At 37.2% G+C, this 221,260-nt stretch overlaps 6 protein-coding genes across 28 annotated transcripts; 4 read left to right on the top strand and 2 right to left on the bottom strand.

The window, feature by feature from the left end:
* The first annotated feature begins 2,679 nt into the window (after nt 1–2,679).
* On the top strand, nt 2,680–9,217 carry stard14 (START domain containing 14). Its single transcript, XM_055178733.2, has 7 exons — nt 2,680–2,970; nt 3,134–3,321; nt 3,722–3,869; nt 4,179–4,282; nt 4,653–4,770; nt 4,873–4,925; nt 8,120–9,217. The coding sequence occupies exons 1-7, from the start codon at nt 2,940–2,942 to the stop codon at nt 8,324–8,326; spliced, it is 849 nt and encodes a 282-aa protein (XP_055034708.1). The 5' UTR covers nt 2,680–2,939; the 3' UTR covers nt 8,327–9,217.
* A 2,674-nt stretch (nt 9,218–11,891) lies between these two features.
* On the bottom strand, nt 11,892–13,995 carry pdzd11 (PDZ domain containing 11). 4 transcript variants are annotated; one of them, XM_055178827.2, is made up of 7 exons: nt 13,898–13,970; nt 13,681–13,726; nt 13,425–13,527; nt 13,191–13,331; nt 13,011–13,109; nt 12,868–12,928; nt 11,892–12,596 (listed from the first exon to the last, which is right to left on the bottom strand). In XM_055178827.2, exons 3-7 carry the CDS (start codon nt 13,515–13,517, stop codon nt 12,562–12,564), a joined length of 429 nt encoding a protein of 142 aa, XP_055034802.2. In that variant the 5' UTR covers nt 13,518–13,527; nt 13,681–13,726; nt 13,898–13,970; the 3' UTR covers nt 11,892–12,561. The 4 variants fall into 4 exon arrangements, with proteins under 4 accessions (XP_055034802.2, XP_055034801.2, XP_055034800.2 ...); XM_055178826.2 differs by having other exon boundaries at nt 13,681–13,729; nt 13,898–13,954; XM_055178825.2 differs by lacking the exon at nt 13,681–13,726 and having other exon boundaries at nt 13,898–13,995.
* An 11,542-nt stretch (nt 13,996–25,537) lies between these two features.
* gdpd2 (glycerophosphodiester phosphodiesterase domain containing 2) lies at nt 25,538–43,880 on the top strand. Its single transcript, XM_055178800.2, has 15 exons — nt 25,538–25,713; nt 32,112–32,282; nt 34,752–34,855; nt 35,014–35,107; nt 35,188–35,247; nt 36,816–36,914; nt 37,190–37,283; nt 37,433–37,572; nt 38,056–38,138; nt 38,217–38,376; nt 38,745–38,966; nt 40,459–40,607; nt 41,167–41,314; nt 41,454–41,536; nt 43,173–43,880. Exons 2-15 carry the CDS (start codon nt 32,205–32,207, stop codon nt 43,234–43,236), a joined length of 1,578 nt encoding a protein of 525 aa, XP_055034775.2. The 5' UTR covers nt 25,538–25,713; nt 32,112–32,204; the 3' UTR covers nt 43,237–43,880.
* Nucleotides 43,881–44,530: 650 nt separating this feature from the next.
* Nucleotides 44,531–151,506, top strand: dlg3 (discs, large homolog 3 (Drosophila)). 16 transcript variants are annotated; one of them, XM_073854249.1, is made up of 25 exons: nt 44,531–44,567; nt 47,849–47,980; nt 57,711–57,796; nt 64,117–64,227; nt 111,118–111,171; nt 111,564–111,614; nt 113,479–113,603; nt 113,719–113,888; nt 114,083–114,219; nt 115,027–115,173; nt 118,923–119,095; nt 119,979–120,125; nt 129,586–129,742; nt 129,996–130,098; nt 136,982–137,096; nt 139,167–139,343; nt 139,467–139,542; nt 142,828–142,930; nt 145,516–145,554; nt 145,811–145,861; nt 146,482–146,583; nt 146,731–146,903; nt 147,033–147,142; nt 148,485–148,576; nt 148,756–151,506. In XM_073854249.1, the coding sequence occupies exons 1-25, from the start codon at nt 44,555–44,557 to the stop codon at nt 148,860–148,862; spliced, it is 2,751 nt and encodes a 916-aa protein (XP_073710350.1). In that variant the 5' UTR covers nt 44,531–44,554; the 3' UTR covers nt 148,863–151,506. The 16 variants fall into 16 exon arrangements, with proteins under 16 accessions (XP_073710350.1, XP_073710349.1, XP_073710357.1 ...); XM_073854248.1 differs by lacking the exon at nt 44,531–44,567 and adding an exon at nt 44,864–45,162; XM_073854256.1 differs by lacking the exons at nt 44,531–44,567; nt 119,979–120,125 and adding an exon at nt 44,889–45,162 and having other exon boundaries at nt 142,831–142,930.
* Nucleotides 151,501–164,338, bottom strand: tex11 (testis expressed 11). Of its 4 annotated transcripts, none has more exons than XM_073854257.1 (28): nt 164,212–164,338; nt 163,024–163,108; nt 162,841–162,920; nt 162,582–162,662; nt 162,370–162,489; nt 162,100–162,180; nt 161,909–161,994; nt 161,634–161,691; nt 161,459–161,554; nt 161,288–161,369; nt 161,150–161,228; nt 160,893–161,044; nt 160,698–160,783; nt 159,618–159,755; nt 159,426–159,528; nt 158,258–158,382; nt 157,919–158,004; nt 157,708–157,761; nt 157,599–157,639; nt 157,440–157,526; nt 157,269–157,339; nt 157,081–157,197; nt 155,717–155,789; nt 155,460–155,609; nt 154,746–154,854; nt 154,533–154,653; nt 152,180–152,347; nt 151,501–151,836 (listed from the first exon to the last, which is right to left on the bottom strand). In XM_073854257.1, the coding sequence occupies exons 1-28, from the start codon at nt 164,335–164,337 to the stop codon at nt 151,765–151,767; spliced, it is 2,727 nt and encodes a 908-aa protein (XP_073710358.1). In that variant the 5' UTR covers nt 164,338; the 3' UTR covers nt 151,501–151,764. The 4 variants fall into 4 exon arrangements, with proteins under 4 accessions (XP_073710358.1, XP_073710359.1, XP_073710361.1 ...); XM_073854258.1 differs by having other exon boundaries at nt 161,150–161,174; XM_073854260.1 differs by lacking the exon at nt 157,081–157,197.
* kdrl (kinase insert domain receptor like) lies at nt 164,257–214,830 on the top strand. 2 transcript variants are annotated; one of them, XM_073854245.1, is made up of 30 exons: nt 164,257–164,362; nt 175,431–175,527; nt 177,852–178,048; nt 179,908–180,038; nt 181,461–181,620; nt 181,756–181,892; nt 182,240–182,411; nt 182,505–182,622; nt 182,714–182,883; nt 183,714–183,870; nt 185,640–185,754; nt 189,675–189,783; nt 191,094–191,378; nt 191,833–191,979; nt 193,124–193,256; nt 194,299–194,408; nt 194,690–194,818; nt 195,217–195,321; nt 197,146–197,259; nt 197,349–197,437; nt 197,536–197,689; nt 198,747–198,848; nt 199,374–199,492; nt 199,863–199,974; nt 203,215–203,314; nt 207,284–207,389; nt 208,211–208,332; nt 208,910–208,988; nt 209,652–209,752; nt 213,218–214,830. In XM_073854245.1, the coding sequence occupies exons 3-30, from the start codon at nt 177,967–177,969 to the stop codon at nt 213,393–213,395; spliced, it is 3,636 nt and encodes a 1,211-aa protein (XP_073710346.1). In that variant the 5' UTR covers nt 164,257–164,362; nt 175,431–175,527; nt 177,852–177,966; the 3' UTR covers nt 213,396–214,830. The 2 variants fall into 2 exon arrangements, with proteins under 2 accessions (XP_073710346.1, XP_073710345.1); XM_073854244.1 differs by lacking the exon at nt 164,257–164,362 and adding an exon at nt 167,069–167,576.
* The last annotated feature ends 6,430 nt before the right edge of the window (nt 214,831–221,260 follow it).

The following is a 221,260-nucleotide window of genomic DNA, read 5'->3' as shown; positions in this document are numbered from 1 at the left end:
TTGTCACTGGGACATGTATGTATGTATGTATATATATATATATATATATATATGTATGTATGTATGTATGTATGTATGTATGTATGTATGTATGTATGTATGTATGTATGTATGTATGTATATGTATGTGTATATATATATATATATATATATATATATATATATATATATATATATATATGTGTATATATATATATATGTATGTATGTATGTATATGTATATGTATATGTATATATATATATATATGTGTATGTATGTGTATATATATATATGTGTGTATGTATGTATGTATATATATGTGTATGTATGTGTGTATATATATATGTGTATGTATGTATGTATATATATATATGTATATATGAAGAGTTTCGTTGCAAAACGAGATAAATCCATTTTTTAACATTTTTGTCAATAAGTAAAGTTATTGAATTGTAAAATTGCAGAAAGTTTTTGTTAGGGTTAGGATATCATAGTATTTATAACTAGTGCTCCGCAAAAACAACAGAAGTCTATGGAATGTCCTCATTAGGTTTGTGTGTGCGTGTGTATTTACAATGGTGGCCAAAAGTGATGCCTGGAAGGCATATTTGCACAATATTTGCTTTTATAATCACTCAATTTCAAATAACCATCATAAACGAGATGTATGGTACAAAATGCAAAAACAATATACACAACTAAACCGATGAGCTTTCCTGGGGTATCTGGCACCACAATGTCAACAGCAGGTCCATCAGTTGTGGTGGCAATGTGGTGCAAACCTGCTTTTCCAAGTCGAACCACTAATGTTTAGTTTGGTTCATGTCAGGTGAACCCAAGGGATTAGCAGAAATTTACCATAATGTTCTTTGAACCACTCCTTGATGCTTCTGGCAGTATGACATTACACATTATCCCAATGGGGCCATCACTGCCAGGGAACACATTGCCAATGCCAATTGAATGGGTGCACTTGGTCCACAACAATGTTTACTTACCTGACAGCTATTAGAGATGGTGCAATTGTAATAATGGGGCCTATAGTGGCCCAAGAAAACATCCAGGTGCCACAGCCTCTGTTGGTTATCGCACTCAACCATCAGTGTGATGCACCAGCAATCTTCAATCGTCAGATGAGGCCACTTTCTTCTAACCATCCTCGACCCAATCACAATGTTCTTGGGCCCATTTCATACATTGTTGGTGATGGCGTGCAGTTATCATGGGGACCTGGCTGCAATGAACTGTGTACTGTCACCACTTTTGGACCTGCTGGTGATTCGTCACACTTTGGCCCTGTGGTCACGGTGAATAATGGGCAACAGTGTCTACTCACTAGAATCATTGAGCTTCAGATGACACACAACTGGACGCCAATTTGTCATTTAGCCATCCGTGCACCACTTTTAACATGTAGGTTTACTCCGTACAGTGGCACATGAACAACCCACAAAGCGCAATGTTTCTGAGATCGAGGTTCCAAACAGTGGGATCACAATTTGGACTCTATCAAAATCCAATAAATCGGCAGGTCTATCCCTTCTGAGTCAAACACCCCTGCTGAAAAAAACAGTGGAGCCATTGCAGAAAATTCTAATGGTTTCCATTAACATACCAATAGGAACCATTAGCTTTTACCATTAAAACCACTACACTGTAGTGTGGTTTGGGCCATATTTCATTAGAACCAATACATATTCCATTAGAGACCAACAAAAAACAATACACTGTAGTGTGTTTTGGGCCATATTTCATTAGAACCAATAAAATTCCCAATAAAACCATTAGAATTTTCTGTAATGTTTTTTTTCAGCAGGGACTCTACTGACCGAAAGCTGGTCCTTGGGCGCTACATGCCTTACGAAAATTAACCATGGTTTTATTGTGGTAAAAGTAGTAACCTTTTTTTTGGTGTAGCCTATTGATTACTGTCAGCAAAACTATGGTTTTACTACACTAACCATGGTTTAACTATGGTTTTTGAAAACCATAGTTGTCAAAACCATGGTTATTTTGTGGTTACCATGGTTTTACTACAGCAACCATGTTTTTTTGTTTTAACTGTAGTAAAACCATCGTTAATTTTCTTAAGGGAACGCCTACTGCCATCGTTTGGTTGCCAGATGTGCTCATTACCCTGCTGAAAAAAAACCCATTACAGAACATTCTAATGGTTTCCATTAAAATACCAATAGAAACCATTAGCTTTTACCATTAAAACCACTACACTGTAGTGTGTTTTGGGCCATATTCCATTAAAACCAATAAAATTCCCAATAAAACCATTATATATTTCTGTAATGGTTTTATTGTTTTTTTTTTTCAGCAAGGTAGGCTGGGTGGTGATAATGTATTGTGTGTTGTATACATTTATTAACTATAATATACAAAAATATACAAAAGCTCATATTAAAATAAATCATATTTTATCATTTGTTCATTTTTTGTTGAATTTTTTAAAGCCATTAATCTTGGCCTCGACTCAGTGAGCTGTTCGTGTGCAATTCAGTTTACATCTTTATTATGTTTAAATATATCATAAAGAGTAGTTTAAATAATCGTTTGCTTTTATTCAGTTTTCTACGTTTTGTTTTGTCAACTATTCATCACAAGGCTAGTTTCTTAAAGCACAGTTTCAGCAGACTCTTATCAATGGGTTTCGGTAAGTAAACACGAGGCGGGGTTCATAGAATTTCAATCATGTAAATGAGTAAAGCAGTAGAGAGCGCGCGGGTCGCACACCACTCCAATGACCAATCGCACGAGCCCCTCGACACACCCAAAACACCGTGTGCCAACGGCTCTCCCTTGACTAAATAAAAACTGACCGTGGGTGAAAAATCACGACCATGTCAGTAGGCTAAATCACTGTGGTTAACGACACAACGCGCTCAGTGCTCCAGGTAAACACACATTGCAGTTTTCGCAATCGCAATACACCTGTTCGACTTCCGGAACAATGACGAGGGTTTTCCAAGAGCTGACGACAGGTGAGGAATTTGCGACAAAAATCCTGTCGGTCTTGAAATGCGAATCTGTGACTATAATAGCTGAATTTCTTCCTCGCACCAGGAAGATACCGAGTTTCAGGTTACTCGTGATTGTGAAGATCCGTACTTTGACCGTGTCTTTCATTTTGGGAAATTGTTGCAGGTATGTCTCGACGCTCGGGAATTATTCCAGATGAATCCACCTTTAACGACTTTAAAAGACAGTGTCTGTCTACGGAAAACTGGATCAGCAAGTATGATAAGAACGGAATGGAAGTTTGGGTCGAAGGTGCTCCTTTAAGTGCGACTCAAGGGAACAAGGGCAACAACTCAAAAGTTCACAAAATAAAGGTGAGATGCTAAATATTTACATAATAATACATAGACGTGTATAACATGTGTGTATATATAACAAGTTAAACAGGTTTGATGGTTTTAGCTGGTCTAACATGGCCATGATCTTGATCTTGGTCTTACAGTCTTGCCAGATGGTGTCCAAAATTTTTTAAAGTTGGCTTGACAAGCAAACCAATGGGGCCTTTTTTTATTGCTTGAGTTTTATTGTCTTTTATAATGTTTGTATTGTTTTAACACTATATCTAATCAGATTCAACTTTATTACTCGAGGTCCATTAGCAAAACTTTAAAATGCCAGTGTTATTTTCTCAAAAGTGACTGATATCGCACCTCAGTAAACGTAGGGCTTGATCCTATATTATATATGATAATAAATGCATTATTTCCCATACAGTGTCGAATAACCATAACCGATGTATCAGCTGCTATCATGTATGACGTGCTTCATGACAGCCAATATAGGAAGACATGGGATCCCACAATGCTGGAGAGTTTCGACATCGCTCGCTTGGCCCCTAATGTTGACGTGGGCTACTTCTCCTGTGAGTTTATGAAAACTTGTACAAGTATTTTATACTGTTTTTTTTTACGTTTGTCATCCGCGTGCTTTTATTGTACTCTCAGTTTTAATTCACCCAGCAGGCAAAGCTTATAAAGTGATTCTGTATAATAGCTTATCAAAGTGCCTTGGGGTTATAGATAAGCTCTTGGGAAGTTTTAGTGCGTATTTATAGTTGACAACAAGATAACGCTCCTCTTTTTCCTCTGTGTTGTAATTAGTAGTTCATGGTAGGTGTTTATGGGCCATCTGCCTGCAGGCCTTATATTTTTTTTGGTGCTCTTGTCCATAGGGCTTTGTCCGAAACCACTGAAGAACAGAGATGTTGTGACCCTGCGGTCGTGGCAGGCGTCTGAAGATGAGTATGTGATTGTTAACTTCTCAGTGAAGCACCCGGTAGGTCTTTTATTTAATTTTTTTCATGTGCATCTTGCATAAAGTACATCTAGTTGGTTGCTTATTCTCTTACAGTATATGAATAATTCTCTAAATTTTAGTGTATTGCTTTATTATACAAAAAAGTGCTTAATTACTGAACCAACAGGCCACTAAACTGAATTGGATATATGATTTGGTTTTGAATAGGTTTCCTAATCACTATGTTTATGGTTGAGCCATAGTTGGTATGTTGGGATGGTCAGGATTTTTTGAACAGATTAATGTTGAGCTTCGTAATGTTTACACTTATCAAAGAAATCGCATAGCTTTAGTATAGCCTTCTATCAACATTTCATAAAATATTTTATTTAACTTTGCTTTTTTTTAGAAATATCCGCCAAGAAACAACTTGGTACGGGCAGTTTCCCTTCTTACGGGTTATCTGATCCAACGGACAGGAGAGAAAAGCTGCGTTTTCACATACCTCTCACAAGCTGATCCTAGAGGTAAATCGGTTGCTTTCCCTTGACGTATTCACACAATTGCCCAAAAAGCATCTTATTTCTGCTGTTTATATTATTTTTAACAATTAATTTGATTTGTTTTAGGGTCTCTACCAAAATGGGTTGTCAACAAGGCATCTCAAGTTCTGGCGCCAAATGTAAGTACTGTAAATATTTTTGTATTAGTGTAATTCGGTGTTAATTCGGTGGGTATGCTAATGCAGGACACTCGGAGGACAAGAGTCTTGTTATATGTTGGTATATAAGCATAATTGTTGCCATGGTAACCGACTGGAAAATCTTGTACTGAAGACGCTCACGCAGCACTGGTGTGCCAATGTGAAACTTGTTTATCTTGTTCTGTCTGTAGGCTGCATATTTTTTTATACACTTATGTCACAGTGTGTCACTTGAAGTCTTTATTCATCATTGCTGAATAAAGACTGACACGGCAAACAGTTACATTTGTACGAATAAGGCATTTTTTCACTGTTGTGCACAACATAGATCTAGTTTTTATGTTGCATTTTAATTAATTAATGCAGAGACATGATATTAGTTTAGGATCTGGGTTAAATGGATAGTTCACCCAAAAATTAAAATTCTGTCATCATTTACTCACTCTCATGTTGTTACAAATCTGTATAAATTTCTTTGTTCTGATGAAGAAGAAGGAATATATTTTGAGGAATGTTTGTAAAAAAAAAAAACATTTGTGGACCCCATTAACTTCCATTGCAGGAAAAAAGAATAGTATGGAAGTATATGGGGTTTAGAATGGTTTGGGTGAACTATCCCTTTAAATAAGGCCTGCTTAGAGTTGGGGGCCAATGCAAAAACATCCCTGTTGGCATTGTTTGCTTTTTGTGGCTGTCTGTTTTATAGTCTGATATCTTAATCTACTCATTTGGTTGGGCTGTTTGCTTTATTCCCCGACTGCATCTCTGTTCAAATGACACCATGATAAAAAGCTTATTTTTCACTCCTGGGGCCTGTTTCAGAAAGGTGGTTAAGTAAAAACTCTGAGTATGTATCCCTGAAATAAGGGAAAATCTGAAATGCTTGAAATACCATTGAACCACCCCTTTAAATTTAAAAAAATTTAAACACAAACAGTTTATTGAAATGACTAACTTAGTAAAGCCAATTTGATATACTTAGGTGCAGAGACCGTCTAAGTGACTAAAATTTCATGTGCTTTTATAGAGGATCCTGTAGATGATGATGTTGCATTTATTTGTAGGAAGTTACATTTATGTCGGGAGAGGGTTTTGAGACCCCAAGTTTTTTTTTGTCATATCCACTTGCATTTATGTGAGCAGTATTATCTTCTTTGCGGTCATTTTAGATATATAAATATCCTTAAAGGTGCAGTGTGTACATTTTAGCGGCATCTAGTGGTGAGGTTGCGAATTGCAACCAACGGCGTAGTCCACTGCTCACCCCTTGCTTTTGAAACACATTTGAAGAAGCTACGGTAACTGCCACCGGACAAACATGTCATCGTCGGAGACAACTTGATCAAAAAAATTGTCCGTTAAGGGCTTCTGTAGAAAAATGGCGGCACAAAATGGCGACTTCCATCTTTGTATGTAGATAAAAAGGTCTTGTTCTAAGGTAATACACATAATGGTTCATTATAAAAAGGTCTTTATACATCCCTGATAATATAGTTTTGTATATTATTTTGCATTTCTGTCAAGAGATCCTTCTAAAAATTACACACTGCACATTTAAGTGACTAATACGACCTGAGTTCGAATACCGGCTTGGCATATTTCAGTTTTATTCATGAAAAACATTTGTAAAGTTTGTATGCCAAAGTCTTAGGCCTAATAAAATTTTTAGCTGAGCCGCTGACATATTATTTTCATCTATGGGATTGCATCTGCTTGAAAATGAATATAAGGTGTAATAATGTACAGTCCTCCTCAGTTTATTTACTTTTGATATTTTAACCGCAATGAAAAATTAAATGTATGCATTTACTAGAGTAGCAATTTCCCACAACTTTTTTCTTTAAAATATATGCTTGTAGTTGCTGTACATTAGTAGTAAAAAGGATTTAGACCTCTTTGTCACGTGCTGTTGCCATGGCAAATCGTAATATCTGAGCTCAATAGGCTTTATGCCCAGCTGCACTACTTCCTGAACTTCAGCCAGCTCCTTGTTTCCTGTCTGCCATTATTGGACAAACTGATTAATCCAGGTGTGCCTGACCTCAGTAGTCACAACAACAATAATCAGACACACCTGGATTAATCAGTTTGTCCAATAATGGCAGACAGAAAACAAAGAGCTGGCTGAAGTTCAGGAAGTAGTGCAGGTGGGCATAAAGCCTATTGATGATCAGAGCTCAATTAATGATGGCTTTTCGTTGTGGCTGTACATGTGCTTAACTCAGAGTCAACCTACTCGGAGTCGATTGAACCAACTCAGATCAGCTGTTCTGTAACCGAAAACTCAGAGTTTCCTATCTCAGAGTAAGTCAACTTGGAGTTCAAGTTTTAACTCGGAGTTGGTTGAACCTCCTTATACCACGGGGCTGTTGAATGCTTTAATCTGATTGGCAGAGAAATGTTCCATGGGTGTTGATTTTTTTTCAATAACCGCACACCTTACCTTTAAAATGTCTTAAAAATAGGCACCAGAGCAATATTTTGGTAACAAGTATAAGCAGAATAATTGACTCCGGTCCTTTGAATTGTTTGAATACAATGCACACCCAAAGTAGTTAGGCCGCGGGTGTGCATTATTTTCGTATAATTCAATGGCCTGTTGTCAATTATTCCTTACTTATTGAAACGGGCCCCTGGTGTGTTATTCCTTATTATTGAACACCATTATAATCCCGGAAGTTAGCGGGACACTGGTTCCCTCACTAAAAAGCCCATTTATTTTCCCCACAGACTTTTGGATTATCGCACAAAAATGAGCTCTGTGTTTAACAAAAGTTTATGAAACTTTAATGAAGTTAATCTTTACAGATGAACACAACTTTTATATTTGTTGAAATCATTGGTTGAAGTGAATATATTGTACATTGTGTATATCAGAAAGTGCTTTCATGCATCCTCCAATGTGTGTGTGTCCTGTTTTTGCTTAGCAATCTAATCTTGATGTGCATTATTACACTGTGATCACTGTTGCCAAACATGTTCAAGACATTACTGAAACCAGAAACGCTATTTATAAGCTGGAATAAGCTAAAAAAATAAATGAGTTACGCTCAGCCTGAAAATGTGGTGAAACAGCATTCTGTTTCATAGTTAGCGTTACACAAGACCAAACAATTCAATGACGCATTCAGTTATATAGTGCTGCTCCCTGATTGCCATCTTTTATTCCACAGGTTTTAAGAAGCGTTCATAAAGCAGGTCAAAACTACCCCGCATGGAAAGCAGCAAACAGTCCAGATTACAAACCGTGGCTGTACCCCATACAGAGCGAGCTGCCAATGATGGATCCAGCAGAACTGTCAATCCAGCGCGTCGATTCACTCGAGAACGTGGACGAGAGCCTGACCAAAGATGCTCAGGAGAATGAAGACAGCAGCTAAAATGACTCAAATAACGACCAGTCCTTTAGACTGCTGTCTCGATGTGGTCCATCTCATGGGGTCAGTTCAGTTACACCTCACGTCACTTATGGTCTGTTTCTTTTTATTGATCGCACAGATATTGTTTACAATGGTTGTGCCCTGCACTGATCGCATTTTCACGTTGGCACGTGTGACAGATGATCAATAGGAATATTCATACGACCTTTACCACACAATTTGGCACTGGCAACAAACAACAGATGCTCCTAGATTACCTAAAAATTTCGATTTTTCTTATGGCAGTGCGCACATCATAAGCGTGTCTTTTTTGTGCAAGAAAATACTATGAAGTACTGTTGCTTAAGTTAAAACCCTTTTTAAGGTGGTTATTTTTTTGTTTATTTATACTGAATTATTTTAATTATGCTACTTGTTGCTATTATTGAAATTCGGTATGATGTTTATTTCTTTAGTCAAGCATGTTATTTAAGCCTTGTTTTAAAAAAAATCTCTGTAGTAGAGGAGAGGTTACTTACAGTGTCATTCTTTTGTTGTGTATTTGTTTGTAATGTATTTGTTTAAGGGAGTGTCCATATTGGCTTATGCGTAAGAATGAATGATTAACAACAAGTAACCAGGAGAGAAAACCTGTGATTAATGATGCTTTACTATGTTTGAATCAGTCTGAGTGGTATTACCTCAGATTTGCTTTACTTGAAATGTTTTGTAGCTTATTTGCCTGTAACAGGCAGAGGAAACATATGGCAGGGTTACTTGTATTTCTGACAAGTGACTTGTCTGAGGATGGATGGATGTATACATTTAACTTGAATTTCATATATATGAAGTCCTCACTCAATGAAGGGAAATATGGTTTTAATATTTTTAATAAATGATTGTCCGAAAATGTTTTGCTGACTGTTTATTTCTCACAATAGTGTTGCAAGTTTTACACCGAGCTTGTTTAGAATTTTGTTTTTTATTTACATAAAAAAGTGACTTTAAGTGACTTCGAAAGAGGAGAAAACTAGCAAAATGATTGCAAGCAATAGTTTAAGACAGTGGTCTCCTACATGGTTCAGAGCACATTCTTATTGACGGCCTCAATTTTAACCCTAATAAGTCCCTTGGGGTCAATCTTAGCCCCAAGCCACTTTTCTTTAGTTAAATAACATGGTTCCCTTCATCTCAGTGGAATAAGATTTTTTGACTTTTCCAGATTATCTGTCAAGATTCATATAAAAAAATGGGCTTGATTCGGTGGTTCTAAAGAGGTGTAAGAAATATGGTAACACTTTATTATAATGTTCATTAATTAACATTAGTTAACTACATTAGTTAACATGAACTAATGATGAACTGCACTGGTGCAGCATTTATTAATCTTTATTAATGTTAATTTCAACAATTACTAATACTTTATTAAAATTTGGTTAACGTTAGTTAATGCACTGTGAACTAACATGAACAAACAATGAACAGCTTCATTTCTATTAACTAACATTAACAAAGATGAATAAATACTGTAACAAATGTATTGCTCATGGTTTGTTCATGTTAGTTAATACATTAACTAATGTTAAATCTTGAACATTATAATAAAGTGTTACCAGAAATGAAATATTCACCAAAAGAGGCACTTTGGGGGTAAAAATGACCCCAATTGAAATGAATGGGAAATGCAAAAAAATCATTTTTTCCCCCTTTTATTTGTCAAAAAAAAATCAATGCATCCAGAATAAATTTGTCAATTTTAACACAGAAATGTAGGCCTTGTACTAGAGCAAAAATGCAATATAGAAAAGACATGCTCAATCACACACACACACAAAGGTATGACTGCCACAAAGAGCATTTTTTATAGAATTTGGCAAAAAAAAGCCACAGATGCAGAACAAAGATGTAAAATGCTCACAAAGGTGTGTGCGCGCACAAAGACACAGTAAAACTTACACACACATGAAGACAGACACACACAGAAAGACAAAGTCACAAACGCACACACACACACAGACACAGACAGACACAAACACACTTACATTAAGGTTGGCCATGTGTGCCAGTTCCGCCGGACACGTCCCGAACATGTTTTCGGGTTCGTTCTCCGGAATTCGCGTTGGTCGACCGCATACGTCATCAAGGTTTAATATTTCAGGTTTAATTTCAGAAAAGCAACCGTTACATTTCAAGGTAAGAATGAAACTACAATGATTGTATGTCTTAAAAGAAATAAATCTTAATTTTCTAATGTATTTTAACTGAAATATGATGACGTATGCGGTCGAGCAACGCGACTTCCGGAGAACAAACCCGAAAACATGTTCGGGACGTGTCCGGCGGAACTGGCACGAATGGCCACCCTACTTATATTGTCAAATTTCTGTGGCATTTTGTAAAAACGGACATTTCAAATGCATCAAAAACTACAAAAAATTATACTATTTGAAATAATGTTTATTTTTAATGTCCTTTCTAATGTTTATATAAACATAAATTCACTAAAGTACTGATGTTGAGCAGTTGGCCACATCCAGTAAAATGAATGCGTCTCTATGGGCATCTGCTGGTCAAAATGATTTATTTCCTAAACTGTAATTCTTTTATGTTTTTTTCTAAATACCAAATGGCTTAATTTAACACATAACACCTAGATCAATATCTAAAAACAAATTTTAATCAAATTTAGATTATAATTTATGTGAATGTTTCATAAAAAAAAAATTATCAGGCAAGCTAATGGTGTAGTTGAGGAATTGAGTGGTAAACAGGTACAAAAGTACTTCAGATCTCCCAAAACACAGCATTAATGTATAGATGGGAAGTAAACGAAAAAAAGATATATTATTTGTATCATTAAAAATGTATATATTTTTTGTAATCACTCTTTTAATCTCTGGGGTCATTTTTACCGCCAAGGAATTCTAACTTATACAGGAAAATAGGGTTTTATGAGAGTTAATATTACTTTTTTTATATTAGCTTGGCTTCTTTTATGTATGTTAGCACTTTAAAAGATAAAACACATACTAACAAGTCAAATAAAATCAAGTAAACCATAAAAAGTTTACTTGAAAAAAGTATCCCTGCAGATTGTTAATCTGTTGTGGTAGCCTGTGCTCACAAAAAGGTTGGAGACCCCTGGTGTAAGAGGTGCAATATAGTTACTTTCAGCTAACTAAGTTTCAACATTCAAAATAATTTTTAGCTGACCAAACGGAGTTTAAAAAAAGATCCCTCCACCTGTAAAAAAAAGAGTGAATGTAAATAATCAGCAGAGATTTTTGGGGGGAGAGATGCACAGCAACCACAAGGCGTTGTTTACTCACTGACCACAGGGTTCTGGATGGAGTGTAGGTTTGTAAGTGGGATTGTAGATATGTTGTGCCGATTTGTATGCGAGCAACAATAACTTGACCTTTTTAGCGATTGGTAGCCAATGGAACGAGATGATGAGATGTGTGAGATTTTGAATTACTTGTGAAAAACCAGCTAGTAGAAGTTACCAGGACCTGGTCAAGGAGTTGCCACATGCTTTGTTAGGTAAGGTCTGATTTTTCTGATATTTAAATGAAAACAGCACAGAAAAAATGAACACGATTGCTTTAGTAATTTACACGTTTTGTCAGTAGCACTGTTTCAGCAGGACATTATTTCACTGATCCAAACATTAAAACCAAATATGTTGCATCAGATTTTGCAGTTAAATTGCAAAGCAAGAAAATGTTAATAAATATTACATACAGACAATAATAGACATTACTAGCTTTGTTCCACCAATGCCTCTTAGTTAAAATAGTACTAATACTAATAGCAGACCATAATTCACAATGTGCCCTTTGTCCTAATGAATGTATACACTAATTTCAATCAATAAATATCACTTTACCATACTTCCTTTTCATGTGCACACTATATGTGATATAAAAACCCTACTGTCCCAGAAAGCAAAGGAAGTCGGTGTAATTAAGATTGAAAAGGAACAGAATTTGGAAATGCCGTGTGCTGAATTCAAACAATTAAAAAGTTAAAATAATGCATGATTTTACACAGTTGGCTTGTTCAAAAAACCTGATGCACAGGTTTGAATCATGAGACATGTCCTTGGAGTGTTTGGAGATTGTTTCTTTGAAGAAAATGTTTTAGAAAAATTCATTAGTGGGAGGAAGATGAAGCAGTGAATGCTCTATTCACACGCCAACGCCTCATCATCTGCGTCATGACGTTTGTTTCTTTATGCAGATCAGCTCTGCCATCTAGTGTACAGTCCTCTCCTTCTGCCTCTGGTAATCTGGAAAAAAAGATCAACATTTAGCAGACACTTCATCCAAACAAATTAAATTAGATGTAATGTTTCCTGGGAATTAAACCAAATGCTAGCACTCTACTAGTTTACAGGAACAACCTGTTTACAGTGTTTTTCGTGTTTAAAAGGAGTCAGTAAAATGATTACACATTGATTCGATTTTTAGAGGCATTTTTAAAAATAAGTTTGAAAATCCCTGATCTATCACTAGTATGAACTTATCACAAAAGAAGAATGAATATAATATACTACTTACTGTAAGGGAAGTAGCGAACTTTCATCAAAATCTCTCTTGCTGTCTTCAGTATCTCCACAGCCTGAGACATAAATCACACAAAATTCTGTTTAGAGGAGGTGAGTTGAATTTGATTTTGCCACTTTCCTTATATCAGATCTTACCTTTGAATGCTCAATGTCTTGAAAATCCACATCATTGACTGAAAGCACCTGATCACCTTCCTGAAGTCCGGCTCTATGTGCATCAGAATCTGGCACTACCTATCAAAACATTTTATATGACCGACATAAATAAAGGAAAAAACCCAGCATAAATAACAAACCTGTCTTTGAGAAAACTACCTTGGAAATAAATATACCGAGCTGAGAGGCTTTTCCACCACGAATATTAAAGCCCAGCTGTGCACCAGGGGGCTTGTTTAAGACTATGGTGCGAGGTAGGAACTGGGTAAGTTCATTATTATAGTCAGGGTGATGTATCCTCTGATTATAGGAAACAAATGAATTAGAGTATTAGACAATACGATCACAAAAGTTAACCGACAAATGTGTAATGTTTGTGACTGTAACCTTTACCTCCTGTGGAGGAATCCACGCGGGTGGGCTCTCATAGGAGGGAAGAAACACTACAGGCAGTTGATAGTCATCATATGGGATCTTTTGGTCCATATTTTTTTAGCTAAGTTGGAAGAGAAAAATAACTGATATGTTTCTCATTTCATTTTAAAGGAAGACAGTCATACTAAAGATTTTATCAAATGCTATACACAAGATTGAATCTACCGACCACCAAAGCACATATTTGACAATTATATTAAAAGATTTAACGTACTTGGTAAGGTTTTCATTCAGCATTGATTACGTTACAGCTGGCTAACCTGCTAACAATGAACAACAAACATAGCATGCGCTGCGCAAAAAGCTTAATATACACATTTTCTTAACGTTAGGTGAAAACGAAAAAGTTACAGATATGTTCACGCTAAAATTAAAGACAAGCGATAATTACAGCTGGTTATTTTACTCGACAGTTTTGTCTGTCAACTCACCATGAACTCCTCGAGCGAACCATTAGCCCCGCCCTTCTGTAGATCACGTGATCCGCATGATATTAGGCTTGTTCGACTTTATGCGGCGGCGTAAGAACCGACAGCCGGATTACGTCAAAGTACCGCGAGAACGATTTGAGAAATCATACGAAGTCTAATTTCGTCTCGCTCTCGCGGTACTTCGACGTCATCCGGCTGTCGGTTCTTGCGGCGCCGCATGAAGTCGAACACACCTATTTTTTTATTGAGGAATATAAAGAATACACATACATTCAGGGAAAGAAAAGCATTGTTAAATTACAGACAATTTGAATAACAATACAAAAATATAAAAATAAATATCACAATCAGTTATTAGTTTGCATAAGGTTCTATATACATTTTCTAGGTAAGAAAAATGCATACTTTAAGTTACATCTTTAAACAGATCATCATAACATTTTTAAAAAAATAGTGTACATTTTTTGTTTTTTACAAGTCTTAGAGATGAGACAATGGATCTTATGTCAGTAAGAAAAAGTGGAAAATACAGAGGGGATTTAAGCCATTTTTGTTTGTGGATGAAGAATTTAAATAAAATAAAAAAGTTAACAGTTTTTCAATAAAACACATTTTGGGATATTCATAGTAGAAAATAATATCTTTAATAGTGAAGCTATGGGTCATATTAACAGAGCTGAAAATACTTAAATCAACCCAAACTTGACTGGTTAAATTAAACTAAAAAAAAAATACGTGGGAAACAGTTCCGGTCTCAAAACCACAAAAGGAGCAAACATCCTCAACGTCCAAATACTTAGAGATGAGAGGATATTTGTTTTATTACTATAACAAGATACATCTGGGTAAAGTCATTGAACTAACCTTAACATTAATGAACTCATTCCCGGATGCGATCTTTAGAGGTCGCATATAATAATAAAAACAAAAAAAGTGACATTGCCTTTTAAGGGTATTTTTCAGCTAGTCCTGCAGTGCCTTCAGACACTGTTATTACCCAAATAAACGTGTAATTACAAAACAAGCTTAACACTGCTTTCGTGTATTTTTTTTCAAACATTTTTTACACCTTCATTTATTGTTTATGAAATTACTTTTATTTTGTGGTGTTTTTCTGAAAGAAGACCATTTCTTGCCAAACCCAAACCTATGAATAAAGAATAGCTAATAAAGAATACATTCACATAAAAAACACACAATTTCTCAAGAGCAATTTTTATAAGGGACACAAAAATAGAGAAACAACTGTACATGCAAGGATATGTTTATATACAGAGGATCAAGCCTAATCCCTATTAAAATCCAGCTATGACCAGCATAAGCTGGTAGCTGGTTTTAGCTGGTTTAAGGTGGCAGCTGGTTTACGCTGGTCCTCCCAGCCTGACAAGATGGAGCCTGCAGCTAAGTCCAGCTAGACCAGCTAATTCTACCCCTTACCCCTTCCCCTTTGTTTCGCGCGTTCACGTGAAGGGGTAGGGGTGTCTCAATTCTCCTTTGGCTGAAGGGGAAGGGGTAGGGGTAAGGGCCAGATAGCCCTTAAAACGAAGATTTTTCAGGACCACACTTCAGACGAAGGGGTATGATACATTTCCAATATGGCCCATAAATTTAAGTATTTTTGGACATTAAAAAGTATTTTAATAACAAATAATCACTTGTTTTATGTTGCCTTTAATCTTGTGTTCATGTATACGGTATGTTCTCAGAAAAAAGATTTGTAAAAATCGCCATGAAAAAAGTTTGCTAATGTTATTGACTTTGTGATAGTTCCACAACATATATTTTTTTAGTAATTTCTTGTAATATTAAATTTTATTGTATTATTACATTGGAGCATCTATGACGTAGGAGCTAGCAACGACTTATGATGACGTGTAACGGTCTAGTAGTGGTGTCCCATTTCTTAGGGGAATATTTTCAGCCCTACCCCTTGACACTCTGTTTCAAGGGGCAAGGGGAAGGGGTAGGCGTAGGGGTAAGGGCAAGGGGGAGGGGTATAAAATAGAATTGGGATTGGGCCTGCAGCTAAGTCCAGCTAGACCAGCTTAAAAAGTGACCTAAACACAGCTAGACCAGCTTGCTAAACACAGCTAGACCATCTTGCTACACCAATACCAGCTAAAACCAAGCTGGGAGACAAGCTAAAACCAACTCATCATCTTATGCTGGTCGTAGCTGGATTTTTTTGTAGGGTAGGGATATTATTTTTCAAAAGTATTTATTGCAATGTTTTTGTAGTAATAGAATTAAATTTAAACTGAACTTTAAACGTAATGATTGCTAGCACTAATGTTGCTAACATAGCAAAATCATGAAAAATGATTCTCAGATGGGGTGGGTCTGACCGCCAGCGATTTCTGCCTATCCAAACAGCCGCCCTATTGCTGAATAAAACAGCATGGACCAGCATGGGAATTATGGGCCAAAACACAACATATGCTGGTATGACTAGCATGGGATGCTGGTGCTAATCCTGGTTTGGTGCTGATTTACCTGGTGCTAATGCTGGTTTGGTGCTGGTTTAGCTGGTGTTCACTAGCAAACCAGCACCAAAACACAACATATGCTGGTCTTGCTGGTATGCTGTTTTTTTCAGCAGGGATTAAACCCTGAGGTCTTGTATGTCGTAATTTCAAAAATAACCGGCTGGCTGTAGATTATCCCTTACATACACATGTCGGAATGTCGAGCAGAATCAAACATTTCTGTTTATTTAACACGATAAATGTAATAGGCCTACTACCAGCTATATTCAAAGTGAACCACATTTGGACCACTGAAAATGTAGTAGACAGATTATAATTCTTGTGTTTGCCATTAAGGGGCATATATGCTTATGTTAGTTTTTTACGATTGTTTTGACAGTTTTTTCAATGCTTCTAACAATTTTACTAAACTCTTAACGCACCAAGACACCCAACTGGCCAAACAGTTTAAATCATGCTCAAATTGTAAACTAAACTTTCACACTGTTTACCAAAACACAGCAAACATGTCTTAGAATCAACTAGTTATAACAAATCACCAACACATGTTAAAAAAGAAATTGCAATATTTTCTGTCAGTCCTTATACAATAGACAGTATCCAATATTGTTTTGGTAAAAGATACAGCAAAGTTATCATCTTATTTATAGCCTTTCTACTTGGCCACATGTTCTAATCCCATCATCACATATCTTTTCTGGCAAGGCAACTCTTCCTTGTCCTGGTGGTCTTCCTCTGACTTGTGCATGTACAAAGAGGTCTTCTTTAATACCATATCGTAATGTGATTAAAAGATCCTGAGAGTTTGGGAATAAACTGTGATTTTTATATTTTCAAAACTTTATTCAGCTGTTTTCATGAGCAATGGAATACTTTAATACCACTGATCTATATAAATGACTGGATTGCGCATGACGTCACACTTGTGAAGCCACCGCGCCGCCATGTTGGTATACCCAAACGTTCTATTAAATCAATGGACGATGTCAGATTTTTATGATAAAACATCACTTTACTCGTCTTCGTTTTTATATGTGAAGTTACCCTGTACATTATTACAACACAAACGTCCTAAGCATGTACATAGTTATTTACTGAAAGTTGTACCTTTTGCGTTTTAAACAGTTATTATACATTCATCTTAATTACAGTATCAGATCAGCAGACAGACCGCAGCATATTTAGTATTAATGACAATAAACGTGCTCATTCTGAAATCTAAATAAATAATCATGCTTTGTACCGTATGTGCATGCAATAATTTGCTAGTTTTGTAATTATCTTATCTAAACTTACAAGTTACCTTAACTTATTTAGAGAAATAACGCTGACCGTCACCGTGTAGCTGAATGTCAAAAAAAACTTTATTTATACCCGTGTAATTAACAAATGCAACAGACACACTCACCTTAACGGTTTTTTGTAAATCCATTATCCTGCCCGATTAAAACATAAACATTGCAAATAACACCAGAATTAACAAATAATTAACGTACACATATCCTAAACATTAACCTTGTGTAACTGATACGCTGTAAAGGAGGTAAATTTTGATCATGATTTTGAATGGAAGTCAATGACGCTCTCTGCCGGTTGGGTATACCAAGATGGCGGCTCGAACTCTGCGCTGGCTTCACCTCATGCAGTTACGTCAAGCGTTCTATGCGCAATCCAGTCATTTATATAGATCAGTGTTTAATACACATGAGATATATTTGTGTTTTAATGTATCATATGAACAGCTGTTCACAGACTTTATAGCCTACACATAATGTTATCTGTTCTGACACACAGTGTTCAAGTATTTGTACATTTGACCGTTTAAATCTATTGTTTTTCTCTTGGTTAAGCTTGTGTGTAAAAAAAATATTTTTTATTTATTTTGTGTCAAGGCAAGAAATGTCTTAATTGTATAGCTTACACAGACTGGTGTTTTGCTATCCGTAAGAGTTTAGAAAATTTGTTAAAAGTATTGAAAAAAATGGAAAAGCTGCATGTGAGAGTTTACCTGTTGCAGCAAAATGTTTGTCCTGTGAGTTAGTTATGGTCATGTTTGCTCCATCCTCTGAAGATACATGAGCAATAACCAGTAAACTGATTTGGCTGCATTCTTTGCTTGTGTGCTTCTTATTGCCAAGTTATCACAGAAATAGGTACAAAATTGACACTTAGAGCCATGGGGGAGACTGGGTATGGTTATAACACAGGTCATTTAGTAACACTTCCAATTGGAGCAAGTTACAAATCACCTCATGTAGCCTACTTCACATATGCTCAGTTTAGTCCTTATTGGGGGAAAACTATTGTTTTCATTTACTTTTATTTGTTTATTTACCCAAACACACCAATTATGTTTAAGTGTTGTATCAAAATCTGTTTTTGTCATATACATTTTATAATGTTATTTGTAACATTTTACTTCTTTATTTATTAAATGACTCATTTATTTGGAATTAAGGTTCAGGTAAGTTCAGATTTACTGTTTAATGATTATCAAACAGTACAGTTACTTTAGCCTCAATGCTTCAGTAAGGCATTTCCTCATTCAAATATACTGTATCTCCTCTGCTTATGATTTTCTCAAGACACCATAACCCTAAAACAACTTTCAGGACAAAAGTCCAATTTTTTTTTTATAAAATCCTATATCGGATCAAGACTTTTTCTAAGTTTGCCTCCTGGGCACACAACAAAAAAGTTGGACTTGATTCAATAAGTGGTTGAAAACGAAAATACCCCTTAATATTTTGTTCAAGGACAAATTTTGCTTCAGTACAGATGGCCACATCAAATACACTCACATGGGCACTCACACATATCATCAACACCTCCCTGCTCACTGGCACCTTTCCATCCACTTTTAAAGAGCACCTATTGTCCAATTCACAATTTTACATTTCCTTTGGTGTGTAAGTGTGTATAAGTACATGTTAAGTATATGCAAAAGGTACAAACCCTAAAGTAAACGATGACGGGAGTTATCATCTCCAACGTAGATCTCTTTCCTTGGACTACAACAAACACACGGATTGTAGGCAACAGTTTACTTCCTGGGATTGGTGATGTAGTAAAGACCGAAATTATCATAATACCTCCCGCTTTGTAAGTTAACTCCTGTTAGCATTGCATTGTGAGTGAATCTTTCAAACATGGTGGGGAGCGTGACATTTCCGGCTGACGGCAGAGGTATTCAGACCGATCACAACGTACAGATTAGCTGGCCAATTAGAGACACAGAGCTTTTCAAATCCGTGTGGTTCAGGAAGAGAGTGAAATCTGGAGCTACAAAAATGTACGGTATGTGAAATTTTTTTTTTTTAACAATAAACCATGCAAACACATTGTATCATACCAAATACACAAAATAACGTTGTTTTTTAACAACAAAAACCCCTCCTGTTTATTGAAAAATACTTGAAAGAGTTGTTTTAAACCAAGTATCTCCATTTTTATGTCAGAATGACCTACTGAACAACAAGCACTTGGCTAGAAAAGGCGGACTTCAAATCTTTGGTCCGTATTCTGCTAGACTTGTCTGCAGCCTTGTCCAAAGCTCACCAGATGGTCACTGGGGTCCCTCAGGGATCAGTGCTTGGACCACTCCTTTTCTTCACCTACACATTATCCATTTGACAGAATCATACAGGCATGTTGCTTCTTCCAGTGTAAATGTACACTGCTGGTGTATATATGGGTACCACCAAGTCTGGTAATCACCAGTAACACTGGTGATTTTGTTGTGTACCACTGTTATGCTGATGACACTTACTTCTCATTTCACCCGGATGATCCCACTGTAGCATCAGGCATTACAGCCTATCTAGAAGACATCTCAGTTTGGATGAAGAAGCACCAGCTCCAGCTGAACTTAGCTAAGACAAAGAGCTGCTTGTATTTTCAACACATCCCAAGGTAAAACACATCCTCTCTATTCAACTGGCAATGCATCCATTACACCATCTAAAACTGGCAGAAACCTTGGAGTAATCTAAACCAGCTGTCCTTCAAATTAAACACAAAACCTCATCTTCAAACACTAATGAAACTTTTGCCTCAAAACAGTTTTACATGTGTTCACTTTTGCCTCAAAACAGTTTTACATGTGTTCAACATCAAACACTGCTCTCAACTTATAAACAAAGTGATCATAATGTTGAAGCAGTCAGTAAATAATACACCCAAAATAGAAATCACATTGTTCCAATATATAGTTCTCAATCTTTTTGTTCATCCTTCTCTGTTACCCTGTTGTTACAGTACTGTATCTTGGAAGCATCTCACAAACATTTTCTTTTGTATCTATGATACTGTAATTCTTGCTCTTATTCTTGTATACAGCCTACAATGCACTGTACTACAGTATACAATACTGAAAGGGACAAAAATCGAATGAGTAAACATTTGATCAGTGTGCTACTTCTTGTCTTTGCGCCGGGGTCAGGCCAGAGCACTTTGTTGACATCAAAAGCAATATTGTCTCTTCAAAGGCAACAGGGGAAGAAGCCTCTTATGTGCTCTATCCAGCCCTGACATGATTCCTCACCTATATCATCCATGGCTTGCAGCAGATTTACTCTGGTGTAGGGTTGTCTTCCATATACTTTGCATCTCCAAAAGCAGAAAAACTCCTCAATCGGATTCAGGAAAGGCAAGTATGGAGGGAGGTAGTTCATAAACTGCCCATTGATGTAAAACCATTCCCTTACCCAAGCAGCTTAGTGGAAACTGACATTGTCCCACACTATGACATAGGTAGGAATGGGAATCTCATTTAGCTCCTGACCCTGCTGCTCAAATAAAATATTTTTTTAGATCCTAGGCAATAAATCTTAGATGGTGCTGGGTGATAAATGGCCCGAGTGTAACATGATGATGTAGACCACCATGGTTGCTGATAGCAGCACAGATTGTGACATTGCCACCTCGTTGACCATGGACTTCAACAATAGCCCACTGTCCAATCATGTTTAGTCTCTTCTTCTTCTCTTTGTTGGATTGAAGCGTGCTTCATCACAGTTTGTCACAGAGTCAACGAGGTTTGTCACAAGTCATGAGGGTTGTCACAGAGAGACTTTTGTGTGTTGTCTTGTATCACTCGTTCCTAGATTTCTCTGAGTCGTATTACATTATCTGAGTCATGTTGCATGCCCACTATAACAGCCCAGTGGCGGCCGGTGACTTCTTTTTTTTTTTAGGGCACCCGATACTATGGTGGACACAGAAAATCGGCTCAAATTGGGTTGCACTTTAAGTCCTGGTTCCTTTATTGTCAGTCCATGGACAAGAACATGGTCTAACGCTGTTGCTCGAATTTCCACAGATATTTCCACTCTTTGTCTTCCCCTTTCTCTTCATCCTCCCATTCCTGTTTTTGTTCTCCTCTTCCTCCTCATCGTCCACCTCGCATACACACTCATCTTCATCCTCTCACATTGTTCTTTTATCTATTCTCAGACTTTCTCCTTCCCACCTTCAACAACCTGAAGGTCGAACTGGCTTATACTTATAATTTGGAACAGGTTCAATCAATTTTGAGTGGTTGTGTTCAATCAATGACATGTGTTCTCTGTTTGTATTTGATTGTTGCCATTTGTGTTTATCAGCACGGATGACGGTAAAGTGCAAAATGTGTTTTGAGAATGTTTTGCTGAAAGCGATCGGTGAAATGGTGTAAGGTGTTGACAACAGACTGCAAAATTAGCTTAATGAGGTCAGGCAACTGAGAACTTTGTTCAGCCAATGGGTTTTAGGGGTGGTTTCCGAAAAAGTGTTTTTAGATTAATCCAAAACTATATTAGGACATTTAAATAGTTTTTACAAACAAACCTTACAAAAAACACTACTGGTGTGCATCTTCTTGATACAAAACAATGGCACGGATATATGTTAAGATAGATCAGTGCAAGATGTTTCTAAATTAGGGCAGCTCAAACATGCATTTTAGTGGGACTATGATAAGCCCTGTCTGGGAAACCACCACATGTTTTAGCAATTGAAAAAAACCTGTAAGCATGTAACAATATGTTTATTTTTTACATTCAGCCACTTACATATACATAAACAAAGAATTGAATGAGCCAAAAAGAGCATTTTTTTATTTTGTCAATAACACACACACACTAACACACTTCAAAGTCAGATCAAAGTCTCACTGATTTGTTGATGCTTCCAGTCAAAGTTTTCCGTTCATTCTGAAGCAGCACAATGGCAAAGAGGTTCAGTGTATAAGACACCCTGGATCTTTTAGTTATTGTTAGGTTTATTATTTATAGTTTATTCTTGCTTGTTGCCATTCACCTTTTTTGAGTTATTGTTAGATTTATTGTTCATTGTTTGTTATTGAGTTATTGAAATTTGTTGTTTATTGTAAATGATGTAAATGATTATTCTGTCTCCTAATTTGTCTTTTCATTATAGCATGGACAGACTGTAATTTTGGCATCTTTGCACAGTCTTACCCAACCCCAATTCTTTTTTTTTAATTCTTCAAAATTTTAACTTATAAAATCTAGAACTTAAGAAATTAAGTTTGTAACAACATTTAAAGGGGACATTTCACAAGACTTTTTTAAGATGTAAAATAAATCTTTGGTGTCCCCAGAGTACGTCTTTGAAGCTTTAGCTCAAAATACCATATAGATAATTTATATTAAACCATGTTAAAATTGTCACTTTGTAGGTGAGTGCAAAAATGTGCTGTCAAAATGTGTCATTTAACATGCAAATGAGCTGATCTTTTCCCTCAAGGGCAGTGGCATGGTGGGATAGTGCAGATTAAGGGGATAGTGCATATTATCCCCTTCTGACATCACAAGGGGAGCCAAATTTCAACAACCTATTTTTTCACATGCTTGCCGAGAATGGTTTACCAAAACTAAGTTACTGGGTTGTTTTTATCACATTTTCTAGGTTGATAGAAGCACTGGGGACCCAATAACAGCACTTAAACATGAAGAAAAACTAATTTTCATGATATGTCCCCTTTAAAGGTGCAGTGTGTAATTTTAAGAAGGATCTCTTGACAGAAATGCAAAATAATATACAAAACTATATTATCAGGGGTGTATAAAGACCTTTCATAATGAACCGTTATATTTTATTATCTTAGAATGAGACGTTTTTTTCTACATACACAGGGCCCACTTACATGGAAGTCACCATTTTGTGCCGCCATGTTTTTTACAGAAGCTCTTAACGGACAAACTTTTTTACTAAGTTATCTTCAACGGTGATATGTTTGTTCTGTGGCGGCTACCGTAGCTTCTCTATGCATTTCAAAAGCGAAGGGTGAGCTATAAACTGAGCTGTTGGTTGCAATTTTCAACCTCACCACTAGATGCCACTAAGATTTACACACTGCACCTTTAACATCAGTTAACAGTTTATTGGTTTGAGCAAATGAACCCAGTGAGTACAGTCATCTATGCCCATTAATTTTAGGTAATGTCGCTAAAACATGTCACTTGAAAAAAAGGTGCACTTATTTTGAGGTTTTTACTGTGTTTAAATAGTGAAACATTTAAAAAGTGAATTTTAAGAGAAAGCAAAATAAAAATGCTTATTTTACATTAAATAACTTTTAGAGTAGTACTTTTAGAGGTAAAGGCCTAACAAAAAAATCACAAAATAAATAACATGAGTTTTTTTTACATTATTTAAAAATTGAAAAAGATAGTGCTGTGACATTTATTTAAAATGTTATTTGGGTCACAAATTTATAAATATGTACATGAAGATCACATTAAGGATGCTCTAAATAAGGTTAAACAGAATTAGCATGGACACATCAAACTAAAGGACTTTTCAAGCATTATACAATTTTTTAAAGCCACAATACAATCATTTTTTTAAACACATGCATGTAAAAGATGAAATCTTTCCAATAGCTGAATTTGAATTGCACTATATATTTAATTATGGGGTCTTTACTATTGACTGTACCTTTAAAGGTGCAGTGTGTAAATTTTAGCGGCATGTAGTGGTGAGGTTGCGAATTGCAACCAACGGCTCAGTCCACTGCTCACCTCTTGCTTTTGAAACACACAGAGAAACTACGGTAGCTGCTACCGGACAAACATGTCATCGTTGGAGACAACTTAGTAAAAAAGTTTGTCCATTAAGGGCTTCTGTAGAAACATGGCTGCACAAAATGGCGGCTTCCATGTAAGGGGACCCGCCATAGATATGTATATAAAGGCTAGATGGCTCGTCCGCGCTGCTGGCCAATTGAGTGCAACGTCCGCATTTTGGCGGCCATCTTACGACAGGGCGCTCGCTCACTCGTAGCATTGAGTTTTAATGATGCAGGTACTTTTAAATGACCATAACTTGCTTAATTTTTTACCGATTTTCAAACGGTTTGGTTTGTTATAAACGTCAAAGATGTACCTATGACACTGCATACCTATACTAAAAATAAAAAATAAATTCATGAAACATGTTAAAGCATCCAGAATTATAGTCACGTTAATAACGTTTGTAAAAACCCAAACCGTTTGAAAATCGGTAGAAAATTGAGCAAGTTATGGTCATTTAAAAGTACCTGCACCATTAAACTCAATGCTACGAGTGAGCGAGCGCCCTGTCGTAAGATGGCCGCCAGGTGATGCCGTTAGGGACTCCGCCTTGAGCCATCTAGCCTTTATATACATATCTATGGGACCCGCAGTGTATGTAGATAAAACGTCTCATTCTAAGGTAATAAAAACATAACTGTTCATTATGAAAGGTCTTTATACACCCCTGATAATTTAGTTTGGTATATTATTTTGGATTTCTGTCAAAAGAGATCCTTCTAAAAATTACACACTGCACCTTTAAAGTAGTTACACAAAATAATTCCTTTCAAAATGAACCATAACATTTAGATTACTGTATATACTCATGTTAAGATATTCCAAGATAATAATCTCCAGAGGACAATGTAAAATTATCTAAACAGTGCTTTTCTTTTGTATATCATGTATACATTTGTATATATAATTTGAATATAGCATCTTAAATTAAAATATTCAAATGGTAACTCACTAACTGTTTTAAAATTAGTTATAATAAGAGTGCACCTAAGCATCCCTGAATGATTTGATTTTGCGCGCCCTCTATTGTCAATTATCGGTACTACAAGCACCCCCAAGCTTTAAATTCATTGGTGTGTTGTTCAATAGAAAGCAGCGTGGTGGAATGGCATTGTTACTGAGCCATTAATATTCTGTCAACGTAACTATTGAGGATTGAGCATGTTCTCGGGAGCAAGGACTTGGAGAAGTGTCAAAAAGTACTCGGTTTTGAAAGCATACTTGTGAGTTTCCTCAGTATTACTTCGTAGTCAAGGTAAGGCACCAACGTATACATTTCGATTCTTTGGAATAAGATCTGTTTATGTAAAATATCTAGGCTACTAAGGTGAATATAGTCAGGTGTGCATGTGACTCATATTACATGTGAACTCGCACTGCAGCATCCTTACAGAGAAAATTATATAGTGTTAATCCTTTGCAATATTTTACGTTTAATGTTTGGCAAATAACATATAAGCAAGATTCTGGTCACGCACAATTAAAAAAGTTTTGGATTCTTTTAAACGTTACTTTAATTTTGAAATAATATTTTAAATATTAACTTATTGTGGGCTGGTCCCAGAAATTTTCCATCTGTGGTGGGTTGTCGTGTGTTTTCCTTCCTTACTGTTTAAATAACCTTGGAATTACTTTTTAAGGGAAGTAATATCACAAAGTGTCATTGAACTTAAAAACAAGATTTGTTGTTGACTAGCCCTGTGTCTCAATTCGTTCCCTAGATTCCGCCAGGTCGTAAATCAGTATATCGTATATGCACCAGGACCCGAATAAGGACCCTGGCTAGCTCACTTGACATTCAGGAAACTGTTCACTTATAAGCGCGTTGTAATCATTCACAGCTGTTACTCATCAACAACTGGCAAAACCAACATCTCTATGACTTCATTTTTAAACAGTTCATTGAGAAAAACGCTGTCATTATTGTCCCATATAATACTGATTGAGACACAAATGCACTCCTACAGCATACTTACAAAAGAGAAGTACACAAAGGCACTATTTAATTGTATCTTTTGGGGGTCACTTATTGTAAAGGCATACCAGCAGTCTAAAGACTGAATTTTCGATGGGATAATTATGACAATCGCCATTCGCTTGATGCTGATCTCAAATCTGGCTTGACCTGAATATTTGGTGTGTGCGCAGGGTTTACATAGCCTACAGTTTTGCATACACTGCTCCTCTTTTCATTTACTCTCTTTCTTTTGTAAACTGATTTTTTTTTTAAATAAAAAGAACATAAAAAGATGATGCCTGCATAGTTACAGCTTAAACATACAATTATCAAAAGTGGGATGTTTACGGTTGTGGCACTTCAGTTTCAGCTTTGATACGCATGTGAACTAAGTAAATTAATGATAGATCAGTGGTTCTCAAAGTTTTTCAATGTGCTGCCCATACGCTGCCCCACTTGTGTACATTGCATTCCTTCGCGCTGCCTTGAAAAAAAATTTTTTTTTAGGACAAAAACAGTTCTCAAAGTTAACATTTTGATTAAACAAAACATTATATTATACAAAGTAGTGCTGTTGGTTAGTAACCTTATTTTTTTTTAGGTTAAATTACACATAATTCATGATGATTATTTTATAAAATGTCATAAAACTGGCTGGCCCCCAGTTTGAGAACCACTGACCTAGATTGCATTTTATTTAGGTTTTGTTCCAACATAAATGCTCCAAATGTGATCTTTGTAAAGACTAGTGTTGTAGTCAAGACCACCTAAACCGAGACCAAGTCATGACCAAGACATGCAGAGACCGAGACAAGACCAAGACTTTAAAGGGTCGAGACCAAGTCAAGACCAAGACCAAGACAGGCCGAGACCAAGTCAAGACCAAGACCAGTGCAAGTCACTGCATCAAAACACTTATGATAAAATGTGGAATATATGATTAGGCACTTCTTGTGTGTGTGCTTGTGTGTGTGTGTGTGTGTGTGTGTGTGTGTGTGTGTGTGTGTGTGTGTTTATCAGAGAAGTTGATAAAATAATCAAAGGCTTTGCAGATATGTGGGAATTTATCTTTGTCTATAAGCAAATAAAAGTGAACAAACACTAAAGAGCTCAAATCAACTTAACCATTTATTCTGAACTGTCTTTCCATGGCTTGCCATCCATAGTAATAAAATTAGAAAAATTGTCATTGGGAGAAACTAAAACAATGCTTAAACAATGGCAACATTATAACCTGAATAAACTGCATAAAATTAATAATAAAAAAAAATTTTGTGATGTGCCATCAGTTGTGGTCTTTACCGGTCTTGAAAAAAAATTCCGAGTCCTCTTTGTCTGAGACCGAGACGAGACCGAGTAAAAATGCGGTTGATTCCAAGACGAGACCAAGACCTTTAAAAAGTGGTCTTGAGACCAGTCTCGAGACCGAAACCGAAACCGGTCTTGAGAACTACAACACTAGTAAAGACTGTTGTGACATGAATCCAAATTTGTACAAGGGAGTGAGGGAGGACTTGTTTGTCCTTGAACCACTAATTAATTAGTTTTTGTTTTTTAGAACAATTACATCTTTGTTGCTTTTTGATGGTTTTCTGTGTTTAACCACATTTACCAGAGCTGTGAAAAAAGTGAAACCTTATGATATGTGACCTGTTTAACATGATTTCTTTTTGGCACAACTTTAAACGGACGTTCTGTCATTCCTGTCTGCACAGTGAAAATAATAATTGCTACTGAATTCATTGTGTCTTCAGGCAGCCCGCTGTGTTTATTCTTGCTTGTGCAAGTTTGTTCCCAACAAACTTGTACGTTCGCAACAAATCTTGAGTTAGGCACAACGTGTGTCAATGTGTCTGTTGACTTTGTTAAACTGTGAAACATTTGTGGAATGTCAGGGACATTTGATTATCTTCTTTTATTTGTTTAAATGGGACACATAATGAAAATCTGACTTTTCCATGTTTAAAGGGGTCATATTATGAGATTTTTTTTCAGGTGTAAAATAAATATTTGGTGTCCCCAGAGTGCGTAAGTGAAGTTTTAGCTCAAATTACTCCACAGATAATTTATTTTAGCATGTTTAAATTGCCACTTTGTAGGCCTGAGCGTTTTTGGGTGTGTCATTTAAAATGCAAATGAGCGGATGAAGTGCAAACACTGTTCACAATGATGGTGGTTTGTTGTAATTGAAACTCAATTGTGCTGTCAATTTTTTTTTCTTTCTCTCTGCACTAAATGGCAGTGCTGTGGTTGAATATTGCAAATAAAGGGGGCGGTTTTATTGTAATTCGCCTTGCTACCTACCTCACAAAACAGGCGAAATCTGAACGACCTAATTTTTCACATGCTTGCAGAAAATGGCCAAACAAAGTTACTGGGTTTATCATTTTCACGTTTTCCAGGTTAATAGAAGCACTGGGGACCCAATTATAGCACTTAAACATGGAACAAGTCAGATTTTCACGCTATGACCCCTTTAGTGTTATATTTGGGTCCCCAGTGCTTCTGTCAACCTACTGTAGAAAATGTGATAAAGATCAACCCAGTAACTTAGTTTTGATAAACCACTCTCCGCAAACATGTGAAAAAATAGCTCATTGAAATTTTGCTTCCCTTGCGATGTCAGAAGGGGACAATACCGCCTCTTAACCTGCACTATACAACCACAGCACGCACTACCACTTTGCATTTAAAAGGACACACCCAAAAACGGCACAATTTTGCTCACACCTAGAAAGTGGCAATTATAACATGCTATAATAAATTATCTATATGATATTTTTAGCTAAAACTTCACATATGTACTTTGGAGACACCAAAGATTTATTTTACATCTTAAAAAAGTCTTGTGAAATGTCCCCTTTAAAACAAACATTGATTGGTTTTTAATGTCACTAAAAGTGTCTTTTCATAGAGTTGCCAACACCTGAAACACTTGATTTGGCAGGTTTACCATGTTTGTCAAACTACAATTTAGGCAAAAAGATTGTGTCATTGTAAGAGACGCAACACACAATCAGCATGTGGGTTGCGAAAAAAAGACATGAGGGTAAGTAAATAATGAAACTATTTTCATTATTGGGTGTATCCTTTCACAGTCGGTTTTAATCCGTCTAGGATTAAGCCAGAAAGATTTTTGATGATGATAATTTTTATGGAAAACAGGCTTTTTGTACCCATTTATCTGAAACGCATTTAACTCTGAAATTGTAAAAATTTACTGTAAGCTGCTGTTACTCTAAGTGCATGCTTTGATGTTAACAATTGTAATGCAGGATGTTTGATGTAAAATCTGTACAGTTGGATGTTGGGTGCATTACAGCATGTCTTTTAATGATAAATGTGAGCTGCCAAAGTACTTAATGTCTCACTTGAATTTAGTGGGATTGAGTAAAATTTTCTTGTTTTTTGTCATATCTGGATTTGTACACATCAACTCTTTGATTCCAAAGTGTGACGGTACTCTTTTTGTTTAAAACCATTAATTTAGTTAAATTCTTACAGCTTATTGCAAATAGAACTCTTAGTGGGAATTGTTCATGAGAACTTTTCATCAAAACAAATCTGACAATTCTATAGAAATGTTACACTGTCTGTTTAATTTAATTGTTAAGTTTACCTGGGTAATGGTATGTTATTGCATCATAGAGATTTCACAATTACCAGTATTTTAATCTATTGTACATGTTTAGAAGCTCAGTCTTTCTGTCGTTTTAGATTGATATGAGGAGCTCAGATGCAAATGCAGCTAAATGCCACCTCAAAAAATAAAATAATGATATTAACTTAATGCTCTCTCTCGACACATACTATACATTCATAAAATAATTTAACTATAAATCAGCTTAATCCCAGCCTCAGGTTATTCAGAAATACCGGTTTGTGGGCAGAATCCATTAAGTGTCTAATCTCATGTACAAGAAAACATGTCAAGATACACACTGAAGGTTTTGCATTTGAGCTCTCGGTAAATACAATTCAAAGCTCATTGCTTCAACGTTAAAGCTTTGCACAGTCTTAACATTGTTAATCATCTTCATCACGTGCCACCTGGCGTACTGCTAAACACTTGTTTTTTCTGGTCACACTTTAAATTGCAAGTATTTAAGCATGTACGTCTGTTGATCTTCAGGATCATGAAAATACTATACCGCTATACATTCAGGGACTCTTACTGTGTGCACTACAGTGTAAAGTGGGCTTGTTTCCAAAGCTTTTTTATCATTTGCTAATAATATTCTCTCTTCATGCCTCTCTGAAGGATTGCCGTGAGCTCTTGAAATTACATATTAGTCTCCTGCTTAGACATGTTTATCTGATCATGGGTTTCACATCCAGTGAACCAGAAAACGACAAAAAAATACGCCCCTACAGGAACAGTCGTCACATCATTATGGATTATATTACAGTTCATGCACAGCCTGTCAAAACAAGAGAAAGGTCCTCAATGCTTTTTATTTCTATGCTAAATAATCCGGAATATCTTATATCAGTGGCCCGTGTACTGTGTTACTGTAGGCCACTCAAATTACTATATTTTTGGATCTGACACTATTTGACTTGATTATAGGATACTCAGTAGAGAGTTTGAATAAGATGTATTTAATACCTTTATGAAGTTGTACAAAATGTAAGCTTGTGAGAAACATCATTAGAAAGTTGCCACAGGGTTTTAAAGGGGCCATGGCACAATACTTTTTTAAGATGTCAAATAAATATTTGGGTCCCCAGAGCACATATGTGAAGTTTTAGCTCAAAATACCATATAAATAATTTATTATAGTATGTTAAAATTGCCACTTTGTGTGTGCAAAAATGTGCTGTTTTGGGTGAGTCCTTTTAAATGCAAATGAGCGGTTGGTTGCAATTAAAACTCAATTGTGCTGTGAATTATTTTCTCGCTCTCTTTTTTATGCACTAAATGGCATTGCTGTGATTGGATAGTGCAGATTAAGGGGCGGTATTATTATAATAAGAGCTCCTTATGACATCATAAGGAGAGCCAAATTTCAACGACTTGTTTTTTAATGTGCTTGTAGAGAATGGTTTACCAAAACTTAGTTACTGGGTTGATCTTTTTCACATTTTCTAGGTTGATAGAAGCACTGGGGACCCAATCATAGCACTTAAACATGGAAAGAGTCAGATTTTCATGTCGTGGCCCCTTTAAAAAGATAAAATGAGCTATTCCTCCATAACAAAGTTGTCTCCATCATGTGGGTGGTGTCATTTAATTTCTGTCTATCTTTCAAAAAGGTCCCAGTTTCCTTTTTACTCTTTAACTGTTGACTTAGTCATGCGTTGTGCAGTCAGGTCTATGTAGAGGCTTAAGGGCAGATAATGAAAATCTTGTCATTGTTTACTTATGTTGTTTCAAACCTGTATCACTTTTTTTCTAGATCCAAACAGTTAAATATGTTGAAATCTTTACACGGGTCTTTTTTAAAGCATTAAAAGCATTCAGTCGGGTTTGCAAATGGGTTCTTGATGGGTTTTCAAAGTTCTTCAGTTCAGATACTTCAAACATTCTCCTATTGTATTCTGTGGAAAAAAACGCCATACAACTTAAAACAACTTGACTGTATGTAATATTGACAGAACTGTCTTGTCTTGGTTTTAATTGTTTAATTTGTAACTGGTTTCCTTGAATAATCCCCACCTTGCATTCTTCTCTCTCTCCTCCCACTCAATTTTAGGTGTGAAACAGTGACTTAACACCTGCACCGGTACACATTAACCTTATCACCAACAGGACAAGACTTGAATCATTTGATGGTTCAGAAAACACAATGCTTTCACACGACAGTATCTTCCGAACCTGCGTCAGAGGGATCTTTAGTTGTCGCTGGAACAGTTCTTCGCAACGAGTGAGCTTCATACATTACTCCATCAATCATAATCAACATCTTTATTCGTTTTTGGTCCTGGTCTAAAACAACATGCCTGTGAAAGAAATAGCACTCTTAAAATGTCTGGGTTATTTTTGACCCATAATGGGTAAATATTGGACAGAAAACATGCTGGGTTAAAAATTGACCCAATGCTGGGTTATTTTAACCCAACTGCTGGGTTATTATACCCCATGGTTGCATAACAACAACCCAACATTGGGTCATTTTTAACCCAGCACGGGGTAATTTTTAATCCAGCACGTGTTCTGTCCAATATTTACCCATTATGGGCCAAAAATAACCCAGACATTTTTGGAGTCAGGGATGCCCCGGTGCTGATACCTGGGATTCAGTATCGGCTGATACCATGAACCGATCCGATTTGTAATAAAATTAAAATAAAAAAACTATATATATATATATATATAAATTCTAATATTTACTTACAAAATTTAAACAGTGCTTTTAATCTTATTTTTATATAAGATTTTTTTTTCTAACAGTAAGTAAGACTTTTCTTAAGCTTATCTTAACCTTATCTGAAATAATTTTACTTTTTCTATTAAAACCTTGCACAAAACTAACAAATTAATTCCTAAATAAATTTATGAACTATTATTTGTGTCACCAAAAAATGAGTTTCTGTTTTGATTTATTTCGGATTTTTTTAAGTAACAGTTTTGACTTGATTATGTACCATCTCAGTAAAATTAAATATTACTGCTCTGTGTAACTGCATAGCTAGCAACATAATGATAAATTACATTTTTTTAAATTAAAAAGATAATTAAGTTTGGCACGTCTGTGTGCATGCTTTTGAGTTTCTGCGCTGCTAAGTGTGTGTGTGATTTTGGACGGTGCGCATAGAAATGTCAAATCTGATGGAGCCAATCCCACGTCAATGATACCCGATCCAGACTTTTATTCCATATTGGAGCATCCCTTGAAAGAAACACAGTCTTAACCCTATTTGTAACCCTAAAATCAATATGACTGGTTGATAGGTATGCTTGTATCTGATATTTGTATGTATTGGCTTCAATATGGAATATAAGTCTGGATCAGGTATCGGTTGATGCAGGATTTGTTTGTCTTTGGTCAGTGTTTTCAAACTCCCGGCCCGCGGGCTAACTGCTGCCCTCCCTCTTTTATTCTGCGACCCTTTTCTGCTGCCAAAAATATAACAGTCCGGCCGGCAGAAAGATTATTATTTCGTTTTAAATATTAGTTTATATTTGTTTATATAGTGTTATATTTGTGGTTCAGGGTCATGGGCCGTCAAAGGCACATTGATGCACTTGGGGAATGAGGGCTGGCCCGGGTGGTCTGTTCCAACAGACAAGTTACTGTAGATAAAATAGCTGAAAAAGTCAAAATGTTATGGCTGATCGGTGTGTGTATATATATGTATATAAATATAAAAATATACGTATCGGATATATAGTATCGTATATATAGTATCGGATCCGTTCATTGCACTTTCGCATCTTATTTTTTCACATAATCCTCTTTAGCCACTGTTATTATCCCTTGGTTTTGTTTTTACCGTATTATTTGCTGTTTCTAGTGAAGAGGCGACTGCATACTCATTTGAGAAAGCGTATAATAGTTGAATAATAAATGCAAAGCAGAATCAAAGAAGATTGTTGGCATTGAATGTCTCCTTAATGAACAATTATCATTCAAATGCCTCTCTTTGAAAACAAAGAGTCTGATGAGTAAGAGTCTGATGACGGGCTGAAAAGTAAGTTAAGTAGAAGCCTAAATATCCCTTTGATTCATGTCAGAAACAATTACAGCTGCATTCAGGATTTTGTAAAATCTCGCGTGGGATTGAGTAGTAATACTCATGGTAGTTATTTGCTTAAAAAATTGGCTCACATTTGCATATCCGCATCAGTAGGCGAAACTCGGCATAAGGAGACAATGGATTTGCTCCAATTCCTTCAGGCTGTCATTTGTGGCTAACCCATTCAGTCATACGCACACAGGTGGAATGCTAAGAGAAAGTTAAAGTAAACATGTTTGTTGTTTAGCACGTAGTTCAAACACGTCGTATGTATGGGCTGTTGAAAGGCATAAAAGCCTGTCAATGTGAAACGTCTCTTTTCGATAAAATGTAAGCTTCCTAAAACATCTTTTAGTGTCGGCGAAAGACAAGGAGGAAAGTTCAATAAACATGGTGACAGATAGGTTGGCGTATAAAGAATCTGCACCTGCAGATTTATGAACAATTTGAATAACATTCACACACATACTATACAAAAAAAGGGGTTTGTCCCTTTTTGACCCAACACTTGGATAAAAACCCAGCATTTTTTAAAGCGTACTAAGACTGACACACGGCACTGCACTATTTTTCACAACAACAACAATAACAAAAAAGTAGTTAAATTGTGCATTGTGAGTCACTCTGATTTACTTTGTCTTGTCTTTTTTTTATAGACGGCATGCTGCGGGTTCCTGTTTTTGTCTTTTGTGTCTATACTTGCCCTGAGTTGGATGTATGTTTGTTATATTGCTTTCAATGACCAGAGTGATTTAAATTGGTGAGCACATACATAAACACAACCATGCAATATGTTTATCATACAAGTACACTGCATCTATTGCCGTTTTGTCTAAAATTGGCAAAATTGTTTCAATGTCACACTGACATGATTTACTGACTGTGATTGTGTTATATTAATTACATTTCCATTTGCAGGCTTGCCTTTACAAAAATCAAACAATGGGTGAACTGGTACATAATAGTGATGATAATCTCTGCTGTGATAGCCACATACTGCCTCCTTTTACTGGTAAGATGGAAGAATAGAAACATGCAGTGTAAAGGAGATAATATGGAATTGTTTGTTTAAAAACAAAAACTGTATTTCAGATATTTGGACTGATACATTTTGCAATCAGAGAACCGTTGGTCTTACACTGGCTGCATAAGGTACTCTTACATGACAAATATTTTTTTACACAGTTCTTCTGTACAGCCTGCAAATCCACTATTGGACATTGTTTTGAGATATAAAAATAAAACGTTTTAAAGTGATTTTTGAGAACTGTTTCTAAACACATAAATGTCAGAAATGTATTGCTGAAACACGTTACAAAGACTGTGAACTATGCAGTACTGAATTGTAAGTTACACTGTTAAAGGTGCAGTGTGTAAATTTTAGCGCCATCTAGTGGTGAAGTTGCGAATTGCAACCAATGGCTTAGTCCACTGCTCTTCCCTTGCTTTTGAAACCCATAGAGAAGATACGGTAGCCACCACCAAAATAATGTCATTGACGGAGACAACTTAGTAAAAAAAGTTTGTCCGTTAAAGGCGGAGTCCACGATGTTTGAAAAACGCTTTGGAAAATTATACGGGCCGACTACCAAAACACACATATAGCCAATCAAATCAAATAAAATGCCGGGTTGCGTATGTGTGGGGCGGGGCTATCAACAGAAGGTCCAGATTCTATTGGGGTAGGGGCGTGTTTGTTTAGGTGATTTCAAATATCAACATTGGCTTTCAAACATCATGGACTCCGCCTTTAAGGGCTTCTGTAAAAACATGGCGGCACAAAATGGCGACTTCTACGTAAGTGGACCCTCGGTGTATGTAAATAAAAACGTCTCATTCTAAGTTAATAAAAACATTACGGTCTCATTACAAAAAGGTCTTTATACACCCCTGATAATATAATTTTGTATATTATTTTGCATTTCTGTCAAGAGATCCTTTTAAAAATTACACACTGCACCTTTAAATCCCTGTGTTCGGGATTATATACTGTAGGGCGGGGCTTAAACGGTAGCTCGATGATGCACTGGAGCCACCTAGCATGGCCCCGCCCCTAACACACCGCAAGCATCCATTCCAGTTGTAGCCGTATTTATAAGTTGCGAGAAACGGCAGCTTTTCTGTGAGTGGGCGTGGTTTCATTGCTGACAGTGGACACATCCCCATCATTTGAAAGCTGATGATTTTGATAACTTTTTTTATTTATTTGCCGTTTTTTGTGAATATCACATTTTTCTGTGTTGTCACAAATTGAAAACGCATTTGATGTCAGACTTTACAAAGCCTTTAAAGGAGTTTGTTTTATAAAAGTCCTTAGTTAGTGTCCACAGTTAAAGCAACACTATGTAGTTTCCATGTAAAAATGACGTACAGCTCCCACATGTGGTTGAAAAGCGCAACAGTGCCTGGTATCAGACACTCTTCTGCAGGCAGGGGGAGGGGCAGGGCTGTGTTTCCTACCCTCCACCGCCACTTTCAGAGTGTGCTTGTAACAGCTAGGAGGCTGCTCAGGTTGCAGCAACAGTACAATTTGTCCAGTTAAAAGTTGTTTTATCACTGAAATAATTTTAGAGACATTATTTAAAGGTAAAAAAACTACATAGTGTTGCTTTAAGTAGGTTACCTTCAAAACACTTTCATATTTTTCGTATTAATTTATAAGAAGTGATTAATTGTTTTCATTATAATCGAATAATACATGTTGCTTTGTGTTTTATTAGGTCTTTCTGTGTTTAGGTCTCCTCATAGTCACCCTTGGTACAGCTGGAGTTAGTGTAAAATGGAAAAATGAGTGGCAAACGGTTTACATGTCATTTCAGGTAGGCTATGCAGTAAGAACGGACAATTCATTGTTTCATTATTAGTGACTTCACTGTGTTTGATGTCTTTTAAGCTGATTTTCATTGTATCAGCTCATTTTTTAAGAATGTTAGTGTAAGAAGAAGCACATCATCTATTACTGTTATGTTACGTTATGACTAAAAACTGTGTGTCTTTATGCGTATAACAATAAAACCTCGGGTTTCAGTATCTTCAGTTACATTGCTATTGTTGAAGTGAACTGATATCAGAGGGGCTTTTGTGATTTCTACAGGCCACTGCTCCTTTCCTGCAATTGGGTGCTGTAGGGGCTCTGACTCTGATCAGCTGGCTTGTCTTTCAGAGTTTTCATGGATCTCAATCAGTTGGTTAGTAGTGCTCACAATATATGAAAAATATAAATAATTAAAACAGTTTATAATAGGTCTGTGTGGCTTGGATAGCTGTATATCTCTGTTTAAGATATTTTTTCCCAAGTAATTCTGTTTGCATTTCTCTTATCTCTTGCTCTCTAAAGCTTTCAAGGTCTTTATAATGGTAATCTTCCTGGTAGTGTCGATTGCTGTGTTTCTGTGTCCTCTTGTTATCTGTTCTCCATGCATCACCAGCAATCTTTCCCCAAGGCCGGCCCTCGTTGGACACCGTGGTGCTCCTATGGTAAGTCGAAACGCCTTTTAAGATGTCTTTGTTAAAACATGAAACCTGTGTTTGCACTGGCTGTCCTATCGAATTCTTGTTCTCGTTTGTTCAGTCATGTGGTTCTCAAAGTGCAAGATTAGTGTGACACGCCACAGAGTCAATTATTTTCTTTTAGCTTACACCCATTTTTTAATAACAGCATATTTATCAAGTTGTAAGGTTTTAACCTGGAGTAACGTTATTCATCATGTCAGCTTGCACTTGCATGAAAAACACTTTAAGGCATAAGCAAGTTATATTGCCAATTATTTTTTTTCTGAATTAAAACATAACATTATAAAAAGTAATTATAATATAACAATCAAACTATAAAATAGATCATATAAATAAAAATTTTAATCAGTAATTAAAAATAAATCGAATTAAGTGAGTATCGAGTTTCGATAATGTTAGCGCTATTTATGTATAAATGTACTTTAAAGTTATTTGTATTGTGTTTAGCTGGCCCCAGAGAACACACTGATGTCTTTCAGGAGGAGTTTACAATGTGAAGTGGAGGCATTTGAGACGGATATACAGCTTAGGTACAGTTTCTCTTTACATTTATGGACGCCTGCTTCTACTGCAGTTTTATACTCTTTCACACTCTTTCGTGTTTTCAGTAAAGACAAGAAGACTTTTCTTATGCATGACGATGGTGAAAACTTCCTGTTAAGAACGACTGATGTGAAAGACAGATTTAAAGGTCGAGAAAATGGCACGCACAGTGATTTCACATGGCCAGAGTTACAGCAGTTAAACGCAGGCAAATGGTTTATAGAGGTGAGAGTTAAAAAATAAAAACACAAATTAGGTTTTCACTCATTTTATTGTATAATTATAGCATTACAATTATTACAATAACGCTAAACTAGACATTTCCTGGACATGAGAGCGCACATATTTAGTTTCTCTTAACCTAGAAAAACAAGCAGATGTCCTTTATATCCCCCACTGTGGGAAAAAGAAAAATGCGCAGCTGTTTTGCACGATAAGACATTTCTAGTAAACAACCTTACACTTAATTGAGCTTGCAGTTAACTCCCAGTTATTCAGTTTGAGCAAATACAGGACAATTGTTTAACACCTGCATTTGACATGTTGAGGAGGAAACTGGATTAAAATGAGATCTTTTCATTTGCCAAATACAGACAGATCCATTTTGGACGGTTTCAAGGCTCAAAGAAGAGGAGAAGAATCAAAGTAAAGAGCAAAAGGTGCCCTCTCTCACCGAGCTCTTGGATATGGCCAAACAGCATAATGTCTCCGTCCTATTTGATCTAAAAAATGAGAACAGCTCAATAGACTTCCATGACAGTGATTCTTATTACACAGTTAAAACTATTAAAGACTCAGGCATCTCACCAGAGAAGGTAATGGTATACTACACTATGTTTGTATTTTTTGTATTTTTCCAAATTATGTTAGAAATATAACATCCTTCACTCTCCTTCAAAGAAGCTGTCACTGGGGCACTGTACCCAGTATGCATAAAAAGTGCATATTAGTTTTAGAAAGGTACATGCTGGTACCAAATGTATACATATTTGTAGCTAAATAGCACATACACTCACCTAAAGGATTATTAGGAACACCTGTTCAATTTCTCAATAATGCAATTATCTAATCAACCAATCACATGGCAGTTACTTCAATGCATTTAGGGGTGTGGTCCTGGTCAATACAATCTCCTGAACTCCAAACTGAATGTCAGAAGGGGAATGAAAGGTGATTTAAGCAATTTTGAGCGTGGCATGTTTGTTGCTGCAGTATTTCACAATCTGCTCAGTTACTGGGATTTTCACGCACAACCATTTCTAGGGTTTGCAAACAATGGTGTGAAAAGGGAAAACATACAGTATGCGGCAGTCCTGTGGGCAAAAATGCTTTGTTGATGCTAGAGGTCAGAGGAGAATGGACCGACTGATTCAAGCTGATAGAAGAGCAACTTTGACTGAAATAACCATTCATTACAATCAAGGTATGCAGCAAAGCATTTGTAAGGCCACAACACGCACAACCTTGAGGCAGATGGGCTACAACAGCAGAAGACCCCACTGGGTACCACTCATCTCCACTATAAATAGGAAAAAGAGTCTACAATTTGCACGAGCTCACCAAAATTGAACAGTAGAAGACTGGAAAAATGTTGCCTGGTCTGATAAATCTCGATTTCTTTTGAGACATTCAGATGGTAGAGTCAGAATTTGGCGTAAACAGAATGAGAACATGGATCCATCATGCCTTGTTACTACTGTGCAGGCTGGTGGTGGTGGTGTAGTTGTGTGGGGGATGTTTTCTTGGCCCCTTAGTGCCAATTGGGCATCGTTTACCTGAGCATTGTTTCTTACCATGTCCATCCCTTTATGACCACCATGTACCCATCCTCTGATGGCTACTTCCAGCAGGATAATGCACCATGTCACAAAGCTCGAATCATTTCAAATTGGGTTCTTGAACATGACAATGAGTTCACTGTACTAAAATGGCCCCCACAGTCACCAGATCTCAACCCAAAAGAGCATCTTTGAGATGTGGTGGAACGGGAGCTTCCTGATCTGAATGTGTATCCCACAAATCTTCCACAACTGGAAGATGCTATCCTATCAGTATGGGCCAACATTTCTAAAGAAATGCTTTAAGCACCTTGTTGAATCAATGCCACGTAGAATTAAGGCAGTTCTGAAGGTGAAAGGAGGTCAAACACAGTATTAGTATGGTGTTCCTAATAATCCTTTAGGTGAGTGTATTTGGACGCTTGTGACAGCTTTTGTACCATTTTTGCTTTGCACATATTCATGTCATTCATTCGCTATTTTCTATTTACCACCAATGTTCAAATGTCAATACTTTGATTTATTTTAGATATGGTGGCTTCCTTCGGAACATAGACACAACGTGAGCAAAATTGAACCAGGTTTCAAACAGGTGTACGATAATGTCCGCGATATGGATGCGGATGGCGGGAGCCTTCTGAATGTGAAATATAGTTCACTGAGTGCTCGTGAAATACGGTGAGTGCAGACGGATTAGTGTAGCTCATCTAACATGCAGAGACATGATGCTCGTGTCATTTAAGTAGGTATGATCTCACAGCTTAAGTGAGTCCCGATTCTCACGAGAGTTTACTTTGTGACACATACGACAGAAATGCTTTTGACAAATGATGAGTTGATCTGTAACTAAAACTTAAAAATATACTTATTAATTATTATATTATCAGTGATGCTTGCGTTCCAAAAAACCCAACAGGCCAAGACGGATGATTGTTTTTTTAAAACGATAATCTTGCTTCGGGTAGGGTGCGCTTGCCATTTTAACAGACAGTAAAGATGAAGAAACAGTCAAATTAAACTAGAAAAGCTTGACTGATGAATAGCATTGCATGTTAAAACGGCCACGCCACTCCTGTCTACTGCATAGAAAGGCTGGCTTGTTGAAACCTGTCAAAAAGTTCAGGTAATATAGAGCCTAAGGGAAGTGAATAGATTGGAAATAATACCTATGTTGGTTGTGTTGATTATATGTTTGTTTTTTTATGTGTGTTAATTTGCTTGTTATTAAACTGCACAGTGATCTGCGAGAAAGAAATGTGTCGGTGAACATGTGGGTGGTGAATGAGCGTTGGCTCTTCTCATTACTGTGGTGCTCTGGGGTCACTTCAGTGACCACCAATGCCTGCCATCTCTTCAAAGACATGCAGCAGCCTGACTGGCATCTGGTAAATCCCAGCCTAGTCTTTCAACTATCTATACTGCCATTCCGTTCATAATTGACACGGGCTTGTCTGTATATGTAACAGCACTGATGTTTTGTGTGTGTTATGTCTGTTTGTGTCTGTATGCGTATAACAATGAAAGAGCCCTAATTGGTACAAGGGGATCTGGATCTCGGCTGATGTGATATCTGTGCTGTTGATGTTTGGAGTTTTTCTTTGGCAAAAGTAAGCAATACAACTTTTTTATATATCTTTAAATTCGCTTTTGGTCAGATGTACACGAATTCGAATGTATGTTACGAATTACAATAATAGTTTGTTATTAAAGGGCACATATAATGATGTAACAAGTCTTAGATGTGCCTAGAATGTATCTGTTAAGTTTCAGATCATTTGTTATAGCATGTCAAAATGCCCCTATTTGGGTGGGAGCAAAAAGCACTGTTTTCATGTGTGTACCTTTAAATGTCAATGAGCTCCAGCTCCTCACCCTCTTACCAACAGACAGTGAGCGCTTTTGGTAAAAATAGATCTGATTCCTCTGAATACAGTCTGAGACAATAGTATATTTAGCCGCATTAGTGCTACAATGTGCTAACAAACACATTTAAAATAGATTTTGGGTAAAATTAACCAGTAAGTCAGTGGCTTTGTTTGTGCGACATCATATTAACAAGAAAATCAGAACAGCATGTCTAATGAGACTGCTTTGGTTTAAAGGGGATTAATAAAGGAGGGTGGATTTTTTTTCATTGTAGGCAGTAGCGGCCGATGACTTCTCTTCCGAGGGGCGCGAATTTAAAATATGTGTTAGTTGCGTCCATAGACTGTAAAAAAAGATGGACGACGCCTGTTCGCTCTCTTCCAATGGTGAAAAGTGAAGCCGCCAGTGTCCTGATACGGCGCTGGCATCTTGGGTCTTGAGTCTGCGTAGTAGCGATTTCGGGACCAGTCCTGCGCAGTAGTGAGCAGGAAGTAAAGCCACGAAATCAAGATCCCGCCCTCGCAGAATGCGCATATCACACGATATCACAGCTGTCAATCATGACGTGACACCACCGTTTTTATATCATTAAATAACTAACTAAACGCAAACTTATTTTAAAAACATTTGAATTTACATCAGCGTGATAAAAACTACAGTAAATGACAGAAACCCGCTTCGGAAAAAAGATAACTGAAGTGTAATTAAATTTTTTAGTTGGTCTCAAGTCCCATTGAATAACATGGGAGGCGGGGTTTATGACCTATACTGGGACCAGTCACTAGGGGGCGATCGAGACGTTTTGGCTTAACTTTCAGGGCTTGTGCGGCACGCTTGGTTGCGTCATGTGAACCATGTGCATGTGTCAAAAGATTTTATGATAAGAGACGCTCACCTTCATAAAATACTCACATGACACTCACTTAACACTAAACTCTGATTACACATGAGATTAAGCGAGTTTTTGGCAAGCGTGAGCATCTCTTTTATCATAAACCCCTTTGAAGTGTCTGCAGCAGGCACTTATTTGACATGACACGTGATGCACATAAATTTACATGATGCACCGAGCACATATTTTGAAATGACGAGCCACACGCATGAAGGGCTACATACATGTTGTGACTGGCTTCGCATCATGCGACCTCAATAAAGAAGTCACCGGCCACCACTGATTGTAGGGTTGTTGTGTTCAAACATATTACACATTTATGTAAAAGTGGATTTTGCATAATATGTGCCCTTTAATGCGTGCATGTAATGTGTAAATATGTTTTCTATATTATTAATTTAATAATTACAAAAATATCATAAATGTTAAGGAGCATGGCAGTGCAAATCAAAACAAGAGACATTTTTATTTTTGTTGGTTAACAGGAGAAGAATGAGGATTATCCGCAAAAAACAAAATGATAGAGGAGTCCCTCTGCTTGGTTTCTGAATGATGTCACCTGGGATGTGAATAAAGACATTTCTGTTTCAACATTTTAAAATATCCTATATCACTAACAGATGTAAATTACGTTGTATGTGCCAAAAATTAACATGGTGCTTGTGTTTTAAATGTATAGTAGTTCACATACTGTATGCCAGGTATTGGTGGGTTTGTTATTACTTGTTTTTAGAACAGATTGTGTGATGCTGCCATCTTTTGATAAGTCAGGTCATTTCAGCACAACTGTTACTTTTGTATTTAAATTCCTTGTATAGAAGACATTTTATATTACGTTTTTATAACATCAATTTTTTACTAAATTTTTTACTTTGTGTATAGATGTAATATGGAATATAAATTTCATTGACTTTTTGTAATTAAAGGCATTTATAATAAAATGTAGAAATTGCGACAGCAGTTGCATTATCCATTGAAAACATGCATATTAGTAAAAAATACTAATACTAAACAAAGTGATTTGCGTCTAAAAACATCCCAAACTGGTTTTACAGATTTTACAAAGGACTGAACATAGTATTTTGATGTTAAAAATCTTGCTTTTTGTATCTGTTTTGAATCATTTGTTTTCTATTATGTGACGACTGTTAAATAAAGACTTCACAAACACATCAATTTAGTGCAAAAATGTTGAGCGGGTTTGGATATCATTGTTATTTCAAAACAAGGCAAAGTTGGTTTCAACTTAATATTGAAAACGTAAAAATGTTTTGGGTAGATGTATCTAACTTCATTTCTAGGATGTGTGAAATATGTATACAAATTGATCTATTTGATGTAGTTTTTACAGGTTTTGTACAGGACATTGTTGATTCCAAAAGTAAGATGTTTTTCCTTATCCAACTTTTTATTTTACTTGGAAAATATCATATTCATGTAAAAAGATGGACAAAAGCTAAGCCAAACTTTGAACAATTTTTAAAAGAAATTAAACAATATGGTATTACACTGGACAAAATCAAAAACAAAAAGGCAAGAAAATTCTTTGTTATTTTAAATTGTTGTAACTTACCACTGAGATTTTTTCCCTCTTCCTTTTACTTATTATTTATAAGTATTTATTATTTATTTATTTTTTAACTACTTTATAATCTATGTTTACTTGATCTTCAATTGTTACGAGTTGTATATTTTTTATAATTCCTTGTATACTTTTTGAATTTCTGAAAAAAAAAGTTGCTTTCAACTTTAATCCCTGGTTCTGTCCAGTAGGGGGCAAGCGACTCTGAATTATTAACATCTAGGACCAAACTAGCATCACCCTTTTTGGCAAACAGATTTGTTTTTTGATTGCCAGGCGAAAGAAATGGTTCTTTCAGGTATGTTTTATGGATTATGTACACAACATATTTTTAATATCCCTTATAGATGGCCTTAAAACGCCGCTGTTTAGCAACATCCACGCATTTGGCGTATGCTTTAATCCAAAGTGACAGTGCAAACAGTAACCGTTACATTATGTATATTTCGCTGGGATCAAATCCATACTTTGCTCTTACACTTGAGCTATAGGAGTACTCGTTTTGCTTTTCCCTAATCTCACAGTTTACAGTATGTTTTTATAACTCTTAGGTTGTTATGAAAGATTTGGTGGACTGTTACTGCAGACCGCCCTTCTCACAAGCGTTCCCTCAAAACTTCCCAATAGGCTACACACGAGGCACGAGCCAGATAACGGACTGCACGTCACGCTCACAGCATCTCGCATTCATATCAGACCTTTACAAAACAACACAATCGCAATTTTAGAGAAAACATCAGGTGAAAAGTTTGGTCGGAGACAACGAAAGCGTGATACCTTATCCCGAAACCAGTTTTGAAGGGTTATTTTTGTCGAAACGGACTGTACACACCGCAAAGTTTATATTGGATGTAACTAGCATCACAATCTACACGTCATGGTTCATAAATACGGTAAGTGCTGTTAAATCAGAGTCACATTTAGTCGTTTTAAGTAGCCGTTATCTAGAATAGTCGATATCTAATAATGAAATATTGACATCATCATCCAGTTTGATAAACTTTTTCTCCTTAAGTTACGATATGTGGAATTTCAAACAGGAAGTATACATCTAAAGTTTTGTGTAACTTTAAACTGTTACATAGGCTGTGTGAAATACAAGCCATCCCGACCCAATTAAAACTTTACAAACTGATTTGTTTATCTGCAACCTCTTCCCATCATCTTACTTCGAACCAACACCTGAAGAGATGATAACATCACACCCAATAGCTTTATATTACAGTAATATAGTTCAAGCACACATTTCAAACATAGCTGAAGTTGTTATGCATTTCATTGTTTAAGTCACAAGCACTTGGACCCATTCCCTAAGCTGGTTGGCTGGTTTTAGCTGGTTAAGATGTTGTAGCAGGCTGGTTTGGCAACTTTTTCACCAGTCTGGAAGCTTGATGGCTGGTCTTAGCTGGTTTAAGATGGAAGTAGCTGGATTAAGCTGGTCCTCCCAGCCTGGTTAATCTGGTCAAACTGGTCTTCCAGCCTGATCAAGCTGGTATGTCCACTGGTTTAAGATGATGGGTAATCTGTTCTCACAGCTTGACCATTTTTGGTGGGTCAGATGGGTTTTGCTGGTGGGTAAACTGGCCTCCCAGCCTGACTTTGATCAGTGTCCAAAACCCCTCTAAAACCAGCCTTCTACGCCATCTTACACTGTTGCAGTAAAACCAGGCTGGGAGACCAACTACAGTATAACCAGCCAACCATCTTAGGCTGGTTTTAGCTGGTTTTGTCAGTATGCTGGTTTTTAGACTCGGTGTACTTAAGAGGAACTGACATTAATAAATCTTAAGTTAAATCCAAGACAAAGACTAGCATTATTTTTGACCCTGGACCACAAAACTTTATACATCATCTGAAAGTTGAATAAATAAACTTTTCATTGATGTATGGTTTGTTAGGATATTTTATATTTGGCAGAGATGCAACTATTTAAAAATCTGGAATCTGAGGGTGCAAAAAAATCTAAATATTGAGAAAATCCTAACTTAATATCCTAATGATATTTGGCATTAAAAAATGCTAATTTTCACCCATAGAATGTATTTCTGGCTATTGCTACTGAAGCGAAATGAAAATTAAGCGAAAGCACGTAGGAGGGCGGAGCCAGGCTAACAAAATCTACTTATAAGTTTGTTGTGGTCCAGGTTCACATTTGAAGTTATCCATTGCAATGACAGGTTTTAAAGTGTGGGTTAAAAGAATATTTCAGTCAAATATGAAAATTCGCTTATAGTTTACTCTCAATGTCATCCCACACGTATATGACTTTGTTTTTTCAATTGGACACAAGAAAATAATTTTATATTAAAACACTGTCATGTTATCTTCTTACATATGAAAGCCAATATGCTGAAGCTCCATACAGCACAGCAGTACATCCATCATTAATGCTATCCAGATGGGTTATATAATGTCTTCTAAAGTGAAATATACGTTTTTGTAAGAAAAAAAACAATATTTTTTTAGCTAATTTTGTGAATTTGAAATGTAGTAGATCTGAGCTAACTTCAAATCTCATTGGTTCTCACACATCTTGTGACGAAACATGCATATGCAGGGCTCCAGACTAACACAGCACAGTGGCCCCCCAACTGAAAATTTTAGGGGTGCAACTAGAAAATTTAGGGGCACACACTGTAAATCAACATGCTAACCAAATATGAAAGTTTCTACTAATTTCCACTGTATTACTAATAAATACTTTAATGATAGATGCAGAAAGTACAATGTGCCATTTCAAATTCAGTGTCACATCACAAAAAAAGGTCAAATTTACTGGTCACACATGTGCGACTGGATGTAAAATTCAGTGGCACATACTCAAATTTTAGTGGCAGTCTAGAGCCCTGATATGACAATTATTCACAGATATGTTAGTCAGTTCCATATAAAATAACAAAAGTCATATATAACCAACGCTATCTCACGAGAATTCCTATTTTACGAGTTAGCTAATTTGTATTAATTCATACGACCACGATTCCTAAGTTTTGGTACGATTTGCCTTGACCCCCTGTGACGTTTGGGTTAGGTGCGGGGTTAAGTTTTCTTGTTGTTGTTTTTTCATGAGAATCGATTTTGCACGATTAACTTCATATGAATTGATACAAATTAGCCAACTCGTAAAATATGTACGATTGGAGATCAGGCTGATATAACAATACATCTGGGATGGCATGGTGTGGTGAGTACAATATGAGAGCTCCTTTATTTCTCCAAATAATGCACTTTTCAGACACTCTGCAGTCTCTCTCTCAACTGAATGTGCTGTAAAGACGTTTATTTTTATCTGCATGCTGAAAAATTGTTCTTAGACTGCCCTGGTTAAGTTGAACATCTGGCTACACACTCCTTGAAGGGCTTCTCATACAGTAATTACAGGCATCTAATGTCAGCTTTCTAGTGCAGTAGAAAGCTTTTTAAAATTAGGCTTACTGTCTGACATCTAAATATGTGTTCAGACTGTCATAAGCTATGAGTAGGTATTAGGTAATAAGAAAAGCTTAAACACGAGGTGTAATAGAATAGTAATTGTAAGTTGACACATACAGTATCTTTTTCCTGTTTCATTGATTTCAGATACTAAGAGAGCTGTTGGATTACTAAAGCAGTACCATGAAAGTCTCACCAATCCAGAGGAGCAGGCTTTGAAGACTAGTGTGGAAAAGGTCTCTACCATCTTTGATAGCCAGCTTTTTCAGGCTCTGTTGGGTGAGGTTTGTTTCTGTGTAAACTGTACTGGCTCAAAAAACAAATAGTGATGAAGTGTCATTATTTAGGGCTGTACCACTTAACTTCAGCACATTTTATCCTGAGCAAAACCTTCCAAAAATAATGTTAAGGGGTTTTACAGTTTGTACAGTTTGTTTAAACACTGCTAATATTTTTCTTAATGGTACATTTATATTGTTATATGGAGTGGTTAATGGTTGCTCTACTATAACATTTGATTTAGGAAATTATAGTATTGCCCAATAAAGAGACCAAAACGTTTTGATGAACGTTTGTAACCAAACCGAGTAGAAGACCATTGACTTCAATTATAGGAAAAAAGAATATAGGATGGAAATTAATGGTGCTTCTGATTTTTCAAAATATCTTCCTTTGTGTTCATCAGAACAAATAAATGTATGCAGGTTTGTAACATCATGAGAGTGAGTAAATGATGACAGAATTTAAATTTTTAGGTGAACTATTCCTTTAACATGTTATTCTCACTAACCTACAAATTAATTGGCGTACCCTTTTTTTGTTTTGTTAGTTTTATAGTTTTGTGAATGAGAAAATGTGCTTATTGGGGTCTTTCTTCATCTTTCCCCAGAGGAAGGGTCTAATCAGTTTTGATTTATTGGATTAATCCACTTGAAAGGGTTCTTTTTAGTTTACAACAAAAGGTTGTCTGTGTTGACCCATACCTTTAATTTAATGAAGTGCTATTACATGCACCATCACTGTTGTCTCCTATGGCTAAGCTTGATCTTAAGGGTTTAATGACAAAATGCTTATCAAAGTTTGTGCCTACACTCAATATTTTGATATGCTAAAATCACGCTGCTATTACGTGTTATCAGAAATTTCCAGTTTCCCACTTCTGAAGTCGTAATAACAAGTTTCTCACATTCAAGTGTTTTGTTGTTGTACAGAATTGGGAATCATTGAGGACAAGTCAAAATGTATACAAGATAAGGATGCATTTACCCAGCTAACAATTTTACGTTATAAAATGCTCCCGTAACGTTTCACTTACGTTTTGAAAATGTTTATTTTTTAACATTCTTAAAACTTTAAAAACGTTTTTAGAACAGTTTGGTCTGTTGTTATATTAATGTTCTAAGAAACGTTTTTCAAAACGTTATTAAAACATTCCATTTGCTATTATATTAATGTTCTAACAACGTTTTCCTAACGTTCAGAACAGATTATAAAAACATTGTTTAAATGTTCTTAAAACGTTAAAAGCGTCCATTGAACGTTGTATGAACGTTATTGTTTGGTTATAAGATCTTAAATAACGTTTTCAGAAAGGTTCAGTCTGTTGTTATGTTAGTGTTCTAGGAATGTTCCAATAACGATACAATTATAACGTTTGCAAGGCTACCGTTTTATGAATGTTACATTACCTACACAATGGTAATGTTTTCAATGCTAAGGTTTCTAGAACGTTCTGCTAAGAATACAATTATAACATTTCCAATGCTAACGTTTTAAGAATGTTACATTACCTACGCAATTGTAATGTTTTTAATGTTAATGTTTTTAGAAGGTTCTTCGAACAATGCAATTATAATGTTTCTAATGCTAACATTTCAAAGACATTTATCAATAGCAGATAACGTTGGAGAAACGTTTGACTAACGTTATTGCAAGAACATTTTCTAATAACTTTTAGAACATTTAGAAAACGTTAGCCAAAGTTACGGGAATGTTCCCTGTTAGCTGGGTAGATTCAGACTAAAATGTAGTGTCGTGTATGTTGTCAACCATACATCATCTCCTCTGCTGTACACTTTCATTTAGTTGTCTAGAAAGGCAGCTTGCTAACGGTTCTGGAATTTCCATCAAACACATGCTATTCCCACTTTGTATAAAACATACAATATGAATCAAATGATTCTTTTTTATGCATGTAAATGTGCAATAATTATAAAGATAGTTTACCCAAAAATGAAAATTACCCCATGACTTACTCATTCTCGATGTATATTTTCTTTTTAGATGAACACAATTGACATTATATTAGAAAATGTCCTGGCGGTTTTCAAGATGTATAATGGTAGTAAATGGTGCTTTTGATTTGTAGCACAAAAAGTCTTCACATGGCTCCAGGTTGTTAATAAAGGCCTTCTAAGGGCAGTCGATGCAATTTTATAAGAAAATTATTATTATTATTTAAAACTTTACAAACTAAAATAACTAGCTTAGGTCCATTACCGGAAGCTAGTTATCTCATTACAAAACAAAGACTTTCAGAACACATAATTATCATTTTGTGGAGTTCTACAAAGTTCAACCAAAAATTAGTTAAATTCTTAGAAATTGTAATATTTACCCTCAAGATTGCTAAAAAATTTAAGAAATCTGGTTGGGTGAAGGGCAGTAGGAAGAAAAAACGTTTTTTTATTACCTAGGGGTGAGTATATTTTTGGGGTGAGTCAATCTAAGATAAGAAACGGTAGATGACAGATGTCTTGCCAATTTGTCAAATTTTTTCCCTCTGTGCTAAAATAAACCCTTCCTATCTTATTTTTAGTGTTTGTCCTGCAAAGGAAACAAATTAGTCCCATTATGAAATGGTTGAGTGGTTATCTTAATTACCAGGCCCGGGCTGTAATGAGGCCTGCTGTGATGTTGACAAGTAACTACCACGGGGCCTCTGACCAAGCCATAAGGTTGTGTTGCCATGGGACTGTAGTGAGGAGAGAGACAGGTTTTCTCCAATTTTATCCCCTGTGGCATCTTAAGAGCTGTATGGCACAGTAGACCTATTGCATACGATCTTGTGTATGAGTAAAGCATCTATAAACCGATTCATTTAAAGTTCAGATGTTATACACATTTTGGTAAACCTCTTAATTAATACATAAATTAGCCTCTAATATAAATATGTCTCTGGTGTTTAAGTATGTTTCAGTAAATTTTAAGTCATTTTTAAAAGCTTTGTGACTGCTAAAAAGGGTAATAGATCATTTTGTAAAAGAAATATGGCTCCTGTCTACTGGTATTTAAATATATGTGCTTTACTTTGCCCCTAATAAAACTGTCCAAGTACAGCAGGCGTAACAGATGTTGTAAATGCCCTTCATTTATCTCAGTTTGAATCAGGCCCACATGAGATCCAGTCTGAAACTGGCATAGCACAGTAAGCGGATAAGGATTCCTCACATTCCAAAAAGAGGCCAGATTATTAGCATGAATGTGGGTTAACATGTAGATTGATAAACAAACAGTTCAAGGCCTCAGGCCAGATTAGACCCTTTACTGTATGTCTCACAGGTACTGAGGAGAGAGGTCATGTAAGGCTGAGCTCTGAGCAACATGTGGTTTCAATCATCTTCTAGGCTCTTGGGTGTTGGCCAATGTTTAAAAACAGAATATAATTTGAATTCTAGCAAAATGTCTCTTTGGTTTTGGTAAGTGTGCTTAGGAGCTGGATCAGCTGCAGGGGATCCTAAACTTTTACATTCCCAATAAGAGAGCTATATCTCAAGACCCAAAATATTTTAAAATGGAAATATGGCAAAAAAATACACATTTGATCTCTTTTAGTAGGGACACATGGAATTTTAATTCTTGTGATTGTGTAATATTATAATAAATTTTAGGTTGAATTGCAATACTAAAAGTCACTACTAATTATTCATTGGTAATGCTGTGCATCTGCAAGAATCACTCAATATGATACGTACACTGATACAGGGGGTTAAAAAGCAATAATTTGTGATACATTGCGGTGCTGCTAGTGAGGCGATATATTGGGATATTTACTATTTCAGGAATATCATTGGATATCATTTTAGGAAAAATGTTTGAGAACTGAACCATATACAAACTTTATGATTTATATTGATTAAAGGATTACTGCACTTTCTTAAAAAAAATCCTGATAGTTTACTTTCCCCCCAAATTGTTTGTCTTTTTTTGTTCAGTCGAGAAGAAATACATTTTTTTGAGGAAAACAAAACATTTCAGGATTTTTCTCAATTTAATAATTTTTTTTGGACCCCAACAGTTTACAGTTTCAATGCAGTTTAAAATTGCAGCTTCAACGTAGCTTCAATGGTCTCTAAACGATCCCAAACAAGGCAGAAGGGTCTTATCTAGCAAAACGATTGTCATTTTTGGCAAAAAATTCACTTTTTAAACTTCTATTCTTGCACCAGCAGTGTCATGCACCAACGTGACCTCACGTAATTGCGTAGGCAAGTCGAAAGGTCACGCGTTACATATGTCATAGTCAGATGCACATTTGCCAACCATTTTAAACAATAAACTGACTCAAACACATTAATTAGTGTCATTCCATGTACAACAACTTCGGAACGGTCCTCTTTCTCCACACTTGTAAACACTGGGGCGGTAGTTTCGCATTCATGTGTGACCTTTTGACATGATGACATATTACGTGAGGTCGCGCTGGCGCTTCACATGACTGGTGCAAGACGAGAAGTTGTGGTTTAAAAGTGAATTTTTTTTTTCTTGCTGAAAATGACAATCGTTTCGCTAGAGCCTTATGACCCTTATGCATCGTTTGGGATTATTTAGGGCTTGTGCACACCAAAACTTTTAAACGCGGCTTTAGCCGAGCGATTTTTAGCTGTGATACTTGAGCTGTGAGCTGGTTGATTGTTGTGATACTTGTCCCGCCCCTCCTCCACTGTGATTGGACAGCCGTGTGAAATGTCATTGACGAGCGGAGCTTTTCATCCAAAGTTGAATCTCTTTCAAGTCTCAGCGCTCAGCACCGAGCGCGGAAAAACGCAGAGTGCCGGCTTATTTGAAAAACGCAGAGTTTCCATTGGAATCAATTGAAAACATGCACCGTTCGTGGGCGTAACAGCTTTGGTGTGCACGCCCCCTTAGAGCCCTTTGAAGCTGCGTTGAAACGGCAAGTTTAAACTGCATTGAAACTGTAAACTGTTGGGGTCCAAAAAAGTCTATTAAATTGAGAAAAATCTTGAAATGTTTTCCCCAAAAAACGTAATTTCTTTTCGACTGAACAAAGAAAGACATCAACATTGTTGAGGACATGGGGCTGAGTAAATTATCTGGATTTTTTTTAAATAAAATTTAGTATCCTGTAAATATAGGTGGTGTATACAAGAATAATAAAGCCCTGTGATGCACTATGGGAGAGTGGAAGATTCGACTGTGGGCTTGTTTGGTTGTCCGCATGATTGCTCAATTCTGAACAAATGTTTCCCTAACGGCAGTACGGCACACTCATCCCTTTGTTCTCAAACAGACTAGGACTCACGCGGGTTTTGTGGCCAAATGTGACCCCGGGTCTATTTACATTTTTGGTTAAAAAGATCAACTCAGAAACCATATCTTGCTCATGATTTCATTATATTTCTGTTCCTCCCAGATAGTTTTAAATACTTTGAATGTTTCACCTTATCCGCTTTGAATTCCTTTCGCAAATTGTATTACAACCCAAATATGATACCAGCACTATGTGAATAATAGCTGATACAGTTTCAGTTTCTGTGACCTACTGGTTCAAAATACAGTTTTAACATACAGTACCAGCAAACTGTTAAAACAGCTTCAACAAATCAAATATATTTCCACTTAACTGAAATGAAGTGAAAAGTACGTCAGTTCTGCAAAAACTATTCTGTGTAAAGGGACTTGTAGTTACGCAAAAGAAGCTTGTGTTTTTTGTACAGTGGCCAGGAATTCATGCGGTCTTTTAGGATTAACTGGGCTCTGGGAACGTACCGCTGGAAAGTTTTCTTTTAAAAAAAGTACAATTTCACCACAACTTGGTCTGTCCAAAATAAATGTGCCTGTATATCAAAGGTATTCGAGCGTGTTTGACAGATCTGAAAGGTTTACAGCAGTTAAAAGTGTATGCACACAAATCTTCAAATACTAGACAGACATGAATAATCATGATGATGTCTGCTGTGCTTCTTTCAGTAATGCATTTGAATGCAAAGGTCTCGTCGCTGAAGACATAATTCATACTTAAAGACAGCTACACTAAACAAGGAGGTGTTTCTGCCTGACACACTCATATATTTCTATTCATCACACAGCTGAATGTGTTATAATCATGCACTATTTAGTGAAATTCTCTGTGCTTTAGTTTAGTTTCTGTTCCCCCCCCCCCCCCCCCTTTGCCTCTGTCTCTCTCTCATCTCGCTCTGGCCAGCTAGGCAATGAAACTGCTTCCCACACAGTGTTCTCCTCCCACTCGCAGTGGCTCACATAGACACATCCATGATGAGTCACATCACCCCATTCTTCTACTGTCTTTACTGCTGCACCCCTGTGGGACTCCATTACTGCCCCCTTCCACATACACATACACTCATCTACATGCATCGCTAGTCCAAGTTCGCTCCCTATTCTCTACACAGCTCCAAAAAGGAGTTTGTAGCTCTTTCTTGTTCCGTCTGAAAAGGACTCGTTCGTTTCTTCTAGCGCTAAGGGGGCTGAGAGCGTGTCGCACATCAAAGGCACGGCGAGGTAACAAGCATCTCATTATGTTATTAGTGTGGTCTGTGGGCCCGTGTGGGAGTGACATCAGCAGTATTGTCTCCCTCTATTCTCATCAGATGCTTGCTCCTCTGTTGGTGACCAGAGGCCACAGGCAGTTAGTGACCTTAGAGGTAAATGAGGTAAGACGTGTGGAGGGTTGAAAGGGTGCGACGAGTACACACATAAAAGACGAGGGGAGTGCTGGGAGATGGTTCTGGTAGGAATGTGAGGGTGGGGAGGTACAGTTCTTAGTCAGGCTGCATTTCACTTCACTTTCATTCACATTTTGTTGGCAGATGCTTTCGCAAACTATGAGAACGTGCTGTTTGCTTGCCAGAATTTTTTGTGATTTTTACAAAAGTTTCACAAAATGCGTTTCAGTAAAATTTTCTTCTAAATAAATAAATATAATTACAGACTACAATAAAAACTCATCAAGAACACCTTTTTTTATGCAAACATATTCTCTTAATTGACGAGATTACTTGTCAATGGCAGGGCAAGAGTTAAATGTTGCAGACATTAATGAATTTACAATACTTTTCTACACATTTCTTCATTTTTCAAAATCACTTTTTTCTAACCGTTATATTTTCTTTCTTTCTTTCCTTCTGTCTTCTTCACTCCATTCCCTATGGCTATATGTCAAGAACTGATTAATCCATACATAACAGGGTTTCCTGCAGAAAAATAAGGTGGTAGGGGTGGGCGGAGCCGGGGGGGTGTGGCAATCAAAGGAGTGTGGCGTACGCGTCATGATGAAAATGAAAATATTTTTATTTAAAACACTCAAATAAAACTTAATTTTGAAGAAACTGTGACAGAAAATGAACACATACTAGATTATTAATGAATTAAATGTTTTTAACAGATACCTCTAACGGGAATAGCTGCGTGATGAAGTGAAACTAAAGGGTTAATAAACACAAACTGAAGCAAACGTTGTAGAACGTCGATAGATAGCGCGAAGATTGTAAAAACTGATTATTTCCCACTATTTATAATAGGGATGCACCGATTGGATTTTTTTGGACCAATGCCGATTTAAACAGACAACTTCTGGCCGATACCGATATTAAACACTTGTATACAATACTATACAGTTGGTCTATTAGCTAGTTTATTTCTGCATCAAATTATTTTTACTGAACATGGATTTGATCTAATTAACATTCAACTGACCAACATAAGGAGTGTTACTACTGTAGCATGTAAATAATGCACATAAATAACGTGAGCAAGAGCGCTCAACAATTATATCTAATCAACAGGCACGTGCAACCTATCTAGCAGGTTGTTCAAACAACAAAATCACCAGCTAACTTACTTTAAAAACATAAGTCCACTTACAGTTCTCACGGAAACGCGTTTTATCAACTGGCAGTTGTACGGATCATTTCGGCCGTGTGGCGCACATGCACGCTCGTGGTGTGAAGCGCGTCCGCGCGATTCTCTGAGATGTTTTATCAACTGGCTATCTTCCAGACAGTGACAGACAGTGTTGGGGAAAGTTACTTTTAAAAGTAATGCAGTACAAAATTAAGTTACCCTCCCAAAAGTAACTAATTGGGTTATTTAGTTACTTTTCATGGAAAGTAATGCTTAGGTTACTTTTAGTTACTTTTGTGTTACTTTTTCTTGGCTTAGTCTCTTTCAGGCCTGGCAGGTGTTTTTTATGACTGAAAAGTTCTGCATTCAGAAATTGCATATTTTATCACAAAAATGTCAAGCTCTGGTCTGCCATTTCAGTTTCTGACTCAAACTGTTGCCGCACAGGCGTGTACGCATAGAGTGCATAATGTGACTATGTTTAGTTTAATTCAGTACATATTTTTTAATAAAATTAATTAAATTAAAAAAGTAACTTAATTACTTTTTTGAAAAAGTAACTCAAATATTAATGTGTACGTTTAGCCGGGGCTTGAACTTGGGACCTTCTTGCTGTGAAACCGGTGTCTTTTAATTCATTTTTACATGCAATGTGTAAGATTTTTAAACTTTGTTTGAAAAAGAGTATCGGAATATCTGATCTAATACATAGTTAATAATATTAGATCAGATCAAATTAAATCAGATATAAGGGTAATTAATCTGAACAATTGACAAATGAATTATTACTTCATCTAATCATGAAGTTACAACCACACTGACAATACATAAATATTTGGTATTTTATGAGCAACATATAAGAAACATTGTAATTTATGAAACGCCCCCATTCTCATCAGATTTTAAATTTTCTCTCTTCAGATTTTAAACTTTCATTCCCAATAGTTTCCTCCTGTGTACTGATAATTGTTTACAGTTTTTCTAGTTTGCAATAATTGTAGCTTTTTGCTTGTTCCTCAACAACAGAATAAGCATCATCTCTGCAGATTTTTGCTGGCTTTGTGCTCTCATGAGTGAGTCACATTAAAAGCCTCTGAGTGTAATTGCGTCTCCCCTTTAAACCCACAGACATGAATTCTGGATAAGGCCCTGGGTGATATTTATAGAGACCCACAATAGTGGGGCGGTCTGGGACAGATACTCAAGTTGAGTCAAAAGTTGATATTGCTCTTGACCTTGCTCACTTGACTCATGATTGTGCGCCTGTGTTGTTTGACATTGTTTATTAATCTGTTGTGGACTTATAAAGGAATAGTTACAAAATTCTTTCAAATCCAATATAACTTTTTGACAATTTTGGAGCTGGACAACCTCAGTTCCCATTCACTGTTATTGTATGGCCGGGGAAATTTCATTTAATATTTGGTATTCCATGAAAGAAGGAATTCAAGTTTGGATGTAAATGATGACATTATTTTTAACTATACATTATATAGCTTTATACCACGAGCCTGTGGAATGCTTTATTCTGATTGGTTGAGAAATGTTCCATGGGTGTTAAACCACACAGCTAACCTGTCAAATGTCTTAAAATAACCACCAGAGGAATGTTTGTGGGAAACGTAATATAAGCGGAATAATTGACTCCGATCCTTTGTTTGAAAATAATGCACACCCAAGGTGTAACGGCACTTCCACCTTGGGTGTGCATTATTTTCGAATAATTCAACGTCCCGCCATCAATTATTCCTTATGTAATACTGACGTAATTTATTTAGAATCATTATGCATCTCTGCAAAATCATTTTGATGTAAGCAAAGATATGACATAGTCTAACTACTAAAATATTTAAATTTAAATATATTTCCATTTCTCACAATGATATCACTATTACATTATTCTCAGATATTCAAGAATGCTACGAGGTAACCCTGCAAATGAATGCAGTACCAAATGGAGTTAAAGAGAGCTGCCTTGTGGACACATGGGAGGTAAGAGCCCCAAAGAAAAGGGTGGGTTTGTTTTTACTGCATACCATATAAATTCCTATAATCTTGTTTAAAAAGGTTGACTTTAAAAAACAGAAAGACTATGTGTGAGTAAGAGGGAACAGGAAAAGAATGAAAGCGTGAGTGTGAAACTGTTTCAGACAGTACAGAGCATTAGTCATTTCCAGAATGGACCGCAGTGATAACATCAAACGCTCATCAGTAGCCTCAGTGATGATGTCATCAAGACCTTTCGTTACAAGTGTCTGCAGTCATGTGACCATGCCAAGTATTTATAGGCATACTACAGAAAATAACCTTAACTTCTGTCTTGGTTCTGTTAAAAGCACTGCAGTAAGGGAGGATCACTTTGTGGTCTCTCTGAGGGTTCATGCAAACATGCATTTGGGTTTGTCCAAAAGAGTCCCTTGTTCATCCAGTAAAGCATCGCCCAGTCACTGCTGTTTTAATATGGGGGGTTTCAACTTATACAACGTATTCTCCCTAAATTCAGATTCTAAAGCCCTGTATACATTGCACGATTTGTGAAACAATCGTCACGATTTCTGTAATCGTGGCTCTTTATTGGTGGTCCTATGTCGTACAGTGAGAGAGGTTCAAAGACAGCCGTTTTCCCGGTCTTGCGTCCAAAGATAAACTACAATAGTTTTCTGACAGTGTCAGAAATCAAGCATCGTCAACGCACAGTGTGTTTGCTGCTTCGACATGCATACTGGTATTTGTTTACCACTAGCGCATGCTGGTGACGTTGCGCTAACGTGTGACGCATCCGTCAAAGCCTCCGTGTCATCATCGTACAGTCTACATTGTTGTCGTACCCAAGTTTAAAAGATGTCACACAGTGTGATAAGGTGATGATCTTATAGGAGTGCAAAAATCCTGCAGTAAATTCTGGGCTTAAGATACTGTAGGGACCACACATATAAGCAAATTGATTTTAAATGTTATTATAACGTTCATTAAAAAGATTATTACATCGTATAATTTTGTAAAAATACTTTTCAGATTAGTTTTTTTCAGACATTTAAAGGTATGTGTGTAAATGATTTTAATTTAATGTAATGTCTGTGTTTGTGCCAGTTGTAAAACTTTACTGTGTGCACCCAACCCCCCCACACATTAAAATTAAAATGAAACAATGTTGTGCTGTTGGTTAATCACCTTATTTCTCAGAGGTTTAATTAGACAAAAGTTATGATAAATTAATGTATTTTATAAAATTTCATAAAACTGGGACCCTCCTGGCACCATCTTGTGCCCCCCCAGGGTCCACCCCCTAGTTTGAGAACACTACATTAGATGAAGTTTTTTCTAATAATTATTAATAAAAAAAAACACATATTGGTATTTATTTAGAGCAGTGGTCTCCAACATGGTGCAGTCTTTGAGTTACCCGCCAAAGCTCATTCTATTAAAGGCGGAGTCCACGATGTTTGAAAAACGTGTTGGAAAAGGAGACAGGCCGACTACCAAAACACACTTATAGCCAATCAAATCAAATGCCGGGTTGCGTATGTGTGGGGCGGGTCTATCAACAGAAGGTCCAGATTCTATTGGGGTAGGGGCGTGTTTGTTTAGGTGATTTCAAATATCAACATTGGCTTTCAAACATCATGGACTCCGCCTTTAATAGCCTAAATTTTAATATATATTTATTACATTTTTATATTAGCTTGGCTTCTTTTATGTATGTTAACATTTTAAACAATGATTAAAAAATATCAACAAGTAAAATAAAATAATATCAACAAGACAAAAAAAAAAGGTTTTGCGTAGACTATAATATCAAAAAGTAGCCCTGCACATTGTTTTATCTATTGTGGTAGCCCTTGTCACAAAAAGGTTGGAGACCCCTACTTTAGAGTTTATAGGAATTAAACATATTAAAGGCCGTTCACACTTTAATGTTAACTATAATGGTTATATATTAGCTTCCACATCACCAGACGATAACGATAACTTTGTTAATTCGCTCATGCGATCCCTTACCTTTAACGGCATTAACTAATAGTGCATATATTTTCTGCAATAAAAACTTTTGCAATTGTTTAAATGTCACTGAATGTGTTAATATGATGTTATTGTTGAACTCACCGTGGCTACAACCAGCAGATGTCCTCAACATGCTTCATTTCGTGTAACATTAAACAGTGAATCTAGTAGTTTGTGTAATCTACCTTTAATCTATCTTACCTTTTGGCTTGGTCAGTGTAGAAGAAGAAAAAGCATTAAGTAGTCAATTACACAGCAACTGCAACAGCACTGCTGTTTATGTTATGGACCTCAGCAATGAGCACCTGTCATTTTAAATGAAGTATAGGTCTCTGCGGAACAAAAAAGGGGGCGTTTCCCAATTTTGGGGCGTTTTCAAACTGGGATTAGGCATTTTTAACCATCCAATCAAAAATGTACGGAAGCCCTAAAAAATCATACACCAGAGAAGGAGGTCTCTGCGAAACAAAAAGAAGCTTTCTCAATTTTGGGGCATCTTCAAACTGAAATAGGTGTTTTTCCTCCTCTTTTTCTGATTGGCTCAAATTGAGTGTCTTATATAAATAAAATACATAGTTCTCTCGCGCTCTGTTGCTTGTTTTCTGTGTTATTTACATATTTTGAAGCGCAACAACATAATGGGCCCTATTTTAACGATCTAAACGCATTGGTGTAAACGGGCATGTTCGATTCCACTTTTGCTAATTTAACGACGGGAAAAATTGTGTGTGCGCCAAGCGCAGGGTCGAAAAGGATTGTTCCTATTCTTGTAATGAGTAATGTGTGTTTTTTGGGCGTAAAGTGCAATAAACCAATGAGAGTCTCGGTTCTCATCCCCTTTAAAAGCCAGTTGTCTAATGTGCCAATGTCTAATTCCTAATTAGATGACGGACTTTGTAAACTGAAAAACTAAGTGGAGGAAGAAGACCACCAATTAAGATTAATGTTAAACAATTTTGTTGTTTTCACTTGTATTGAAATTGTTATTTTGGATTAAAACCTTTAAAAGCCGTTTTCTTTTAGACATGAAAGTAAAAACAGCAGGCTTTTAATCGCTGTAAATGTATTTATATCCTACATAATCATTGTAATCTCATAAAAATACAAACAAGAGATAAATAATTTACAAACGCGTTTCAGCACTCGGACAGCGCCATGGGATTTTTACAAAGCATTACTTAAAAACAGTTCTCATCTCACCATATCCACAGGTACACAATAAATCTGTAGGAAAGCATTTAAAAAACATTTAAAAACAGATGCATTTGTTTAAAGCAAAGCATTTATTTACTTACCAGGCTGCTGGTGAAGCTGCTCTTTACGCCTTCTAACGTCTCATAATCGGTCCTCATTTATGTCCAAGAGACTCAATAATAATTTTTTACATTTTAATCCTGAAATTTTTCAAATTTAAAAGCTTTTCTGCTGCGCATCCATGTGTGTGATAAGCAAACCCGCGTTGTCGTAACGTTTATAGGCGCATATTTCTAACACGCTCATTAAATAACAAAAACACTATTGCGCCATAGACTTCAGACTTTAGACCAGGTTTTAGTTGGTCAATGGCGTAGTCTATTTTAGTTGCCTCAAAATAGCAACACGCCAACAATGCGCCTGAACACACCTCGTTTTTAGACCAGAACGCCCATCGGCATAACATTGGGCGCAAATGCATTTGCTATTTAAACAATGTGGCACTAAACGTGAAAATATAATTGCGCTGGGTTTAAACTAGCAATAGACACTTGCGTTGCACATTGCGCTGCATTGCGCAGGGTGTATGATAGGGCCCAATACTGTTATGTCATGTTATAAAATGGTTTATGAATGATTCAAGATTACTTTATAGTTTTTGAATTGATTACGCCGAATGATCTTTCATTTTTTGTAATTTTGACACAATAAATTGTGTCCCTTTACATATTTTATTTTTCTGACTGAATTACATTATTGATATGTAGTTGCCTTCCCTTTTAGCGACACACGTTTCCTTTAGGCGTATTTTCGTAAAGAAAATGTTTCCATACATCTGTACTTAGGCACTCAGAAAAAGCGACATGCTGCATTCTTTTTTTTTCATAAATCATTAATCAATAGAAAACGCGAAAGAAAAAATTATGTATGGCATTTCAGTCCTTTTTTGATTGGATGGTTAAAAACGCATAATCCCAGTCTGAAAACATCCCAAAATTGCGAAATGCCCCCTTTTTTGTTCCGCAGAGACCTGTACTTGGAGAAACCTCCTTCTAAAAAAAATGCATTTGGGAATCACCCACTCAATTTGAGCCAATCAGACAAAGGGGTGGACAAACACCTATTTCAGTTTGAAAACACCCCAAAAATTGGGAAACGCCTCCTTTTGTTCTGCAGAGACCACCCTCTCTTTTAAATACGCGTGCACTTTAAGGTTAAATAGATTTGATTGGCTTTCAATGGTTTCCTGTTCATCATTTAGAAAAAAATTGCTCCGAAAGTGTTCCAAACAATATCGTTCCTTGTATCTTTATTGTTATAGTTGTGGTGTGAACTCAACTATTCTCTTTTTAATAATAATAAAAAAGGATTTTTAAAACTGTATTTGTTATAGTTATCATTATAATGTGAATGGGCCTTAATTCATATGTGGACTGCATTTCTGCTGCAGTAAAATGAATGCGGTGTTCAATTCAAATGCATCAGGACAGCTGTAATCCATGATGAGTGGATATTTGGACAACCTCACAGCGAGCATTACCCTCCTCACTTCAAAGCTGACAGTTTCCAGAAGAATCGTGTTGTTGTGACACACGTACCACAGAAATACTGCAGGGGTCACTGTGTGATGCGTGTTGAAGGCTGTACGTAGGGCAGGCCTCATCGTGAACGTGTGCCCAGGCACAGCCCTGTTCTCTGGTAAACCAGTAGCTATGATTTGAGCGAGTGTCCAGAACAGTTCTTATTAGCATTCATAGCATGCAGTCACCTGAGAGACGTTAAATGAAATGAGTCTGCAAATTCTCTGATTTGGTGCAGAGGATAAAAGACAGCGGTCCCTGGAATCACTTACAGCATAATGATCATGAAGCCTTTGTGTAAACGGCAAAGGGCAGTGGGTCTTCCTCTAATGTTTTATTTTCGTTACAGCTGCTGTTGTATTACATAAATTGCTGGGAATTTAACAGCTGGGATAACGAATAGTTCATCGTATCAAGCTGTACACACTGAATGATCTGGTGAAAGTGCTGTTGTCTATTGTAAGCATGTCAGCTGTAGTGATTCAACGGTGTTAGCGTCTCTATATATCTAGTACAGCGTGTTCATCTTTGGGTTTTGTGACTGCAGCTATCCTGCATGTCCTGCAAGCTGCAGCATCCACATCGTGTAGAGCTGAAGATAACACGAAGGCAAATCTAAGGCGTGGCAACCATTTTTCATTTTAGTTCATGGTGGTGAAAAAGGCAGAAGCAATGGTAAATTCGTTTTGTGCATTGGCTGAAATCTTTTGATATTTTTTGATACTTAACAGTAATGCATGTGATGGCAAAGGAAATGTTTTATGATTTTAGTTGTTGCCATTCTTTAAATTTCAGAAAAGTGGGTGTGGCCTGGCCTAATGGTGTAAACCTGCATTACTGACCTGCATGTGTTTATATGTACACACAGTGCTTTGAGATTGTCATTGTAAAGCTGGCGTTGAGCAAAGAACATTTTAGTATTGAGATTGTTATAGTTTAGTGTACAGTGAGAGAGGTTTTTGTTTTATGTGTGGTGGTATGGCCTTTTTTAAAGACTGGCCTAAGTGTGGAATAAGTGATGATAGACATGTTGGATTACCTGAACAGGTATTGGCTCTGGTTTTGCATTGTTTACTTATTGCAAGAGTTAGAGTACATTATTGTGTGTTCAGTACAGTATGTTTCTGTGCTGCTTGTTTTCTTTTTTTAATATAATGCAGATGTCTGTCTATCTAAACCAGCTTGCAGATGGTTCTGTTTGGCTCTACATGCTGCTGTCTGTCAGCACATTGAATAGCCCTTAGTGCCCATGCTATATTTTTTCAATCCCAGGTTGTTCAGATATTCAGTGTTAATTGTTTCTTTGTGGTGGAACACATAGAATTGTTTTAAAACACGATCTGTAAGGGCCAGGTCTATGCTTTTCAATGTATTTTAGCTTTTTTCTGTGAAAATTAAATGTTTCCTTTGTTTCCAAGAATTGGATGATGGTTTTTCAAAGAAACTGTGATTTTTGTGCTGTGCTGTGCTTGCTATGTGTTTACATTTGATTTATGTCACCTACTAAACCAGTATAATTTCTGTTTTGTGTTGCAGAATCTAAATGAGGAGGGTGTGTCACGTGTGCGTGTGACCAGCAGGAGGAGCTCACAGAAGGTGGAGAGGGTGTCTGGACTCGTAAGCCGCTCCCATGTGGAGACGCCAAAGGTTTGTGGGTCACTGATTTACCATATATTTATACACACACACACACACACATGTTGTGGTCCACACATAGATTACCTAGGAAACCAAAACATTTGTTATTTTCAACGAGGCATTTGTTCAAGAAATCAGTTTAGCAACTAGTCAGACCATTAAAAAATCAAAACCAGAAATAAAGTTCGAATCTAGACATGTATGGCGTCATCGCACGTGCGTCCGATGAAACCGTCCATACATACATACACCGCAAATTGAAACAAAAAAAAAGACATTAAAAATATAATATATTTGTATATAATATATTGTATAAAAATACAAACATACGCTTTTTGGTTTTGGCTCAATAATTTTTTTGTTTGATTCATTATATTTTTACACAAGCAACACACATCTCTGCTACAAATGAACATTTGAAGTTTGTTTCTAGTACTTACCATTCTTGGACAATTACACCAAACGTGACAGAAGTGCAAACGTTACAACTTACCCCATAGGTGGGGTTAATGGTAACAGGCAGGGGGTTAGTTGTAACACTTGCTAAAAATTAAGTTTGCAGGCAAATATTTCAATACTATTTTGTCTATATACTTGAAGTGGATTTTGTTTATATATCTGTCTATAATAGACAGGTGTAGATACCTCATCTAACCATAGTTAGTTCAATTATAAATGGATACAAATGTCTAAATATGTGAGAAAAAGCAGCACAATTATGACAATTTTTTTTTTATATGTGACCCAGTCTGTAATAACCATACAACAGTTTCAAAATCAAATTCTGAGATAATGAGCATCAAAGTCTGATTGTAGCCATTCATTTCATTATGATTTCAATCTTTGACGTGAACTTATTCAATCAATATTAAAGACATGATCAAAAATAAATTTGACACACGATTTTTGATAAGACAGGCACATTTATTTTGTTGGCAGCCAGCAATCATTCATGTGTAACCTATTTAAAATAACGGTTAGAATTACGCTAACGTTAACGGTTTTCATATTGTAAGTGCTAAAGGGCTCGTTAAAGTCGTGCGTAGGCTCTATGGCGTAGGTTCCACGTCGGTTTTCATTTATACTTTTGCGTCGTCCTCCGCGTCGACGTGCAAACACACGCGCAAACCTCTGGTAGGCAGTATCCATGCGTGTAACCACAGTAGCAGCGCGTAGTAGTAACCTTCTTTCAGAGAAGAAGAAGCTTGGCAAGTTATCCCACAAACGAAGAAGAAATAGCAACTTGTTGTGTATGATTTGAGAAGTAAATAAACAGTGACTTTTGTTGCAGTTTGAGTTAAATCACTCCTAAACTTGGCTCATCTTTGTTTTCATCATCACAAACGGAAATACCTATGATGCAGTTTTTTTACCTGACGGGACGGGTTCTGTTAGACCAATCATAGCGCTTGCGGTCTGCGTAGAACTGACGCACTGTTAAAATTTTTGGAGGTGCACGTCAGGCTACGCACAGGCTACGGATAGCCTACGCCGTAGCTACGGCGTAGAACTTACGCACGACTATAAATCAGGCTTAAGGGGTTAGTTGTAACACAGCGTTACAACTAACCCCGCTGGGTGAAAATATTTTCAAGCCCACCAAAAAAGTTGCTAAGACCTGCAGACATATTTCAAAACGATGCTATGTTTTAGTCAAGAAGACACTGATTAAGATGAAATAGCATTGGATTTGGTATCTTACACACCCAACTAAGAAACTGAAATAAACATATGATGTAAAAAATTACTTACATGCCACCTAGTGCTGCACAATTAATCGCATCGCAATCGCGATGTCAGCCTGTGCGATTATATGACAGCAAAATGTTGCAATTATATTAAATAAATAAATGTGTGGACTTGTTAACACAAACTTTCTGATAACAGTTTGATGATTTTCCTTGCTGTTTAAAAAAAAGAAAGAAAAACGAACAAAAAAGGCAGTGCACGTGTGGCATGCACGTGTGTGGTGTGCGTCGTCACTTATACCAGAGCGAAGATGGATGCAGAGGAGGTTGACAGTGATCTGGTAGCTAAAAAAAACCTCTATGACTGTTGCATGGCGGTATTTTGGATTTAGGATTACTGACACTGAGCAGTTGCTACATCACGTGGCAATACAAAAACATTTCTAGTTTTACAAATACACATTTTAGCTAAACTGTGTGTGGATTTTCCTTAAAACCAATCAAGTTGACTCATGACACCATTTAGTATAATCGTAATCGCACATCGCAGTATTAGCATCAATAACCGCAATGGGAAAAATTACCCAAATTGTGCAACCCTAATGCCACCAAAACACTCTCTGGAAAACCATTATACAATTCCAATAATGTCTTTTGGCAGCGTGAACAAAATACCGGAAAAACAAAACGCTCAACCTTGTGCAACAATGTAAACAGTCCGTGTTACAACTAACCCCACGTTAGTTTTTTGCCCCGCGCACCCCTATATATATACATACTGTATACTCGTGTGTATGTGTGTGTGTGTGTGTATGAGTTAACACATAACATAAACACATAACATAAGACAACATAAAAACGTTCTTTGAAAATATAACCTTGATATCTGTAATTTTAACTGTGTAGGACCATGTCAAAGATTGAAATTATTGTGAAATCAGACTTACTTCTCCGAGTCTTATAAATAGATTACGAGACTTTAGCCTGGATTTCAAAGACAGAGTCTAGTATTTCATCCAATATAACACATCTGATTTAATGAACACATTTCTCTCCGTGCACTTATGATATTTTGAGTATAAGCCGTAGTGTTCCCTAAGGTTCTCAGGTGTTTGATCTTATGAATTAGCATGACACATGAATACAGATGCTCATGGTAAATACATAAGAATGGTTGCAACACCGTGTAATCGTCTGTCCATACAGACAAACTGTGGCTGAGCTGCAGTGCAGCATATATACAGTAAGAAGACAAGCAATGGTGCTGTAATCACACAGTCTTTCTGAAATACTCTCTGTTTGAAGTCGCAACAATCAGGTCCCACTATATCATGGCAGCGCTCATTTCCAATCAGAGCACCCCCAGCGGCATGTGACGGCACAGTGCCTGCGGGCTCGGCTGTTTCAGATGAGCGGAGATCTAGTGCGAGGGATGGGGGCGTGAGGTGGGGATGGTAGTGTGGGTGTGGTCTCGGGTCGTGGATGAAGAGCGTGGGACCGTCGTGTTGAGAGAAAAGAGCTTCCATTGTCTACATCAAAGCACAGACTGTCTGCAAGGCGCTAGTACTCTTTTGACAGCTGTGCTAGGTGATGCTGGCCTGAACATGCTGTCGTTTCTTCCGCACATTATAAGGGAGGATGAGGGGTACGTGGTGGTGGTGGTGGGGAGGGATGAAGAGAGAGCCGCAGAGAGTGGGGGAGGATGGGGGAGCGTGCCGAGGGCCGGTGCAGTGCAACGCAGTTAGAGATGGAACGGACACCTAGAGCTCAGCCTTCCGCATGTTGCCATGGAAACCGAATTCCTCCCCCTTCCTGCATCCCTACAGACTGGCTGCCTCTCTAGCTCGCGCTCTTTCTGTCGCTGTTTTGCTGTCTCTGTTGCATCTTTCTGACTCTCTTATATGTGTTCAGCCACACAAACAGGCAGAAATGCATGCTTGCATCTAACCTGGTGTTTATTTTTAATGCTCGAAATAGATAAATGCAAGATGATGCATAAATAAGAATGGATATGAATGTGTATTTGACAACACAAAGGCATCCTCTATCTCTTTTTCATTTTTGCATTCAGAGCATCTTTCTGATCATGGTTTCTTATTCCCGTTTGTTCATCAGCAAATATTTGAGTTATTCTAACCCTCCTCTCCACCCCCAGTCATTTTCAGTCTGCTCATGGTTTACAATTCTGTTTTACTGCATTTATTGTATAAAACACACGTCACATAGAAAATGCAGATAAATACAGAATCACTTCTCTTCTAAATGCTATTTTTTAAGGAAATGCAATTTGCAAGTGCATTCAGTGACTGAATTTACACCTACAAAAATTAGGTAGTCATGACCAAATTCACATTTAGTTCATTTAGTGTGTACAAAACCGGACTGAATCGCTAGCGTCTAATGCTATTAAAACCATTGATTAAAGATTTAGGAGTAAATCATATGCTCCAGAGATTTAGATACATGCTGCTTTAAAGCAGTTTGGACCAGTCTGGAACAACATAGAAAATAATGCTGGTCTTGAGAGAGATGCATAGCAAACAGCATAAATTGTTGGCATACATGTGTGTTCCTGTTTGCAACCAAAGATCAAACAGTTGCTATAGTTATTGCAATGCCATTGTGATTTTAAGAGCGAGTCCTATATTGTGTTCACACAGAAAAGGACAGTTTTGGGGGTTCGCTACTAGATCCAAATGCTTCTGTCACTCCAAACCCTTATCTAATCCACTTGTCTCTTCAATAGCTCTCAGCCCCTTTAACCTTCAGTCATTTTACAAGCATCTCATATTCCCTTCTTTTCTCTATCTCTTTCTACTTCTCTCTTCTGCATCTCTCTCTTTTTCCTTTACTCCCCTTATCATTACGCCGTCAGTCGGATGTGCAGTGTTTGGTACAGCAGCTGTTTTCTGTCACCAGGCCTATAAATAGGAGTCACAGCCTTCACGAGCACTTTAGTTTATTGTCTCTGCGAGTGTGGAAGAGCAATGACTCGATGAGTTACAAGTGTTTAGGTGATAACCAAAAATGCTCTTTTGACCTCGCAATGCTTCTTTGAAAGACTGGTGCCCATGCATTACGGCTTACTTAGTACATCCTGGTTGCGCTTATCGTCACGTGTCATGCAAATGAAGTCTGTGATGATTGCTATAATTATGAAATAATTATATAATTTCTATTCTGCCTATTCAGAGTGATTACTTTCTTTTAAAGGTTGCTCTGCAACTGTTTCACACAGCAATTCTCCGCAGTTCATTCAAAGGAAACGTTCAAGAATGTAACTGGCCCTTTAAGAACGCTTGTGTCTCATCCTGCCTTATTTGGACATGCATCCTGTCAGGTGACAACAAAGCAGTCACATGGGCTGATATGAGAATGCATAGAAATTTCAGAAATAAGATTCAAGCTTCTATGTGAGAGCGTTTGTGGAGAGGGGGGTGTTATGTAATGTGGGAATGCAGAAACTGACAATAAGCAATTCGAGCTGTCAGATATAAGGCATGCTGTGTGTCATAAGGTAGAATCTACAATCCCTTTGTTAAGCTATCATGGTAATACAATGACAATCGTCTTCCAATGTCTCAAGAGTGGGTCAGATGTTGGTTTTCATTTTTTTTAAGAAATACATCATTTAGGCAAGTTGAATAGAATACGTTTTACAGAATGCTATTTTAACAACATTTTATTGTTCAAAGATTAGTCCAAGCTATCAAGACTAGAAAAAACAGATAGAAAGTACATTTGATAGTAAAACTGAACCCACTTTTTCCATTTTTAGCCATCCATCTGTACTACTTTTCTTCATTCAGCCTGGGAGGATGCATCTGTCTCATAGTCTGTGTGTATGTAGTCATTTGCAAAAATAGAGATGAATGCACTTCTTTAGTATTTCAGCCATAATAAATGTTAATTTAATCAATTTAATCTACATTGCATTTCTGAGTTTAGTTTGTAAAGCAACAGCAGGAGCATTTTTGAATTACATTTAAGACTTAAAGGTTAGAGACAGTGCCTTTTTGTATGCATTAAACTATGGGCTGGTATCAAAATGGGTGATGATCATTGTGATGCAAGAGACTGGCTCTTGATCATTCTCTGGTGTTTGTGTGTACAAACACTGTATTGTAGTTAATATCAATAGACCGAGTCAATGATTAGCTGTGACAATAACATAATTATATTATAATATATTCGAATAACATAATATTTTAATTTGATATAATGCTTAGAGGTATTAGAAATATCCATGCATTCAACCTGCAAAAGCTACAGACATAAGCATATGATATAATGCAAGTGTACAATGCGTGCACATAAGTGCATTTGCCTCTGTGCTTTCTGCTTCATCCCTGACATTTATAATTCACCCACAGATCATGACACTGTAGATCAATCTATAAAGAGAAACTGCAAAGTAAGATATATAGAAAAGTGGAGCAGAGGGAAGCAATATGTGTCCAGTCACCTGTGCTGTTTGCAATGCCTTTTTAAACATCTAGACATCCTGCAATGTTTTTTGATTGGCCTTTATTCTGGAAGTCATACAGTTTGCCGGCATAGAAAATTAAGTGAGTCATCACTGCATATAATTAAATGTGGCTGAACCTGGTGTTTGTGCCTCATGGTGGGGTTGCTGCAGAATAGTGTGCATACACTGTAAGAACTGACTTAGTCACAACTGCATAAACAGAGAAATCCGATCCACATGTAAACACAACGCAAAAGTTGTTGTTTTTTATTCCCAGAGGGAACACGCATGCTAAAGGAATCGCTTTGGACTAAAGCGTCTGCCAAATGCATTAATGTAAATGTAAAATGTAACAGTTCTTAAGCTCAGAAGTCCAACATCTGTTTTAATCCAGCTACGGCATTATGACATTTTTGTTTAAGTAACCTAATCAGATCCCAATTATTAGAGGATCAAAGAGGACATAATATTTTGCTGTTTAATTTATTTTAATATTTTAAAAATATTTATATTTATTTTAAAATGCTGAAAAAGTATTGCCTTTAGGTATGCAGTGTCCCTCTATCCTGCATAAACACACAAATAAATCTCTATATTACACACTAGAGACACTATTGCCAATCATTCCCAGGATTTTTCAGTCCAAATATTTCTGACAGACATTTATGGCTGAATATATATGAAGCTTTATTGTATATACATGAATTAGTAATATATACATGTACATTGTGATATATATATATACACTGCACACTGCATACCTACAGGCAATACTTTTTCAGCATAAATATACATATATATATACACACTGATATATTTTATCCTACATATATATTCTATAGCCTGTTGGTAGTCCAGGGTTTAGTTTTTGCTCATATATGCATAAAAATGCTTAGACAAAACCTTAAAAGCTTTAATCTTGGGGGATAAGTGTAAAGGGATGAATTGTTAGTAAAATAATGTATGTTTGGATAAAAAATAATGAAATTAAGATCTCAAAACCAAAAAACAAAACACCTTTGCTTTACTTTAGGCTTAAAACCTCTGCCTTAAAATGTTACTGTCAACAATTTTGGAAAGAGGCAAAAAATGTACTTTAAATTCTCATACCTGTTAGAGCCACTGTATTGCAGTGAATGAGCGCATTGTGCATGTAAATAACCCTGTACCCAATTTAGAGGCACTACAGAAAACACTTATAATCCAAGTGTAATTTTGATCCTCTTGATCCCCAATGTTTCTCAATCAGGCTTTACAAGTTTTCAGATGTACTTTCCTTAGTTTTTCTTGCATAATTATACTATACTAATTGCTTTAAAGTGCACCTATTTAATTGCTAAAAAACGTTATGTTGTGTATTTGGTATAATACAATGTGTTGACGACGGGCCATTGAATTGTAAGAAAATAGTGCACACCCAAGGTGCAATGCGGCACGACGCGAAGTGGAGTGCCATTACACCGGGGGTGTGCAGTATTTTCAAATAATTCAAAGGACCGGAGTCAATTATTCCTCTTATACCATGGTTACCACAAACATTGCCTATTTTTAAGACATTTGACAAGTTAGGTGTGCGGTTATCAGAAATTAATGCATACCCACGGAACATTTCTCAGCCAGTCAGAATACAGCATTCAACAGACCCGTGGTATAACAGGAGTTAACTAACAGGCTGAGTCCGAAGCGGGAGGAATTATGATAATGTCGGTCTTGTCTACATCACCAATCCTAGGAAGTAAACAGTTACCTACAATCCATGTGTTTGTTGTAGTCCAAGAAAAGAGATTTACGATAACTCACGTCAATGTTAATTGTGCTTTTTTAACCTTTTGCACATCGTTAGCATGTACTAATACACACCTACACACCAAAGGAAATGTAAAATAGTGAATCGGACAATAGGTGCCTTTAAAAACGAAATATTGTAAATAGTTTCTTCCTATGATGGAAACTAACATGCTCTCTGTGACTCCATTTGGGCTATGTTTGCTGGCTGATTTGTGGGTGCACTGGCCCTTTAAGAGCAATCTCTGAAGCAGTCAATCCTGTGTTGGTGCTGCTGCTGATGGCTGTGCTGCGAGTTGATTGGCTGTGGCTGTCAGGGCTGAGGTGCTGGAGGGATGCTGCTATGCATCTCTTTCTCCTCCTCCATGTCTCTCTCTCTCTCTCTCTCTATCGCTTGCTTGCATCCCTTAGTATAATCCACATCTAGGGCAAGCAGGCTGAGAGTCAATTCAGTGCTCAGCTCCTCTCTGCAGGCTGGGAAAAGAGTGAGAGAAAGAAGGAAAGAAAACGCTTCCCAAAAGCAGGAGGAATTGCGGAAGGAAGAAATCTGGCAAGCAGAGATATACAAAGGAAGATCTGATCACGGATATTATTTATATATATATATAGAATTGTTTATATATATATATTTGTACACACGCATATCAATATTTATATATATATATATGTATTCATATATACCTGTACATAACTGTATTTGTGCTTGTCTGTTTATATTGATATTTTTATATGTATTTGTGTGTGTGTAAATATATACATATATAAGCAAATGAATATATATAAATTTATATAAATATCACTGTGAACCAAAAGAAGCAAGAAGAGAACTCTACCATCGGGGCTGGTCTCTGATTCTGAGATCATACACTATTTTCAGCATTATTTTTCCAAGTCTTTTGCATTGAACGGAGGAAGACTACGGACCTTTTTCTATTTGATCATTTCCCTGTTGCTACCTCCTCATCTGTTTTTCTGGATTGGGAGGAGAATAACGGTTCGTGAAGGGGCGAGAGATCGGCGACGTTCCTGTGATTTGTGCATTTTGCACCGCCGTAGCTCTTCTGCGTGCTGCGTTTGATCTGAGCAGGCGGCAGCAGTGAGAGAGAGCGATAGAGCCAGAGAGCACCGCATCGTGTGAGCTAGCCAGCATGCACAAACATCACCACTGCTGCAAGTGTCCAGAATGCTATGAAGTGACCCGCATGGCTGCCCTGCGCAGGATGGACGCCCCGGCTTATGGAGACTGGCAACCCGAACCCTACGGATACCCTGCCGGCTATGGAGGCGGCCAGACCTTACCGCCCCAAACCACAGGTGGAGGAGGGGGCATGGGTGGAGGTGGCACATTGGGGAGAAGTAAAGGGAAAATGATGTCCGCCGGGGGCCCCGGAGGCCCCAACCCCAAGAGCCATTCCAAGTGCGGCCCCAAGGTGAATGGTAACAATTCAGGAGGTCAAGGGGGATGGTGGCCAGAGTGCACCTGCTCCAACCGGGACTGGTATGACCAGGCCAATGTATTTTCTGTACCTGACAGACACTGGGGGCATCGAGTGTAGGCAGCAGGCGGTAGGCATTTGGTGTATGTGGTCGCTAGACTGAAACTGAGCATAATCATTGAGCTCATTCTGGTTAAAACCTTCCTTGTGCAGGTTTTGATAGAAATCATTATAAGATAACGATCTGTTGAAGGGATTCATCCAGTGTTGATCCTTTCATATCGCATGTGCTGTAATTTTACAAGATTTATTCTCTAAGGATGCAAAGGAGTTTAATTTTCATGACCCATCAGTGCATGTTGGTTTCATCAGTCCCTATGTACTGTACATACCATCATTTGACAAGGCTTGACAGGGCCGCGGTGACCACGCAGAGCTAATATTCGCTTCCGAGAGAATTCGGAAATGTTGAACACTTTAATTCATACAGTAATGGCAATTTACTGTAGATCTTACATCAAAAGGACATTTTTACCACAGAGACTTGTGGGATGGTGATGTTTATTTTATCTGGTGTTGGTAGTGTGATTTTTAAATCTTCCTTATTACTCATCTCTAATGGTTTACTCGTACGTCATGGACACACTGCTAAAGCAATACAGCTACAGGCAATGCATCAAATGCAGCAGACCTACACTATGTACAGTTCCTGATCACCCAAACCGTGGCAAGCCATTTCTGCTTTGTTTTAACCTCATATTGCTTCTTAAAGCACAGCATATCGGAGCAAACCAAGGAATAGAAGCTGTAATTAAGTGAGGTGTGTGTAAGTGGCAGCAGGGAAGGGGGAAGGGATGCTCTGAATGTATAAAATGGAGGAGGCAGCCTCTCATGTGAAACAGCCTGCATGCATGCTCGGTGCATTCGGTGAGCGTGCATGTCTGTGGTGTGGGGGTGTGTGAGAGTACACAGGTTTTTATTGGTATTTGTGCATGGCTGAGGCAGTGTGGCGGAGAAAAACGCAGAGACGCAGAGAAAGTAAAATGGAGGGTGAGATCTCGGTGGCAGTCGGGGTGAAATTTTACCAAAGAAAGGCGTGAGCAAGGAGCTGACTAATTCTGCTCTACCGTTCAAACTGGAGAAGCACCAGTCAAAACCGGCATGATTTTTTTCATGCTTTTGTTTCAGTCGTGAATTATGCATGTGCTCTTGCCACCGTTTGCTGTAAATTGAATAAACCAGCACTTTTATCTTGTTAATAATTTTAATATATATCATCCAGTGATAAGAAATAAATGGTGCATATGTCTCCTCCCATGCACACCTACCGCTCCTAGCGCATATTGATGGAGCATATGTTTAATTAATGAGAAGAAAGGTGTGTAACATAAAAATGTAGGACAATGAAGATATATGTGAGGAGACCATGTATAGACCTTGTTATTTTCTCCTCTTGCCAGGCTGATGCCCGTAAAGATGATCAAAAGGAGAATGTAGTTATCTTTAAAGTCCTTTTGCATGCGTTTCATCTGCTTCAGGGGTTAATTTGAATGCATTTTAGCTGTGAGAGTGAAAATATCTATCATTTGGGAGAGAGAATTGGGAATTATCAGGCGGCACAGGAAAGCGGCAGTGGTAGAGGTGAAAATGCTAATGTGGATAACAGAGAAATCAGCCAATAAAGACAGGCGGGCTGAGGAAAAAGAGGGTTACATAAGAGTAGGCAGTTGGTGGAGCTTTAAGCAGAGATGCTTTGAGAGAGAAACAAGCTTGTATTTGCCCACTACTCATCATAGGGACAAATTTTAATGACTTCTCATTCTTGAAAATTAATATATATACGCATTATATATGTGTTTTTTTCTCAGCAAACGTAATATGCTTGATCTGTGATGTCATTTGTACCGACAGATCTGGTTTTCTTTAACTGTTGACACACCACACTGGATTACACCAATACCCGAACCCTGGTACATTTAACCTTAAAATAGCACTGCCTTTCCATTCATCACTGATGTATTGATTTTGAAGTCAACATGAAACCGGTATCCGCAAGCTATTTTACGTTTGTGGTTTGACGTGCACCTGTATGTCAGAGTGAAAGAGGATATGAATGAGAAAAATTGCTGGGAAGGAATTGCTTTTATCCATTAGGGAATAGATAAACAGGCATTACATACCAGAATGGAGCCAGATGATTGAAGAAGAGGGGTTTTAAAAGGACAACAGATTGGTGATGTTAGCCAACAAGGGAAGTTGTTTCCAAGAAGGAGCTATTATTAAAGTGCACCTATTTCATTGCTAAAAACAACATCACTTTGTGTATTTGGTACAATATGTGTTCGCGTGGTTTATGGTTAAAAACACCTTATTTTCCACATACCGAACATTTCTGCACATCCAGATACACTGCTTTCCTCAAACTCATTGATTTTGTACAAAACGCATTGATTTGAAAAGCGCTGTGTCCTTGATTGGCCGGCTAATCTGTACGTTGTGATTGGTCTGAGTACCTCTGACTTCAGACGGAAATGTGACGCTCCTTACCATGTTTGAAAGATTCGGTCACAATGCAATGCTAACATGAGTTTACTTACAGGCTGTGAGTCAAAGCGGGAGGAATTTTTATAATGTCGGACTTGTCTGCATTACTAATCCCAGGAATAACTGTTGCCTACTATCCGTGTGTTTGTTGTAGTCCAAGAAAAGAGATTTACGTTGGAAATAATGACATGCATCATCGTTTACCTTGGGGTTTGTACCTTTTGCATATCGTTAACATGTACTAATACACACTTACACACCAAAGGAAATGTAAAATCGGACCATAGTTGCTCTTTAATATAAGTTTTAAATAGAAACGAAAACATAATATGAAATAATATGTTTAAAATATAAATATGAAACTGAGTGCCCTATAAATGTAGATGAAAACGTAAGCAAGTGCACTTACTGCATCAAATGCATGAGAGACCAAACACATATGTCCAGCCGCAGTAGATGCGGCAAGCACGGGTGATTTAGATGTTAAGTCAATGCAAAGACGCGATTACACGCAGATTATTATCCTGCCGCGCGGTACACTCGGTAAGCGCGGAGCAGATGGCGCGTTGCGCGTGAATTGAGCGTTGCCGTAGGAAATGCTCGAGTTAAAAAATCCGAACTTTGGCGGATTTCCGCACCGCGTTAACCAATCAGGACCTTGCTGTAGTAGTGACATGATTACAGGAAGCGAGAGGAGTGGCAGAGTTTCAGTGGCGTTGCAGAAGCCCCTCCCATGACGCGAATTTCTGCGTGAATTTCTTAAATGACTACAATTTCACTCGCGGCTTTCACGCGCAACTGAATCGAGTGAACTTAAATGTTCAAGCGTCGCCTCTACCGCGGCTGGTGTAAACGCAACATTATACTGTTAAAAAAAGGCCATATCTCCATTTAAGCTTGATATTGGTAAAATATTATAAAACCACAATATCAACTTTACAGACAGTTTTTTATAGTACGCCGTAAAAATGATTTGATGTACTATATATGTGTTCTTGGTCAGCTTTACGAAGACAAACACATTTCTTCATTAATGTAAAGGATGTGGGGCGGTTTCCAGGACAGGGTTTAGATTAATCCAGGATTAGGCCTTAGTAATATTAGGATATTTATGTAGTTTTTACAAACAAACCTTACAAAAGACAATACTAGTGTGCATATTGAGTCAAAACAGTGGCACTGATTTTAATCTGGGACTAGCCCTGTCTTAAAATCCGCCTTGTGTGTATTTTGATGTGTAAGGATATGTATTAGGACTAGGCTTTCTGTATTTGGAGTGGATATGTAGGTGCTCAGCTATTTCTTCAGAATGTGTCGTTCCCAGGGCACCAATTCATCATTTTCTGCTCCTAAACTTTACGGGACAGTCTCATGGGTATGATTCGAGTTAAATAACAAATGGACCTTACAAACGCCTCATTTATCACAGGAAATGAAAATTTGTCACAGAATATCATTTGTTATTTTGAGAATTTATACCTGTACCATAAAGAATTCAAGGTATCTGCAAGGGTACTATTTTTGACTCGTCTGAGGTCTGCATTTCATGAATCTGTCAAACATACCCAGTAGATTTGTTTGATTAATATCATTTAGCTTGCTTTATTTCAATCCACGTCCAGTCTTTTTTCCATGCATGTTAGTGTACTGCATGTGCGCACAGGAATACTGTGCGTATCATATATATTGAGAGCTGTGATGGGGTAGATTTTAAGAGTGACTCCTCAGATGTTGTCATCTCTTAGCCCCAGCTGTGGTACAGACGGCCTCCATCTTAGTGATGAAGCATCTGCATCGTATTGAGAGATTTTCTGTTAACTCATCCTTGGGATGAAGATGAAACAGACTTGAAGTGTGGCTGAATTGTATTGTCACCATGTTTTCTGGCTGCATTAGAGAAATTCAAAGGAGAAAATTAATGGCATTATGTCATCATATGATGTCATAAAAGATGCCTGTCAATGTAAATGGTTCATTTGCATATATATCTATATATATACAACTCTATACAGAAGCTTTTTATAAAACATTTTGAACCTTTTCTTTTTTTTATAAATCGTTTGAATGAAATGATCTCAACAATGTCACACACTGTGCCTATATTTGTCAAGATGCAACAATTTGCAATTAAAAGCGATTTTAATAAAAACATTTCAAATTATTAAGTACAATTTTAACCAAAGAAATAAGCTATATCTATTATTATTTATTCTATAGCTCTGTACTCTTATTGTACGTAAACAAAGTCTTTTCTTATATATTCCACTAACATGTAGACGGAGAAGCATTTGAGACTGCGTAAATGATGCGTAAATGAAACACGATTAAAGACTCAATAAGGTCTCATGAGCTGAATGAGCAACCTCAGAGCAATAGCATTTTTCTCTAAGAACTTAATTGCTGTCTTTTACACTAACCGCTTCATCTTTCATCACATTTATTTGTTTCAAATGACACAAAATGCTTTAATGGTTTATATGAAAGATGCCCAGTCTAAATCTATTCTGATCAGACATTTATATTTATTTAAAAACAGATCACAATGCATTCAAGAAGAATGTGATAAGAACAGTCAGCCCATTTTTTTCTGCTAAAAGCATTTCATTAATAGTAGACTTTTTTACACCAGAGGTGATATTTTGTGGTGTGTGTCTGTGCTCTGTGTGATCACAGCAGTAGGGCAAATTGCTCAGTTGATTATGCATGTCATAAATCAGGAGCAGGGACGGCATATGCGAGTGCTTATGAATGGATATTTAGCTTGAGACAGTGTGATAGACAGCAGTGTATTCATCTTAGAGGATGTTGGGTTTTTGAGAGATTTTAACAAATTGGATTTTCTGTCGTAATGCACGTGTTTTGGGTTACAGAGAGGAAATAAGGTGGGGGTTGGGGGTATGTGGTGGATGATAAGAATTACCTCAGCCGTTCCAGACAGGGCCGTTTTATGGTGGGTCCCACGAGACCCTATTCTCTCCTCCAAGGCATCTCCTTCTGGAGAACTGGGCACACATCTAAAGACAGATCATTACATGCTTATCATATTTTTATGTTGAAGTGTATTTTATGGGTTAGCACTTATAACATTTATCTAAAAATTATATGCATGTTACTGTTTTTCACTGTATTAATATACAGTGAAACTAAAATATAGGTTATGTACACACAATATCACCAAACAAAGAGTGTTAACATTTATTATTTAAGTTTTACAATTTAAAAAAAATTGATTTGTGTGTTTACATAAAAGTATATTAAATTTGTTAACTATATTTTTTCTCTCAAGTCTGTCCGTCTTCAAAAAGAAACATGGTCTTTTTTTTGAGGAACAGCGTTTGATTTCTCCCAACACTGCATAGGTACCCAATTAACTTTAGGTGTTGCCATAGCGACAAGAAGGCTAGAAATCCTGCTAGCGAGAGAGAGAGAGAGAGAGCTGAATTCAGTGGCATTTTACAGACATGATCGTGCATCTTCATCATGACATTTTTATTTGCTGATGCCGTGGTTACCTTGAGGTACAGAAGGATCTTCACACGCTGTATTTTTGTAGTATGTTCATTGCATATGTATTGATCTAAATATCATTTTTGGGACCTATGCACGTCTGTTTTTAGAGGCATTAGCCCACTGCATTCTCATTGTAGGCCACCATACACGCACTCATCTGCAGGCCTATGCTTCATTTGGTGTTTCTGTACACTGTCAGAAGAAAAGGTACAGCTGTCACTGAGACGGTACCCTTTTGAAATAAAGATCTTCATTTCTGAGTGTACTGCGTGACACTAGCCGCAGTTAGACGATGGGTGTGATTCTCAGAGAATGCACAAAGCTAATACTATAGATGTGGATGAAAGCTTTAGCCAAATTTATCTGTGAGATTCCACTGGTTGATGCAGTTGAACCTGTGCCTGTAAATACAACCACATCATACATGATAGCTCCTTTCATTTATGCAGTTTTTTATTAGGACATATCCTAAGCCCTATAAGTATAAAAGGTCTGTTAAAGTATATTTGCATGCCTCTACGATAACATTTTTGCATTCGGATAGAGATACATTTGCGCTGTATATGTGAGTTTATAATTCTAAACAACTGGAAATGCGCTGCTCATGTGGTGAATTACATGATCATTTACATGACCCTCTTTGGGTTTATGAAAGGTGATCAATGCAGAAGTCATTGTGCATCTTTTTAGACCCCTTATGTTCACAAGCTTCATGTTTATTCTGCCCCATTAAAGCAGCTTTCTTGGCGTGCATTTTAAACATTGACATCTTCATCTGAAATGATGAGAAAAATATATACTGGGACAATCTTTCATTGCTTTTCTACAGCAAGTGGGAGATGATTTAAATAAAGAGAAGAAAATCACAAAAACTTGGTTATAGTTAAACATATATTTATATCCTATGGTATATGTACAGTGAAAAAATGATTCATTCAGTGTACTTATTCATTCAATTTTTTTAAGGTAAGTAGTTGCAGTCAATTTATTTAAGCTTAATAAAAAATGAGTAAATTGAATAAATACATTTTTTCAGTGTATAATTGAATACATTTAAAAAAAAATTTGGCCCATTTTACTGTCCACTACACCATCGGCTCCGACAATACATTTAAAAATTGTATTTAGCACTTGTCGCTGCTATGATATTAGACTTTTTAAAGTTTTTGTGATTTTCTTCTCTTTTTTTACATCTTCTCCCACTCACTGTAGAAGAGCAATAAAAGATTGTCCCAGCATATATTTTTCTCATCTTTTCATGAAGATATGAAGATGTCAATGTTGAAACTTTACAGTGAGTGGTCTAAAAAGATGTACAGACTTTTGCATTGATCCCATTTCATAAACGCAGAGATTTAGATTCGGACTGCAATTAAATTACCACACAACCTTGGTGTTTATCAAAAAACAGTAAGTAATTCGGCCGGGAACTTTTATGCAGAAGGTTGGAGAAAAAAACAGACATCTTGGATTCGAACAGGAATAAAATCATGGAATACCCCATGTAATAGATGAAAATACCCCACGAAAAACAATTATTGACTGGTTATCAGACTAGTATAGCCTTTCTTAAAGCTGTAGTCTACGATGTTGAAAATTGGTAGAGAAAGCCTGAGACAGTTGGGAAGTTTTAAAAACTCATTCCGCTCCTCTACCTGATCCCTCCCACCGGGAAACGACCTGAACAACATCACTCAGTCAAGCTGTGATCACCGGTAGTAAACATCGGAACAGAGATTTACGGAGCAGTAAACTAAACACATAAAGCCTTGAAGGAATGAACACTTACAATTATGACTTATTGACGTCATTTACTTTCACAACAACGTTTGGCATATGTTTCCCCTCCTGAGCCTCGTTTACCCTGGTCAAAAGTGCTACCTAGCGCAAATTAGTTGCACAATAATTATTAACTAGTATTGTTAAGGTTTTGAGTAATTGTTATAGCAGCACACAGCACATCTTGCTCAAATTCCGATCGGCTCGAACAGAAACCCGCTAGGCCTATTGTAATTCAAGCACTTTAATAAATATAATTACTTTGACCCGTGATACGCGATGCTAAACGGCTAACATTCCAATGCTGACTGGCAGCATGAGCATGTTGTCAGACTGATATAAAGATATTTATGTAACACCTCACACCATAAAAGCATAAATAAATGCGTACCTGCTCAACAAAAAGTCCGCCGTGTCAGCGTTGGTTTTCAGTCCCATATCTCCCTGAAGCTTCCTCCAATGGTCAATGGCGGACCCTATATGAATTCCACTTTAAGTCCGGCGTTTCAGTCTCTGTTTTTATCTCTGCTCTTTCCTTTACAGACTTTCTCTTTCTTTCAACCTTGACTGTAGAGACAAGCAGAGGCCGCTTGCTGCTGTCGGTTTGTTTTTTCTTCATTTGTGAGCTGTTGCTACTTCGCTAGCTACCATACACTGTCAGAAATGTCATGTCGCAGGCGGGATGGGGTGGAGACGCAAGCGCAAGGTGAAGTTTCAAGTGGAGCGGGGATTGGATGAGAGCAGTCGACCAATGTAAGCTTTCCGGTCGGACAACTTACATTGGTCAACTTCTCTGCCAATGTACACCCAATAGAGTGAATGGATTTTTTTCATTCTTTTTTCTCTTCATATTGTTAGGATTTAACTGTAGAACCATAACCAGCATCTTAACGAGTTTATTAATAATGAACAATCTTTGAAATCGTAGACCATAGCTTTAAACCAACCCAAACCTTCATACAAACTAGTTGACATTATTAAAGGCAACAATTTGGACAATGTTTGAGGCTTTACAAATTGTATATTAACATATTTTACTGTATTTGTGAGGATTTTTTTATTTGGCCATCAAACCAGCCAAGCCTGTACAAATACACACAGAAGTTTAAAGCCTATTTTTTAAAACAAAACAAACTAAATCCTTAAAATAATGATGGAGGAGAGCACGAAAATCACTGCAAATGCGCTTTAAAATGGGAAGATAGCATGCTGCAATATTTATGCACACTTTCTAGCTTTCATGCACCAAGAAAGGGCAGAAGATGCGTTCCAGAAAAACTTTTTATGAGACTTACTAGTGAACTGAAAGTCTGATAAAAGTTTTGTTTCATCTGTGATGTAGTCTACCCTAGACTTTTTCGCACAATTTCACCTCTAATGGCTGTTTTTGCTGTATGTCTGGCTGCTTATCTGTGTTTCACCTTCATCCATCCGGAGGGAGAGACCACTCAGTACTGCAGCATTAATTCATTTCATTATGGCTGTGTGGAGGCTGTTGAAAAACTCATGTTAAAGATGTCTGTGGCTCAAGTGCACAATGTCTGTAGTTTTAGACGGTAAAATGAGGAAAAGAAGAACATTTGTATTCTTCACAACCCTACAGAGGACAAGTGGTTTGAGTAGTGGATGGGTTGGATAATTTTGTAACAAGCCTAATTATTTTCAGATATACAGATATATTGTGACATGTTTGTGCTGTACTCAATAGTGGCTTGTTAGTTTTATTTTTATTAAACATAGTTTATTCATGACATTTGGTAATGTTGTTCATCAAAAAAAAGAAAAAATTTTTATTTTCATGTCATACTTAACTTGCAAGCCATTAGTTCTTCACATACTGTTGATCTTATTCCTGCAGTTCATATGATTTGTGCGACACTGTACATACCAAGACAGAAGTCGTAAAATAGGTTTGTGCGAGGGACAGCCAGTTACAAACACTCAGCAGCCCATGCCTTTTTATGTTGTTGACTTGATGTTGTTGACATATGAGTCATATGGGCTTTCATCATGATGAGACATGCTACATTATAGACTTTATTAGACTATATTTTAGACAATGTTCTTAGGACAATGTGTGAGGTTGTAACAGTTAAATGTTTCCTTAAATAAAACTATTTGTGTGGGTGTAAATGTGAATGACTGTATTGCTCATGGCCATTGACCCGTCAGCCATATGCTCTCAGTCGGTGGCCCTGTTGGAGCGCAGCTCCCCTGCTCTGCTCTGTAGCACATGTGGGGTGGGTAGAGATGGTTGTTTATTTGTTTGCTCACCTGCTTTGTTTCATTTCTTGTTTTTGCTGAACGCAGCGATGATTGTCCAGGAAACAAAATTATAGCGGTCAGCTTGTTTGTCTTACTCAGTTCTGGATGCATCCACCAAGCTGACAAAGAAGAGCGGGCATGTCCACATGCCACAAAAAGCATTGCTTGCTATTACAGCATTGTCGCAAAGCCCTCCCCGCTGCTTCAGTTTAGGGCTACCATCCCAATGAATTTTAGAGACTATTTTTAGAGAGCTTGCACAGTCATTCTCTCTTTTGTGCCTTTGCTCTGCTGCCCCCCCTGTGCGATGCTTCAAATATCATCGGCTGCGTTCTTCACCGGCCAGCATTAAAACTCCCACACAAGATCATATAATCTGCATGCATCACAATCAATAGCACTGGAGAGTGCTGATCCCAGAGCTTTCTGACTTTCTCTCTATGTTGTGGGAGTCTGTGGGTGCTTTTAACTGTGCTTTTGAGCTTTACAGTGCTGGTAATTTTAGACCTTTTTTGGCTTTTACCTCTGCTATGGACTCTCACAAAACAGACTAAGGGTATTGCACATCTAGAATAATCTAGCTATAGAATTGCTTGCAATCTCTGCATTTCTTAAATTTTTAGGCGCATCGTGAAATTAATGAGGTACGCATGCAGCACACTGTCAGAAAAATCTAAGTATGTACCTCAGCTGTCACTGGGGCCCTACCCTTTCAAAAAGTACAGCTTTACACCTAAAGAGAGTTCATACATATTAGAATCTCAAAGATACATATTGGTACCAAATGTGTGGATATATTAGAGCTGCACGATTAATCGTTAAAAGATCGTGATCTCGATTCAACCGCCCAAACTATCTTAATTCAGCATTTCGGCGATTCAGGTAATTATATATTCAAGTAGGAAAGACGCAGTCTCGTCAATTCTCTCGACAAAACGCAATCATAGCGGCCGTGATGACGTCTTGACATCACATTTATTATTGCGCAAGCCAGATGTGCTCGTGCTGGTGTTCGCTCCACTGGTACAGCGGATGCTTTCGCCAAGAAGTTAGACAGAAAGAAACAGAAACGCAAGAGAATAAGTGAGGAGGAGCTATGCGCAGGTACGTCCAACAAGAACCTTGACGTTGTTTTAGTTTCTTATCCCTTCCAAAAGGGTTTTTAGCACAGGGGTCTGCGTCCGAATAACCACACTTGCTGTCTTTGCACTTGACCACTAACATTACGTTTTGTTGTATTTGGCTCAAGTGTTCTAGTGGGCGTGATTAAGCGTGCATGTAGATTTATTCACCCAATGGACGTTAACGCTGCCAGCGAGAGCTTCAAAAAACGCTCTGACGCTTGAATCAATGCGTTCTCAGGATTCCTCTCAAGGGGAGGTTTCCGCCTTCTGATTGCAATTTGCACCAAAACGTATTCGTTTTTTTAGGCTACTTAAAATGTATATATATTTTTTTCTTTAAATAAAATGAATACATAATCACTCTACAATTAACATGAACTGAATTTAAAGATTATCTACACTTTCAGAATCATAATTAATATGCACCTGTAAAAACTAATGTTCAGGGGTTGTATGTCTTTACAATTAACAAAGTTCTTGAGAATCGTGAGAAAATTGTGATCTTAATTTTAAGCAAAAGAATCGTGATTCTCATTTTATACAGAACCGTGCAGCTCTAGTATATATAGGAGCTTATGGAACTGCCCCAGTGATAGCTACATATTTTGATCATTGTTTTCTAATGCTGCGTACACACCAAACGTAAAGCCTCCCGCTCCTAGCTCCAAACTACTCGCAGGGTATAACTTGCGCAAAGATGCATTTGAGGCGAATAGTGCTACCGGATATGCATCAGTCATATTGCCCCATGCGGGTTTGCACCTATTCGAATCTTTGAATTGACTTTGTATGTAATCTACGTGCACAAATTGCTGAATTCGTATTTGGTGTGTACGCCCGTAAAAACGCATGAGGATTTTTTGCACACTGAACTGGTTTGCTTATTCCTTCCAGTTTTATAAAAAAATCCTTGTTTATTCATTGTAATTGAAGATGGGATGTAGTCACAGAATTTGAAATTTCTTCTTTTGTGTTTCACAGAATAGAAAGAATCATACACGTTCGGAAAAACATGAGGGTGAATAATGATGACATATACTGTAAAACTTGTATCTTCATGACAAATATTATTTGTCACATCGAATGAAGCATTTAAAAGCGCACATTTATATGCAGCGTTTTCATCCCACTCAGACAAGATTCATGTGAGAATTCTGACAGTAAAGAATGTTTCTTCAATGCTGCTTTATGTTTTATTTTACGTATCTAAATAGCCCTTCAATCTTAGCATTACCTGGCTGTTTTTATCTCCTCAAATACTTTTTCATAGCTTTTCAAAATATCATGTTTTTTTAGAGTGTTTTACCGCTGTTTGCTAATGCAATTAGCGTTGTCGTTCGCTGGTTCTCCTTGAAAGGATGTGTATACTTTAAAATAATCCCAATATTTGCGTATTAAGGCATCCTAAATGTATTCTGTATGGGCTTTAAAGGTGGTGTAGTATGTTTGGGTTGCTTTAAATAAAGTGGAATTAATATTGCTAGTTTGAATGTTATCTTTTGTTTAAACCTTTAAAAAAAATTATATTCCAAATAGGGCTGCATAACAACTAATCACAACTAATCGTTTGCAGAATAAAAGTTTTTGTTTACATCACATATATATGTATGTACTGTGTATAGCAATGATGTATATATAAAAATACACACATGCATGTATATATTTTAAGAAAAAAAGTTTATATATATTAATATTAATATATTAATTATATATAAATATAAAAATGTATATACGCATGTTAATATTTCTTAAATATACAGTACACAGGCATGTTTGTGTATTTATATATACACCTAATTATTATACATAATACACACACATATATGATGCAAACAAAAACTTTTATTTTGCACATGATCAGTTGCACTTAGTTGTTATACAGCCCTAATTCCCAAATGCTTCCAGTTTTGAATGTGTATTATTTTGCATTACCAGCACAATATCTCGGACATTTTAAGATGCATTTGATATGTTCAGTGATGTTATGTAGGATGTGTATTATGTGAAATTGTATTACTTTTGAATATAAACATGGAGAAACCACGTTTTAATGTCTATGTGTCCCAATTCAAGGGCTGTAACCTTATAAGCATGAGACCTTAAAATGAGACGGTCTAACCTTCGGAGGACCCATAATTGGCGTCACCTGCTGCACGCGCCCACCGCGACTGTCAGCAGGACACAGCGGAGACGTTTCTGACTTATTCAAATAAATATGAAATCAGAAGAATATTAATTTATTTTAGAAAATAATGCACGTTGATGTAGATTAAACTATTCAACAGTATATCAAATTAATCAACCTTAGAAGTATCCGCAACATAAAAAGAATAATATTAACACAAATCATAACTTATAATACTAAAACAGTGACAAGATTTTTTTTTCTGATAAATACACTTTTATTTAATAAAGGTTTTAATTGTTTATTTTAGAATATCCACCCATTATACAGCCGTTGCAGACGCGCAATGACTCTTGGGATATCCTCGACTGTTAAGGATCCATTCGTTCGATCCTTAACAGCGCGGAGAAATAAGGACGCATCTTTTGAATTGGGACGGCCTTACTAACCTCAAGTCGCGCTGCTGTGACGCAGTCGGTCTTAAAATACGTCCTCAGAAGGTCGCGGCCTTTGAATTGGGACACAGCCTTTAGTTGCATTTTTATTCATATGCCTACAATGTACAGATACATATTTGAAAAGAGTCCGTCTGTTAAAATACACAATTGTTGTAGACAATATTCTTTCCTTGTTTTCCATTAAATACTGTACGCTTTATCTGATATTTGCATAATGCTACTGAAGTGTTGTTGAAGCTGTAATATATTCTGTCAACATGTAGCCATATTCTCTACCGGTTGTGTGAACGTGGTTGCTGAAGCTGTGTGTTGACACATCCTTGCTTCATTAAAATATAAGTTGTTTAGACTAAATTAGACTAGCACATTCAAATAGTTATTTGATTCATTATCAGTGTTCATGGCCATATACCCTTATACTTACCACTACATTTTATTAGGCTTACGAACACTGCACATCTACTCAGCGTTATACATAACAGAGATGTTATCACATAGGGCCTGAGTTATCTTTACCTCCTGTTTGGAAGTACATTAACAAGTGTTTATATTAGACTAGAAGTAACTAGATTTTAACATTTGCTGTGCTAGGGTTTGCCTATTTGATGTAAAAAGATTTGAGATTTCATTTATGTTTATATAAACAATGGAATGAAATGATGTACGTTTAAGAGCACCATTAATAATATTTTTATTAATTATTTATTTTTCATATTTACAAATGACATGTGGAATTTAATGTATAAGCATTTTACATTAGGATTGACTAAAGTTAGGATCAAGTTTGATCTTTGTCCCTCTGTGAATAAAGTCATAACAGTTTGCATACAGTAGCCCACCAATATATGTTGAAATGAAATGAAACCCTTAATTCTAATCTACCGACTCCTCGTTCTGTTTGAATCTTAATAAAGAGAAAAATGAATATGATCTTTGCTAAAACAACATAGATGGTGGCAGCCTAAGACCTTTGCACAATACTGTATTTACATATGCACCCAACACACAGAGTTGCTCACTCACTCTTCCTCTCCAGAGAGATACAAATCAAGCAGAACATCACTGATATTTAAGAGTCTTAGCTGCCTCAGGCAACAGCTACAAGAGGGTTGAGTCGAAGCTGTACAGATAACATGCTGGATTATCAGCTCACCGTTACATGTTTTTTTCAGGCAGCTAGTGTGTGTTTGAGTTAACGCTTGAGTTTGTCTTAATTCATTTACAGCTCTGGCAGAAGTTTTTCCGTGACAGTATATTTTCAATTAAGCACATTTTCTTTCCAATTTCTATTATTTTTCCCAATATAAAACTTTACCGATAATGTGGAAAAATGTCATACTTTTTTCTGCCTAAAGACTTACAGAAACTTGATGTGCTAGATGTGCACATTAGATGTTTCTGCTTGTTTTTATCTTGGTGGCCTAAAATGGTTTCTTATTTTACATTAGTCATCGTGATTTCGTGACAGTGTAGTTGCACTGTACAGGGAAACACAAAAGTAAAAACAAAACAAAGAATAAGCGTGGGCACAGATTTAGGCTGTGTTAAGGTAGGATCTTTATTTCTGGCTGGTTATTACAGACATCCCTGAACTTGCAGATGAGATTTTTTAAAATTTCCAAAAGTATTTAGGCCAATGCTTATACTGTATACATCATTAGTCCATGTCTGAATGTAATTGCATATTCTGTCATGGTGGAGAACATCTATTGACTTGGATTGTTTTAATACTGAGCTATATTTATTTTCCCGTTAACCCTATCTTTACCTCTGACCCCCTCACAAGCAAAACGGTTTTAGACTTTAAACATTATTTTCATCCTATTCATGAATTCAGATCAAACATGTTTATTAAAGGCTGGGCCACATAAAAAAAATATTTTTAAAAGGTTATATATTTTCAAAATGTGAGAGACCACAAACATGACAATAAAAAAATGACGATCTTTGACAATATTGACTAACAGTTTTATTCGTATTGTTAAAGGAACAGTATGTAAGAAATGTATATTAATTAATCATAAAATGGCCCTGATATGTCACTAGACATTAAAGCTCCCGTTCTGTCTGTGATTTTGAAGCTTTTATTGTGTTTATAGTGGGCAATATAACATGTGTTCATGTTTCACGTGTAAAAAAGCGGTATTTTTCACACAATTTACTTGTATATCTGCTATCTGTATAGCGCTGTTTTCACTGTCCTCAAAACAGGCGGATGTCTTCTTTGTTATGTGAAGTCCCTCCTTCAGAAATACGTATCGAGTTCTGATTGTGTAGTTTGTTTAGTGTGCTGTGATTCGATAGCAGCTTAGCTTAGCAGAGCCGTTTGAGCCAAAGCTGGTGACTGACGTATTCCTGTGGGCGGAGTTTAGTCAACGAACTGTTTTACTGACGTCATTAAAGCAGGAAATAGAGAGCTGTAGTCCAAACCGGCCGTTCGTTGTAGGCTTTTAAAGAGGAATTCTATTGAAGAAAATATATCACCTGGCAGTGAACTTTGAGCTTTATCATTTTACAGGTATTATTTATGCTATTATAGCAACATTACACACTAACTAGGGTTTAAACATGGTATCAGGAAGAACGTGACCTTTAAGGAATCTTTTCATTTCAAATACTTATATCACTGACAACAGTGGTCTGGCCAGGATATTGTCATTTAAAAAGTGGAGTTGCAGCCCGCAACTGATGTTTTTTTTTTTGCTGAAGTTGTTATGCTTCCATCTTTTATCAGCTCACTATCTGATTGGGTATCATTTGGTGTCACATGACAATCTACAGCATGTGTTTGTTCCCGAGGTTCTCCCCACACAACAGGATTTCTGATCGCAAATGTTCAAGTGACTAGTGGTCCCATGCTTCCGGGCACTTTCAATCACTTTTAACACACCACAAACCTCAGAAACATTGGATAAGGTAATGAGTACAACCACAAACACAATCAGGACTTTACCTAGGCTTGTTGTAACGTGAAATGGGCCCAAATTCGTCCAGATAGTCTTCTAGTGTGTGCAGTAGCCTTAAAGGACAAGTTCGGTATTTTACACTTAAAGCCCTGTTTTCAGATTGTTTATGATGAAATAGAACAGTTTTGACTGAAATTTCGACATATGCGGCTGCCCAGAATTTTTGGTTGCCCAGAGAATTGTTTGTGTTTCAGCTCCTACCTTTAGAATGGGTTTAATGGTGCACTGGAACAATCCTTCCTAAAATGCATTAAACTTTCGTTTACAAAGACGCGAAACTCACCGAGTGGTCTGGGGTGTTCACTGGTATGCTCAAACAAAAATCGCTGCAAAATACGTTTTTGCCAACTCCATTGACTTGTATTAGTTGTGCTGCGAGGTACGGTATTACTCCGCGCCAGGAACTTTGTTTCTATTCTTGCAATTGGCAATGGCGGATTAGCGCCACCAACTGGGCTGGAGTGTCTATTATTCAAGCTCTAAGCGGAAGAATGTACGGGTGTGGGGCGTTTGGAAAAATAGGTCCACAAGTTAACAACGAATGCTAAAACAGCTGTTGGAAAGCGCCTTCTAACACGATTTTTGCGTGAGCACATCACCGAACACACCCGACCACCCGATAAGTTTCACGTCTTTGTAAACGAAAGTTTAATGCATTTTAGAAAGGATTGTTCCAGTGCACCATTAAACGCACTGTAAAGGTAGGAGCTGAAACACAAACACCCAAAAACTCTCGGGGCAGCCGCAAATGTCGAAATTTCAGTCAAAACCGTTCTATTTCATCATAAACAATCTGAAAACAGGGCTTTAAGTGTAAAATACCGAACTTGTCCTTTAAGCGGTTTCTGATGTGTCATGCATTTGTGAACACTTTGAGTATGTAATAGTACATTATAGAAACTTCACATTGCATACTAACCCCTATAGTAGGGCTGCACGATTCTTGCTCAAATGTGAATCACGATTTTTCTCCATGGGAAATGAGATCACGAGTTTTATTTCAACAAAAACATTGATTGCACTCAAGTAAAAAATGTGCTGCACAGGACTTTTAGTTATAATAAAGTGCTGGACTCAAAAGTAACGTCTCAAAGTCTCAAAACAGTCTTTTCTTTATTTTAGACCCTTTAAGATGAGTAACTTAAAATCTGTAAGCTATTAAACATAAACAATAGAATTTTAAAGAGCACCTTTTTGATTGCTAAAACAACGTTCTTTTGTGTATTTAGTATAATACAATTGCGTTCACATGGTTTATGGTTAAAAAAACACATTATTTTCCAAATACCGTACATTTTTGTATCTTCAGATTTCACTTTCTTCCTGAAACGCACAGATTTGAAAAGCTCTGTTTTCCTGATTGCCCAGCTAATCTGTACGTTGTGATTGGCCTGAATACCTCTGACGTCAGCCAGAAATGTGACGCTCCTTACCATGTTTGAAATATTTGGTTGCTAACAGGAGTTAACTTACAGGCACCCAGGAAGTAAACTGTTGCCTACAATGCGACTGTTTGTTGTAGTCCAAGAAAAGAGATTTACGTTGGAGACGATAACTCGCGTCATCATTTACTTTTGGGTATGCACTTTTGCATATTGTTTACATGTACTAATACACACCAAAGAAATTTAAAAACGTGAATCAGACAATATGTGCTCTTTAACATTAATAAATAAAATTTAATAAAATAAATAGCCCCTTTGTTTTTGTACACTCCAACTGGCCAACCTTAAAACTTAAAAAAACCTAACCTTTAAAATGCTAAACCATCAACATTTTGAGACTTCAGAGAGGAACACAGGCAAGTTACAACTGTTCCCCCCGTGCAAAAAACATTGCCAACAAGGAACTTGTGGCAGTAATACAGAGGTTTTTCCTTGCCTTTTTTGTGAACCAATATTGTTGCATCATCATTCTCACCATCACCACCAGGATTTTCCACAATGGCCCCTCTTTTTTTGCCGCTCCAAATCCACCAAGTAAGCTGACTATGTGTTTAGGTCTGTCGCCTACACATCATGCGTGTAAAAGTAAAACGCCACATATAAGGAAGATAGAGGAAAGAAACGATCGGATCTGATCGGTGAATGAATAGGGTTTTGTTTTACACTGTGTGAGTGTGACCAAGTGACTGATATAGCATCTTGGATTGTTGTAAAGTAAAAACGTGAACATGTGTATGCAGCATCTGAATACAGGGTAATTCTGTGCATGCATTAGAATCGCCATCATTTAGAAAGAAAATAGCGCAGCCCCACCCTATAGAATAGATAAGAATGTCACTCGTTTTCCCAATTTCTAGCATATTTGCTTACAGGAGTATGTGACTTGTGTAACACAGTAAATGTGCTTTAAATAGGCTGTTGAAGTCATTGTAGATCCTGATCAGCCAGCTTATAAATCTGAATATGGGCCCTCAGTGGATTAATATTCCCCATTAAAATTCCAATTATATAATCACGCAAATCCGGGCACTGCTTATGTTCGTCAGATTCACTGCAGAGCTTGTGATTCAAGGGCCAATGTTTGAACCTGAGAGAGTGATGCAACAGAGGTGCACTTAACATGAATCAATAGTATTTTTGTTCGTGCCTTCAATGTTCAGCTGGCTGTGTATCTCAGGATATGCAATGATGCAATGAAGTTCAAACCCTTATCAGAGCTATAAAAAGCAGCACTTTGTGTTTTCTTTTACCATTAAGTAAAGGTGATTAATGTCTTGAATTATGGGAAATGAATTATGGGAAATGATTGAACCTCCCAGTATGCATCTGTTTAAAAGAGCTGATTGCTTGACAGCTCTAAATACAATTTACGTCCTCTGAGCGTTCTCTCTTCAAGCCGTCCACAGAGAATATGGAGTAATGAGCAAGAGTCATTTATGTAATTACTTTTGGCTATGAGTTATTAAATAAAGCTCAACCCCAAGTATAAGATCTTTTAACAATATACTGGATAAGGGTTGTTGGTTGCTAGCAAGACTGGTTGACATTGAATTTATTAAAAACACACAAATTACTGTTCTTGGGTGTTCCTTTGTTTTCTACACAAATGTTGGGTTTGTTGGGCTACAGTGGGTCAGTGGTTCATGTAGGTTGTCTACAAATTGTAAGGTTGGTGGTTCAATCTGCGGTTCCACCTGACCAAGTGTCGAGGTGTCCTTGAGCAAGACACCTAACCCCAGCTGCTCCCGACGAGCTGGATGCACCTTGCATGGCTGACACCGCCGTCGGTGTATGAATGTGTGAGTGAATGGGTGAATGTGAGGCAATATGTAAAGCGCTTTGGATGGCCATGGGTCTATGAAAGCGCTGTATAAATGCAGTCCATTTGCAGTCCATTTTAACCTATTATTGGGTCAATTATGGACCAACCTAACTGTTGGGCTATAAATAAACGTATTACTTTTTTCTTGCTTTTTTTCCTTAAAGGGGTGATTCAATGGTATTTCATGCATTCTGACTTATTAAAACAGTTATAGAGCTGTTTCCTCATGCTAAACGTAGGCAAAGTGTCAAAAAAGCAGTTAGGCGTGTTACAGAGTATTTCTGTGCCAAATTCACTTTGCCAGGGTTCGTACAAGTTTCGGAAAGTTTTTTCCATTACGGGTCCAGCTGATGTTTCAGGGGTTTCTATACGTATCACTTCTTTTTATGGGCACTTCCCCCAGAAAACCCCGCCCACCCGTCAATCAGCGGGAGACTCTAGAACTTACAAACATCATTTCACGACAAGCTGTTTTTAAATGCAAAACTCAACAATTGCACAAAAGAAGAAGTGTGTTTGGATGTAAGGGAAGTAAGTCAGCCTTATGAAAACAATGGATATAGTTTGTTTATCTAGGGTAGCAGCGGAGTTTTGCGTGTGTTTGATGCGCTGGATTTCATTGAAAAGTCCCAACCGGGTCATGAGTTGCATGTGGTAAGTAATACTTCTGTCTTATGTTGGAAATAGGCGCGTGCATATTATATAAATGACACAAACATGTAGTGAATCATAAGTTAAGCAGTGTTTTATTGTTGCATGACTCGTATTCGCTCCTCCCACGGTAGTAACTCCTCCTTCTTTATTTTTTTCGTACGTTATCGGAAAGAATCGGTAAAGCTAATCTTTCTTTTATAAATCTGATTAAACTAAAGACTCTTCTTAGATATAAAGGTAATACTATAAAATGAAATAACATGTAATACTTCTCTGTAGGTACTCCAGATTAACATCAGAAATGCAGAAACAGCGTGTGTTATGTGAGCTTTAATCTATTGTAGATAATAAACAACACAAATCTTCTTCCATTTTGTGACTTGTCTCCAAATGCAAACTGAGAAAAGTAGGGTGGGACTTTACATTTTATTCAACACGAATTTATTGCACATTAAAGTTCCATACAAGATTGAAATCAGATTGGCTTGGCTTTAAGGTGAACCGTTGTTTGAACCGTCTTTATCTGTGATTGACCTGGGACGTTGGCAGCCCTCAACATACTGTACGGAAATAACGCACGTACAGCAAATGTGTGCCAGAAGCAGCAATAAGAGTAGAGTTTTGGCACTGGACCTATTTTTGTCGGGACACGCTGAACTCAGCAGAAACACATTGACCGTGCACCGTAAACCTATTTATCAACATCATCATTTAAAATCTAGGCTTTTATGAACCAACATACACTGATAGAATGAACCATTCATCTATGTTTAATTCAAGTCACACACTCATTAAGTCTGACTCAATCTAGACAATTTAAGCAGTTTAAAGCTGTACACTTTGGGGTTTGGGTTAACTTCGGTGTAGCTTAATTACCATCTGCATGTAAATGTGATCCCCTTCTCCCAAGAATAATATTATATAATGATAGAGTTCATAAGAATTCCCAATGGCCATAGATACCTAAAAATGGTTTTATATGTTTGCACAGAGGATTATCAGTGTTACACAGCAGAAATGCTATATTACTGTATGAGGACCTAGCAAGCATTGCCTGCTATTTTAGTTACACTGTAGCTTTGCATACACACTGTGTCCCTTATGTGATCTTTTTGTGACAGGTGGTTAAAAGGGTGGGGTTACAAATTATTTGGCTATTGGCTTAACTGTTTTAATTGCAGAGAATGGAGGTTGTTCCAACAGAAAATTTTGTACAACCTGATTAAAGATTACAATGTTGAAAACTAGGGGCGGGCCGATCCGATATTCGGTATCGATATTAGACCGATATTGCGGAATATGGCCGGATCGAATATTGTAAAAGTCAGGGAGTACAAATTCGATCCGATATCAACACAGACCCTAACTATATCATGGCAACTTGGTGTAAAATGCGACTTGCTCAGCAGATGCTGTAAAGCGCGACATAAGCAACATGCTGTAAAGCACGACATAAGCAACATGCTGTAAAGCGTGACATAAGCAACATGCCGTAAAGCGAGACATAAGCAACATGCTGTAAAGGGCAACATAAGCAACATGCAGTAAAGCGCGACATAAGCAACATGCTGTAACGCGACATAAGCAACATGCCGCAAAGCGCGACATAAGCAACATGCCGTAAAGCGCGACATAAACAACATGCCGCAAAGTGCGACATAAGCAACATGCCGTAACACTGCACCCATCTCTTTATGTCTTATGGGTAGGGTGACCATACGTGCCATTCTTCCCGGACGCATCCCGTCCAGGATTTTGTGTTAGTCTTCCGGAAGTCGTATTTGTCGACCGCATACGTCATAGAGGATTATTATTATTATTACAGAAAAGCAACCGTTACATTTTAAGGTAAGAATGAAACTACAATTGTATATCTTATGTTTTTAACTGAATGGCGTATGCGGTCAACAAATACGACTTCCGGAAGACGCATCCCGTCCAGGAAGAATGGCACGTATGGTCACCCTACTTATGGGACACTTGAACCAAATATTTTTTTTTTTGCCATACTGTTCTGTACATTTTGTAACAAAGTACTTTTTTATGTTTATCATACTTAAGTTATGGTTTACTTCACACATTTGTATGGCTAACAAATGTGTTATTTGCAGCTTAATTGATAAAAGGGCGATAAGAGACGGCATTGGATCGGTATCGACAGATACTTAACGTTGTGGTATCGACATCGGTATCAGACACGAAAAAGTGGTATCGACCCAGTCCTATTAAAAGCATGAAGAATAACATATGAGTCACTTCCTAATGCATGTTTCAAAATGATGCAATAAGAAAGTAAATGGTGTTAATTTTGATTTTATCTTGATTTTATGCATTTGCCACTTATTATTGACTTTCAAAGCTGAATGGGAAAATATGTGAAACAAAAAATACATTACTTAAATTAAGAAATGATTGAATTACATATATAAATAAAATTGCATTTATTCAAAGGCAGTGTATGCTGTTACCTATTACCTAATCATAACACCCAGCCCACGTTGCCTCTGACTGACTGAATCATATTCTCAATACGCCATACAAACTGTTCCATCTCTCCTGATGGCGAATAACGTTCTTCATGTCCTATCATTGAAGATAATAAAAACCTGAAAGTCAGTGATGGTCACACTGATCACAGTGTAAATGTACGCTATGGGGCTTAAGCTCTGGTATTCCAAGGTGTGCACGAGAGACTGCAAATCTGGTCCCGCTGTAGGGACAGATTGTTTTTGGCAATTCCTGATGTGATACAAACATTTAAGACAAAGCTTCTTTTCACTGCTTTTTGGCAGTAAATACAGCAGCATATGGACAAGCGTCCTCATCATGAATGTATTCATAATTGCGCACAGAAAGTAGTGGCACAGTGCTTGTTTTTCTGCTGCCTTTCTTGCCGTTGTCCTACTTACTGTAATTCTTCACTTTCGACACCTACACAAATTGGTCAGCCAAACCGAAGGCAGGCACGCAAAGTGAATGGAGCGGTGTGGGTGGGACGGAGTTCAGGGATGCGCTTCTTTCATAGCTCAGGAGATGCAATGCAGTTCTCGTTTATGCTTTATTTAAGCACCGACTTTGTCTCAAATGTCTCCCCTTGAATTGCAACAAGAAGTCTTGCAGCATACACATAAGTGAGATAAATGTACAAAGATTTAAATGAATGGATCACGGCCAGCATCGTTTTGTCATTTATTTTGGCTTGGAAGGATCTGGTTCATGGTTTTGTGTGTGCAAACCTGTGCACTATCTGATATTGTTATACCTTCCAAAATCCTAAAGGAGGTGAATTTTTGGTTAGTAGAGTGTGTCTTAGGAGACATCTGATCTGGATGCTTAACTTTGAGTCTGAGACATTAAAGAGATTTGGTATTTTTCTTTCTATGTGCATAGTAATGACTTCAGAAAATGAGAGGCAAAGAGAGAGAGAGACTGTAATCTGCGCTTGTTGGTTTCAGAACTCTCAAAGGATTCTGTTGTGTTTACCGTGACCCTGAAGTCGCTCCTGTATGCTTCGGTGCCAACTGTGTCTGCGCTCCTCTCTGTGCTGCCTTCAGGTGGCCTGAGCTGCTCACAGTAAAAGCTTACCGAGACTGTAACGGCTGAGCCTGTGAATCATGTCTGCTGCACTTTCGCCTGCTGCACAGACCGTTATGGATTGCCAGGGTGACTGCTGGAGAAGCAGAACGTAGCAAGGTCATGAAGCGAGAGAATATGGGATGCCAGACCATAGCTTATATGTTCCAGGGCATTTTGACTATGGAGAATTAGAGTTAAGATTCCATTTGTTAAAGGAATAGCTCACCAAAAAGGAAAAAAATTAAGTAAGCATTTATTAGTAGTTGATTTCTTTAAAAACATTAGCCTGGCTCCGCCCTCCTACGTGCTTCCTCTTAATTTTCATTTCGCTTCAGTACTACGTCTGGGACTGCTGTGTAGAGTTTTGTTTTCTTCTGCAATAATCTGCAGGTCAATCAGGGAACAGAGGGGGGTGGCTAAGAACAATGACGTTGAGGTTGTGCGTCAGTTTGAGTTGTAGTTTAGTAATGGCAGCGGAAAAAGACGTGAGAAAAGCTATTCGGTCCGTTGTTGCAAAACTGATATACGTTCATTCATTCATTCATTTGTTTATTTATAATGGGACCATGCACAATTTTTAACATAAAATTTTCATTTTATGTATTGTATCGGATTTAGCCGAGGGCTAATTTTCATCCGTAGTCCCGACCAAACGTTAGCGATTGCCTATGGCAGATCCTGAGTGACTCTGGGCAGATCCAATAGTTTTAAACTTCAACAGAGGACCCTCCTTAACGGAAGTAACGCTTTGCAATGGAGCGTGGCCAGACTCTGTACGAATAAATGAATGTACGAGAGTCTGGTTGGACCAGGCTATAAAAACATACCCAGTGTCCCAATTTGCATACTATCAAACTAAATAGTATTCGCAATTATAATTACTATGTCTCTCAAATTGTAATATGTTGAAATGAGTATCCATAAAGTACCTGTTGCCAGCGAAGTGCAGATCCATCAACACTCTAAACGGCTGATATTCCCCAAAATTTATTGTGAGAGGGAGGAGTTTGGTGATGCTACACTGTTAGGAAAAAAGGTCTAAAACTGTACCTTTTCTGTCACTTTACAGGTATACAAAATATAATACAATGTTGTACGTTTTGGGGTAAATTGCTGTACCTTAAGGACCTATTGTGTACTTTTAAAAGTAGGGGAGAGTGGGGGCAAAAGTAAAATTTTTCAGAAAAATTTTAGACCAAGATATATTTTTGTTGTGGTCAATACTCACAAGTGTGGTCAATAAATACCAGGTGGGATTTTGAACAAATGTAAAACGACTTCAGTATAATTACACTTTTAACATAAGTAGTGAATTGTTACTTTCGACCCCACCTGCAGGGACGAAAGAAACACACAGGTGTGGCAAAAGTAACACAACAGAACAATATAGATGTTTGTGTTACACTTGCTTTTAGTAAATATACATGACTATGACCATGTTAATATGCAACTGCAAACATATTTTGTCATTTATCTTTGCAAAAAATCAAATATTTCAAAAGCAACCTGACAGTACAAACTGGAATTGTTGAAAAAAAAAATTGAACAGTTTGAACACTATAAATTAAATTAAATCAAATTGGAATAATATCAATTTTCAACATATACAACAGTATTAGCAGCGGGACAAAAGTAACAAGTGTTTCTTTCGTCCCGACAGGAACTCCTGATTAAACCCGAATTACTTTTATTTTGAAAAACTCTTGAGAAGTCAAACTTCAGGATGTGATGAAGCACTAAATAACCTGTAGATTTATCAGTACTTTAACACATGAAACCAGAAACACAGCGCGTTATAAAAAAAAAATGACCACTTTAGGAATTTACTTATCATGGATGAAAACAGCTTTCCGAACCTAGACGCGCAAAACGGTGACAAAGTAACGCACTATTTGTCAGCTCTGTCAAGGGTTGCGTGCTAAACATGCTGTCATAGTTTGAAATGCAAATGTAATCAGGGCTCTGAGAAAATGGCTTTGTTACTTTCTTTCTGCGTTACTTTTGCCCCGGGTCTCCACTACAGTTAAATGTTTTGTACCCCTAACATTTAAATGGTACAAAATTTATCCCCAAAGGTACACAACAGGTCCTTGGGATATAATGTTTTACCCCCAAATGTACAACATTTCAATGTGTTTTATACACATAATGGTACAAAAAGTGTACCACCCCAGTGACAAAAAAAGGTACAGTTTAAAAAAGAAATTTGAACAGTGTACACTGAATCGGTAAATTAAAAAAGTGATGTTTCACTGAATAAAAAATTATAAAGTAAGCATCACATAAGAAATAATGATTGAAGCTAAAATGCAAGAAATAACTGTAATTTGATATGTGTGATTGCATGTCCCAGTATATGCACACTTTTTGCTACACAATAAAATGTATATAGTCCATATCAAAAACAGTACATACTTTTTGTGCTTAGTATAAATAGGTGAACAAAATAAGACGCGTCAACTTTCTTTTATTTGTGAAACACAAAACAGGCCATTTATTAACAGAATATCCAAGCTGCTCAACGATTAATAAAGTGGATGGTGTCAACAATATAAAATTCAAGAAAGAATATTTATTAAATAATAGTATAAATTTTGATCTATTGTATAGCGATATATGAGATGTATTATGCCACATATTTGATGTGTCGGTGAAGCTTTTTTAGGGCTTTTTACATCCTTATAGCCACTTTGTATGAAAGTTATTCAGAAATGACATTACGTTAATTGACAGAATTTGTATATTTCTTTACAGCAAAGCATGAGGCTATGTTGATGTCATATTGTTCATAATTATAGCTAGATTATACAGGTTTGAAATATAAAAAGAGAAAAATGTTTCTTGTATTCCTTGGCACAGTCCCCAACGCAGAGGAGTGGGCACAGCTATCAGCTTAGCAACAAGGGGTAGCAACCAGCCAGTATCACTGAAGAAGAGAGCAATAGAGTCGTCGCAACCGATATGCATTTCATTCATCCTATATACGAATGCAATAAAAATACTCTGCTATGATATATCACATTCTCTCTTAGCCTGTTGTGATAAAATGCAGAGCGTTTCTCATCTCAATGGTGACTGAGGCTGTTTTCACAGTGTAATGATGTAGGGATGATTATAGCACTGCCACGGCAGTGGTTCACGTAACCTGGCAACAGTGTGATCACACAGGGCAGGGTAGATTGAATTATTAACCCCTATTCTGCTGATGTGTTTCTCATCATCTGTGTTTCTCATCACCTGCTATATATCACCCACAGCAGTTTGTTTGTTCGTACAGAGTAGCATGTGTATTTATGTTTGATATTGTCATTCAACTGTAGCTGTAGGTCAGAATGGTGACCTCTAAAGCTCATTTGGGGTTGCTCACCATGACCAAATAGTACAGACTGGTCATGCGTTAGTATATTAGAGGATAAAAAATAATGCTGACTTCTTAAAGGGATTCATTCTGTCATTTCATTTTTGGATACACTATTTCTTTAAAGACCATTATGACTATAGTTTTTCAATTCTTTATTTTTTTTAATTTTGTATATATTTTACAGTCCAATAGAAACCAGAAGTTTTGCTTTTAACTCCCTTGTTTCAAAGTATTATCTTCGAAAAATCCCAATAGTGCCAAGTATACAAACCTACCGAGCCCCTAAGGTGACATTGAAGTAAAAAAATCTAAAATTTAGTTTCATGTGCTCACCTGAAACCTTCATGTGCTCACGCGAACCCTTCATGTGCAGAATTTTTAGTTTCGCATGCTTACGTGAAACTTTCGCACGCGCACGTGAAAGCGAAAGTTTCATGTGCGCACGCGAAAGTTTCACGTGCTTGCACGATAGTTTCACGTTGCGAAACTAAACTTTATTTAATTTTTGCTCCTTGTCCCCTTAGGGCAGTAATTCTTAAAGTGTGGTCCGTGGACCACTAATGGTCCGCCAAGCCCCCCCAGTGGTCCGCCAAAAGATGACCTAAACTAGGCAAGTATTTATACAAAATCGTCACTTATTTAAGTAGATTTTTAATGCACTTGAGAAACTGTGATATCAGTTCTTGCCATTCTATTTTAATAACGTAAAAATGGATCGGTGGCTAAACCAAAGAGGAGTCAAAAGAAAAGATCTAGCGTCAACTAAAAGCAGCTAAAATCCACAGATATGTTATTTTTGTTATGTACTAGTTTTTGTTTCATGTGAAAAATCCCTGTAATTTCAGTGATTTTGGACATTAAGGGGAACATTTTTTCAGCATTTTATTGTTACCATAGTTACAACCATAGACTTCATATATCCACCACCTCAGTTTTAAACTAAGGGCTCTTTGGAATTACATTAAGTGGGACCTAGGCTGTTATAGTATGTTTAATTGCATTTTTTTTCATATGTGCAGTTTGTTGTTCATATTTAGCTGCAACTCATTTCACATTTACTTTTTCAAATGAAATAAAATTCATATAAGAATTTCTGAACATAGCATTGCATTTGTAAAAAATAGTTTTTTTTTACTTGAAACAGTTGCATTTTAAACTTAAATTTAGCTTATCCTTCTTTTTTTTGTTGTTTTTTGTGGGCGTGTTAGAGTGGGATTCTGTTAGGTGGTCCTCAGAAAAAAATTGGAAGATAAAGTGGTCCTTGGGCTGAAAAAGTTTGAGAAACACTGCCTTAGGGGTTCCGTAGAAACCTGATGCAATCCTGATTTTATATTATTGTCTGATTTTGGTAAAAATTGCTTTTATATGCCGAAACCCATTTATAGTTATAAAGTACCCATAATGTGTTAAAATTCTGTCCTGAACTGATTGTCATTTGTTTTAAATGGAATAAATCACTCAAGGTTGTGTGTAAAACGCTAACAGTGTGCCTAAGGCAATGTCTCCTTGTGCTTGTTCAAACAAAAAACGCCAACCACAATTTCCTGTCTCTGACTTTCCCCTTCTGGTGTCCCTGAGCACCCTTTACCTTAGTGCAATGTTGGGTGCATTGTAATTAGGTGAATATTGATTGAATTGCAGCTTGGCTTATAAAAAGGCTTATTCGCAGAGGATCTGAGAGATGTCTCTCTTGGTTTCCTCTTTTTGTACTTAACATAAAACACTTCATGTACTGGTGCTACATATAGACCCTCAGAGTGCTCATGAAGCATGCAGGTTATCATTCACCAGTTGGATTTCTCCCCTGGGATATCCTGCTGCTGTAACAGGTTGGATGACTTAAAGTCATAGTTCACCCAAAAGTGAGAACCTTTATGAATTTCTTTGTTCTGATATTTTGAGCAGTGTTTGTAACCAAACCGTTTTGGAGCACCATTGACTTCCACAGTATTTTTTCCTTCTATAGAAGTCAATGGTGCTTCTGTTTCCTGCTTGATTATCTTCCTCCTCTCTTTAGCAAAACAAAGAAGTTTAGAGAAGTTTGGAACAACTTGATGTTTAAATAATGACTTTTTTGTGTGAACTGTCCCTTTAAATCACAAACAGAGCTTCTTCTGAATGTACAATATATGACAAAACTAATGGGATCAAATGAGCAATGGCTCTGTTATATTCCAGGTTAATATCAAATATGGAATATCTGTGCTAATATTATAATTTTAAAATAGATTATGCATTTACAATATAAATGACTTTATTTATTCATCTGCCAGTGCCACAATAATGCTATTTCTCCTTGCACATATCAATGCGTGAATGAAGTGGAAAGAAGTATTTTCAAAATAAACCCATTTAAACATGTTTTTCTCTCTTACTGTAACAGCTAGTCTGTAATATCCATCCTGTATGCACTTCATGAAATGAGAGTTCTCTTTTATGTTTAGAAACGAAATTGATATGGTTTGAAATGTCAAGGGCATACTGATCCCGAACATGCTCACACCCAGAGCTCTCTGAAAGGTTCGATTGTTAAAGCTTGACAATAACTGGCAACTATGTCATGTGATTAGAGCACATATGACGTGTCCTAAAGCCACTGATACTGTAGTTCATGAGTACAGCTTACCGGTGTCGTGGCGTTGTCGCTGTTGTACGTCCTAAAAGAAATAAACGAGGCGGACCCTACCCGGTCTTTCCAGTAAGTGCAGTGGCCAGAGTAGTTGTTGCCATGGGAACACATTGATTATTTAACAATTTGGATGAGGCGCTTGCCCCCAGTGCTTGCCTTGATTCAGTGAGATCCTTTGTTGGATTGTGGTCCCAAGGGTCTCTGGCCAAGTCCAATTAGGGAAGCCTGACAGGAGCGCTTGCGCAGGGAGTTCATGCAAATTCACTTCTGTAATGAGCAAACCGAAGCTACAGCAAGAGTTACAATAAATGAGCTGCCTATCCCGAATATTGACTCTAGATACAGAGACATGTTTATTCATTGATTTCCCAAAAGACGGAGAAAGATCTGGCAGATGAGCCATCAGTCGACAGCAATTCTGTAGATGTTACAGAGGTTCGTTCAGTTAAAGAGAAAAGCCAGTGCAAGAAAATGAAAGGCAGGAAATTTTGAAAATGTAGATGAGGAAAGTTAGCTATTGTTGAACAAACTTGAAACATTTTCACAAATGGTGTGTTTGTGTGTGTTGCAGATGGTGACAGCTGGCTGTTAAAAAACAGCCTTTAACTTTGAATTAAAAGGAAATTAAGGGATTTATTGTAATCTAATCCAGATTTGTCTAATCCCTGTCGTACCCTTTAGATTTTTTCCTTCTGCCACATCTGGACACCCTTTAGCCGTTTACTGTTTGCCAGTCTTTCTTATAATTTCTGTATTCCAAATTTATTAGCATGTGGAAGACTTCTGAAATCATTTTTCAAAAATGTTACATTTCCCTCTTTACACACTTTTGGGTCAAATATGCAGTGGGGGCCGGTGACTTCTTTTTTCGAGGGCATGTATGTAGCCCGTCATGTGTGTGGTTCATCATTTGAAAATATGTGTTCGGCGCGTCGAGTGAACCTTTGTACATCACGTGTCTTGTCAAAATAAGTGCCTGCTGCAGATCATCTAAATGGTTTATGATAAAAGAGGCGCTCGTGTTTGCCAGATACTCGCATAATCTCATGTGTAATCAGAGTTTATTGTTATGCTGCGTTTACACCAACCGCGGTAGAGGCGTGAAGCGTGAGTGATTTCAATGTTAAGTCAATGTGAAGACGCATTCGGCACTGCGCGGAAGATGCGTTTCCGCCTCAAGGCGCGAAATGAGCGTTGTGCACGGTACGCATGGTACGTGCGAATGGTGCTTTTTGTGCATTTTGCGGTTCACGCGAATTTCTATAGAGTAGACAGGAATAAAAAGGACCTCGCTTGGAAGAGTGTCAGTGAGGACTTTGGGCAACCTGGTAAGGTGTAATACACACTTCACTTTTGGGGCACGTGGCGTTTATCGACCCGCGCCGTTTATTTTCCCCCTATGGAAAGGTAACCAAATACAAACTGGTAACTCTCTTGATAAATGCACATCAACATCAGTCATTTTGCAAACAGACAACCGCATAGCACTTGCCTCTCCCACAAGAAGCGGATTTTTGCCTCTGACATGCGTCAAATGCTTGCTTTTTCCAAGCGTCTACTCCGCTCTACACGCCCGAATGCATTCAAACTGTTCAAGCGGCAAACTAGGCGTGGTAGGCTCGATTTTGACGCCTGAAACGCGGCTGGTGTAAACTCAGCATTAAGGGAGTGTCTTGCGTGTATTTTGTGAACGTGACGTCTCTTTTATCATAAATGGTTTTGACGCGTGTGCAGCAGGCACTTATTTTGATAAAACACGTGATGCACATGGTACACATGATGCAACAAACACATATTTTGAAAACACAAGTAGCACACATGACAGTCCGAACACATATTTTGAATTAGCGCCCTTCGGATGAGCAGTCAAAATCTACAACATTAACGGTGGCACAGCAAATAAAATGTAAACCTATAACCTAAGCAGAAGAAGATGTTAATTTAAATAAAAAAATTATGTAATCTATTTTCCATCAAAACGCACATTTTGTGTAACAGAAAAGTTCTGTGGAAGTTATAAAAAGTAACAAAAAGTTGGTTCAACTTAATGAAGTAAGTTACCTGGTTGCCTTTATATTTTGAGGTAATTAAATTTAAAAATATTAATTGACACACCATTTTTTTGAGTTAAAGGTATAGGGGAGGATTTTCTCGAATTTTAGAAAAGAACCGCGTTCTCCACTTTTTAAAGAAATGCAACACTCCTGATTGACAACTAAGAGGACCAATAGTCTTGATGATCCACCCGTAAACAGAAAATCCTCCTCAATACCTTTAACTAATATTTTTATGTTGAATTAACTTAAAATTTTAAGGCAACCAGGTAACTTTTTAAATTGAACCAACATATTTTTTATTACAGTGTAGCAAAAATAGGTAAAAAATTCTCTAAAAATGCTAGCTGGGTCAAAAAGGGCACAAACCCAGCCGTTGGGTTAAATTAACCCCCAATTTTTTTTAACCCAACAATGGATTACAACAACCCAGCATTTTGAGTTGAAACAACCCACCATAGGTTAATGTACAACCATAGACTTTAAAAAAAGATGGACAATGCGACGTCGCTTCCTTCCATTGTAATGAATTGAAGCCAAAAATGTCTGACCATGGGCACTGCCAAGTTACGTAGAAACGTCAGTTGGGAGTCAGGGCATGCACAGAAGGATTCATCCGTGGAGCCAGAGGCGGAGCCGTGGTATCAAACTTCCGCCCAAATGCTAGCATTCCCAATTCAACCACGCCAGTCATAACGACACGCCCCATCTCTATAGCATCAAATTACTAGCTAAAATAAAACTTATCACAAAAATTAACAATTGAAGATATATCAGCGTGATAACAACTACCTTGAAGGACCGAAGCCATTTTTCAGAAAATTTTATTGGAAGTGTAAATAATTTTTTAATTAGAGCCGATTCACGTTTGTTTGCATGGAGAGGGCGGGGTTAATGACTTGTACTGCAGCCAGCCACTAGGGGGCGATCAAAGACCCAGCGTCTTCAATTTTCATGAAGTATGATGCACACCCGATTACAATCCAGTGGGTTTGGTCCGTCCGTTTTTGACCCAACATCAACTTTTTTTTTAAAGTGAATGATACGTTTTGATTTCATGTTGACTTCAACTTTATTTGACAGGAAAAGACATAAAAGCCATGATCAAACTATGCTACGTCTTCATAATGATCATATATTTTTATTAAATCAACTACACTTACATTGGGATTCATGAGCAGGTTAAATCAATGCACGCATGCAGCTTTAAAAACAGAGCTAAATTTAGACATTATTATCATTACACCCCTATTCTTTCATGAACTTTGAGGTGAATGTTAGCTGTATGATTAACTGTGGCTTCCTTCAGCCAGCTGTGGCACCACTTGTTCACCTGCCCCTGTCACAGCGATTTGGCTGGCTCAGCTGAACCTTCAGACCGGGTCTGCTTAGACTGTCACTGCCATTATCCATCTCATAGTTGTGCATTTTAAACCGAATAAACTTTGTATATAGCCTGCGCTGGCCTGTAGATCATCTCTCACAAACTCTTTGAAATTTTTTATCTCTACATGCTCGTAAAAGTGTTTAGGCAGTAACAGTGGTGTGGGGTGACATAAATATTTAGGACTGAAAGTCCCTGAAATCCCCGGGCTGGTGACGCCATGTGTGACTTCACCACTTTACCTCTTCGTCATCCCTCAGGTTTTTTAATCCGGGATAGAGCGTTAGGGTGAGCAGTGCTGGTGTAAGCCTGACACGGACACTCTGGGTCACATGACGCTATCGCTTAGCTCAATGAAACTGCTTGACATTTGTTCCCCACCTCTATCCCAGCTCTTCCAAAAACAGCAGCGCTAGTCTGGATTACTGTGAATTTTCATTCATCCTTTTCTATCTTATTTGCTTGTGTTACATGATAAAAACACAGAGATTAACACACATACATACTTTAGACTTTGATGGAGATTGGTTTATGCAGTGGAGAAGCTAAGAACCCTGGGTTTCCTAATGGTAGTTTGCTCTCGGGCTTACGTTAATAAATGAAATTGCTGTGTTCCCTCCTACATATTTCTCATAGAAGCTATAGCCCTTGGTTTAAGGATCGATCGGATTGAAAAGCACTTCATGCTTAATTATAAAACTGTAGATGTGACATTGCAAAATAGTTGTTTTTTACACATTCTTATGGTTTTGCATTTTGAATCTCTAGTGCACTGTTTGCTGTGACTATACTGCACGGGGTTAATTTCAGTGGGTAGAGTTCACTTTCCAAGATGTTCTTACATGACAAATAATATAGTCTGTTTTGCAATATGTTCTGTTCTTTTGTGAGGGGGTGTGCCAATTGTTATAGAGTACAATGGCCTTTTCCAAACACAATACTGAAGATAAAGTTTGTTATTTTGTCTTCTAATTTTGTTACTTCATTCGCCCTTCAGCCGCTTTATGCTTGTGGCACGAGCTAAATTGTGCGCAGGTGCCAGTGTATTGTTTTTACAGTTAAATGGTTCTCAAGTCCACAATAAGAAATGATGCATTGGTGATAAGAAAGACATTTTAAATTTAAGCACTATTTTATTAGTCCTTTCAAAGATATGTAAGGCCAAATGGTGGATACAAGTAATTGCATACAGGGCAATGCTTTTGGTTAGAAGTCCAATAGATTAACAGTTATAATTCCAACAAAAAAGGAAAATTTCTTTATCATTTTAGGCTTTTTTGTCTCAATCTTGACAGATCTTGTTAGAAGTCCTTTTTTTTGCAAGCAAGTAAAACAAATTTCACTAACTCTGGACCTGGCAACACTGGTTGAAGAGTGTGCTTACTTAAAATATTACCTTTTGTGTTTAATTGAAATAAGGATCCATAAGGATTTACCCCATCTAGTGGTGAAATTGTATTTTGCATTTAAACGAATAGTGCTCTCCGGCACCTTGCTTTTCCAAATGCGTGTTGCAACTACGGTAGCCGTTATGTACTCACTAATCTCCTTGTCCGTTTCAGCTAGTTCACGTGTTCTGAATGAAAACGCATTGTGGAAACGCGTTGGTAGGCTAGTGCTTTTTGTCCCTCTCTGCTATTATAGTTTATCAATACGGTGGAACGACATGGAAGCCTCCTTGGACTTACCCGTTCAATGTGTGTAAAAAGAAGAAATTCTAAGCTTACAAAGAAAAGTCAGATCACTGGCAGAGGCCATTTGACACCAACGAGGACATAGTTATGAGTAATAAAGACATTGATTTTGATGAATAAAACACTTAAAACCGTACTTACTGTCCCTTTAAGACGGTTCTAGAGGATTTTAGGTTTACTGTCATTTCCTGTCATTTTTAGATGAACTAATCAGGATCTGAGTCGGTATTTGAATTAAATGAGTCAGTAAATGAAGTCTTTCATTAGACTGATTCATAATGAGTAGACAACTCACGTCCTGATTTTCTATAGTTTTTACACAAAATGGTGGATGATGCTCATGCACACTCACAAGTAAGCAAGCACAGATAAGCAATGCACTGATCTGGCAAGCAAAGGCGTGATAATGTTGGTGGGCAAATCCTAAGCTATATTTAAAGGAATATTCATTGTTAAAATGTTTTTTTACTCAGCCACGACCCATAAAACTTTCTTTAGTGGAATGCTGAAAGAGTTACTAAAAAATTGCCAAGCTGCTAAGAATTATCAAGGCAATGAATAATACTATACATTTCAGTCTGTTTATCATTCAAACGTATCATATTGTTGAAATATAGTCTGTGGACTTCTTTATCATAATTTTTCATAGCTTAAAAAGCCCCTGGTCCCGATCCATTTTCAATGAGAGTACACAAACGTCCTCAGAGAGAGAGATAGTTAAGAATGACATGAAGCTGGGTTACTCATGACAATATTTTAATTTTTGGCTGAACTAAGACCAACCCAGCATGCAGAAGTTAACTTGCAGGCGCTGCTGTGCTAAACTCTCACCCCATGACTGAAGACATAGCTGTACGTGCTTTCTGCACCTGTGAAGATGTCATGACGAAGAAAGTGTGAAGTGAAAATAGAGCTGGTGACGTAGAAAATGCTTTTAGAATATGTTCTTGTAACTCAAATTGTCTTTTCAAGTCTTTACTAGCTAAGTGAGACAGAAATAATTTAAGAGATGCATCGAAAAAGCAGTCACAGTACATACAATGATATATCTGCAGCAGTGGTGCCTATAGAATCAGATGCTCGAAAAAGATTGCATGTTGTAATGTGTACATTCATCAATCAAACAGAGCTTAAATTGTATGTTAGGGTACAAGTCAATTCAAAGTATTTATGACGCCTGTTCCTTTAATGAGTTTTGGATATTTTACTGGAAAATGACTGGAAAATTCAAAAACACTGTTTAATGGGATAGGTCACCCAAAAATTAAAATGCTGTCATCATTTTCTCATCCTCATGTTGTTCTAAACCTGTATGAATCTTTTTTTATTTTGATGAACACAAAATAAGATATTTTGTTAAATATGGTAAGCACACAGTGATTGTATCCATAGACTTCCATAATATTTGTTTTCCTACTATGGAAGTCAATGGTTACAATAAGCTGTGGGCTTACTATCATTTGTCAAGATGTCTTCTTTTGTGATCTTCAGAAAAAAAATACAACATGAGGATGAGACAATTATGACAGCATTTTCATTTTTGGGTAATCTGTCACTTTAATCCATATAATGAAAATAATGTATTGCATTAGTTAAGGTCTAAAGTCACCCATGGTCACCCAGCGGCCCTGTCAGCATCACCTCATTGCAGATCAATCACATCAATACCCACAATCACAAGGTTTGCACATTAAAGGCCATGAATGACAGCTGGTCTACCTCCTTAGTTCATCCATATACTGTATGTTCTTTTATGAGCATGGGGGCTCCTCTATAATTAAATATGCGCTAAAATAAGAGGATATGAACTTATACATTGTTTCCATTTGTTATGCACTCAAATGCATTATAAAACATGAACATTTGCACGTGCCCAGGGAGGAAACACATGTGGTGCCGTATCCTCTTTAATGGAAGACCACAGACTGTCTCTCTATAATCTTCACACCTCCAAACCCATTTTCACTCTCCTAATACGTCACCGCACAACATGGTGACGATGTACCATGCTCCGATGAGACCATAGCATGCTTTTACTGTCTTCATAATAGCATGTGTTTGTGTGTGTGTGTACATACGTGTGAGCCGCTAGCCTCACACACTAAGGTAATGTGCATCTCTTCATCTCACAGGCAAACCCTCCCCCCATCATTGTGAACGCAGACTCACTGGATGCAGGCCCTTATGTAAGTATATGCTCTATGATCTCGGCACTTCCAGTAGCGCCTGCCCGCCTGACTGCCTGCCTGCCACGTGGAGTTATCCTGCACAGCCCGGCCAAACCTTTTCTAGTGTACATCTGATAATAACCATGCAAATATGCATCAGCTTAAAGGACAGCAGATGTGGGCTGTTAGGTTCAGCGATTATTGCTGGGTGATTTAGTTATCATAATGAAAAGACTTTATCCGGCATGTGTGATACATGATTCATGCCTTTAGAGTTTATAGCATTTTATATACTGTAAATAATGCCTGTGTTGTGACTTGTATACTTTATTGGCATTTCGTAAAGTCTTAAAGTGACATTTATTATTTTACAAATACTAAATCATTCAACTATATGTTTTTTGTTACAGGTGAATGGGAGCGATGGCATGTTTAAATATGAAGAAATCATTTTGGAGAGGGTAACTATCATTTAACTTCTTTCTTTCCATCAAACAAGAGCTTTATGATCAAGGGTTATACTTAAACCTAAATGTTTTTCTGTTTATTTTGACTATTATGTTGTAGAATTTGGCAATATTCTCCTCAACCAATTGTACCTGTGTGAACCTGGCCACTAGATGGCAGTGAATGTTGCTATTTTGCATGGAATTAAATGTTTAAGCAAAATTTATTGTAGTGTTTTCCAGTTTGAAGCTGGTGTGTTTATTCACAACCACAGAGAAAATAATTTTATTAATATTAATGGGCATTTTAATCACATTAATAATAATACTCAATGATATCGAGTAAATATAAAGGTGTAACTGAGTAAAGGTGTAACAGAGTTCATAGGGGACTTATATATTTCCAAATCACGGGCACTGACTCCAGAAATTGCAGTTTATATAAGTACAGATGCCTTTTAATGTAATTGCCTTTATGTAGCTCAACAAGTAAAGCATAGCGCTAGCAATGGCAAGGTCATGGGTTTGATTTCCAAACAATGCACTGTACAGCAGTTTGGCTTATGCAGATGTTAGTGGTCACATGGACAACATTTTCTACATATAGTAGTTAACAATCACAGATTTTACATTGCAAGAACTTTTATTACTTGCTGTTTGTTTAATGCAAGTGAATCTAAATTTGACTGCACAGGCCATTCATTAAACAGCAGTGGATGTTGGATTTGGGTGCATCTCTGAGCGTTCAACATAATTGCAGGGCTGTTCTCTAAGTGCCATTTCTGCACACTGAAGCCTAAATAAACTGTGTTAAGATCACATGTTAAAAGGTCTGGAGTGGGAGAGGCTCGCTGGGACGTCTTAGCTCCACTCTGTTCTAATTTGCTACGATTGTCGCTTATTAATTATAGAAAATAATAAAGTGAAGTCTTTTCTCAGCTGTCGCTTTTCGGGCCTGCCTTTCCGATTGTGACTGTCAGACAGACCAGACTGTCTTAGTTCTTTGGCATTGAAATGGAAACAGCTGCATAAAATGTGATGAAATAAGCAGGAAATAGGCAGTGGGGATAGATAAGGTTCTTGCATTTTTAAAATAGGAACCACATATATAACTTAAGAGCATCAGTCTTTTGTACCTTAACCCTAGATAAAAGTATTTGTGTGGTAGAAAAACCCAATACCAAAATAAACATGCAGAACATATTAAAACAAATTAAAAATCTTTTTTAAGATGTCAAATAAATCTTTGGTGTCTCCAGAGTACTTCTATGAAGTTCTAGCTCAGAATACCATATAGTGGTTTACCAAAACTAAGTTACTGGGTTGATTTTTTTCACATTTAAAAGGTTGATAGAAACACTGGGGAACCAATTATAGCACTTAAACACGAAAAAAAACAGATTTTCGTGATATGTCCCTTTAAAGCTTAACCACAAATCTGTCTATTTTATACTTTATTGTGCTGTTTCAATATATGTATACTGTATATAAGGGGTTCCTTTTGTGGGTACTTTTCTCAGGACCCACAAAAATATATTTTTTTTAATAGAAAAAACACATTTAGAAGTATAATATTTTTAGAAGAGAGTAGTTTATATTTTCATTGTCATTGTATGAATTAAATTTAAGTTTAATTGCAATCCCAAAATACCTTATATCAAAACCATTGTCTTTCGTAGGACAAAACGGTTTTGTGTCATTCACCATAAAAACCAAGTGACTTTGCTTGACCCAATTGATCTCACTGTGCAACCCGATAGTGGTTCCCGACCCACAGTTTGGAAACCCCTGCATTAGGCAATTAAGACGTGGACTATATATAACTGCATGAATAATATTAATGTTAATATTAATAACTGCTGATGAATGTCATCAATAGGGAAATTCTGGCCTTGGGTTCAGCATTGCTGGAGGTATGGATAATCCACACATTCCTGATGATCCAGGAATCTTTATCACCAAGATCATTCCTGGAGGTGCTGCTGCCATGGACGGGAGACTAGGGTGAGTATCCGAGATTAGGTGCATTTAAACGGGGCTTTGTGCTACTGTATGTGTCTGTATATATGCAATGCAATGTAATTTTATGGTCTGGCCTATTATTTTTTTTTTGTCTCAGGGTAAATGACTGTGTTCTGCGGGTGAACGATGTGGATGTATCTGAGGTTGTGCACAGTAAGGCAGTAGAGGCTTTGAAGGAGGCCGGTCCAGTGGTTAGACTGCTGGTACGCAGGAGACAGGCTCCTCCCGAGTCCATTTTGGAGGTCAACTTACTCAAAGGGCCTAAAGGTTAGAGGAACCACACATGCACATATACTGTATCTCTATTATTTCTATTATATTCAGGCCTGGCTTCTTTTTAACCTGAGACACATGAGCCAAACAGATACCAAACAGATAAAAGTCCAATTCAGCTTTGTTTTACTTCATGGTTGGATATCAGTCATTCTATTCATTAACACTGTTTTTACTTTGGTTTCAAGGTCTTGGTTTTAGTATCGCTGGAGGTATAGGAAACCAGCACATCCCAGGTGACAACAGTATCTACATAACAAAGATCATTGAGGGTGGGGCAGCGCAGAAGGATGGACGTCTGCAGACTGGCGATCGACTATTGGCTGTAAGATCTCACCTGCGCACATGTACTTGTATACCTGACTATAAATACCGATGAACCAGAAATAAGGTCAAAGTCAACCTTGTTGCAGGCATGCTTATCTTTGCAGTGCATACCTACAGACATGGTTGTAGGCTAGTGTGTCATATTAAAGTCTATATATCTCCTGTGGGAATGTTTATGGGCCACTGAATGATTGATTTGAACCTGGTATAAACTCAAACAAGGACACAGATGTGATAAAGAGCAGCTTGCATGGCACGAGTGCAAAGCAATTGAGAAGCCTGTGACATGGTCATAAATGTCATAATTAAAACATTGAAGACATGTTAGGTGTACCTTTTTCAAGATATAATAGGAATATTGAATACAATTTTGATCCCAGGGGTTCCTCCAGAGAGAGATTATACACTTAAAAAGATTGCTCATGGTTCATGTGATAACTGATATCCGTAGTTACTCTGATATGGCACCTGTATCAACTTAATAAAGTAAATTATTTAATAAAATACAAGAAAAACTGGACCCGTTTCAGGACCACTGTATGTCTGTAGCTACTAGATGCCTTCTTTGTTTTGTAGTGTGTGTTATGATATCCACCTACATTTGAAGTTCACAAAGGAACTTTCAATGTTCCCCTCCCTCTTGTCCTTCCTTTTGTGACCGGACAGCTGAGAGCAGAATGGGAAGCCCTCGCTGAGCGCGCTGCCATCCGGCCTCCGCTGCGCAGTCGCTTCCTTCCCACAGCACCGTCGAAATCTAAGTCACGCTTTAGAGACCGACGATTGTAACGTGTGTATGCTTTCGCAGGTGAATAACATTATACTTCAGGACGTGCGTCATGAGGAGGCTGTGGCCGCTCTGAAGAATACTTCAGACATGGTCTATCTGAAAGTGGCCAAGCCTGGACCAGTGCATCTCAACGACATGTACGCCCCGCCAGACTATTCCAGCAGTACGTACCTTCTTTTGATCCTCTCCATCCACCCTGTAATCATGTTAGCTTAAAAACACACATATTTCTCAGGATCTATAAATGCTAAACACTATTGTGCTGCATCGAAGGTGAAAGGGACATTGCAGATGTGCCAATTCAAATAAAACCTACGTACCGAGCCGATTTTAACTTTAACCTTGCATGAAAAATATAGTGGTGAAGTGCCTGTGAGGCATCCATGCGAAGTTTTGTAACAGTTCTGTGGTGTAGCAGTGGGCGCTGTTTTCAGACACCCACATTCAGTGCTCCGCTGCTCCCATCACAGCGCCGATCCCTCCCTCCTACTGAGAGTGGAGGCTTTCACACAATCCACCTGCACAACAACGAAACTGTATTAGATCTTTGCATTTTATAATTAAAACGTATTCATTTTTATGTCGATGTAATTACAATTTGATTATTTTGCTCTTTTCAGTTTTATTATATTATATATTATCCATGTATTTGTAAAAAGGCGCAGGTTATTATGCCATTTGCAATAGAAGATAAGCCAGTCTAAGTTGATAATCATAACCTTCAGACATATTTTAATATGTTCCTTATATTTTGGTTTTGAAAACTTTAATGCATTAATGACTACACTGAAGATAAATAAATTGAAGACATAATAGATTAAAGGGATTTTTTACCTTCATGTTGTTTGAAACCTGTATGAATTTCTTTTTTCTGTTGAACACAAAAGAAGACATTTTGATATATGATGGTATGCACATCGTTGATGGTACTTATTGACTTCCATAGTATTTGTTTTTCCTACTGTGGAAGTCAGTGGGTACCGTCAATTGTGTGGGTACCATCATTTATCAAGAACATTTTTGTATTTTAAGGGGACATATCTTTAAAATCTGACTTTTTTCATGTTTAAGTTCTATAAATGGGTCCCCAGTGCTTCTATCTACCTAAAAATGTGAAAAAGATCAAGCCTTTAACTTATTTTTGGTAAACCATTCTCTGTAAGCATGTGAATTAATACCTCATTGAAATTGTGCTCCCATTGTGATGTCAGAAGTTGATAATACCTCACCTTAATCTGCACTATCCAACCACGGCACTGCTATTTAGTGCAGGATCAGCTCATTTGCATTTTAAAGGACACACCCAAAAACGGCACATTTTTGCTTACACCTACGAATTGGCAATTTTAACATGTTTTAATTAGGGCCGGGACTCGATTAAAAAAATTAATCTAATTAATTAGAGGCTTTGTAATTAATTAATCTAAATTAATCGCATTTTAATCTCATATAAATATTTGACCTGAGAACATTAAGAAGTATTTTTACATGGATTTTTATGAATAATGACTGAATACATAAGCTTAACAAAATATTGTTTATTTTTGTTCAACCAAGTCGTTGTACCCGGAGTCGGGCTAATGTCCACGCTAGCTGCTGTATGTTTTGCATTGAGATGATACTTGAGGCTCAATGTGCTGCGATGATATGTGAATTCCTTGTTGCATATCTTACACACAACCATGCTCTTATCGACGCTTACCAGTGATGCGCGGGTCAATGTATAAACAACCCGCCCGCAACTCGGACCGCAAAGAAAAAAATATATATTATACCCGACCCGCTTCCTGGCCCGCATTTCTTAAAGTAGTTTGTTTAATATTGCAGGGTTCGGGACTTCTCAGGTTTTGACTGTCTGTGTTCTGGTACCTATGTGCGCGGATGCCCCACCTCGCGTATAAAAACAACAAAACATAATATACTATATAGCCTATATTAAAATTAAAATATATAAAAATTTTCATAATATATTTTTTAAGTTGCACATCGTTTATAGGTTTCTTAAGTGGGATTCGGATGTGAAAAGCGCTGCATAATGTACGCGCCTTTAGTGTTACCATTGAAACTTAACTAAATTAAAAAAAATAAGAGGTGATATATAGCTTTAGCCTACATAAATGCTTATTGCTTTAATGTTGCGAGTTCCTCTTCAGCTTTTCTTGCTGTTATGTTTATAATAGTTCATTGTTCAGAGTTCATATTGATGATCTTATAGTCAATTTAAAAATGTTCTTACAAACTGACTCTATTCGTTTAACTTTTTTCCTTTACCTGCCGTCGCTGTTCTCTGTGCGTGTCCTCCGTCAAAGTAGCCTATTAAAATTAATATGAAGTTGATTTTTAAAAGTCTTAAGCACACCGCAAATCAAACGTGCTGCTACAGTATGCTCTAAATGCGCATGTAAATTTAACTTCTGGGCACTGCCAGGCTGATTTTGTGAAAAGTAAGTGATATAAGCTACTCACTGCATGTTTTGGCATTCGGTAGCATATGCATCAATGAGATGCACGGTGTTGCTTTTAATGTTCTTTTTAATTTATATTCACAAAACCTAACAACAAAACATTGTTTATAATTACGAGACAAATTATTTAAAAAACGAAATTCGTTTTAAAGTAGCAAACAAAACTTAAATTAAACTCGTAATAAACTAATTAAATTGAAACAAAACAACATTACAACAATATTTAAACCCAACAATACTCAAACATTAACATATAACAGACATTAGGATACATGTTAAAATAATCTGTAGTTTGTTGGTAGATGTTTATTGGGCAAAACCTCCGTTGCAAACCTCCATTTACCAGAATAAATCATTTTTACTTTGAAATTGATGCGTTGTCACGTTAAAATCAGCTGTTCGTTTAGGTTCCGTCTACTTTTATTTACACTGCATCATAACCACGGAGTTCTCGAACTAAAACAGGGTCTGCAGCATTTACGAATGACTCTATTAATAAGTGCGATTTTTTGTGTAATTAATTAATCTTAATTAACGCGTTAAAGTCCCGGCCCTAGTTTTAATAAATTATCTATATGGTATTTTGAGCTAAAACTCACATATGTACTCTGGGGACACCAAAGATTTATCTGACGTCTTAGAAAAGTCTTGCAAAATGTCACCTTTAAATAAAAAAGGAACCTCATGCAGGTTTAAAACAACATGATGGTGAATAAATGATGACAGAATTAAAATTTTGGGGTGAACTATCCCCAAAACCCTATAATATACTTTATAATAATACAATGGCACATTTATGTTTGTAGTTCCTATTTAAATGACTGTCCAACCAGTCCTTCCAGAAAAATGCAGATTGTAGCGGGCAAAAATCCTTGATCTTGGGGCATGTTTTCTTAAAAAATGCGTTCGAATATGCGGGATATTTATGCAATTTATGCAATGAAATTGCGGGAACTTGCAAAAACTGCAGGAACTTGCAGCTTTTCAATGATTCATGTCATGTAATTACGTCACTTCATAACGTTCCCATGGCAGCAGGGGACATGGCTGCGCTTGTGTGAAGTAAATGCAAAATTTGTAATTTTTTTTGCTAAGATATATGCGACTTTTTGCTACGGAAATGCAAGGATTATGAAATCATGCAAGCCCGGATTTTTTGCGCGCGTAAATCTGCAATTTATGCAGTGAAAGTGCAAAGATGCGGCAAAAAAAATGCGGCCCCTGCATAAATATGCAGACTTCGGCTAATTATGCATTGAATCATGCGATCGCATAAGCGCGTTTTTCTGGAGGGACTGTCCAACTAATGAGAGTTTGTTTGAATCCCTAAACAAATAGCTTGTGTTCATTTTACACATATTTGCCATACCAACCACCCCTGTTCATAAGATATGAATTAGTTGTCTGTAGCTACGTGGTGAAATCATCTGCCTTTTTCCCTCTACTGGTCTCGGCCTCCCTCCAGCCTTCCCCACCATGGTGGACAACCACGTCGGCCACAACTCCAGCATGAATTACATGGGAGGCATGGAAGCTAAACCAGTGTACCAGCCACCCCAGGTCACCCCCTCGAGGTACTCGCCAGTCCCACGCCACATGCTGGGGGAGGAAGACTTCACCAGGTCAGAGTCACGTATTTACTCATCTGTTCACTCACTATCACTCACTAAACTCCCTCACTCCAGGGTTCCCACGGTTTTTGGAAAATCCTGGAATTTTCTGATTGTAAAAAAAATCAGGAAATTGTGATTTCCAGGTAATGGAAGCCAACAAAATTGGAATTCTCTTATATATGTTATGACATTTAGTCATTTAGTCCTTATTTAGTATTTGAACATCATTAGTGTGGGAATCCTGTCATTCACTTTTTAAACACACCCATGCACAAATTTTCAAAAACCAACACTTGCATGTTTATATACAGTTAGTATTTGATTAAAAGTATATATATTATATTCCTACAATCTCTTCTACAGTTCTTCAGCTTAGTTGTTTAATTTCTTTTTGGCGATACTGTTCTCATTCGATGATGTAACTGCAAAGACAGAACCAATAAAAATGGTTTTAAGTAGGTGTCGAGTGTGGGCTGAAGAACGTCTATGAGGTGTGCAATGCCTCTCTGTAGTGGTGTGTTTGTGAACATTGCTTAAAATGAAACATGACTGGGTGAATAAAGTCTCCACGAGCCCTACGCAGCCAACACTTTGGATAAGAGATGCTTCTGGCATGGGGTCAAATGTTATTAAGTTACGGTCCTTCTCAAATTGCCACTGTTGCCTGGACATGAGATCGGTTTCACCTCACAGAGCATGGACTCCCCGGAGCCGATGAGTCAGCCAGGCCCCGGAGCTGACTCGTCCCCCTCTCTTGCCATCCGGCTGAATGCATCCTCACCCCTGCATGTGCGTGTTTGTCTGTGTGCATGTGTGGCTTTTGTGTCTTCATATGTCTCTGTGTGTCTCTGAAGCTGCCCCATTTACTGTCTGATTTCTGTACCCCCAATAGGGCCGAGCCCATTTACAGTGCCATCCACAAACCTCATGGGGACACCAGCCCTCCCTCCCCCCATCTGTGCAGCAGGGGGTCTGGGGATGTGGGCAGCAGCCCCGCCCCGCCTGCTCTGTGTCAAAGCCTGGTCCCGTACACCGGCAGGTACTAACCACTGCTTCTCGCTCTGCCTGGCCTAGCTTAGCCTAGCCTAACCTAACCTAGCTAACCTGAAAGAATCCCCCTCTACCCACCTCACCACAACCTGAAGAGGCAGCTCAGGTGAGGCTTCCTGCCTCCAGTCATTTACCCCTCTGCAATGTGTGGTGGCTAAAATACTACAGAAGAGGTGGCACACATTGCTAGTAAGGGTAGGGTTTTAGCGTGTGCTATGAAACTTTACTTACAGTCAGTGGAGTCAGATATAAATAATAGCTTTAAATTGTCACTATGCTGGATTCTAACCTCATCTACCCCCCATTCTGCACCTATGTTTAATCTCAGACAGTATGTGAGTTTAAACCTAAGTCTTCATCCTTTATTAGCCCATGTAATGTCCTGTTGTGTGTGTTTCTGAAGTAGTCTTAATGTGACTGGCTGCCTGGGAATTGTCTATGTTATGTACCACTGTGCATCAGTGCTGTTATTTGTTAGTCATTGTGCCTATGCTATGGGCTCTGTATGTATCATTAGTGGTGCTTGCTAAAGTTTTATTATTAATTTTATAAGTTGAGGTGGGACTCTTTAGTGACCACAATATCGTAGACACGTAGGCCTGGTATCACAGACAAGGATTAGTGAAGCCAGGGCCTTAGTTCAACTAAGATGTTTAAAGGGATGGTTCACCCAAAAATGAAAATAATCGTGAGACCTCCGTTCATCTTCGGAAAACAGTTTAAAGGAGTAGTCCACTTTATAGATGGGGCCAATTGACTTACCATAGTATTTTTTTCCTACTATAAAAAGTCAATGGACCCCATCTTTAAAGTGGACTACTCCTATAAGATGTTTTATATTTAGTCTGAGAGCTTTCTGTCCCTCCATTAAAAAATCTCTGTACGATATACTGTCCATGTCCAGAAAGGTAATAAAAACATCATCAAAGCAGTCCGTTTGACATCAGTGGGTCAGTTAGAATGTGTTGAAGCATCGAAAATACATTTTGGTCCAAAAATAACCAAAATTACGCCTTTATGCCATTGTCTTCTTTTCCGGTTCTGTTGTGAGACCGAAGTCACGTGACTGCAGTCGTGTTATCTGGTGAGTCCCTGCTTTTTATTTTTTGTGCGCCCGAGCTTCATTTACAGTCTGAGGAAGACGCATGCTGTAAGTTTGAAAAAAACTTTGCAAACATGTCTGAGGATAACGCGTCATCCACGTCACTGCAGTCACGTGACTTTAGTCTCGCGCATGCGCTTCACAACAGATGCGGAAGAGAAGACAATGCTGAATAAAGACCAAAATGTATTTTCGATGCTTCAACACATTCTAACTGACCCATTGATGTCACATGGACTACTTTAATGATGTTTTTATTATACCTTTCTGGACATGGACAGTATATCGTACAGAGATTTTCAATGGAGGGTCAGAAAGCTCTCAGACTAAATCTAAAACCTCTTAAACTGTGTTCCGAAGATGAACAGAGGTCTTACCAGTTTGGAACGACATGAGGGTGAGTCTCATTAATGACATTATTTTCATTTTTTGGGTCAACTATCCATTTAAGCATCTATTATAGACATGCCTTAGAAAAAGATGTTACGGGTGTGTATCTTAAAAACAAATCAATGGCACTGGAATATTTTAAGATTTGTCTGTTTTTTTTCAGTTGAGACAGCTTTAACCTGTGTTTAATCTAGGACTAGCCTTAAGCCATGTATGTAAAACCGGGGGTTAAGCCCTATTCGGATAGGATTCGTTTTCAAAACAACGTTTGTTACAATTGAGTTACAATATCACCCTACTTCTGTGATTTTATGTCTCATTTTCTCAAACCTCTGATGGGAAAACTAATCCCGTCGAATAGTAATTATGGGGTGCATTCATTACACAATACCCTACAAGAACATTATGGGCTGTATGGTTCCATAAAGAACCTTTAACACCTGAAGAACCTTTTGGTTTCACAAAAGGGTCTTTGAAGTGGAAAAAGATTCTTTAAACTATTAAAGCTTAAAGGGACACTCCACTTTTTTATGCTCATTTCCCAGCTCCCCTAGAGTTAAACATTTGATGTTTACGATTTTGGAATCCATTCAGCTGATCTCCGGGTCTGGCGCTACCACTTTTAGCATAGCTTAGCATAATCCATTGAATCTGATTAGACCATTAGCATCGCGCTCAAAAATAACTATAGAGTTTCAATATTTTTTTCTATTTAAAACTTGACTCTTCTGTAGTTACATCGTGTACTAAAACCGATGGAAAATTAAAAGTTGCCATTTTCTAGGCCAATATGGCTAGGAACTATACTCTCATTTTGGCGTAATAATCAAGGACTTTGCTGCCGTAACATGCCTGCAGGAGGCGCAATTATATTTTGCAGCAACCGAAAATAGTTCCCTTCATATCTTTCAATAGCAGGGGACTATTTTTGGGAACAATTTTCCTTCGGTCTTAGTACACATTGTAACTACAGAAGAGTCAAGTTTCAACTAGGAAAAATATCGAAAAACTTTGGTTATTTTTTAACGCGATGCTAATGGTCTAATCAGATTCAATTGATTATGCTAAGCTATGCTAAAAGTGGTACAGCCAGACTCGGAGAAAATATTCGAGTTAATTTGAACTGTAGAAATCAAATGTTTAACTCTAAGGGAGCTAAAAAAAAAGTGTCCCTTTAAGAAATATATATTTTTAAAAACCTTTGGCGGATTGCTTCTTTGCAGAACCCAAATGGTTCTTCTATGGCACCACTGTGAATAACAATTTGTAGCACCTTTATTTTAGGAATGTAGGCTATGTGGAACACCTGATCAACCACATATCAATGTGTTTAAAACCACTGAATACCTTAGCAACCACAAAGCAATATCCCAACATTGGGAATTTTTGAACATGCAAGCACCACTAAGATTGTCTGTGAAAAATGTACACGTAGAAACTATTAGTTTTATCTGTATATTTTTTTCATAACAAACAACATCCTGTTGCTTTGGAGGATGACACAATATAAAATCTGATATTTTTTTTATTCTACAAACAGGGCCATGTGCTTCCTTGGTTATGTTTATGTCTACTTCCAACTAGGTGTACTGTATCTTTGAATTTGATTATGCTCCAAGCTTTATAGGTTTCTATGTTTATCACTATATAAATATTCTTTTGTATAGTAACATTTACCTGTTACAAAGACTGAAGTGGTCTTGTAAGGATTTATTTTCCTGCACACACATAAATGAACACTCACTGAATCTCTGGAATGTTTTGGCTTCTGTAGCAGTTATGTAAATATAAACAGTACAGTCTGCTCTTACCATAAATGTATTGGGAAGTGAGAGGCTAATTCTGCCGTTGGACTACAAATGAGTAGTGGCGCACATTCCTGAAACTGTCATGATTCATTAGAATCTACCAGCGTCATTGCTAAAGATTAGCTTTACCTTTGTGCTTGCACTGTCTCGAGCAAACCTGTTGCATGTGTGTTTTGTTGTAAGTTCCTAAACTCCCTTTTAGCGGTGAAAAACAACCATATGCTGAGAATCTGTGTTTTCCTTGCATTTGTGGCGGCATATCCGCAACGTGCCTGTCCGCATGTGGTATGCACGGCATTTTTGCAACTTAGCGGAGAGCGTCGTCATGTGAGACAGAGGCAGTGATAAACGCCTTGTGCAAACATCTGTTTGTGGTGGTCAATTTTGATTTTGTGGCGGACTGACAAATAACTTAATGTATGGGAAACACCATTCCAATGATGCTCGATCCCACTTTTTGTATGATGTCACAGCAGTAGGCAGCGCAAATATAATGGCACGCTTATAATCCACTCTGAAGTGGTACTAAACTTAATGAAAAAGCTAACCGAGCCAAAGTAAGGTGAGCTGATACGACCTGACTCGTGGGGTACTATGCAATGAATAAGCGCCATAAGAATGCCCATCTGTGGTTTCTGTGCAGTCACAAACACATTTAAATCCCTCCATCTGACCCAATACACACTAAACAGCCCTCTGGCTTCTCTACCAGCTGAATACATCACAGAGGCTCAGAGATCTCCTACCCACCCTCAGATCGCCTGTAATGATGAATGGCCGCCAGTCTAACAGTCTAATGACAATCTGCTCACAGACACACATTGACACACTTACAAACCCGAACAGACATGTTCATGTGTTCATACTCACACACACGTTTCAAATTTCAAAAGATTTAGCCGATTTGCGAGTGCAGCTTCTGTTTGCTTATGGTTCTTAATAATTGCTCCATTGCATGACTCATGATGTTTGTTTTTCCATTCAGCGCATTACATCATTTGGTGAGACTTAATGTAATTCATGGTAAAGACAGCCACATTTACCGTTCTAGAGCCAAATTCAAACCTAATACCCTGTAATGCAGTTTGCAGCTTTCAGGGTGCAGTTTTCCAGTAAAGTGTGCAGGAGTTCTAACTCTTTGTAAATCTAAATATAAGCCATATTGCTCATTTGACTAGTTTATCTTGTGTATGTACTGTAACAGACAGGATGGAGTCATGTTTGATTTAGGGTTACATTAGCTTTAGGCAGTTACATACCTGAACTGTTGACACGTTTGGTTTATTCTTAGCTGCGAAAGGCCAGAAATATCTTGAACGTCTCTTGGCATGAAGTCAAACGAGAAGCCGTTTGCTCTGAGAAAGATGATGGTAATGGTATTCACCCATTTAAAATCCGTTTCAGACAAAAGATGAAGGATATGCTCACAGTAGCCATGAGCTTGTGGTCCAACAAGAGAGAATGTGTTTTCCAGGAGGAATTATATTCCAAAGAGAAGTATCCACTAATAATTACCCAACCAGAGCCAATTACTTGTAACGGAACAAGGAGCAGACAGGATGCACTGGGGCATTGCAACCCTGTAAACCAATGAGCCTTGTTGGCAGGCTGGAAGGAGGTCAGAAAATTTCAGACAGGGTGAGTGTGGGAACACACGCTTTAGAGACTATAAAGAGAAGCGCAACAATAAACACTTTATTAAGAAAAATTATGTTAAGGTTAATTGAAAAACCACAGTATTTTTCTGAGTCAGTTTTTTGCATAGTTAAAAAGCAGATGGGATGTCTTATCTGGAAGTTCAGTGACAGTATTATATAAATGCAACTCCCTGAGGAAACTTTATATTATGGGTTGCAACAGGGATCTTCAATCATTTTCATGCCATGGACCTCTTTGTAAATAGAGAAATTAAGCAAGAAATCTCTTACACTGCAAAAAATTACTTTCTTACTTCGTATTTTTGTCTTGTTATTAGTACAAATATCTAAAAATTCCTAAATCGAGATGTATTTTCTTGATGAGCAAAATTACTTAAGAAATTAAGGCTAGTTTTTAAACAAAATATATCAAATTTAGTTGAATTTCTGCTTAAAACAAGCAAAAAAAATCTGCAAATGGAAAAAGAATTTTTATGTTTAAAAAAAAAGTAAACTTATTTTAAGTTTTTTTTTTTTCTTACCCATTGGCAGATATTTTGCTTGATTTAAGCACAAATTCACTTCAATTTAATATTTTTTGTCTAAAAACTAGACTTTTTTCTTAGGTCATTTTGCTCATCAAGAAAATACATCTTAATTTTAGAATTTTTAGATATTTCTACTAAAAACAAGACAAAAATACTAAGTGAGAAAGTATTTTTTGCAGTGTAAGCCCTTTATACACAGAGTTATGGAAAATACACAGAAAATGCATCTCTGGATTTGCTTATTATCTGTTGAGAAACCACACAGGTTCATTTTTGTTTATTAAAAGATCATGAAGGAGTGCGTGATGTGCTGTTTTGTTATATTGGTTAAAGATCTTTGCTTCAGTCTAGTTTGCAGACATTTCTTATCATGAATGTTAATCTGCATTTAAATCTCCTGCATCAAAGAGCTGAACGATAACTTCTTGATGCGATGACGCGCACGACCTCACTACGGCACGCCCCTTACAGCATTGTTTCTGCCTTTTGTTCACACAGGACCCTTTACGGGAACAATCCCAGAACATTTACAGGACATGTTTGTCTTCACACAGAAGGCTCTCTGTCAATTTTACGGAAGTTTTCTGGGATCAAAGTGCTGTGTGAATGGGGTTTTAGACACATTATGTAAATGTAAGGGTTGGATTTTATGCCTAAACCAATGATAATGTAAAGACAAGCTCGGGGTGCTTTTCAAAGGGCTTGAACAAATGGTTGTTTTGGAGAGCAGAAGAATGTTCATGTGGCTACGTAACAGTTAAGTTATACACTGTTCCTTCAGGGGTGACTACGTGACAGGCAATGTGGTCCTGTTTCCCATCACTCCCCTACACTTAGAGATTGCACACTTATACAGACCTTCACCGAGAGTCCAGAGAGAGATACAGAGTCTCGGCATAACACTCTTCCAGAGCCGGGCCCTGGGATAACATACTCCTCTAAATCTGAGTAATTAGCGGCATGAACCATGTTTACTGTGAACATTTCATCTTCGTTGCCAATGATGAAGTCCAATCTAGTAAGACGAGGTAGGACTAGCTTCAGCCTCATTAACAGGTAAAGTAGATCCAGATAATGGTTTAAGCTGCTCTGTTTGTTTGTAGCTGATGCATGGACGTTTATCTTGTTGTAAACCAATATTATATAGATCTATAGGAATGCATGCATGCTCCACAAACAGGGTGCATCTCAATTTGGTTTCTTTTGCTAATATATTTGTTTTATAAATGTACTAGGCATTTTCAAAAAGCACCAAAAATGCTGTTTTCGGTATCATAAACCTCTTTCATGGGCAATCGAGAAGGAATGGCTCATGTTAAAAGCTAAGTCCTGCAGTTGTGCAGGATTCTAATGAGAAACATGCATTAGAGCACTGCCGAAAATGTGAATACTTAACACTATGTGTGTGTTGCAAGTCTAGGAAGTGGCTTTTGTGTGTTTTCTGCTGTATGTTTAGAAAGCGTTTTTGATGGCCCCTGAATGCAGAAAGTCTCGAGTGTGTGCCAACTCTGGATCACTTTTCTGCCTGCAGATGAATCACAGCCACTAAAACAGTACTGCAGCAGAGTGGTCAAGCACGATGCAGGAATGAGCTCGATGTGTGAATGTGGGTTTGTATGTGCGTGTATGTGTTAACGCTCATTTCTGGATTGGAAGAGATCTGTGTTGAGGATAAAAGTTTGCCAGTTTAGTCGTGACTACAGCATTGTGCCATCTTATGGATCTGTTGTAGATTTTCACTCTCTATAAATGAATCTGTTTGGAATATTTAAGGAGGAATGACAAACAATCATTTACCATCTCGCTAGACACATTGTTGGTTTACATTCTGCAGGATGAGGAATAGGGGGGAGTTTCGGGCCAGCTGACAGAACTGTTGCTCGCCTTAAGGCTAAAGTATGGTCCATTTTTTTGGACGTATGTGAGGGTCCACGTACAGTGTGTGTGATGCAATTTTCATCATTTGAAACGTAGAATTTTGAAACCCTGCGTACATTGTACTGTGCAGTTCAGGAAATGCGTGGCATTTTTTTGCACGTCTGCGTAAATGTACTAGTCAAAAAACTTATATGCTTTGCAGGGCTGTGGGTTCGACTGTGCATGTACATTTGTGTACAGTACATGTTAAAAAAACAGACTATACTCCGGGCTTTATTTGACCAGTGCTGTGTTTATCTTCATGTTGAACATCTTAAAGTTGTTTTTATATTTATTGAACACATTTTTATGATGCAGATGTCCCATTAAGAAAACTAGCTGATGAACATGGAAGAGGTTTTGTAAGAAATTGTATTAATTTCAAACGAAAGTAAATGAATAGCCTAATAAAATATTTATTGTAATTTTAAAAAAATATATAAAAATAGGTAACAAATAATATGTATTACAGTATAATGTATATTATAATATTGAAATGGGACAGTTAACCCCAAAATGAAAATTCTGTCATCATTTACTCACTTCAAACCTGTATACATTCCTAGCTAAACACAAAGGAATGCTTTTTGAGCAATGTTTGTAACCAAACAATTTTTGAGCATCATTGACCTCCATAGTATCTTTTCCTACTATGGTAGTGAATGGTGCTCCTGCTTCCTGCTTGATTACAAATCTTCCTTTGTGTTCAGCAGAACAAAGAAACAGGTTTGTAACATGCAGGTGAGTGAATGATGACTGAATTTTCATTTTGGGGTGAACAATCTCTTTATTATAATACAATATTATATTATTATATAATATTATAAATATAACAATATGTACCTGTATTATCCTTTATCCTGACAGTGAAATAAACCTGAATTACTGGTCACAACTGAGCTAACAGGAAAAAATCCTTATTGTATGTTTACTTTATTTATATTGTGTACAGTAAGCTTTGTGAAACTGTTATGAAGCACTTAAAGGTGCCACAGAATAAAAAAACTGTATTTACTAAGGCATAGATGAAAGGGACACTCCACTTTTTCCCAGCTCCCCTAAAGATTTGATTTTTACCATTTTGGAATCCATACAGCTGATCTCCGGTTCTGGCGGTACCACTTTGAGCATAGCTTAGCATAATTCATTGAGTCTGATTAGACCATTAGCATCGCGCTAAAAAATAACCAAAGAGCTTCGATATTTTCCCTATTTTAAACTTGACTCTTCTGTAGTTACATTGTGTACTAAGTCCAAAGAAAAATTAAAAGTTGTGATTTTCTAGGCAGATATGGCTAAGAACTGTACTCTCATGCTGGCGTAATAATCAAGGACTTTGCTGCCGTAACATGGCTGCAGGAGGCGCAATGATATTACGCTGTGCCCAAAAATAGTCCCCTGCTATTGAAAGTTACCAATGGGACTATTTTCAGGCGCATGTTTAAGCATGTTTTCAAAAAAAGTGAAGTGTCCCTTGAATAATAAGAGCTCTGAATATGGTAATGACATGTTGTTGTTTCCTCATTTTTATGTAAAACTCGTGCAGGCAAAAGACTCCTGATAAACAGGCCAATCTGAACATAACACAGACTTTGATGCCACAGTCAAGATGTATGCCCTAACATTAAATTACACATACAATTAATTACAAAGTTGTTCAAATGTTTACTAATGTGAGCTGCAGAGCAATCAAAGCAGAGCTCAACATATTTTTTATGACCCTTCCAAGTATGGCAAAAATAGATCATTTTATTCAAAAGACAAATCCTAGAGTTGTAAATGGACATGTAAAAACGTTTCTGGATCATTTTTGCACTTAATAAAGTTACAAACCTTCTATGTAAATATCAAAGAACAATTTAACATATTATTTCAATGCATTCTTTGGCACCTTTAAACCCCACACAACTCAAAACCTTCTGACGTGGTTTACATACAGTATGTCTGTATATACAGCACATAATGTTTCTGAGTGTTATTCCCCTCCCTGCTCCCTGCGGTGGCAATCACAGTCTACGGCGACCCTGACACTATTTCTGTTTGGCAGGGAGCCACGGAAGATCCTGCTGCACAAGGGATCCACAGGTTTGGGTTTCAACATTGTTGGAGGTGAGGATGGAGAGGGCATCTTTGTGTCTTTCATCTTGGCTGGAGGGCCAGCTGACCTGAGCGGAGAGCTGAGGAGAGGAGACCGCATCCTGTCGGTCAGTAACTTCCTTTGATGCTCAGGATAAAATAGTGATAGTCAGAAATATAAAATGTTCTAACATTTATGTTTATGAGGACTGTAAATTATTCCTTTTTAGATTTTTAAAATACACATTACATTTGATTTCTACAGTCTGCTCTCTCCTTAAATTTGTATGAAGTCTTACAGCTGATGTAACATCATGTGATTTCTGTGAGTGTTGCCTATGGGGGTTGTTGTTTAATCTGTTGCCATGGTAATTGTCCCAGGTGAATGGAGTAAACCTACGCAATGCTACCCATGAACAGGCTGCTGCTGCGCTGAAAAGAGCTGGACAGACAGTGACCATCATTGCCCAATACAGACCAGAAGGTAGAGTGACTGTTGCATCTCATGATGTTTGTCATTGCAAAATAAATCTGTTTAGAGTAAAATTAATGAGATCTAATGCATGCAGTTAAGCTTTAGGTAAACATGCAAACTAACTTTCAAAAGAGGCAGTAAATTACCCAAAACTATTATTATTGTAAGACTGGATCACGTTTCTAAGAAACATTATCTGAAAGTATTACACCAAGACCCCAAACCACTCTCTTCACACACCCATGCAATGCCTGTTGTGTCTTGCCACAGTGATGTACTACTGTACGTATATCCCTTTAAGAAAGGTGAACTAGTTTTAGCCTCGCCTAGTTTTATGAGACACACAATCCTACTTTGCAAAAAAATAGGACATTGGCAGTGATCGATGTTTTTCTTCTGTGGAACTGAAGCGGGCACATCCTCATTTTTGACGTACTGTACCCAGGTGACGCGTTCAATGCGGCTTGAACTGTATTCAAGACCATGCATAAAGAAACAGCCGACTGCCATTGTAGTTTCACTCGCATGAATGAAAAGGGACTGGAATGAAACGGTGCCAGAAGTGGGAGGGGTCTGCGTGAGAGAGGAAAAGGGGAAAATAACTAAATGGACTGAGGACCGTAGAGGAAGCGCGTGTATGCAGTATAAAACCTATTTTGGCATTACTACTAGCGGTTTTTGTTGGATCGCTATGAAAGTCTGACTGGAGATATGGAATAAGCGCGAGCTGGTCGCGTGCGCGGGACGGATTGAAATCCCGCGTCTCGAGCACGAATGAGACTCAACGTGCCGCTGTTGGAATGGGAGGAGCGAAGCAGGACAGACCGAAACATTTTCATTAAACCTTAATATTTATTAACTTTTCTCTCTAAATCGGGACTAAAGGACAGCATATTTTCTATTTACGCCGTGTTCACTTGTATGGCTTTCATTGTTTAATTTTTTTTTAACGTAACATGGTTTGTCGAGTGAGTTGGACAACGAAAGGTTGAGCTGAACAGAGCGCATTAGCCGCCGCCGGGTAAGATCACCTCAACTTATATATATAAAAAATACTTAGAAATGTTCTCTAAATGAATAAACAAAACGCTACATGTGACTTTATCACTCACCAAGTGAACAATAAATATGTATTGCAGTCTGTAATATGTTGTACTGAAAGGGAAAGCGTCGCCGTTTGTTCACAATGGATTTTTGTTGACTCAAGTTACGTGCTCAACGAAGTTGAATGAGTTTAAAGTTTAATGAAAATCAAACAAAAACATGTACGGTTCTCAGTCGTTGAGTAGACATGAATAATGCTCGTGTTGTCGGTTGTTTTGTCATTGAGAATTATTTGTGTTACAGCACGACACCAGTAAACCCTCGAGGAATTCATATTCATATATAACGTTATCTGTTTTAACTGTATATCCGCCAACCTATTTTATAAACACGTCAAAGCAGGGGTTTTAGTGCTTCCGAACACACAAGCCTACAAGTAAAATTGTTTTTATTGTATTTAAGGTGTAGTGTGATTCACCTTTACTATGAACTTCAGTTCTGTCAAACTAATCCGGGTTATTTTGCACTTTGAGGCCTGACGCTTCGCCATCATGTTTGTTTAATGCATCATTATAAAGAGTTATGGACAGGTGCAGGGAAGGGCACTTTCAGGAAGTCATATTTACCTTTATTAGTGCTGTTATTTCATTATAAAACTTGAATGAAACCTTAATTTTCATTCAGGTGTATGCTAAGTGCATATTAATATTATTGGTCTTGAACAAGAATATTATACAACAGCTTTAAGGGATAGTTAACTTAAAAATGAAAATTCTGTCATCATTTACTTAGTGTCATGTTGTTACAAACCTGCTTACATTTCTTTATTCTGATGAACACAGAGGAAGATATTTTGAAAAATGTTTGTGGACCCCATTTACTTCAATAGTATTCTTTTTCCCTACTATGGAAGTGAATGAGGTCCACGAACGGTTTGGTTGCAAAAATTTCTCAAAATATCTTTCTCTGTGTTCATCAGAACAAAGACATTTATGCGGGTATGACACTGAGTAAATGACAGAATTTTCATTTTTGGGTGAACTATCCCTTTAGCACATTTGATTGGCATGATTTTAAGATGTCTGTAAACTACTTATAATATTTAGTATAAAAATGTATGATTAATATGTATTATGCATTCTCTAGTGTCTATGTAAGCAATGACAGGAATGTTGCAGTGTAAGTTATCTGTTTCGGCACGCTCTCCCCCATATTCCTCCTCAGTCTGACGCTTGTGGAGTAAAAATGGACTGCCTCTCCCTCCCAAGGGCTCTTACGTCTACATTGAAATAGAAGTGACACATTAATCCGTGCCAGAATAGCTCGTTAAATAAGGTGGAAATTAGCATTATGAGAGACATTATAGCTTTGAAAGGAGTGTGTGTATAAGAAAATGACTCTATTTGTAGACTTGGATTTGTTCAAATTTTAACCCTTCATGTCATACATTAACTAGTTTGAACTTGAATTGGTGAAACATTTGTTTCCAGCACAGATATATGTTCACAGTGAACAGAAAAAGTCTTATTTGTTCTTGCAAGATAGGAATGTAAACACTCGAGTAACAGATCATCCAATTTATTTTATTACTTTGTACTTCTTAACACTAGCAATACAGAAGACTAGATTGTAATTTGTTTATATATATTAGGGATGCACTGATACACAATTACTGTACTGAAGCTATATTCGATTTCTTTGAATGACAGCTATTAGGGCTGGGCAAAAAATAGATTTTTTTTCAATTAAACTTTTTTTTTACGTGGTCGATTCCAAATCGATTCTCAAAGAGCAGAATCTATTTTTTTCTCTTTCATATTTATTTCCACAAACATTGAACGTAAGATTAACGTTAATCTAATTACTAGTCTTCTTCACTAGATGTCACCCTCTTTTTTGCCTTGCGCGATGTTACCAAGGAGCAAGAGGCGAGCCTGTCCTTCATTCATTCAGTGCATAATATAGCGGTTTCAGGTGCTTTATCGACGTTGATGCCACCTTCACATAAAAAGTCAGAGGTATGGAAGCATTTTAGATTTCGCAAGCAAGACGACGAGGATAGTGTTGTGGCTTTTAATTTCTTTTTATTAATTACCCACTTGTAAAGTGCTGTTCACTGTTCTTTTTTATTAATATAGTATTTGTATTAAATCTATATTTATTGAGTAGAATCGAGAATCGAGCATAAAAACCGACCCGAGAACCGAAATCGAAAATTGAATCGAGAAATGAAATCAAATCGATTTGATAGCTTGTGAATCTAAATCGAATTGATCTGGAACATCTGAATCGATTCCCACCCCTAACATCTATTGATAGCGAAGTTTTGCTTTTTACTCCTTGCTTCAAATTGTTGTGTCATGAAATCCCAAAAGTGCAAAGTTCTGCAGTTCTGTTTATATTGTGACCCAATTCAAAATACTTGGGCTTAGGAATTTAACCAGCCTCCAAACCTTAAATGAAGTATTAAAGTTTAGCGTTTATCTTGTCTTGCCGTGCTTGTGCTACAGCAAAGAATTACACGGCTGTGATCTTGTTGAGGAGAGCTGTGCATTTACTTATCATAGTTAACAGACATGCCTGTCAAGATGATAAAACTTGTGGGGGAAAACAATGAAGTAGGGACCAAAGACATTTTTGGAGATCAGAATAGACACCACCAAAACACCTAGCAACCAGACAGAAATGTGCTGAAACCCATTAGCAACTGCGTAATACTGTCTTTGTCGTCATTCACAGCACTCGAGCATTGTGGCTGTTTTCTTTACTTTTGTATCACTTTGGTTTTGACTTCCCCTTCCTAATTTTCAGTCACACAAAACAACTGGCTTGGCAGCTGAGGTAACTAGATCCATGATGGCGGCTTATTTCTACTCTTTAGGGACCAGAGCTTGGTCATTCAGTACAAGCCTAACACTGCCACAATGCCCAAACGCAATGTAGCTTGACTATTATAGTTTCTTTGTTCACCTTCCTGGAGCAGTTATTGTGGAGTTGGATCAAGTTTTTCTTCCACAAGGAATAGCGAGGTACTACACGTCCCTCATTACAACAGAAGACAAAAGAGCAGATAAAAAAACGTCTCATTGGATGCTTGCTTGCATTGCCATCCCACAATGAGAGGCGGTCAAATTAAACATGCTATTTGCTCTTATGTTGTAAGCGCACAACTGCAATATTATATAACTGCATTGACAAAGAGGCGGCCTGCAGCCTATCCCTACTCCCCAAAAAAGAAAAGCCCTTCGCATAATGAAGGCAAGTAAGGCAATGTGAGTGTGATGCAGAACTGGCCAACATGGAAATGAATTGCATTATGCCATCAATTGAACTTAATATATTTTAAAAATGCTGGATTATTATCAACCCAGCATTGGGTCAAAAAGGAACAAACCCAGCCGTTGGCTTAAAATAACCCAGAAAGTGTTTACGTATTACCCAACAGTAAGTTAAAGCAACCCAGCAATTTGTATTGAAACAACCAAGCATAAGATAAAATTACAACTCAACAGGTTGCTTTTGTCCCTTTTTGACCCAATGTTGGTTTACGTAGTAAAATATGTAGTTTATGGCATCTGGTAAGTGTGAGGAAATCGGGTGTCAATTGATTCCGGTATTAGCATTCCTAACATTTGACGAATAGAGTTTGAAGCTTGTTGTTAGCATGCTAACACTAATATTGTTCTGATGCAATACTATGCAGTACACGTGGCCTCTCTTTTTATCAGGATTGCTTTTAGTTGCATTTGTGTTGCTGTCTCCTTCCACCTCTCGGCAGGGCTGTTCTCTTCGTTACAGCCAGGTGATATCAGGTTACTTTACCTTGCCTTGTGATTCCTACATTAACCCGTTTGTGACAGGCAGGGTGTGTACGTATAAGCTCCCTGAAGGCGTGGTTTCTGCTGATATTGAAGGCCAAGTTTCGGCTCTGCGTTGAGCTTTAGACATAGGATTCACTGCTGTGAGTTTTCAAGTTTTTATATTCTCATAAAAATTGGAATGCCTGCCTAAGGACCTGTTTTTTGAAAGGTTCTGGTTTTGAAGGTCACCTTTGAATCTCTGATGTAAAACCTTGTTAAAAATATCAACAAAAGATAAAAACAAGTCTTGGTCATTTATAGTTGACATTCAAGGTAAATCCCAGAGGTCGGTATAAGAGTATCCCTATAGAACATCCGGTACAGCAATATTATCAGATTACCACAGTACTATTTTTCTTGAAAATTTTACATTTGTACTCAAAGTTACATTCAATAATAGAGTGCCGCAGGTGTGACGTATTTTTGAAGGCTAAGCCAGAAGTTACAGGGATACTGGTTTCTTCGCAAAACAGATTTTTTACTTTTGAATTATTGCAAAAAATAAGCTCTGTGTTTAACAAAAGTTTATGACACTTACATGTCTTGTCCAAAAGTTAATCTTAACAGATGAATACAACATTTATACAATTTTGAAGTAAAAAGTTGACTTTTTATATACTCTTTAAAATTCATAAAATTTGTATTCATCTGTGAAGATTAACTTGTTGGACAAAATGTGTAAGTGTCTTTAAAGTACACCACAGTTTTTCAATATTTTACTATGTTCATACCTCAACTTGGACAAATGAATACATACCTATCTTTTTTCAACATGTGCACTTAATCTTTGTACAGCGCGTCGTGAATGTGTTAGCAGTTAGCTTAGCCCCATTCATCTCTTAGGATCCAAATAGGGAAGAATTTAGAAGCCACCAAACATTTCCATGTTTTCCCTATTTAAAGACTGTTACCTGAGTAGTTTTACATGAGTAAGTATGGCAGAAGAGCACTTAGTTTGCAGCACTTTGACCTCGGCGTGCAGTAACATCATCACTCCCGACTACTTCCCCCTCTCGCTTAAACTTCCATCAATATTACTGCCCCCGAGGTTGAAGTGCTGCAAACCAAGTGCTCTTTCGCCATAAAATATAGTTCTCATTTTTTATCCGCTTAAAAAATCGCCAGGTTTTATTTTGATACACCATACAAAGTGTTTGGTGGCTTCTAAATTCATCCCTGTTTGGATCCTAAGGAATGAATGGGGCTAGCCTAAATGCTAACACATTCATGACGCGCTGTACAAAGATTAAGTGCACACATTGAAAAAAGACAGGTATGTATTAAGTTGTCTAAGTTGAGGTATGAACATAGGAAATTATTTAAAAACGGTGGTGTTTTCCTTTAACTTTTTGTTAAACACAGAGCTGATTTTTTGCAATAATCCAAAAGTCTTTGGGAAAAATGTATTTGTTGTGAGGGAACCGGTTTCATTCTAGCTTCCGGGTTTGCCTACAAAGATACATCATCCTCCCACCACTCTATACCAGGTACCAAGCACTGTTGCCTTAACATTCTGTACTCCAGGTTTGTCCATGCATTTCACTGTTCGTGTGTTTGTATAAATCGATCGCTACGCTTGCGAGTTGCTCAACCACAGCGCAGCAGAGGTTTTCGCATTTAATTAAGAGTCCGCTCGAACGACCAGCCATCATGTTTCAGTGCTGCTCCTAAAACGAACGCCTTGTTCAATATGAAAAATGATTACAGTTCGACATTTGTTGGAGGTTTTCATTCCATTATACTGAATAGTGCATGTTCTACTTAATTAATATGCATAATTAATTATCTGGCAGGAGATATTAGTGCATAGCTCATGCAGATACATGATTAATATCCATCTGTTCCCCAGGTCATTAATCAGTTCGCAATAAGCTGCTGGGCTGCCCTGTTCGCTCTGCACCTCCGCTTATAAGAACTGGACAAGAGCCTGGAATGATGGCTGTAAATAAAAGTCTTCCTGATAGACCCTGTGCCTCTTCTCTTTACAGAATACAGTCGCTTCGAGTCCAAGATCCACGACTTGAGGGAGCAGATGATGAACAGCAGCATGAGCTCTGGCTCGGGCTCCCTCCGCACCAGTGAAAAACGTTCCCTCTATGTCAGGTATCCTCATCATTCTCGTGTTCATTCATTGCATGTTTTAAATTGCCTTTATCTGAAGCAAGCTGGGTTATGTGTCTTTCACAGTAATAATTACATGGATTACCCTTTGTCGGTTTTAAATCTGCTTTCCTGTCTTTGTTTCCAGCCCATAACTTTAAATTAGAGCTGGGCATAGATTAATCTAGATTAATCTCATACAAAATAAAAGTATTTTTTTGCATAACATATGAGTTTGTGCTGTGTGTAAATATTATGTATATATAAACACACACATAGATATATATGCATTTAAGAAATGTTTTATTTATATATTTGTTTTTTATTTATAAATAATATAGAATATATATAAACATATAAATAAATAAATAAATATATATACACATGTAAATGTTTATTAAATACATACATGAATGCGTGTTTGTGTGTGTGTGTGTGTGTATTTATATATACATAATAATTACACACAGCACAAACTCATATGTTATGCAAAAAATTACTTTTATTTTGTATGAGATTAATCTAAATTAATCTATGCCCAGCACTACTTTAAATGTTATGCTACACAACATGAAACAAATGATCGGCATACAGTATAGATTTTAGCATGTCATTGTGGTCGAAAGCGGGGTAGGTTAACAACAGACTTGTTGCTTCACTGCCCAATGAAGGAGGGCATACATAGCCAATCACATATTTAAAAACTACAACACCAATTTCTTGATAGAAATGCAATCAAAAGGTATTAAAAGTGAATAAAATTTATTTAAAACTGTTCTTCAACTGGCTTCTTGGCTGCCATTTTTTTAACATGATCGTACTCGAGCAATCGCCTTCCTCACACACGCATACCATTGTGGGACATGGAAGGCAACGAAGGATACATCTTTGCTTCCTCCAATAATCAATCAGATAGAGGTATCTCAGGAGACAGGAAGTAAAACAAACATTGGATACATGTCTTAATGCCTTCCTGCCTTGGAATGTGGCCTCTGAAGGCAGCGTTTTATAGCTTTCGGATGCAGCCTTGATTTTTTTCTGAGCTAGTGTCATTCCTGTAGATCAGTGATGTGCAACAGAGGACAACTTAAAGAGCTTGTTTCACAGACAGGGATTAGATTAAGCCAGGAGTAGATCTTAGTTAAATTAGGACATTTATAGCTTTTATAAATGTGTCTTAACAGTGGTACTGATGTATTTTAAGATATGTAATATCTTGATATTGTTTTTCGTTAAGCACACATTTTAGTCTGGAACTTTGTTTAAACCAGCCCTAAGTTGCTTTATTTGTCTGGTTCAGTATATCTGCATCTAAAGGAAGCTGTTGATAATGGTTCAGCCGCTAAGGCTCATGAGTCAGCTTGGCGTGTTTGTTAATGTGAGATCTTAAGGCTGTTTTACATACACTGATGTGATAAAGGAGTAGTGTCACAGTGGCCAATGCTTCTCTCCCCTATACACAGCACTGCATTGTGGCCTGTGGTTGTCCTCTTTCTCTGAAATTATCTTTGCCATCAGTTCAAAGTATTTGTCTTGGTGGGCTTATAATCGTTGTGTTTTGAAAGGGAGGTATGTAGAAAACAAGAGGACTTGCTCTACTGGTTTTTCTGCCTTTCATGGGACCTGTCTGACAGGTAAACCCATTTTCCCCCGGACACAATGCCTGCCTGTCTTTGTGTACTCACCGTCATCTACCATCTGGTTTCCTGAAGAAAAATGATTGGGATCCTCTCTCACCTTTCTGCCCTTGGGCAAGGTGCTTAACCACAGGCCGACTCTGAAGGAAGCAGAGATGTGGGAATGATCTAGAAACAATAAGGTGGTAGTAAATATGTGCTAACTATAGGAGAGTTGAAGCTTAGCAGTTATGCATTGCTAGTACTGCTGCAGTGTATATATATTTGGTGTATACTTGAATTGCTGTGACATAAAATGACTACTGTGCACATGTTCACTTATGTGCTGTTGTTTCTGTATGTATATCCCACACCCACCCTTTAAACAAATACAACAAATGTCTTACAATGCAAACACTCTTGTAAGAGACTAATTTGTTTTGTTTGGCTTTCTCAGGGCTCTCTTTGACTACGACAGAACCCGGGACAGTTGCCTGCCCAGCCAGGGTCTCAGTTTCTCCTATGGGGACATCCTGCATGTCATCAACGCCTCCGATGACGAGTGGTGGCAGGCACGGCTGGTTACACCCCACGGGGAGAGTGAGCAAATTGGGGTCATACCAAGCAAGAAAAGGTACAGTGCTGCCAACAAGCCAGAACGCAATCATAACATTTCGCCCTAGGTTAAAGGATGTGTTTATTACCATTCAAAGCCTGTGTGACTTCTACTAAACACTGTAAACGTTTCGATCCACAGGGTGGAGAAGAAAGAGCGGGCACGATTAAAAACAGTCAAGTTCCACGCGAGGACGGGCATGATTGAATCTAACAGGGTAAGTGAGACCTGTGAGAGGCTCATGGGAGCTGCCCCACTTCCCCTGAGTGTGGGAATTTGTGATTCTCACTGGCTCCGATTACTGAGCATCTCATTTCTCACAGAAACACACTCACAAAAGCAAATACACACCCACTGGGCCTCAAAATCAGGTGTGCTTCACAATACTGGACCTTTAGGACCCCGCAACAAATAGAGCTATGATTGAGAATCACTGGATTATAGATCAGAGGGGGGCAAACCTTCATTTGGCATGCCAGTTTTTAATTGTATTAAATATATTTGAGTTAGGATTTTGCTACTAAATGACTTGTTGGAATGCAAATAAAATCTAATAAAAGGCACTAGCCTGCAATGTTGTATATTCAGTTAACTGCTGCTTTGACATAGTAAAAATGCAGCAAAATATTTTTTTCACCAGTATCGGACAGAACGCAATACGTCTTACTATTTTAAGAAAGTATTGCCTTTTTTAAACCTGTATTTGAACCACCAAACACCTGCTTTGATATGCAGTATGTCCAGTGACATGGACAAGCAGTATGTGTATTTGAGGTGTTTTTTCTTTTAAAATATGAATGTGTTTATATAAACAAGGTAGAAGGAACACCATGTTCGTGTATACCTACAGTCAATTTGGAGTAAATAAATACGTAGTATGTGGATATTCAGTAAAAACTTGCCTCTTGAATCAATAAGTTTGCCCACCTCTGGTATAAATGCCTGCTATTTTTATTGTGCCATAAAAGAAATAGTTTATGCATCATGATGATTCTGTTACCATTACTCACCCTGTTGACATTCCTTATATGACTACACAAAATGAATGAGAATATTTTGTTGGTCTTTTCCATGGTAAAGCTGTTAATCCACCAAAATGACAGAAAGGTATTTGAGAAGTGATTTTATTTACATTTCTCTCATATTCAAGCTGGTAATCACAGCTATGATGCACATTATTATTAAAAGTGTTCGGCATCTGTAATGTAATAATCCGTTTTTTTTACATACAGAAAAGTGTGCGCATACCAGATTTTTTGATACCCTGCGTACATTGTATGCATTGGTCGCGCGTGCACATACAGGAGAATGTAGGGGAGAGCGGGGCACAACCTAACGCTTTTTGGCTCTGGCTCAAAAAATATTTGAGTTTGATTCATTATATTTTCACACAAGCAACACACATATCTCTGCAACAAATGAACATTTGAAGTTTGTTTCTATTACTTATCATTTTTGGACAATTACACCAAACGTGACAGAAGTGCAAATGTTACAACTTGCCCCATAAGGGGGAGGGAGGGTAATTGTAACAGGCAGGGGGTTAGTTGTAACACTTGCTAAAAATTAAGTTTGCAGGCAAATATTTCAATACTATTTTGTCTATATACTTGAAGTGGATATTGTGTATATATCTGTCTATAATAGACAGGTCTCTACACTATTCATCCCTCATCTAACCATAGTTCAATTTTAAATGGATACAAATGTCTAAATATGTGAGAAAAAGCAGCACAATTATGACAATTTTTTATATGTAAAAACCATATTAAAGTCTCGAAATCAAATTATGAGATAATGAAAATCAAAGTCTGATTTTGGCCATTAATTTCATTATGATTTCAATCTTTAACCAAACTTATTCAATCAATATTAAAGATATGAACAAAAATAAATTTTGACACAATTTTTGATAAGACAGGCACATTTATTTTGTTTGCAGCCAGCAATCATTCGTGTGTAGCCTATTTAAAACAACAGCAAGAATTATGCTAACGTTAGCAGTTTTTATATCGTAAGTGCTGAGGGGTTAGTTGTAACACAGCGTTACAATTAAATATTTTCAAGCCCACCAAAAAAGTTGCTAAGAGCTGCAGACATATTTCAAAATGATGCTTTAGTCAACAAGACACTGATTAAGATAGCATTGGTTTTGGTATCTTACACACCCAACTTAGAAACCGAAAAAAAAACCATAATGAAAAAATGTACTCTTTCATCAATAACTCTATGGAAAAACATTATACCTTTCCATAAATTTGCGGGAGATCGTCTTTTGGCGGCGTGAAAACAATGCCAGAAAACAAGTCGCTCAACCCTGTGCAACATCGTAAACGGTCCGTGTTATAATTAACCCCGCGTTAGTTTGTGCCCCAAGCACTCCGTCTACATAGCTCAGGAGATAAATTGCATTTCGTCACAATGCACATGCGTCGGACATCTGTGTACACGTACGAGTCAAATAAACTATACTTTGCAAGGCTGACCGTGCCACATTTGTGTACACATAAAATAACAGACTATACTCCGGGCATGTTTTTCCATATAAGACTACAGCACAAGGCAGAATTACTTTCTATGTTCCTAAATCCTACAGATTTATAGTGACAAAAGGGCGAGTAAATGATGACAGGGTTTTCATTTTGGAAGAACTAACCATATTAAAGGTGAAGTGTGTAATTTCTAAGCTACTAGCGTCATCACAGGTTTCCTGAATACTCACCATTGGTCAGATTGGTCAGTCCCACCCCAAAACCACACCATGTGTTGAGCCAGTGTTGCTTAAAAAATATAGCAATGTTTATATGAATGAAATTGCCACAGTGTTTAAATGATTCTGGAAATTTGTGAGTGAATTACTTATGAACTGAAATACAAAGGTATATATAACAGTAACTAAAACATACTTCATCTTTAGGGTTTTTGTTTTGCTATAAACATCCATGACTTTCTGCTGCAGTTTGTGTAATTAGTATGACTCCAATCCTTCATTCCTTGAGTTGGGCATTTCCTTACACTAAGGCATCCCGTCCAGGATTTCGGTGCATCTTCCGGAAGTCGTATTTGTTGACCGCATACGCCATTCAGTTAAAAACATAAGATATACAATCGTAGTTTCATTATTACCTTAAAATGTAACGGTTGCTTTTCTGTAATAATAATAGTAATCCTCTATGACGTATGCGGTCGACAAATACGACTTCCGGGAGACGGACACAAAATCCTGGACGGGATGCGTCCGGGAGGAGTGGCACGTAGGGTCACCCTACCTTACACAGTCACAGTAAAATGTTTATCAAACTGAACTGAAAGTGTTTTCTGAATGTAGCTTGTGTTTAAGTTACATATTTATATTCACAATCCCAATCACTTGTGTTTGTGCATGCACACGTATTGTTTTTATGGTTTTATTTTTGCATGTGTGCCATGAAATACATTGAAATCCATTCTGTTTTTTTTGTTTGTTTCATTCCTCATCATCATCCCCCCATTCTCGGATCAGCAGCCAGTTAAAGTGAAGCGCAAAAAAAGCTTCAACCTTTCTCGCAAGTTCCCGTTTTACAAGAGCAAGGAGAATATAGTGCAAGAGTTGGTGGAGACCGAACGTGAGTATGAGCTTGTGACAAGGGCTCTGACGCTGTCCTTCATGCTTCATCCTGTCACTGTCACTCACCACAGAGGTGGCTTCTGATTGGCTCATGATATTTCTGAGCCAATCCGAGCCTCTCTGGTCTTTGTTCTTGCTATGAGAGGAGCCTTGTTTGTGCATTTGTCGCAGATGGGAGGCTGCGCTAACACTTAAATGCTGTTCTTAAACCAACATGTGAATTCACGTTAATATGGCGTAATACAGTAACATGCTGCTTATTGAAATAATAGTAACATTTCCACATTCACAAAAAAATAGGATTATAATTAATAATTGTGTGTGTCAGCGTACAGCAAAGTGGTGTTAGTATAGCTCCATCCCTCGAAAGCGCTACACCTCTCCCAGCCTCTCACTAACCTCTCTTTCTTCTTCTTCTTCTTTCTGCTCTCTTCGTTCTTGCTTTCACCTGTCGGGACGCTCAGGACTTCCCAGGGTTAAGCGATGACTTTTATGGATCAAAGGGTTTGAGTAAGTGTGTGGTTCCTCTTATCAAGCAGCTTTTCCTTGAGCCACACACATTTTATTTTCTCTCTTTGTCACTGAATCTCCTCTCTATCCTACAACTGAACTGACCACATGTTTATACATACCTGTAGAAAGGCTCAACAGTAAGAATGTTTGAGATTTGCTGGACAAATGACAAAATTCATCGCTGAGTGTTCACTAAATCTTACCTTCGTTCAACTCGGTAAAAACGATAAAAGCAATTTCCACGCTATCAGACGATAGTCATGGCCGATATATCTTGTTAATGAAACAGGAATATGCAATGAATTTGAATCGGTTTATAAAAAATATAAAGATATGGTTGTTATATGAATGAAAATGTTATCTTTAGAATGTAGTTAATGCAAGTTAATATAACCACCAAACTATTGTTCAGGGTTCCCACGGGTCCTTGAAATCCTTGAAAGTTTGTGAATCTGGAGGAAAAATTCAAGGCCCTGGGAAGTTTTAAAAAATATACATACATAGATACTTGTCATTGAAAGTGCTTGAATCTATTTTATGCAAGAAGTTTTCTGGAAAAGAAATCCATATTATTCTGTGTAGTGTAGGATAATATCATAAAAATCTTGACTTTTTAAGCACACGTGCTAAACTATTCGCTTTAAATGCTTATATCTTCTGTATGCGAATGTTGATTCACACCAAAATGCTTTTTTGCATAGTTGTGTTTGACACATGAAAACATCTCAGGGTACGTATGTAACTGTTGTTCCCTGTGAAGGGAACGAGGCACTGCGTCTCCCTTGCCATACTTCCTGCATCCTTGTAACGCCGTCTTGGGCAATATTTCAGATAGCAATATACTTCCTGGCTCCCGCGTCACCCTGTCTTTGTCGTTAAGTCTCACCATTGGTTGAATTTGATATACACATTCAGACGCACTTACCCCTGGAGGCATCCCCAAAGTGTCACCGCAGTGACGCAGCGCGAGTTCCCTCGAAATGGAACTGTAACAATGTATTTTAAAACGTAACACGATGTAACCTTGTTCTCACTTGAAATGTGTCCCCACATTTAGGCCTTGAATTTAAGGGTATTGGACCTGAGAAGTCCTTGAAAATTCCTTGAATTTGTAGTTAACTAAGGTGTGAGAACCCTGATTGTTATCAGTTTGAATAATTGGGTATCGGTGGAAATTTTAATATCGGTGTATCTCTAATAATTATGACAAAATCTTGACAATTCTGCAAATGTAGACTTTGAAGAAGTTTTGTAAAATCAATATTAAAAATATAATAATTTATGATACTCTTATAATCAATAATAATGGGCTAAAAAACAATTATTATTTGTTTATGGCTACATAGTTACAAAAATAGCTGTGTAATCTTAAAATTCATAGAAGATTTAGGCAAGTTAAAGATTATTGTAATATTGAAAAGACAGGAAAATATTGGCAAGCAAATAATAGTGAAAACTATTGACATGACTGAGCCTGCAGAGTCAAATCTTTACTGTTGATCTCTGAATATGAATCATTTACAAAAGAACCTTTAAAAACAATAGATGTGATTGTGATATTACACGCATAAGAGAGCGTAAATGCATGACAGACTCTTTACAGTGTATTTAAGGCTGACTCGTATTGACAGTGTGTTTAATCTTTAACTATACCAGCTATATCATGTATTCATTGTATCTAAGGGATAAGGTTTGCTATTTGATTCCTGTAAGGAACACAACACTGAATTGTTTACTTTGGCATGTGAAGCAGTATCACAGTCTGATAAACCGAACATTGGCAAGGTCATAGGAAACACTCAGCAGAGAATTTAAGATCACTTTGGTCCTAGAAAAAAAGGAAATACTTCATTTCCTATTGCTGCCTCATCCTACCATTTCCCTGAAAGGAAACGGCAGCCATTTAAGTGCCTGAAATTTCTGGCTCTCCTCACTCAGTCTTGTTTTGTTTTTGTTGGACTGTAATGGTGCAGGAAGACATGTCATTTTATTCTTAGCAATGCAGGATATACTATTATTTTACATTTTGCATTGCAATATTTATAAACCTCCTTTATTCTTTACCAACAGAGTGTTTGACATCTAACAGTGACAGTGAAAGCAGCTCTAGTAAGTGGCTTTTAACATCCATTAGCTTATGCTTCTTGACTTTAACCACATGCATATCGTAGGCATTGCTTAACTGTCTGCATTAAATGTATTCTGTGGTTTTATCAGTTACTATATAAAACTCTTTGCACTTCAAAGAAAAAAGATTACTTTTAGTAACTGATAAAATATATATATTTGAGATCAGCTGGTTTGTTCTGAATGTTGATAAATGAATCGTTTCATTTGAATAATTTTGTCATTTCTCACGATGCAGAGGGTCAGGAAGACACAATTCTGTCATATGAGCCAGTAATCCGACAGGAGAGTAAGTATTTATACAAACTGATATGAGAAATACTTGTAGCATGATATATTTTTCCTGATTTTTAGTTGAACTTTAAGCTTTTTATATGTAAATGACATCTTAAGATGTTCCTTTAGTGTCTTTTATCAAGGCATGTTAGGATGCAGAATACAGAATAAGCTTTAAAGGGGACATATCATGAAAAACTGACTTTTTTCATGTTTAAGTGCTATAATTGGGTCCACAGTGCCAAGAAAATGTGATAAAGATCAACCCAGTAACTTATTTTGGTAAACCATTCTCTGCAAGCATGTGAAAAAATAGCTTATTGAAATTTGGCTCCCCTTGTGATGTCAGAAGGGGATACTACCGCCCCTTAATCTGCACTATCCAACCACAGCACTGCCATTTAGTGCAGAGATCAACTCATTTGCATTTTAAAGGACACACCCAAAAACGGCACATTTTTGATCAAACCTACAAAGTGGCAATTTTGACATGCTATAATAAATGATCTATATGATGTTTTGAGCTAAAACTTCACATACGTACTCTGGCTTCAGCTAAGCCTTGTCTTTGAAACCAGGCCGTTATAAGAATAATAAAGAAATGGACTGATTTTTGATTTGCTGTCGTTTCAGTTCATTACACAAGGCCTGTGATTATCTTGGGTCCGATGAAAGACCGAGTAAACGATGACTTGATCTCAGAGTTTCCACACAAGTTTGGATCCTGCGTTCCACGTGAGTCTTAAAACGTCCAACAAATGTGCCCCACTGGCTGCTGGTCAGATAATAAAACTGCTTTACTGAGCATATGAAACGATGATTGCATCTTAATGTTTGGCAATACATCTTGAAAGTAATAAAGTAATGGACATTATTTCTCAGATACAACGCGTCCTCGGCGAGAGAATGAGATGGATGGGCAGGACTACCATTTTGTGGCTTCGAGAGAGCAAATGGAGAAGGACATTCAGGACAATAAATTTATCGAGGCCGGCCAGTTTAATGAGAATCTGTATGGGACGAGTATCCTATCTGTTCGGGCAGTGGCTGAAAGGGTCAGTGATCGCTCATAACCTACTGTATGATGTGTAAATAAATACACTGAAAGATGTTTTCCATATGACAATTAATGTGTGCGGTTAAAGCGGGACAAAGGAACGTTTTTATGTAATCTTTTTGTTTAGGGGAAACATTGTATCCTGGACGTGTCAGGGAATGCCATTAAGCGACTGCAGCAAGCACAGCTCTATCCGATCGCCATTTTCATCAAGCCAAAATCTGTGGAGGCCCTTATGTAAGTTCACACTTTACAGATTCAGATCTTTTGAATATTAGCATGAAACACAGCCATGCTGATATTGGGTGTGTTGTGTTATATTGTTTTAAAGGGATAGATCATGCCAAAAATTAAAATTTTTGTCATCATTTTCTCACTCTCATGTTGTTACAAACCTGTATAAATTTCTTTGTTCTGATGAACATGAAGGAAGATATTTAAGGAATGTTTGTAACTAAACCGATCATGAGCTCTATTCACTTCCATAGTAGGAAAAAGAATACTATGGAAGTAAATGGGGCTCATGACCAGATTGTTTGCGGAGTAAATGATGACAGAATTTTAATTTTTGGGTGAACTATACCTTTAAAGGATTAGTCAATTTTCTTAAAAAAAATCCATATAATTTGTCATCCAAAATGTTCGTGTTCAGTCGAGAAGAAATTATGTTTTTTGAGGAAAACATTTCAGGATTTTTCTCATTTTAATGGACTTTAATGGACACCAACACGTAACAGTTTTAATGCATTTTAAAATTGCAGTTTCAAAGGACTCTAAACGATCCCAAACGAGGCATAAGGCTCTTATCTAGCGAAACGATTGTCATTTTTGGCAAGAAAAATAAAAAATATGCACTTTTGAACCACAATTTCTCGTCTTCCACCGGTCCTGTGACGCGCCAGCGCAACCTCTTGTAATACGTCATCACGTCAAGAGGTCACGGATGACGTATCGAAACTACGCCCCAGTGTTTACAAGTGTGGAGAAAGAGGACCGTTCCAACATTGTTGCATGTCAAACGATACTAATTAATGTCTTTGTGTCAGTTTATTGCTTAAAATGGTCCGCAAATGTGCATTTCATTTATGTAACACGTGACCTTTCCACGGCATTACGCAATTACGTGAGGTTGCGCTGGGGCGTCACACAGCCGGAGGAAGCTGAGAAGTTGTGGTTTAAAAGTGCATATTTTTTATTTTTATTGCCAAAAATGACAAGCGTTTTGCTAGATAAGACCCTTATGCCTCTTTGGGGTCGTTTAAAGTCCTTTGAAAGTGTGATTTTAAACTGCATTAAAACTTTTAAGTGTTGGGGTCCATTAAAGTCCATTAAAATGAGAAAAATCCTGGAATGTTTTCCTCATAATTTCTTCTCGACTGAACAAAGAAAGACGAAATAACTTTGGATGACATGGTGGTAAATTATCTGGATATTTTTTTAAGAAAATGGACTAATCCTTTAAGACACATTTATCCTGGTTAATTTAAGCTATCTTCTGCACTTGTGTGTCAATAAATGCCTAAACGATCAAATAAATTTGTTTAAATAAATAAAATCGATTGTGTTATGTGTTTAACAGGGAATTAAATAAGAGACAGACGTATGAGCAAGCCAGTAAAGTCTTTGATAAGGCATTGAAGCTTGAACAAGAGTTTGGGGAGTTTTTCACAGGTAACTTTGTATGCCCCATTTCCTTTGAGTGACTTCCTATTGTGTAAAATGAATAGAAATGTGAAGCATTAATGATTTCCCTAGTTAATATTATAGTCAAGCCCAATTGCTATTTTTTAGAAGCACCGAGCTGTACTGTGTAGAACGTAACTACCTGTTTTTGCTCTCTCTCTCTACAGCCATAGTCCAGGGTGACTCACTAGATGAGATCTATAATAAAATCAAGCTGATCATAGAGGAGCAGTCAGGCCCTTACATCTGGATCCCGTCGGCAGAAAAGCTCTGAACTCGCCTCCACCTGACCCTGCACCCACTCTCACCCGACACCTTCCCATTCCTCTCACCGATCAAGTTTTAGTGTCATCGTTACGTTACCCTCAAATGAAAACGTCTTATCACCATTACTGTGACTGTGCACACCCCTGCATGAGTTTCTCAGCAATTCCATTCGAGATGGGAAATGCCACTCCTCTAAGAAATTTTTTTGTCATGTAAAACAAAAAAGGGAAGCCGAGTGAAGCTGCTTGTGGGTTTTGGACAGACTTGCTCAAAATGAAAAGCGAACAGCGCACCGTTTCGGACGTACCTTTGGAAATGGTGGTCGTCAAAGTGGAAACCTTGCGTTCATTCAGTTTCTCATTGTAAAAGACATTCAAGGATGCTAAGCAAAGGTTTTCCACAAGGACTACATACAGATCAAGCCTGCTGATGATGGAGTCACTCGTAAAGAAACTTAAAAAAAACTGCTGATAACCGTCAGGAATCGCAAACCGGCGGTTTATATGGTGACGTCGTTGGAGGCAGAACAAAATGGAAATGGGTCTATATTGCATTTATATATTACTGAAATCACATGGAAAATAAAAATCCTACGGAAAGATTTTACTACGAAATGATACGGTACACGTTTTACACTTCACTAGAATTGTCTACTTGGAGGGCTGTTAGATTTCATTTACCTGTCTTACCTGGGTTTTTGTGTTTCTTCTTTCTTGTGGTTTTAGCTGCTCTGTATTAAAGATGATGGGGGTAGAGAGGTGTAAATGGGCTCTCTGCAGAACACCAAACTGCCTTATGATTAATAAACGCTTGTGTAAAATTACCTGTGGGGGGAAACAATATTTAACTTATACCAGTACTTCGCTGGAGACTATTTTGTTGTTTCTGATCAATTATTCTATTGGAGGCCTAACTTGTGAGTGCAATAGACTTAAGTGTCTTACCTCTGTCAAATGACCGATTTTTGGCGGCCAAAGTCACCGCCTGTCCCCCATTGGAGTTCTTGAAAAGCAGACAGCCCACTTGCACTTCCTCTGCCCTTCATGACTAGATTATTACCAAGTTCAGACCGAACGGTAACATGGTACTGTCCTGTTAGCTGCAACGGAGCGCAGCCTTAAAACGGGTAGAGTCACAACTATAATTGTATTTAGTGGAGCCGAAAATTTCCCCAGAACTCAACGATGGTTTGATTAAAACAGTTCTTTGTAACGACAGCTTTTAAACAAAATTTTTTCTTAGCTAGTTTCCGGGCTGATGTTTACTCCACTGTGTTGAGCCTTGTGCCGGGTCAAGCTTGGCAAGCTCAGGAATCTTACGGATGATGTTTTTTAATGACAAGGGCAGCAATCATATTGTGAAGTGGAGTGATAGAATATGAACTCAACGGGATGGTTTCATCTTCTCTGATGCTGATATATATACTTGTGTATTCGAAATATTTAGTCCTTTTTTTATGTGAGCACTACATCTGTGGTGGCCCTTATGTACATTGGGTCGAGTTGGGAGAGAACAAAGCGCCCTCCTGAGGATCCGGACGTAACAAAGACGGTGCTCACGTGGATACAGTAGTACAGTACTTCCTTTGATCCCTCCATTTGGATTTTAAACGGGCCCACCCTCTTCCCCCTCAAGCTCCTGTACCTGCAGGCATTTTTTCTAAGCAGGCGTGCTCACCTGCCGAGCATCTCCGCGAAATCAGCTGTCATACCCGTGTCAAAAACCAGAGTTCAGGGAATAATCGAAGGGAACAGAGCCATTTATAAACTGCTTACAGACTGTTTTAATGGGTATGATAGCTGTAAAGTTGTAAATATCCCCCCCTCCCTCACTTGTGCTTCATGCATGTGTGATACAACTGGGACAGACATGTTTTATAAATCACAAATGTCAGGTAAGTAAACTTTGAGATTAATTTCCATACAAATGTGCCGTATCGTTGGTATTTCTCTATAGAAACAATCTCTTCAGCTGCCTATCAGAAAATTTTTTTAGGAAGTCGGGAATCAGCTTCCCTACAATACGGCCTGTCTACTTGTGTGATATCTTGTGGAACTTGTCTGAGTGTATAGATGAAAACAAATGTAAAAATATATAAATATATATATATATATAAATATATATAAAAAGACATGCAGACAGCAACCCGTAGAGTGATATTAAAGTCAACCAGGAGCATAAATTATTTAGTGTAGATTAAAAGGTGAAAAGCGAGAGATCAGCTGACTGACACCACCGACACCCGTCGGTTGTGTCTGTAAAGCCCAAAGAATTTTAATTCATTGTATTATATTTCTACTGAAGTGATTGAATGGCAGCAGCTCTGTGTGTATTAATGATGGTCTCTCGTTCGGCGTGAAACGGGGAGGGAAGGGGTGTGGTTTGTCTTTTTTGAGTGATTTTATGAGTTTTTGATGTGATGATGGCACACCTGTGCAGTAAGTGCTTGCAAATATGAGCCCTTTGATTGTACAGTAGTGTCCTCCCCATGATTACAGGTGGTACACCTATCCGGACACGAGGAACATTTTATATCCTGGTCAGGAGGGAACGCAGTCCTAGCAATTTTTTTTGTTGTTTTGGTTATTTGATTTTTTTGGACTGGACAAGAGTTTATTTGTTTGGAAATAAACTATGTGACTCTGTTATGATTTCAATGCATGCATGCATTTTTATTTATTTTGCACTGCAGACTGTTCGACTCAACACACGGGAACGGGTAAGAGAACTACACAGGCTAAATATTTGAAATACTATTTGAAGTTGATGTAACAGTCAGCATCTTTAAAAAAACAAAACGTGGATGTATTCGACAGCTCTCAGCTTGCCATAAACACGAACAGAAATTCACACTACATATTAAACTCGTGCCATTAAACCTGAGATCTCCATCTGCGCTAAAACCTCCATCATTCCTCAATAATGACATTCTTCTTTGCTTTATCCAGCCTGTCCAACACCTCGCTGTACAGACCCACCATCTGGGAGACACATTCACATGTATTATATTCACACCTCGCAGCATCATCATCAAGTGAAAAATAAGTGTTTTTAGATTATCCGGAACTCTGGACACCGAATTAATTACTTCCAAATAAAAGTTTCTATAGCAGCAAACTTCTCCATGCACACCTTCAACCAACACACCAATACTTAGTTAAACCTCCAACCGATAATGTGAAAGAAAACAGCATGCGCACCTGACTTTATGCCAAAGGGAGTATAAAACATAAAAAATGAAATCCATCACCTACGTTGGATTATTCACGCAGCTGTAGTTTACCTCATCTACATAATCCCCCCTCACACATCCCGCTGCGATACCTGAGTCTGATAGCTGTCCTGCAGGAAACCCAGGTGTTGTAGGAAGCTCATCCCAAGCCCACACCACCTCTCTGCCTCAGGGTACTGGGCTAGACTGTAGAGCAAGATTCCGGTGTTCCACGCTCGGGTCAGCAACCACAGGATCTCCAGCTCTGGAAAATCTTTGGGCTGTTGAAGAGAAGATCTCTATTAGGATTTGCAGGGATAAAAAGCATGCCTGAATTAATATAAATAATGCAAATTATGGTCCTCACAGGTTTAGCAAAATAAGTGCTGTAATAGTGCTACAGTTTTTAATTCCTAATTAAATGTGAAAGTAGTAAGCGGAACATAAATATTATATATAAGAGCTAAACAATAATGTGACATCTTTCACCGTCCTACATAATTTAAAGGACATTCTGAGAGAATCCTTGATATACAGTACTGTGCAAAAGTCTTAGGCCACCATGCTACCATTAGATTTGTTGTTTTTGCAATTGTATAGTGATCATATATAATTATTTCTCAGTCTCTTTATTAGAATACAACCAGAAAATACATGAAATGTGTATGTAGTATTAAAAACTGTATAAAAGTATAAGCTGAAGTGTCAAGTATTTAGGGTAAACTCTCCTTCCACTTGAACAATAGGACTTTATACACCACTGATAATAAAGTTTTGTATATTATTTTGCATTTCTGTCAAGAGACCCTTCTAAAAATTACACACTGCACCATTAAATTAAATCCTAATTTCTAATTCGAATCGAATAACTTCAAGACTTCAGTCTCCTCAAAAAAGCTCAAGATGTGTTTCGTGCCAAGAGAGGTCACACTAAATACTGACTGATACCTGAAGAAGACATTTAGTTCTGAAAATTGTTTTGTTTTTAATTTTGTGTACATATTTCCTGTATTTTCTGTTTGTATAAAAAAGAGTGAGAAATAAATATGGATGGACATTAAAACTTTGCTAAAACAACAAAGCTGGTGATGATGGCCTGAGACTTTTGCACAGTACTGTATATTGAATGAGTAAAGCCACATCAAAGATTGAACTCAATGATTGAAATCAAACTCTGATGCTCCTACACTTAAAGGAGCAGTTTCCCGGACAGGGCTTGGTCCCAGACCAAAATGCATGTTTAAGCTGCCTTCATTTCAAAAACCTTGAACTGACATAATATATCAGTGCCACTGTTTTGTCTCAGGATGCACAAAAGTATTATTCTTTTGTAAGGTATGTTTGTAAAAACTACATAAATGTCCTTATATAACTAATATAATTAATTACATTATGACAGGGTCACATATGTTTAATTCATACAGTTTTAAGTATATAATTTTATTATATTGTACATGCATTTGACAGATGCTTTTATCCAAATCACATTCAATCTAGACATTTTGGGGCAGTTTCCAGTACAGGGTTTAGATTAATCCAGGATTAGGCCTTTGTTATATTAGGACAATTAAGTAGTTTTTACAAACATACCTTACGAAAAACATTACTGATGTGCATATTGAGACAAAACAGTAGCACTGATGTATTTTAAAGGAAAACACCACCGTGTTTCAGTATTTTACTATGTTCTTACCTCAGCTTCTTGAATGTGTTAGCATTTAGCCTAGCCCCATTCATTCCTTAGGATCCTAACAGGGATGAATTTAGAAGCCACCAAACACTTCCATGTTTTCCCTATTTAAAGACTCTTACATGAGTAGTTACAAGAGTAAGTATAGTGGCACAAAAAAAAACTTTTGTTTGGAGCCATAGGAATGAATGGGGCTAGGCTAAATGCTAACACATTCAAGAAGCGCTGTACAAAGAAAAGTGCATGCATTGAAAAAAGATAGGTATGTATTAATTCATCTAAGTTGAGGTAAGAACATAGTAAAATATTGAAAAACGATGGTGTTTTCCTTTAACATATGTCGGTGAAAGCTGATTTTAGTTAAGACAGCTCAAACATTCATTTTAGTCAATTACTAGACTTGTATCCCTGTACAGGAAAATGCCCCTTTATCAGTATACGTGTGTGTTCCCTGTGAATCGAAGCCATTATCCCTTTACAATTTCAACAAAAAGCTCTACCGACTGAGCCTCAGGATCATTTATATCACAGATGATGTCATACATGTCACGATTCCAGAATAGGCGAACGCAAGTTCTTCGAAACTAGTTCAAAATGAGATTTGCAAATTAGCATCCGAATTGGCAGGAAGGGGCTGGTGAATGGAGCATCTGCTGAGGCATAACTAAAAGCCTATTGACAGAGACAGGAGATTCTTTCGAAGATGGGCGATAATTGCGGGGCTGAGATGCGACGGGTCGTATGTAACGCCTGCTGAGTCACCGTGACCAACTCACTGCGGTTGTGATGATAGAAAGAGCTTCCTCATAGTAGTTCCACGCTTCCTCCAGCGCATGGGCTTCCACATCAGACACGCCGCTCGGCAGGGTCAGCTGAATGAGGCTGTGTAAACACTTACTGGACCATACACAGACATATAAGTTGATGTATATGATTACTTAAATCTAAAAACAACAAATTGGCATTCTGTTAAGGATGCCCAGTTTGACCTGCAGCGTGCGAGGTCGGCCTGTGGTTGTTTCCTGTGTAGGGACAGAGCAATCCTCAGCGCTTTCTTACACAGGACTGGAAAATGAGCTGGAGGTTCCATTGCTAGGACTGGATCACATTACACATTAATCCTGTTATTACTTAAAGGTGCAATGTTGGACTTTTAGAAGGATCTCTTTACAGAAAGGCAATATTATGTACATAACTATATTATCAGTTGTGTATAAAGACCTTACATATTGAACTGTATTGTTTTTATTACCTTAAAATGAGCTGTTTTTCCCTACATACACCACGGTCTCCTTATATGAAAGTTGCCGTCATGTTTTTTCAGTAGCCCTAAATGGACAAACTGCTCTACAGATCGCAGTTTGTTAACACATTGCTTCAGACGATGATGTGTTTGTCCTATGGCGGCTACCGTAGCTTAACGATGCATTTCGAAAGGGAGGGGTGAGCTGTGGACTAAGCCTGTGGTTGCAGTCTCACCACTAGATGGCGCTAAAAGTCCCACATTGCATCTTTAATTCCATGAACAATGGCAAACAAAACAGGTGATGTTGTATTTAAAGGTGGTGTGCATTTCTGCATTTCATTGCATTAGAGATCCTTCTAAAAGTTACACAACGCACCTTACATTTTTTTGGAGGCCATTCAAAATCTGATGCTAATGACAGTGCACACTTCAACTTGAACATGTTCACAAACCTTACCTGCAATTGTTTCTAACAGTTTGGCCTCAATGTCATCCAGCTCCAGAACTGACTCGAGCACAGATTCAATCCTGGGGTCATTTAATTTGGCGCGGGCTTCAAACTCATAGAGCAGCAACAATGTGTCTGTTGGTTCTTTACAGGAAGTGCCTAATGAGACGAGAGTCTTTGTTATTCATGATAAACTGAATCAAAATAGTTTAATTTACTTATAACTCTAACAAAAGAGTATAAATGAAGTACAGTATGAGAGACACCTGATGCCTTGATGGTTTTCCACACTTCCTTACACATCTGTAAGTGCTCTAGAGTCTGGGTCAGCAACTCTGTCTGTATAAAACCACATAAGAGGTTACAAACTGCTCCCTCTGCTGGTCAAATATGGTAGCAGCACCTCTCTTAAAGGAATAGTTCACCCAAAAATGAAAATTCTGTCATTGTTTTTTCATCCTCATGTTGCTCGATACATGTATAAATTTCAGATAAACACAAAAGAAGATATTTTGATAAATGATGGTAAACACACAGCTGATTGTAACCATCGACTTCCATAGTAGGAAAAATATGATGGAATTTAATGGGTACCATCAACTGCGTGCCATCATTTATCAAAATACAGTGAGGGCCGGTGACTTCTTTTTTTGAGGGCGCTCGATGCAAAGTTCGTCACAACATGCATGTAGCCCGTCATGTGTGTGGTTCCTTATTTCAATATATGTGCTCTGTGAATCGAGAGATCCTGTGTGCACACGTGTCTTGTCAAAATAAGTGCCTGCTGCAAACGTGTCTAAAGAGTTTATGATAAAAGAGACGCTAGTGTTTGCCAGATACTCGCATAATCTCATGCGTAATCAGAGTTTACTGTTAAGGGAGTGTCTTGCGTGTATTTGGTGAACGTGAGCATCTCTTTTATCACAAACGGTTTTGACGCGTGTGCAGCAAGCGCTATTTTGACAAAACACGTGATGCACATGGTTCACATGACGCAACAAACACATATTTTGAAAACGCAAGCAACACACATGACACTCCGAACACTTATTTTGATTTAGCGCCCCTCGGATGAGCAGTCACGAGCCGCCACTGTCAAAATATCTTCATATTTTATCAAAATACTTACATAATATTTGTTTTCCTACTATGGAAGTCAAGGAAAAAAACATACAGGTTTAAAACAACATGAGGATGAAAAAATGATGACAGAATTTTCGTTTTTGGGTGATCTTATCATATAAAGTATTTTTTTTACATGCACCAATGGAATACCATGTTTGTTTGTTGTGTTTAGTATTCATGTGACCCTGGACCACAAAACCAGTCACACAGGTTTATTTGTAGCAATAGCCAAAAAATATTTTATGCCAAAAATCATTAAGATAATGTACAAAAATGTATTCATCATTAGTAATATGTGTTGCTTAAGACTTCATTTGAAGCGATTTTCTTCACCCTCAGTTTTTCAAATAGTAATATTTGCCGAATATTATCCTATCCTAACAAACCATACATCAATGGAAAGCTTATGTATTCAGCCTTTAGATGATGTATAAATCTCAATTTCAAAAAAATTGACCCTTATGACTGTTTTTTGTGGTCACATTCACATCAAGATGCTGTCCACCTGCTGCTCGGTGTAATCCGAGTTTCTGCAGATCTCCAGAGAGGCGGCAGCAACCATCAGAAGACAATTTTTCTGTCCGATCAACACACCTCTGTCGGGAACGCACAGCTGTGAGAGCTGCCCAACAAGAGAGCACATCAGACAACAGAGCATATCATTGGCACATATGTAATTGTACCTAAACTTACCTGAAAAGAATGAAGAAAGAAATCTCTCATCATAACAGGACTGTGCTCACACTGCAGGGCTAAGTTCCACGCTGACACATAAGATGTGAAAGACAACATTGCAACATTAACACAATCAATTTATCAGTAGCTAAATCATGCACATGGAGGAGAACGTAAGATGTAACGCACCGATTCTCCGAAACCAGTTGGCCATGTCTGAACGTTCATCTACTCCTTGACCATTAATGTGTTTGATCTGTGAGGCTTTCTGCAGGGCTGTAAATAAGCAGGTAGAGTATAAACACAGGAATTAGAAATACCACAATCATGTAAATCTACCATACGCACCTGTCTTTAGGTATGACAAGAGGACATCCATGTTGGCATGTCTGTTATAGTAGAGATCATCATGAGGTAGTGCATGGTCTATGCAATATCACACTTGTTAGAAACCAACCTGTTTTCCTCACTGATGTTTTCCATTTTGGAGAGAACAATTCGTACTAGACACCTGACAAAACATGGTAAGATCAATAAAGAAGTAATGTCTCTATAGAGTAGATACTTGAAATTCTCAGCTTTGATTTGTTGATACAAGTGTATGGGCTTAAGTTTTGGGTCAAAGGACACAAAGGATGTGATGCATGGGATGTGAATGTGTGACTGACCTCAAGGCGGTAAGGATCTGAACAACATCTTGCGAGTGTTCACACACACTCTCAAGGGCTTTGATGGCTGTTTCCTCCTGCTCATGCTAAAGGGGAATAAACGACCACTTTAAAGAAAGTTCACTTAATTGTTACTTGCTGTAATGTTGCCCCAAATATACCCATATGCTGTCATTTAACTATACCTTCCCACCCAAAACAGATTCCCTGTGCTACAATTATGTGAAATAGATGATCAGTGGCAACAGTTGTAAGTGTATGCAGGGTTCCCACTCTAAGTCAAATTCCCTGACTTTTACTGACTAAAAGGATGAATATGTAATGTATAATGTGACAGACCTCCAGGGCAATCTGTGCTGCCAGGCTGAGGAGGTTTGCTGCAGCATTTTCGGTCACCAGCAGTCTGTCCTCACTGCTTACTGGAGCCTTAGCCAGAGCGCCAATCTCTCTCAAAGCCACCGCAGCTTATTAACAAAAAAATAACATTCAGACATTTAGATCAGCAAATGATCATCAGCTATCCATAGTTGTCAAATTTTACTTTAGTATAAAGTGTTTATATTAGTACTGCATTAGTACGGTAGTGGATTGTATACAGTATTGCATTTACATTTATTATTATGAACACCATACTAATACTGTGTTTGACATTTTTCCCGTCTTCAACTGTCCAATTTTGGTGAGCTCGTTCAAACTGTAGTCTCTTTTTCCTATTTGTAGTGGAGATGAGTGGTACCCGGTGGGGTCTTCTGCTTTTGTAGCCCATCCTCCTCAAGGTTGTGCATGTTGTAGCTTCACAAATGCTTTGCTGCATACCTCGGTTGTAACGAGTGGTTATTTCAGTCAAAGTTGCTCTTCTATCGGCTTGAATCAGTCGGCCCATTCTCCTCTGACATCAACAAGGCATTTTTGCCCACAGGACTGCCGCATACTGGATGGTTTTCCCTTTTCACACCATTTTTTTGTAAACCCTAGAAACGATTGTGTGTGAAAATCCCAGTAACTGAGCAGATGTGAAATACTTAGACCGGCCCATCTGGCACCAACAACCATGCCACGCTCAAAATTGCTTACATCACCTTTGTTTCCCATTCTGACATTCAGTTTGGAGTTCAGGAGATTGTCTTGACCAGGACCACACCCCTAAATGCACTGAAGCAACTACCATGTGATTGGTTGATTAGATAATTGCATAAATGAAAAATTGAACAGGTGTTCCTAATAATCCTTTAGGTGAGTGTATGTAATAATTTGTCTATACTGAGGTAAGAACATAGTAAAATATTGAAAAACGGTGGTGTTTTTCTTTAAAGGTATATCACATAAGCATTCACAGTGATCAATAACTAGACAAATGTAAATTTAGACACTTAAATTTCAAGTCTTGGAAATCTAAATTTCAAACTCCCTTATACATTTTGATTTTCTATATGATTGTGAGCAACCTTCTCAGTGAGACACCCCTGTCTCTTGTGTAAATCTATGTACTGTATGTGATCTCCATTACCTCTCTCTGCATTGTTCTCTATTACAGCGATCTTGTAGATATTGAACTGCGTAAAAATGTTGGATGGATCAATCCTTGCTGCCTCTTCTACAGTCTCTTTGGCCTTTAGCAAAGATTTTATTATTGTTCCAGCTTTAAGTGTGTGTGTATGTGTACAATGAAATGTCCTTAATGCTTTTTTTATGTGACTACCTTTTCGAATTGCTGTAGGTGCAGGAAGCAGTTGGATCGGTTTCGTTGCAGTTTAGCTAGGTTCTGATCCAACTGACCTGTTTTGTAGAAACTTAAAGAGTAGTTATACCACTGCAGAGCTTCAGAGTAGTTCTTGGCCTGTTCAAGAAGAAAACATGACAGGATTTAAACTAACATGGTCTATTAAATCAAGATTGACTCACAGTCAAAGAATCTTCTTGCAGGTTTTAGGCGTTTTAGGAGTACATGGGTTAATACATTAAAACACGGGTCTTTAACAGGGGGTATTTGTGGGGGGGTCCTCCAAATATTGCTTGAATTCAAAATATTTTTGAAAAAAAAATGATTAGGTATCAAACAAACATGCATTACTAGGCTAATAATAGAAATAATATAAAACTTAAAGGGACATTCCACTTTTTTTCAAAAAGGCTCATTTTCCAGCTCCACTAGAGTTAAACACTTGAGTTTTTACCATTTTGGAATCCATAATATGATATTACCCAGCGCCTGAAAATAGTCCCCTTGGTAACTTTCAATAGCAGGGGACCATTTTTGGACACTGCGTAATATCATTGCGCCTGCTGCAGCCATGGTACAGCAGCAAAGTCCTTGATTATTACACAAGTATAGTTCCTAGCCATATATGCCTAGAAAATCACAACTTTTAATTTTCCGTCGGTCTTGGTGCACAGTGTGGCTACAGAAGAGTCAAGTTTAAAATGGGAAAAATATTGAAAATCTTTGGTCATGCTAATGGTCTAATCAGATTCAGTGGATTGTGCTGAGCTATGCTGGGGGTGGTGCAGCCGGACCCGGAGATCGGGTGAATGGATTCCAAAACGGTAAAAGTCAAATGTTTAACTCAGGGAAGCTGGAAAATGAGCCTATTTTCAAAAAAAGTGAAGTGTCCCTTTAAACGCTCCCCTGTTAAAATCTACTCTATACATTTAAAATGTTATGTAGTATGTTAACAGTATGTAATGCTAATTTTAATATCTCTGTAACGTAACCATTATAACAAAGTATGTAAATCCAGTCTTAATCTGTATTAAAACAATATATTAAAATATGCAATACCTCAAAGTTTTTGGATGCTTTGTCCCATAGTAGCTGGTGAAGAGATGAGATAGTCTGTGGTGATAGTTGTTTTCCCGTGTAATGTCCTAAGTAATGATGTTATTCACATGCACAGTGTTTTTTTATGAAATGATAAAACCTTTTTTTGTGACAAATACTAAAAAAACACACATTTTGGATATTTCACATAAGTACCTGTGATGGCATCTTCAATCTTCTGCTTTGCAAGCAGCTCTCTGCCCTTCTGCAGAAGTAGCTCTATATGCAGGAGAAGAGCAGAGCCCAGCATAGGAGACCACTCAAACTGCTGACACACCCTTTTTAGAAAGTCGAACGCCACAGACTCCCTGAAAAAAATCAATCGATGTCAGTGTTCCTATGACCGGTGGTCATCACACCAGATCTCAAAAATGTGCTTTTTTGATGCCAGTTTAAAAAGATGAAATCTTGACCTGTCCTCTGCCACCAGCAGTTTTACTGTGCTTAAGCAAACATCCAGTGAAACTTCACAGTCCAGTAGCTCAGACAGCCCTGAAATAAACATATTTTATGCACTAATAAACAAATTCTAATAAAATTAACAGACTAACCAGATTTTATAGCATCATCTGGACTAGTACTCTTCAATAGGATACGGATTTTAAGGTAGAGGCCTGATGGCTGCATATTCTCCTAAAGACAAATAAAATGGCCATTTTTAGAAAACCGAATGGCGTGTGGAGAATGTCAAAACTTACGGTCTGCCTTGACAAATCTGCTACCTTATTAGCCAGGCTCACAGCATGAAGAGCTTTTTCCTGATATTTCTGACAATCCCATTCCAAATATACTGTGGCGAGAAGCCTCAAGACTTTGGCCTAAAGGGATAAAATAAGATTGCAATACATACAGATCTACAGACCGATTTTGATTTCTGTTTTGACTTGTATTTATTACTTGCATCTCTGGTCCTGGTGAGTACTTTAAATTCATCTTGCCTATGTCGTAACTTTGGCTAGACAACATAAAAAGTGTAATAGAATAATAATTAAGCCAAATGAAGATTCAAAATTAAGCAGGCAGAAACATAATATATTGCAATTAATGTTGCAAACAAACTTTTATACTGTTTTATATCCATGTTAACTATATTCATATTTTTAATATTTAGTCATATTAAATAGATGCAAATGGTTTTAAAACAGTATGAAGTTGTCATTTAAAATCCCTACCCGAGCCAAAATGAACTCTCTTCATATTTCCCCTGACTATAAGTGTCAACCCCAAAGTTGTAGCAGATTAGAGCGAGATATCCAGACTAAAGGAGATTTCACAAAACACAAGTTTAGTTTGATCTATTCTATTTCGCAAATCTCTATCAAACCACAATAAACAATATGAAATAAATTTTGCATTGATGGACCTCTTTAGGAAGACGCAGAAGCATTTCTTTACATCGTTCTATGTAGGACACAGCTTCCTGGTGATGCCCCTGAGAAAATGCCTTTTGAGGCAATAAACACAGACAAGCCTGAATTTTAAAAACGTAAACATATTGCCTTAAAATAGTTGCAACTCTTATTGAGTGGGGGCAATGCATGGGCATATACATGTAGAGGTTAGTGGCTTCACATAATTTAGATTCATTTTTGGCTTTCATAGTCAATGCATATGCTAAGAAAGTGCTGCTCACTGATTCAGCTTGATAAGACAAGACCCGTAGCAAGTCTTTCTCTATTTCTCCCTTTGGTGTGTTTATATCTTCTGCACAATCTCCATGGGAAGTTAGTTTGCTGTAAAGAGTCTCCAGGCTCTGTGAAATCACACAGAAGTAGCAATATTGTTAATTTTTTATGTCACTGCAAGTCTTGTCAATATTGCATACAATACTACATTCCTACATACATTGACAGCAAGACTCAAAAAATCATCAGCAAATTTGGGTTGTTTACAATCAAGCCAAGTTCTTCCTGTTTTACTGGCCATCTGGGGAACAGATTTCAAAGTTAATACCCCAACAACAGCAGTTGTTAATATTAGCGAATTTCCGAACAATGCTCTAAAAATGAGGCCTGCATCATTGCACAAGACACTTGCAATGTTGTGAAATCATTATCGGTTAAAACACTATGTTTAAACTGTGAACAATAATAGAGTTCATTACCAGGATCTGCTTGCGAACAACATTCTCCGATGGGTTTTCGGGCCCACATGAATGCAGAAGTCTGCATGCCACATGACGCACTAAAACGTGGGTGAAGTTTGAGAAATTTGTGGTGTATTAAAAACTGACATTGCATAAACATTGTGTCTATCAAAAACAAAAAGAGACAATGACCAGACAGACCTTTGGCCTTTTGCTCCTCTGTAATAGTTGATCCAACACGTTTGTTAACAGCCCAGTTCCACAATTGTATGTCATGTTCCTCCAACTACAATAAAAGTACATGCACATAATGTGTATTTTAAAATATCATGTGGTGGTGTGACAGCCCTGACTGAAACATTTAGGGCAGCCTATATTTGAGAAGCAGGAAGAGTATCAATTTGTTGTGCTATTTTGCAATGAACACCATTATACCCATATACACAATCAGTGTTGTATAGAGTAAACTGTTTGTGTTTTCTAGATCCCAAATTAAGGCTTTCCTTCACGCTCCTCAAATAATCCCAATGTTACATTCTGAAGCACTCATTCTTTGTATTAAGCCCTTTCAAAGGGGTGGGTTTTTTTTTTTAAGGGATGTATGTAAGGGACCCAAAAAAATATTTTTCCTAGTAATGCACTTCTGCGTCATCTGAATTGACTCATCAAAGAAAATTGGGGAGGTGCCACCCAGCGTATGGGAGTTCGAATCATGGTAAGTGTCAATTCACTTCAAAATTATTCCAAAGTGGTTCAGTTTTGAGCACTTTGGTTTAAAACGGCCCTCCAATATGGCAGCCATAAATGTTTTTAATCCAAAGCACCCTTCGAAGTGGTCTTTTTCCATTAGGAATGCATTCTAGAATGGCTTTTGACAGCAACTGATGTTGTACAGGCAACATTTGCAACCTTCCGATTTTGCAAAACCTCCAAAATTGACTACTTCCATACTATATTGTATGTGAAAATCAGTATGTAAAATGAATAGGTCTGAAACCACGGTATGCAAAAAAGAGTATGTAAGAAATAACTGTATTGCCTACTGCGTCCACTGAGATCAGATAGACATTTTTCTATCCCATAAGGCCACAGTAGCTAATGGGCAATCAAATTTAAAAAGTGAATCAATTAAAATACCGGCAAACTATTATATGGCCGTCTCTTTTCATATAGTGATATTTGTAACAAGAAATGTATTCATTGTGGTTGAATTATAGGCCTACTTGTTAACCTGAGTAAATTTTCGCGGTTGTTTTGGCTACGTCATATGTGAAAACATGGCGGACGCATGAACGTATGTATACAGTATGCCACAAAAATACTAATATAACATGCTTTATTTATTTCAGTAGTCGTGTAATAGATCTTTATTGGGGTGGGCTTTCACACCTGTGAATCTTGTATTTTTGTTGATCCGTCCAGAGATGAAATCTCTTTAAAGAGAGTCTCTATCAGATCATTGACGTCTGTACTCAGCTGTCTGTGGAGAAGTTTCTCTGACAGGCCTAAATACATCACCAGACATGAAAGGCAAAGACGGGTAAGCTAAAATAATACAAATCCCTGATAATAAAATGACTAATATTATCAATTAAAGACTGCTTTATTGCTAATATTGGTTTATAAATCTGTATAACCACTTGATCTTATGGTCACAGTTAACGTTAAATGTTATTAAAATCACCATATTTTATTTCAATTTAAAATATGTTCTTACTTTTTATACAGACTACAGACTTCTCCATATCGTGAATATTTATGTTTATTTTATAACCAATTAACGAGATTTAAAATAGGTTTAAACTAGACGGTGTCAATCCCGCTCAGCGCCCACTGTGGCGGTAAACTGCACGACACGTCACGAGCTCAGCCGAGCCGAGGACGGTCGGGTGCGTGTAATACAGCGGTATGGCCACAAGGTGGCACATCACACACAATTATTGGTATCTCTATTCATTCTCAGATTTATTTGTATGGTGAAGAAAATCTTTATAATCAAGCTCAAAATACAAAATTCTCCTAGTTTCTTTGTAAGCATTTTTTTGTAAAATCATGCCGCCTTATAAGAATAAAATATATTGGTTATATTCAATGTCATGTCAGAAAAAAACATGGTTTGTCTTGTTTTGTAGTATCAAAAAGAAACACTCCAAGCCAAGTCTTTTGTTCAGCTTTACATCGGACATGAGACCCAGTATCAGATTTACTTATTATACAAAAGAACATTAGTGATAGAGACTCATATACATTATTTGAATTACCCATAGGTCCAACACTACTAAAAATGACTAAAATCGACTGAATCCAAAAGTGGGGCAATTATGTAAATACATGATAAACAGCTGAAAAGGATTTTACCTACCTAAAACAAAAATTGCGCTACAAGTACTGTACTACTATAATACATAAGTATGATAAATTATACATACATTTGTGCCAAAGACTATAGTTTGATTGGTCAAACATCATTTGATGCCAACAACAAAAGATTGCATTTTCTTTAAAAGCCTATTTGTTTTGCTTTTCATATTTTACACAATTACGTGGTTAGATGTGTTTTACTATTTGAATTTAACATTGTTTTAGTTTAATTCCTGCCTAAACCCTATCAGAACTGATCTGTGACTCATTTTGCTCTTAACAAACATTTAAGATAACTTGTTGTGATGAAAGTGTACGTTCATGTATTCTCACCTCTGTTCTATTGAAAGGTTTGGAGAAGAAAATATAACAGCATTGTTTATACATAATATTCATCACCTTCTGGTAGTTAAAAGCTCATTCAGCCAAAGAAAATATATGTTGATAAAGCTGGAGTTTTTGTTTTAACAGGCAGGTTATTGTTAAGCTGAAGGAAAGAGCTCAAGCTGGGTCCACAGACTTGGTTGTGAGTCTCTTATTGTGTTTACTGCACTAGATTCAAAAATAAGATGTCTTTAAAAGCCCACTCCTCTCAGCACTCAGTTTCCAGCAATTGTTCCTGCTTGAGTCTTATCTAGGCACTGCGCTGGCCTGAGGGAAATGCAAGCAGCTTAGAGGGCTTGATTGCAAAGGAGAGAGAAATAACAAACACGATCCCTATGACCTATGGTCAAAGAGATGCACAAGTTTTCCTAATGTCTTCTACATAAATAATATTCAAACAATAACAAACAGGCTTATTTATTTATTAGTGAAAGATTTAAAAATAGTTAGACAAGAAAATGTTCACCTTTAATTCTATTTTGTGTGGGTCTTTAATAGCCAGACCTGAGATTGTGTGAAAAATCATTCTCAGATGTCACCAGAAATTTCTTAGCTATAAATTCAATTAATCCAAGTTATAATTTATATTACAACAAGATAAAATATAAAATATAAATGAAAATATGTGACCCAGTCTGTGAATACCAAAAAAGTATTTTTTTTTTAGATTGACTGTTTTCTACATAATCCTCATACATAATGTAAAGAACATATCTGTGAAGATATAACCGTGATATCTTTAATATTGACTGATTCGGTCATGTCAAAGAATGAAATCAATGTGTAATCAATCAATGATCAAAATCAATCCTTGATGCTACAAATCTCATCATTAGATTATGTGACTTTAGTCTGCATTTACAGATGCAGGGTCACATGGTAAATGTATATTACAGTACCTATACTGTTATAAGTGGCCCTTATAATACTTTTAAATTGTTATTGTAAATAGTTAATAAATACCTCATATCTTATAACTGTTGAATAACAGAGCTAGACTATTTTATATCTGTTAAATAGATATAAAACATCCTATCCTGTGCATTTGAAATAATTTTGTAGGAAGAACATGAATGGACAATGTTTTGCCATATAGTGGGGAGCGTGACCCCATTTGTTTCATCATAAAAACAAACAAACAGTCTGTTGAGCATCCACACCCCATGGTGTGGAGTTTAAAAAGAAACTTCATGATTATTTACAATGATACAAAATAGCAGCACATCCTGTTTCTCAAGTTAAAAATAAACTATCTAAATGTTTATAATGTATTCTCTGACTGATAAGTTATCAGACAATGTCTGTTTAGTGTTTACCTTTGCACTTAGATATTTTGGTTTAAACGCTTTAAAAGCGAAAAAATTGAACATATTGACTGAAAAGCATTGATTTTAAGACAGAAAAAGTGCGCGTGCAGTCTGCGAGGAGTATCACTGCAGGGTTACTATGGTGACGTTGCGTCCTTCCGTCTCTGCTTCACTCATAAAAAGCCTTCGAGAAGAAAAAACCCGACAGAAACGCCAAAGGCAGTGGGATGGTGGGATGTTGAATTGTATTTTCATTCTATCGTAAGTTTTAAAGAATTAGCATTAGTTACTTTTATTTCTATATTACGTTTTAGTTTCTTTATAGAATCGTGAAGTTTCATTCACTCCGCTTTCGGGACGAAGGACGTCGCACCTGCCCTTGAGACTAATTTGGAGTTGCCTCAGTGTTTGTGGCGGGGCAGGACTGCACACCATGCGATACCTTTACGCTTACTGAGAAACCCTAGGAGAGGTGTTTTCATTGTAAAGCATCACTGAGTTGGACCTGGACACAAATTAGGCTACGCTACAACACGACAGCTACAGTAGCATACCTGGACTACTGACGCATCCACATTCAATCTGACAGTTTGCGCAATATCAAACAGGAAAGTTGATTTAACGACGGGATGACTCCTATAAAACCCTCATTAAACAAATTTGTCATATTTCTGGTCCTGCTTCATCTCTTCGCGTCAATTGGTAAGTTTTTCGTTTTTATTTAAATTTTTTATAGCATTTAAAACGCTTATAGTTACGTTTTGCTGAACGCGGTCATTTTCTGAATTATTCGTCTTTAATCGTATTTTAGTTTATTAAGGTTGTTTTGAAACTCAGTCTCTGTTCATCTCTGCGCTGCTTACTAAAATGTAACGCTTACGTATCGCGCAAGAGGTGTTCCCTGTTGACTTCCAAAATTTTTAAAGTGACATTGACTGAGACCCCACCCCATGTAGTGAAGTGATCACTTTGGATAAGTAGTCTTACAGCAAAAGAACAGACAGTGTGGACTTGCTTTCATCCTCTAAAATTTTTGGGTGTTCAAAAATAAGAATATGGAGTTTAAAAAGTCAGGTGTATTTTCAGTGGTACGGGCTGTTTTCCAATTCCAATGTTGTTTTAGAAGAAAATATGTGTTTACATGATAAAGTATGTTGACACTTGGCTGCTTGGTTCACTGGCTGAATCTCCTCATAAACAAGATGGATAGTAAAAGTTGCTTGTCATTGTTTATTGTGCCATAGTGGTTGTACGGTGCAGACACAGGTCTTCTTCCTGCTGTCCAAACAAACAACGCTCTGATCCAAACATAGGAAACACCGCTCCCCCCATGTTGCATTAGGTCTTCTGGCTTTGTCTACAGTATGTGGTCTCCAAGTAGATTTCCTCGGCTTTCCTTAACCGAGCGTGGGAAAGACGCATGAAGGAAGCGGATGGAGAGGCAGGAGGTACCCTGGAATTGTTCTGGCCAGTAAAGGTCACGGAAACGTGACACGCTACCTGAGTAAAGACTCCTTTCCGAGACTTCTTGCGCTACTCCAACTGTGTGTGTCGTTCACCCCACCTCAAGACAATGGTTGAGCGGAAAGCGTGCCTTATATTTAATATGTTGAGAGGGTGTATGGTTAAGCCATTAGTCAAAAATAGGGCATCACGAAAGGCATCCAAACGCTTTAACCGTTTATCACTTTTCATTTGTCATCTTAAATGATTTATGATGGTGCATCTTGATTTGTTCCTTCTGAAGAATAAAAAGTAAGAAGGAATACTTGTATATGCCTCTTTATACCATTTTGTAAAGATATATACAGTAAAAACATATACAAGACATCTTGAAATGATATAGCCAAGGCACTTCTGAGAACCTTCTGTCTCCAGCGCTCATTGAATAAATTCTGGCCATGTGTCCACATATACACTTGCTGCTTTAATGTCACAATATTGAGGTAACACAAGCTTTGATTACTGCTAAATGCTCTTGTTTGTACATTCGAAAGAGAGTTGGAATTTTCCTGTCTGGGCTTGAATGTGCATACTAGTGCTTAGGTTGAACCTGCATAATGTGTCCTTGTGAGTTTTTTTTTTCTTAGATTAAATTTTACCTTCCAAGCTGGGAATTGGAACGACAGTGCAGCAGCAGTGTCTGTTAGGAGGAATACAGTAGGTAGGGGTCAGCCAAGTGCAATCCAAGCCCATGCACTTACTCCTCAGTGAAGTGCTGGAGGAGTGTAGACTGTGCACACTGTTTATTTCTTTCATTCTTTCTTTCTTATACATCTGAATGATTCAGTCGAAGACATTTAGGGTGTGTGTATTAGAAATATCAAAATAGATTTTTTTTTGGCACTTGTGAGCTCTGTGTGGGCCATCATGACCATTACTTTATTATACAATTTCAAAAGATATCTCCAGTCAAAATCCCAGGATATATTGTGAGATCTTATGGTACTGATATCTATTTTTGTCATTTCTTTTATTATAACCAGTAAAATATGACAAAAAATGACCACTTTGCCTAGCCACATGTTGATTGTTTAACTTGTGCATTCATTTCATTTTTATACAGATTGTGGGCATTTGTGTTTGTAAGTTTGTAAGTAGAAACCCCAAAACACACAAAGCCCAATTCAGGAACTAATTAAATCTGCATTCTACATTGCTGTTGTTTTAACCTTGCAGCTTGGCAGGGAGCAGTATTTGAGACTTGCAATAAGAGAACACTTCAATGACGAAAAAGGGAGGCAGAACAGTTGGAGGTGTAGTAGCAACTTTTTTGGTGTGTGGTCTTTAATTTAGTGAAGGGTTTACCCTTCTGAGTAAATTGTGTCATCGGACCATCCTGTGAATTTGTTTTATGTATAGTTGTTTGTGTGACAGTCTAGACTCTAGACCAATCCAAATATGGTTTTAAGATTTCTAGAGGAAATAAATTAAACATTTTAAATCTTCCTTTATTTAATTATACTTTATTCTCGCCATGAATATAGCCTTAAGCGGCTTTCACATAGGATGCGGTGTGCGCTGCGCTCGCCGCTGGGTTCGGCGCAGCCAAGCGATTTGTGCTCTGATGGCCAGACCAAAGTAGGCGGGGTTTTCAATAAATTACTACAGTGTTTATATTTGCGTTAAATAGTCGACGAGGAATACAGAGACTGATGTTGCTCGTCTCCATTTCACGTAACTTTAAGCATACCTGCAACAAGCTGCTTGACTTAAAACACACCTGACATGCCAACTTGAATTGCTACGTGTTTCCATGAGACGTGTTTCCGATGTCTCTGTAGGAGCATAAACTTGTATTATAAAGCCCTGAGAATCCAGAGTATAAGCTTTCGTCCATTTTGCTTGTTTGGATGCCCCGTTTCTATTGGCCGCGCGGGTAATCATCACAGAGCGCAGCGCAAAGTTAAACTATGTTGAACTTTGACCGCGGCGTGAGCGCAAGCTGCGCTCCGCTGCGCTCGCGCTTTGCTCGGCGCAACAAAAAACTGCCCTCGCGCGGCGCAAGCCATTGAAATGAATGGGTTTCATAGCGCAGCGCAGCGCACACCGCATCCTATGTGAAAGCCGCATTAGAAGCTGGTATGGCGTTTAAAAGAAAAGAAAGAAAGACTTTAGACCAACAGCAAATGCCTGGAGTTATAAGGTTCTTACACTACTCTTTTTGTTTGATTTCCGATGCAAAAGCCACTAAATGCTACCTCCATCAAAAATGAGATTATGATATTGACTGAATGCACTTATTGCACATAATATGCATTCATTAAATACTTTCTTATTAGATCCTCTTTACCCTAGCTGAAGGGCATTCAAAATTGCTGGTTTGTTGGCAGAATTTTTTTCAGCAAAGTCCTGTGAGTGTATGAAAGACAAATTAAATGAATGACGGCACACTTTGGATTTCAGTTGTCGAGCTGCAAGAGTTACCCGGTTAAAGAAGGTTTACAGAATATATTAGGATATTTACCAAATTTTGGGGGCTATTTAATTTTATTAAGAAAGGACAGTGAATAGTGACTGGTGAGAGATAGGGTAAGATGGGGAAATGACCGTAGATCACATTAAAACAGTGGCGGCTCATGACTGGGGGCGCAAATTCAAAATATGTGTTCGGAGTGTCATGTGTGTTGCTCGTTTTTTCAAAATATGTGTTTGTTGCATCATTTGAACCATGTGCATCACGTGTTTTGTCAAAATGAGTGCCTGCTGCACACGCGTCAAAACCGTTTATTATAAAAGAGACACTCACGTTCACAAAATGCATGCAAGACACTCCCTCAACAGTAAACTCTGATTACTCATGAGATTATGCGAGTATCTGGCAAACGTGAGCATCTCATTTATCATAAACCCTTTTTACGCATCTAAGGGACTTATTTTGACAAGACACGTGATGCACTCGACGCGCCGAACAGATTACAAAATTATGAACCACACACATGACGGGCTACATACATGTTGTGACAAACTTAGCACCGTGCGCCCTCAAAAAAATAAGTCACCTGCCACCACTGCCTTCAAACTTGGGTGCCTTGTGAGTATTCAGACCTAAATACAACACAAATGTGGAATCCTCATGCATTACAGCCCACAAAAAGTGCATCCAAATGGCTTCAGTGGGTAAATAAAGGTCTTCTAAGACTAATTGGTTAAATCTAAGGGTATTTGAAGCGATTTTGCAAGAAAAAAATCCAGATTTAAAACTTTCAGTAGTGGCCAATGCGCATTCACTAAAGAGTAGCGTATGATACATAAGATCAGGTGTGAATAGACTTGTGTGAAAACCGTGCATTGTGAGTTGTTTTAGCTATAGATAAGGATAACTCAATATCCTCTTCTGATATATCAAAATCCGTTGTCATTTTCATTTAAAATCCTTAGTTTAGACTTATTATTCGTGACTGGCGTTCTGTTTTGGTGTCTCATCTTTGCCACATTTTCTAAAATAACCTAAATTGTATTCGTCTGAAAGATAATGGACATATGTTTCTCGGATGTCTTGAGGGTGAGTAAATCAAGGGGGTAATTTTCATTATTCGGCGGAGTATTGCTTTAAAATGTCAGTTTGAATATATTTTAAGTATTAAGTGTCCTACAAGGGTGCTTTGTCTACTTCAGTAAAATGACAGGAAAGAAATTAGAGCGAGATTGGTCGCTCACGGCTGTAGGCTGCTGTTTTGATCCCGTGTCCATGGACAGACGTACCATTGTTCGCCTTTTCCTACATTTTCATTTGTCAAGAAACAAATTTTCAATAGCTGTAACAAGGTTAAATGATTAGTAATGAATGTCTATTGTTGTGTATGGCTTAAAAAGATCCTCCTGCCCTCTCCTCAGAGACTGCTTTACTGGTACAATTCATCACATATGTTAAACGGGAAGCACAGGCAGTTTCGTACTGTACCAGCAACCGTGTAGGGAATTCCACGAATTATGACCAACACATACTGGGCAGTGACAGGATTTCCTCTTTTTAAAAGACAGTACACAATTACATTTAATCACATAAAAAGTGTCATAACTCAAGCATGATTTGACATAAGTTTCTCCATTTTTAGAAAGCGGCAGTGACACATTATGATTGCTTAAAGGACAAGTTCGGTATTTTACACTTAAAGCCCTGTTTTCAGATTGTTTAAGATGCAATAGAATGGTTTTGACTGAAATTTGGACATATGATGCTGGCCCGAGAATTTTCGGGTGTTTGTTGTATCAGCCCACACCTCTACAATGGCTGCATAGGTGCACAGGAACAATCCTTCCTAAAATGCATTAAACATTCGTTTACAAAGATGTGGTCACGGGTGTTCACTGATATGCTCATATAAAAATCGCTGAACACCCCTGACCACTCTGTGCGTTTCACGTCTTTGTAAACGAAAGTTTAATGCATTTTAGGAAGGATTGTTCCAGTTCACCTATGCAGCCATTGTAGAGGTGGGAGGTCATACAACAGAAACCAAAAATTCTCGAGCCAGCATCATATGTCCAAATTTCAGTCACTCAAAACCGTTCTATTTCATCATAAACAATCTGAAAACAGGGCTTTAAGTGTAAAATACCGAACTTGTCCTTTAACTACACAAATGTGAGGCAAGAGGGTGCTGTTAGTATTTATAGCATTTCAACAGTCAAACTTCATTGGAAACACGTAACACATTGGTGGTGGTTTAATTTAGTAACATTTCCTTCTGTGAACCAATTATGTTTCACAAAACTTGGCTTACCAATGACATGACAGTGGAATTCAAGAGGACAACAGGGTTATGACAGTGATATGTCTTTTAGTTGTCCCACAGGCTTATCATCCAGAATATGATGACCCACGTAGCATCAGCGCTGTGCCTTTCATGCTTGTCTTTTATTTTTAATAGGCTTTAATAGAAACCAGCTCTACCCCTTGGAGCACCACAACATTTTTGGCATTTTTCAGTCTTCATGCTGGTGGAACGCAGCACACAGCTGTTTGAAAGGGGGTGAGGTGCCTTGTGGAGGTCAGCACTGGCCAGACATCAGGGGCTGGTGGGGGCTGTGGGAACATGTGGGTGTACATGGATGCCTTTATGAGAAACGTTTCTCTTAAGTGGGCTGCTGAGGGCCCCTGCTGAACGGGGCAGACGGGAGGACATCAGAAGAGAGAGTTTTGGGGTTTATAGGATGTGATTCTTCCCTGTGTTTGCGTGCCAATGAGTTTTCGAGGAAAAAGACCCAACATGTGTATGTCAGCACGAATGTGTAGTACTGAAACATGAAGGGTAATTGTCAGACTGAAACACATTTTAAAGCAGGAGCCAGAACCAGATGGACTGACTGATGTCTCTCATTCAGTAACAGTCTAAACTAATACAGTACCTTCTGGTAACTCTTTACTATAACAGATAAAGATGTATAGCTTTTTAAGTACACAAACTGCTTTCATTTTCTGGATGAGTAATTATAAAACATGGAGCAGATGACAAATGTATGAGCTTTAAGAAATCAACATTTCATGATGTATTGTGTTGATCTGAGGCTTGAGGTTGATCTGCAGAATGTTACTGTCTTCTACAGATCATCTGGTTTACAGTAAATCTTTGCTGGTGTGCCTGCATTAAAATTCCCACTTCATAGCAAATACATTTTGTATTTCATATGGATTTTAAGTTATTGCAGAAAAATCAGATTACTTTTAAAAGAAAAAACTGCTGATTAAAATCTTCCAAAACCATTGTTTTGACTGAGGCAGCTGTGTCTTTTGTTCAGAGGGTTAGTATCAAGCTGGTAGAAGAGTGAAACCTTTCCATGAAAGTCTCTGGCAACATCCACTCCCCTTAACTATCCTTGGACTGTAAAACACAATAATGTGGTAACATACTAAGAGGAAGTTCATATGAAGTGGCACTGTTGGTGTGGTAAGTTCATTCTGTGAATGCAGCTGTTTTTTAACAATGGTAAAAAGAAACTTAAAGTACATTTAGCTGTTTTGTAAGATCATGTGGTGATAAAGACTGTATGAGTAAGAGAACATGATTTAAACAGGTCTTTTTTTGTTTGAGAAATTGAGCTTTTGGGTGTGGATAAGAAGAGAATGAACATTGTGTAATGTCTTTAAAACTGCTATTCACAGCAGTTCCCTTAAGACAGTGGTTTTAAAAGATTAACATCTAAATAAATCCTTTATGCATGGCAACAAATATTAATCCTGGATTTCAATCCCAAAACACAAGCTGGTCAGGGAGTCAGTTCAAAAGAAGGAAATCACTTCACGTTCTGGGCAGCAGAAGGACCGGCATCCCTTCCTGTGCAGAGCATGCTCCGATCTCCCATCATCGGCTTCACCTGGCTCCAGACCAGCATTGAACCTTCACAAGTAACAATAGCACGCAGCAGAGATCTCAAGAGATTCAAGTTAAATAAAACTCTTCATCAGAGTATAAACGTGGTGTTATATAATGTACAGAAAAAGATTGCCCTTTGAGGAAAGCATTGATGGATCTCAAGGATGTTTGTGGCAGTTTGACTCATCTGGGTCTGCCTTGCTCTTTTTACTTCTGACCACATGTGCAGACAGAGGTGATTCCTCTGTGGGGAGCACAGCTGTATCTCTGGCCACTCTTCATACACACTTGCACATGAACATGCTGTTTCTATATCATTGCCAGCGTAAACCTGTCCATCACTGGCTAGACTTTACAGAGCTGAATCAGGGGAATGGAAATGGGATTGCATAATGTTCTGAATCAGACTGGACATCTTTTATAAATGTTGATTCTTGTTATTACTCAGAAGGCTTTGTTTTTGGTCTGCTTAACCTGTTAGTTTAGCCTTGTTGCTGTATTTAAGTTTTCCTGAGACATTGTTTTATTATTTGCTTGCTTGGTGAAAGGAAAACTGATAACTTGAGTTTCCCATAAAGTTAATTCCTAACTTATTTGCCGTTAGCAGCTTTCATGTCACGCCTGCCTGATTAGGACATCTTATTATGAGGGCTGTAGGTTCGACCACATTATGGCTTTATGTGTATAATAGATGTGTTTTTGACTGACAGTTTGTTGTGCTGTGTTTTGTTTTCTTTAGGCCGGGTAGAAGGATCTCATCTGCCTGATCCACAGCTGACTCCGGCTGGAGACACACACATTAATCATGTCGGTGGCTCTCTCACACTCATCTGCAGGTGTGTGACCATTTGCTATCCCTTTTCAGACAAACATACATTCTACGTCTTCAATTAAAGCCAACACTTATCTTAAAATAAGTGTGTCGCTCATAAATTAATATTGTAAATGCTTGAATATTACGGATAGTAGAAGAAAGAAATAATACAAATTCAGTGTCCTTAATTTTTTTTATTGTTTTTTTTAGACAACAATATGATTAAATTCAAGTTAAAGTTCCGTCCTTCGGATGAGACGTTAAACCGAGGTCTTGACTCTCTGTGATCAATAAATATCCCAGGATGTCATTCGAAAAAGAGTAGGGGTGTGCCCCGGCATCCTGGCCAAACTTGCCTATTGGCCTACTAATCATCCCCATATACTAATTGGCGATATTACTCAGACTCCACTACACTAATAAGCTGGTGTGTGGTGGGCGTTCAGGCGTAGTATGGCTGCAGTCGCATCATCCAGGGGGATGCTGCACATTGGTGGTTGTTGAGAAGATTCCCCCATTCATATGTAAAGGGCTTTGAGTGCTGCAGAAAAAGCGCTAGATAAATGTAACAAATTATTATTTATTAAATGGAAAGCATATTGAGACTAGCTGAATTGAATTGAAAGATATCAGTAACAGGGTTGCCAGGTCTGCGTTACAAAACCTGCCCAATGGCGAATGAAAACTAGCTCAAAACTAGCCCAATGACCCTAGTAGGGCTGCATCAACTAATCGATAAAATCAACGAATTGCTTCAAAGAATTTTATTATTGATTATCTGGTGTGTGACGTCAGGCATATTTTCTTTATACAACGCAAAATGCACGTTTATCAGGCACTGCTTATCTTACCACCCAAACAAAGGAAGGCAGTGTTGCCAGGTCCACAGCGTTGCCAGGCCCACAACCTTTTGGCAGAGTTCTGAATTTGGCTACTTTTAAACTGTTTCTGCATGTTGGTGTTGGTGGCATTTGGGCTGTGAACAGTCATTGGTATGCTTTTGTAATAATTTTGAATGGCCATTGAGCTGGTCTTGCAGTAGTCATTATCATAAACTTCCCAGATAAAAGGATCATGCCTTAAGATGGACAGCTGATGAACAAAATCCTTTCACCTTCAATCCACGGAAAAACAACATAGTTTATAAGAAGCCCAGTTCCGCAGAAATAAGACTTTGCCAAACTGATCAGTAATTTTATGTTTCCCATACAATTTCAGCATTTTCTTAATAAGGTTAAAGAGGAAAATATAATTAAAGTAAAATATATTTAAAGTAGAGATTTTGATTTAAAGAATTCAATTTCATCTCTTGAGAAATTCCAAGCAATACTTATTCATCCGATTCCACTGAATAACAGCTTTCCTCAGGGCCCTCCAGTACATCAGCATCCCATGCATCCATGCTGGCCTTGTGGAAACATACACATTGGTTAGGCTTTGAGAGAGATCTTGCAATCATGCCAGGAATGCTTAACTAATGCATCACTTCCCTACAAGGCCATGTAAGCTAAAAGCCGATACTGTCTTTGGCTCTGGAAAAGATTTGAGCCTGAAGTTGCATGAGCCATGAATGCTGTTGCTGAAGGCAACATCAGTGGTATGTGAGATATGTCTGATTCTCCACTGGGATCCTTTTAATGTGCCCTTTTGACAAATAAACACTGTTTGAAACGTGCCGTTTGACTACATCATCCTCAAATACCTGTTCCCATGTGAAAGCTGGACTTTTTAGATAACACATGATTAACCAAACAGATTTTAAACATTTTAAAATAAACACTGCTTAATATCCTGGGAATATGGATGAGGAATCTATGACATGCCTAGTGTAAACAGTCTGTCATTCAGGATGAACTCTTGAAACTATAAAGACGAATCTGATCGAGAGCCTCCGAAGGTCAGCTGATGAAGGAATTTGTTTGAAAAGAGCCTTTCCAAAAGAAATAAAAAAACATTTCAACAAGACAGACTGAATTATGTTAAAATTCTAAGGTTTCACTAATAAAGGTTTGCTAGGTGGGAAGAAACTACACCTGGGAGTATGATAAGTCCTGACTGAGCCAATTAAAGACGTCTGTAGTTAATTTGATTTGATTATTTTTAGGATTATGTTTGTAATCTGGTGTGTCTGGTGTGTGGTCTGATTTGCCTGATCTTGTTTTCAGGTTCTACAATACAGTATGTATGCGAGTTTGTGTACGTGAGACACAGCACGCCCAATGTGTGCTCCACATGTAACAGCCAAATTTAACCCTACACACTCTAGAAGCAAACAGAATGTGAAATGTTCATGTGTGTGTTTGCCTGTGAAACTGTATTGGGGTTAATGTTTATTTATTGCATTAGGGGATCGAATCCACTGCACTGGAGTCTGGCTCACAGGAATGTGTCGGCTGTACGGATCGAGCGGTGTGGGGAGAATAAGCACAAACACTGCAGCAAGCTAGTCATTCACAACCTAATGCGTAATGACACTGGCTTCTACTCTTGTAGTTACCAGAAGTCTGAAGCTCATGAGGTGTCCACTTATGTTTTTGTCAGAGGTAAGACATTACGAATACTCATATGGTTTTTAATATGTTTTGCATAGGCATTGTGATAGAATGACTACAAATGTGCCAACTGGTGACAATAAACTACACAATATTGTAAATGTCATATATGATGTTTTATGTTTAATAACGTAATAAATTATCCTGCTTACAAATGACCAATTTTTATGCTGATTCGCACTAGTTTATGTTGATTCAGGGCTGATCTTGCTGGTGGAAAGTACTAGTTAACGAGCTTTAGATAGATGATGTTGAGTAACAGGAAGTCCTAATGATTAAGCTAGTTAAGTTACAGTGTTTTTTATTCTTTACACAAGTGATATGGACTGATCTTATGATTTTGTACATGACAAACATGCTTACTATGAACTGTAATTGTTGAACTGTTGAAAGCTAAGTAAAAATTTAGTTTCTGTTCTGTTTCATGGAAAAATAACCACATCCAGATTGTGATATGAGTGTAAGAAGCGTGACAGAATTTGGGTGAACTGTTTCTTTTAAACTGCATGTACTTAGAGATGGAAATGGTAATTGATTGTACTGGAAGTCTGGTTGTTGATTATTTCCTGTTTGGGCTCCCTTTGCTTGTAGTCTTTCTGTTCCTTATGTAAATGTTTAAGCAGTTAACTCTTTATACAAATGTAGTAGTGTACCATTTTATGAATGCCCTGCATTCTGAATTGTCTTTATACTGTAGCATGAAGTAGTAACTAATCATGAAACTAACGGTAAAGCTTACCAAGCCTTTGGCTCATCAACTGTTTTGTTAACTTGGTTTCTTCTACCGCAAAAACCATATATATATAGACAGTTTTGAAATGGATAGCCCCTTGGTTCATCACACTGTGTAATTTTACTGTTGATGCTGGATAAGTTTGTTTAAAAAACACATTTCATGACATTAATACTGTTAGCACGTAAGATTTTGTGTGTTTAATCACACAAATCTCACAGCGTAGAGTAATAGCCCCTACTGCTAAGCTGTTTCTATTACTGCATCCAGCAGCTTGGGCAGCAGTTTGCTGTTTAAAGAGTAAGATGATCAGAGGTGGGATATTTACAGTTGGGAGTCTAGATATTGGCGAATGCCTTTGAGTTAATAGATAAAAGAATAAAAGTTAGTTAAAATGGTTAAGTATAATTTTGGTTTGGCTTGATTCAGAAGAATGCTTATAAAAGACAAACTTTCGAATACCGTATTTTCCGGACTATAAGTCGCTCGGGAGTGTAAGTCACATCAATCAAAAATGCGTCATGAAGATGAAAAAACATATATAAGTCGCAATGGACTACACGTCGCATTTATTTATAAAATTATTTATTAAAAATCCAAGATGAAGAATGGACATTTAATCTGGAAAGGCAAGTTATTCAACTGAACAATAGCACACAGAGCAGCAGGCTGAATAGATGTCTGTACATTAATGTAACATTATTAGTTATTTACACAATACACAATAGCATACAGAACATACCTGGAAAGCTGAATAGGCTAAATAAACAGAACAAGCCAACCAGCATCAAGTTTGCAGGCTCGTCATTCCAGATCACTGAATCCATTGAATTACATAAATACAGGAGCAGCATAAAGCGGACTCTGGCAGCTGTAGATGGTAATGTTGTCTCTTGGTTCATATATGTCAAAATTAATTCATACTGATTTACAAGTGGCGCCTGACTCGAAGTCGCAAACCAGCCAATCTATGAAAAAAGTGACTTGTAGTCCGGAAAATACGGTAGTAATAGCCAATTATAAATCAATTGTCATTGTGTGGGGTAAACTATTGTTATTTTATACATACTTTATTATTTTAATCTTAGTTGTGCTCTTTTGACATTTTAAATTTCAGATCACAATTATCCTTTCGTGGAGGAGTACGTTGCCTCGCCGCACATTCTTTTTGCGCTTCGGAAGGACAAGTTTCTCATGGTTCCCTGCAGAACATCATCCCCAAACCAAATTGTTTCTCTTGAGACCTTTGTAAGTACTGTTTGCCGGGGAGGAGAGAACCTCTTTAAATCCATTAAATGCAAATGTTTATATATATATATATATATATATATATATATATATATATATATATATATATATATATATATAATGCATTGTCACATGTGGTGGGAATGAATGTTTTACCCACTTTCTATGCCCCAGAGGTCTTCTTGACATGACAAATGGAGGATATGTTTTGTATGTTGACCCAACACTGAAAAATACTTTGGACCATAGGCGTCTTTGAGTTTCTCACACCCATTAAAGCCTTGAGCATGTAGATAGAGACACTGTGGCATAGGCTCAGGGAAGCTCAATGCGGCCTGAGTCGTCGCTCTGTCTGCTTCCTGTAAGAACAGGAAGCAGTTTTGTTTTTCACTCTATGGCTATAAATAAGAATCCATGGCTATAAATAAAACATCATGTCCAAGAAGTACAGGTTGTAAAAAAAAATGGCTACAAAGCTGATAAACACAGATGTGTATTTTGCATAAGGGGAGTGTATTTTATTTTTGATAGAAGTTTTAACATTGCAGAAAAATGTATTGTATTAAGTACCGAATTTTGTATTTATTTTAAAACGCTCTGTCTTCTAAAAAGGTCAAAGAGATCAGTCCACTTTGAAGATCTCACATACCAATTAGACTTAATATAATAAACTGCTTGTAGACCCCTAAAAAACAAGTGTGAACAAATCTCTTACATAAGAAAAAGTGAGAACAGTATTCTGTTTCCTCAATAATAACAGTGTTTTTTCCAAAAGGACAGTGGCCACGTACAGTAGTGGATCTAAAGTCATTTCTCACCGTTATTTGCTATAGTGAGAAACACTTCTAACCCAAATGCCACAGATAGTTACATGACCTTCCTGCCAATGGAAGATCTGTCGTCCTTCCTGTTTCCTTCCTTTCCTTCTTTGCTAGCAGAGCACTTGGCCTTAGAACAAACAAAAGAAGTAATATGATGTACAGTATATAACTTAAAGGAACAGTATGTAAGAAATGTCTATCAATTAATCATAAAATGGCCCTCATATTTTACTAGACATTAAGAAATCATTTTCATTTCAAATACTTATATCACTGACTACAGCGGTTTTGCAAGGATATTGTCATTTAAAAAGTGGAGTTGCAGCCCTCAACTGATGTTTATGTTGTCATTTGGTGTATTGGCCACCAGTTGTGTGATTGCAGTACCAGTTTTAGCCACACGTTTTGTGATTGCAATACCAGTTTTGGACACAATCCAACATACTGTTCCTTTAACTACGAACTATGCTTTTTACTAATATAGTCACCCTTGTTTGAATTTTTACTGCATAGGATACCGTACAAACCGTGTAATGCACAATACAAACTAGTTTCTTTCCTAATGAAAAGTCAATTCAGATTCAATTCCTTGTCAATCCAGATTAATCCCATGGCAGATGACATAAAACGCAAAGTGAAGTGGGATCCAAAGATAGGCTTCAAGATGCCCTTGCGCCCTTATGACAGCTACCATCTAATTACGTGTGTCGCCAGTGTGGACAACAGGACGTTTAGTTTACAGTACATCATGAAGAGAATAAGTGAGGCTTTTTGATTCTTAAGATTTAAATTGTTTTTTAACAGAAATATTCTTTTAAATATATTTCAATGCAAAATTATGGTAAATTTGATAAAATTATCTCATTTCGTTCGTTTTTCTGGTTATCTTTGCTTAGCTTTGCAATTGAAAAACGTCCACATCACACCAGAACGTCTAAAAGTTCTGGTCGGTGACACCCTTGTGCTTAACTGCTCTGGAGAGACATCCCTCAATGGCTTAATAGATTTTGATTGGCAGTTTAACAAGAGCTCGGTGAGTTATGGTGCCCTGATTCAATTTCACTGTATCTAAATACATGGGACTATTATATGCACTGTGCTGTATGTGTTACCCCGCTAAAAAGATGAGTTTACACATATCCACAAATGGCTCAAGATGGTGGACAAGCATAACCATGTTTATCAAAAAGTATTCAACTCTTACAAACCCAGTTGATCACGCTGCCTTGGCTAGTTAAAAAAAATGGTAGGGTCATCAATTTATCACTATTGTTAAACAATGCTTGTCTTTTCAACGGGGGGCATTATTACTGCTTGGTTTAAATAAGCATTATGCTAAACTGAGTCTGACATGCTCTAAACATCCTATTTGTCTTTTAGTTCAATCGCACTTTTCATCCAAAATCGACAAAAAGTTCTTTAAGTGAAGTTATTACGATGACCAGAGCTTTAATCATACCTAACGTGACAATGGAGAACAAGGGTACTTATGTGTGCATAGCATCAATTAAAGAAAAAAAGATGCAGGCTTCGTCTAACGTTACAGTGTATGGTGAGGATCTGATAACTACCATAACATATGTTTTTTTTGTAGAAAAGTTTATTTCAATTTGTTTACTGGAATCTGTACTGGATTTTCTTACAGAACATCCATTCCTCAATGTGACCCATAATAGACAGAGATTCACCACTGTTGTAGAGGGAAGACAGGTGCATTTTGAGCCTCGGGTTGTTGCCTTGCCTGCACCAGACAGAGTGATATGGTAAATTATGCATTCAGTTTATTCTTTTTGGCTTGTTCATTTTACTTCTTTCACACAATTTAGGCCTTGTCTTTGCTGCCTATTCGTACAGGTACAAAGATGGAGTTGTCATTTCAGAAAATTCCACATGTTATGAGACTTTTGGTTATCAACTCATCATTAAAGAAGTTAGGCAGAAGGATGCTGGAATCTTTACAATCTCACTGTCAAACCAGGAGAAGGGTCTCTATAGAAACCTCAGCTACAAGCTGGAAGTCAAAGGTAAGGAAATCTGGATAAACTGCACATTATATGAATCATTATACGTCTGTCATTGTGCTATCTTGTTGAGAACGGAATTAATATGGCTAGAGTTGTCATATGTAAGGTTTTAGTAATGTTCTGCCCAGATTTTCAATTTAAACATACCTACCTACCTACCTAAGTATGTTTAGAAATATTTCCGTCCTGAATCTGACCTGCACTGTATGACATCATTACCAACTCACAGCACGACCAGAAAGGTCAAAAACAACAGAAACAGAATGCAGAGATTTCTGTTTGCAATTAAGAAAGTACGTCAGGCTTCATTCATCACATATCCGCTACAAGCTACAACTTTAAACATGTTGTTTTTATCATTCACATACACATATGCACTTCAGTGAGGCCTGCAAGGGCAATATTACTTCCATTTCATTCTTCTCCCTTTCTCCCTCTCTCTTTATTTATATATTTCTGTCTCTAATGTATCTCTCTACCCCGCTCTCATTAAAGGACAAGTTCGGTATTTTACACTTAAAGCCCTGTTTTCAATTTGTTTATGGTGAAATAGAACAGTTTGATACAAGAAACACCCGAAAGTTCTCGGGCCAGCATCATATGTCGAAATTTCAGTCAAAACCGTTCTATTTCATCATAAACAATCTGAAAACAGGGCTTTAAGTGTAAAATACCGAACTTGTCCTTTAAGCTTCTCATAAGCCTTAATATTCTTTTATATTTTTGAGTAATGAGGTGAAAGTATTTTAATGTTAGCCAGTTATCTGCTATCGATCTATATTTTTTCTAATATTTAAAGATTGATGGGATGTATGTCTGTATCCACACAGTCAAGCCAAAGATCTCTGAGGAGGAAGTGGCTCCAGTTGGGCCTCAAACGTACATATCCGGCCAAGAGCAGAAGCTCACCTGCACTGCATTTGGAATTCCCATGCCAAACATTACCTGGTTCTGGCAACCGTGTGATCCCAGCCCCGAGCTTACAGAGTAAGTCCTCAACTTACAAATTTGTACTTTGATTCGACTTGAATGCACATGTCTGCTAGTAAGTCAACCATGCACATTGGGTAAAAGATAACAAAAAGCTTGAGAATGTTGGAATTATTCTTTAGGAACAGAAATATAGACTTGTTTTAGTTCACTGCGTGGCGTCTATAGACATAAACCAGTTGATAATGTTTGCCACCAAATAAATCCCTCACTCTCCTGTATAGCCTGTATCTCTTCGCTTGCTGTATTATCATCTATGATAAATGCTTGCCTGTTCCCTCAGCTCTCATTATTCAATTGAACTGCATCCGTTTCCTTGACATCAGTCCAAAATAAAGTATGTTTATTGATGAAAAATAGCCCCAGAGCTGCATTTTGCAGTCAGTGGCTTTGTAAATGTGAGGACGATTTATCGGTCTCGTTCCCCAAGCTTGCATTTGTGGTGAAAGCAAGAGTGTCCCAGTATAAATGCCAGCCTCTTACTGAACCTTCATGAACGCAGTGGATGTCTGCTGAACTTAGCCGGTGTGACATGACAAGAGATGCTCGTAATTATGAGTAATTAGTTGTCAACGAGTGCTGCTTGCTAAATTTGCAGCCAGAATGCTCTGGGCCATGCACCACAGTGCCAAAATACCACTTTGACTTTTTACATCTAATCTACAATGGCAGATTTGAATGTAGATGGTGAGAGCACAGGACTTTTAACAGCTAATGAGGAGGAGGAATGAAGGAAGAAAATTCGGAAGTAAATTATAAATACATTCCTGCTTTATTTTATTAAATCTAAAGGAATTAGTTAGTTCAGTAATTTAGGCAGTCAACACAGTAGAAAGTGCTGGCAAGATAGATAGACTTCATTAAAAAATTTTCAAATTAGCAATGGTACCAAGGTTCATATTATTTTGACCAAGCTTGACTGAAAACAAGAGCTTTGACAAAGTTGAAAAAAAAAAAGATTTTGGAAACATTTGCATGGGTGATGCGTAAATTATCTACAAACCCTCCATTAGATAATATTTAGATTTCAGGTAGGTCACAGGTTATAATATGTTAAACTGAACTCTTTGATGGAAATCACATTGTGGAGGAAATAGATGAGATCTCTTGGTCTTCATGAAGGTGAGTTCGCAAAGGTCGTCTTAATCAAGGGGTGGTGAGAAGTTATTACTGTTGTCCTCTGTTGACCATGGAGGTCTGGGATCAGCTTTATCTCAGCCGGCCAGAGAGTGGGGGGTTTCCTTTGAATAGTGATGCATGCATGATTCATGCCCTTCCTGTCACGCTTCTGTTTCCTTTCCGACCTCGACTCTCATTAATCCGATTGTTCCTCCCAAAGTGATGCAAAACAGGTCTTCACTCTCCTGTTGCTTGAAAACACAAAACTCAGTCTTGATGCCCAAATGCAGGAAAAACAGACATTCGTCAAAGCCCATGAAACCTTATGGTCCGTGCCAAAAGATAAACATATCTGAAAGACATTGGCTAAATGGATTAATGTTCCCACAGTTTCCTATTATTTTTAAAGGAAGCTCAAATTTCTGTACCACTCTAGAAGTCGAGGGCCTTCACTGAAATTCCACGGCTGTTTGCTTTAGTATTTCCTTGTGTATATCCTGCTTTGATGTTTAAAGGCAAATGCTTCCTAAATTCCAGATGTTTCTTATGCTTCCTAAATTCCAGAGGTTTCTTAATACATTTTTATATTGCTGGTTCACAACAACAGTTTTGATTTCTGTAATACATTTTTTTTGTATCTGATATAGGTGCGAACTTTATACAGATCCATTTCTTGTCATTAAAGAGGAACACACCAGTTACCCTGGTAATGGGATCAAGAATATCAACAGCAAATATGAAGTAATAAAAAGTAAAAACAAGGTATGTTGTTTAAAGTTGTTTATTATATTATACCACGGGTCTGTTGAATGCTGTATTCTGATTGGCTGCAAAATGTTCCATGGGTATGCATTAATTTCTGATAACCGCACACCTTACTTGTCAAATGTCTTAAAAATAGGCACCAGAGCAATGTTTGTGGTAACCGTGGTATATAAGGAATAACTGACTCCGGTCCTTTGAATTATTTTAAAATAATGCACACCCGCGGTGTTTATATATTGATATATTGATATACAATTCTATCTGACTGGGCACATCAATCCAGTAAAGCCCTCATAAACAACTTCCTCTCAGGATTGTTCATGCTCTGAATGTTAAAGGCAGAGTAGGCAGGTTTAAGTAAAAAAAGTCTAAAACACTTTTTTCCAAATTTGTTTAAACTGTCTTTATATAAGTTAAATGTAAGTACTCTGTAAAAGAGAGTATAAAAATCGAGTGTCTGTAGACTGTTCACGACTGTTTTAAACACAGCTAATTTTTCTATTCACTCCATCCACTCTATTTCTTCTATTTACTCTCGTTTGATTTCTTCGTTTATTCCTTTTTTGCCGTCGCTGACTGCATATGCAGGTACTGTGAGTTCTGAATGCTCTTTCTCTGACGTACTTTTGCTCTTCATAGAGTGCCTCGTGCACGTTCAAATTAATCGGGTGTGGGCAGATCCCGTAGCAACAGGGGTGGTGCCATGGTCGTGAGAGAGAGTGATAGTCGCGCAAGCCAATCATTTGTTTCGTCCCGAATGGAAATAATTAGCTGTGTTTAAAACAGGCGTGAGAGGTCTACAGACACTCAAGTGTTATACTCTCTTTTTCGGAGTACTTACATTTTAATTATGTATTGGTATATAAAGACAGTTTAAACAAAATTGTAAAAAAAAGTTTTTTAGATAATTCCTGCCTATCCTGCCTTTAAACCCTGAGATAAAATACATGAGATTACTTTAAATGCTACATATTTGTGGTATATTCTTTGGGATGCTTTAGAGGTGTGGACATCACTTAAAAATGTGTAATGAGACCACAGGGAACAATGGGAACATGGCTGAGTTCTCAAGGCCCAGTTTCAATTTGACTGTATCACCACAAGGATAAATCTACAGTAGATTAACTTCACATCATCAAACCGTACTTTTTGTTTGGTCTGAGCTACTTTGTCTCGTACTCTTTTCTCTTTTTGTGGTGATTATTTCCATGCTTGTGCTGTTGTGATGTATTGTACGGTATACAGTGAACACTACAGACATCATACACCAAACTACCAAGAGGTCTTGTTACCAAAACCATTTATCCAAAAACGAATGGTTTATTATATTTATAGAATTATATAAAAATTGTATTTAAATAATTCATTAGTATAGATGTCTGAGACATTTTGAAACTAAAATTGTTACTAGTGGCCAGATTTTTCTTTGTTGTCAATTCGCAAATGATAAGTGATTCATTTGGATTTTCTTTAGGGTTTTTACTGGTCACACTACAAAACATCAAACAGATTTAAACTTAAAAGATTGGACTGTGACTCACATGCTTATAGAAATGTTCTGATGTAGAATAAATAAAAAGCATTGAAATCATCCGCAATCCATTTTAAATTCATGAAGTCTTTTTTAAGATGGAATTACCAAATACATTTGTATTTTATTTGTCACACCTTCAGTAAAGAGCAGACGCCAGTTAACAGGGCTGCTGCTGCTCTGAATGAATGAATGGTGCCCCAGGATGGAGTTTATATATTAATATTGATATACGAGTCCATCTGACTGGGCACATTCAGTCCAGTAAAGCCCTCATAAACAACTTAATCTCATGGCTTTTTAAAATACATGAGATGACTTCAAATGCTACATATGTATGGGATATTGTTTGTGATGCTTTAGAGGTGTGGACATCACTTAAAAATGTGTTATGAGACCCCAGAGAACCATGGGAACATGGCTGAGTTCTCAAGGCCCAGTTTCAGTTTGACTGTATCACCACAAGGATAAATCTAGATTGAGTTCACATCATGAAACCTTACTTATTTGTTTGGTCAGAGCTAATATGTCTCTTACTCTTTTTTCTTTGTAGTGATTATTTCAATGCTTTTGCTGTTGTCATGTATTGTACGGTATACAGTGAACACTACAGACATCATACAGCAAACTATCAGGAGGCCTTGTTACCAAAACCATTTATGCAAAAACTAATGAAACGGGTTTCATATGTCCCTTTCCTGTACTTGCTCTAATGTCGCAGTTTTTACATTTTGGGTTAAAGGAAACCACACATTTGACTGCGGTAAGAGAATTACAGGAAACATCCAAACCATCAAGTATCAGGATAAAGGTTGTCATTACCAAAAACTTACAGACTGAGGCATTACATAGAAATGTGTTTTGCCATACTGCAAAGTTTTATGTTCCTTTTTTGACATTCCTATGTAGTATTTTCCCACCATAGGAATGTAATTAAGTAATCTCTGCTATTCCTTGTGTAAGGAGTTTTGTTATTATTAGTATGTAATAGGTGTACATTTTGAGGTACACTTGAGTTGTTGTGAATAATAAGATAATGCCTTGCAGGGTAAATGTCTAAAAATGGTCCAACAAGGCCCTATTTAAAAGGGTGGGATTGACTCTTGAATTCCTTTCTGTCACCTCATATAAATTTCCAGCACTGTGAATCCAGCACAGACTGGTTACAGCTCATCTCAGACAGGGCCTGTAGCCATAGAATAAAAAGCAATGAGGTTTAGGTAGGTCAGGCAAAAGAGAAATTTGGAAGGTTACCCAGGAGGCCTTGCACATAATCTCCACAACTGTACAATGTCACTTAGGTAGCTTGTCATATGTGTGGTGTTTATAAACTAGCTTACTTTACATTTATGCATTTGGTAGACACTTTTATTTAAAGCACACTGCATTCAGTCTATATTTTTATGAATTTTCTTTATCACTAACATTCTGTACTGCACCTTTGAAAGAGGAGTACAGTTTAAATTGACCCCGTGAACCTCTTATATAAAAATATAAATTAATACAAAATTTACAAAATTTCATAAGGATATTTCACAGGTTTGGTTACAAAATCAGATAATACTTGGAAATACCTGCTAAAATAAGGCTTATTACTAAGATGTTTTTTCATGTTTGTCAGTTTATAGTTTATATAAAAAAATCTACTTTTTTTTTCACCTAAACGGAAATCACCTAAACAAACACGCCCCTAGCCCAATAGACCCCTTCAACAGTTGTAAACATTGAATGACTATCGGGTGCGTGCGCAGCATGGGGTCAAACTGTTCATACCATCCAGGCTTTATAATGTAATCTAACAGGGCTGAAAAATGATGACTTACCTCAAATGAAGTGAGCACTACAAACACAAGCCTCTTTGATATTTGTATTGTTCCAGTCTGCACGTTAATTGCTTGCAGCTGCAGATGTTGTTTTTTTTTTTGTTTTTGAGATTCTGCATGAATCGCAAAAACTTAACGGAAGACCTGGTGCGATTTTCACAGCCCACAACGTAAGTAGGCATTTTTGACGATACCGAATAATACGCAACTCTATCTGCTGTAATGACTTTTCTGACCCTGACATGCGCAGTGGAAACTGCCTGTGACGTGAACCGTGAAGGGGTCTATAGAATCTGGACCTTCTTTTGATAGACCCGCCCCTCACATACACAACCCAGGCACTGATGTCAGTTAGTAGACACGCCCCGATTGGCTATAAGTGTGTTTTTCAAAAATCATGCACCCCGCCTTTAAGTTGAAACTTAGTAATAATTTGTGATTTATAAAGGAAAATGCACATGAATTTATAAAAAATTGCCTGTATTTGTTGTTACAAAACTAACAAGTGTTCATTTACTGAAACATTTATTCCTAACATGTATGATTTTTGTCCTTCCCTATAGACTATAAGCACTCTGGTTGTGAAAGCAGCTAATGTGTCAGGCATCTACTCCTGTACAGCAAGAAATGAACTTGGGAACCGGACAATGAGAATCCCTTTCTATGTGGATGGTAAATTTTCAAATGCATTTGAGTTACTACATTTATATTCCATAATTTATATACATTTATTTCAGCTATTAAGATGTTAATTTAATTTTTCAGCCAATAAATAAGGACAAGTTCGGTATTTTACACTAAAAGCCCTGTTTTCAGATTGTTTATGATGAAATAGAACGGTTTTGACTGAAATTTGGACATATGATGCTGGCCCGAGAATTTTCGGATGTTTGTTGTATCACCCCCCACCTCTACAATGGCTGCATAGGTGCACTGAAACAATCCTTCCTAAAATGCATTAAACTTTTGTTTACAAAGACGTGAAATTTACCAAGTGGTCAGGGGTGTTCACTGATATGCTCACACAAAAAATAGCTGCAAAAGATGCTTTCCAACAGGTTTTATCATAGTTTTTGACTTGTATTGGATGTGCTGTGAGGTCCGGTATTACTCCGCGCCGGGAACCTTGTTTGTATTCTTGCAAATGGCAAAGGTCGATTATCGCCACCAACTGGGCTGGAGTGTTTATTATTCAAGCTCTCAACGGAAGAATGTACGGGTGTGAGGCGTTTGGAAAAATAGGTCCACAAGTTTACAACGAATGGTAAAACACCTGTTGGAACGCATCTTTTGCAGCGATTTTTGTGTGATCATATCAGTGAACACCCCTGACCACTCGGTGAGTTTTACGAATTCTGTGTAATTAAACCTCAGAAAAATAGGGCTTGTTAATTTAAATTGATACGGATGGAATGTGCAATATAAATCGCACCATAAAAATTTTGAGAGATGAGAGATAGAAGATAAAATGGTGAATGATAGAAGATAAAATGGTGAATTTCAAGTGGCAGGTAGCCAGAACATAACAAAAAGCCCAGGAGAATGTGCTGTGCTATGCAAGAAGTGAGGATGATTTTGTGGACAGGAATGCTGGTCAAAGGGATAAAATAATAATAACATCTGTCTTCTCTTGTCGGCCATAGATTGCTGTGAATAAACAAGTGTTTTATAGACACAGCCTGGTTCTTTAGGTCAGCCATCGCTGTCGCCATCCGCCAACAAACGTGCTTTCAATTAGGTGTGATGAAACAGGAAATAACTGCAAATTTGACATTCCTGGAATGGCAATGTGCAGCTATGTGTTTGTAGTGCAAGCCAGAATAGGACAACTTATTTCAATCTATGGCGCAGGTTTTGGACCTTTACGAGGCAAATGTTTTGCGAGTTAGTCTTGCTCCATCGATTGTAGAATGTAGATTACATGAAAAACAACTTTTTTCATCCAGTCTTTTAATACCTTGTCCTCTTGTATCTCTTATTAGATCACCCAAAACCTTTCAAGATTGAACCCTTAACGGCTGTTGCAGGAGATAACATAACGCTGACCTGCAGGGGCACAAGGTTTCTCTATCACAATTTCAGCTGGCATGATCCCCTGGGTAACAGGGTGCCCGATAGCGAAACCATACTTCGGATTGAGCCTTACAGTGTGTCTTTGTCAGTCAAGCTGCACAATGTTTCCAGAGACGTGCTAGGCTACAAGTGCCGAGCTGTCAATATCAACTTAAATAAAGAGGTCAATACGACAGCTGTTTTAACAATTAATGGTGAGTTCCAGAGCCAAGAGATTTAGTCTTTATCTACTGTATGATATTATGTTAGATCTTTATCTTACTGTGTCTATCAGTATAAAACAGCTGGTGTGTTTCTGAAAAAAAAAGTTATAGTCAATTTTATCCCAAAATTTAATAAATTTATCGTACATTGCACTGGTGTTTTATGACAATTCAGCACATTATATTCCCCCAGCTTCCCATTACTGTAATATTGCAATGAAAATATTTCTGTACTTTACATTCCTGGCAGAATTGTTATTAAATATGCTTAATTTTACTTTATTAAAAGTATAATTTCTTATAATTATAACATTTGTTGTAATTACTTTTGTTCTTTGTAATTTTCTTGACTATTTTTTGATCATGTGAGATTTACTTTGTTGCTACAAAATACATGTAAGTGTGTGAACTGTAAATGAATATGTATCTTTCTGTTGTATGATAGATCGGATAGTTCCCTTTCTAAAGCAGAATCTGACCAATCAAGATGTAAACAGCAGCAGTACCCTGACACTTGCCTGCTTGGCTTCTGGTGAGCCAAAACCCTTAATCACATGGTACAAAGACAAGACTCCCGTCACAGCAGGACCAGGTGAGGAACCACTATAAATAATACAAATATTCATCTTGGTTTTTTGTGAGAACAACAGAAATATGAAAACAAATTCTTCATAAATATATAAAAAGTTGACACACCGAATATCCAGAAATACAAAACTTGTACTCTCATACGGGTAATGTTTTAAACACACAACTGCTTAGCCACTGAGATAATGATTTTTATAATAATACAGTACATTTTTGAGACCTAATATATATATAGTGCTAAACAATGCTTTTAAAGCTCACATAACACACGCTGCATTTTTGATGGTAATCTGAAGTACCTATAGAGTAGTATTACATCCTTTATATCTCCGAAGCGTGTTTAGTTAAATCATATTTATAAAAGAAAGATTAGTTTTACAGATTCTTTCCGATAACGTATGAAAAAATGAAGAAGAAGGAGTTACTACCGTGGTTGTTGACTGTCTTTAGCTGCAAAACCCTTAAAGTGCATGCAAGCTTTTGTGGCAATAACTTCTTATGACAAGACATAGTAACACTTGCAAATCACTAAAGGTGTAACTAGAAACACTGCAAAGTGCAAATGATGAAAGTCAAAGTGTAAAAATGAAGAAACTGAAGCACACATTAGATGGCACTGTGGTCCATGTGAATGCCACATATGGGTTGTCTTCAGGTCCAAGTACTCACAGGGGATTCAAGTTTGAATGTGATCCACGGTCGTTTTGCACGTCGTCATTTACAAAAAGACGTGGCATTAGCGGATTCTGATAACATAGCAGTATTTCTGAATGACGCGAGGCTTAAGCACATAAAATGCAAAAAAATATTTGGGCAGTGGGCCATTTAATATATATGAAGTATATCATAATTATATATTTTATATGTGTATTGACATCAGTCGAAAACAGATTATTCTAGAAGCAAAATATTACTTTTGCAACTATTTTATACAATTTTTAGGCCGGTGTATTGTTCCAGTACATGCATAATAAAGGCAGGGATGTGTTGGTGGTAAATGGGTCCAATTTTGATTTCATATACTATAGCTTAACAATAGGCTGTTTACAATTGCCTGTAGCTATTTGGTACTATAATGTTGAATCTGATATGAATCTGTTTTGTAAGGTGTAATTATTATTAAATTAATTTTTATATCATTCTTTCAGGAATCACTCTAAAAGATGATGGGACTCTGATCATTGAGAGGGTGAAAAAAGATGACGAAGGCATGTATGAATGTCACGCCAGCAATGCTGAAGGTGTAGCAATATCAAGCGCCGTTATTACTGTAGTAGGAGAGTATAGAGCTTCTGACTATCTGTTCAACAGGATTTCCTTTTATTATCAATGTATCATTGGCATAATCAGTGAATAAAGACGCAAATGGTCCTTTTGGGTGGTAATGTACTAAAAAACTTCTTATCAGCACTAATTTCAAGACTTCAAATGCAAATGGTATGAATAGCTTTTTTAAAATAACTTTTCAATGAGAAAGTCAGTGTTAAGCTGCCAGGAATACCATTCAGATTCCAGACCCCCTTTTATGATGGAGGTCTGGGAGTTGAAGTCAGGGTCCTGTCACAAGGGAGTTGACCTCCTCACAGTCTTTAAAGAGGTTCATTAATGATCGGCGGGACATCTCCTTAAGGAGACAGGGGGGTTTGAAACATGGGGAAGGCTAAAGGGAAGAGTAATAGTCAGTTAAAATGCCCTAATTGGTTCTTAAAAAAAAAAAAAATTCTTTAGGGATTGCCCCCTTCCAAAGAAATCCCACTAGTCCAGTTTTGGTCTCTTGCTTTGCAAGATGTCTACATAAATGAATATGTTTGACTTGGGTTAAGAAAAACAGAATGTGTTTTGAAATTTTTATCTTTCCCTGTTTGGAAACGAAAATTCCTTGTATGTATACAGTTATGAAAGCACTCAGTACAAGACTACATGCATGAATGCATGCATGATTAATGACGGCGAGTGAACCAGACCCCAATTCAAATATACAACCCTGCATGCTCTCACGTGCAATATGTACACAGTTTGACAGAGTAAATGAGAAATGTAAATCTACTCTTAAACTTCAGAAACATTTAAGATGTCCTAAAGAAGAAATTACAATGCAAAAGAAAAACGACATAACAATTTATGTATTGCACAATCTGATGCAGGTTTAATTTTTTTTTTTTTTTTAAGATATACATGGTATGACTTGGTGCATAGTTATCATATACGTACAAATATTAGTAAAATCAAGGTTTTATCAACGGCATTTAATGAAATTTGCAACATTCAGCTTTGTAATGAATATTATACATATAACCTTTACTTGCTGTCTACACACAGGAGAAGAGGGTAAAGCAAACATTGAGGTGATCATCTTAGTTTGTACTGGGGCCGCTGCAACATTTCTGTGGATCATGCTTATTCTGTTCATCCGAAAATTAAGAAAGCCAAGTTAACTATAACTAAACTTCAGTCTATAGATCCTAGTGAACTATATTGGCCCACACTGGTGCTTACATAATCTAAGGGTTTTGCTTTACTCAACATTTTTTCTGGTGACCTATGACAAACACTTAGTCATGTTGTCAACTCTGTGTGAAATATTGCGTATTTTTATCTGTGTGTCATTGTAGCTCTGCAACCCTTAGCTTGTGTAGATACCATATCACTGAACTACATATGTCTACACTTTCATGATTTAAGTAAGAACTCAATCTGTGTCCACCAGCCAAGTTCAGCAGATTTAAAGACTGGGTACCTGTCCATCATCATGGACCCCGACCAGATACCCCTCGATGAACAGTGCGATCGTCTCCCCTACGACAGCAACAAATGGGAGTTCCCTAGAGACCGTCTGAGACTTGGTGAGTTCACAGAGCTTTATTCACTTTTCCAAACCAAAAAATGTGGTTTCTTTGCAATTTCACTGTCATTCAGGAAGCTGAATGACAAAAGGCTTACTCATAAATGGTTCAAGTCAATTTGCTCCTTAATTCTCAGGCCTATTTTCTGATTACGGTGGGCAACAGGGTCGTCTAAATTTTCAAAAGAAAATATTATGCTATTATTTATCAGTGACCCACTTCTTTCGTTCGGTCCTAACTGCCTCAGTGGAGGGGCAGCCATGCACCCTCAACCTCAGCAGGCTGTTTTAATTACAGTCTCGCATCAGGTCTGACAGGGCATAATGACTGATTTATGAACCCCCAGGGCACGGCAAGATCATGTAGACACTTTCTTTCTCTATGTTTCTCTCTAACAGGTAAAACTTTGGGCCATGGAGCATTTGGGAAAGTTGTAGAGGCCTCTGCATTCGGCATCGACAAGATGTCTACTTGCAAAACAGTGGCTGTGAAAATGCTGAAAGGTACCTTATGTATAAAAGTGTGATCTGATCTTGGCTTTGATCAACCTTGGTGAAAATTAAATTAAAAAGAGTAAAAATGTATAAGCAAATAAAAAAGTACATAAAAAGTTCAAAGTATGCTATTTAAAACTACAATTATTTGTTTTTGGAATTTTTAGTTTAGTTTTTTATTCATAAACATTTGACGTAGGCTCTTTTCTCACATCACAAATATTCTTTATTAACCATAGGTGGGAAGCCTTACAGTATATGGCAATATTAAAACGGATTATTCTGTGTAATATTGAATGGAATACTGTCCACCATTCATGTTTTTTTAATCAGAGACTGAAAACTGAAACCTGTCTATCTTTTTGTACATGTTTCTTGTGTGCATGCAAAGATTATTAGCAGCTGTCCAGATTATTACTTGCTAAGTTGCTACGTGATTGTCCACAGATATGAAAAATTCTGCAAAAGGACATAAAGTACGAACATACTTAATGTGCAAATACTCACGTAGCATTTATAAACAAACAGATGTTTATTAAATTACATTGAACCAGAACCAAGAAGGTTGACCTTCTGTAATAGGTTAATGATTGCTATCATATTATTGCTGCATACCAAGATGTCCTCTTCTATAGTGAACCACTGCAGGAGGCAAGACTGATGCCTACCAGGTCAGATCTTAATAAAAAGCAGTTTTCCCTTTAGTGCCTACGCAGATTTCACTTTTTGAATTTCATTTGGATGTGCCTATAAAAATTATACTGCTTTTTGTATTTTCTCCTGGCCAGGAGAAATAAATTTTTGGTGATAATAAAGAAGTTCCTTTGTTATTATAAGTGCATTATGAATTAAAAAATTCCCGCCTTTACTTTAGTGTCAGGAATGAACGTCACACTGGGTCTATAACCTATTTTGAGACAAGGACAACTAATATTCCTCTGTGACAGTAAAAGGTGTCTTTGGTATAAATCATGTACAAATTACTGCTAAATGCTGACCATAGCTTATTTGTGTCACTTTGATGGGTCTAAACTGCAGGAAACCTGATGTGTTAAAAACACAGCCCTCCAGTCTGACGCCGTGACCTTAGAGGGTCACCACCAGCATATATTTCCCTCCTATAATACGTGCAAATTACTGAGATGCTGAAAGTTTGGTTCACTTTTAAAAAAGTATAACAACGTTGCCTCCAGATGTTAATCGCAATGGCAGGGCTTTTTATGTGTAAATCTATTTTTATGCAAATTATAAAATGTTAATGTATTCTGGAAAGATGTATTAAAGGGACACAAGGCAGCATTTTTATGTTAATAAATCATCTTCGTAAGTCGGTATATGGTTACATGACGAATAAAGACTCTCTCGCCCGCCCCTACCGTCTGTAGGAAGAATACCCCACTTGCAAGTTCGCTGTATCCGACCCGGTGTCCTTCAGTCTCGTAAAGTCTCAGATATAGAAAGCATGTACTCCCAGACACTAGGGGGAGCTAGTAGAGAAATAATACTCAGACTTGCCTTGTGTCCCTTTAAAATGTAAAGTTTGTGTTTGGTAAATACCAATAAAAATTTCTAGATTTCATATAGAATAAAAATTAAATTCATTTACATTTACATTTACGCTTTTATCCAAAGCACCTACAGTCATTCAAGAAATGTGTTTTTTTAACACTGTGTGTTCCCTGGGATCAAACCTACAAACTTGTGCGCATGAACACAATGCTTTTCCAGTTGATAACATATCTACCAGTTGAAAATGTGTTGTTCAGTAAAGAACATAAGATATAATTTTACGATTTAATGGGATTTTTTTTCTCTTCTGGCCACAATAAACAGCGGGAGCTACAAACAATGAGTGCAGAGCGTTAATGTCTGAACTGAAGATTCTCATTCATATTGGTCATCACCTCAATGTGGTCAATCTGCTGGGAGCCTGCACAAAGCGCGGAGGTGAGCAGAAAATTCAATGTGCAAATTTATGTTACATTTCATCTATTTTCTTTCTGTTTACATTTATTATTTCTCTGATTCATGTCCAGGTCCGTTAATGATAATTGTGGAATATTGCAAGTATGGAAACCTTTCCAACTACTTAAGGAGTAGAAGGGGTGACTTTGTGGTTTACAAGGTAAGCAGTGAACAATTTTTTCCTTTTTGCACATTTTTCACACATCCCACATCTAAATATCATGAATGGAATGTCTTGTAATAATATTGTAATAACAGTCTCAGGACGGCAAGGCTGTGCGGTCGAGTTCGGGGTGTGACCTGAGCGAGCTCATCAAACGTAGATTGGAGAGCGTGGCTAGCACCGGAAGTTCAGCCAGCTCTGGCTTCATTGAAGATAAGAGCTACTGCGATTCAGAGGAAGAAGAGGAAGGTAGCGGCTGAGTTTCTTCCTTCCCTGTACCCCCTCCCCCATACCCCGGTCTCACCACCACCCCACCCCTCGTATCGCAAGCCAACACTGAATGTTTTTTACCGTCGGGCTGATATGTCTCTTCCTCACGGGTTAAAAAAAACAACTAAAATTTAGCAAGAGCCACTGTCACCCACTGCGCTCAGGGCTTTTTTTAATTTCCTGCAGAGCTCTAGTCTTAAGCGTGCGCGTTGGGTTGCAATGTCCTGTGCCTGTTATTTTTGTTTCCATAAACTATTTACTCAGGTGGATGACCCACCCAAAAAAAACCCCACTTGAGTTTCATTGACAAACTGCACATTGAAGTCTGTCTTAAAAGAGAAGTCATGTTTTATTTTGTCTCTGTAAAGGATGTGTATGTTGTAAACAGGAGTATTATGGAGGAGAAAAGAGATTGATAAAAGAAACAGAGAGGTCACCATTTAAGGCTTCTTGATGGATTGCTATATTTATATTAGTTATTTATAAACTTAAACTTAATATATTAAATCAAAATATGTATATGGGAAAATATATAAAATAAAATTAGTTTGAATTGTATTAACAATAAAAATAGAGTTTTGCTGCAATGTGTATATCAGTTGTATTTTACATTTTGGATAGAGTCAAGCTAAAATTTAGCTTAATTTTACTTTTAAGTTATGTAAAATTTTAAATGCAAAAATCAGCATTCATAAAGTTTATCCCCATCTGCCTTTGAACATTACATTTAATAATTGTTTAATAACATGTTTAAATGCATTTTTGCACAATTTAATGGAAAAATGCAAAACAAGTATGCAGATTCTGTCAGTCTGGTAATTATTTATCACACATACTGTATTAAATAGTTCTTGTGTAAAACACATGGGATTTGTGCACTGAATGCTTTTCAAAAAAATAAGATACCAAATTCATGGAAAGTAAGAGTAAAAGATTCTTAGAAAATCAGTCTGTTTTTGTTTTGCATACCAAAAATTACATAACAGGTGTATGGTTTTGATTTAGCAGCTAATACCCTTTCAACCTTTTCATGCAGAGCCAGAAGATCTGTATAAAAAAGTGCTCACACTGGAGGACTTGATTTGCTACAGCTTTCAAGTGGCTAAAGGGATGGAGTTTTTGGCATCGCGTAAATGTAAGAAATGTCTTTTTGGCTGTTAACAGTTTTATGAAAAATGAAGGTCCAGCCCTTGAAATGCATTGTGTTTATTGTTGGTTCTGACAGCTTATTGTAATTCCAGTTTTCTTTTGGAACAGTTATGGCTCTTTGTGATTTAGTATAATAGTTGTTGTAATCTCTTTATTTTAGCAACTGCTAGAGAAGTTTAGCCCAAATTTCTAGAAATGTATTGATTGTATCGTGTACACACTCGTTCACAAACATCTAATAGATGAGATTCGTTGCCACATAGACTGAACATGTAGTAAAGCATATGTGGTTTAATCCCAACTAAGGTCAAAGTTTTCCCTGTGGACGTTCCATATGTTATACATTATCACAACTTTCCATCATATGCTTCATCTGACAACGCAATGCAGCACATGGTCCAAATAAGACACAGAATTTTGACTTTGAAACTCAGACCCATTTATTACAATAATTACGGGGAATTAAGGTATATGATATTTTGCTAATTTATTGTTTTTATGCTCTCCAAGTGTATTCATCGGGATCTGGCTGCACGCAACATCTTGTTGTCTGAAAACAATGTTGTGAAGATTTGTGATTTTGGACTTGCAAGAGACATATACAAGGACCCCGACTATGTCCGTAAAGGAGACGTAAGTGTTGCATGTTTATTACTCAATGAATACTTTATATCCAAATTGTGCAAAGTGTTCAGTATTGTACACGTACAACTTTTTAAAACTGCTTTGTATGATGGATAAGCACGATAACAGTCCAAAACCACATACATTGCTACGGACATGAAAAACGATATGATAATTATTTAATGCCAAGAGTCTTTGGCATGTCGTTTGTCATTTTATAGCCTTGATAATATTGTTCTGGTTAAAAATGTTTTCGTTGTGGTCAGGTGCAAACCAAGATCTCATGCAAAATAGGCTTTTGGATTAAAATAGACATAATAACATTAGGAGTAGTGAAATAGGTCCTAACATTTACAATGATCATGCACTTCTTTTACAGGCCCGACTTCCCTTAAAGTGGATGGCGCCAGAGGCAATATTTGACAAGATCTATACTACTCAGAGTGATGTGTGGTCATTCGGTGTCTTGATGTGGGAGATCTTTTCTCTGGGTAAATACCAAGCTGTCCTAAGAGAATATAACTCACAACCTTTATGTTTACAGGGGACACAGAGCCATCAGTTCAATAGATCAGGATACAAGACGGTTCAAGAACTTGCAACAGTTAGGGTATTTTCTAACGCTTTGTGGTCTCTTATCACAAAACCATCTCCATTTAGTATTTCAGGGAGATTAAATTTTGAAAGTGTATTTTCTCGGAACAATGCTTTAGGCTGTAATGTTTTCTGTGAATCGTGCAAAGCACCACGTTTTCTTTTCTTCCATCTACACAGGCGTCTATCAGACTTTGTTTGTTTGCTGTACTGGTTCGTTATGTTTTACACCAAAGCAAAAAGCCCAGACGGGATTCAGCAGCTATTTAAAATTTAAACACGTGGAGTATGAAGGCATTTTGGCACATGCTGTGATCCGTCCATCTCTGATGGTTCACAATGAAAGACACCTGGCAGAACATGGACTGCTTGTGAAGTGTCCTGCGCTATCAACCTCCTCCAGATGTAGTGGGCAATAACTGTCAGATGCTGTTAAAATATCCTTTGGCAACAAAAAGGATTGCGCTGTCAGCTTGAAAAAACAATTTCGTGCAGCAACATCTGTGAGCATCACCATCTTTGAGGTTGTAAACTAGAAATCCCCCACATTTTATCAGTTTTCTTGACTAAAAATGCAAATCTATAGTTACCAGGCAACTTTTAATGTAAATGTGTCTCTTAAATGTTTTGTAGCCATATAACACATTGTGTACTGCGTACTTTGGCTTTGTGTTTGCAGAATTTATATATACACATATTTAACAAACGGTTCACCAAAAAATTAACCATCAAGTTGCCCAAGAGTTTCTTTATTCTGTTGAACACAAAAGAAGATATTTTGATAAATGATTGTAACCACACAGTTGACAGTACCCACTGATTTTCTTAGTAGGTAAAACAAATACTATGGAAGTCAATTGGTACCGTCTACTGTCACAATGTAAAGTGTATGAATTTCTATTATATTTAATGACAGAATACAAAACATTTGGGCCAGTGTACATATAAAAATATATGTTTAAAAAGATTATAAGCTTGGATACAGTATACTGCAAAAATGTTTTTCAAGATAAAAATTTCTTAGTATTTTTGTCTTGTTTTCAGTAAAAATATCTAAAAATTCTTAAATTAAGAGGCTTTTTCTTCATGAGCAAAACGACCCAAAAAATAAGTCTAATTTTTAGACCAAAAATATCAAATTTAAGTGATTTTGTGCATAAAACAAGCGGAAAAAATCTGCCAGTGGGGTAAGCTAATTTTTCTTATATTTTTTTTATTTAGTGTTTAAGAAAAATGTTCAAGATTTTTTTGCTTACCCCATTGTCAGATTTGTTTTGCTTGTTTTATGCACAAAATCACTTAAATTTGATATATTTGGTCTAAAAACTAGACTTATTTTCTTGGGTCGTTTTGCTCCTCAAGAAAAAGCATCTTAATTTAAGAATGTTTAGATATTTTTACTGAAAACATGACAAAAATATTAAGAAACTTCTTCTTGAAAATAATTTTTTGCAGTGTATATCATAGTTATTGGTTTCTTACACTGTACACTCATAAAGGGACGTACCCAGCATGTTGGGTTATAATTAAACCTATGCTGGGTTGTTTCAACCCAAAATGTTGGCTTGTTTAAACCAAATATAAACATTTTCTGAGTTAATTTAACCCAACAACTGGGCACTTCCTTTTAACCCAGTGCTGGGTTGAAAATAACCCAGCATTTTTACAATGTACGTGAAACCTCATTGATACAGCACTTTGATCTCAAAAAATAATTAAATCCCTAAAATTGGCTCACAGGCTTCTGGGTAAACGAAAACACATCCCGTAAATGTTCTGGGATAGCTCCTGGAAAGAGGATCATAGCAACAAGATATATTATTCAGCTCTTCAAACGAGGGTTTTAAATGCACATTAACAATCATAATGTGAAATGTCTGCAAACTGGAATGAAGCAGAGATCATGGATCTCACCAAATATCCACACTGAAGCTGAAATCATTCACCAGCACACTAGAACGGCATGTCACATGCTCCTTTATATTCTTTTCATAAATAAAAATGTGTTTTCTGGAGAGAGAGAAAAAAACGGATAATAAGCAAACTTACGAAGAGCACATGTCTTTCCGGGATCTTTACGGTATGTGTGTGAACACACACAAACACAGATTCCGGAAAATCATTGGCAGTGTGAATGAACCAAAAATCAAACGCTTCCAGACATTTTCCGTGTATTTTCCGTAATGTCTGTGTGAAAAGGGCTTGAGTCACAAGGCAAGTTACGTTGGAAGATTTTTTTTTTTTTGCTGAAATAGCATATATTTTACATTTGTTGTAAAATGCGACCAGAAACCACAATAAAATTCCCCTAATCCACATCTGTTATTGTGATGGATGCAATGAACCGTGTGAGAAAACTGTGAGATGTCCATTTGCATAATAATTTAAATCAGTATTTCAGTAAGCGCCTTATAAAAATGAGTTATAAATGATATTCTCGGGAATAGAAAGATAAATAATGACTTGGATGTCTCACCACCACTGAATTGCCTTGATGTAGTTGGTGTCCAATGGATGAACATGAAAAGCTTAGAAAAATTATTATTGCTACTTGATAATGTTCATGGGATGAAACCTTGCGTTGCGCCCAAAGTACACTAGCATACTTTGTGTTGTGGATTTGTGTTTCTCATCTCTGTTTTTTTAGGCACTCCAAATATACTGCACCCCATTCCCAAAGTTGCAAGAGATTTAATCCGGTTAATTTATTTGTTTTTTATGACTACCTAATCTGTGTGAGAGGGGAGGATTTAAATCATAGTTTAAAGAAAGATTGGCCTTTTGGGGATTCGTTGTTGACATGCATATTTTAGCAGTTATTAAATATTATTTAAAGGCTTCTGGTCAAATACTGTACATGAAAAAGTACACAATACTATTGCTTTCGAGCCAGCAAAATAATACAGTCTTTCTCCAAAGCTGTTTACTAAAGAAACACTACGTATAGTTTGTAGTTTAGTCTTTATCAGCAGACGTAACAGGCCCGGTGATGCTGGCTGTGATATATCCATTGATCTCTCTGTGCTTGCAACCCACTTCACAGTTTAGTGTGTTTCTCACCAGGCCCTTTGAAGTCGCCAGAGCTCTGTTTCATGAAGGAGTCTTGATAACCCCATTATTCTCTTTCTTCTCACCAGGCGCCTCTCCGTACCCTGGCTTACAGATTGATGAGGAATTTTGCTGCCGATTAAAGGAGGGCACCAGGATGAAAGCTCCCGAATACTCCTCCTCTGAAATGTAAGAATGGCTCAGTTTGTATCATACACCCATAATTTGAAAGTGACTTGTCAACAATGCCTGCAGTTATAATGTGTAATAGTTACTATAGTAAGTATACATACTGTATACTTTTAGGGAGTACAGGCTAAGATGAATACTGTACTTAACGTATTTAAAGGTGCTTTGTACAAACAAACCTTACATCTCTTTCTGGAAGCCCCAACACTTTTCAGTATGAAAATCTTAAGCAAAAATCTGCCATTTTGGAAAAGAAAATCCGTTCCTATCGATACAGTTTTAAAGAGCTGAAGTATCTCATTTCGTTGTTTTGACACAAGACAGAAAGCCTGAATAGAAACAGGACAATTATTCAGGGCGTGAAAGAAACGGCAGCTTCTGATTGGCAGCTAGTTTATAGTGCAGCTGATGTGTGCTAGGGCTCTATTACTAACTTACACCAATGCTGCTGAAATCGAAGCTTACATTAAAGGTTCACCCTACCTGCACAGCATGTGGGGGCCGAACACAGTGGCCGGACCCCTGGGCATCAGGCAGGCGAACTCACAGGTTAGATACTCCCATTGTGGTTAACAAGGTAAGAGAGCAAGCCAAACCACGGTCCAATGTTTTCTGATGTAACAAGATATGAGAGGAAAGGTCATGGTATCCGTTGTAAATGTGGAAAGGAAGTAGAGTGGACAACTTTAGATTAGTTTTGCACATAAATGCAAGCAGAGAACTGAATCACCATGTGACCCAGTCTATGAAAACCCAACATGAAAAAGATCATTTTTGTACCTACATAACGTAAGGTCATGTTTCACATTTAAATCAATGTGAAATCAATGAGTGAAATTAAACTTAAGATTTACAGACTTGAGATTTCACACACAGGGTTACATATTTTTAAGCTATGGACTTACAGGATGGCAAATTGAACTGGAACAGAATTGGCACATTGGCAAAAAAACATGCTATCGCATGACCAGTTCAGCCAATTGAACACAATAACATGCCATTACCGATGGTGATTGGAGATGACCTGGAAATGTAGTCCAAACCTTAAGCTTTAAATGTGATGGATCTGATGCAGCCCTCACAATCACAGTTTTTCTAGTGCCATGTTATAAAACGCCGAAGTCTTTACATTCATCTTGAAGGAACTTGTCAACTAGCATTTTAAGGTTAAATGTAATGTACTACATCGCCTGCTTGATGTAACACTGATTGCATGACCCCCATGTGTGCCGTTCTTCAACAAAATAGAGACATTGATGAAGTTACGTGCTGACCTCGGGGTTAAACAGTGCTTTATTCATGACCCTGAGAGTGGCCCTGACCCCAGCTGCACTAGTGTGAGTGATGAAAAAGATAAAGGAGTGCATATTTTCCGCTGGTCCAGCAATTTAAGGAATTTATTGACACGTGTAGCATTATCTGTCTGGATTAATTCACCTAATCATAAACATAACACGTCAGAGGAAAACATTATAGGGCGGTTTCCCGGACAGGGCTTATCCTAGTCCCAGACTAAAATGCTTGTTTAAGATGCCTTAATGTAAAAACATCTTGTACTGACATATATCAGTGCCATTTTTTTATCTTAAGATGCACACTTGTATTGTTTGTAAAACGACTTTAATGTCTTAATATAACTAACTAACCTAATCTTAGATTAATCTACAGTACTTCAGATTTAACAAATCTAGTTTTTCAAAATAAACAGTATTGTGCAAAAGTCTTAGGACTTAGGACACAGTGAATGTCTGAGATGCACATGTGACTAAGCAATAAGATAGGCATGTGAAAGGGTTGTGTGTCATCGCATACCAAACAAAAACACATCTTAACATCACGATGGGTTCCAGTGTTAGGGGAGCGCTTGGGTGATTCTCACGAAAACTTGGTTTTAAAAATGTCAAGCATGAAAATGTAAAAATTGCTTAAACTTACTTTTTTCCGACCAGACATTGAAAAACAAAGTCTGGAGTAAATGGGAACATTATTTTAAAAACTTTTACTTATCATTTAACACTTTTTGTAACAAAATTTTAAAAATTAGTTCTAAAAAATCTCATTACCGCAACAGTCAGAAAACATCAAAACTGACATATTTTCAAAATGACATGACAAACCTGAAAGAACATAATTTGGAGATTCTGCACATGCATTTAAAATCAAAGTATTATGCTTCTATTAATTAAATTAACATTTAATAAGCATCTGTTGCGGTAATGATAATCAAAATGTCGTGTAAGCATTCTGACAAGACAATATTTCAAATTAACTGTAAAAAAATGATCTTACCTGGTAGCCATTTTGAAGTAACTGGTCCATGTGCTTAGTCACTCAAAATCAAACTTTATTAAAATTCTGTATGTGTGCTTAAACTGTTCTCAAAAAGTGTTGCGGAGGATGAGAACATCAGGCACGGACACATCATTTTCCTAATTTTTCATCATTATTATTATACATGAATATTCAGTAAATATTTTTTCTGTCATCTAAAGTAGTCTAGCAAAACATCCATTTATTTTTTTTCTTAATATTTTTGTGTTAATTCGATTAAATTACAACATAACGCATGTTCAAACACAGCCGGACACATTGCGGTAATGAGAATTTCAGCAGAAAAGGAGATAAAATTTACAATTATAAATTATTATCTTGAAATCACACATTGTGTAAGGTAGAACACAGTATTGTGTTAATTCTGATGCTTTTTAATGTTACTATATTACACATTTTAAAGCTAAAATCATTAGTGCCGTGGTGTTTCAATGGTTTTGTGAGAATCACCCGCTTACTTCCTGTTTTTTTCAAAATAATCGCATCGTAATGATAGAAGCGTGCCCGGGCTTGGATCAGTCAAAGTACAGTGTAAGTGTGTGCATCTGGGGGAGTAAGGAGGGGGACAATCCGGCATGGGCAGTTAGGTTGGGTTAACTTTAATATAAGTGTGCCCTAACCCTACCACCAGCTTTGTTGTTTAAGCTTTAATGTTGTTAAGTTCTAATGACCATCCATATTTATTCTTCGCTCTCTTTTTAAAGATACAAACAGATACACATGCAGAAAGTTTGTACACAAAATGTAAAAAATACCCAATATGGCTGTATTTGTCCCTGTAAAAAACTAGTGTGAGCACAGATTAGGGATGTTCAACATCGTGGTATATCCTTGATTTGACGGAAACATCAAGTCGCTATTTTTCTGGACTTCCTGTTAGTGTAAGGAGTTGTTCCATCTGGATTCATTAAAATAACCATTAAAAAAGTCCTGCTTCCTCAAGCTAATCGCATTCACAGTGCATAAGACGAATACCTCCTGTTTAAAGACTACTGAACTCGCGTGGATAAATTAGGTAATTAGTGTAAGGAAGTGTAAGGAAGTAATGAGTCATCAACCCGTACAGTAATTTTTCCGTTCTCCAAATGGCCAAATCTCGTGCCAATCAGAGGGGTTAAGAGAGTTTATTAGCTTACAGGATTTTATTTATATAAAGACATGTGACAAAACACCTCAGTCTAAACAATATGGTGCTCAATCATCACTCGTGATCATTTACTCAAACACTCGGTCGGTATTTAACGCCCCGGTATTTCACAGCTGAATCTTTAGCCTTCAGCTAAACTGAAGCATTATGAGTCCCAGTGATATCTGATAAGAGACCTCAGACGTCCCTGATGAGAAGAGATGTTGACAGCACGTCTAAAGCTAAAGGAAGTTACTCTCAGCACGAAGGTTCACCTTGCGAACAAAAACAGAAAGCTTTACTCTTCATGTCACGCACCAAATATTATTGATGACTGAAATCATTGGACAAAGCCAAATTTTGCAGACTGGGTCTGGAGGTCAGGGCGGAAAGTAGACCTCTTGAGGCTGCTCTTTGTGCAGCTGCTGAAGAATTAACATTTTTTTATTACCATATATTGGGTTTTCGAAGGAAACTTGTATTGACATTCTTGTATAATTGTGCATTTGTAGATATCAAACCATGTTAGACTGTTGGCATGGAGAGCCAATCCAGAGGCCCACTTTCACAGAACTGGTGGCGAGGCTTGGAGATCTGCTTCAGGCTAGTGTGCAGCAGGTAAGATGTGTAGACACCCTTATCTTATCTATCCTTGTACATTATCTTCACCACTATATATTTTTTAGTTTAATTACACATTGTAGGTGAGACACTTACTACACCAAAAGTATATTTTAGGATAAGATATTCGCTTGACCAAGGAAATCATGTGAGACTCCTAACTGATGTCACGGATTGACGCATACATAACTGATATATTGGAATCAGATGTGCTTAAAGTGACACTCCACTTTTGAGAATATGCTCATTTTTCAGCTCCCCTAGAGTTAAACATTAGATTTTTTCCGTTTTGGAATCCATTCAGCTGATCTTCGGCTCTACCACTTTTAGCATAGCTTAGCATAATCCATTAAATCTGATTAGACCATTAGCATCACGCTTAAAATAACCAAAGAGTATCAATATTTCTCCTATTTAAAACTTGACTAAACTTTTTTTTTTCTTTCGCTAAACTTTCAATAGCTACGGACTATTTTCAGGTGCTGCGTAATATCATTATTTTTGAGCGTGATGCGAATGGTCTAATCAGATTCAATGGATTATGCTAAGCTATGCTAAAAGTGCTAGCGCCAGACACGGAGATCAGCTGAATGGATTCCAAAACAGATTCCAAAATCAAATGTTGAACTCTAAGGGAGCTGGAAAATAAGCATATTTTTCAAAAAGTGGAGTGTCCCTCATAAGGAACTTGTCTCATCTCACTCCCAAACTCCCTAAATTCTATTGTATATCCCAAATCTTAACCTTATAGTGTTATTCTAGACAGTATGCATGGTGATTTTAGATAAACAGAATGTCTAAATTGTTATGTCTCTCAGGAGGGAAAGCATTACATTCCGATCAACACAGCCCTGTTGACCAAAGAAGATCCCACAAGCTCCAACCCCACAGAAAAAACCTCAACCAGACCTGCATCTCTTAGAGACTCTGGAACTGCTTGGTAAGATGGATTTATCATCAGACATTTTTACTAGTCTGTGCTCAGGGTGACATAAGCGCACAGTTTTTCATTTCATCTTGGGAAGTTTTGACCACAATTCAAATGTGGAGTGCGCCAGAATCTCATTTTTCATGAAGACATCTGCTTTTAGGAAATTTTATCTGCTGTTCTTTGTAGATAAAGTTCTTTCCTGTATTCTGGCTTCTATACATGTTCCTTTCCAGTTGAACATCCTTCATCTCAATGTCCTTCAGTTGAAACATATTCTTGATAAGACTCACGGTTAAGCTCGTGAGAAGGGTCCCTCAAGGAATTTCTCTTTTTACCACAAATATAGTTTCAGGATTTATACATACTTAAAATAATTTGTGACCCTGTCTGTGAAATCCAGGTTAAAGTCTCATAATCTAATTATGAGATTTGGAGCATCAAAGTTTCAATCATTGATTTCAGTAGACAATGTTTAACATGATCTTACTCAGTCAATATTAAAGATATGAAAGTTATATTTCCAAAGAATGTTTTTTTACATTATGTAGGAAGATTTTATGTAATGTGGCATTTTGAATGCTTTCAGGAATATCAAGGTCCGCCCAGCAAGCGTAAAGACCTTTGATGAAATAATCATTGTGGACGGAAACACAGTGATCCATGAGGTGAGGAGCTTGATCTTCACATTCAGCCCAAACCCAAACAATGTGAATGTTAAAGGGGCCATGGCACAAGACTTTTTTAAGATGTCAAATGAATCTTTGGTGTCCCCAGAGCACATATGTGAAGTTTTAGCTCAAAATACCATATCAATAATTTATTATAGCATGTTAAAATTGCCACTTTGTAGGTGTTTGAAAAAATGTGCCGTTTTGGGTGTGTCCTTTAAGGTTCCAGTGAGCTGATGAAATTCAAACGCTGATCGCAGTGATGGTGGTTTTTTGCAATTGAAACTCAATTGTGCTTTTCTCTGCACTAAATGGCAGTGCTGTGGTTGGATAGTGCAGATTAAGGTGCGGTATTATTATAATAAGAGCTCCTTATGACATCATAAGGAGAGCCAAATTTCAACTACCTATTTTTTCATGTGCTTGTAGAGAATGGTTTACCAAAACTAAGTTACTGGGTTGATCTTTTTCGCATTTTCTAGGTTAATAGAAGCACTGGGGACCCAATCATAGCACTTAAACAAGGAAAAAGTCAGATTTTCATGCCATGGCCCCTTTAATAAAAGGCAGAGACCCATCATTACTTGAAGACTGCCAGTATATAATTAATTTTCACATTAGTAGATGACGCTCTGATGAATCTTCATTGGTTGTTCACAGGGTGGGCAGTCAGACAGTGGGATGGGCCTTTCTTCAGATGACCTGAACACACTGAAGCGTCTGGAGTCCCTGACTAAACCCCTGAGTTTCATGGCTCGAGCGTAAGTACAAAATACATCCACTTTAAACAAACAGAAGCATGACAGAATCCATAAGCTTAGGAATTGGTTGAGCTGCCGGCTTGGTGATCCTCCCACTGAGCTGGAATGTAGATGGCACAATTGTCATACAGTTCCCCCCTCCCTCGACTCCAGTCACAACCCTTTTCTTTGAGAGACGTGCTTGTGCGAGAGCCTCTCAGACAATGGCACAGTGGAGAGACATTGCTTAAGGTGGCAATCTCAACAGCCTGATAATAAAGGCAGGGCTGGGTGTGTGACTTGTTAAAGTTGGCTGCAAGGTCTGGTGCCACCTGGGTTGGGAGAACCTTTGGCTCTGTCACTGAAACATTGTGAGGCAATAGATATGGCACATGGCTATACTATGTTAACAGACATATAGAGAAATAGATTAAATAGATAATATAGATTATTTTGATATTTTAAAGCTCACATAACACAAAGTGTTTCTGCTTATCTCATGTTAATCATGATTACCTATAGACCGTTTTATCAGACGCACGTGTGATGACACGATACGTGTCTGGCCCGACCTTTACTTCCGGTTTCAGTTTTTAATGGTCTGACTATTTGCCAAAAACTGAACTCTTGAACAAATACCTCTTCGAAAATAACAAATGTTTTGGTTTCCTAGGTAACCTACGTGTTGTTTTTTGCTTGTTATATAAATAAACTATGTTTAAAGTACTTTGTTGTATTTATTCTTAGCGGAGTTTACCGGAAGTTACGTGTTGACCACGGATGCCGCTTGTTTATGTTGTTACTGCTGAAACCGTCTATAGAGTAGTTTTACGTTCTTCATATATCCAAATAGTCTTTAGTTTTATCAGATTTATAAAAGACAAATCAGCTGTGCCCATTCATTCTGAACAAACCAGAACTCCTGGCGTCATACAGCGTTATTTATATATTTTTGCACTTTTTGACACTTTGCCTATGTTTAGCATGATGAATCGAACTCTTTAACAGTGTTAATAAGTCAGAATGCATTAAAGAGACAGTCCACTTTTTTTGAAAATGTGCTCATTTTCCAGCTCCACTGGAGTTAAACATTTGATTCTTGCCGTTTTGGAGTCCATTCGGCTGGTCTCCGGGTCTGGCGCTGGCACTTTTGGCGTGGCTTGGCACAATCTATTGAATCTGATTGGACCATTGTTATCGTGCTAAAAAGTAACCAAAGAGTTTGGATATTTTTCCTATTTAAAACTTGACTCTTCTGTAGTTACATTGTGTACTAAGAGCGACAGAAAATTAAAAGTTGTGATTTTCAAGGCAATATGGCTAGGAACTATACTCTCATTCTGGCGTAATAATCAAGGACTTTGCTGATGTAACATGGCCGCAGCAGGCATAGTGATATTACGCACGGCCCGAAAATAGTCCCCTTGGTAACTTTCAATGGCACTGGACTATTTTCGGGAAGTGCTTAGTATCAAAATATTGAAACTCTTTGGTTGGTTTTTGGCACGATGCTAGTGGTCTAGTCGGATTCAGTGGATTGTGCTGAGCTATGCTTGAAGTGCTAGCGCCAGATCAGCTGAATGGATTTCAAAATGTTGATAATCAAATGTTTAACTCTAGGGGAGATGGAAAATGAGCATATTTTCAAAAAAAAGTGGAATGTCCCTTTAAATAGCTTTAGACCCCCCCCCTTAATTTACATTAAATGAGTAGCAGCATAAGGGCTTCTTAATGTCATTGTCAGTTGTTGTTTGAGGCCGGACTAATAATTTACTAAACGCAGACTAAAGTGTGCTAGGTTTAAGGCCACTTTTTTGTTCTTCAAAAGGCACTGGAAAAAAACAGTGCTGAAAACTAAAGCTAAGGTGTCTTTGTAAGTTATTCATGGCTGGATTAGTGTGACTGGTTTATGGTCTTCCAATGCAGTAGAGGTCAGTGTTAATCTACAAAGGTCATCCACCAAAATGCATTCAAGGGCCATACAGCATCCTAACATTTGAGGATACAATTGTGTACCACCAATTGCAACAAATAGACCAATATTGATAATCTCTTACTGATTAGAGCTTTATAGCTCGGAGAGATAAACTGATTGAATCAGTCGGTTACACTGACTTGTTCAGTTTAAAAATACAATCCTTTAAAATCTAAATGAAATCAGCTTCTTAATCTAAATGATTGGAATGTATTGAGGTTTCAGGGTCATGTTTTAAAAATCCTTTCAGTCAAGTATTGCTTAATAAACCCTTGTTCTCTCTAAACTATTATTGATTATATAAAGTGTACATTTAGATCACAAAGCTTACACCCTTTCATTTTTATGATTCATATTTCAGTATCAGTAAACATAAGATCCACTGTTTTTTTATTGCTAACAATATGTGTATCATCCATCTGTTCTTCCCCATCATTTCTTTTACACTGCCCTCATCATCACAGCTCTATATAATAAAAAGTTGGACCCAGCCTGGCAATAGTTGGCAAAGCCATGCACGTGTTGCCATGGTCACAGCCATGGGAAAAAGAGCCTCTGAGCATGTAGAGAATGATGTATATATCGTAAAAAGACGGCCCATCCCAAGTGCCTATTCAATCACTGTCACCTTTGACCTACTACAGCTTTACTAGTCTGTCCAAGCGTCTGTCTAACGTCTCCTCTGCTTTGTGCTGCTGATTTCCACCTGGTGCTCTCGTATTTTCTACGCACATATGGAGAGGGCTCGAGACACTGTGCATTGTGTGGATATTTACATGTTGTGCATACAGTACATGCATACAAATGGTCCAAACAAACACAAGAAATGAAATGCCATTGCTTTACACTATGCACAATGCATTTTACTATACTGAGATATAGTCATAAAAGCAAAATACACAAAAAAAAACTAAATCGCTTTAGTTAAAGGAGGCATTTCACAAGACTTTTTTAAGATGTCAAATAAATCTTTGGTGTCCCCAGAGCACGCATGTGAAGTTTTAGCTCAAAATACCCTATAAATAATTTTTAAATTGCAACTTTGTAGGTGTGAGCAAATGTGCCGTTTTTGGTGTGTCTTTAAAAATGCAAATGAGTTGATCTCTGCAGTAAATGACAGTGCTGTGGTTGGATAGTGCAGATTAAGGGGTGGTATTATCCCCTTATGACATCACAATGGGAGCCAAATTTTAATGACCTATTTTTTTCACATGCTTGCAGAGAATGGTTTACCAAAACTAAGATGCTGGGTGCTGTGGTTGGATAGTGCAGATTAAGGGGTGGTATTATCCCCTTATGACATCACAAGGAGAGCCAAATTTTAATGACCTATTTTTTCACATGCTTGCATAGAATGGTTTACCAAAACTAAGATGCTGGGTTGATCTTTTTCACATTTTCTAGACATTGGGGACCCAATTATAGCACTTAAACATGAAAAAAGTCAGATTTTCATGATATGTCCCCTTTAATATTCAAAATTTGAACCTTCCTCTTTTCTCTTTCCACAGAATGAAGAGCAAAAGTAAGGAGTCTATTCTATTGGATGGGGAGAATGAGAAATTTCCTCAACTTGTTCCTTCACTAGATTTGAGTCTGGAAGAATCTTCTCTTGATCCGGAGCTGGAATGTCACAGCCCACCTCCGGACTATAACTACGTGGTCCGCTACTCCACACCACCTGTCTGAGCTGGTCTGCACTCATAAGCCATTAGAAGTCTCACTTAGTATTCGGGTTGGGCCCGTTCTGTCTCTGCACATTAATCCAGATTATGTTTTGACTGCGAGGGTCACATATACAGTAATGGAGCACCTCAGGTATCCCTGCTCTCTACTGTGAGCACTATAAACATAACTTATTACAGTAATGGTGTTATTCTGTATGGTGAGATTCCTGATACAGAATGGTTAAATGATGATTTTAGTTATTTTGTTTCTAGACAAATATTTTATTGTAATGAAAAACTGGAATCGGTGGTATGTGATATTTTTATTTTGCTGAAATTATTATTTGAATAAGCTCACTCGAGCTGTAAGAAAAATATTTTTCTGAAGAACCGATTTCAGTCACATTTTAAGGCAAGTGACAGACAGACTGACAAGCAAACGCCCACAAATCATGAATAATTCAATGTGTGGTGTGGTCTTATGTTATTTTCCTGAGCTTATTTTGAAATCTAAATTGCAAAAATTTGCCCCCGTGTTGCATTCCTGACTTGTGCATTCATTGTCTGTCTGAGGGCTTCTTTCCTGAGTCTCATTCGGTGCAACCAAGATAACTTTCATGTCGGATTTATCGGACAGAAAATTATTTTGTCTCTGCATTACTTTTATCAATTTTTTTAAGGAATAAATGAAGAAATCTACTTTATTAGTCAAGCTCAATGTCTTTAACTGGTTGTGTAGTACAGGACAAGAATGGCTTATGGGTGCCTGACATCCAGTCTATCACTGTGAAAGTGGCTTGGAAAGCCTCAGCAAATAAATAATTCATGCACATTAAGAGCACACTATGTCAATTATTGATCAAATGTGGACCAGAATTAAAAGGCCTTGCAGTATTAAACAATAGTTACGCTGCTGCATTGTGTACATTTGTTTTATTTTATACTGTTTACACTACTGTATATGTATATAACACATTATACATTGTGCAGCTATTAACCAGATTGTTATTGGGGAAAGTATTCTGTAACTGATTCAGTAGTCTTGTGCTAAAATACTACTAAAGCTTGCAGAGCAGGCTAAAATATACTAATAACATTGGAAACAAAGTTTATCACTACTTAGAAATGGTCACTGGTAAGCATAATCAGTATTAACTCCTTAACATTTTTTTTTAGTAAACCAGTGGGTGGAGAATTAAACTAGTCCACTGAATCAGTTAAACAGGCGATGTTGAAAAGAAAACCCATCAATTATGTGTACTGCATTTAATGTTAGAGGACTGTTACAAATCAAAATTGTATAATTCAGTTATGGTTTATTGTTGAATGACTGGTATTTGTGAAGTAAGATTGTATGCACTGATATTTTCTACATATATATATTTTGTATTATAATTGTATTTTAATATTATAACCAAGAATAAATAAAGATATTTATATTTATATTTCGCACTTTTCATTGTGTCATGATTGCATTTATTGACAAACTTGCCTGTGTTTTGTGGTTAATACAATAAAAAAGTTATAAATGCAAAGATTGGCTACCCACACTCTCAAAAAGGTACACAAGCTGTCACTGGGGCTGTACTCTTACACAAAGTACATCTTTGTACCTAAAGAGTGCATATTAGTAGCTTAATGGTTCATTCATATAATTATAATTATGAAAAACACTATTATATAATTAATTATTATATAATGAAATAATATATTATATATATATATATATATATATATATATATATATATATATATATATATATATATATATATATATATATATATATATATATATATATATATAATTAGGCTATACACTGTAAAAAAACCAGTAGAAATTACAATGGTATTGCAGCTGGGTTGCCAGTAAATTACCGTAGATTTAAATTTATGTTATTTACTGGCAAGAGTTTGTTCAAAGTTGAATACATTTTAAATATTAACAAGTCTTTATCTTTACAGAATAAAACTATACAATAACAGCCTCATGCAAAGCATTCTGGGAACCTGAAATCATCATCAACCTTTTTCTGTTTTTTGCTTGAGATTTTGTTTCCCAGAATATTTTGTTTGATGCTTTTTTTCTAGTTTTATTCTGTAAAGACAAAGACTTGTAAATGTTTAATGTTAAATTAACTTTGAACAAAATGTTGCCAGTAAATAACATAAATTCAAATCTACGGTAAGTTACCGGCAACCCAGCTGCAAATTTCTACGGAATTTTTTTACAGTGTAGATATATATAATTATAGATGAAACACTTTAACATTATTGGTTGGAGATGGTTAGACTCTTTGTCATCTTCATCCTGCTTCTGAGACACAGAGACACTCTTCCTGAACAGGATGAGCCGACGACAGTCTGTCTGTCACCAGGACAATACCTCTGAACAAGGAAGGGAAGGTTTTCTGAATCATTCCCATCACCACAAACACTTGACTTCCTACAGGCCAACAGTGCCTTGCAACTTTGGCCCTAAGCTTGCCCTTAAATGTGTGTTCAGCTTGTCATTTTAGAGGCATGCAGTGTTTACAGTACAATTCAAACTATTATAAATCAAAGATGGCTTGTTTTGGACTGGTCTTCTGTTAGTGGCTTGTTAATGCAAACTTATCTAAACTTATTTAGGAATATGAGCTATAAACAAACAAAGGAAGGATGTTGGGAGGTTAGGGGTCATCATATTTTGGCCACAAGAATACAGCGGCGTCCGTTCACGCACGCCTCATATCTTTCCTGACTTAAGTCTCGAAGCTATGCAGCCAAACACAGAGCTTTTAATACTAATGATCAATAAAGTAACATATGAAGAGTTTCGTTGCAAAACAAGATAAATGGTGGTTATCTCGTTTTGCAATGAAACTCTTCATATATAAAGAGTAATTTTCTCATGCAAGCAAACTGTAAAAAAAAACACTAAAATATGTGACCCAGGACCACAACACCAGTTATAAGTATATCATGGGAATATTTGTAACAAGCTAAATTAGATTAAAATGATATAAAAAATGGTATTTCAAAAATCATTAGGATATTAAGTACAGATTATGTTCCATGAAAAATGTATTTAGAAATGTGTTGCTTCAGAAAGGACTTCATTTGAACATCTTTAAAGGTGATTTTCTCAATATTTAGATTTTTTGCACCCTCAGATTCCAGATTTTCTATCTTGACCAAAAATTGATAGATTAATAGAAATCTTATTCATTTAGTTTTCAGATGATGTATAAATCTAAAAAATGACACTTATGACTGGTTTTGTGGTTCAAGGTCACAAATGGGATCCTGTTGTGAAAACCCATGCAGATAAAGTCATTTTTATTTTGTGATTTACTGTTTTCTACAAAATCATCCTACACCTGGGTAATTCTCACGAAATCCAGATTTAGAAAGTGTCCAGCATCAGAATTTTAAAAAAGCCCTTGAAGCCATTTTTTTGCACATATAAGATTAAGGTCTGAACTTACAATAACCATTTTTAGAGGATTTAAAAATATTTCCTATAGAATTATTTACATTTTTTTGATTATCATTATAAAAAATGATCATTACCGCAACATGATATTACATTAAATATATGCATTTATAAACTCATGTTTCGATAATGAGAACCAAAAAGTTGTCTAGGTACTATGACAAAACAAAATTTTTACTTTTATCTTGAGAGAAAAAATAAGAACTGCTTACCTGGTAACCATCTTGAGTGTCCCTTATGTCCCTTTCAACATTTTTTTTTTTTTAAATGTTAGTTCATTGAGGGCTTAACTTCTTTAACTCTGGGACCCTGTACCGGGTCCAAAATTATCTTATTTTGACCTAATATAAAATATTCCTGTAATTTGTAATGGTCTGTCATGGACCCAGTACCACAAGACTTGTTAATATTTAAAATTGATTTAACTTTGAACAAACTCTTGCCAGTAAATAACATAAATGTAAATCTACGGTAAATTACCGGCAACCCAGCTGCAATAACATTGTAATTTCTACAGAATTTTTTTACAGTGTATCTATCTGGAAAAACGTCAACGTGTATCTAATTAAGGCTCTCTCCCATGTGGACCTTTTTTGTTTGTCTTGTTCAACAATGCATAAATCCCCAGGTTGCCACTTCCAGAGCCTCTTCCCAGAGAAAACAAGCCCCAGAGGTAAAACGTTTCTTTAATCACTAAAACAGAAGTGCCATATTGGGTTCTTTGGTGCCATGCCAAAAATTATTTCTGCAGAATGCCTTGAAATCCTATCATACTTCTTCCTCCATACAAATTCCTGTTAATGGAGATGCCTTCCTGGTCGCAGTACAATTCCCACGCTGTGTTCCGGTAAGGGCGTACAAGGAAAGCCAAAATTGGGTTTGGGGAAACGATCGTACCTCTGAGCTAGAGCTGAGACAATAGACGTACTTAATGTATCACAGGTTATAGCAGACACTTGCCCACCTTTTCCCAGAAAGGTAGCATTGGGAGCAAAATATAAATAGCTTTAAATGATTTGACAGTGAGTCAATGAGTTCTTCTTAATCAGACATATTGTTTATCCTCAAAATAGCTGAGACTTATTTTGTCTTTGGCTTTTAGATCAAAGAAAATTCTTTCTTCCCCCATATCAAATGTTTAAAAATGAATTATTTTTAATCTGCCCAGCATTTTGACATTATAAACAATCAAAACCTCTGATCTACAGCGCTATAGAAACTTAGGACTGCAAAAAAACAAATGCACTGGACCAAAGGTCTAAACGTTATTGAGACCTTTCCTGTTATTTGACAGGATAAGCAAACACTCTTCTGGTTTATGTATAGAAAACAAGATGGAATTACTGATGAACTCATAAATAATGAATGGTAATGCGAAACTGTTTGCAAATGTTGGCAAAGTGGAGAAAGATTTGGGTCAGAATAAACTCAATCTGAGCTGATGGGGGCCTGTGTTTGAAGCTGACAGAAAGACCAAGAAAAAATAGTTAATTTGGACCATAAAGTCCCCTAAACTTTAAATACATGCAGACTCTTATAGCTCATTCTTATGCACATATCAAAGTGCATATGTACAAATACTCTTGTGGCACACATTCTGTTCTGAGGTCTGTGTTTTGGAATAAGTTGGATGAATAACCATGTGTGATATTTCATGCATTTTGAATTTCCATCCTTCAGATTTTTAAGACCCTTCAATACAGTATTTGCTTTTTCGTTTCATATGATAATACGTCTCATTAAACAATAATTGATTTTTTTATGTTCCACAGTTAAATACAGACCTAGGTAATAACTGCAATAACCTCAACCTGGAAGCGAACCAATGAGACTTGCGTATTCACAAACTGTCCTAATAAATATGCATTGTAAAATAGCTATTTGTTTAGAAACACACCATATAATTTCTTAATTCCCATTGTGGGAATAAAAAGGCAAATATATGACTCACTTTTTAAAGTATTTGGAGTAGGCCTACATTTTGTCCCTAAACCATCATACATTTGGGAGACACATGCTGCTATTTTCAAGTTTCCAGGAAAACTGTAAATCTGCCACAATGAGAACAAAGATTACACATTTATCCTCAGTTTAACTCTGCGACATCCAAGATCTCATTCAAATAAACTAAAGCTATTTATTATCAATTATTTGCGTAAGCAAGCTTTGTTGGACAAAACCTCGTTCCTGTACTATATTTAAAAACTATTTTATAAACAAAGACAGCGAGAACATGAAATTAAAGGGAAAACGCATTACCTGTCGAACAGCGCCCTCTTGCGGGTCTTTGGAATGGTGGTAAGGAAATTGTGATGTGGATTGCACCTACAAAAGGGTAATTTCTTGCACTTTACTATATTATCGAGACTGAAGAGGAAGAAATAAATGAAATCGTGCACACTATGTTTCAGAAAATGAGTAATTTAAAAGTCAATTAAAATGTCTGCCAAGTAGTTACAGTTGAATTGGTTAAGCTTTCAGTTAATTGACCACCAGAGGGCGCCGCTGTGCTAGGCTGTGAGCCTGCAGCTCAACCTGTCACTTGTACACTTGTACTTGGACGTCACTTCACAGCTGCATCATCAGCAACGTCTATGGAAAAAGCCCAGATTTGGCCATCAGACTGTTTTCAATACAACATCTGTCTATATTATATTTGACAATCATACAGGTTGTAACTCGTTGTACTCGTGAATATTTATTTTTAAGTTAACTGTGTACTACAGGGTACCAGTTAACCAGTTATGAGCCAGTAAATAGAATAATGATTAATCAAATGTTTTGTCCTTTGTAAGAACAAAAATAAAATTAAATCGTCTGCAAAAAATTCCACTAAACAGCGTTAACACTTTCTGCACAAATGAAACTGTAAAATAATTAAGAAAGACAAACCATTGATAGATAAAAAAAAGTTTCTTTTGAATGATAGAATTGACAATAATTATATCAGTTTAAATTTGGTGTTACAAATTTGTGAAATTGAATTAACTCAAACTCTATAGTTTTCATAGTCTGTTGAAAATATTCAATAAAATCAGTTTGCCCAAACAAAATCCAAATGAATGGATCCTTGACTGTAAAACTGAACACGTAATATAAAATAACATTATAAAACACATCTGCTGGTCAGTTGATAAGAAACATGCTGGTATTAAACACATCAATAGGATCATGTGTATTTTCTTGATTTGTAACAGATGTTATTATTGATGCAAAACAAATATGTAGTTATCAGAAAATGTTGTGAAGCAGGTGTTACGCATTTGTGCAACTGGACTTTTAACTTAAAATCGTATATATTGCAAAAACGACATTCTTACTTAGTATTTTTGTCAAGTTTTCAGTAAATAAAGATTATTTTTCTAGATTAGCAAAATAACCTAAGAAAATAAGTCTAGTTTTTAGACAAAAATATACAATTTAAGTGAATTTGTAAGCAAAAATATCTGCCAATGGGGTTAGAAAAAAGAATACTCGTATAAATATTTTTTTAAACACTTAATTCAAGCAAAAATTTCTCACCCCATTGGCAGATATTTTTGCTTGTTTTCAGCACAAATTCACTTTGTTTGTCTGAAAACTAGACTTATTTTATTCATTTTGCTCATCAAGAAAATACATATTTATTTAAGAAATTTTAGATACTTCTACTGAAAACAAGACAAAAATGCTACGTTAGAAAGTCATTTTTGCAGTGTAGTTTTTTTTCAGTCTGTTACAATAATAAAAATAAAAATACCCAAACAAATGCATTACAATAAGGAATGGATCATCGACTGTTCGATTTATAAAAATTGAACACTTTGTAATAATGACATTAGTCTAAACATCTGCTGGTCAGTTACTTGGATAAGAAACATGTTGGTATTAAACCTGTCAATAGGATTATGTATATTTTCCTTATTTGCAATTGGTGATATTATTGATCTCTTATGCAAAACAAAATATGTTTTTTTTTGTATTCTAATGGAATCTTGAAATAAATTATTCAGTTATCATAGTTTGAGCTTATTTTTCTATTGACATAGTTGACGTGAAATTTAAACGATTAAAGCAAGTGTCTTGCAGTGTAACAAACCTAATGATAAACACATCTAAATTGGACACCGTATATTATTTAAAACCCTTAATTTGAATGTTAAAAGATGCACGTTTATTTACTAACCATATATGGCTCAAATAAAATTATAGACAACTCGAAAAGCAATGCATCTCTGTTATTATATGTTATTTATTAGATTTTTCCTAAATGTCTTTTTCAACCTGAAAACAAGGATACGAAAACATATGCCTACCTCTGTTTAAATAAATGCACTCTCCTTTTCTGATCTAACATCTGAGACAAGCTAAACAGGCTACTGTCTGCATATGTTAATGAATAAAATACCCCAGAAAGCTCGCAGTGAAATGAA

This window comes from Misgurnus anguillicaudatus, chromosome 16, assembly GCF_027580225.2.
Source record: "Misgurnus anguillicaudatus chromosome 16, ASM2758022v2, whole genome shotgun sequence".
In the NCBI taxonomy this organism is placed as follows: Eukaryota; Metazoa; Chordata; class Actinopteri; order Cypriniformes; family Cobitidae; genus Misgurnus; species Misgurnus anguillicaudatus.
Note: the sequence above shows the minus strand (reverse complement) of the source record. Positions and strands in the feature narration are given on the sequence as shown.

Coding starts and splice junctions, on each gene's coding strand:
- stard14 (XM_055178733.2), top strand. CDS start 2,940: ATGACGAGGGTTTTCCAAGAGCTGACGACAG. Junction 3,870..4,178: donor TGACGTGGGCTACTTCTCCT/GTGAGTTTATGA, acceptor TCTTGTCCATAG/GGCTTTGTCCGAAACCACTG. Junction 4,283..4,652: donor ACTTCTCAGTGAAGCACCCG/GTAGGTCTTTTA, acceptor GCTTTTTTTTAG/AAATATCCGCCAAGAAACAA.
- pdzd11 (XM_055178825.2), bottom strand. CDS start 13,517: ATGGACCAAAAGATCCCATATGATGACTATCAACTGCCTGTAGTGTTT. Junction 13,110..13,190: donor TCGGTATATTTATTTCCAAG/GTAGTTTTCTCA, acceptor ATGTTTTGATAG/GTAGTGCCAGATTCTGATGC. Junction 12,597..12,867: donor AGTTCGCTACTTCCCTTACA/GTAAGTAGTATA, acceptor CTTTTTTTCCAG/ATTACCAGAGGCAGAAGGAG.
- gdpd2 (XM_055178800.2), top strand. CDS start 32,205: ATGCTTTCACACGACAGTATCTTCCGAACCTGCGTCAGAGGGATCTTT. Junction 40,608..41,166: donor CTGAGTGCTCGTGAAATACG/GTGAGTGCAGAC, acceptor TAAACTGCACAG/TGATCTGCGAGAAAGAAATG. Junction 41,537..43,172: donor GGAGTTTTTCTTTGGCAAAA/GTAAGCAATACA, acceptor GTTGGTTAACAG/GAGAAGAATGAGGATTATCC.
- dlg3 (XM_073854246.1), top strand. CDS start 73,308: ATGCACAAACATCACCACTGCTGCAAGTGTCCAGAATGCTATGAAGTG. Junction 113,604..113,718: donor GCCATGGACGGGAGACTAGG/GTGAGTATCCGA, acceptor TTTTTGTCTCAG/GGTAAATGACTGTGTTCTGC. Junction 147,143..148,484: donor AAATCTGTGGAGGCCCTTAT/GTAAGTTCACAC, acceptor TGTGTTTAACAG/GGAATTAAATAAGAGACAGA.
- tex11 (XM_073854257.1), bottom strand. CDS start 164,337: ATGTATTTAGGCCTGTCAGAGAAACTTCTCCACAGACAGCTGAGTACA. Junction 158,005..158,257: donor CAGCACAGATTGCCCTGGAG/GTCTGTCACATT, acceptor ATTCCCCTTTAG/CATGAGCAGGAGGAAACAGC. Junction 157,340..157,439: donor CAACTGGTTTCGGAGAATCG/GTGCGTTACATC, acceptor CTTATGTGTCAG/CGTGGAACTTAGCCCTGCAG.
- kdrl (XM_073854244.1), top strand. CDS start 167,504: ATGACTCCTATAAAACCCTCATTAAACAAATTTGTCATATTTCTGGTC. Junction 181,893..182,239: donor GGCAGTTTAACAAGAGCTCG/GTGAGTTATGGT, acceptor TTTGTCTTTTAG/TTCAATCGCACTTTTCATCC. Junction 189,784..191,093: donor AATCCCTTTCTATGTGGATG/GTAAATTTTCAA, acceptor ATCTCTTATTAG/ATCACCCAAAACCTTTCAAG.